Source organism: Falco peregrinus, chromosome 1 (genome assembly GCF_023634155.1).
Source record: "Falco peregrinus isolate bFalPer1 chromosome 1, bFalPer1.pri, whole genome shotgun sequence".
Taxonomy (NCBI): Eukaryota; Metazoa; Chordata; class Aves; order Falconiformes; family Falconidae; genus Falco; species Falco peregrinus.
The window spans coordinates 92019943-92276832 of NC_073721.1; the positions used below are offsets into that span (position 1 = coordinate 92019943).

At 43.6% G+C, this 256890-nt stretch overlaps 4 protein-coding genes across 11 annotated transcripts; 2 read left to right on the forward strand and 2 right to left on the reverse strand.

Moving 5' to 3' along the window:
* Nucleotides 1–8473: 8473 nt before the first annotated feature.
* On the reverse strand, nucleotides 8474–72199 carry SETD3 (SET domain containing 3, actin histidine methyltransferase). 4 transcript variants are annotated; one of them, XM_055794088.1, is made up of 14 exons: nucleotides 72059–72183; nucleotides 71025–71156; nucleotides 47455–47564; nucleotides 45743–45835; nucleotides 42287–42435; nucleotides 41276–41348; nucleotides 40497–40753; nucleotides 23480–23538; nucleotides 21492–21606; nucleotides 17086–17160; nucleotides 14188–14354; nucleotides 13471–13556; nucleotides 11591–11751; nucleotides 8474–11006 (listed from the first exon to the last, which is right to left on the reverse strand). In XM_055794088.1, exons 3-14 carry the CDS (start codon nucleotides 47555–47557, stop codon nucleotides 10563–10565), a joined length of 1782 nt encoding a protein of 593 aa, XP_055650063.1. In that variant the 5' UTR covers nucleotides 47558–47564; nucleotides 71025–71156; nucleotides 72059–72183; the 3' UTR covers nucleotides 8474–10562. The 4 variants fall into 4 exon arrangements, with proteins under 4 accessions (XP_055650063.1, XP_055650078.1, XP_055650071.1 ...); XM_055794103.1 differs by lacking the exon at nucleotides 71025–71156 and having other exon boundaries at nucleotides 72059–72199; XM_055794096.1 differs by lacking the exon at nucleotides 71025–71156 and having other exon boundaries at nucleotides 47455–47599; nucleotides 72059–72154.
* Nucleotides 71211–90918, forward strand: CCNK (cyclin K). Of its 4 annotated transcripts, none has more exons than XM_055794119.1 (11): nucleotides 71211–71358; nucleotides 74566–74818; nucleotides 75818–75899; nucleotides 76504–76635; nucleotides 77445–77550; nucleotides 77690–77747; nucleotides 80083–80252; nucleotides 81841–82124; nucleotides 86222–86255; nucleotides 87326–87400; nucleotides 89588–90918. In XM_055794119.1, exons 2-11 carry the CDS (start codon nucleotides 74622–74624, stop codon nucleotides 90208–90210), a joined length of 1761 nt encoding a protein of 586 aa, XP_055650094.1. In that variant the 5' UTR covers nucleotides 71211–71358; nucleotides 74566–74621; the 3' UTR covers nucleotides 90211–90918. The 4 variants fall into 4 exon arrangements, with proteins under 4 accessions (XP_055650094.1, XP_005230641.1, XP_013160749.1 ...); XM_005230584.4 differs by lacking the exon at nucleotides 71211–71358 and adding an exon at nucleotides 72555–72702; XM_055794128.1 differs by lacking the exon at nucleotides 71211–71358 and adding an exon at nucleotides 73770–74139.
* Nucleotides 90919–93099: 2181 nt separating this feature from the next.
* On the reverse strand, nucleotides 93100–206482 carry CCDC85C (coiled-coil domain containing 85C). 2 transcript variants are annotated; one of them, XM_055794139.1, is made up of 6 exons: nucleotides 205568–206482; nucleotides 137001–137077; nucleotides 120409–120510; nucleotides 104248–104343; nucleotides 96439–96537; nucleotides 93100–94801 (listed from the first exon to the last, which is right to left on the reverse strand). In XM_055794139.1, exons 1-6 carry the CDS (start codon nucleotides 206277–206279, stop codon nucleotides 94712–94714), a joined length of 1176 nt encoding a protein of 391 aa, XP_055650114.1. In that variant the 5' UTR covers nucleotides 206280–206482; the 3' UTR covers nucleotides 93100–94711. The 2 variants fall into 2 exon arrangements, with proteins under 2 accessions (XP_055650114.1, XP_005230642.1); XM_005230585.3 differs by having other exon boundaries at nucleotides 120409–120513; nucleotides 205568–206478.
* Nucleotides 206483–233199: 26717 nt separating this feature from the next.
* On the forward strand, nucleotides 233200–254315 carry HHIPL1 (HHIP like 1). The gene is made up of 9 exons (XM_055793791.1): nucleotides 233200–233574; nucleotides 238335–238981; nucleotides 241243–241386; nucleotides 241668–241996; nucleotides 243910–244036; nucleotides 244939–245084; nucleotides 248731–248812; nucleotides 250648–250730; nucleotides 253334–254315. Exons 1-9 carry the CDS (start codon nucleotides 233308–233310, stop codon nucleotides 253936–253938), a joined length of 2430 nt encoding a protein of 809 aa, XP_055649766.1. The 5' UTR covers nucleotides 233200–233307; the 3' UTR covers nucleotides 253939–254315.
* The last annotated feature ends 2575 nt before the right edge of the window (nucleotides 254316–256890 follow it).

Consider the following 256890-nt stretch of genomic DNA (forward strand, 5'->3'; position numbering starts at 1 on the left):
TATGTAGTGACTATTTCAGGTGGTAGAGAGTTAACTCAGTTTGCCAGCAAGTGTTCACAGGGATAGCAAGAATCAGGTGGGAGTCAGAAGCCTGCATTTATTCCAGTTTACCTAATATAAACCAACCATATGAAAAAATTGAAGCAGACTACAAAAGCCATTTACAAGTGTATGCGGTAAGTTTAATGATTTAGGAGTTCTATAAAAATTGTAAGTATGCTCTGATCTTCAAAAAAACGTTGTCAAATAAAACAAAATAGGAGGGAAACTTATGCACACTTCCTCAAGCACCATATTGCCAAACTGATGCGTCTGTTATCAAAGACTCGGTCTGACTGGTCTTCTGAGGAATGTAGGAAATCCAGCTCAGACCACTGAACTTCCATGCTGTCATGCATAGAAAAAGCATCAAAAGCAATGCAAAAACCTTGCTCCTTAGACAACTGCGTAATTACCTGCCCATGGGATAAGCTTCTACCTCCACTCCTCAGTCTGAATCTGCTTGTTAATCTTAGGGCTGAGGGCTAATTATCTTCTTAATTTTGTCTTTTCCTTTAACAGAAACCTGAAGCATTAAGACTGATGCTTTGCCTTTTCAGACTCCTCCCTAGTGGTGGGTTTCTTGTTTCGTTTGCTGTAGCATGAAGTGCCAGCGGTCAGCTACGCTTTATGGGGTCAGTTTCATACTGCCCCCGGTCCTCCTGCATAGGGAAGGATCAATGGGACTAGGGCTGGCCCAAAAAGCAACTTTCTAATTCAGATCCAAGTTTGCTTCAATTCGCAGCAAAATTAATTCTTGACCATTCAAACCAGAGGACAAAAAGCTATTAGGATATTGATCACTTTGAAACTTTTACTTCAACATTTCAAGGAAATGGGTTGAAGTCTTTAAATCGTACTAGCTTACACTCTTAAATAAAAGGTCATTCCAAACCCAAATCTGAGATTTTAAATCTGAGTTGCTTTTGTGAACCATGAGGCGCAGTTTTCCTCTGGCTCTCATGACTGACCGTGAACTGTGATTAGGGCTGTCTCCGCATGGATTTTCTGCAGGCTAACCATGTATGAGCTTATGAAGCAGGTCTGTCACTAAAGCACAGCACTACCTGGCTGGTGATTTTCACAGGACTCAGCAATCTCTGAGCTTTCCGCAATTTTGGCAAATTTGCAGATGATCGACAGATTGCTAACACTTGAGAATTAAGTAACTTAAGAAACACCTAAATAACATGTGGGGAAATGCAAAGAGATCATGTCACTGCCCAGGTTTTGTTTCTTTAACAAATCAGCCCCGAAACATCAAAATCGGATGCCTTAAAAGATCCAATGCTTTCAGAAGTTTTCTAATTGAGGAAGAAACGCTAAAATCTCCCCCTTCCCTGCAGAATTGTGCAGTTTAGCCAAACACATTCCTGAGAGAACTTTTTTGTCACCAAATCAACCAGTTATGGCTTTCCCTACAGCACCTTTTGTTACTTCGTGTATCTGTAGCACGACTACTCTTTAAGGTAGAGTCTTTAGAAGCTCTCTGGCATAGAAGCTCCACCTTGACTTTTTTTGTCTGTATTTGACTCTTGGAAATGGGATGACCAGACCACATCATTACGTGTTCTTCAGTGTTTCCCCAACTAATGCTTCGCTTGCATTTGCCACCACCTAACCCAGCGAAGCAGTCAGATCAGAACAGGTACAATTACACCCATGAATGGCAGCCTGTGACAGCTTTACTTTCTTCCCCCAATCCATGGCTAGGGAGAAAACAACCCCAGTGCTTAATAATCTTCTATACCTAAAGATGAACTGCTTATTTTAGTGAACATTTATTCTAAATAAGTAGCAGGAACATTTTTCCTCTTTCTAGAAACAGTCGTGTAGTTTGTTCACAAAACCGTTTCACACGATCCTGAAAGTGTTTAACAAAACCATCTCTCATGACCAGAACCACAGATACAGGCTCTGCCACCTTATTGTAGCCCCTTCCTCATGTCAGAAAACATAATAATGCTTCTTAATCTCAGAAAAGTACTGCAAAAATTCAGCTTTGTGAGAGCTGCAAGGCATTTGGAAACCATTGGGAGAAAACGTGCCATGAAAGTGAATGTCTTCACTGCATGATGCAAATATATGTTAAGCAATAAAATTCTAGTTCCCAAATAGGCTTGTCTTGTTTTGATATTCAAGGATATGAAAAAAGACATACATACTTCTCATTTAATCCTGCCAAGATATAAAACTTGACTATTTTTATACAGTTGCCCAATATGGACAACAAAAATAGCTTTCTTAATAAAGAGAAAGAAAAGGAAAAGGCTGGCTAATTTCTTGTGATGCAAAATCATGAGGTCCACCTCAAGACTGCACATCATTTTTAGGCTGAAGTTCTACCTGTTGAACCTCATTTCACTGAGGAAAAATGCTGCTACTTCTTGAAACCCAGCTTAAGATGACTGAACTGTTCTGTCTGAGAATATTACTACTCCCAAAAGTAAAAGCTGAAGAAAAGATTAATATACTTTGCTGAGAGTAAGCCTGGTAACTATCACTGTGCTGTGTATTTGCTTCTTGTGACAGATGATATTTGATCATTTGGAATGATTACTTAGCTTTAGCTGAAAATCTTTTGGATCCAGTGGCTATAAATCATCTGTCTCACAAGTATTGCTAACTAGTGAGCATTTAGGCAGCATTAGCACAGGCTAATAACTCCTCTCAAAGGGAGAAGGGGCAGAGAGTACCTCAAGCACGTGTGTGTGTGCATGCACGTGTGTGTAAAAACCTCTGGGGACAATGCAAAAGTTTTTAAAGAAACAGCTAGACCTCTCCTGTGAATAAATAAGGCACATCACTGCCAAACCGTACTGCAGTATTTTAAACTCAAAGTCACACATTTTTTTTCCGGGGGGAAATAATTTGGTCTAACCTTGCATGATGATGTTAGAATAGGAATGTTGTGCAATTACATTGTGCACATGTTAATAGTGCCAGATACTTCGTTACCCCTGTACTCAGAGTGACCCTGTTCAGAAGCTCAGAGTCGAAGCTTCCACAAAACAGGACTGAGAATCTGTGGCAATGATATCGCCATTTCTAAGGTTTGGCCAATAGCACTTGCAGCACTTCACGAAAACATTATACAGGAAACACTGTTATTTTCAATCCACAGCTCCTTATTATTTGAAAGATTTGTGTGCCGTTCCTGCATTGAAGTGTTCAGCATCAACCTGTAAAACTCCTGCAGTAATACTCCAGAAGGCCTCACTACCTCAGCTGATACCTAAAAACTAGGCAAAAATGTACATGAAAAATACATTTCCAAAAATCACTCAGCACTGACATAATACTAAAGTGGCCATGATTTTATTAACATCGAAAGTGGCTACTTCTGATTCAACTGCAAACGCTTCTTCAGTTGATGCAATTTAAAATTAATAAACATGCTTTTTCACGGATACTTTACAGAGGTTTCAAAAATGACAACATACTTCAGTTCTAATTTTTAAACGATAGCTTAAGAGACTCAACATACCAATCTATCCTTTAGGAACTGATGCCGCTACACAGAACCAAAGGCTTATTTTTATCTAATCTTGTGGCTCATTGAAATCCAGGTATTATTAAAACACAGTATAACTACGCTTTGGCCATCTGAAAGCACCACCACCATTTCCTTATTCACTTTGCTTGCTTATACCTTTCAGCTGTGGTTAGACGCTGCTTTAGAGCTGTGAGAAAAATCACATGTATACATGAAAAAAAATAAAAGGACAAATTACGGATTTGCATAATTAGAAGCTGAAGTACAGTTAGTTAAAAGGGATGTTAGTGGAAATGATTTTAAACAGCTTACTGTGATCTATACTTTTCTATTTAATTTTCCTGTAGTCTGTTTTATGCTGTTCCTTTTACTTCAAAACCATAGCAGTTCTGGTCCTTTTGTTACTAACTGTTCAATAGTATCTTGACAGCAGAACTACATCTTCGTTCTCATTTAATAACTATTTATCATTCTGTATCTGCCCATTTTCAAGAAGGAATAAAGTTAAGTGTTCCAGAAATTGGAAAAAATTGAAACTTGACCTTTATTAAGTGGGTTAATTGTCACAATCTCAGCATGTATGAAATTAATGACCAAAAAGTGGAACTTCAGAGTTTCAGAAGACTAGGTTAATGTCCAAAAAAGTCTAAACTCTGACCTTCTTGACATATGCCAAAAGAAACAGCCACCCTAATAAATTACTACCTGTGTGCAATTATAATAAACCATTCCTAGCATCCAATCACTTGAATTAATTGCTGCAAGGCACTGGGGCTTTCTTAAGATATTCAAGTTAATCTAAAAATTCCTTTGCAGTTCATAGGAGACTGTTTGTGCATGCCCGTTTCAGCACGGAGATTCAGTTTTAAGGCACATTTTTATGCCTTTGGACCACAAATGTTGTGCTGAAATGAGGAGCCTTGGCTGAGTAACTAACAGCACTGAAAGTGGTGAACCAGCATGAAATAAAGCAAAGGGAAATGAATTTACCTTAACCCATACCAAAGTAATTGCCGAATGCAGGGCACCAACATAGTTCCCAAATTCCTTACAGAGGAGGAACAACTTTTGTAAATATGACAACAAACTGCAGAATATTTAAATCAAACAGCATTCACAAAAAGAAAGTTTAAAAAAAAAATAAATGAGAATATTCCATTTGCACAGATCCAAGTCAGCAGCAAAACACAAAACCTACTGACTTCCACACCACTGGGTCCAACAAGGATGAATTGGCCAGGAGGACAGCCAGAATTTCTCCTATGGATAGCAAATGCATCTAGGGAATGGGTTGTTTGCCCCAGCCTGGCACAAAGCAAGAGGCCACCTGGCCAGTAACATTGGTAAGTGAAACAAGGCACCATACTGGAATTAAGCTACTCTTGGTCTTGGCACATGTGGGATGCTACAGGGAAAATTGCTTTTTGCCCCTGTTGATTCTATTCAAAGGACAAATGACTTGTGCGTCCAGGGCTGTCAAGCTGGCCCATTTTTCAAGAACAATATATGCTTAATATTAAAAAAAATGCTAAGTGTTTAAGTTCAATTATCTAATTCTGCTGGTGTCTGAATCTGTGCATAAGTAACGGTGATTCAATTGGGAAATCAACATTGCTCACACATGCAAGATTTTATTCCCTATCCTCATGCAGATTTTAAACACCTTTCTGAAGAAGCAAAGTCAAGTCTCAAAGGGCAACAGACCTGTTTCACTCCAATTCATGTTAAGCTTCTCAAAGGCACAAGCTGTGGTGGTCTGCATTACCATTACCTATTTTTGCCATGTCTGAACCGGATTTAATTGGAAAATTATTGTCTGGTTTCTCCAGATTGGGAAGTTAAAAAATTCTGCACAGACATACTCAAACATCTTTACATAGTAAAAATCAGAAAAACAGAAACAAAAGGAGTTCGGAGCACAATCAACTGAACTAATCACTTGGAAGATGGAAGAGCCAGGTTCAAAAGCCTCTTCTGTGCTTGATCAACTTTATACAATAAAATAGTCACAGGCACAAAAATATTACGTGGACAAAGGTCCCAAAGTCTAGACACATTGTGTTTCAGGTGAGTGTCCTGAATACACCACTATCTTCTGTTTTCATATTGCTCTCTGGGGCTTTGTCACGTCTTTCTGTGCTGGATTCCCAAGAGCCTCTCCTTACTCCCTACACAACGAGTAGCTCTCCCGCAACGGCAGAGGAGCAAGTCCCCACACAACAGTGACACCAACCCAGACTTCACCCCGGCTGCCCTCAGCACTGCACTGACAGCCAGGCGAGCAGCCGCTGACATTTGTTCTTCACTGCCAGTTCAACACACTACAACAATTTGTAAATCTTATGTTTTCATCTGCTCCTAGGAAAAGTTAAGTCCTTGTCCAATTGTAAAATGAAGAATCCACAGTAATTACAGTACTAACTGGAGATAACTCTTTCTTTGAACACTCAGCAATAATTCCTAAACTTCTTTCTTCAGGACAGCAACCCCTGCCTCTGAGACAAGCTAGCTAGCGTTCTGTTATCCAGCTTTGCTTTTCCATTTAAGAAAGGCCATCTCCTTGCTTTCCCCCCCATCAAGCTTAATGTTTCATGATGAAAAATGGCACCAGCTTCAGCTATGAAAACTTCCTAGCACGAGAGACAAAGGCAGAAGTCAAATATTTTTGGTTTTCAACCGCACCAGTCCTGACTGTGTCACTTTCTGGCCAAGTGCTGATGACCAACTTGATTGCTTTTGTAAACTGCTAGGTCCAGTTCGTGCTGCTACTAATGTAAAAAACCGACAACCACCACCAACAAAAAACCGCAAAAGATATTACTTAATTTGTAAGTGAAATTTGATGTCTATATACAATGAAAAGACAGACAATTGTTAATGACTAAAGACAGCGTGCAAGGCAAAAAATCACATTTCATTAGAACATGAGTACCATATACCACCCAATGTGTGCCGCTACACAAAACAGCTATTCAAGCATATTTCAAAGCCTGTTGCTGATAATCCAGGAGTATAAGTACTAGAGTACTCCACATTCAGCAAAAGGCTACCAAAAAAAAAAAAAAAAAAAAAAAAAAAAGCAAAACCTGGGTGTTTTGGTTTCTGCTTGGTACTATAACATAGGCACTTTGGCCTTTGGCAAAATTTCTGTTTGTGTTTTTCACTGAACAAATAATCATAGATTTTATTTGTATTATTTGTATTACACTGAAGCTCAAGTTTATGTCATGTATGCTAACTCTATAGGAGTCATTCAGTCAGTTTTGAAATACACTGAATAAAATAGTGAATTTAAGGAGACATGAAACACAAAAGAATCCAGGACTACTTATGGCTTATTTTTCGGAAGTATGGCTTAGGATTTTTTTTTTTTTTTTAAACTGAAAAATTCTCCACATGGTTTCCAAACTTGTGGCATTTGTTAGGAAATAGATGTAGAAACAGAGAAATGCAAAGGAAGCTCTTCTAACCGTGAGTCACCAATTTACATGCTGTACTTTGTACAGCAAGCAATGCACTTGAAAAAGATGCATGTTAGAAACTATTAAATATAGATGGTAATGATGTGAAAATCATGTGGTCATATCCGACTTCAACAAAGATCAGTTAAAAATCCTCTAGAGAAAAAGGAATGGGTATTGCTTCATCAGATAAATTTGGCAGAGAAATGTTTTTTCAGCACAGAGTACGAGAAATAGCAAGGACTGACTTTCAGTCCATAAAATCAGAAAAAAAGCAGTGTATTTCAGGAGCACCTTTATCATGTCAGACTGAAACACTTCAAATTGTGCTTCATAATTACTTCATATGCCTTTCTATAAAATAAGGGTGACAGAAGTGGCAGCAGCAGATATTAACTACTGTTTCTAAACGTGAACTAGAGAAGAACAGTTTGTGTAACCTAAATCTTCCAGTGTACCTCTGAAACGTGCAGGTTTTGTGATTCCCTGATGATCATTCCTCTCTAAAGGCAAATTAGCCACAAGAATGCAGCTACTGGTGAGTTATATAGATTTTCTATACATACCACCTTTTAACAATGTCCAAAGGAAGGAATACTTCTTTTAGCGGAGATCCTAAAACACAACTTATTTCAGCCAAGATCCTAAACCATCTTACCTCCACAGCCAGAAGGCTCTCAGCTCTCGATTACTCATGACAGCACTTAAGCTAAGGTTCCATTTATATACTTTATAAACATCTTTTCAGAGTGGGGGTAGTTGCTCAATTTTGTAGATTTGACTTTATCAGCAAGGCTATACGGACAACATCTTGCAGCATCGAGACAGGTTGTTAGGGAAACAACTCATCGTTAGGTAGGTTCATGTAAAATTCAAAAGAGGGGTTTTTTCGCCCGTTTTGTTTTTGGAGAGCAGTCTGAGAAATCCAAGTGATGTCTTACAGGAATGCTTCAGATAGCTAGCTAAACAGAAGCAAGATTTGGCATTTAGCCTGGGATTAGTGTGAACAGCCTCTTAACCAAACATTATGAAGAAAGTTAACTTTAAAATGCTTTGAAAGGTCTGTTTTCATGACAGATGGTAATAAGGGCTCATCAGTGCCAATTTTTTTGGTTTCCACCTCAGTTTTCAAAAGCTTAAGTTTTAGGTTATTGCTTCTGAGAAACTATTACATGCATAGAGGAAAAATGCAAATTACAAAATTAGATTACTCACAGTTTTTATTGTGCGCAACATATTTTTCTAAATAACACTAACAGATGAAGAGTAAGAATTTGACCATGCGCTTAATAGACCACTTTCCCTTTCTGTTTACTAGAATCCCTCTTTTTTTTTTTTTTTTTTTCCCCCCCCAGCTATTTCTCCTTTAACCTTTTCCTGCACACCTGGACAGTTATTCCTCTCCCCACAGACCCCAAAAGATACAGCAGTAGGTAGCAGGTAGAGGTTATGTTTGTATAATACACTCACTAGGGAAGACATGGTAGAACGATATTTTATTGAAGAAAACCCACACATTCTGTCCTGTGGTGACCACAGGCTTTGCTAAGTCATAGTGATCAGCAAATACTGGAACAAAATACAGTGTATCAGATTGAATCAAAGCATTTAAGTTCTGAATTACAGATATAATTTTCAAGGAAGGCTAGTTTCAGAATTGCGTCATAGTATCTAGTACAATGTTGTGCAATGTTAAGTGGCAGAAACAGAAATGGAATATTGGTCCTAATAAAAAAATGTAATGACTTTTGTATGACATTTAAACTGTCAAGACAACAATTCATAACAATCTACCAAAGGCAGCATATAGTTACAAAAATACTGGTTCAGCATCTTGTTAGTGGTGAAGCAATATCCAAGGTGCAATGGCAACGTGCCATTCTTCGTGAAATACTTTTTAAAAAACTAGTTTTTCTATTTTCCCCACACTGATACTAGCTGAATACCAAAACTGCTATGACAACCTGAAAAGAGTCACTACTTACTATGTGTATTGCACTGAAGAGTTATGCAAAAACACACTTTCCAAGTTGCAGTATAAAAGAAGCAAAATATAATAAAACTATGAATATGCCAAAAGACATTCTACTGCAACTGATCTTGGATGATTGCAGGTTGAAATATCTATTGAGCTTTAAACAATTGCCCAAGCTTGTCCATTCTACCCATTATCTTGAACTTAAGGATACAAAGGTAAAAGACAAAGTCCTTAATATTGAGAACAGAATTAAGTCGTCATACTCCTCTCCATTCACCCACAAAATACAAATATTCCACCCTCCTCTCCTCCCAATACCCAGGTAATTTTGAAGTCAAGCCTTGGAACTACCCTTGTTCTGATATTGCACTGTGCTAGGATTGTACTGTTTCCACACAGAAGTTAACACACATAGCGTGAGGGTGACCAAAACTACTGGAGACAGTAGAACTGCTTAACGTGCAGAGGTATCCCACGAAATGTGCAGAGATACAATCTAAATGGCAAAGCATACTGCAGGCCTGGCTGTGGTCTGGACTTGGGCCAGAAGTACATTAGCCTGCCTGCCATTTCCTTCAAGAGAACAGCATCAATTAATATCTTAACCAAAAGGCAAAGTTGAGTAAGATCAGGTAACCATGTCACATTCAATGCTACATCCAACAACACAGAAATGAAGGAGTTGCAGACAGGAATATTAATCACATTTTCCTTTTAGTAATGGTTTAGTCAAAAGTGTAGCTTTGAAAATCTCTAGCTAGTCGTGAAAACCTGAAGAAGCCGGGAAGTGACCTCACTTTGAACAGTACAGTTTAAAGCTGTGGCTTGGCCTATCTGCTTTCAAACTCTCCAGCAGCACTGCCAACCTTGTAAATAAAAGGTACCACCTGGAAATAAAAGGAAGTCAGCCTTTAAAAGTCGGTGAATGTTGTATTGTAGCAGCCTAACTGACTGAAGAAGAAAGACGAGATATTTTTATGCAGCAAACAAAAGACGAAGTAAACTGAAATCTTCAGAGATCACTTTAAGTGTATACAATTTGGATTCTCATCAACATTTAAAACTACCAATCATAAGGTTGCCACCTTACCTTTTTCTGGACTGGCATACCTGATTTTAAACAGGTTTTCCTCCAGTCTCCCAAGTTTCTGATCCTCTTATCCAGTTTTCTGCTGTACTGCTCTCCCACCTTCATGCTGAATACCGAGTCAGTCCTGCCTTCTGCTTTTCTTGGCAGGAGGCAGAGCATGCTTTTAATTTCGGTAGTCAGAGTGACAGAACAACAAAAGCACAGCAGATAGAAGAGCTTAATTCTTCCCCAGGAAGAAAATACATTTGGTTCAACAAAGGGCTGCAAAATCTTCCAAAGGCACCTCTTTCCCCAGTTTTTGCCTGAAAGCAAGATGGCAATCTTAATTGAAAAGGGATGCTAAATCTCTTAAATAACTTAAAAAATCATTTTTATATAAAGCAGCAAAAACATTTTTCTCTGCTGAAAGAAAAATGTTAACAAAGAAACACACCAACATAAATGCACTGTTCATAAACTTCAGCTAATTTAATTTCACAAGTAAGTAAAATTTTAGGACTATTCTTTAACCTCATCAGTACTTTCCGAAGAAGATTCTTTGGCATCTTCAGTCTCTCTGTTGCTTTTCTCTTTATTTAGATTTTCACTTTCTGATTTGGTCCCATTAAATAGAGAGTTTTCACCATTTACAAACCCATTCTCTGTGACTTCAGCATCAATAGCTTCACTAATCTTTAAGTCCCCTTGCTCTTCCACATCTTCTAGGTTTCTCAAGACAATAGGGAGTCTAGAGTCTGCCACAGTGTTCTCCAACAAGGCAATATTACTCTCTTCATATTTAGGAAGCGGAGCTCCATCTGCCATTTGTTTGGTATAATACTCTCGGCTAGCAGCTGCACTCTTCACTGCTTTCTCTAAGATCTCTTTTTCACCTAAACGCAATTTGATAGCCATTGTCGCGTGTGAAGTAAGGTTACGGGTCTCCAAGAAGGACTTATCATCCTGTTAGAAAAGGAAAAAACAAGTCTGTTAGTAATAACCAACACACACACACACAAATCAACTTTCCTCTCTATGTGTTAACAATAAGAGATGCTAGCATTCCAGGCTGAGCCAAATGGACACGTATGAACGCGGCGGTTTGCATGGAGTCTCAGTGAAATTTGTCAGGAATTCATAAAGAAACCAAAATTTCTCCTCACAAATACATGAAACATGGCGCTTCACTTATCTGCTTGCTATAGCGGCACATTTCTTTGCAGTCTGGAGAATACAACTAATAGACAACAAGTTGAAACCGATTCCCCATTTTACTTGCACAGAAAAAGCAAGTAGCCTCTACTTGGAGAATCAAAGAAAAAAATACATTAACAAAATTACATTAACAAAATTTTCTTTTCTGTAATCTTACTTGATTTTCCTTAGATAATGCAAATCTGTTTCTATGCTTTAAAAGTACAGAATGAATTATGTACTAACATTCAGATTAAAGTTTGTAAAGACAAGATGGGGGACAAAATCTCTTTTCCTACAACCATAACACAGAACATTTCAGACATTTAAATTAGGTATAACAATAATTTTACCTCCACAGTTGTTTTATAGGTTTTCAAAAGAAGGGATGCTCTGGCTTCTAGGAATGTCCAAAGTTTAACTTCATTGTCCCAGCTAATGGGAAACTCAGAGTTGCCCAGAGTGAAGATTTTGTCAATGGCATGCTCGCCTATCAAGTGTTCCTTCAGCTCTTCTGCAATAAGTATAAAACCAATCTGTTAAAAAACAATCTCATCATTCACATTGTCAGTTGACAAACTGCAGAAACATTTATTTGCAATAGTATAGCTTTGAGCAGCTAACAAAAAACCCTCTCCTCAAATAAGAATTATCAGATATGCTAGTTATTTCTAGGATTCTTCTCAAAGAGGCAACTGGGAAGGCTTGAGGTTAGCAGAAAATGGACCTTTTGCTCCACTTGGAAAAAAAGAATCTTTATACATCATAGCCTCTCATACACAGCATCACTCTGTGACAGTGAGACAGAATGTTTTGTACAATACTTGATAAACAAAAGGGAGTCATTCTTTAAAGAGTTCAGTGAACTTTTTGATGATAAAAGGAACAGGCCAGAGAGTGTGCAAATAGCAATGGAAGTATTTTTCCTATTGTTTTGGTAATCTTTTTCAGTAGCAGAAATTCTTTACAGTTGGTCAGAAGAGACATCCATCAAACAAACCTCACACAAAGCAGAAGATGTTTAATCAGCTCCTTGACATTACAGAAATTCCATTAATCTTTTAATTACCGAATTTCACTCCTACAAAGCAGATACCACAAACTTTACAAACCACCTGCATGTAGTTTCTCAATAAACAGGTTTCTTATACAGTATTTAAGACTGAGCACAATCGCATATCAGAGAAATTCAACTAAAACGTCCACTAGCTATATCTTTTTCTCTGAGCCAAAATTCACCCCCTTATCAGCATCCTAAGGTTTTCTTTACTTGAATTTACTCCCTGAAGTGGTCAGGCAGTTGGACTAGATGGTTGTTGTACATCCCCCTTCAAATTGAACTATTCTATTCTAATTTCTTAGTAAGTTCTAAAAGATGGATGACAGGATGCAGTGACACTCAATTAGGCAGAGGGGTATTTTTGTTAAAGAAAGCAAACAGAGCACATGCAAAAACTTAACTTCAGCATTCTACTTGTATCAAAATCCACATAATCTGCACAGCACCCGAACTGGAAGGGAATTCTCTCACTGTCATGAAAAACTGTCACATCTATAACCTCCAAAACTGCATCTAACCAGCAAGAATCTATCACAAACATTTAATCAGAAGTCTCACATGCACAAATTAGGTGAATACTTATTAACTGTACACATATTTTCCCCCCCAAAAGAACCCTAATGTAAGAGAAAGACTACAAAAACAATTTGAAAATACGTAAGTTGGTTTTAGATTATGAATTACCAAAATACTGCAAATACCCAACTTTGAAATGCCTCTTCCATATTTCTCCTATAATACAGAATATTAATTCCATACCTAAATGATTCCAGCAGTGATGGCTAATACGCTATGATTTTAAGCATGTAAACCCCTGGGTCTCACATCATCTTGTTCTGTGAACCATTTTAAAACCTAAAAACTAAAGATAAGCTCCAAAGTGCTCTCATTCACAACAGCCTGGGAGATTAAAAATAATAAAAAATTGCATCGCCTCATGCTTTAGGAGTTCCAAAAAGGCCTATGTTACTGAAACACTTCCTCAGACAACATGGCCAAAGATTAGGTTTCTCACTAGCTTATAGGTCCCTTTTTAACCTCAGCTCCTCACCTTTTCCCATCTTCTAGCTTAACGTTTTATATAAATGTCTATCACATTCTTGCATTAAAAGAAAAACACCACCACCACCCCCCAACAGATGTAAATTAGGTTTTCTTTACAGAACATCTTACCTTCACTCATACAAAACACTCGAAGGAAAGCCAAAAGCTGGGCAGAGATTGGAGGCTCAGTGGAGTGCAAGGCAAAAACACTCGAACTAATAAAAGAAACAATCAAACAACAACAGTAAGTGCAAGTTCTATTGTCATACCTTCGAACCTATTTCAACGTAACAGACTTTAAAGTATACCACAAATGCACTGTTACAAAAGTAACATTTAAAAAATTAGGTAACCCTAGTTCAAACCCCTAATCTGTATCTGAAAATAACTATTACCTCTATAATCCTACATTTACAATTATTTTTATATGGCTTTCACAATAAATTAATGAAAACACAAAGTTTCACGTCTGCTGCTCCTAACAGTACCTTCTGGACTGAAAAGACTAAAGGAAAACGCCATGGTTCACATACTGAGCATCATAGTATGTCTGCAAGGGATAGGAAAGAAAGAAAAACCACAGATTGCTTCGGATTAATCCTTGCCCTGTTTTTGTTCAAATGGTTATTAAAGCAAAGGCTTTTTTCCTTATATATGGTCCAAATTAGATGATAATATAGCTCAGAGAACTTCTGCAAATATTATTACAGTAACTTTAATTTGCTATACAAACAGGAGAAATATTACATCGAAGAAAACTATCATAAACAGCTTTATATATGCTCTACTGGACACTATATACTTTGGAAATGTTTTAAAAAAACCATGGCACTGTGTTTTACTTACGTTGGGATACCAGCACGAGCTAAGACCTCTGCCTTCATAGCATACAGCCTGTCACTTTTACTCACGCCAAGCTTTATTTTCACTCTGTCATGTGAATTATTATCAAAGAAAAAACCACTGTGGATCACAAATTCAGCGTTTGACCGGGTGCCATAAAAAATGTAAATCTAGAAGGATGAAAAGAGAAGTGAAGGGACAGGAAAAAAGCTTAAGATCAGCTCACAAAACTGACATAATTTGAAAGTTATTTCCTGAAAGAGTTACTATTCTGAGTAGAAGGTATATTTGGTTATATAAAGAAACATGCTTTGTTTTCTGGTATCGACTCAAATGCTGTATATAGTATGGCAATATACCTTAGAGGTAGATGTAAACATATCCATGTAACTGAGACACTTTGAAAGGAGAGAAGAGGTTCTTATTCTATACTTTAAAATAAAAATGCTTTATTTTCTCACACTGTCATAAAACACCAGTATCTGGAAATAAGCTTTCAAAGATCCTATGCCTTTTAAACGCTAAAAAAAATCTGAGACAAGGAAGGCCCATTAACAGAAATGGTGTTTCTGGGGTTATTCCCCCACCCCACCCCCCAATACCCACCCAAAAGAGGAGTCTACACTGCTGAGGGATCAGCTTTGCTTTTGTTTTAATGTTACCTTAAGGTGTGAATATACCAAAGTATATCATACAGAGAGATCTGATCTGTGTTCAACTGGTATTTGTTTTCGTGTTATACTCTGAACTCTTTATCTAAAGCATACAGGTTCTGTAATTCCCATTAAAAAAGATGCAAAAAGGGTTTAACTGGGGGCTAGGCTGTATGAAGTACGTGGGACAAGAGGTCAGAGTAGCAATTGTCTTCTCCCGCATCAAGAGGATATTTTCCCCTTTTGTTTGATAACGGAATTGTGAGGAAAAAAAAGTTTCAACAGTTACAGAAGTTCTTAACCTCAGGGTACAGCAACGCTCTGGATACCTGTAAGCTTCTACTCCTCTCCAGCTAGCAGAGACAGAGTGTTCTCTTAAGGGCTCAGCTACAGTAATGATGCCATTTACTTTCTTTGGTTTCAATTTTAGATTAGAACTATTTATGTTAAGCACTAAATGCTTAAGCGTGATATTAAATTATTGTAAACATTGTACTAACACACTCATACAATGAACAAGTGACCTGCCTGGGTACGTTAAGGCAGTGGTTAAGGAGAGTGCTGCTAACCCTCTCAAGTTTGAAAACTACTGTGATACATCTCATACTAAACTAAAAGTCACATTTAATGTGTAGATTACACAATACACTCTCACACTCTAAAACTGTTTTACAAAAAAGCCAATTAAACAAAATGAGAAAGTTGTTTTATTCAAGGCCAGTGTTTGATAGATTCTATGGACTGCTGCTGCCTCACATTTTTTAGTAGTAAAAGCAGGGATCATACACTCTTCCTGCTGAAACTGTAAGAAATAACATCTGCAGAGTATATTAAAAGAGTGAAGCATTATTTAATTAAAGCACTTTAATGATGTCAATAAACAGTTAAAGTTTGCACAGAAATAATAAAAAAAAAAGTCCTATAAATAGCAGACAAAGTGAAACTACTTTAGTAGTTTATTTTAATAAAACTGAAATAGTGGAAGCCTCTATAATTAAAATGGAGAAAGCAGCCAGAACAGCTATATGACACATCCATTGCCAGCTGTGGAAAATTACAAATTGGATCACTTCTGGAAAAACTGTGGACCCCTTTTAACTCATCATACCGGTATTGGAAAAAACAGCAAATATTTGACTACCATAACAAATTCTAAAAGCAACAAAAAAAACATACAATCACTGTAAACCCCAGCATAGCAATGAGGATAAATATACCACTGGAAAGACACACTTAAAAAAAAATTCTTCAGGTATACGTCTTTGTTAAAAAAGAAGGTAACAATACATAATAAAAAAGAAAATCAAAATATTATCAAGTGTAAGACTCGCAAAATAATACACTAAACTCAGAGACTGAGTTACAAAACATTTTGGGATGTTTCATAGACAAACTCTTTTTCTGGGCATGCTGAATGCAGTTGCACAAGCAGCAGGAAAAGCGGAGTGCTACTACACTTGAGGGTTTAGGCTGGCTGCTGACACAGCACAGGAACCCTCCTAGCAGAGATTTCCTACACTGCTGGAACCACTGTCTTCAATGCATCACTAGTTTTAACGCCCATTTCTGTTTCTTAGCAGTTCTGAACAAAATACTGGATTCTGGACTATTCCATGCATCTTTGCAAGATCTCCCGTGGTACTTTCTGTTGCAGGATGAAGGGGTGCGTACATGTGTGCATGCCTGTGTGAAAGGGAGCGTGTATATTTTTTGGTCCTTTCTAATTTTCACTAAACATGGGAATAACAACATGGGTAAAATGACTTGCAAACATACTGCCTTTAACCTCTTGTTAAATGAAGACTAACAAGAAATACAAACTAACAACACTGGTAAGAAAGACTCTACAATCTGCTATTGCAGATAAAGTGACACCCCAAATCGAAATTACATTTATCTTTGGACGTTTGGATATTATGGCCTTTTATTAATCTCATCCAGAATACCAAACTTAATGTCTGTGTAAGTGCATTTACCAATGATTAAATATTTCAACTACTTCTCTAAAATATGAGGAGCCAAAACTCTCCTAAAGCTGCTATCTATCAAGTGATAGAAAATATTTTATTCTGAAAAACACACATTTACTTGGTTTGGTAGCATTTTCACAGAAAATTAGCTCAGCATAATAAAATTCACACGTAGCAGGGCTTAATCCATACCACTCTGGTATTAAAATTTTGTAGGGAGTTGCCAGGTGTCCACAAAACTTAATTAAAGAATAATTATGTAGATAACTTCACATTACCTGTTCTCCAGCCTTGAAATCCTGAAGCGCTACACATTCACACCGGTCATCTTCTAAATTGTAGCCTGTGGTGATCTATCCAAGGGAAGAGTAACAAAAGCACCTTTAGCATTTTGTATTTCTCTCTCCTGCCATTGACAAACATTGTCCTATGGGAAATAGGTATTAACAATAGCAATTGCATACATTTCTCTCTATACAATATAATATAGCTGGTAGTGATAGTTTTATGATTTCTGAGCAGTCTCGTTTCAAAAATACCTCTGCATTAAAGAAATCTAATGGAGGAAATAACTTACCTGAAGTGAACAGAAGGCTCTGAGGAAAGTACCCTCCATAGACCACAGACAGTCCCGTGCTAAAGCCAGCAGCTTGTTAAAAAGTTCTGGAGCTTTCAGTCACTCCCATGAGACTCAACGGAGCAAGGCACTGACAGCTCTATATGCTGTGCTTTATCCTTCAGCTGCCAACATATTTGATCTCTCAATGAAAAAGGATTATAGAACTGTGGATCTTTAGGGGATACAATCTTCAGAGAATTATAATTTGCTTGCAAATAATCCCTTTATCTAAAAGTTAGGTAACACTCTTAAAATGCTAAAAGGATTTTTTTGATGGTAGCAGGCAATGGAGGAGGATAAACTCTTCTAACCAACCTGTACTTCTCCAAAAAAATTACAAAACTGTAAAGGGGTCACACTAACAAGTGAAGCTATCAAAAATTGTAATACTTTCATAAAATGACAAACAGCTTGTTCTTGAATAGTATTACCAAAGATGCCGGCGCAGAGGCAGCCATAGGATGGAACATAAGCTGCTGAACAATCAGGAAGCAACTTTTATGGTAGGTATTCTGAATTCAGTACTGACAGAGCTAGCTTAGGGAATAATAAGCTCTGGGCCTGGGGAAAAACCTAGAAGAAGCTGAAGACTCTCTCTCATCCCTTGTAAATTAAAACATACTGTTTTGTAAGCTGACATGTGAGTTGCAGTATATCCTGATTCCCATCTTGGATGCAGTTTGTCCAAAGACAGAAGTCCATGGATTATTTTGAAGACTTGGTTGATGGTTTCTATGTTAACAGTGTTGTGCTGCTTGCACCATCAAGCGTGCATTTGTCAGCCAAAACAGTGCTTTCAAAGTGAGCATGGGGAACCTGTCTCCAATCCAGCAAATCCAACACGGCAGCCTGGCCCTGTGGAGGCCTGCAGAACTGCTCTGCATGTGGATGCCACCACCTTGGGTCTATTAATGTGTTTGTGGTACGTTGAGATCTGAAAAGAACATGAGAGTCCTGCAGTACGGCCTGCTGCAAAACCCAGGCTGTAGTAGTTGAACACAGAAATTCCTGTACATTTACTATGCTAGACTGAACAATTTTTAATTAAGATCTCTCGTTTAGAAGGTTACCTAACCCTGAATTGCAGGTTACAAGTGCTAGAGGATTTACCTTCGCTATGATAAATGTTCTTTATTTGAACTTCCAAGTTCAAATACAGTCATCTTCTGAAAAACTGCAACTTTCTATTCAAAAAAAGGGAACTCTTGACAAGCACTTGACCTGTCCTGAAATTTTCTTAGCGTATGAACTCAGTGAAATACTTCCAAACATGAAAAGTCCATTGTAGTCTCTTGAAATGCCTGTGGAACAGGAGGCTTTCAAGGACTGGGGAAATTCCAGTACATTAAGAGGAGGATTCTGTCAGTTTAAGCATGCTTCACTAGAGTACTGCTCATTTTTTGGATTATTTTTTATTCTTGCCTTTGGTGTTTTGTTTTTTTTTTAAATACCAACAGACAAACCAGCAGCGCTTCTGAAAGGCTCTTCTATAAAGCATAATGGAGCACTAGACTCTTATTTCCTCTTTCTTTTAATAGCAGTCACGTAAGAGAATTAACAGGGTGTTTACTTCTCTTCCCACATGATAGCTGACAAATTGCATCCCTTCAGTTTTATTTCTGAAGCAGACTGATACATGAATTTCAAGTTGTGTATAAAGCATGCAATAGTCTGCTTGGTCAGTGATTAAGGATGGACCCAGCCCAACAGGCAGAATGTAGCTTATTCAAAGCTCTGCCAGAACTGGTAATCAACCTCTGACTGTCAAAATACAATCCTACTAAAGAATAACAATGAGAAATGCATGAAGACAACCATTTTGATATAGTTCTTAGAGGCAGGTTGATCTAATTAATAGTGTCAGAAGCAAGAAAAAGCTGGATGGACCTAGCTTCAGTTAAAACCCAACGAGCATTTTATTGTCTAGCTCATGGAAACGGGTCTTGCGGAAAAAAACAAGAACAGCGATACATAGTAGCTGATTGACTCCAGAAGTATTTCAGCACTATGTTTGGAATAGACTAGAGGGGTGCATACAACGCCATCTTTTGTTTCTTACTTTCCTGCAGTGAAGAACAATTCCCTTGATGTATTTTAAAGGGATGTGCGATGATTCGAGAAGAACCCACCCTCATCTCACTTTGCAGTAATATAAACTACCACACAGACAGCTTACAGTTATCTTAGCAGCTTACAGTTACCTTAGCAGTTTTTTCCCCCTATTTCTAACAGTACAAGGAAACTAGCACATGACAAAAATAGGCTTAGTAGCTTTTCTTAGCCCATCATCAATATTACAGTTGTTTATCCTTCCTAAATCTATAACCATTTGATCTATTTTCTGTAGAACTATGAAACAAATGAGCTAAGTCTGTATATACATACAAAATATATAAGCGCACCCCCCACCCCTTTAGGATACACTTCAGCATAAAAAAATGCTTTCAACCCTGATATACTACTGCATTAGCAGGTTTAGCTCCAGAGGCTGGCTCCATATCAAACCCATTGTTAAACAGCATAATAAAAATAAAAATTACTTTATCAATTTAAATAGAAGCTTGAATGATTAAAACAACATAACTACTGCTCTTTTAATATAGACTACTTAAGTTTTTCCCTCCTAGAACCTTAATTCTCTTCCTCTTTCCTCTAATCACAACTTTGAAGGTATTCATTAAGAGTTGTCTAATGAATACAGACAAGTCTCTGCAAAAGCATCCGAAAGAGATGCCCAGCAGGAAGAGGGTACAGGAAGTACTTATGCTTGCAGCTAAGACTTCTATTACAAAAATATATATTTCTGATTTTTAACCAATTTTCTTTATACTGGAGACTCTTTTACAAGCTTTATTGCTAAATCGAAATTATGAGATTGCATAACAAATAGCAAAAGACAAGAATCAGTGTTAAAGAGCAACAAGTAATCACCTTTTAATAAGGAAAAAGAAATACATAAAAACCTCCAAACACTTGCAACTTTGTAGCCTAGCCTACCATGCTGTATTTGGTACAGTCACAGTAACAATAAATCAGCTAAATGTCAAGTGAAAACCAACCTGCTTTAAAATTTGTTCTTTTAAACCAGGCTTTTCTTATACCAACAATACTAACACATGCTGCTCTCCTAACACTCAGGTCTACTCTCCCACAAAAGAACCAGATTGCTTGAATAGCATGGTCATATCCACTGTCTACGATAAGTAATACTATCTACTGGAAACACACTTGGAGTATGAATTCTGAAGTGTACCTGAGAATGGCTAAACAACGTTGATAAACCATCCTCTTAGAGATTTCCATTTCCTCACTTCAACATTAACTAGCCTGTTAATGAAATCAAGACCTCATCCTCTGAATTAGCTCATGTAAGCCAAAATGTCAGCAGGTCTGACTTTCTATACACATATGTCGCCTTTTAAATGTTTAATATGCCCTAAAGTAGTATTTTTGCATTTTGTTTCTTTGATGTAGTAACAGATGTACTGTTTTTGTTGAACCAGGCTTTGTTCTTGTTGTTTCTGTCTCCATAACAAGGCTCTTTGGGCATGGTTAGGAGAGCAGGCAGTATTTCTTAGTTGCAAATTTCTAACCACTTTCCCTTGTGGTAGCTACAAGAGGCAACCTCCGTCATTGTCTGCTTTGCTATTCTCAGAACACATCTATCCAGTCCTGTGAATCTTTTTCAGCCTGTCAGAAATGAAACTCCATATCAGAAAAATATTCAGACTTGGCTGGAAAAAAGGTATCATGTAACTGAAAACTTTTAAAGGTGCATTACATGTATAGGAGATATGCAAGCATCCAATCACTTCTGAAGTTTTCTCTAGGTGAAGAAAGTTCTCCCTGAAGATGAAGAAAGTTCCCCCTGAAAAAGCTATCATAAGATGTTTAAGAAACTGACAAAACTTTCTTTCAGATATTAGTTTTTTTAGAGTCGCTTGGGAAGATAAAACCCCTATGTTAAGAAGCATAATGAAAAGTGTTATTAAACTGTTCTATGGCAGTTGAAAGGCTTAATACTTAAGCCCTAAAGCCTTTCAGCAACACTGAAGAAATCCTTACCAATCCATTAGTATGATTACACATGTCCCATAAAGGTATTAGAGCCAATGTAACTCTGGAACCATCTTCTGTTGGAATCTGGTTCTGCCGTGTCATAACAGAGGAAACGGCCCATCTACAAAAATTAAAAACATTACGTGGTCAACATTCAAATTGTCAAAATATGACTGTAATCCAACCCGAAGCAATCATTTAGGCTGGGAGTTTCCGAACTCCGTTTTCTTGAACATCACACAGCAGAAGGCATTACAACTTGCAGGAGAAGTAGCAGCTCCTGTTTCCAAAACTTACAAATAGACCAATCTCCAAATTGGGATGGCAGTCCCACCCCTCTTCTGCGCTTTTTGCAACAGAGCCTTCATACCTTCTATTACCTTAATCAGGACCCACCCCCATGCCACCTCCTGCTTCCCCATCCCTTCACTGCACACATACCTCTAACCACACATCCTGGACCTGGGGTCAGCTATTCCTGCAAGCTTCAAAGCAGTTCACAGCTACTGCTTGACAGCAGTACCTCTCATCTATGTGCAGACTCTTGTAAGAGCCAGGACATATTTCTGCTCCTCACTCCCTAAAAAGCTGACGTGCTGCATGAACTGGAAGCCGGTGTCATAACCTGACACTTGCATCATATTCTGGTAAACTCTGCTCTTCAGTCTGCGAACTTTTGGCTTAGATCAGTATGGCTATATTTTCTGCTTAACAGACTAAAAAGAAAAAAAAAAAGCCCCAATACTCTGAACAGATACATAGGTAAAAAGAACAAAGAAAGTGTCACAGTGTAGCACACCAACAGCATTCAAAACCCTCCTACAACAGGTTAAGCAAACAGCCTACAGGCTAACTATTCAAACATAAGAATCTTCAGAAAAGATTTTTCTAGTATTTTCTAAAATTTCACTTTTATTTTAGTTCAGAAAAATTAATATTAAATGCATGATGGGAAAAAAAAAATCTTAGTTTCACTGTGTTCTGGCCTTCATACATATATCTGTTGTGGTTTTTGGGGGGGGGGGGGGGGGGGGGGGGGAAGAATACCACCAGAAGAAGGTCAAAATAATTTTAACTCCCACAGAATCCACTACTAACGAGTATTTAATATACAGTATTAAGCTTTCAGAAGAATTTTTTTCAGAAGGACTACAGATTGCTAAGAAAGTTACCATCAAATTGAAAGCTACTTAATTCTAAAAAGCAAGTTAAAATTGTGGATAATTTTGATATACAAACACTGACTGAAACGTAATAGCAGTATGTTTATTTTTAATAGTAATTTATCTGCAAAATTTTAGACCACTTCACACCTAAGTTGGTGTGTTCCTCGGTGACCCTTTAAGTGAAGGAGGCATGCTCTGGAAATCCCGCTTTCACAGACTTGCCCAAAAGTACAACTAGGCTAAAAAAAAAAAAATCCCTGTAAGACCTCATGAATGCCTTTTATTCAGGTTATTTTAATCACTTAACAGAATTAAAGCTCTCATTATCTTAATTATTCATATTTTTATCACCCCCTATAGCACCTTCAAGTGACTCATACCTCACATGTACAACTGAAGTTCTCAAGCTCTCCTTGACCAACAGCCACTATAAATACTAGTTCTTACTACTATTTGCTGGTAAAGCCATTTATAAAAGAAGAAATTACAAAAAATCCCCAAACCCAAACCCCAACCTCCTGCACTTTCAGCTGAATTATTTTCTTAAGAAACAATGGATTACCTTACTAATCTCAGACTATGCGTGCCAGTTGGCTAAATTATGGCTCATAATGACTATTCCTTTGTAACAATTAAAATCTGCATATTTATTTTACCTTCTTCTTCATTAAGAAAGTGTATTAGTATCAAATCCTACATTTAATATTTCAGTAACAACAGGGCTTCCCCACCAATGAAGCATTTCTAGGGGCCCACAGCTTATTTATGTTTATGTACATGTATGTGTATATATATATATATAAAAATAGTATTAAAAGACAGACCAACCTGTAGTCATCATAAGTGAAAGAATCCTTTAAGGGCAGTTTGCTGGCATTAGGATGGGTCTGGGAAATGCAAGTTTCAGAAAAGGTGAAAAGAAAAAGAAAAGAGAAATCAGAAATCAGTCAGCAGAATTTCATTATTTAGCTGCCTAACAGATCCTAACAAGAGCCAAATGAAGCAGGAGGCGTCCAGCCGTGCTACAGAGGGATCATCATGCTATTATGCTCTCATACATCACTGTCAACTTAATTTGTTGTGCCCAGCAGCCGCCATAAATCTGTTTCTTCATATTTCAAGACTGGAACCCACAGACATCGTACAAAAATAAAAAATTTAAGGTGGACTGCATATGTGAAGGTAAAAAAAAAATCCAGCCCTTGATGCAGGGTGGGGGACAGATACCAGACAATAAGCATACATTAGGTTTCACCAACTTCCACATTTTCCTTTTCTCTGGGATACCAGTAAGGTATTTCACAAGTGCAAGAAAAATTATACAAGATTTCATTCTTCCTCGATACCTGTAAAGTTGTTACTCCATAAAAGCTGCACTATACCTCTGAAATAAAAACAGATTAACATGTTTAAATAGTTTTGGTGAGAAATGCTGCTTAGTATCTACATCAACCCATCTACACATGCTCCTATCTAAAAGCACTGCAATGCCTTTGAGAATGCATGCTGTAGTTGTAATTAACAAGCAAAATATTTAGGTTTTAACAAGGCATTAAGAAGCTGTAATACCTGTTACTTTTCTGATCAATCAACTTATTAAAAGCTCCAAAAATACAGGCAGCTTTAAGCCCACACTCACACACGTTCTTTAGAACTGGGTTCCAATTCACAAATGGAAAGCCATAATAGCATAAATTTTAATCTTCAGGTTCAATTATGTCTCAGAGACGAATTGAAGTAAATGATCAAACGGTTATTTCAGAAGATACAAATGATTTTTTGCATAGCTCTATCTTTGCGGCACTCTTAATGCATGAAGCTCCATGTAGTATGCAGTTTTTTACTCTTGATGCATTAGCATCACAAGTGCATGGTAATTTATCATTTCTCACCGTAATGTACTTGCTGGCACCGTGTGCAGGACAGTAGGGGATGAGGTAAAAGTGGCTCAAACCGTAAATCAATTAGAAAACAAAAGCTTGTGCTCAGTGCGCAATTTTAGGCAAATTATATATTACAAAAGACTGCCAATGGGGTGTGAGGTCCCAGGTGCCCGCTCTCCCTCAGCCCCTCCGGTTAACCCTTTGGATGAGCTTTCTCTGGAACGCGACAGAAGTTCGCAATCCCAGCGCCTCCTCTCCCTTCCCTCACTTTTTCTTTTTTCTTTTTCAAGCACTCCATATGATTTCCCTTCACACCGATGATACGGTCACCGGGTGACCCCCCCACCGGAGCTCGGCTGCAACCCGTGTCGCGGGGCTCCTTCCCCTCCGTCTCGGTAGACCGGCCCCGGCCCCGGCAGCCCGAGCGACCCCCGCTGCAGCACGGCGCTCCCGGCTCCGCTCCCCCGGCCAACGCCGCAGCGCTGCCTTCGGCTGGAAATAACAATCTTAAATCCAAATACCACCTTAATATCATTCCTTTATGCCGCTTTAATTTCAACTTTTATTGCTCGCGTTAAGCCTATCTTTACAGCGGCTCGATAAGCCGAGCAGCGGAAGCCAGCGCCAGCAGCGACACGTACGAGCCCACCAGCTTCACTTTGAACACCATGGTGTCCTCATCTGCCGCGCGGCCGTCGGCTGCGGAGGGTCGGGACACCCGAGGCCGCAAGGCAGGCGCTTCCCAGGAGCGGAGCCGCCCGGGCCCCGCACCCCCAGCGCCCCCGCCCGCTGCCTGGCGGACCGCGTGCCGCACCGGCCGAAAGCGCCCCCCGCCTCGGCCCCGCACGGCCCCGCACTGCCCCCTGCCGGCGCCGCCGCCGCGGTGCGGGCCCAGCCGCGCCGGCCCCCCCGCCCTGCGCCCCGGCTCGGGGGGGGCAAGGCGTGAAAGCGAAGCGGCTCCGCAGCGGCCCTCGGATGTTATTCCCACACTCTGAGCGCCTACTTTTGGATAAGTCGCCTTTAGCGCACGGGCACGTTTGCCTTAGTTCAAACGGGGGGTCCGGCAAGTTTATCGCAGGAGCAAGACCCCAGGTATGCCAACGGATAACCCCTGTCTGCTGCCCTCTGCGCTCTTCTGCTCTCTCCCTCCTCGCAACCAGCCGCTTTCCAAATTATTTTGCAAACGACAATCGCTGTGTTCACAATGCACTGCGAGTAAAGCGGCACGACTGAGGCTACCGTCAGCTGAAGGGCGCAGATGTGGTTTTCACTGCCCGAGCAGTACGTGGGCAGCGCCCACCAACGTGCTCAACCCCAACAGGGGGCAAATACCTATAGGAAGCACGATATATACGCGTTGCCATTGTCCTCCTCCCTCAGAAAAGATCTGTTATAACTCAGCAGATTGCAGCCTGGTTAATTGCTTATTTGACGTAAGTAGTCCGCCGTAATGAGCAGGTTAAACACGCAACCCATGGGCCAAGATTCGGGATGCCACCAAACACTCCGTAATGCTCCTCATTTGTAAATCTGTGAAACTTAGAGACTGCCGCTATATGGAGACCGTCCAGACATAATTCACACAAAACCACTAGTAAATTACAATAAAGGACAAAATATATGGTCTTAAAAGACACCAGGCAGAATAAAACCCCAGTGTACACAATTACCATATTTATAACATTCTGCAGTACAATATTCTAGTAGCTATTTTAAAGTTAAGATACGTCAGCATATTTTATTTCTGACTTGGACTATTTTATTATGTAACTTAAAACCCCTATAGATTACAAGAATCTGAAAACACACAAAAAAGAACAATATTCTGATTAAAAAATTGATTTAGTATGCAGCTTCTCTTTATAGTCCCTTGGTAAAAATGAAATCTCCCTAACAAACACTTAATAAAACCTGTCAATATATCTAGAAAGAAAAATGACACAAATGCATTAAGTATTAAATACCCTTGAAAAAAGTCACATATTCCATGAATTTTTGATGTACTATCTTGACATTAATGTAAAACCTTGATATTTATAATTGACAGATATTTAATAAAGTATCGAAGATGACTGCTGCATAGCATGCAAATTGCTCAGGCTGATCAAAAAAGACACAGACATATTTAAACTAAACAAACACTTAATACATAAAAAAAATCATATCTAGCTTTTATAGGTTCACACAGCTAGGTCTCTACAGATTAGCTTTGAAATGTGACATTATCCACTACATGAACCCCAATTTTAAGTTACCAAGTCTGTATGAAATAGTTTCAGGAAGTTGGGAGGGGAAACTTTAAAAAATGGGAACATGAAAATGTGAATATATTCATTTAGATGCAGGTCCTGACATTCTACTGAAAGAGTTATTATAAAGAACAAATACCATCTATTTCGTTACCCTTTCTGTGAAAATATTGTCAGAGCTGGCAATCAGGGTGATGGCCACTGCAAAAACAAACAGTGGCATGCTGAATTTCAGTTTCCTCCTAATGCTGCTATTCCTGAATAATAATTTTTTTTTTTTTTTTTTAAAAAATCTTGTTCCCCTTCAGCGTTCCAAGCCTTCTTTGAGACATTTGGAGGATATCTCAAAATAACCAGAAATATTAAAAAGTAACAGTGATTGCTGCCAGATTGTCTGCAGCCACTGCGGAAAGAGACAGACTGTTATTCTAGTCACCTAAAACACTATCAGACTAAGAAGCCAGTTACTCAGTATGGCAACTAGAGAAAAAAGGGGGAGGGGAGAAGTAAAAAAACCAAAAAGATAAAAAAAGAAAAAGATACTTTCAGACATTTTTCTCTTTCTGGGAAGCAGTAATATCAAGGGGTTCTCGTCTCACAAGAAAGCACAACACCTCATGCCCCATAGGGGCCTTTGCATGAATAATTTCTCCACCATGTTTCTGGATGGACATCACAGGATAATGATGCTCAAGTCTTACAAATTAGATGCTGGAGTACTCCTCCACTTTTGAGAAGGCTCGTTTGTATTTGGATAGCATGAAGGCTTCACTGTAGAAAGGGTGGATGCCTTTCTAGCCAAGACACCATCATAACCTTCACTGCTGCTACCAAGCCTACGTGGGCATTAACCTCCCATAAAACAGTGGCCATACTATTAGAGGCAGTAACCCCTTACCTCATCCAACCCCAGTATGCCAAAGCTCATTTGCCAGAGCTCCTAATCTTGACAAGGAATTTCCATTAACATTAGCTTAATATTTGCTTGTTTACCAAGTGATGCAAAGTACACGTGCCATTACTATAACATGCAATAGAATGTCTGAGTAAAATCAGAGTACAAGTTCACGTAGTGTTAAATTTGTGTTCATACCTATGCTGCTAGATGTCTTGAAAAGAACTGATACATTTCCATGTGAAGTCATATTGGCCAGTATGTTCCTTTGTGCCATTAGCCCTTGTATACTCCGAGTAAGAAAAAACTGAATCACTGGATGTGATCAGTTAGTGGGCTTTTTTGAAAAGACACCACCTCTCAGCTGAGATAAGCTCACCCTTGGAGTCATCTACTACTTTGTTCTAATACACAACTGAAAAAAAACCCCAACCACCAAACCCTTGTTTTTGTTGGTTTCCTGAGTTTGTAGAGACAGAGATGGATGGATTTCTGTGAAGAATATTTCAAGTACTCACAAGTCCAAGGCAAAACTGCGGGCAATCACTGCATCAATATTACTAAATCAGATTTCAATATTCTCAAAAACCTCTTGTATACTGTTGAAGTAGAGACAGCTCCACTTCTATCCCAGGAAAGCATCAGATGAAGTGTTGAGATTATACTGGGAGGGGATGGCCTATCACCCCACACTCCCCTCAGCCCCCAAAACACTAAGGGTGCTTGAAACAGTTAAAGCCAAAACCAGTTTAAGCTTCCACCTTGTTAAGTTTCATTCCTTTGAACATAAAGCCCAAGGGTTCATTCCTTTTGACCAAACGATTTTTTCCTTCTCTTCTTTGCAGATTCTCCCCTTTTTCCAATGTACTCATTAACATGGGAAGATTTCGTTATGAGCCTTGTTGGATGCTACTTGATGGTTTCAGGCCAATGTGTAGGTGTACAAAAACACAAACACACACCACACACACACACTTTCAGGGCCAGAAGCAGGAAGATCTGTCAGCATTTGCTGGTTACTGTCCCTTTCCCAGCTCTGGAAATCCTTTGAAGCAGCAGCCTTGAAGAGAAACTCCTCTCTGTGGAGCTGCTGAGGCTTTAACTGCCCTAAAGCTAAGTAAAATAAAGAATTCAGAATGGAGGATCCTAGTGATCTACAGGGAAACAAGAATTCACTTTTTCCATTGGACATATGCTGCCTAACCTAACAAGGGAAAGCCAGTTCACTCTACAAGACAGGAGACAAAGCCAAAGATTATTTTACTTTGTAATAAGAGTTTAGAACTACAGTGGCATGCTCTGGAATTTCCAAACAGCCCAATTCATGGAGCACTAGGAATTATATCCACAAACCTGTGCTGTTTATATGACTTCTCTAATGGATGAAAGATCATCCTACTTTGCAAAACCTTGTAGAACTAATCTTAAAATTAAAAAGGTACCACAGGATTGAAGCTTATTAAATCTAAATAATATTCTTGCTTATTCTTTATGTCAGCAATTTTTATTTACTTTCTGCCAATATACACAAGAAAGCACTGTTCCAGACTATTAGGGGATTCATGCAGCGGAAGCAGAGTGGAATGACTCCTTCTGGTGCAATGGAATTTAACTGCACAGTTCCTTTTTCTGTACCTTCTACCTGCAAAAATAGTTCCTAGCTAATGAGACAGCAGTGGCATAACAGGCAACTCAAACCATGACATCAACTAACTCAAGGGTCTGAAGGACTGACAACCTACTCCACATGCAAAGTGGACATTACCATTTGGCTGACGTTGTACACAGAAATATCTTTGGACTGATTACAAACGAGTACCCTGCCTGCCATCCTGTGGCATCTCTTTTATTAAATAGAGGCAAGACAGTGATGGACTTTTTAACATCCACTTCTTGATCACTCTTATTTGCAGAATACTTCTTAACATAGAGGATTCTAAAATACTAATCTTTCCCAGAAAAGAAGTTACTTGGATATGACACTTAAATTAGGGACCAAGTTGTCTATACCTTTTCCTGTCCTTCTACAAAATCACTGAAAGCTGAATGCAGCCCCACTAAGGGCTGAAGGGATGAAGCGGGAGAGCAAGCTGGCCTCAGACTGGATGTGTTTTGCAATGAGACAACCTCCCCAGTCCCTCCCGTACCCATTCACGTAACAGAAAGACACACTAGGACCATTATCTCCTGTGGTAAATCTCCTCACAAAGTATGCGTTTAGTGTTCATGTTGAGCATTAGATTGATAGGTTCAGTCTGCAGTACTTCACTCACACATGTACAGTGAGATAGCTACTGTTAATTGTTTCCTCACAAGGGCCTATGCCTGCATACCATGATGTTTCCTTTACTCTTCAGGCTCCTCCCAAGGTACAAGGCTTACCTTGTTCATTTTGCTCGGAGCAACATGTGCGCTATGTGCATGCACAATTTCATCACACAACTCCACTATTAATTCAGTGAATCACAAGCCACAAATAGAATGCTATCATGGAAAGCCTGAAGTGAACTACTTTAAAAGGACAGGGACAATATTTCCTATTCACAACCACACCATATCCAAACAGTTTCCTAACAAGCATCAATATTATGCAGTATGGTCAAAGTTTTGTTACCTGTGAATCGACTACTCAAGTTTACAGACAAATCATACCAGGACTCACTTAGGTGGAAGCTTGGCTCACAATAACTTTATAGCCAAGGTGCTGCGCTGCACAACTGGCATGGTATTTGGGGCATGGTAAATCCTACAACCAGATGTACTGGAACTATTGTACACACACCCCCAAAACTAAAAACTTATCACTTCCTCTTCAACTCACATTCAAATCATAGTACAAGAAAATAAACTTTGGTTTACTTAGCAACATATCAATCTCCTACTGTGTGGAGTATTAGCATCGAGTCTGACTGGAGAGGATAATCCACTTTGTAATTTAGTTAAATTACTAATTTTAACAAAGATAAGTCCCCTGTATAATTTTGCAGTGCTTAAAGAATACATCCTCTGAGTATTCCATTCTAAGAAACGTCAGCTTGTTACCATATTTTAAATTTATGAAACATTTGTAACTGCTGTTATATCAGGAAAAATATTAAATCTGCACAGTAAGTACAAACTTTATATGAGAAAGTATACTTGTAAGTGCATGATGATCTCCTGATGTCTGCCGAGGCACTCACTTCCACAAAAGACACAGACAAGATCTCTGGGGACAAACTCAACTGCCCCAGAAAGTACAACTCAGTTAAAAAATAGAAATAAGAGCAACTAACAGAAAAACAAACAAAACCTCCTCTCCATCCTATTGGCTGTAAAACCTGATGCGTATCTGCATGCTCAACCAGGAGAGTGGCTGAGAACCCCATCTTCCCCCAAAATGACTTAAAAGCCCATACTACTAACAAGAGAACGTATTATTCCTCCCAAACGTGGTTTAAACTGTGCAGAAACAAATTTTGTTTATCACTAGCATATACGCTTTGAAGTACATCTCTGCTTCTCTAGAGGAAAGAGGCCATTTAGGCTAGTATAACAGAATCCAAACCATTCAGACTATAGAATAAATTAAAACCTACTGATTAGGAGAGCCTAACAATAAATGTCCAAAGAAAGATAACATCTATATCAAAAATGAAAGATATGTTTTATCCTGTCTGTTCTCCAACTTTAAAACGTTTTGACTGCAAGAAATAGCAGACACCAAGTAGGATGTGCCTGCATTTCGATCTAGGCCAGCACGGTCCAACTGGCGCCTATCGGCTGAATCTGGACCATAGGATGCCTCCATATGGCCTGCCACCTTTTCCTTGGAGGAGATAGGGAACAGCTGTTTGAGGAGCAAACGCTGCCCGAACAGCCAAACACCTCCTCCTGTGTCCGGCTGGCTCAAAGCCCAGAGCTGTCGCCGTGTTCCTGTGGAAGGCAAGGAAGGAATGGGGGAAGAAGGCAGCAGACCTCCTACCCACGCAAGGACTCGAGCTCTTCATTTGTCTGAGATGGACAGATGCAACCCAGCAAAGCCTGTATAGCTGCTTCTGTGATGGAGAGGGGCAGCCACAGGAATGGCCCAACGAAGCCCCAGGATCTGCTGTTATTGTCATCATAGCTGAGGGTGGGATATACCAGAAGTGACACAATAATCAGGAATTTGGTGCATGTTTGCAAAGTCTAAACCACCTTACAGTAGATACCCTAAGTGGTACAGTACAAGCACACAGTCAATCTTCAGTTTGCTGCCAGCAAAACAGATTAATACAATATTTTGGCCTTCACAGAGAGGAAAAACCACAGAAAGGCGTAAATATATTGCATTATTAACTGCCTGTTGATTAATTATTGATCAAGCAGAACAACTCAGGCACTGAAATTAAGACAAAGCAAATTAGACAGCAACACAATTTTACCTTTGTAACTGCCCACTCAATGGAATTTTAAATCTCTCCTTAAGGCGACATGTGTAGTAGACAAGTAAGCAAAAGGGAAAGATTTCATAGGGTTTACAACTGTGCCATCTTTCTTCCACCCATTTTTCACAGTGTCACTGACATCACTTCTAAGAAAAGCTATTTGATTGGCATGCCAAGGAGTATAAATCAAACAGGGAGAAAAACCGAGAACCCAAAGGGTCTACCTGGTACATGATCAAAACAGTATTATTCTTCCCAATACATTTCCCTTTGACGACATATTGGTTGAACTCAAATGTTTGAATCATTTAAGAGTGTTTTATAAGACAGTATACTTGTCTGCACTCAACACAAACATTATTTAGCACATGAAAGTTAAATGGTAGTATCTTAAAGCCAAGTACAGAGAGATACCAGACATTCTACTTCACACTGACCTGGAAAATCATATGCTTATTGGAATAGGATAGATTAGAAACAGTACCAAAAAAATAACATAACAGCAGCGTAAGTCATATTGAAAGTATCATCACAACTTCAAAAATTGGTGTCAAAATTAAGCTAGAGATGTGAAATCTCACCTAATATACCCAATATTGAAGAGTCAAATGTGATACCAGATTTTAAAGATGCTATAATATTGAGATCTAGAACTCAATGTGTTAAAACCTAACTAAAATGATACTCCAGTGCCCAACAGCTAATAACTGGATTTTAGAATTTCATTCACGCTAAATCAATTAGTCAAATTTTATATGAATAATAAATCAAATTTAGTATCTGATCAAAAGGGATTTCACCTCCAGAAAGTTCTCTGTCCAATAGTGCACACAAACAGATTAAAATATCTTTTGATAGATTACTGCAAGGATTGTGTTCACAATGGGACTACAATTACACTTTCACAAACATTGTCCAGATGTCAATATACACTAGTCAGAAAACTGGTATGAGAGTGTTCCTGTGGAGCACTGGATACAAACCAGACTACAGATACTATTTAAAATTATTAATGATCTCTACCAAATAGGTTCTATTAAAAAGGAAAAACAAAAAAACCAAAACAAAACAAGTGATTCACGGGGCAGCTCCTGACTTCTTAAGTAACAGCAGCTTGACAGAAGGCAAAGAAAGCATTTGCAAGCATTTGCTCATTAACTTAGCAAAGAAACATAAAACTAAGTAAAAGAAAACTAGAATTACTTGCTAAAATTGTACTTCAATAGGCAACTTTGCTTTCTCCATTTGGTTTAATTCTAAAATTCTTTCTTCCTGATCTCTCTTGCACTGGGGAGCCCAGCACCGGACACAGTCCTCTAGGTGTGGCCTCACCACCGCTGAGTAGAGGGGAAGGATCTCCTCCCTCAACCTTCTGGTAACACTCCTAATGCAGCCCAGGATGCCACCGGTCCTTTTTGCTGCAAAGGCACACTGCTGGCTCATGTTCAGCCTGGCCCCCAACACATTAATGGGATTATGCCACCCCAGGTGCAGGACTTAGCACTTCTTGTTGAACTTCTTCAACTTCAGCCCATTTCTCCAGCCTGTCAAGGTCCCACTGGATGGCACCTTCCCAGGGATCAAAGTGAAGCTGACAGGCTTATAGTTCCCTGGTTCCTCCTTCCTGACCTTCCTGAGAACAACAGCGATATTTGCTTTCCTCCATCCTCGGGCATCTCTCCCAGTTGTCATGATTGCTCAAAGATCACTGAGAGTCATACAAACATAGAATAGTTTGGGTTGGAAGGGACCTTTAAAGGTCATCTACTAGTCCAACCCCCCTGCAATGAGCAGGGACATCTTCAACTAGATCAGGTTGCTTAGAGCCCTGTCCAACCTGAAAGTGAACGTTTCCAGGGATGGGGCACCTACCACCTCCACCTCTCTGGGCAACCTGTTCCAGTGTTTCACCACCCTCATCTTAAAAAAAAAAATAAATAAAAGAAATTCTTCCCTACATCTAGTCTAAATCTACCTTCTTTTAGTTTACAACCATTACTCCTTGTCCTGTCACTACAGGCCCTGCTAAAAAGTTTGCCCCCATCTTTCTTATAAGCCTTAATTACAGAAAGGCTGCAATAAGGTGTCCCCAGACCCTTCTCCTCTCCAGGCTGAACACCACCAGTTCTCAACCTTTCCTCACAGCAGAGGTGTTCCATTCCTCTGACCATTTTTGTGGCCCTCCTCTGGACCTGCTCCAACAGGTCCATGTCTTTCTGTGCTGAAGGCTTAGAATGCAGTACTGCAGGTGGGGTCCCACGAGTGGAGTAGAGAGGGAGAACCACCTCCCTCGACCTGCTGGCCACACTTCTTTTGATGCAGCCCAGGATACAGTTGGTCTTCTGGGCTGTGAGCGCACATTGCTGGCTCATGTGCAGCTTTTCATCCACCAGCACACCCAAGTCCTTCTCCACAGGACTGCTCTCAATCCCTTCATCCCCCAGCCTGTCCTGATACTGGGGATTGCCTTGACCCAGGTGCAGGACCTTGCACTTGGCCTTGTTGAACCTCATGAAGTTCCCATGGGCCCACTCCGCAAGCTTGTCTGGGTCCCTCTGGATGACATGTGAATCACCTCACAATAACATCAGCCAGCTCCCTCAGCACTTGAGGTGCATCCCATCCGGGCCCATGGACTTGTGTACATCCAATTTGCTTAAGTATCCCCTGATCTGATACTCTTCCACCAAGGGTACAGTACATCTTTCTTGCTCCAGCCTTTCTTCCTGGGGTCTGGGACCTGGGATTCCTGAAGGCTGGTCTGGCTAGTGAAGACTGAGGCAAAGAATGTATTTGGTACCTCAGTTCTTTCCATGTTCTGTGTCACCAGGCCCCCCTGCTCCATTCAGCAGCAGGCTCACATTTTCCCCTACTCTTCCTTTTGTCACCTACGTACTTACAGAAGCCCTTTTGGTTGCTTCTGACATCCCCTGCCAAGTTCAGCTTCTGCTGGGCTTTAGCTTTCCTGACCTTATCCCTGGATGACTGGACAACATCTCTGTATTCCTCCCAGTTCACCTGTCCCTGTTTCTACCCTTCCACCTGTCCATGCTTCCTTTTCGTGTTTGAGTTTTGTCAGGAGCTCCTTGCTCATCCACACAGGCCTCCTGGTATTTTTGCCTGACTCCCTGCTCATTGGGATGGACTGCTCTTGAACTTGGAGGAAGCGATCCTTCAGTATTGACCATGTTTTCTTTCTCTGGTCCCTCTTCTCTCCAGAGCCTTATCTTCCAAGCAGATCCATGAAGAGGCCAGTACTGCTCTCCTGAAGTCCAGCATCATGACCTTGCTTTTTGCTTTGCTCCATCCTCTCAGGATCCTGAACTCCACCATCTCATGGACACTGCAGCAGAGGCCATCTTCCACCTTTGCATCCCCAACAAAACCTTCCTTTTCTGTGCAAGGTCCATGAATGTGAGTAGCATCTCTCCTAACTGGCTCTGCTACTGCTTGGGACAAGAAGTTGTCATCAGTGTTTTGTGCAAACCTTCTGGACTGCTTATACCCTGCTGTATTGCCTCTTTAACAAATACCAAGGTGGCTGAAGTCCCCCATGAGGACCAGGGCCTGCAAACGTGAGGCTGTTTCAAGCTGTCTGTAGAAGGCCTCATGAACCCCTTTCTTCCTCCTGATCAGGCAGCCTATAGCAGATACCTGCTACAATGTCACCCATATTGTGTTTTTACAGACAGCTAGCTTGCTGGTGCCCTTCAGAAAAATCTGCAGTCCTCCAGTGGTCCAGAGTCTACAGGCTGAAAACAGTGTTTAAATCAATGCCAAACTGCCATCCTGGACAGTCTTGCAAAACCAATCCTTTTTCCAGCGCTTGAGAAGCAGCTACATAGAGATACTACTTTCACATAGAGCATCACTACCACAGCTGGTTACCATGGCAAAAGCTATGGCCAGCTGATTGGCTCTGCTGATTTCAGACTTATAACTTCGAAGACTTAAAAAGTTAACCAAAATTACCATAAAATTGTCTTTTGGTAAGGCAGTCTTTAACCTGTGGAAAAGAAACAACACTGCTTCAGACCCACAGTGTCCAAAATGTAAATAGTTTGGGCACTGCCACCTTCTTTAAGAGCACTCCCTGTCTTGATTGACATCTTGTTTTGATTTACCAAAACTTCTCTGTAGTAAACTACAAACAGGCACACAGATGCAACTGAAAGGCAAACACAAAGACCACTGCATATTCTTTTCAAAAAGCTTCAAACTTGATTGTATTTTCTTTAGGAATATAATCTCACTGTGAATGTCTGCAAACTATATGGCTCCCTCTTGTGCCTATTATACCACATTTCAGTGTACAAGAAAAAAAAAGTTAACAGTAAGCCATAAATATCAGGGCTCTGTTCACCCTTCAGTAGGCATGCAATGCCCATAAATGTTAATGGAAGTCACATGCATACCTTCCAGGGCAAGAAAAAACCCTGCAGCAAAGAAAAGTTCTCTTTGGAACAAACTACAAAAACATCTTGCGAACTACAAGTCTGCTGCGATGAAAGTACTCTTTTGACCATTTGCTGCATTTTGATAGCAATGCAAAGGCCAAATACATCTTTAAAGTACATCTGTTAAGAACTTTTTAACTATTTTTTAGTTATCAAATTACATATGTTTAGAAAGGTGTCAGTGTGATTTATAGAGCCTGGCTAACATGATGCTCAAGGGTTTATTTTTGTCTACTCAACATCCCACCTGTTTCTGCTTATCAAACCAGACTACAGTTGAGCTTGCAACAGCTGTGAAATTCATAAAACTGCCCATTCTTCCTGTGCGTCCAGCCTAAGCACTTGAAGAAAGAGTTAGAACTGCAGTGTTCAGAGAAAGCCACCCTTATGGAGAAGCTAGGGAAATAAAACAGACCAGCACTTGTCAAACAATGTTTTAAACTGCAAACCTATCATTTCAGTAAGTCTAGCAATCCTATTTGGAAAGAAAGTGAAGCATTTAAAGAAATGATTTGTTAACCCTTTTATTTCCCCAGCCATAGAAACATTTTGCAGACTAAAAACACTGCAAAGGAATTAAAAAATCTTGCCTTTTTCAGTGTCTTCAACTATCAACAACACACCTTTCATTTCAAGATGCTGCAAGTTTTACTTTTGCAGTAGAATTGCTATCAAGAAAGTAAATTTAGTTATAAGATTTTTGTATTACAAACAGTGCATTTATAAATTCAAAAAAGTATTAGTCTGCACACCTGAAGCCATATCAAAACCCCGGTCACACAGGACAGATTTCATTACAGTGCTTATGATAAAGCAGTAGTAGTACTGAATGAAATGATGGTCTACAAAAATCTAACATTCACTTTCATAAAGCTTGCAGAGTATGCTGCCTTCAATAGGAAAGCGGTTTTACTTTGCGTTTTTTCATTTACATGATGAATTCCTCTCTCCCCACCTCTTCTTACCTTTCCCATACGTTCATAAATTACCCTTAGCCCTAGTATTTTGTGGGTCAATTTTGTTCATAAAATGATATGAGTGCATGCAAGATTATGCTAAAATTCATTTCAGCTTGCTCTTATTTTTGACAGCAGAAACACAAATGAAGAAGTTTCAAAACTTTTCCCCAAGTTTTCATTAAAAGTGTTAGTAGTAGGTACCCAGTACATTCACCTGGCACTCCTGGAGCCAGTTGAAATTATGTATCTCCTTAACCTGCCATTTACTGAATACTAGTAACAAAACATTTAGCTGAAATTGTGGTTACATGGCTGTGCTGGAACATGGCACTAAACATTAGAATACACCTAAAATTTACCTAACATTTATTACCACTCATTCTCTAAGAAACAAGTAAATAAAGCAAATGATTCCTACCTGATCTACCTTCACGCTCACGCTCAACATGAAACAACAGCTATATTATACAAGAACATGAAACAAGCCATAAAAGCATTTGTCAGGAGAATGAAAAATCTGGTCTAGATTTCTGCCCACATGTGGCCAGAACCTACATTTCAACAGCTCATACAAACGGCAGTACTAAACACTTTCTTGAGTATACTAATATAAAGCTCAAAGAGAAGACAGTCATTTATTTAAACATTATTTCCACAAAGGTTTCCCATTGCTGCAGATCAAACTGAACTGAATCAGTTTCTACAATATCAGTTTGAGAAGTCTTCCTCCACGAGCTGCCATATCAGCTTCTGTAGAATTGCAAATGTAAACCAGAAAATATAACAGTGCAGAGTATTAAAGGTTTATTACCATGTTAAAGGAACATCACCATCACTGGGATTCTAAAGACTGTCTCTGCTCCTAAAGTCATCTCATGTACATTGTTTTCTTTACTTAAACTGTAGCTTTTCTTACTTGTAACAGTAAATAGCATGGACTTTGATGTGGAATATAAATTATTTTTTCATGAGACATAACTTTGAAGACATTAGCTCAAATACTATACAAATGATCTTTGATTAGCTTTAAGAGACAATAAGAGAAATAGCATGTTATTTGCCATCCTTAAACAATTGTGTACCACATGAAACTTTCATAAGCAAAAAGTGTTTTGTCAACCATTTAAGCTGCTTTTCACGTAAGAGGTATCTCATGCTTCAGCTGATGTTACACCACTGCATTTCATATACATTCTTCAGTTGTGCTTGCATCACTTTGATATCAATCTACATATATTCATCAACAACTGAGAAGTGGTTCTGAAATACTGGACACATGGCAGTCAAAATCCAGAGTTTCAATCCAGAATTCTTTTCTCTGTAAAACTGTATTTCATGGGTTTTTTTAAATTAATGTTGTGACCACATAATACTATTACTGCGGGATTAGTCAATGAAAATGATGGAACTAGTCCCAGTGATAGTTTAGCTATCTGCAAGTTTAGTATCTGCATGTACTGCAAGAACATGAATAGCAGTCGGAAGGGAAGAAGTGGATGAAGTTACACAACATTCTGCTAATAACTAAAACCAGTAGAACTATTTAGGGGTAAAAAAGATATTCTAAAGAACTAAAATTTAGGAGCTGTGTTTGCTCAGGTAGTACACTTTGAGAAACAAAGTGAAAAGCTGGAAGGTCAAGTGTGAACTGGCAGCCTAGAAGAGCACATGACAAGAAAAGACAGTTGGCTAAACTATTGTATGAATTGTGACACCTGGAAGGAAGAATTCTGTTCCTTCTTGATATTAAAGCCTTTGTTCATATCCTACTCCTTGTCTCAAAATGAAGTGCATCTTATTTGGGTTTCACCCATTATTTTTAAAGACTTTGGTTTTCAAAATGCATTCCTCCACTCCTTATACTTGGTCAATTGATGCTGTGTTTGAAACATATGAGGCTTTTCAAACACCAAAGAGCTAAGCAAAGTAATTTAACTTTTGTTGACTTAAACCAGTTAATAGAAAAGCTCTGGAACTCTGAAAGCATTAAAGGAGAACATTGCTTTATGGCTTCTGACCTCTCCTATGGCCAAAAAAATGGTATCTACATCACACAATTGTGGAAATTCAGTACAGAGTCATATGCTTTTCACACAGATGGTGCCATAAAAAGCTCTGGATGTTTGGACATTGAGCGCTACCTTAACAACAACACATTACCATTCACTTACAACATCAATTATGTCTAGACATCAGTCAGAGTAACAGTTCTATCTTACAAACTCCATTTTAATCATTACTTCAGAACATGATGAAAAGTTCGCCCATCTCAAGCCTCCCCATATTCAAATTCTCACCAGATGGGCTTATCTTTGTACTTGAAAGCAATCAAAATAATTATGTTAAATAGAGAACAACAGTTAATCCAGGGTCATTGGAAATACAACATATGCGGTGGTTTTATTCTATGTCAATTAACAATTATAGTTTTACTTTGTTTACTGCAAACTACACATTTTTTCGAAGAGTCATAGAGGCATAGGTTGTAGATTTCTGCAGGTCACCTAGCTTAACTTCCCACTGGCAAACTTCTGATGTCTCGCTACCAGTAGCAAATTGAAAGCAGTAACTGGATAATCCCTTACCTTCTTTTCCTCAGAATAAACACATCCAGCTCCCTCAGTCTGTCCTTGTACAGATAAAGGGCTGAAGCAAATGACATCTTAATAGCCCTCCTCTGCTCTCATTCCAGTTTGTCAACATGTCTCTTGTACTGGTGGGCCCAAAATTGTAAGGTATTCCAGATGAAGCCTCATCCAGTGCCAAACAAAAGGCAGTAATCACTCCTCTCAATCAATTACATTCTTACATATTCATAAGCCTACTGAACTGCAAAATTTTAACAGCAGTTCAAAAAACAGCAGGAAACTGCTTTAACGATTTAAACACCTAAGAGCAATACACTTGGTCTATTATTTTGCATCATTGTTTTCACACTTCCCTTAATAATAGGGAGAACTACATATACTATATGCTACATTTAAGATGCTTACCTGAATAACTTTGTAGAAATAGGCATACTGTCGAGCTGTATTTTTATATTGGCTAAAAACATCATGTATGGCCTGAGTTGACTGAAGATACTGCACTTCATCTTCTTCAAAATAGAGAGGAGTGTCATATTCACTTGGGAGCGTCTGGATGTAGGGCAGCCAGAAAGAGTTGGGGTTGGCTCGCTCACAAAGAAGATGGAATGCCAATGTTATATTGCCCATGGCTTGAAGAATTCGATCTTGAGAATACAGGGATCCTGAATTAACCCAGAAAGGTGAGGCACTGAATTAATTGTCCATGGAAAATGTCAACTAGATTTACTTCAAATGAACATGATGTGGTAACATTAAGAATTTTCAATAACAACAACCACAAAAAAGCTTTTCAGGTTTCTAAAGTATTTAGCTGCCCACATTGTATTATGCTGCAAGTTATTTCACACAGTAAACACCTCGTGTACCATTGCATGACAGAAGACATGAAGAAACTAGAACAATACTCTCAGTACCTCAGAACATTTCATCTCTAAGTGTTATACAAGCTACATGATACGTGTTCCAAATAAGACACACACTTCTGGAAGAAAGTGCACTCAGTCAGAAACAAAGAGGAAAATTAAATTCTTTCCACTGACACTTCAAGCTTCTAGGCATTCCAAACCTGATGGTTGGCATGATAAGCAAGCCCTGTAATAAAGATCAGCTAAAAAAAGAAAGTCTCCTATTGAATAATCCCATGCATATCAACTTCTTGCTTAAGAACTTCCTTAAGCTCTTACCTAATACTGAATTTTTAGCTGACTCAACTGTCATTAACAGTTTTCTAGGAACCCATAGAAACAACTCTTCAGCCTACAGAAAAGAAAAAATGCATAGAGGGTCAGTTAGCATTTATATAATATGCCAAGTGTTTGAAATGTTCGAATCTGCATTACACAGAGCTTAAAACAAAGACACTCAGATTACAAAATAATAGTGCTTGACTTTGGAACTGCTAACATGTAAATTGCACGCACAGTCTCAAAGCTACCAGATACATTATACTGTTATTAATTACATGATCAAATATTTTCTCTCAGTAGAGGTTTTTTCACATTGCCCATTCATAATTTAGAAGAACTGTTCAGGATTTTTATCAATCAGTAATACTAGACCTAATAACTGTGTGCTATTGACGCCCTAGAATTAATATAGTATATATTAATATATTCTTTCCAACAATACCCGATTGTTCTTCAAAGCTGTTTCCCATCTGTAAAATGGGAATGGAAAGAGGCAATCTTAAATACTTACCTTTTAACAGTTAGCTAACTGTGTGTGTATATAATCATTACCTGATGATCAAAACAGTATTCTTTACAATTATCAGGTAATATTTGGGGGTTTCTTAAGGGTTTCTTAGATTTTCACTGGAAAGTAAGTATTGCAAATACCTCTTTCTGAGGCAGAAAGACCAATACTTTAAAAGAAGGAACATGAAAGAGGAGAATAGACTAAGTAGTTAGAAAACATGGACGAGAGGGATACATCAATGGGATAGAGCACTCCGGCGATGAAGTAGAGAGTACAGGCAAAAGAGGGGGCAAGAAAACCTGATTAAAAATTCACAGTACTATCCAATAGTCTTTATCAATAATTTTATTTCTCGAGTATGCATTGTTGAGAGCACTTCAGAAAAGCAGTTTCACAAGCAGTCAAAAGGGGGAAGGGAAGGTGGTGTACATTTCAGAGCTCTGCAGCTACATTCCAAACACGATTTTCTAATCTAAGTCAAATGTTCACATGCTCACCTTTATCTCTCTTGTTGCTTTCAAACCAAACCCCTCTTCTTCAAAGTTAGCTATTTCAAAACCCTCTGTGGATGCTCCGTTTTCAGTTGCCCATTTTATCAAATCAGGGAAATAGTCATCTCTTTTTCCATCAAAGACAACAGACAAACCTATATACACAATTTATTAAAAAACATGCAGAAATAAGAGGATCTAGATAGACAAAGAAGTTCAATATAAAAGCACGTGTAAAAAGCTATCTGTATCCCACAGCAGTTCTACTTTGAAGTAGCTAAATCAGAACTGGTCTCTGTTAAGTGTTACTCAATAGTATACAAATGTCAAACTCAATTTTCATGAACTTAAATATTCTGCCAAATTGGCTTACCAGTCATCCTAAAAACACAACCCCCTAAACTGAGCTGTGATGAAATATGAAGCTCCCCTCCTCTTTCCCTTTTAAAAAAGCTGAGTGAAAATATTTCCCAGCTTAATATTAATGATAAATGCAACCAACACAACACGTTAATGCAGTCATGAGGAGGAATTTGAGAGGCAAGCTGCAATTTCATTAATTCAGTACTGGAAATGACGATAAGCAGATCTCAAGTTCCTTCTCTCACATACAAGGCATTTACCTTTCCCTGTAGCGTACGGATCTACTAAAACAGCTAAGGACTGATTATCTTCCTGACATCACAGAGCTTGTCCAAATTTTTACACATTGCTTCTCCAACAGACATGTGGTCCACTGGTGAAATCACAAGCCTCATTCATTTCCTCAGCCTTTTTCCCCTTTACCATCATCTGATTTAAACCTATGCATTATAGTTCCTGGCTATGCTCAGCCAGCTCCTTCTGTACCTCTTTGCCTCTTGCATTCTCTAGGGCCAGATTATGTCAAAAGTGTCCAAATGCCCCTGAAATGCTCAGGCCATTTTATGGGTGACAAAACGTCATCAGTAAATTGCTTACATCCAAAGATATGTTGGTTAAGCACAGGGGATAAATGCATCTTTAGATTAAAAGGATTTTAGGAAAGTAGCATTAGTGTATTTGAAATATTGCCCCATCTCCAATTCATGCATTTCAAGACCCAGAACCAAACAAATCTGCAGTTAACATAAAAGCGTAAGTATCATCTAAAACTATATTCTTTGATGATACAGTATAAAAAAAAATATTGATAAAACATTTTTTTGAACACAATGAGAATGTGGTGCACAGTGCTTTGAATTTTTTTTTTTTAGAAGCTAGTGTTTCTGCTTTATTTCAAAGTCCCTTCAGTATGCTATTTTCTGTGGAATATATTCAGAGCTAAGGCCTCACAAATCTAGTAGAGCTAGTTGCATAGCTTCTGCAGAACTTGATAGGTGTTTATACTGTCCAGGACTTTGCTCTTTTGGTTTCCAACATTTACTACTGCAAAAGGCTACTGGAAGCTTTTAACATCCAGCTTGTATTTGGAACCACTCTGTAAGCATCTCTGAAATTCTACCTTTGTTCCTCACATATGATGTAGTCCAGTATTTCCCACATTTCTCCAAATTAAAGAGAAGAGCAGCCCCTTTAAATTACAAGCACTAATGGGGAACAATTTATTTCTATACTGCACAAAATATAGCTATACTTATGAAAATCTATATTGAAAAACTAGTTTTATTTAAGATTTTGCTAATGAGTCAAGGAAAAATTTTACAGTAATACTACTCAGCTTTCAAATTAAGAGTTTTCTATAATCAAGATCATATTAGTTCACATTCTGCAACCCAGTGTTTTATTCAAGAAGTACGATGCTTTAGGCAGTATATATTCATTTGTATGTCTCAGAGTTCCCAACAGCAATTTATACTTCCTTTGCTAATAGTTTAAAGCCTTTATTAAGCTAGAAATCTCTGTAGTATAAATTACTATGTTGCGTTAAAAAATAGTTTTGAGACATCATACTATTGATACTCACTATGTTTGTAAAAATGTTATATTAAAAGACATGTGTATGTCAACAGTGCTGTGGTTAGCAGGCTTTGCATCTTTCAAGGAAAAAAAAGCCACACTCCATTAACATAATGCTGTTATACTAATTCTACCACCTCCACCAGCAGCCACGTTCCCCATGGATGGTTCGATCTTTCTGGTACAGAAGAAAGATACAGTGAACAGGCCAACCCCAATGCCAACTCTGTTCTTGTTAACATGAATTATGTTTTACCATAACACATGTATCACATCATAAAAACCTAGACATGTACCATAAATTTATAGAAGTCACGGGACAGCAAAACAATGAACCAAGTTCATCTCTCTACAGCTACAGGATGCAGTCACTCCACCTAACAGTAACGTTTATTCTTCCATATGCTCTCTGCCAATAACCAATGTTCAGAGGTTTTAAAGTCCTTTCGCGAAAGAAGTTTTTTACACATTAGTCAAAATATATTAAAAACTGGTGCGAAAAGGACATTTCAAGCCTCTAAGTACTTGTTTCATCAAGCAAGTACATGAACCACTCAAGCTCCATTTTAAATGCAGTCTGGCTTTTTTTCCATCACTGTGTAAATATCAGAGAAGAAAGAATTGTTTCAGGACTTTTTCAGGTATGTCCAGCCCAAATCTATTAATTTCAAGGTTAAAAAGTTATTTCTCAGCCATTAAAATACACTAGTTATAAAAGAGGCTAATTTTAATAAAATTACTTGAAAAGCATTTTTTAGAGCATACCTCCGAATAAAACCAAAGCTAATATGAAAATAAAGTATCACAGTGAGGTTTGCAGAACATATCGCGAGAAAACTGTTCTAGCCTAAAGAATAAGTGTACCTTAAAGTCAGCATGATTGGCAATAAAACTCCATATTAACTGTGGTACCATAAGCATTTCTTTATTTTAGTTGTGTGCTTGATTTATAGCAGATAGATTTATTAGATGATGCAGTTATTTTGTGCATTTAGATATTTTTATTTTGTCATAATTTAGCATCATTATGTTGAACTGCTGAAACTGTTTCTATGTCCAGTAAAGTGTTCATGTTAAAATAAAATGGTAAGAAAATTAAATACAAAATGTTCAGATTTATAGAGGCAGAGGGGCATAATATGCTAACAGAAATCAAAAAGACCTATTATTCTCAAAGGACTTTTACTTCTAGACTTCAGACTGTCATCTCATCACAGTCTCAAGCCCCTTTTTCTACTTATCAGACAGAACTATCACAGGAGCATTTATCTGTGATATTCACTCAGAATTCTAAGTACTGAAATGGTTAACGCAAATATTCATGCCCACCAGAACACTGCAGAAACACTTGCAACTGTAAAAAGCAACTGTATGTCACAGAACTAAGATTTTCTGTCACAAAATAACAGAATTGCATATTTATATAATAACAAGAAAAAGAATATTCCTTTTAGATGCCAACAGACAATTCCTTAGGCAAATCAATACCCTGAGATGCCCTTATCAAAAGTCTTTCACATTTACCTTTTTGCTTTTTGCGAATTTTCTCAACAAGCAAACGAATCTGAACATATTCTTCCCATTCCTTACCAGGACCCGGTGTAGGACTACTGCATTCTGAAAATACAAATGCCAAATAATTATTTTTTTTGTTAATAAAGTGTGTATATATATATATTTCAACATAAGAGATAAAGATCATGGTTTCACAGCAACTTTAACTGAATCTTAATACTACTTGTCCTTCAAATACGCTTACATGGTAAACATGACAATCTCCATTGTTACAAACATCCCCTTCTTCGACATGTGATTAACAGAGACTTTTGAAATTTTCACAGTATACCTTACCTCAATTTCTTTTCTTTTCTTTTTTAAAATATTCTTTCAGATGTAAGAAATATCAAATGTTTAAAAAGCTAGGAAGAAGAAAAGGTAAACAACCAGACCATTAAGTACACAGTTTCTCAGATAAAACAAACAAAAAAGACTGTTTTCAATAATCCAATCAAAGTACTGTTTACATTAGCCTGCTTGCCAGCATTCTTGCAGTAACAAAAGCAGATGATAATAGCACAGAGCTTACCTTCAGTAACTGAGAAATTTGCTGGTACATGCATTTGACCTGCCTAGTCAATACTGTTTTCATAGATGCATGCGTACTGGAAGGACAAGCAAAGGAACACTTAGCCAAGCTTTAGCTTTAGATCATATCCACAGTGTCTCTGACAAAATTCTAAATGCCAGCGTGTGGATTTCTTGATCTAAGCTGCATAAATCCAAGTGGACAGCTGAAGATTACCTTGCTCAACTGATCTGAAAAATCTTTGCATTGAATAAAATATGGAAGCCTGACAAAAAGAACAGATGATACTTGTCTTTGCTTAGAAAATTAGATCTATGTTTTATATTTGGTAGCAAAGCAGAGGCCAATTGTAGCATAAGCATCAAACTGCTCTGCCAACTCCTTGTCTCCTTTTCATGAGCAATGCTAAAGAAAAATTACATATTTTTTAAGGCAACATTTAGATGTGTCCAGGATATGAGAAATGGACTTTCGTTTCAACAAGCAGTGTAATTCAGCACAGTTACTAATGACAGTAGACAGAGCGAACAGCATTTTAGCATCGTCATATGAAATTATGCTCTGCTTTTCATATTTACTAGAAATAACAGAGGAGCTCCAAGTTCCTCAACTACTGAAACAATCTTTGGTCTACAAACAATGACTAAGCACTACAAAAAGTTTCCAAACAGCAAAAAAAATATTATTTAAGCAATAAAAATATCAGTACAGTTGAACTCAGTTGTATTGCTGCTTTCCACAGTTAGTTTCTCTACTCTGATATCAGTTCAAAGTACTGTTCAAATGATAAAACAGAAACAGTGCAATTCTTACGGTTTACAAGAAAAATATTTTTGACAAAGCTTCAATGTCCAGTTATCTAGAGCAGTGTCCTTTTAATCTAATCTCACCCAATATTTATGCTTGTGTTGAGATGTAAAGCCAAACACTGCCAGAAATATGGCAGGTCCAATACATACACAAATAATTATGCCAATAATGGCATATAGTAACAGAGCTAGATACTCTAAGATACATACTATACTATCTTAAGGAGGCTGAAATAGCAAGCTTGGCCAGTTACAGGAAGTGAACAGTTTCAATAACGTAATGTTTTTGAGTGGTCTGCACACCATCCCTTTTCCCAGAGAGGCACAAAAATGAAACTTACTTTGCAATAACTCACTAATTAGATTCAACATTTCCTTTGGAGACACCGTTGCTGCGGCTCCTGTACCTGACTTCTGAGTTTTTACTCTGCTTTTCTTCCCCATCTTCCAACTAAAACAGATGAAGCAGCACACTGTCACCAATCACTAAGAAACAAAATACAGTACTGATGAATGGACAAGACCACCTCTGATCGGTCACTGAAAAAAATAAAAAAGGATGAGGAGTTGTCTCTGGCATATATACCCGTGAAAGTGTTATTTGCATGGCCTGAATGTCAGGCAACCATACAGTGCAATCTGAAGCAATATTTCATGTAGTTGCATATTAATTACCTCAGAGCAATTAGAAACTAGAAATCTTAGAGAGAAAATAAATAAATCATTCAGCTCATAGTTGTGACCATGCCGAAGTAGTAATCCAAAATGAATAGAAAATTAAGTATTCAGTTTCAAGATAAAATCAAAATAATGTATGTATATCTTTGCAGCAGCTCCTTCAGGTTCAAGACAACCAGTTAAGAAAAACTCTTCAGTTAGCACAAATAAATGGAACATCATCCTTGGCTGCTTTTTCCAATATTCAAAGTCCCTTGTTCTCATGGAGGACTTAAATCATACATCATCTACTGGAAGGGCAGTGTAGCAGGGTGTGAAATATTCAGGGAATTTCTCGCATGCACTGGAAGCAATTTTTGATGCTGGCACTGAACAGGCTTGTAGGGGAGGAGCTGCACAGGATCTGGTACTCACGAATAAGGAAGAGCTGCTTATGCAAATGATGGCCAACAGCAGCCTGGCATGCAGTAATCAGGAAATGGTAGTGTAAGATCTTGAGGAAAGAAAGGAAGTAAAGTAGTACGCTAAAGACTCTGGACTCACAAAAGTAGAGTTGGTGCTTGCTCAGGGAACAGTAAGTAGAACACCCTGGGAAGCTACAAAGGATTCCATGTCAGCCCACCATCTTCCTGAGCTCTCTTCCCTGAGCACAAAAACAAGCCTTCCTCACCTACAAGAAAATCAGCAGGCACAGCAGAAGGCCAGCTAATTGTACACGGGACTCCTCACTGGCTGAGCTCAAATGAAACAGAAACATATAAAGTGGAAGTGGGGACAGGCAACCAGAGCAGAACACAGATGCACCCGTCTGGGCAAGCAGAGACCGAATTAATGGGGGCAAAGCTTGTCTGGTGTTGATATTGAAGAGGGATGTCAAAGGCAAGAAGAAACACTTCCACAGGTACACCATGCGCAGAAGATAGATTGGGGAAAGAGTAATTCAGCTATTAAATCAGGAAGAAATCTCATAATGAAAGGTACAGAAAAAGTTGAGGTGCCCAACACCTTGAGCAGGTCTTTACCAGTAAAGTCTATCAGGCTTCCCAAGTTTCTGCATCTAGCAGCAAAGCTTGGGGGAAAGAAGCTATCAAGTTAAAATGCTGTTTAGGTAAGATGGACCTACACTAGTACATAGGACCAGATGGGAAACATCCAAGGTATAAGAAAGCTAGCTGACATCACTGCAAGGCTGCTGGCTATCATCTTTGAAAAGTCATGGTGATTGTCTATGACAGGAAACAGATAACTTACAAACAAACAAAAAAAAACCCAATAGAAAAGCAAGGTGGGGACAGGAGAGGATAAAGGATGCAGGAAATTAGATAGTAGTCTCACCTCATGTGCTGTACAAAATGTAGAGTGAGACCTAAATGGAAGCTACTTCCAGGCACAATGGACATCAATATGACTGGGATCAGACAACAGACTTATAAAGGCAAACCGTGTACAACCAACTTGACTGCCTTCTGAAGAAACAGCTCTGTGGACCAGGGAAAAATCGGCGGTTGGCAATTTGATTTAAGCAAGGCTTTTAATGCTGTCTTCCTGGGTGTCAAACTGAATAGGAAGACAACAAAGTGGACAAAAAAATGCCTTGGACTACGAGGTTCAAAGAGTTGTGGTCAACAGTTGTAAATCTAACTGTCAACTGTTAGACAGGGTATTCCTCAGTGGCTAATACTGGGCAACATCTTCAACAGATTTGGATTCTAGGACAGAAAGCATCTGCAGCAAACTTACAGATGACATAAAATGGGGAAAGTAGTCAACATGTTGGAGGGCAAGGCCACCATTCAGAGGGACCTCAACAAACTGGAGGAAGTAGCCAACAGGAACTTTATAAACAAAGACAAATGTAAAGTTTTCTGCATTTGGGAAGGAAAAAACTCTATACAGTGTTACAGCTGCTGACTGGACAGGCAGCAGCTTTGCAAAAAAGGACTTGGAGACTCTAGCAGACAGCAATTTGCAGTGCACCCTTAAAGCAATGAAAACTAACTGTAGTTTGAGCTGTATAAACAAGAGCACAAACAGCAGGTCAAGGCTAGTAATTATTCCCTTTTGCTTGGCACTGGTGAGGCCTCATTTAAAGTACTGTACAGTTTTGGGCCATACAGCACAGGAGATACATCTGTGAAGGACATTAAAATAGCAAAAGGGCTGACACATGAGATGAAAGACATGATGAGGGAGCTGGGTTTGTTCTGTTTGAAGAAAAAAAAAAAAGAGCCCATACTGCCTTCAACTATGTAATGGGGAGTTACACGAAGGGTGGAGGCAGATTTTCTCAGGCAAGCACAGCAAAAGGTCAACAGGCAACAGTCACATGATGCCACAAAGGATATCCCAAACAAGTACAAAAAACTGGCCATAAGGATGACCGAATACTAGAACTGGACAGAGATTTAACAGCATCTCCAAGGAACCTTGGAGAATTAAAGTTTGACTTGGCAAGGCCACAAGCAACCCGATTTACCTTTGAAGATAAAGCAGAAAATTGAGCCTCTCAATCTCCAGAGGTCCCTTTCCATCTACATTTTTCTATGATTCTACGTGTTGCTGCAGCTGATGTTTTCATCTCTACACAGGCAGTCTATGCAGTCTATATGGTATATAATATCTTCCTGTACAGTACAGAAGATTCTATGTTCAGTTACTTTGCAGTGAGAGGAGTGTCAGACACAATTCAGGTAACTTTGGCCATCTGAAAGATATTAACTGCCTGAGTCATCAAGATCACCTCAGTCATAGCAGCTTTATCACACACTGCACAGTAAAATCCATAAAAGTGCTAAAAATCACTGTATAGAAGTAGTACTTTGGATTCCAGGTGTTCTGAGCTCCCTGTATATATAAAAGGGACCCTTTTACCCTCAGTCAGTGCAGCTAGCTTACCCAAAATGAAATGTTTCCTCTCATACTCTACCAAATGCTCTTTGGCAGCTGGTATTAATACTAGAATGTACTGACCAGCAGCTGAAAAGCTGCTTCTTCACACCAACCAAGGCTGAAACAATTGCAGTCTATATGTTAAGTAACTATATGGCAGATCATTTAAATACAAATGCTATTCATGACAAAAATTCTAGTGGGAAAGGTAGATAATCTGTCTGCTTTCATTTTCTATTAAGATTAGAGTGAACAAGAAACTGCCAAGCCCAAAGCTTATTTTAAATAGTAACTCTGAATGATTAGAAAGCAAGTTAAGGTTAATATTGTTAACTTACTAACTCAAAATTAAAGGAGCTTAAAATGGATGGAAAAGACAACACTTCCTAATAAAAGGGAAAAAATATAAGGCAAAACTATAAGATGTTTTCAAAAAGAAAGGCAAACCAACCTAACTCATCTTCCAACATTAAACACAGCGCAAGGAAGACTGAATACATGGAGACTGAAGTCCTGGGGCACCCACCCCCCCCTCGATTTTATCTCTCTCTAGCAGATATCAGAGGCTCAAACAACCCATCTGCACTGCTTGATGTTAATCAATCCCCGTTGAGTTGCATAACTGACTTTCCCAATACAGTTTCTACAATGAAAAGCCCTTGTACAGTATGGTAACGACAGATCCCGCCGATTCAAAGTGGGAATCACACTGGCTGGTCACATCCCTTTAAGTTTGTAAACAAACCCCAGACATTGTCTTGAAGGACAGTGCTCTACCACAAGCAATTACATTTGATACGAGAATTTACAACATTTTTCAGCTCATATGAAGCTGAGAATAATGCTCATTATGAGATCCATGTTGAATTTATAATAGTACAAATTTGAAATAGGATTAACACTATATTATGGCAAGTTGGCTATTTATGTAAGACAAAGAAGAACAATACCAACAAAAAAAGAACTTAGAAAAGTGTACTTTCAGGGTCTTCCCATTATACTCTTTCCTCCCCACCCCCCGCAATGTTCTCATACTTGTAAAAAAGATAAATAGAGTTCTTGGTACACAAGGCTAACTTCACAAAGACTTTATTTGCACATCACCTATTCACTTGAGTGTTCCCTTCTCCCATATGCCACCCTGTTACATTTATTTTAGACCTTGCTGCTCTTAAAAGAAATCAAATCAGATGGGTCTGTAATGGATCCAACAGCAGGTTTGGGGACAGTCCAAAATCTTCATGGCAAGAATAATGCAGTTCTGTGTTGAGTCATACAAATGGTTTTCTACGCTCCCTCTAAGCACAATCCCCCGCATCAGAAAATTAAAGCACTCACACAGTATATTCCATGTTACAATGACATGTTATGATGACATATAGTTTATATCAATCAAGATGCTCATAAATATTAAGATAAGTTGAACAACTGAAATTCTTTTGAAGGATCTTCGTTCCTCATTTATAAAAGCAAAGTATGTTTGCCAACCAATAAATTGAGGAAAAGTAGTCTTAAGTGTTCTGTATATACAACTACCAAAATACTGCAGGCTTTTTTCTTTTTTTAAGTTGTATTTACGGGAAGAATCTGCTTGGAATACAAACATCCATTGGTAGATTTTATGAGAAGAAAAAAACCTAGATAACTGTGCACTTATGTGTGTGGAGGCATGGAAAGTGCCACCATGCAATCAGAACAATAATACACCAATACATAAAGCTGTAGGAACATGGTACATGGTCAGCACTAAATATTGAATTTTTCCCCATATGAAACGTGTTTAGTAGCAAGAACCTACTTTTGCAGTGAAAGCATTGCCAAGACTTACATCTAAAGGTAAAGCTGATTTTGGAGTATGCGAAGTTCAGCTTCCCAAATATGACAAAAAGAAAAAAATTGAACAACACTTAGTATCTGCTTTACAATCACAGGTGAATATTGTTTTAGAGACCAAAAAAAATAAATATCTCTAGCTGAAATCTGCGCTACACAAGTAAGAAATTCAAGGCTAGTACAAGATATGTCTCAGCTCCTGCTGCTCAGGTAACATGCAGCGAACATAGGAAAAAACAAGTTCAGTGAACACAGCTCATGAGATTGATGGCACCCCAATCAGAAATGCATTTTTTCAGTTGGATGCTACCAGTACGTGAACATGAAATAAGCTCTATAAGTATCTTCGCTCTCTCCTTTGATGCATGTATCTTGTTTAAACTATTGCTTCTTAGTCATCAGAATTTCTATAGAGAAAATATGCTGCATGCATGATTAAATCAGCAAGTCACTCTCACACAAAAAAGCAAAACCAGCAGACTGATATCTTGAGCTATCTTGTTATGGAAGTATTTCCTTTTAAGGAATCATCTATCTTGATCAAAACTGTACTTTTTTATCTAATTCCCAATCAGAAAAATAGGTTCCTACATCCTACATTACTTATCTCCATTCACTGCTCAGTTACATAGAACAAATATAACTACTTAAGATCTAATGCATCTGGCAGCTGTATTGTTTAGTAAAAGCCATAATTTGAAAGGAATTGCTGCTATACATAGCTGTCTGGAAAATGTATTCCAAATACCAACCCAGCAGAGCTGTGCAGCATTAAAAACTAACCATATATTATATTTTATATAATATATAATTCAAAAATAGAATATGAAAACTTTTTCAAAATTTCTGAAAACATGCAGCATAATCCAATTTCACATTTGGCAAAAACCAGCTCTGCCATATTTAACCAGCAAATGATGAGTTATAATGATAACATGAGACTAAATGTGGAGAAAATAAGCATGGTTCCTTTGTAAGATTAGATTTTGTAATTAAAATTACATTAATAAAATTACAGTTCATGAAAGAGACTTTACAGTCAGATTTCAATTCTATAGAAATTCCTGGAATTCCAAAGAAAGATTCTGACCTTCACAAAAACCAGTATTTTAAAATGTGAAATAAGATTTCAGATATAAGGCATCTTTTTTTTTGCAAGCAACTAAAACTATTGTTAAGTATGAGCCCATTTCTCAACGCAGCAATGAAAAAAGACTGTTTGCCATACATGCATGACAACAGAAGCAGCAATATAAAATATAGCTGCATAACATACAGACAAAACCAAATAAAAAATCCTTGAAGACTGAGATGAACTGCAGACTTCATAAATATCTGAAGCAGCAGCAATATACATTTCAGTGGAAAAGTGGTTAGGGCGTTTTTTCCTTCCCCCCCCCAAGTTTGCTTTTCTGGTTGTCTTCTCATGAATATTTTTTAAGTACTATGCTAGGTTTCCTTTCAAATGAATATTGTTGAAAGTTCCTAAAAGCATCTTGCAAAGAGAGAGCATGCTGACAGCAATGATGAATAAGCTTGGTAACATACAACACAGCCACATTTCCAAATATAGTGTAATCAGCTGGCTTGGCAAAAAGACTCATGCCAAAACTGGCAGCGAGGGGTGTAAATGATCCGTCTTCCTCCTTCTAATACTGCTATCAAAGAGCAGTTGTGTTGTATCAGACTTTGAAATCGTTCCTACATCACACAAAAATAACGCTTTAATGAGCTGTAAAATAGAAATATGCCTCCTCTTGAATTACAGCTTTAAAAAGTGAGTGTGTTCACCTAACAGCTTTAGAAGGTAACCATGAAAATAGCATGTGTTTGGGTTTTTGTTGGTTGGTTTGGGGTTTTTTTTGGTTTTGGCTTTTTTGGGGGGGTCAGGGGGAGAGTGGGGTGGTGGTTTTTAGGTTTGTTTTGCAGTTTTTTGGGGGTTGTGTTTTTGGGTTGGGTTTTTTGTTGTTGTGAGGTATTTTGGTGGGTTTGGGGTGGGTTTGTCATTTGGTTTTGGGTTTTTTTTGTTTTGGTTTGGTTTTTTTTGAAAAAGACATGGCTGCTTAAACATTTTAAGAAAGTTGATACTTACGGTATTAGTGAACTTGGACTACATTTCCTTATGGAAGCAATGACAAGGATGATAAAATATAGATCTTCCTAAACAATACTTCAGAAAAAAAAATAATATCCATTTAATCATTAACAACCCTGCCAGCTTTTCACATATACATAGACCACCAATAAGTTCATTGCAACACTACATAGAGCTGCAGTTAAGTTTGACAGAAAAAAAAAATCCATCATAAGGCACTATAAAGATATCTACCCCTCATTCACCAGTTAAAAATACAAACTTGCAACCTTTGTTACAGAATTGTGAATGCAATCATTGTACTAAACAAAAAAACAGATCAATTTTCATGTATTAAACAGTGTTAGTTTTAAAAAAATTATCCAACATGATGCCGAATATATTAAGTATGATTTCTTCTGGATATGCACCTCCCTTTCTCATACAGGCCTTTTCCAACAGTCCCAGAATCCCTGCAGTGCTCTCAGTTACCTTCCCAGTCTCTTCCAGGACTCCATGTTGCTTTCAGTTCCACCCCCCCCATGACCTTACTAGCCAGGCAGCAGCATCTTTTGCAAGTTTATATAGTTATTTTGCAGGTATAACTGCACACACAGGACAAACATCAGCACACATGTTGACTAAGAAACAGGCCCAGCAGATAAACTGTTCTCAACACAGCTTTTCTCCTCTTGTAAGTGGACCAACTTATGTCTGAGTTCTCCCACTCTCAAAGCTGATTAAAAACAGCTAGCATGTTGATAGACAAAGCAGGAAGAATCCACCAGCAGACAGAACTAACATGCTCCTATAAGCCTTATTTGTTTAAGCTACTGCTGTTTACTTTGCAGAGTAGTAAACCAGCTACTCAAAAAATCTGCGGAGTTTTTACAGTAACCACCAAGTTAGGAATTCCTACAGGAAGAGTTATCCCTTCAAGTTTAACTTTGCTTCAAGGACTCAGTATATTCCAATGCAATATCTTAACATTGTATCTTCTTTTAATTCAGATCCTTGTCGGTGCTAATTACATTATGTTCTCATTATGTAATAGTTCCCACCCCACGCATCTTCTTGGCATGTACTAGCACAGAAGGTGAGGGGTGCAGATCTAGAATCAGTATTAGAAGGACAGATATGGGTCGACAAGGGCAGACAAGGAGAAGACAAGGGAATTCTCAAGCCATGAGAAGAGCACGGAGAGGTGAGTATAGTAGGTGGCTGTGGGATATGTTCCTTGGCTGCATTGAGAGGGAGGACAGATGAGTAGGATGCACAAAAACCAGGCTTGCAAATTTTTTTCTAGTTTGATTGCCTAGACTAAGTCATTTTCCCCTCTACTTCAGAGAGGGAACTGTATCATCTCTTATATCAACATATGCTAAGCAGCCAGGGTCTTGAGGGACAAGCTTAATGCTTACAGGCAATTGACAGTTGTCCAATCTATATGTAGAGCACAATATTACACTTGATATGACCAGGCTTACAGGGAATGTGATCTTTTGCTTCCACTGATGAAGTTTTTTTCTCCTAAACTTGAATCTTATGACTGTGGGTACAAAGATAAATACACTTTATAGCAAAATAGAAAGTATGAAATCAAGAAGTGTAAGAACAGTGTGGGTGGAGGAAGAGATCTGTGATCTTTAAGAAAAATTCAGCTTATACATTTACAATGAACACTATGTTTGCTTGTGAAAACCACCTACATCATGTCACTTGGAAACCACATAACACTCATCACTCCTAAGGTATTAATCTAGATGTTCCTACTAAATAAATGAGTAATTATTTACTGATTCAATCCCTTTCCCCCCCAACTCTCAATCTCTCACCTTCCCTGTACTCCACCCCTTCTCTTCTTGCTATTAATTCTCCTTTCCCACCCCCGCCCTTTCCTTTTTCTTTCATTTCCTCTACAAACCTACCCCAAAAGCTCCACTAAATACAATGTCATTGCAGTTCACTGTGTGTACCTTCTTTCTCGGGCATGTTTCTGTTCTATTTAAGTTGTAAGCCCTTTTGGAAGTGGGGACCTCCTGTGATTATAGAAGGCTTATAACAAGGAGAACTTTGGTTTTTTTCTCTTTTCTTCCAAACCGGATCTTAAGTATTGCCATAATACTGATGACAATGTTGACAAAAATGACTACAGAAAGCACTAAGGTTAATGATATAAAAGCATATACTGTTTCCACTGAAAATACAATTTGTGTTTCCCAAGAACTCCCTTAGCTGTTATACTATACCCGCACTACTTCCTTCTTTAAGAGCTAGCTTTGATACACTTGCTCCCTGCGACAAGATGCTGTACTGTGAATCAGTCCAATGCACAGTCCCACTAATACAGCACCCTAGGTTCTTCTGCTCTCCCAAAACAACTTGCACCCCTCAAAAGTCAGTTCTTTCCTGCTAGTTAAGAAAACTCTGTAAACTCTCTCCTATACAATATAGGAGTCGTACCATGTTTTCATCTGATCATCAAGTCCAGAATGCCATCTCCAGCAGCAGCTTACGGCTCCAGATACACGTGTTCTGCAGGAAGAGGGCAATCCCAGCACACACATATATTGGTTATACACTGCAGTTCTCTTCCAGTTCCATCTTACGAGATTCTGCTTATGGTTCCTCCCTCCTTTTCTAGTCTCTGCTCCCCAGATTCAAGCCCCTATAAATTCACAGGGATTCTTCCTCGCTCTTCTTAATTAAAAAACACTTACCACATGCCCTAGTATCTTCCCACCTCTAAAAAACAATACTGAGTAGCATCCACCATCTCCTGGATGAACACTGAGAACAGAAGCTGCTCTACTGTTTCTTTTTAAAGCCTACAGTTTTCATCCTCATCGTAGTCTTCTTTCTCTTCTCCCCCCACCCTGTCTTTTACCAGAAGAAAAGTAACAATAACAGCAACCAAGAGCAGGTATTAGAGAGCTACAGGAAAAGCATGACAGAAGGATTTTTCTCCAGTAGGTTCATCCAGCTTCTTGTAGCCCAAGCTGCAATGCAGTAAACTTCCCTTCTTCACGATGTTGTGAAGTTACCCAAATCAGCTTCTCCAAATTTCAGGTTTATTTTCCTTTCAAAGACCTGATTTAGCCACATGACCCATTTGTAATGGGACTTTGCACATTTCCTCTCTCAGATAAAGCAAAGGCAATAAGCTGTCCCTACCACTTAACAGTAACAGTCTTCTTGAGACAATCTCTCTGCAAGCTTCATGTTTTCTGATTCAGGTATCTCCTTTCCACACCTTTTCTGCTCTTTCACAATCAGTTAGCAGATGGACTTTATTCCCTTTAGGAGAGAAAATTACGTTTTACCTCTGTCTCCACTCTATGGGCTATTTGTTTCTCCCAAACATGTATTTTCTTCAAGAAACCTACCAAGCCAGTGGTTGTTAAGCTTCACTGTATTAACTGATTAAGAATAAATTCTTAAACACTGAACAGGTAAAAACAACGAAAGGAATTTAAAAAAAAAAAAAAAGGACCAAACCAGAAAATGCCTCTCAGGTTTTCACTAATGAAAAGAACTTACTGGCAAAAAGAAAAGTCATTAGAAATACATACTTATATTCTCGATGCTTACAAATGAATGCTTTATTTCTCTTCCTACAGGATAGGTTGGAGTAGAGTTACAGTATATGCATTTGCCATTACTTTAGAAGCAGTTAGTGTCAACCAAGTACATCAAAAACCATTGTGAGATAACATTTTTGCTTTTGTACTTATTCAGAAAAATTCAGTTCATGCAAAGCATCTGTTTTTCAAGATCCTGCTTTTACTTAATTCTACAGCTGGGCTGTTTACTAAGGCATAAGGCAGTTGCATGATTGACTTGTGTTTCAATAAACCCAGATGCAAAATACATTTTTGATTGTGAGAACATTTCTTACATATTTTATGCTGGAAGAGCTGTTTGCTATGACTGTGTAATCCCAAAAGCAACCCCCTCAATATATATAAGAAACTTCAAAAAAGTTTAGTCCACAAAAGGAATGAGATTAGTTGTTGTCAAGAGCTATCCTCCCAATGTAGCTCTTGGGACCTTCTACCTCTGTCTCCACTCTATGGGCTATTTGCTTCTCCCAAACATGTATTTTCTTCAAGAAACCTACCAAGCCAGTGGTTGTAAGCTTCACTGTTCCTTGCAATAGGCACAGTATCATATCAAAAGTACAATCACTTAAAATTAACTGATTAAGAATAAATTCGTAATTAAGAAAATTAAGAAAATTTTCCCAAACAGTAAAACCATAAATACAGAAATGTTAATACTGCCCCAAATCTTTACTAGCCAGTATGTCGTAGCTATGCAAGACTTACCATTAAAAGAGTTACTTTGGTTTTAACTTTTATCCTGTACACATACATCAGAAAATAACACACTATACAACACTTAATTTCAAATGTTCACATGCTAAGACATGAACTAGTATGTGTTGCCTTTACCTGTGCTTAAACTGATTTGTAAAGATCCAAAAACTCCTTAAATTTCCAAAATACTCCTGTGATGGCTTAACACAACTCCTTCTACTTCCTGTTGCAATGTGCCAATGCTCAAAATCACTTTAGTGCATCATTTCAGACAGTGATGTCTTGAACCATGCTAGCATGCTCACAGTTTACTTACTTCACAGGATAAACACAGAAAAGTCACTAAAACTACTTTATGTAAACCTTAATATCAACCATGAACTATGCAATCAAGAACTAGGTTTTGCTTACAGACAGTAAGAAAATCAGTCACTGCTGATGACTATGAAGGCATGAGAAAGAGTTAAAATTCAGCACTAAGAGTATAGCACTCATTGCTGTAAAGTGAATAACTAAGAGCAGAAGTTTAGGCCCCATTCAAGACAGCTGACATACTTGGAAATTTTGACAAAGCCTTGCATGCAATTAAAAACTTTTGGATGACAGTACCTAAGCACACATCATTTCAATGGAAATTGCTTTTTTAACCCAAAATGTACATTTCACATTGGTCAGCCCCCACTATCTTAGACACTAAGAATCATAATAATTTTAATCACCAAAAAAAGAGGCAGCACCTCTTCAAAGGGGTGAAAGAACTTCCAACAATAAGTTAACCCATTCCTCCATGTATTACTAGAGGGGAAGAAAAAAAAAGTATGTGGCATCAGATACATATTTTGTATGTAAGTTCTCTAGGATGCACAGAAAAGATTGGATGCCTATTGGATATATATCACTATATACTACTGCATCTACTTCACATAACAGCTAAAGCAGCAGAAACTGACCCCGGCTGAAGAGCAAAAAAAAATTCTTGGGTATCACTGCATAGTTTTGTTTTGTTTTTTTAAGTCCTTTTTTAATTGCATTGTAGTCAATGGCATAAATAATACAAAACTAGGCAATAACATATATTCCAATTAACTGGACCATCTCCAAGGAAGGGATTTAAAGCTGAAGATGCTTAATGCCAAGGCCTACTGTTTAATTGCAACAATAATTCCAACTAAGTGGCATGCCCTCAAGCAACCTAATAGCAATTGGGCTCACAATTGTTTCTACGCACTGAAAAAATTTCCGAACAGTTCTGTTTATTTTTTGTCTTAACACTTGCCTACCCTCTGCTTTCTACATATACTGCAACTCCAATATGACTTACTGTTGCATGCTAGGCTGCTCCTTTCCAGTCAGGTAATTACATAGGCCCATCATACTGACAACCCACACCTCCAACCATGGCACAGGCAGCAGATCCTATAGAGGTGATTGCCACAGTCCCTGGGTCCTTCTAATGTAACTAATCCACGCGCTGAAGTTTCTCCTCCAAGCAGCTAGGTGATACAGATGTAACTGTACATCAGATAAACCACCTCCTTTTCACTCAAAAGGACTTCCTACCAACACTGTCTTTGCAATACTTACATGAAGTGACAAAAAAGATCTTGCAAATCTCTCTAATGAAAAGGAGGAAGGAAAGATGACATCCACAGCAGTAAACAAGTTCCTACAAGCTTTGAGACCTGTTGTGTGCTATGTGGCAGCATATGTGATTCTTGCCCTCAAAATGAGTTTCATTATATATTCATGTCTTGTAACAACTTAAATTGGTTGAATGTTTCAACACCACTGCTGGAACCAAAAAAAACCACTTAAGGACCTATATTTGGACACTGGATTGACACTACCCAGCATGCACAATTAAATTGTGCTTGAAGTTATAAATATCTGAATTCAGCTACAGTTTTGTGTTGTTTCCTGGAATACCCTGTCCTTACAGAAGAGAATCTAAGCAGTTTTAAAATAACTGCTGTATTTTTCTCTAGCTAAGAGAAAAGCACAGCTGTTCCATCAAGCTTCTGCCCACAGCAGATTAACTCCCTAAACGTACACGCAGAGATGGTGCTGCTGGCACTTCACCCTGACCAGCAGTGCTTAGGATCACTATAAGACCACAGTGAACAAAACACACCTGAATGGTACCCAAAGTGTCTATTTAATGCCAAGGATTTCCAGACTGCAGCTTGGACCCACCGTAAGAACTAATGCGAACAAGGAAAAGATAACAGTATGGAGAACTCCAGTGGGTATTTGTGTGCCTTTTCTTAACCTTTCTAGGATACGTGACAATATCTATGCCAGTTAAGGTGCTTGCTGCTAAATCATGCGCCTTGTCCAATTCTCAAAGACACCAGGCAGCCCATGTTGAAAGAAGATTGAGTTCATGGTAGCAGGGAGGAAAAAAGAAGCTTGGAGTGGCACTCCACCTCCATGAGTGTGCGCTGCACTTTTTCAGAACCACACTGTGCACCCAGAGCAGGAAGGTCCACTGTGATACCAGCTAGCTGTACATATGTGTATCTTTCTATATATAAATATCTGTCACTGGTCATTCTTGGAAATAACTAATCAGCATTACAATAATTCATTCCATATGTACCCACATGAAGTTTGAGGAAAATTGAGCTCTTTGTTACAGGGTAAGGTCATACAATGATTGCCAACGTACAAACTGTAGCAACGCACAGATTTACTGCAATGCCATAATAAAAACACCTCCAGAGTATTTCTTAATAGCTCAAAGAAAACACTTTCCCAATAAAATTATTACACACCCCACCTGCCCTATAGCAGGTGCTAAAGATTAGGGGCTATTTTTGCAGAGGAACCCTCACTGAAAGGATCAGAGCCCTCAAGCCCAGTTACAATTACACTTCAAGATGCTGTAATTTTAGTGTCCCTGGAAAACACCCATGGCACTCAGTGTTTCTAAATCCCAAAAGAATCCTATTTTGACAGTTTAGAGAAGAACTTCTGGCAATATTTAAGTGCTATGCATGTTGTAAAAAAAAAATATTTAAGATGCTTCTGCTGTGAATGCCTAACAAGTGATGTAATTGAGGGCTTAACAACAGTTGGAAAGCCTTCCAAACCCACTTGCCTTAAGCTCACTCCATATCTAGTGGTTAAAATGGCGAGTATTCTAGAAAGCGTGACTAGAAGTTTCAGATTATGTAGTGGCAGTTTTCTGATCTTTTTATTCTAGACCCTGAAAGTGAAGGAGCAAGTTCCTCCAAGCCCCTCTTTATCTTCTGGTGTTCAGTTGGCAACGTGAGCTCTTGGTCTCCCCCATGTTTACTCAAACTAGTAACACTGCAGTGGTTTGAAAAAAGAAAGCTTTTAACACTGGCGTTTACTGGGCTCTCAGGAACAAGAAAGATGCAGCAATACTGTTACTTGCCTTCACCCCTGAGCTTTCAGGTGTCTGATAAAGTAATAACCAAAATGTATACAGACCACAACACACTGTAAACTGCCATCAGCTTCTCAGAATTTTAATCCTCACAATTCAGAAGAACTATGGTAGAACTTCTTGGTAGCGCCTTTTTTTTTTTTTTGTATGTTTGGGTGTCAAAACAGACCAAAGCAGAAACATTCTCGACATTTATTTTAGCACACACGTTAGAGTAAATGCATTGCCCCCTGCAGTCCCAGAACCCATCCAGGAAGGCCAAACAAACCACTTTCTAAACAAAGCCCTCCTTCTCTGTATTAACAGAGAAAGATTGAATAGCATCTTTCCACAAGATAACTGCCTCAAGTATACTAACGCACTGTTAACATGCCTGCTGAAAACCAATTTTACTGCCCTGCCTTATTCTGATACAAACAACTAGCCATGTCACCAAGCTATTCCTTCAAGCCCCAGGCAGACCATACACCGAAACTCCAGAGTAGGGCTGACCAGACTACTCAAGCAGTATTCCAAAGGGTTCAGATAAGGAGCTGCAACCATTTCGGTAGACCCTGCTACAAACCCCTATAAGCCTGGGTTCACTTACCTCTGACCTCTCCAAAGTGAGACTTCAATGTTCTTAATTTTTAACTACCTGCATTCCTGTTTTCCTGAGGCTATCTCATTCCTGCACAGCCAGCACAGATAATCCACTTGCTTCAGATTCCAGTAGTTTGTACTTTCAACAGTCCCAGGCCTTTGAAGACCTAGCACCTTTCCATCTCATCTCAGACCTTCATGGCTTTCTGTGCCATAGCGAGGAGCCACAGCTCAAGAAGCAGCCTCAAGGCTGCTGCCACAGCTGGAGCCCTGTCTCCTTCACCAGGAACACTGCTATTTCTTCTGCAGTAAAGGACCATGAACTGGACATTGCATTAACCAGCAAGCCACATCTGCAACACTTGCAAGATGAAATTTATATCTATCAGTCCAGAATGAAAATTTGTTCCTACCTAATATCTCAAGAGCAAGGGAAAAAGCAGCAGCATGACTCCTGACAAGACTGGCTGTTAATGTTAATATTCTGTTCCCCAGTTCTTGTAGCTGAGCTTCTTGCTTCCACAAATAGAACCACTATCTACCAGTCTGGCAAATTTCTAGATAGAGAGGTGACTTCCACTCAGGCCAAGCAATTCTTCCTTAGAGAGCACAACGGACAGAAGCAAATACAAACACAGTGACTGTTACAATAGAGAAGCTGCTCCTGATGCCTTGTTGCAGGTGATACTGGTAAATCTCTATCCACCAGAGAAAAGTGCATTCTGGGAGCAACAGTACTTTCTGAAACTAGACTGCTCACATCCTATGCCTTAGGCCACTGTGTCACATACTGTCAGGGTAGAAGTCTGCAGAGATGTGCTCAAACCAGCTTTTTGTTATTAACCTGATCTGGCATTTCTGAGAGTTTTCTGGAAAAGATAAAATTTGTATCTTTACAGAAGGTAAAATGTTCCTCAGAGCTGCACAGAATTTTTCTTTCTTTGAGTACAACAGTAAAACAAATAAAAGCTGCATCACTATGATAACTTCCAACCTGCCAAGTAGTTATACACTGTACCTTTAAGACTACAACCACTGTTTACTAGAGTTTGCAAAGTTCTTGGCTGTTCAGTTCATAACTTCGCACTATACCTCCAAACCACTTGCAGAGACCAACTTCGAGACTCCACAAAATAAAACAAGTACTTACTGCATTAGGCTATCATTTCATTTTAGACTTCTAAATGCCCAAACTCAAAAGTGCGATGGGACAGTATTTTTATATTCAGGCATGGATTCAAAGATTTAATAAGCCAGCGAAACAGGTTGTACAAGCCAGACATCCTACAGTGACAGAAGGAAATCACAACAGTATCTGTCATTGCTGTGAAAGCAGGAATGCTATTTTTTAATCGAGCATTAAGAAATGCAAAAATTGTCATTTCATGAACCCTTATAGAGCTTACTATTATTCCCAAGCATCAGTTGGGAACAAAGTCAGAAATAACTGCTTGAATGCTGACTTTCAGAAAAAGGGGCAGAGAACAGATACCAATCTGAATCTGACAACCACATGAAAACCTAACAGTCATTTTCTGCAACTCTAAGCTTTACAGTTATATCAGTGTCTTCACTGTACCAGCACACAAAGCCTCTCAAATTGGTCTGACAACATCCATTTTACTTGCTCCTGACTGACAGAATCAGGTGCAGCATAGTCCAGAGGGAATGGATGCTTCTCTATTTTAAGGAGAGTTAATACATTAATATGCTATCAATGCAACTCTGTTTAGCAAAGTGGAAGATTAAACACTGTAGATGGTTATCCAAAGTAGACAGCCATTTTTCTTTTTTTACCAGCCAACCTTTGCTACTTTCTGCAAGTCAAAAAATACTATTCCAGCATGCAAGTTCCTCAAGGAAAGGAATTCATCCATACACAGCTCAGCTTCCTGCTGAGACCCCCTTTATTTGGGAAAGGCAGAGTCCAAAGAAAAGATTATTCAGTTGCAAGATCACACACACTTAACATGAGAACCTCCAAACACTGAGACATACCAGGAATATCCAAACCCAGGCAGTATTACGCTTCACAGTGAGCAGTAGTGGCTATAAATGTGCTGCTGGCTTACAGAGGTTAGTGATGGAGCACCACAAAAAGACTTGTTGAAATATATTAGTCTCATGAAATTCCTGAAATCTAGCAGTTCTAGTCATGCCACCTGGAAGCTCAGACACCACCCAGATGCCACAGCCTGCATAAGGCAATGGAGTATTGACCCAGAAGGTTGTGAGCCTATTTTGAAAAGTCAGGCTTGTTTTTGTAGAAACCTAAAAACTGGACAAATGGGTCAGAGGTTTTCAGATACACACTGGTAGCTATTTCCTAGTAACACGTTCAACAAGAAACACCCTATGCAGATGCATTAAAGAAATGCTTTTGTATCAAGGGTTCAGTCAGTAGAACTGAAGAAATTAACCTGCAAATAGGTACAGGGTATTTCCAGCAAACATTAGAAGATCTGAACATTGTTATTGTTAGTTTTGAAGAATTAAGACAACCAACTTTGTGAACATTGATATCAACCTCTATTCTGTTCCATCAATAGTCAATGGAAGAGTATATTGGTGACAATTCATTGATACATCCCAGTTAAAGTCTGGAAAAGCTATTTTAAAACCAGAGTAAGTGTAGTTGACTATCAAAGCAGTAAAACACAACTGTTTTCTGACAAAATTCAAACAAAGAAACAGAAGATGGGGAAGCAGGGCCAGGGGACCGAGGAGGAAGTGAGACACCGAGCATGCAGGGATGGGGTCAGGAAAGTCAAAGCCCATCTGGAACTGAATTTGGCAAGGCACATGAAGTACAGAAAGACAGTAAGAATGGCTTCTACAGGTGCATCAGGAACTAAGGCAAGAGAAGACTAAGGCAAGGTGTGAGCCTGCTGCTGAATGGAGGCAGAGGACCTGGCAACAAAGGACACAGAAAAGACTTCAGTACTTTGTGCCTTCTTCACTGATAAGATCTGCCTTTAGGAACCCCAGGTCCGGAGACATGGTGTAAGGAAGACTTACTCTCTGTGCAAGTGGATCAGGAAAAGAAACATTTAAACAAACTTAAACCCCCCATGTATCTATCTCACAGAATCTCACACTGAAAGGGACCACTGGAGGCTGACTCGTTCAATGCCCCTGCTCAAGCATTGCCGCCTAGAGTCAGCTGCCCAGAACCATGTTCAGATGGCTCTTGAACGTTTCAAAGAACGAAGGCTCAGTCACCAGCCAGTGCTCAGTCACCCTCACAGCAAAAAAGTGTTTCCAGATATTCAGAGGGAAGGTCCTCTGTTTCAGTTTGTGTCCATGGCCTCTTGTCCTGTCACTGGGCACCACTGAGAAGAGCCTGGCTCTGTCTTCTTTGCACACTCCCTTCAGGTATTTATACACAGTGAGGAGATCCTGCTGAGTCCTCTTTTTCTCTAGGCTGACCAGGCCCAGCTCTCTCAGCCTTTCTCCATATGAGGAAAGTCCCTTAATCATCTTAGTGGCTCTCCACCGGACTCTCCAGTAGCTCCATCCCTCTCTTGTACTGGAGCACCCAGAACTAGACACAGTACTCCAGGTGTGGCCTCACCAGTGCTGAGTGGAGGGAAGCAGTTGAAGCAAGTGAACTTGGAAGCCATTCCCAAATATATGAAGGGCAAGTGATTGGGAATAGTCAGCATGGATTTATGAAGGGGAAGTCATGCCTGACCAACCTTGTAACCTTGATGGGAGAACAGTGGATGCTGTTAATCTCTATGTTAACAAGGCTTTTGACACTGTCTACCAGCACATCCTCATAGACAAGCAGATGAAGTACGAACTAAGTAAGTGGGCAGTGAGGTGGCCTGAAAACTGGCTGCACTGCTGCGTTCAAGAGGTTGGGATGAATGGCATGAAGTACAGCTGGAGGCCAGTCACAGTAGCATACCCCATCCCAGGGATGAATACTAGGACCAACACTGTACACCATCCTCATTGATGACTTGGACAATGGGTTAGAATATACACACAGATTCACAAATTATATAGTTGCAGCCACTAAGACACCGTTCACTTGCTTTACTTAGAAGCAAATCTGCAGAACTAGATCTTTTAAGTCATCCTTGTCAGAAATATTTCAATACAAAAGCTCTTAAACCCAAAAGCTCCTTCTCCCAGCACCTGAAGTTATTATATGACTACATCTATAAACTCTGCCATCAAGTAAAGATAGCCAAGTGGCTCCAAGAATGGCCACAAAGACAATTAATCCAACCCCCCCAGAAGGCCTGGTAGGGGCAGGAAACACCCTGCACTTCATGCTTGCTTGCCACCTTCCCCTCCCTGCAAAGTAACTCACATTCCCTTAAATTATCATCAGAATGGGCACACTGAGCAAGACCCAGCATATGGGAGATATTGGACTGTCAACACAGGTTACATGGAAGTGGAAACCCACGCATCACATCCTCTTCCTACTTCACTAAAACAATACTACATGAAAACTTCGGGCACTGGTGCTATAAAGCATTAAAAACAAAGGAAGATTCTGTGTTTCTGCTAACTACTTGCTAAGAAATACAAGCAGCATTCTCAAGGTAACAGAGTTTTACTAAGCACTGCATAATTCCATTACTGTGTATCATATCCTAAAATATATGCAAATATATAAAACACAAAACCTAACAATTGATCCACATGGAAAAGGTTAGAATCGGACTGTAACAGAGTAGCCCCAGAGATGGACTCGCCTCCATTCAGTGCAGGCTGCTCAGACTCTTAAAAGAAATCAGTGAAAAGCAACATATTAAAACTGAGTCCATCTTCAGCTACAAAAAAAATATTTTGGCCTACATTAAAATACTGGCTGAAAACCGCACTACTGCTCAGGCACTTTCAGGACAGGTCAGCCGATTCTTCCAGAGATACTGGGAAGACATCCAAGAATAAAAGAAAACAGGAAGTAGATACTAATCTGTTACCCTGATACATAACAGCCTTTAACTTTGGGCTCAAAAAGTCCTTGTGAAACGTAAAAGAATTCTCTCAAATTAGAAGTTATATCCTATTTTGACTCTTAATAGGATATTAGCAACTACAGTCTCAGAAACATGCCTTTTGCTTTATATCTGCCTTATGTATTGGATGTGGCCAGCTTCGGAGCATGTAAACACCTGTTCACATGTACTCACTAGAGATAATACTGATCTTAAGCACAGTCATTCACATCTCAGCATGCTTCAGTCCAGGCTAGAAAGACAGGTGGAATCCTCCTGGCAACTGACAGATCTGCTTCTCTAGCCTGGTAACAGATCCCAGAACTGAAATGCAAGACTTCAGCACTAATTCTCCCTCGTTTCAAACAAATAAAAAGTATATAGTAGGCTTGCTGAACAGTATGGGACGTGGTAAAGGACAGCGAGGGATAGATGGAGCAACTGGAATAGTCATTTGGTGGAAGAGATGCAGGCGAGAGCTGATGTAGGGCAGAGTAGCTAAAAACAGAAAAAGGGAGCAAAGAAGGTTACAGCAGAGGAAGTACAAGAGCAGGAATGCAATGTTAGAACACTTTTGGGCACTGAACTTGCCTTTTAATTACTACAGAAACAAGCCTCTTCAAAGTGTAGCTCCAAACACAAGACTAAGGCCAGACAACATTAATGAGGCATTTTTGTGGAACAGCGAAGCACTCCTACTGTACTTTATTAGGATTTCAGAGGTCCTTTCTCATACTTGACACTTATTAGCCTTGGTTAAAACATTATTAGACACCTAAAACCAGGCCTAGGTAGCTGAAGCGTCTCTAATAAGTTAGTGGCAAAGCATGGCCAGAATTTAATAATCCCCTATTTGCTATAAAAAGCTGTACAATCACAGAGGTTCATCAACGTTAGCACAAGTCTAAATCACCTGGAAAAGAGGAAAATTAAACCACTACTGCAAACACCTACGCTGCAAAGAAAACTTTATTAAGCCTATGTTGGTTTCAGGTTAAGGAAAGAATTACAGTATATAAATATTACTGTGATACTGGGAAGAAGCCACTCTACAGAATAATATCAAAAGAGGTTACTAAAATCAGCTGAATGTTTATTTGATGCACTTACAAAAAACACCAAAACCAACAAATTTAGCTAATTGCTGGGAAGCAAGCTGCAAAAGACATTTAGTCTTATAATTAGAATCAAAGAGAAGACATCCTGACAATATTCTGACTTGGTACTTATTCCTAATCTACTAAAAAAAAAAAGTATCTTGAGCATCCGATCAGTCTGACATTCTCCCCCCAGCCATGACCCACTCTTGAATCTAGTTAGATGCTAAATACAAGACTGACTCCTAAATTAAATATCAACTTCTGGTAAGAAATTATTAATTTGAAGGTAACAAAATGCTAAAGGGCAAAATAAAATGGCTATATCCAAGACAACATTCTAAAAAAAAGTATGTATTTCATAATTTCATAATTACTATCACTTATCAGCTTTCTACTTCTGAACTATTATATTAATCACTATAGGATTGCCCCTATCTCCCCCCACCTTCTATTAAAGTTCTCTTAGGCAGGAGTGCTTCTTAATATAAACACCTCAATCATCTTCTAGGGAAGCTAGCTTACTAACTGCCCCACAGGAAACAACTAAAGCTCGCTCTTAGTGATTAACAACTCCCTTGCCTCTCTTGAACCAGCTCCTCTGACACTATTTGACCAGAAAAAATAATAATATTTACTCTTTGCAGAAAAGAAGCTATTCAGCTCTACCACTTTACCAATCTACTTTTGTAATTTCATTTCTTTGCTTGAGTTTAGGTACTCCTGAAGACTCCCAGATTTTTTTTCCAAATTCTCTTCAAAAGAATTAGTGAAAAAATAACTAATGTACTGTTTTTATTTTCATGTTTCTAAACATTTTTAATTTCGAAAATATTAACCTCACTTTATAAAAGTCTAACTTCTAATTCAGAATGAAGCAAGTCACCCTGACTTCAGTTATCAGCATGGATAGACCTAATAGAACAGCCCTGGCCTCCAAAAACACTTGATGCTTAAGCTATGGGCATTGTGATGTGTCCTTTAACAAGCACTGAGCACTCTGACATTCTGGCAGTAAGATCACTCACACTCCCAATACTCTCAAGCTACCTCTTTCTTTCAAAGAGCAACCACTAGAACCCTCATTTGCTGAAAATTACCCAGTGCATCAGTTTAACTGTATAATCAGCACCACTACCACAAAGTATGTAATACTTTAGATACAGAGGACATGTCTAAGCTCAATATATTTATTACAATAAAAATATCATCAAGATCTATGCTTTTCCATTCAGCCAGGCATAATATGCCTTATTTTTAAAGTATGTACCACACTGAATTGGAAGTCTATTTCAAGACTTAGCTGACTTCAACTACACATCAGGCCATCTCTAACTGGGAACAGTAACATAGATACAAACGATTTCAGGGTTTGTGGCATTTCTTTCCCCAACACTCTAAATTTATTTCTAGGCACACCACGCCAAGGATGTATTTTCAACTGTACTTCAACATATACTTCAATCCAGCTTGCTAAGCTTAACTGAAAGTTCTATTAAAGAGCAAGCTAGCATGCTTGAATCTCTACCATATTAAATTACTTAACTGAGCGAAAATATCAGGGAACACCCCCACCTTTGTCCCTATCACGCCTTTGCCCCCCCCCCCCGAGAACTTGTACTCTGCCTTATCCTTTCATACTAGGAATCAGATACTGGACATGCAGAATGCTACAGTAGTTTAGTCACCTACAAAATACTATGGTTATAGTTACCAACTCAAACCAACTGAAAGCAGAAAACACCTGCCAGACATTAAGGTAACTTTGTAGCAATTTTCACAAAACAAAGCTATCACTCGAAGAGACAGGCGTTTACTGCTCAAAGGCAATTTGCTTTCAGCTTTAGCTCCCGATCACACTTATGTTCCAAGGATGAGTCCATCCAAAAGAGCAGACACAAAGCTTGGGAAAAGAGCAGCCTTGAACTTAGCTGCAAGCGACAACTTCCAAAAGGAAGAACTGAGCCTGTCCCAACAGCTAAATATTGCCTTCGGGTAAAAACCTAAATGCCAGTTTAATTCAAAATTTAGGAAGTTGCTAAGAATTAAAGACAAACGTAACGCACCGCCTCTGCTTAAGCAAGTCTAAGCAAGTGCTGCCGGGTAAGAAGGAAGGGCTCACAAGAAGTTCCGTCTCGGCAGCTGCTGTAGTAGCAGTGGGAGGCTGAAACACCTAGGCTGTTTCAGGAGTAACACCCCTGCAGATAAACAGTTTAAATTATTTATTCTCATTTTAAACGCCACTTTTTTTCCCCTCTGAAGGTTTAACCCCTTTACTGAAGCAGGCTGCAGACCGGGCGAGACAAGGAGAGACACCAGAGCGCTCCTTCCCTGCCAGGGAGTTCTCCGAGGAGCCACGTCCCGGCAGAAAGGCTCCCGAACCAGACCCCAGCGCTGGAGGTACGGGAGGCTCCCTGGGAAGCTGCAGGAGTAGGAGTAGGGAGTATTCAAAATGTGTCACATATAAAAAAAGGAATTACATCACGGGGAAAGCAGTTTTAAGCCATTTGTTTTACTCTGGTTTCTGATCAGCCTCTCGGGGAGGATGGGACACGGGAAACGAGGGTGAAGTCGCTAATGCCACCGCCTCGCTGACTTTAAACCTCGCAGAGCGGGCTGAGGCGAGACCGAGCGACCCGCGGCGGAGCCGGAGGGCGAGCCGGAGGGCGACCCGGCGCCGGCCCCCCCCGGCCCCCCGGCGGGAGGGGGAAGCGCCGCGCCGAGGGCGGCCGGCCCCGCTCCCCCACAGCGGCTCCCCTCGGGGAAGGGGCGGGCGCAGCCCCGCACGCGGAGGGGCGTGACGCGTGGGCGCCCCGCGTGTGGGGGTAACGGGCGCCCGGCCCGCCAGGCGAGGGAGGAGGCGAGGGAGGGGGGGCGGTGAGGAGGAGGGGGCGGCGAGGCCTGGACCCACGCAGCCTGCCCCGAGGCGGCGGCGGAGTGGGTGTCCGAAAAAAGCGGCACCTCCCGCGGGAAGTGAGGCGGTGGGGCGGGCCGCGGCCCCGCGGAGGGCCGCGAGGAAAGACCCGGGCCCCATCGGGGCGAGGGGATATGGGGGGGGGGGGGGCCTGGCCGAGGGGCGACCGGCTCAGCCCCGCCTTACCTCCCGCGCGGCGGCAGCTCCTGCCTCGCCTGCTGGGAGTGGCGCGGAGCCCAAGCGCCGGTCGCCGCTGCCCGCGGGTGAGGAGGCGGCGGCCGAGCTCGCCCCAGCCCCGCACTCCCGGCCCGGCCCCGCCCGCGGTCCAGCCCCGCCCCCTCCCGCACCCCGCCGCCGCCATTGGCCGAACGGCGTCCAGCCGGAAGGCCCCACCCCCTCCGAGACTCATGGCAGCCAATCCCCAGCGACCACCCGTTCGCCTTCGCTACCGGCCTTAAAAACGGGCATGGCAGCTCCCCCATTAGTTGCGATTTAACCCGTGCCTACAGGTTTCTATTGGCTTCCAAGGCTTGCAATCTTCTCCTTCCGGCTTTCTGATTGGTCCGTTCCAGGCTACGAGCGCACGTCGCCCGCCTGCTTCTCAGCTCCTGCAGGAGACGGGATTGGCTGGGGGTGGGGGTTGCTGCTTCTCATTGGCCGTTAGTCCGCAGCGGCCCTGTCCTCGCGCGCTGTGCCCTTGCGACGTCGGCGTAATGACGCAGCAAGCGGCCTGGCCGGGTTCGCAGCATGGCGGCGCGCAGGGCGCGGAGGCTGCGCCGTCGTTAGAGGCCCCGCGCTCCGGTGGGGGTCTCCTTTCCCACGCGTGGCCTGTGAGTGTGCCGCGGGCGCGGGGGGGCCGCGGGGCGCCAGCAGTGGGGGCTGCGGTCGCCCGCCCTCCCGGGCCTCCCGCTGGGCGAGGGCCGGGGCCTGGGGAAGAGAGGGAGGGAGCGGGCAGGCCGGGGAGGCGAGCGAGCGCCTCCCTGGGCACCGGCCGTCTTGGCTGCGGCGGGCGGCCGGGCCGCGCCTGGCAGGAGTTGGAACGCCCCCCCGTCGCTGTGGGGGCCCTGGGGTCGGGGCTGGACTCTCGGTGGGCTGCATCGCCGGAGGTAGGATGTAAAAACGCCGGGGTCCGGCTCCCGAGATCTTGTCCGTAGTTACGGGATGCACAGAAAGGCAGAAGAAAAACTTTTTATTGTTCTTTGCGGTCGTTACGGTTTGGGTTGGGATGCTCGGGATGCTTCGCTTAGGATGTTCCGGAGCTGATGATTTGTATTCCTGATGTAGTCGGAAGTGCTTTCACTGCTTATAGAAGCAAGTCTCGTCGCTTCGGGCGATTTTAGTGTTTATTGGGCTTTAAAACTCTGGACGCTGTTCAGAGTGTTAGGAAGCAAAACAACTTGTAAGAAGAATCGTAAAAGTTGTGAAAAATAACGCTGCTTTGGTTAATGTGATGGGAGTGCGTGGTCGTGGCACGGTGCTCTTTTTGTTGGTTCAGGAAATAGTTTTAAGCTGCCATACACTTACTTGTGACAGCTTGGACTGGTCCGTGACCGGTACCATTACGTGTGAAGGTTCTTCCTAAACCAACGTGGAACAGAGACTGTTTCCTTTATTCTGAAAAAGAGAAACTTCTTGGAATTGGACGAGATGCTGATTGCAGGCATCGTTTTTCTGGCAGTTCATGTGATCTTTTTTCCATTTTCAGAAGGGAAACATCTGGAAAATCAACAGCTTAATTTTAAAAGTTTTAAGTTTGGGTCTTCCGGTGTTTTGCTGGGAGGAAAAATATTGCATCATATATTAATCAGTACTTGTTTATGAAGACCTTTGCAGATGACCGCAGTAATTTGCGCATAGTATCTGTAGTTTATTGAATCACGTAAGAGTAGTTTTGTGCCTGAAATAAAGGCAGCAAGGCAGTCGTCATTCTGCCTTTAAATTGAGACATGGCTGAACATCAGTCATAACTCAAACACCAGAATGTTTCCTGCAGAATTTTGTGGTGTAAATATATATGGAAATGCTGGTAAACACAAGAAAGTATTACACTTTGAGCATAATCAACTGGCTCGTTTTGGGGATGATTTTAGATGCCAGCTTACCCTACGCACAGACTCACGTTAGTTGTCTTGATCTTGGTATGTGAAAGAACACACTAGTTTTCTTACTTTTTTTCTTCAAGTAGTACAAGTACAGACCATTTTACAAAGCTTTTTGGCAAGAGATTTCTGCTATCCTACCACCCATGGATAATTGGTCTCCACCAGGTGGGTAATTAAACAAACATTTAGGCTGCCCTAAAGAATGTGTTTTCCTATTTATGAATAGAAAGTTGACACCCCATCCCCCCCAGCTTTTCCAATTTTGCTGCTACCACCAATGGGTTTTCCTTATCTTGTGGACAAAGCAGGTGAAAGTTGTTCTCCTAAGAAGTAGTAGGTATTGTTGATAATGCATTCTTGACATTTCTTTATTAAACGGGTAATAGCAAAGATAACCTATGTCTCCTTCTTGAATTGAATTTGCAGTATGTGGGGAGGATAAGGGCAAGGTTAAATATTGCTTGTCTTTGAGCATGGAAAAAGTCCCTTCCAGTGGGCAAGGTTAAACACTACTACTCTTTACTCATCTTTGAGTGGGTGTGTGGGAAGTCCCCGCCATTTATAAAGAAATCCTTTTGTATTTTCTTAAAGGTTCTGAAGTGACTATCTGAAGACTTCCTTTTTGAAAACTTAAAAAGCAAGAATAAATGAAGGAGAATAAAGAAAATTCCAGCCCTTCTGTAAACTTGGCAAACCTGGACCATACAAAGCCATGTTGGTACTGGGATAAGAAAGATTTGGCACATACACCATCACAGCTAGAAGGGCTTGATCCAGCTACTGAGGCACGATACCGCAGGGAGGGGGCCAGATTCATATTTGATGTGGGAACGCGTTTAGGGCTGTATCCTTTAAACTCATGTTGTTATGAAATGTCTTTATGAATGGGGATTTTCAGAATGAAATGCACAAGAAATGTCATGTTTAGTTAGCTGTTCAAACGTTTCTTAATCAAAAATCTTTTTGAGTTTTTTTGCCTTTTGATGTAAAGTTTATTCCTACACGATTTTTATCCATTCATTGGGTAAACAAGGTTTCAGCTGAATCATTTTGGCAGTAGAGGAGTAAGTGATACAGACTTACCAATTAAGGATAACTTTTGGCAGTTATGAAACTCAGTCTTTTACTACATGAAACTATCTCAAATTTTGAATTTTTCATTCATTTTTCTACATATTTTGCCTTTGAGGCTTCTAACCTCTGCCTCCCCATTCTTGTGTTTTTGGGGTTTGTTTTTCTTTGTTTTGGTTTTGTTTAGGTTGGGTTTTTCAACTTTGTATATATTAGTTCTCACCGCTGTCCCACTCTCTCACAGGCTGCCGCTTAAACTTTTGCTTCCTATATTCCTATGCTTCTTTTAATCTTCTCAAGTCTCTGCTTAATAAAACCTGGTGAAGATGAAATTTTACTCTTCTCTAAGGAGAAGAGTAGGGAGCATGTCCAGATTTTATTTGCATTTGTAGGTGTGAATAGGTAGTAACTTTCTTCCACACCAGCACTTTAATATGAAGTGAAAATTGCTCTGTTCCTTCATGTACTTGCTCCTGGTTTTGACCTTTCCTGAGGCAGGTATGGTTTAACACAAGGACGACCATGCACGGATCCTCCTATAAGCATGATTGGGACTTTGCACACTTCCAATAAATGCTTCAGGTATCAACTTCACCTGGGCTGAATCATAGTATTTACGAAGCCTTAAGGGTTTTTGTGGCTTTTTTTCCCTAAAGCTTCTGTTTTACTTGCAGTGTTTACTTGATGCAGCAAAATGTATCTTTTCTTTTGTGCACGTTTGATTTTAAATTTGTTTTATGCTCTGTTTGAAAGTCCTTATTCTACACCACAGACATTACGATACTCTAGCAACCGGAATAATTTATTTCCATCGGTTTTATATGTTTCATTCCTTCAAACAATTCCCAAGATATGTAAGTATTTACAATATTGATGACTTAATACAGTGATTGCACTATGCATGGACCATCAGAAATGATGATATTTTACTTGGGTACTACTGCTGGCCACAACTCTTGAGTGATGAAAAATAAGCATTTTATCTTTTAAATCATTACAACTTAAAATACGCTGTTCTTGCTTGTTTACATATTTCTGTTTATGCTTAGAAATATATTTACATTACATTGCAGTAGTGTCTTGCTGATACTGTTCTTTAGAAAGAGTTACAGCTATAGTGCTGGCACTCCTGTACTGTCTAAAAGAAAAAAAGAAGTGTCAATACCATCTTAAAACTGCTTGACAAACAGTGCTGGACCAGGACAAACTCTGCATTGTGTTTATGACATTGAAATAAAGTTGTATAAAATGGACAGTCCTCCAGATTCTGTATTTTTCCTTTGACAAAGTAAAAGCTGAAATTAACACTATAATAAAATCGGAAATTATTATGCTCATTAAATCTTTCCTGGGAAACTTCTGCAGAACTGTTAATGGAAACTGTCAGTGCTTTTACCATGTTATACTGTATTGCATATCTACGTGCAGACAACTTTTTGAAAGCACTTTCTTTTTTAGGTGACAGGAGCCTGCTGTCTCTTCCTAGCAGGAAAAGTTGAAGAGACACCTAAGAAATGTAAAGATATAATTAAAACAGCTCGTAGCTTGCTAAATGATGTACAGTTTGGACAGTTTGGAGATGACCCAAAGGTAAAAATAATTCATTTCATCCTACTGAACTCCAGCAGTGACACACATTCATTGGAGCACTGGCTGATTTTCAGTTACTCTACAGCAAATTATACATTCAACATGCATTTATGTCTCTTTTGTGTAATGTGATAGGTAACTATGAAAATAATTCTTGATAACGCAAGTAGCTTTGGGAGCCTACTGGGATAATTGTTTGTGTAAAAGGTTTACGTTTGATTCCATGTAAATTCTGATGTTATTTTGCGTATTAAGTTTGAGTACTTCCAGTCAGAGTTAGGAATGTCATCAAGCCGTAAATCATATTTGACAGTCTTAATGTTATTTTAGGAAGCAATTAATAGCAAATCTTAAGTAGGAGAACTACATCTCAAAATTACTGAGAAGTTTCCTGTTTAGAGTATTTGACTTTGGAAAACTATGCTTCTCTCAAAATTTGCTTATTATAAGTAGCAGAAGGATGTGAAACTGTGGAGAGAAATGTGGTAAGAGCTTACCTTTTTGTTGTGATTTTGTATGTGTGGCACTTTCAGGCTGTGTCTGGTTTGATTCTTTCCTCCGTGGAGGAATAGGAATTTTAAACACCACATTCCCTCTTGTGACTTTAAATAAATGTGAAGTAGTAGTATCTGGGTTTAAAATAATGTTTTAATTTAGAGAGATTTCTGTTCTCCTGGGAGACAAACCTAATCAAGCAAAAACTGACAGACATGTTTGCCTGGAGATGCTATGTAGTCATACTTTATACCAGCATAAAATATTTGTGAGTAAAAGGAATAATATTGTGGTTACTTTGTAACATTCTCTAGGAAGAAGTGATGGTCCTTGAAAGAATCTTACTACAAACAATAAAGTTTGATTTGCAAGTGGAACATCCATACCAGTTTCTTCTCAAGTATGCCAAACAACTCAAAGGTAAAATATTACAGGGTGAGCAAGTAATGCCTGTTACTAATTTTCAGCACTTAATTTACATTGAGTGCAAGAATATTCTATTCAAAACTGTTTGTCCTTCCTAATTTTATTTCTTAAAACTTTTCTGATTGCTTTTCAGGAGACAAAAATAAAATTCAAAAACTGGTTCAAATGGCATGGACATTTGTCAATGACAGGTAAGGTATTTCTAGGACACCTTTTGACAGTGAAATAATTACTACTGCATACTTCATTCTGGGATTAGATATTTCTTTGGCAGATGGTTGTTAAATGTTTTATTGATTGTGTTCCTCTGTTTTCCTTTCCATCATTACTGTGATAGTTCCACTGAGCAGGGAATCTAGGATGAGTACAGAAGTACGCCATTAAGACCTTTGCAGTTTTAGCGATAATGGTTTAGTGCTGCATTAAAAAAAGTTACTGTTTGAAAGGGCCAAACCCAGTTACAGATCTCTGGGATAGAAGCTGCTTCTTTCCCAATCTGAGAGATGTGGCACATCCTGAGAAAAGAAGTCACTTCCCAATTCCATCATGTTGATCAGTATTTTGGGTTTTTTTAAAGCAATATTTTGGTAATAGTAAACTAGCCATTAAATTCAGTGTGAAATACATTTTTTTAGGACTAGATTTACAATTTCTTGAATAATGGATTTGCAGTACAAGGGTCACATCAATTAATAGGAGTGTGTGTAGAAGCACTTTTCATGTATAATGTGATACTGGGAAAAAAACTAAAACAAAACAACTCAATACACTTTGGTGGTCTTAAGGAGGATTCTACAGAGCTGGGCAGGTTAATTCACCAAGGACAGTTAAATGTAGTTTTTAATTTCCATAGCAAACCCTTAGGAACATATGTAAGTGGCCTGAACTACTCAGAAATGCTGAATAGATTGCTTTCAGTCGTACCTACAGCAGTAGAACACAATTAAAGGAGGTGCATTTTTATTCCTATGCCTAATTTGAAGTAGCCCAGTGTGGATCAGAATTCTGTAGATGTCACCAAAACTCTCCAAATTAACTTGAGCAAAATGTTGTTTAACATATTTACATGTCAAGAGATGTTTACTTCAGCTGCTGTCAGTCTTGGAGGTGATGATCTTACAGGTGAAGCAAAAATATGGCTTGACAGTAACTGTTAAGGTTGTCATGGAAAACTTCTGTTATGTATCCATCAAACTTTGGGCACTATTGGGAATTAGGTGGTGTTTGACAATTCAAGAAATTTCATAATTAAAGAAAATGCACGTCAGGAAAACATTAGTATGAAGTTGGAGCAGTTGTTTTGGGTAATACCTCTTTTCTTGAGAGGCTGTCATGTGCTTACTTAATAAGCACTATATTAGAATTGTACTTGTTTTCTAGGATCCTGGGGAAATAATTCTGTACTTTGCACTGCAGGCCCTTAGAACAGGGGCTTTTGTCTTAACGCAGCCACAGTATACCCCGCAAGTAAATGTCATGAAAGTAATAATAAGAAATCATCTTTTTAAGAGCTAGTTCTTGTGTCTTTTTGTACTGTTTACTGCTGACCTGATTCTGCCAGTGTTTGAGTATCCCATTGGCCTTCAGTTACATGTAGCCCACTGGAGAGAAAATGGATTTAAACCACTGTCTAGGCTACTGTTGTGATGAATTTAAGGATATAATAATGAATTAATCAGTGAATTTGCAGAAACTTAGCTGACTAGCAGAATCTAAAAATTTCTAAGCAGATCCTATGCTACAGAATCTATGGCAGAAAAAGAAAGAAAAAAGGGAAAAGAAAAAAAGGAAAAAAAATTAATTTAAAATTAGTATCAGGAAACAGTAACTTTGATTATGACAGGAACTTTGTTAATACCAATAATAGCAGTTATTTTAGCACTAGCTTTAACAAAGGCTATTCAAAAGAGAACCTTTTACAGTTTTTACAGCTATACCTAAAACTTGCATCGTGCTTGACAAATTGCTTTACAAATTCATGCTGGCTGTTCTGTGGGGGTTTTTTTAGTACTTGTTTACATTTTATTGAAAAACATTTGGAAACTCTGAAATCCTAATGTGGGCATCAACCCCTAACTAATGTAATGCAGTGACAGCACGTTTCTGTTCCGTAGCAACAAACATGAACACTATATTTAGTCTCACACTACAGGTGAGACTACGGTGGAATATAGCGGGCCATACTTGGAATATGCTGTCTTTTCCTTCTTCCTCCACACCTATATAGTGTGAGGTTTTCTATTTTGAAACTCCAAACTTGATATTCTTATGTGGTATATAGCTTGTGTAGGTGTATGCCCTTTGTATTATCTGTGTAAAATTACCTTGTTTCACGATAGCAGTAGTGCAGAAACAGTTTAGATTTGTAAACTGTTTTGTTTAACAAAGCTCTTAATTTTAATTATCTCGGATGTTAGTGTGGTGCAGTTTTATGCTCTGTTAATTATAGCTGTCATAGATTAAAGTGTTGTACTTTGACAATCAGAATTACCTTCAGGGTTTGTTTTGTTTTATTTTATGTTCTAGTCTCTGCACTACGCTGTCACTGCAGTGGGAACCTGAGATTATAGCTGTTGCAGTTATGTACTTAGCAGGCCGTTTGTGTAAGTTTGAAATACAGGAGTGGACATCAAAACCAATGTACAGACGATGGTGGGAGCAATTTGTCCAAGATGTTCCTGTTGATGTTCTGGAAGGTATGAAATGCATTTGCCACAAACAGTAGAATTTCCTTTAGCTGTGTGACCTAGGTCATAAGTAAATGCAGATTGCTTTCTATCTAGGTTTTAGTCAAAATAATCATGTGTAGAGTATGTAGCTCAGGTCACCTGTGCTATGCCTTAACTAAGGTTTAAATCAAACTGGCTTAGTCTGGAAGCATATTGTTATCATGATTAGCCTTCTGGTCAATATTTACTTTATGACTTGTCTAGTTTATAACGCAGTTAATTAGCTGCTAAATTATCATGGGGTGTGTTTTCTTTTTTTCAATGATTCCCTTCTCCCCAGTTTAGATAAGCAGCTCTATGAACACTGAAACTAATGGAGCCTGTTTTCCAGTGGTTTTATCATTGATGTTTGACTTCTTTAACCAGATTATGCTAGGCTGGGGTTTTTTTATGGTGTACCACAACTGAAGAACAGATTATGAGGGATGAATTCTGGTGTGTGTGTGAATTCTGATTGGGAACAAATTACAGAATATTTTTTTCATCAATACAGATATCTTAATACTGTTCCCATTGTGTGTATGTCTTGCTCATCTTTACCTGCTGCTTGTCCTTCTGAGGGAGAGAACCCTGGGAAGCTCATAAAACAAAGCAGGAACTTCCTTGACTCTTGTGAAGAAAATTGTGTTTATGTGGCCACTAATTTGTCTTCATTACAGTTTTTACTGACTTACCTGGTACAAATGTCAAGCTAAGCATGTTTCTAGTTCCATAAATTGCTTTAGGAACCTTTTAAAAAGTGATGCTTTTAACAGTCTGGCATTGGGTTCTAAGGGATTTTTGCAAGTGAAACATATATGTTGCTGTTCAGGTGGTTTAGTCCTTGTTGCTCTTAGAACTTTTAGGTGAATACCCTACAGTTCTGATGATTTTTAAAGTGCTTACTTCCTATGTTTCTATTATGGTGTTCTTCAGAGTTCCTTCAGTTTCAGATGGATCCTCTGCTGAATCCTTGTCAAAGAGGGCTGTAAATGGGAATCTTTTCGGTTTCTGCTGCTGCATCAGTGAATACTTGTGGAAAGAACTCATTTAGCTTTTCTAGAAAAGTTTGCCTTGAGTGCTGCTCTTGCACCTGGTTATGTTGGGCCTACATGATTTCTTACAGACCTTTAGCTCCTGATGTGTTGGAAAAAGAATTTAGGACTAGTCCTTCACTTAGTTTCCTGAAACTTTTTTGACTGGCCTAACTGGACGTGTATGTTTTAACATACAATCTTTCACTCACTTTATTACTGTCCTGTTTTGTAGTTCTATGGTAACTTGTTTCTCCAAGCACGCAATGTTGGCATAGGTTATATTAATACCAAGACACCTTGTTCTTCTTCTGAAAGGTGTGCAAATACATCTACGTATTGTTCAGCATAGGCAGAAGAAACTAAAAAATGCAGTTGAAAAATAATCTGTTTTAAAGAAGTCAAATCTGTGGTCATTATAAGTAATACTTGCAATCACTTTTTCTGAAGTTCATGTCCAGTAAAAATCTCAGTTGATAATTCTGTATCGAATGTACACTTGTACATTATGGAGGTATAATTTTTTTTTTTTTTCCCCAAAGACATCTGTCATCAGATCCTGGATCTATACTCACAGGGGAAACAGCAAATGCCTCACCATACTCCTCACCAGTTGCAGCAGCCACCATCTCTTCAGTCTACACCCCAGGCACCTACGGTACAGCAATCCCAGCAATCCCAGAGTTCAGAGCAATCACAGACTCAGCAGCAAAAAGAGTCGCAACAGTCAGCACAACAGCAGCAGCAGCAACAGCAAACACAAGCACAGCAATCTAAAAAACCCTCTCCCCAGTCAAGTCCTCCTAGACAGATTAAAAGACCAGCAGTAAGTTTAACTTTAACTTGCATTTTATCAGTTCAAGCTGATCTGATGTCCATTTGGTTTAAAGGCTGCAGTGTGCAGAAGACTTGTGTGTGTTTTAAGAATGAGCTTGGTAATTAATTCTGTGTGGTAGACTTCTCTCGGTTTTATGGCAAGTGTGTTGATGTAGAATAGCCATTATAGTTGTGGCATACCATATCCTTATTCCACATGGGGCAAAACCAGTGGAGAGACACTGAAGTTAGTATAAGCTAATAAGGTTCTAAGTGTTTGTGGTTCTGTGCTATCAAATTTTGTTGTTTTCGCTGTTAAGCAGGCTTGATTTAGGGACACAGTGCTGATGAAGACATTATTTGACTCTCTGGTCTTTGATTACAAATATAAGGGAATGGTGACGTTTGAAAGTATGTAAAAATTCTTAGAAAAAGTCTTTCAAAATAATCTACTAAGAGTAGAAGCCTATAAATGCATCATACATTAAAGTCTCACTTCATATGTATTATCACCTCATCTTTGAAAATAAGAAGGTACATTAGCAGTTGGATAATATCACAAGTACTCTCAGTACTTTTCCACAGTCATCAAGTTCAAATGAAGCTTTCAGACCTTAATCTGCACTTTTTGTGGGGTTTTTTTTTCACTTCTAAGTTATAAAAAAAAAAAAAAAGTGTTAAAGTGTGGCCCAAATCTTCTTGCATGTATTTAGTAAGAGGACTGTTTTCAAAAGTAAAATCTTTGGAACAAGTCCATTTAGGAAGTAAATTCTGTACAGCTTTTACAGCTTATGCTCTAACTTGTAATTAATGCATGCCCAAACTAGAGAACAGACATCAAGGTGGAAAAAAAAACAACCCACCCAACCCCAAGAAAACAAAAACCCAGGAAGAAGCAACAGATGATAGTATGAAACTGAATTGGAATAGTGCAGCATCTTCATGATAGCAGCTTCCTAGAAAAGAGAGAGATGTAACTCTGTAAAACCTTGGTCTTGTCATTGCAAGATACGGCCTACTGCTAGAGGAAAAAAATCTCCCCTGAAACGTATAGTTTTTGCACTGAACTTTTTTGAGTTGTTCTGGATAAAAAGCTGATAAAATGAGTTTGTTAGCTTGAAAATTGGGAGAGCTCTTTTTAGGTAGTATGTATTTCTTTTCATACTTTTTCTACCATCAGCACAAATTCTGCTTGACTAGTCAGATCTGTAGGGTAGGGAACTGTTTCCCTATTTTTATTCAATAGAAATGCCTGGGACAGTTTGGCACATCAGAAACTATAAATAACAATTTGGATTTTTCTGTGTGTGTCCATTTAATTGTAAGTTGTTGTAAATGCTTGTTCTTTCATGTAAAGGCTCTACCTCTGCAGTACTACTGATTTCAGCCCATCCCATGTGTTAATGAAGTACCTCATTTTATATATATATATATATATATATATATAAAAATATATATTTATATATAACAAAAAAAGTTATACCTTTTGGATGAATACTGTCAGTTGTTCTTTAAAAATTGCCTGTGGTCAAGCCATCAGAGCAACTTACCTTTTCTTGAAATTAAGTTTGAGGTCCATCACCTAATAATTAAGGAATTGAATAGTACAGCTAAGAAGGTAAGTCCTGGTATACTGCAGGCATCCAGAACAAATATAAATCAGAGTGACTCATCAGGAGTTTTGTAGAACTGCACAAACAGCATAGATTTGAGGAAAGCAAATGTGTCAAGCTGAAGTCATTCTTTCTCCAGAAAGCAGTCTAGGAGAACAATATGTATAGTGTTTGAAAGATATACTTGGTGCTTCTAAAATGTTCTACAGCGAGATCTACCATAAACCTTACCTAAAATGTTTGCCACCTTCTATAAATAGGGCTTTGCATGGCTTCCCCTTTGGTTTGTACAGAAGATAAATGCACTTTGTTCCTGGAGGCCAGATTTCCCAGTTACATGAACTTTTATAACTCCATTACCTTCTACTGTGCCAAGATACTTTCAAGCGGCTGAGGGATTGGCCCATGACGTAGAGACCCATACCAGATATCTAAAGCATCTGCACATCCTCTGCATCACTAGTGGTGAACAGCACTTGAACGTACAGTTGACTTCACTAAAAATACACTGGTGAATCATTAAATGTAAATGTAATGTAAAAGTAAATGGTAGATTTAATTTGATTAAACTACAGATTGTTAGTGGGAATGATTTTAACGCATATGAAAACAGCACTGAAAGAATAGTTCCATTGTAGTATGGATTGATCTTATTATGAAAGTATTAAATAACAATAGGTCTACTAATAAATAATGTTGACCCTGGGATGTCATGGCTGGAGCAATACAAACTACAATGCAGTAGAAGGACCATAAAACCCCTCATCTTTCAGCAGCTGCCATTATTAGAGAAGTGATTTAAATTTGTATACGCTTTGGTTTTGCTGCTTCTTGGTATTTTTTTTCCCCCTTTAGCATAAATACAGCTTAAACTGTTGCTTGTTTGACCTATTTGGCTCCAGTTGCTATTTCTGTTCTAATGGTGTACCTCAACAACGTTATTTTCTGAATGTCGCTCCATGTCAACAAACGCACAACAATTGAACTGCTTGCCACTTGAAGTGATCAACTGACTTCATGGAATGAGTGATTTTTTGGAAATGTTGCAATAAGTAGTGGAGACTTGCTTCTGTTTGGAAGTGTGGGGAGATCTAATGTTTGCATGCAGTTTTACAGGCAAGGAATTTAGTGCTAGAAAATAGAGAAAAGACCACCCAAGTAAAATGAAGGCAGCAGATGAGTCTGTGAGAGTTACCAAGAAAAGTATGTATGTTTGGAATGGGAAGATAAAGATTGTCCTTAAAAAGCAGGAAAGCAGCCAGAAGGTGGCTGGAGATGAATTGAAGTGGGTATCAAAAGAATGTAAGAATGGGGTAGCCTCATGCAGGCCTTGGGTACCTTTGTATTGACAGCAAAAATCTTGAGAATACCCATCAGAATTAAGGAAAATACATTGTTCAAGTTGGAGTGAAATGTATGTCCATTCTTGTGTGGAAAGTGAAGTGATAGGAACTGAGCAACAGTTTGTGAGGATAAAGCCATTAGAGGCAAATAGTCCCTTAAAAACAAACTCTTTCATTCAAAAGACAGAGAAGCTGTACAGTGTACAGAAGTGCACAGTACCCCTCTGACTTTTATCATTAATTTTAAATACATTTGTAACTAAGCTTTTTGTACTTAAAATTTCAGTTAGGTTTTCTGCTTTTCTCAGAGACCATCCACTAGCAACCTCAGTTGGACTAAGTAAACTGGAAAGATTTTTCTTACTCCCTTGTCTGTGATTCTTAAAACCCCCGCCAAACACCACAAAACAACAACAATAAAAAAAACCCAACAACCAAAAACTGGTGATTGGAAGAGTGCTGTGAGGTTTTGTGGTTTTGCTTTGTGTGCATGAATTTATTTTTTTTCTGGCGTAACATTTGGCTTTTATACAGTGCTTTCCATCTGAAGGCTTCTGAAATGTTTTACACTGAGCAACACTTTCACTGCCCTCCTGTCCTGGTAAATAAAGCATAAAGGACTGAAGTGATTTTGGCAAAGGTTGAATGACAGGACAAAGCAGAATTAGGAACAGAGGCCAAGTCTCTTGCTTTCAGTTCAGTGAGCAGTGTACTGGACCATGACGTATGTGCAGTGGATGATAAATAAATTAAACAAGATGTAGTACTCAACAGTGAGAACAGCAGGAAATGCTGGATCTAAAATAGCTGCTATTTTTTCAGTCCTTTCATTCTGCCAGTTAAGCTGGGCTTTCCCAATGTGATTTGACTTTGTTCAGTGTTTGTGTTGCATCTGTCTAAAGAGATGGGACATTTGTAGCCTCCTAATAAAAATATAGGAACTAGGAATGAATAAACGGTTTATTCTGCCTCCTTTTAGGGGAGGGAGGAGGAAACCAGTTCCGAGTTGGAAACTGGTTTTGATTTAGTCAGATCTGCACAAAAGCTCTTCAGCAGGCTGTAAGTTGTTTCCCATGTGTCTCGCTTGTTACCATTTTAAAATGCTTTGTATTTCACAATGGTCTTAATTCTCCTTTCTTTTTTTTAAACAGGCTGTATCTCCAAAAGAAGAAACGAAGACAACAGGTAAATGTTAATATCATACTGCTTTCATTTTACTGTTTTGAGCAAAAAAAGTAATCTGCTGACGTGCACTTAGCTTGTTTGCTTACAGGCTTGGCGGTTGTAACCTATTTTGATCCTAATAATGTGTCTTTAAATATATACTGTAACTATTTTTAAAATGTTTTGAACTGCAAAACTTGAGAAAATGGAGTACAACTGTGCTCTAAGAGTCCCTTAAATACAGTCTGTTCAGTAGAAGTCAACTACTAAACAACTACTCAACTCTCAGTGTGTAAGTCCGTGCGTCATTTGGAGTAGTTCTTCAGCAAGCTGTGGGACCTTGCAGTGACTGAAGGTACTATGTCATGAAAAGCTGCACTAACATTAAGTCTGTTGGTGAACATTTGTAGTCAGTTGTTGGCATGGCTGTGAGTGAAGGGCGTTTTGTGTAAATATATAGGCTGCCTTAAGAAATGCTACACTGCACTGATCACATCTAGTTCTTTTCATTTGGTTGGTTGGTTGTTTTTTGGTTTGTTTGGGGTTTTTTTCCCTTCATTTTGCTCTTTTGGAACAATGTATTTTAAGATAGCAAGGATGTGATTCTGCAACCTTTCCCAAGTAAGTCTGGCACTTCTCACTCTGGCTCTGCCAGATAGATTCCAGAGAGCCGTCTCTTCTCCCTCCTCTCTCCTGTGCAGTTGCCATTCTGTTTGATTTCTGGACACACATTCCCCTAGCAGAGCATAGTTCAACTTGTTTTAACTATCTACGTTAGAATTTTGTGTTAGAAAATGTACATGTGCTCATCTACACTTACATACTGTTACCAGGACAATTGTATCTAGTTAAAAAATACATAGCTTGAACTTCTAGCCTTGTGTTCTTTTGGAAGACTTGTGATATTTGATGTCACTTTATACAAAGATTTGATTTTAGTTTTCTTTATTAAACATATCTAGTATATAGGATTTCCACTGTACTTTTGCATAGTGTAATATGATATGATAATGATTAGCATGAGACCAGAGTTGGAATTTCGAAAATATTGCAGAGCAATAGCCAATTAGGAACTTGTAAATGTGTTTTAGAACCACCACCACCATCTAAAATTCCTAAAATTGAAACATCACATCCACCAATACCTCCTGCACATCCACCTCCAGGTAAGCTTCTATTTTCTTAAGCACACTTACTCTTGCTGTTAATTGCCTTGCTTTACTTGCAGATGTTGGTAATGGTCTGGGGGCAGGGGTTGTTGCCTTGAGTAATCAACTTGGCAGGTAAAAGTGTTAGGTAGATAAGCTCTAGAGGGAATTTCATCTTGGTAGCACAGGCTTTTCCAGACAGAAGCAAAAAAGTTACGATGGAAACAAGACTCCCTAGGTGGACAAAGGCAAAACCAAGTTGTGACTGTTAAAGGCCCAGAAGATTAAAACTGTCACCAGCAGGCAAAAAGGGACTTATGTTCTCAAAAGGATGGCAGATGTCATATTGTATTACTAGAGCAGCTTCCAGCTGTCTTACAGAAGTCCTTCATGTTGCACCTTTAGTATAGAAACTCTACAGGTGTGTAACTTCTGAACAGTTAGGGCGATACTTTCTTTGCTGTGTCCCAGAAGAGGACTTTCAACACTGCACACATGCCTTATGTTTGCAAAATAAAACTGTACTGTTGTAAAAATGTGCTTCCAGCGCCTTGATGCATTAGCTGTCCTTCCAGTGACCCTTAAATACGACATAAATGTTTTATAGAGCATGGTCTATAATGTAACTGTAACATGACAGCTTCTAACAGGGAGCTACAAGGGAGAAAAACAGTGCTCTGAAATATAGTAGGGCTGTTTTTCCCATTTGTTAAAATCATTTAAGAATGAAGGGGTTCTTCTAAATACCATGTTCGTTATTCCTCCAGTTGTTAAATCTTGAATGCACATCTTGCATCCAGAATGATTCTGAAAATGAGTAAATGGGGAAGTAATTGCCTCCTATAATTGAAGAGCTGGAAGTCATTGAAATCATGGGTACCACAGCCAGCACACCACCTTGCATGATCTAATTAAGTAGCTGTCTTAGGGGACAATTTTGCTGTTAAAATTATGACTGCATAGGTAAGGCAACTCCTGTTTAGGCAGGTAAAAATTTGTTCCCCTTGTTTTCTAAAATTTTCCTCTTAACGTTTGTTTATACAAGCAATCATTGGATAAGTACTGAAAATTTGCAAGAACAGTCTTTAGAGACCAACTTTTCCCTCAGAGCCCCAAAGACAAAAATCAGATGAAAACGAAGAATGTTTATTGACCAGATGAATAGAAGTACTAGAAGGTGGATTTATCTCAAATTCTGTTCAGCACTGTCAGTTTGGTTGTTGCGTGTCACTGGAAATGAGTGCCCTCTATCTGCTTCTAAATAACTTTAAGAACAATGCACAATGTTTTAGATGTTTATATATACAAGCAAGATGGATGTCAAGATGCCCCAAACATTTTTCTTGGGCATTTTAATACTGACTGTATGACCATACAGAGATGTTGCCATTAGGTCAGTCTTCTCATTGTGGTATTCCTTAATTTATAATGTCTACGTAAGAGGGGAAAAAAAAATAATCAGATTCTTATTTAAAGAGCTTAAAGCACGTTCTTCCCAGAAATGGCTAAGTATAATATTCTGTAAAACTCTGGCCTTTCATTTAACTTCCCCAGACTGCCAGGTACTGAGTTCCCTGAAACTGATTGGTGGAGCAAAGCTTATCAGATTTCATGTCTCGAGCAATCTATCATACTTTCTTATTTACCCTCTGGTTTTCTTTTTTCTTTCTTTTGGTAAAGAGGTTTAGAACTGACTGTTCAGGATTTGACACTTTGGCTTGTATTCTCAAATAGTATTTCCCAACATGGGAGGCAGATGAAAGGCAGAGGGTAATCCCAGCCGCCTCCTGGATTATGAAAGAGGTAGAAAGGAGGCCTGGACTAAAGAATATATTGAAGCACTGGTCAAGAGGGTTTTGGTATCTTGGGTCCCATGACTTTTTAAATCTGCTAGTTGTGATTCTGTCCATCCGGTCTGTTAATTTCTGCAGTTTGTAGAACAATACTTAGATTATAAGAAAACAGTAATAAGAAAGGAAGATGTATTTGACTTTTAGAGTGGGAAAAGCTGACCTCAGAGCTTTGTTAGGCAGCTTTGTTATTACCTAGTGACATGAGAAAGTCTGACTGGATACCATATGGCATATAGAGACTTAGAGAATTGAGTCCTCTTTTGATATGTTAACTGGAGGAAAAATTTAAAGTATTCAGAAGCTGTTACTGCCACTGTCCTTCAAAAAAAATAAATGCCATTTTCTTTTCCAGAGCGCAAGCCTCCTTTGACAACTGCCGTTTCAATGGGAGAAGCAGAGCAATCTACTACTGTGGACTCAGTAGATATGCCAAAGGTCCAGATTCCTCCCCCTGCTCATCCTGCCCCAGTACATCAACCTCCACCCCTGCCACATCGTCCCCCGCCCCCACCCCCCACCAGTTATATTACAGGGATGTCTACTACAAATTCTTACATGTCAGGGGAAGGTTATCAAAGTCTTCAGTCAATGATGAAAACGGAAGGACCAACTTACGGAGCTTTACCACCGGCCTACGGACCACCAACTCATCTACCATATCATCCTCATGTCTATCCTCCCAACCCTCCACCACCAGTTCCACCTCCACCCCCTACTTCATTTCCTCCACCCAATATTCCACCTCCTACTCCTGGATATCCTCCTCCACCTACATACAACCCTAATTTCCCACCTCCGAGATTGCCTCCAACTCACGCAGTACCACCTCATCCGCCTCCAGGGCTGGGAATGCCACCAGCTAGTTACCCCCCACCTACTGTTCCCCCAGGTGGACAGCCACCTGTACCACCTCCAATTCCACCACCTGGTATGCCACCTGTAGCAGGACTTGGACGTGCTACGTGGATGAGATAGCATGAGGTAATTTGCACGATATCCCTTTATGTTGACTAGGCAGGAGTAGCTGGCCAAAACCTACATTGTAAAGATGAAGAGGAGGGTAATTTGTATAATTTAGATGAAGAAATGAGAAGGTGAAATGAAAATTTAGCTTATCTGTTTGCAGTATTGTTTATGGTGAGTTATAGGCTTCTAGATTTTAATCAGCTTTGCAGTATCTATTCTAACGTTATACATTTGACTTAAGTTTTATTAATTGTCTTGAGTTATTCCAGCACTGGATTACTTTGTACTAGCAAACCCAGCCATATTGGCTCAATTATGTCAGTAAGAAGAAAATTCCCTTCTAGAAAGCAGTGCCTATTTTTGAGTATCAAAATAGCCAGATATCATGAAATTTGATCTACAATAAGAAATTTGATTTTGAATAATAATTAAAACAACACTATGTCAAGCATAAAAGCTACTTTATTTAAGAGAGATTCTGAACGCTAGCTGACTGGAATAATACTGAGGTGTTTGCCTTGCTGATATTTTTGGTTTGGAATGTACTGGTATCTTTAGAGTATTGTATGTTTACACCTGTTTGCAAATTGCTGTACATAATATATATATTTTCTAAGTGTGAAAGTCTGAATGTAACAACCTACTGTGATGTACATCCTGGTTATAAATGGGACTACTTCATTCACATCTACCCAAATAAAATTGGTTCTGAATTTAGTGGGCTTCCAGGTTTTTCTTATTCGTTCAGAATTTGTAACTATGGTACTTACTGCAAGATATTTCAGCACTGATCTCCCAAATCTTACTCATCAGTTTTATTTAAAAAGAAGGTATTTTATTTTTTTCAACTAGAAGTATACACTATCACAATCAATCTCTTACTTCATTTTTACTAAAATATTTCAAATGAATGTTTTACACACATTATCAAAAAAATCTGTACTATTACTTTCCCTCCCCCAAAAAGCCAGAGTGGTTCAATAATAGGTAAAAACGCGTGCTAAGTTCTAAAGAATTTTGCTATATACACAACAGCAGGTGCTAACTTTTCCAGTTCTTTGTAAATCATATACAGAAAATATAGCAGGGCTGTAAGATCACAGGTTTAACAGAAATCAAACTTTAAACTGATTTCTAAAGCAGCACAAATAGACTTTTCCCCACATTATGAAAAATATACAATTTTATCACTTTACAGTCATGCACTTTGAAAAAGATCAGTAGTACTCTTCCCCCACAGTTTCTAAAAAGATAAAAGGTCACTTTAACACTGATTTCTTCTCATATCTAATATTTGGATAAAAATGTGCCATTCTCAGACAAGGTTGTGCTCAGCAGTCTTACCACTGTTGGTGTGAAGAGCCAACTGAAGCTGGTTATACCGCAGCATTCCAGAAACTGTTACGGGAACGCCGCTCACTTCAGTCACTCCCAACAAAAGTCAAGGATGTGATTTTACTTCCCTTAAGCAAGCAAAGTCCATTTGTAAACAGTGGATGCTTTCTTTGCCAGAGGATTGCAGAGCCCAGGGCTTTAATCTTGAGGAAATTAACGCGCCCCAAATATATCAATTCAATGGCTGCTATTTCAAGGGATGCTCCCCTTCCACTGTACAAAGCTCCTCAGGTAGTTTTCACTGAAGGCTCAGCACATAGGTAAGTGAATTTAAGTAAGCATATAAAACATCTTTTTAGACAACTGAAAATGGAGCACCCAAGTAATCCTGTAAAGCCATTGAGCGTCATTTCACCCCAGGAAGTCACTTCATAGTTCAATTGGAGCTAAGCATGAAGAGTAGCAAGCCTAAACCCCCCCGGACAGTAACACCCCAACATACAGCACTGTCATGTTCTTATGCAAAATTGATGGTGCACATATTACACTGAAGATTAATGTTGCCAAATAGGATCTTAAAAAAAAAAAAAAAAAAAAAAAAGGAAAAAAAAAAGGGGGGGGTGGGGGGGGGTGGGATATACCCTAACACTGTAAAGATTGTTCAGCTGAACTACTGGCTACCCTGTAAAACTGGCTCTATAGGAGCTGCAGCACTAATGGACCTCAACTGCAGCATCTTTCCCCAGTAGGTGAGATCTGCAGGTGGAACAAAAGAAGCTTTGCTTGAAATCATTGAATAGATTATGAGAGAGATTCGATAGCAGGGAGTATTTGAATGAGAATTACATAGCTGGTGTGACTAGTAATCTGATTAGTATAGCTCTTGTCTTGTTGAGAGGACCTGCTAGTCTAATATACTCCTAAAATAGCAAGCATATCATCAACACAATTAACTCTCTACAACTGCTGGCAACATTTGCATTGCGTTAGTTAAAATTCACTGACGTAAATTAACCTTGTTCCCAATATGCTTAAATTCTCTGCTTAATCCAGCGATTAGATGCCACCAAAATTAAAATGGGCTTTCAAGCAGATAGATTAAAGTAAACCTCGGTTCAACATTACATGTTAAGGAAGAATGGTGCCTCTGCTTTACATCACCCTTTCTGGTACGAAAATCTCGAGGTATAAATTGTACAGGAGGAAGACAAGTGATCAACGGTGACTAGAAACTGCAGGTCAAAACAAAAAGCGAAGAGGAAGAAATCCAGATTCCTCTAACGATGCCATATTTTAAAGGTGACAGACTAGAATGGATTTTTCCAGGCTCCACAGGGTTAGGTATTAGCTAGCTCAGTGTCCACTGCCTCCAGCAGCAGAAAGAAACAAACCATGGGTGAATGTGTGAGTGAGAGTATGCACCTGTGTTTTGGGAGGGGATCTTGTTTGTTTTTTCAGAATAACCGTCTCATCTGGAGTGTTACATTGTTACTTCTGCAGGCAATAAGGAAGTCGTGCTTACTCTGACTGGTTACTATGTATTTTGCTTGTATTCCTCCTCTATTATTTTTTTTTTTTTGCTGGTTACAGATTTTGGCTCTGACACTGCAAATTCTTCACCCGGGCAGCTGGTTTATTGTATACCATGGGACCAATTACCTTTCATAACTTGCAGCATGGGCTCCCTGGTATTTTATCAGTGCTCCTTGTTAATATAATACCACAAGTCAAGAGCTCAACCTGTCCAGCTAATTCAGCTGTCTGTAGCTGTGACTGACTCTTACGGAGAATAAAAAGAAAGTGATGGTGTATGAGGTCATTAAATCTTCAAACTAATCACTAGAATCGATGCAACTTTTGAAGAGAAGGCTTTGATCTTTTCACATGCCTGTCTCTAAAATTATTTTACACCAATGAGATAATAACCAAGTCCTGCTTCCTTGGACTACTGGGAAAGAACATCTACCAAAATACAGGGACAGCTGCTGTGACATCTTGGAAAAGAAGGGGGTCAAATTCTTACCACTATACAAGCAGCTACTCCACAATAGCAGAATATAAGTCCCATTGTTTTATATACAACCATTTGAAGAAGAAAAAACCCACTTGTTTTGGTTCATTAACAAAAATAAAGCTTGAATGGCAGGAAGTAGTCTCACCTGACAGCCCGTGTTTATGTTTTTATTCAGCTCTGCAAGGTGGTGGTTTGATTACCTTACACAGGAACCAGTATAGGTGAGGGATCCAGCAAGAACATTAAAAAAAAAATACCCAAATCTTCCTTATGTGAAAGATGAGCTGCTCTCCAAGATCCTGTGAAAGCCATAAGCACTGTTAGGATGGCAGTTTCTGCTGAATTAGTTTGTAATAAAAGCTTTACAGGAAAAGTGTTGCCATTATTTGTAGGCAATACTGGCGTGTGGCTACGTGACTGCATTCACATTAGGACTGCAGAAATCTCGTGTCATTTGTTCATGAAAAACAGTTCATTAACAGCTGATACGGAGTCTCAAGCCTTTCCGTACGCCTGTGTGAGGAGCACCGCTGTACAACGGTACAAGTGGTTTTAGCTTGCCACTCAAAATTTTACACAGCGCCTCGTGAAAACAGTTGCATGTCATTCTTCAAAATAAGGACCTCCAAAATAAGTGTGAGCAGCTCAGGAGCTTGGCAGGCAGTTAGGCCAATGAATTCAAGTTGGGTTTTCCTTGGAAGGTGCTGCCTGGAGCCACTAACCCAGCTGTAAATCACTGAGAAGCAGGTGGACAGGAGTGATAAAAACTGTGACTTCTCTGCAAGTGACTTCTCTTCTTGTTCCTCTTAGAAATTCTCTTGAGTTGGTTAATTCTACAAACAGACCATTACAACAAAGCAGGTTTGAACTACAATACAAATGATGCAAGTCTGGCATTATTGGATGGTTACCCACTGAACAGTAGTTCCAGAGCACCACAGCCTGGAAATCAGGCCTTTAGCTGCCGTATTTACACTATTGTTACAAAAAAAGCAGGGGAAAATAAAAAATAAAAAATAAAAAAAAAAAGAAGGAAAAAAAAAAGGGAAACCCTGAAAAAACCTCAACCCCAACTACCCAAGAACAGGCAGTTAGAAATGCTGAGCTCTGCCTCTTTAGTCTTCACAGAATCGACCCCTTCCAGTCTTCGGGACGGTGTTCCTACAAGGGACCCTTGAACTGGTTTCCTGACAGATGTTGCCTGATGGAGGGTTTGGAGCTCGCAGCATCACCTAGCTTTCGCCAGACAACCTGTAAGAAAAAAAAAAAAATAAAGTGACGGGGGAGAGAAAGGCAGGAATTAAACCAACCCCAAAGCCTCTGACGAGGTGCAGTGCTTTCACAGTAGCATGCTGCCTGAAAGCAGAATGAGCCGCTCCGTAGCGCTGGGCTGTAATTCTGAGCAGAGCCACTGGATGGCACCTGTGCACCAGTTTCCAAGGAGAAAACCATTGATGCATTTTTCTAATTAGTCCCTCTTGAAATTAGAACCATTTTTGCCTGGGGTAATAGTATAAAACAAATACACTAGGTTCGAATTTAAGTTCAATGGTAGGTCAACCGTGGCATGCTTACAGAAAAGATGTTACTATGAACAGAAAAGAAAATGAAAAAGATAATGATTAAAAAAATTGCATATATATATATATGACTTTCTAAAAACATATATTTTATCATTCCAGGGCCACTGGAGTAAGGAAGAGTATTTTTTAAAAAATAAGACACTTCAAAGTACTTCATAGCTGCCCTGAATCTACATAAATTGAATAGTTAAAGAAAAAACAGCTGATGATAGACAAACAGAAATGAGTCCATTTGGGAGGATGAAGTTTTGCCTTTCTCCCTGCTTGGCTACAAGGCAACGTGGCATTAAGCAGATAAAATATCCTAGTTGGGAAGCCCTCGTTTACTCTGGTCTTGGCTTTTCTCATAGGGATCCAGCAGCCAAAGTGAAATGCCTCAGCCCTTGCCAAGGATGCTTGCAGTGATTAGCTCTGCAAGACGCACTTGTGTTCCGTACATTCTCTTTTTAGGGTTGAGGTGATTTTCAGAATTTAAATGGAGGGTTAGGCTCCTCTCTGCTGGTGTGAGGCACTAAATGATGCTGCCTGGGTGACCTGCAATGTGGACTTCCAAAACAAAGGCTCCAAAAGCATCCTCCGCCCTGCTGTGGGCACTGTGGTTGCTGTCAGACAGCACATCCCTGACTGCAGGTGACATGCAGCTTGAGCTGTGTTCTAGCAGAGATGCCAAACTCTTTGTTGAAAGCCAAAGCATGGCCAAGGTGCTTTGAAGTTGGAGGCAGTGCCACGGCATCATACACCGCAGAGCAGAGGCCTGGTACAAATGCTCACCATACAGGATGCGGCAAGCTCAGTTAAGTGTGGTTGCCCAACACGTTAGCAGTGCTAATAGCACCCCACACATCATGATGCTGTTCAGAGGCTTCAGTCAAGAGGATTCTTCCTCTAACTTCATCTTATGGTTTAGGCCCAAACCCATTCAAGCTGTAATGCATGAATGAAAATGGCAATTAAATGCTCCTCAGCCCAAACTGAGTCCCTAAGGGCACAGGTGGAGTCAGCTACTAACAGGACTGTCCCAGCCAGGGAGAGCCCCCTGCACAGCTCTCAGTCAGCAGACTAGCTACTCCACACCCTTGAAGGCAGCAAAGTGGGAAGTTATCTGCTGAGCAAAGGCTGCTCCATGCCATGAATGAGGCACTCGGGTTGCCGATACCCAAAGCAGCAGACAGCAGAGCCTCCACTCTTCTCTTGCCTGTGGATCTCACATGAAGCAGGGCTTGCACACAGCAGACCCCTGCTCTTCCATACTTCTAACAAAAGACCACAAAAGAAAGCCCTAGGGTTGCCGAGAGGCGTTCTTACATTGCACATTTCACGAACAATCGCCTTCTCCTTTTCGCTCAGGTCTTCTTCATAGCTGTCTTGCATTTGCCTGTCCAAATTTTCATGGACCTCAAGGACCTACAAAAAACAACATTACAAAAGCATTATGCTCCTCAAATAATTAAGTGTCCCTAACAACATCATTAGCCAGTATTTAAATTGGCACGATTTGCAAAGCCTCGAGATAAGCAAAGACAAGCATGACACCGTCGGTCGGGGCGCCTCCTTCCTCCCCTCTCCCCGGCAATGGCATGCCTGCCCGCCACCTGCACCGTGGCTGCCACCACAGCCCTGGGGGACCACATGATAATTGGCAGTGAGTTGCCTGCGCCCACAAACGCACCTCTTCCAGGAAGGCTGCTGGCAACTCCACCTTGCAGGCAGCCCCCCCAAGGCAGCCCCCCAGAAACTCGTGCCCCCTCCCTTCCCCTCTTTCACAGGAGCAGAGCTTTTCCATTCCCTTCTACTAATCCAAGTCATGGGACAACTGTGGTGAGCCCAGGCCAGCAGCTTTTAGGTGTAACAGGGTTGTAGCGATCAGAGAAAGAGGCAAACAGGGGGTCGCACCCCCAAAAGGCAGAGCTTTTACCCACTGTGCAGCTTAAGCGTATGGTTGCCAATCAGCCAGGAACTTTCCGATCTTAAAACAGACACGGCCGATTTCACTCACTTTTTGTCTGGAAGCTGGTTTTATCCCATTTAGTTTCTCAAGGGACTCCCTTGGAGGCCCACGATGACGGTGAGCAAGAGACAGGCTGTTAGCATAGAGCCCTGGGACCCAGAGATCCCAATTTGATTCCCAGCTCTTACCCACTCCATCTCTGAGCTGGCTGCACCCGGCTGCAAAGGGGATGGGAATGGGGCAGGGAAAATCCCAGTATTGCCTCCCGGATCCCTGCATGCTGACTGCAGTCCTCTGAAGGCGCTGTCCCCACTGAGTGCCAGTGTCGACGTGAATCTGGGTCACCCTCTCCTTGCGCCACAGACGCCCTCTGAAGATGGAGATAATCACCTCGACACCCTGAGCTTTACTTTAATCTCCACCAGCACCATTTCCAACCACAGCACATGCCCCATAAAAGCAAGGGGACAGGTGGCCCTTGGCCAGGGCTGGCGCACACGCGTGTCCCCGGGACGCACCCTGGCACTGCAGCCGCTGCAGGGTAACACTTACCAGCTGCTCAGTGAGCTCAGCTGTGCAAGCACTGATGAATACAGGCTGTACCCACCCAGCGCTGGTGCCAGACCTGCCTGGTCCTCCACAGGCAGCTCCGTTTTGCTGTCTGTCCTCTCATGTCTAGCTGCAGGCAGCGGGCCCAGGTACCTGCCTGCAGCAGCCTCTGCAGGAGTGAGGCATTGCCTTTCCTTTCCCTCCCTCTCATGACTACAAGGCTTTTTCCATCATATTAACAGGAGGAAAGCACTGCAAAAAATGAGAGATGTGGCTCCAAAAGCGTAGGTGTAGTCTGAAAGTGAGCAGGAAAAGGATTTGAGACTCTCCAATCAGGCTCTGCTCTGCTCTACAGCTTGGAAGGCATCTCCAGCAGGCGCTCCTGGATCTGGGAAGAACCAGGTTTCCTTTCAGAGACAGGGAGGTTACAGCTCCAGCACTGACACTCCAGACCTGACACGTACAGTGCCGCTCACGTTCGTGAGCCCCCTGGATGCCCCTCAGCCTGGTGCTGAGGCTCAGGCTGCCACACCTGCGGATCTGCCTTGGGAAGACAAATAAATGCGCTGTGAAAGCAGCTCAGGACGCTGCAAACAACAGTGGAAACATCCTGCCTGTGACTTTTTTCTTAGATTTCAGGTTGACAACGTTTGAAAATGGAAAAACACCTGATTTCTAACCTCTTTCTTTGAAACAGCACTTCCAGACATGTTCCCCAAGCACTGATCCCAGGCCACACGTGGCTGGTAAGATGCAGCACTTCTACGTGGCTGCCGCGCCCCATCATGTGCTGCCCACACCCCTGTAGCAGCCGGGAGGCAGCCCTGGCCCCCCAAGTCCCGCCTGGGGCATGCACCATCCTGGCCACCCCTGCAGAGCACCTGCAGAGCTGGCTGCAGCCGGGTGGTCCCTCAGTCACAGTGGTGAGGCTGCCTGGGGGTAAAACACAGCGTCCACAGAAATCCCCCTCCATCACATCCCCATGCACTCAGACAGCTCCTCCGGACAGGCACGCTGCACAAGTCAGGCATATCACAGCGCAGCAATGCCCCCAGATTTTGCTGCTGCATCTGTGCTGACCTACATACCTCACCCAGGGCTTTGCCACCGATGAGCAAGGTGGTCAGCTCAGTGGGGGGGGTTCAAAGCTCCTGGAAGTCCCCCAACACCATCAAATAGCATGTGGTCTTACTCACTGCAATCCATCCACACACACATAAAGCTGTACTCGTATGCATAAATGTTCCTGCGCCTCCTAGGAAAGTACGGAGCTAGATGCAGTGCAGGGGTGGGTTTCACCCTTTGCTGAGGTATACACCACCGGCTGCTCCACAAAATGGGATGCCAGGATAGATTATCCCCTGGTCTGCCTCAGCACAGCAATCCCCAAAATAGGTCATCCTCCTAGGGCCCTTAACCTACTTGGGACCAGTCTTTGCACAAATAAGAATTATCCACATCCTTTCTAAGAGGAGAGGAAGGGCAAGAGCAATGCAAAAAGCATGTACATGCTGACCAAGACAGCATCTATTTTTTTGCTAAAGAGGAAGGAATTAATTATTGATCCAGCTGGACTTAGACATCGAACTTGCTTGTCTGGAGTCAGTATGCCTCCGATGCTCGGCTGCAAAGGCAGCAGCCTGCAGGATCACATCCCTGTGCAGGGCGCTAGGGCTGCCTGGCTGGCAGCTACGCACCGGCTGTGTCGACAGGGCAAGTGTCAAGGACAACCATGGCTTAGATTAGTTACAGAACACATCAGCTCCAGCCTCTGCTTCCACCAGCCATCAATCTTGCAGGCACAAGAGTCTCAGTGGCCAAAAATAAACTGTTTTTCTACAAGTTGCACTTAAACTAAAACCACATTCCCTAGTCCATGAGGTGTGAAAGGGCGGCACAGCCTATTTCTTTCAGTGGAAATATCTTTTAATGGCGTAAACCAGGTAGAGCTGGAGCTGAAAGCTGATCAGATGGAAGTTATGGCTGTACTTAATTTCTGAATGACTCAGGACTCACTTACCCTCAAGACCATCCTGCTCCCCAGGCCCACACCATGTCTGGGTAGGCACTTTCTAAAGATGCGTTAACGTTTTGGGTAGGAAAAAAGGATTGAGGGTGATAAAACTCAACAGCCCAGCCTGGAAAAGTATGCTGGAATACACTCTGAAGAGTAAAATCACCTCCTGAAGAAAGACAGGAAGGCCTTTTAGTGCTGACCCAGCCACAGCCACTCCCAGATCCTGCCAGGCGCCTCCTCAGCTGTTTAGAAGGACCAGGTTAATGTTCCTCCAATTACACCGCTGCAGACTACAGACATGCCTTTGCATAAATTGTCTATGGCTCAGCTAAAGTTCAAGGACTGTGAGTTCAGTGTGGACCTAAGAATCTGGGGTATATCCTCCCACGATTTCTGCCACATCCTAACCCAGAAGCCTACAGAAAACAAAGTGTACCCCAGGCTCGAAGCAGCTCACACCATCCCCTCCTTTTTGCTCTTCATCAAGCTGCACTGATAGCACTTGGCCCTTTGCACCAGCGCTACATGATCTCCCTGGGCCAAACACCAGCTGGCAGGGGCAGCCTGCTCTGCTCGAGCACAGAGGCACATCCCCCCCAGGAGGATGGGGCTGGACCAGGTAACACTGCTCTTCTGCCTGGAGATGCCACCTCCTCAAGGAAACCTGCACCTCGCCCTCAATGAGCATGCTGGCTCGTCTGGCTTTCTCCCTACCAACATATAAACCGAGGAACACCTTGAGCATAGTTAATTGTCCTTCGTGACTGCACTGACATCTGCGACCAAGGCAGTATCACCCCAGTCACCCAGCCCATCATACCCACTTCCCTTCTGACTTGCTGTACTGGCCCCACATGACCATGCAACGCATATTTAGAAAAACAAAGAAAAAAAATCCCACCAAGGAGTCCAGATGACTGCAGTAAGCCTTTGGAAGGGGAGCTGGCAGTTGAGGTAAGCGTCTGTACCAGAAAGCACTCTGAGTCTGAGGGATGCTTTCTGAAGGGCGCAAGCCTTACTGATTTTATTGAGTTATAAACCAATTGGACAAAGCACTGGGGAACACGGCATCCTACTTCAGCAAAGGAACAGTCCATATGCCCTGTTAGCACTTTCCCCTAGTTTTGGCAGGGCCAAACCCTGCCTTACCCATGATCGGTGGGAGTGACTGATCACCTGCTCTATGGCTCTGTGCACATGGAAGAGGTCCAGGCTGCTGCTCCGAGGGGAGCTGGGTTATAGGTTAAATGTCATGCTCAACATTTGTCTCCTCCTCACCTCTGCACGTCTTTAGCAGGTTTGCTCAGTTCCCAAGAAAAGTGCTTTGATGTTCACTGAGATACTGAGCTGTGGCATATGTACCTTTTATTCTTGTTAGCAAAAACAGCTGTTCGGAGTGCCAACCTGTCATCTTGCTCCGTATTTAGTAGGTGCAAATAAACAAAAACTATTTCTGAAGCAAAAATAAAGAAACCCCCTAAACTTGCTCAAGGAAGAACTTCCTTGCACTAAATGGCAGGCAACACTCCAGCTACGTAGCTAGCATTCAGCTGCCAGAAAAAGCCAAGGAAAACGCCTAGGGGACATTGCATAGGTGGGTGCAGATGGAGGTGATCTGCACGCCCTGCAGATCCACGCAGAACGCACTGCCCCTCAGCAACCTTTGCAGGGGCACAGAGCCACCTCACTGCAGCCATACCACTTCTGGACAGGCTTGCACGCAAGCATCCCGCCAGACGAGCAAAGTCAGCTTCCATCTCTCCTTACCTTTCCTTGTGGCAAGGAGCTAGCCTGCTACAGCCATAGGGACTTCTTTACACAACCAAGAAGGGTTTTTTCTAGAATCTGATGTGGTATAGCGAAGCGGGAAGTCTTGTTTGTAGGCTGCTCTCCTCTCCTCCTCCAGGGAAGGCCATGAGCTGTATCACAGGCGGTGAGGGTCTAAGCTCATAGCCGTATCCAGTTTCCCACATGCAGGGGCTGGCACTGGAAAAGCTGCCCAGTTCTGCAGGGTGCAGATAAGATCTACTGCATATGCTACAGCATGCCATGGCCAAAACCCATCATCTTCTACCCAGTTTAAGATCTGTGGCTGGAATCCAACAGCCACAATTTCACTGTGCCGCAAGAAAGAAGGAGGAGAGTTGAGACCATGAACAGTTTCCTCAGTCTTTTCTGTTTCCAGCTGATTCTTAGAAATGGGCCACAGGATGGAAAAAGAAACACCTTCTCATCCCTCCCTGCCATGCTGACCTACAGAAGACTTTCCTCCCCAGTTCAAACATGAGAATATTTTTAACCCTATGCGTGTGAGCAGGACACATCATGTGAGATCATTTATGCACCATGAGAGATGTGACTGCTATGCCACCTGCCTCCAGCCATGGCACTTTCCAGGGTTTTGAAGACAAACGTACTCCACCAGTCAAATTATGAAATTGCAGAGGAGAATTTCTTCCTAGCAATCAACAAAGCTCTGATGTAGAGGATTAATAATACTACTACTACTACTATGTGCAAATCACCAGTCATCCAACTTCCTTTCAATTCATCACTGTGCCAGACCTCCCAAACTTAATTTCCAGTTTCCAAGAATCTTCATTAATTTCCCAGTCCTTTCCACAAGCTTATCAAACCACATCTTAAAACCATTTGTTTCTTGCCCTTACTAAGAAATTAAGTTCCGTAACCCCTGAAGCAAATAGAAACCTAATTTCCCCCCAGAATGTGTTCGTAATCAATTTATAACTATTTGATCTTGTAACTTAAAAACATTATTAACTCTGGTTAACATTGTCCCTCACCAAATGCAATGAAAAGCAGGAGCAGGAAGGTACAAACCCCACAGTCTGGGAAGAAAAAGCCAACAGCAGTAGTCTGGACTGCATGAGGGCTTGGACAATTAAACACAAGCGAAACTGGATTAGTACAAAGCGGCAGAAAACCAAAGGTATTTCCTAAGTCTGCAATGTTCTGCAAGGCATCAAGTTTAGCAGACCCATACGCATGTATACAAAGGAGAAATGTCACCCGCAAGTGCAAGGCAGCATAGCACAGGATGGAGCACAACAGCCTTCTGATAGCACAGAACCATTCGCAACAAGCGAAGAAGAAACTTGTCTGGAAAACACAGGACAGGACAAATATATGTAGGCAAGTGAACTGCCACTTGTCTTTTCAGGGCTCCTTTAAGAACTAGTGAAAACTGTACTAAAGGTACTTTTTAATCCTCGATGGTGCTGGACACCCTTCTTTTAGGATCCAATGAGAGTTATACAATCTGGTTGCATAAAGCGTCAAACTGAAAAAACAAGATTTTCAGCTTGAAGGATCTTTTATAATTTGAATTCAAATTTGATCCAAATGGCACTAAACTTGTCTTTCCTTTTGTAATTCCTCACACATCATAAACGCAAACAGTGACACTCTACATTCTCCTGGGATCTTGCAGCTGCCCAATGGAACCAATATCCTTGCTACCTGCACTACAGCTTCTCCTGACACTTGTTGGTTTTAGCACCAAGAGACTCTCAGCACTAAAACCCAGTGTTTTTAATTCAGGGAACTTACAGATCAAAGCTATGAGCAACATCTCTGCCGTTTACTTATCTGTCAGATGCAGAAACATATAAAGCACAGAGCTTTGTAAGCACCAGTCTCCACATCTAGCACAGTCTAAGCTAGTGCTGATGCCACTGCTGGACCTTTTTTTCCAGCTATGACCATGGGGATCTGAGCTCCAGAGTAGTCATCCAGGAATCCTCCTTTGATTTGATGAAAGCTTTTTAACCCTGTACAAACTTCTTCAGCTTCAACAAATCCAAATCTAAAAATCAGTATATTCCAACCAGAGCCTGATTCAGTCAGAGGCTTTCCAGCCATCCCTACGGCACCTTGGAAAGGATTTGTGCTTCTGTGTCCCTTAGATGCTGAGAAGTAACTTGCTTAACAAGTTAAACGTAGCACAGGGTATCACATTTTTCCTGCTAATGGATGGTCACTGGGACTTGAGAACTGCTGTGAAATCACAGTGCAAATTTTCTCCTTGAACTCAGCTAGCAGTGTCCCATGGTTTTGATTGCCAGCGCTCCTCCTGACTTTAATGCCCACTGATGATGCACATATCTAGACGGGTAGATGTCATGGTTTGCTGTGTATTTACATAAAATGAAGTCTTTCTCCTTTGAAGACTCCTGCAGGATTTTCAGTAACGAAACATACGTAGGAACTGCAGGTTTTGTGTGCCTTTTAGAAACACCATTTTGGTCACTGATGGCACCCTGGAGACCCAGTTTACACAGGACTGATGAACAGAAAGGGTAACCAACACCTTAAGCATCAGCAGCTTTTGTTGGAGGTTTCCCACCCAAAAAACTAGTCATGATTGATCTTGCTTAACTCTGCAACTATATCAAGCCATGATTATCCATCATGATACAGGTGCTAGTTACTGATAATCTGCCTGAGTACTAACTTTCTAGTTGTTGTATTTCCACAATAAAAGCAAACGCACAGTTCTGCCGCCTTGGTGTTTGTTGAACCACACCGCACTGTACTGCACCACGCTGCAAGGCCGTGCGGGGATCTGCAGCATCCTTACCTTCATAGCATGCACAACCGCCTCTGGTTTCTGGCCAACAGGGACATATCCTGCTGCAGGAGAAGATGCAAGATCAGATGTCATGCGAGCTGGTCCCTGTTGAAACAAGAGGAGATACGCTTTAATTCCCTTTGGGTGATTTAAACAAGGAGGAAGAAAACATCCAGAAAATATGAGCTCTAGCTTCTCTCTAATTCAATTCCCTTCAGCCACCTGCAAAGGCAAAAGACACTACCAACTCCTACTCACAAGTCACTTATCACTCAGTCTAGATGTACTCCAGCAGGAGATTACTCTGGTTTAAAGCTAAATTGATTGAAGAAACATTTTTTGCTCTCTTAGAATAACTTTGTACAAGGACAAGATCGAATGGTTCTCACCCTTCTAAGCCAAGGGAGCAATGCAAACAAGATGATTTTCCAGCATAAAGTGGTCATTTCTAAGAAGCTGCATTCATGAAAGAAACAGTTGGCATAACTTCATTGCTTTTCTGGCAACATTTTCACATAGACATCAAGTACCAATCTTCAGCTACAGAGAACATTGTGAAAGCAACCTTAAAACAAGCAGATGTCCAAACCTAATGTTGGCTGGGTTTGTTTCCAAAATGCTGGCCAGTCCTCCCGCATGAAGGATCCCATCGGGAAAGATGCCGAAATTACATTTTACAAAAGATTTCCACTGTCCAAACAGCCTTGGAAGCACTTTTCATAGGGCTTTCCTTTTTTAAAGGCATCCGACTTGGATTATAAAAGACACAATATCTTTATTCAGTGAGATGCACCCTGCCTGTCCCTAATATTTTTGCATTGCTTTGTAGCAGTTGGAGGAATCAACAATGAAACCATTGACCAAACTCATATATAGTCTTCGCAGTTTTCAGGAAACACAAAGAATTATTATACTGGGGGCCTCTGAAAGCAAATTAGGATAGCAGAGCGGCATGTAGCACCATCACAGGAATGCTTTCACATACAACACACGAGGCACTCCATTCTCATCTTTTCCACATTTGAAAACACAGCATGTTTTACGCCTCGTCTCATCGCTTTGCCTTCTAAGCCCAGGCCAGCAAGCTAGCTGTGCCAGAAAGCAGGACAAACGGAGGGGCACTCCACCACCTCTCATTCTTCCAAATGTTTTAAGTTGCGGGGACCCTTCTACTAATAGAAGTGTTCACGTTCATGCATTAAAGAAAAAGATGGGCCAACCCATTAGGCTACAGACAAAAATAGCATGAAAGGCTCCGTGCCTCGGCCACTGGTCTCTGCTTAGCCCATGCCATGACCAACAGCCGCTACCTCATAACAGTGACCTTGATGAAGTGAGCTGCTGGTGATGCAAAGCCTTCCTTCTGAGACTCCGGCATCTCGGAAAAAGGAAAATTAAACTTATTAAGTCCGCAATAATTCTCCATGGAGATTTAACAGCCTGCCAAAGCACAGAGACCAAGAGACAGTCACAGGCTGGGCATGGTTCTGGACCTGCTGGCAGAGGGTTACAGCTTGCTGGAGCTGTGGCCACCTGGGGACATGTCCTCAGCTATCTCATCCATAACATTAAGACTGCAAAATGTGTTACCATTTTCTGACAGGACTGGTAAATGCAACAGAGTCCTTCCAGAATCAACATCCCACAAAGGTCAAAGACACAAATACATGCATAATTCCTCTGACTTCAGCACGAAAGCTGCCTTCTTTCCATAAATGACAAAGATCATGACAACTGAAAGCAAAATATTCAGGAGTTTGTGGCCATGAATCATACTTGATATGGATCTTCCCTTATGGCCCTCTTTAGAAGTAACAGGAAATACCAAGCAAAAGGTTAACATCCAGTGTTTTTTCTGAGTTGAGAGTAATCTGACAAAGGAAAAGGAATTCTGCTGCATCCTGCCACTGAGCACATTTTTAATACAGTTTTCTGACCAAACTAGAGTAGATCATGAGGTCTCCTGTATGACAGGTAGCTGCAGCTTGTCCTCACAGAACTGAAGTCACTAACGAACTACAAAGCATTTCCATGATTGTAATCACTCTCAAAATTATTACAGAATACAAATGAAACCAGAATGATAAGAGAGAAATGCTTTCTAAAGGGGCTAATCACAATTAAGTGATCACCATATTGACAGGATAAAAGCAATCTTGCAAGCATAGTGATGCACTGGATATACCGTATCACACAAAAAAACATTCAAAGGGTCACCTTCCTTCTGGGACAAGTGGCTGAAATTTGGAAAGGGCAAACAAATGCACTGCACCTGAACAGAGGTAAAGAATTTGACTGAAGAGGAGAAAAATAATGTTAAAGAATGAGGGATGCAGCAAAGGAGGTAGACCCAAAACTTGCTGTCAGGAGTCTCAATAACAGATGACTTCATTGCTAAAATAGGCATGATCCTTGGGTCCTTAGCTTGGAAGCCAAAACCCCCAACCAACTGAAGGAGATGTCCAAATTGCTGAGTGCAACCATCAGCAGTAGCAAGTGCACCAGATGACCATGCCACTGGCCCAGTATGCCCCAAGCCACAGAGACCTCCCCACCGTGTGAAACTTACTACAAAAGGCCAACCACGCACCTGAAGAAAGTGGGGGAGCAAGCAAAGACCTCACCAACAGACCCGCTCTTTGCAACTGTAGGATGCAACAAGTAAAAATACCCACATTGCTAAGGGTGGTTTAACAGTTCTCACTACACTTCGTGCTTTTTGTGCAGTTGCATCCTTAGAAAAGGCTCTTCCCAGATGCACATGGAGTCAGTTTTATAAAGTGGGGTAGAGGCTTCATTCCCACTGATTTCAGCACGGTTCACAAAAAACACAGCTTCAGCCAAACTCCTATCAGCTCCTGCAATGGAGGCATACACACATAAAGGAGGCCAGAAAAGAGGGGACTGACGGTAGTCAGCAGGGAAAGAAATGACAACATATCCAGCAGGATGCACGGCCAGCCTTTGGAGGATGGAGGAGAGGAAAATGAGCAGAGTTCACCGATAGTGTTAGCTGAAGGGGAGGAAATGGAAGGGATTGGAGATAAGGTCAAGGTTGCTGGACTGGAAAACTGCCAACAGTGGGAAAGAATGGAGGGAACGAGAAGAAAGAGGAGGATGTGCATTTTACCCAGCAGGAAACCAGTTGAGATGAAATGCAGGGGAGGGGGAACCCGAGATAGGAGACAGGAGACTGGAAGAAGGGCAGGAGGGAGGGGGAAATCTCAGGAAGTCAGCATTAAGGTAGTAGCTGAAATCACACAGATGGAGGAGGTTCCTCATGCCTAAAATAGGTGCATTTGGAAACTGTGGGTAAGAATTACCAGAGCTGCACTGCAGCAGTCTAACTCAGCTATCCTGAGGACCTCCACCACAGCAGAAACACATGCCCTTCCTGTTCCCTATAGCTGACATTTTCACAGCCATGGGAACACAACTGATTCAGCACCCTGATGGACAATAATAGCAAGGTTAATCTGGTTACATCCTAAGAAGCAAAAATTGTCCATACAGGCAAAAAGCAATACAGTGTGTTTTGGGGTATGCATCACTCTCAATTTCCTCTCCCTGTCTGGTTTTGTCAAACACACTCTCTGCATTAGACTCATAGTGTTTGGTAGCTCAGAGATGTAGCCACATCCTCAGGCATGTGGCTGAGGTATCACATAATTATATAAATGAATGGTGCTAGAAGACAGCTCAGAAGTTGCCAAAAAGAATACCATTATATTTATAGCCAAGTTGATGGGAAAAACCATCTTGATCATTTTTCTAGTTTAATTCTGCTGAGGCTGAACCTCAGCAGAATGAGAAGTTGAGCCATTTCAAAATGCAAAGCTTCTTATTCTTTTTGGCCCCAAATAGCTTTAGAGATGCTCCAGGTTTACAGCAGCAGAGAGAAGACTGGAAGTTAGCTTGTTTAACTCATCACTTAAACAGGGAATTTGTAATTCAAAAAGAAAACAACAGTGCATCTAGGTTGTGGTGTCAAATGGTCGCCTGGATAGAATTACACTGCACACCATTTTGTTTCATTCACAGCCACAGTTACGCTGCCAAAATAAGGAGCTGCCTAGCAGTGAGATTACCAGCCTCATTAAGGGTGGGAGAGTGGGGGGTTCTAAGTTACGTATCTGATGCATTGGAGTTCCCAAGTACTTGGAGGAAGCACCTTATCTTCCCTGTGCACAGGGTTTGTTGACCACTACACCTCTGAGACTCAGAGATAATTCTCCATTTTCCAAGATATGTCTTTAAGAAGCAAAAGTCCCACGGAACCAAAGGCTGCGGAGCCACGTGTCGACCCATTTGATGCTTCCTAGGTTAGCTGGTGCTTTTGCTGCTCTGCAAACCACCGTGGCAGTTCAGAGCATTTGAGACCGCTGCGGCATGGATCTTTGATGAGTTCAGTCCTGGAAAGAACAGGCCTACCTCTGCTGCCATGGTGGCTCTGGGACCGCAGTGTCCCAAGAGGCTCCTGGTGAGGCTCTTTGCATCCCTCAAGGGAGGCAAGTGCCAAGTACCCATGCACCCAGCCTCTCTCCCAGCAGGGAACACATGACAAGAGCTACTCCTCTGCTGCCTCTGTGCAGACAGCAGCACTGAAGCACCACTGAGCACTCGTCCCTTTCAGCCGTCGCCTGCTCCTCCACTTCAAGCAGATCCGCACTGGATATTTGCTGGTGTCTGCGATGGGAGCAATGCACTTCTCAGAGCTTGCTGTCCCCACGTAGCATCAGCCCCCTCCCCATCCCGCCAGCCCTACATTGTGCATGCCCAAACCACAAATCCGCCAGGCAACCCCAATTCTGTTTGAGCCTCTCACTGGAGCCTGCAGGGCTTGTGGTTCAGTCTCCAAGTCTAGCTGTGCCATTAATACAGAGAGGAACTCTGCAGTCCTTCAGACCAGAGCATCCTTGAAGGAATACACCACACATGGGATAAATGCCCCAGTTCTCTATTGCAAAGAATGATGCTTGACTCAGTGACAGCCTCAAATCCAAAAGAGAAAACAAACCAAATCAAACTAGCCTCATTCACTGCCCCGGTCCAGAACCCACAGACAATCAGCAAAGAAACAGCACTGATGTGAGAAAGAAAATCCAAAGGCCACAAATACTGCTAATGATCCTTTTAATCTGACACCAAAAAACCGAAGAGCAGAAGCCTCAACTTGGAGCTGCTGGAGAACATTCGCTGCTCTGTATCAAGCCACCTAACGAGTCCTTGCTGGCTCTATCTGATTGCACGGGATGTGGTCCAGCACAGCCGCTGACAAGCACCACCGTCGATACTCCATTCCTACATGTTTGGAGGAACAAAATTAATAGGACTGTCTGTAATAGGGCATCCTGGGAATCCCTGATAATGACAGACCTCCACAGAGGCAAAGTAAGGCTTGGAATATGAACATTTCTTAATAACAGCGGGACTGCTTTGGAACCCAAGAAGAAAAGACCCTAACTGGGGATGACAGGTGTCTGCTCTTTTAGAGGTTTTGGGTTGGAAATCTCAAAAAAGAACAAAGAAATTGTGATAAACAATTTCTCCTTGATTCCTCCAGGGATCTGAAAAGGCATGAGGCCTTGGTCCTGCCATCAGTTTTCAATCTCTTTCTACTCAAATATATTCTGTCTTTTAATGACATCCTTTCCTACCTCACCTCCAAGAGAGCTGTTCCCGATCTGCAGAAAGATTGCAAAAGACTACATTTCAAAACCCAGAGGAGAACGTTATGCTGATTTTACTTCACCTAACAGTCATAGCCCAGGCACTGAGGATGCTTCAGACCAACGTGGAGCGCGCAACTAAGCATTAATGCTTCTGAACCTCACATCTTCTCCTTGCCTTCTATTAATTTTCATCTACCATTTCAAAAAACAAGCAGACATTTAGGATTCAAACTCGATTAAATAAACCACACTTTTCTAATGGCATACCTCAGACAACATTAAAGCTAAATGGAGTGATATCAGACACTGTGAAGTTTTTATTGCCGAGACAGAACAAGGAAAATTACATTATAGGCAGGCATTGCCAGACAACTCACAATAAAATTCCCAGGCACAACTATTTATCTCACAGTGGTTCTGTATGCAGCCTGCTTACCCAGGTTTGAATTATACTTGGGCCCTTCCTTAGCACCCATCATCACCCAGGTGTTTTACATAAATAAAGGTGCCAACACTGCTCCGTAAATTAGGAACACTTAAGGGACACACAGGAGATGGTAACATGCCCACAGCCATATGGAAAGCTGGTGGCAGAGCTGGGCAGTAACACAGAAAGGTGCCGTGCCTAACTGCAAACCCCAACCCCGGCACGATGGCAGAACGGGGGGCCCAGCATGTTTTGGCTTTGTGAATGGCACTTGTGGCTACAAAGTTTAGAAAGTGCCCAGAGTAGCTCCAGCCAGAGACAGCACTGGGGAGCAGATGGGGAAAATCAGCGGCAAAAACAAGTACCAAGAGCACGGGGCCAATGTAGCACGGGAGGCGAACCCTCGGACCCTCACAGGGAACGCACCAAAGCCCCAAAGCACGGTGTCCCTGTCAGAAATGCAGCACATGCAGCACTGAGGGCAAGCACTGGGATCACACAGACAGTTGGTCCATTCAGAGAGATGTTCCTTCACACAGAGATGAGCAGCATCCCCAGGAGATCACCCCCCAAAAAAGTACTCCCATTACCACCAGCCTAAGAAATCCCCTGGGCCCCACAAAGGCAGATCAGACCCCCGCATCATTTTGCATCCCTGGCTACGCTTCCCCTCCTCCACTGCCTTGCAGCTGTAGGGGGGTTAATGGCTGAAACAAAGCCACGGTGCAGAGCAGCGCTGAAGCATGACATGACTCTGGGCTGACATTTCACCCTCCCTTCCTTTGAAGCCTCTTCCCTCCCTGTTGCATCTTCTCATGCCTGTGGCAGCTCTGCCGCTGCCACCACACATGGTGCTTCTGAAGGGATCCAGCTCCTCTCCTGGCCCCACAGGGACAAGGCTGCCTGAAGGCGCCCTGGCAGTAGCCCCAGGAGTTGTCGCTGGCTGCAAGGAGATTTCCCAGAGGCACGAAGAAGCAACTGGCACCGGCTCCTCTGCAAACCACACTGCACAAAGTGCAGCCTTTTCACCACCCTGCTGCAGTGATGCCAGATCTCTCATGCCTGAGTGCAGGACACCCTCACCAGAGCCAAGGAGCACCCAGCTCCCTCACGTGTCCACCAACGCGATGATAACATTTGGTTATTGTTATTCCACGCCTGACGTGCAGAAAGCCTGCCAGTGTCCACTTCAAAGCAAACCACTCGCTCCCCTCGGATGTACTTAAATGGCTGCATGGCCCTACATTTCCAAAGTCACAGCGGGCTGCCTTGCAGCTGCGAGTGCTTGACACCCTGTCACCCTGCCACCAGGCAGAGGAGAAGGAACATGTGGGAGATCCCACAGACACACACCAACTCCCCAGCACGACACGGGCCCTGGCCACCAGCAGCAGTGAGTGCAAGAGCCATCAGTACTCTGTATTAGCATCTTCCCTATCAAATCAAGGGACTTCATTGCAGATGCTAATCTCCTTTGGCATTACTTAATTTGCTGCCTTTAATCATGGAGAGCAGCTGGTCATGTAAACATCCAAATCCATGACTTAACCACTGGGTCCACACAGGAGCCAAGCAGAGCCCATCTGTACAGCCCAGCCGCCACCTCCCGCATCTTCACGGCCTCCGCTGCATTCACAGATATCTACTTAAACAACAAAAAGGGTTTACATGGCCCTTTTGATTAATAAAGAAACAATTTAACTGTTTTATTGCTTTCTGAGCATAAACATCAAGGACACACAACAAAAGAATAGCTCTTCTCCCTGGCAGGCATGACACAGCTGTACAGGCTCTGCTGGGGCACCAAAGGAAAGGGAGGGTTTCAGAGACAGCCCAAACAGAATAAACAAAGTCAGGACATTGTTTGCAACTGGATCTCATCTACAAACAGGAAGGGTGTCTTTTCTCAGCACCACACCAACAGCTCCAGCCCTGGGAAACTCCTTGGCACATGTAAAGCCAGGGAGAGTGGTCGCTGTTCGGGTTGGTAGCAGTGATGCAGAGCTGGAGCAGGTGAACGCTGTTAAAAAGCCGCACCGACATCTTCAGATGCTCCCCCAGACTGTGACACTATTACCAACATGACATATTCAGAGCAGTTTCAGCCTGTAACTACCTGATGCAAGCAAACAAGAAGTCTGACTGCTACGGACAGAGCGAGCCTGCTGCTGTACTCGTAGAGAAAGTGCACTAACTCCAGCCGACTCACAGGGGCACTATCAGCGTAAGTATTTTGAGAAGTGATAATTCCTTTGATAAAAGGAACGTCAAGCACATTTGATTTCAGAAGGAAACAGTGAGTAATTTTAAGACTTTCCGAGTTTTGAAGCAGACCTGATTTGGGGATGGCCCAAGTGAAAGCCTCTGGGTGGGTGGAAGATGCACACAGATGCAGGAGGATACCTGCGCACATCTGTATTGCCCTTCCAGGTCTCCATTACAGCCTGGCTGCCCTGGCCGTCACTGGGGAAGCAGCCTCCTCCCAGGCCAGGGGCAGAGCCAGGGGCTGCCGTGCCCCTGTCTCTCCCCCAACCCATTGCCAGCCCCACACAAATGCACATGACAAGTGAGCATGACAACCTACAGCAGATCCTCAAAGCAGATGAATTTTTCTCGCTTCCTGCAGTTACCTGTAAGGGTACATTATGGATACTGCCTTTTTAGCTCATCAAATCCCCGAAGTTTGACATTGCCAAACTTTATGCCGGCTGGCTGCTGTGGAGAAAAAAGCCACCCACCGCTCAGAGCCGCGGCAATAACTGCTGATGAAGGGCAGCTGCCTTCAAAAATGGATCTGCTTGTTCTCAGCTGCTGATAATACATTCTGAAGCTTCACAATAGCACTCCCCGGGCTGCAAATCCCGGCAAACCTTTCATTTTATTTTCCCTTCCGCAGGCGCTGTTGCCGCAGCAAAACGGCTGCCTTGAATTTCTCTCTTTGTCTGCTCAATAGCATCCTGGTGGCATCGGTGACGCCGGCGGGAAGGAGCTGCCTTCTGCCGTGCTTCTCCATCATTGTTGGCCCCTGCCTAAAAAGGGATTGTGGCCATCACTGCTGCTGGAGGAAGCAAGAAACAAACCTGGGGTTATCCTCCGGCACACGCTGGCAGCGCTCAGCTCAACTGACAGCCACGGGGACGGGGTACCCGGATGGGAGAAGACAGGGGCCATCGGGGTGCTGCACAGGGTGGGATCGGTGGAGCGACAGAAGGGGATGAAGGCATTTTGATAGGCTACGACCCAGTGCTGAAGCTGCAAAGAGCAGTCCCAGGGATGGCAGAGGCACCAGGCGGCCCAGGGATCCCTGTGTCCAGGAGCTTTGTGCAGCGCAGCAAGGGGCTGGGGGCTCCATGCTGATGGTAGCAGGGTCACTGTGCTGTGCAGGGACACCTTGGTGCCACACTAAGGTCCCCGGTGCTCCAGGTGACTCTGCAGAGGCATCAATGCCCAGAGGGCTCCCCTGGCTCTTCTGGGTGCGTCTCCTGGGAGCCACAGTCGGAACGGCAGTCTCCGGCCATTTCAAACTTGATTTTAAAAGTCAGGTTGGCTTTAAGAAGCTGATCCAATTCTCCTCCCTGGGAGGAACAGATTTACTCCCACACAGGCTGAGGAAGGGACTGGCAGACTTGCTCTGGGTCCCCCAGTGAGACCTGAGACCAGGCTCGGGCCACAGCCACATCTCCCTGCCTACGCCAGGCTGGCACAGGGGCCAGCTTGGTCCTTCCTCTGCAAAGAGCTGAGGGAGAGACCGAGTCACCTTCTCGCTTTTCTTCTGCCTTAGCCCTTGTATTGAAGAGGATGGAGACCACCATCTTTCCAGCCAGAAGGAAGAGACAGGACTGTCACTGGGGCTGGGGTTTAGCTACTACGTGCCCTCATATCACCTACCCTCGCCACTGCTCTCACAGGCTCAGGAGACTGCCAGCGCATCAGCCAAGGACTCTCTTACCATCCCTTCCCACCTCATCTAACAGCTTCTCTTTACACCTACAGACCCACAAACGTTTGGGTTTGTTTTTGTAATAGCGTACATGCCATCTGGCAAAATGAAATACACTTCTCCCAAGTATCTCTACAAGGCAGAGCTACAAAACACGGCTGGTTGTGACAGCACGGTGGGAATCAAGAGACGGAGATGAAGAAGCCGGTGTTGCAGCCGAGCAGCCAGAAACATCTCCCAGACTTTGCATACTGCACGAAACAGGCACTGGAGAAAAATACAAGAAGAGGCAGTGCCAGGAAGCCAGGGACTCGGTGGTGGTCTCAGTGGAGTGCTCTCTGCTACATAACAACACTTGTCCTGCTTCTTTGCGTTTACCATGGAACTTGCTGGGTTTGCAGTAAATTTAGGGTAGAAAATGGAATTGTCTCTTCCCAGCCTGGCCTGTAGTCTAAACCAGACTCCGAGAAATGCAGCTTTGAATACCCTAATGGAAATCTCACTTTTTAATGGAGATGTTATTGTAGTCCCTAGGGACATATATAATGGCTGAGCAATAGCACCGTCACCACTGTCTTCTCAGAAGCAGCAGTTTTGCTCAGCCCTTGCAGAGCGTATCTGCAGGTGCTTCCCCTGGGGACTCCCAGCTCTGAACCCCAGATGAGCACGGGTCCTTTCCTCCAGCTACCCCCTACAGAACCCACAGACACATCCTCCTACACCTGGCCGGAGCAATATTTGGAGCTCCTGCTCCTCAGCAAGGGGTCATGCAGAAAACTACCGCAGTACAAATTCAGGAAGGGGAAGGTGATATTTATTTCAACCTAAACCCGATTTCTCTAGCATGTCACTCACACCCACACACCTACAAACTCACACTCATGCATTCACCAAAAGGTAGACGTCCATGACAGGTCAGGATCACTGTGTGTGACAGAAGATAAGGAACACCCACTAGCAAGTCCTAATGACAGCTCTGGCATTCCTCCACATTGACAGAAAAGAACTGGGTTTTGGACACGTTTTCCACATGCTTTAGGAGTCAGTAGTTATTACAGGCTGATCTTTACATCAGCATCTTGCTTACTCACCCCCCACAAACCCGCCACCTCTTGCTTCTCTTCCCTCATCTTGAGCACCTTATCTAACTAAGCCTTCTTGGAACCACAGGAAGCCTAATGGCACATCACGGTGTAACCTTCCCTCGTTATCAGGGAACAGGTCTTCCAGTGATAAGCCATCTGTGCTGTGGCCTTATCACAGCACAGACCTCCTGGTCCTGACACAAACCACACATCCCATGGTGTTTACCCACTTGTTTGCTGTCTGTTGTTTGTTTGGTCATCAGCACAGGCACCCCTGCATCCCTCACTCTAACATTCCTGCCGGTGTTTTCACACACGCTTTTCCATCCACATTCCATCCACAATAACAACATTGCCATTACAAACCTCTACAGTTACTTCCACCAAAGGCAGGATTCTCACTGTAAGTCACACGAACACTGCTAGGAAATTTTAAGTCTAAGCCAGCCAGGCTAGCTCGGACTGACAGTTAACAGGCCTGTTCACATTTAATGTCATTTTATGCCAATGTAGATAAACGGCTCCTCCCAGCAGCTGGCTTGCGGGCTTTCAAGGCAAAGGTACCTCCAAATGTAGGAACATGAGAAGCCCTCAGGCCACCTCTCCGTGCCTGGGCATTGAGACACCCCTGGGGCACAGCCGGAGGGCAGCAGGCAGGAACGTGAAGGTCTGCAGGGACCATGTGTCCACATGGCCAGCCAGAACACCCAAGAAGAGGCCACAGGGAGCACAGAAGAGAGAGAGATGCAAACTCTGGACCATGCCTCAACCACCACATTCATCCCTGGCTGTGCTACAGGGGCCTCGAACGCTCCAGAAGCCAGCAGCTGAGATTCCACCCCTTAGTAAATGAACTTTTAAAAGCATGACCATTAGTAACAATATAAGAGCCTTACCGATGCGGACGGGGAATTTCCTTTTCCTCCATACATTCTCCCTGTCTCAGAAATGTAACCCAGCAATCATTACATGTGACAAAAGATTAAGCACTGTGTAGGGTGGCTTTATGAAGAGCAAGAGACCTGAGAGCTGACACTGTGTGGACAACTCCACTGCCCAGTCTTCGCTCATTATTTGATTAATGCTGGAGAAAGCCCATGAGAGAAACAAGTGAACTCTCCAGCAACACTATACTGTTCCAAAAATTAAACATTGCCTTTTAGTGTCCACCCCTGGAGGATCCTGGAGCACTTAATGCTATTTAGCTTAGTGATAAAGAACTGCCTGAAAACCATACTGTGGAATGGGTGATTTCCCACCCAATTCCTTCAAGGGAAATATTGAGGCACAGAGAGGTGAAAAGAAGGTATTGTATGTTTGCAGAAGAGTCCCTCCACGGTGGCAGGCACAGCTCCCAGTCCTGATTCACAGCACTGGGCTGACAGGGCTCCTCCTGCCCCTGCAATGGCAATTACCCAAAACCACCATTATTCTCCTAAAACTCTCAGTGTTACTGAAATGCAATTTCAACCTCACTAACCAGAGGTGAGACTGTATGACTGGGCAATCCAGACTCCTTGGACAATGCCAACAAACAAAACTGGGAGTTGGTAACTCCCACCTGGTACTCCAGAAAAGCTCTGAGCTGGAAGAGTTTCCAGGACAGGCTGAGCATCACCTTCTCTGTGCAGTCCAGCCACACACCTAAGACCCCCCAGCGTTACTCCTGCAACAGCTTCCTGCAGTAAATGGCAGGGCTGCTAATCTGAGCCATCCCAAGTGCTGCCGCATCCACATGGCAGAGCCACAAAGGGAACAGGTGCAGTGCAGGTAAGACGTGAACGCAACGTGGGTGAAAATATCTCCTCTAGTTTTGGGATCACTTCCATTGCTGACACCCAGCGTGCTGGTTTTGGCTGGGATGGAGTTAATTTTCTTCACAGTAGCTAGTATGGTGCTATGTTTTGGATTTGTGCTGAAGACTGTGCATAACGCAGGGATGGTTTTGTTAGTGCTGAGCAGGGCTTACCCAGAGCCAAAACTTTTTCTGCTCCTCACCCCACCCCACCAGCAAGCAGGCTGGGGGTGCACAAGATGTTGGGAGGGGACACAGCGGGGACAGCTGACCCCAACTGACCCAAGGGATATTCCATACCATATGACGTCATGCTGAGTATATATAAGCTGGAGGAAGAAGAAGGAAGGGTGGGGACATTTGGGGTTACAGCGTTTGTCTTCCACGTAACTGTTATGCATGATGGAGCCCTGTTCTCCTGGAGATGGCTGAACACCTGCCTGCCAATGGGAAGTGGTGAATGAATGCCTTGCTTTGCTTTGCTTGCATGCACGGCTCTTGCTTTACCTATTAAACCATCTTTATCTCAACCCATGAGTTTTCTCACTTTTACCCTTCTGATTGCCTCAATCATCCCACTGTGGGGGGAGAGAGCGGCTGTGTGGGGCTTAGTTGCCAGCTGGAGTTAAACCACGACACCCAGGCACCAGACTGGCCACTGGGTCCTCAGCAGTGCACTGCTTGCAGGTACCTCAAAGTCATCTCCCATGCCTGGGACATCATCTGATTCAAGGCTGAGCAGGTCTGGAGGCTGCCAGTGATGGGAAAGATCAAGCCTGCCCAACCAGCCTGCCCCTCTCATCCCAGGGGAACAGCAGGTCCCACAAGAAGCTGCTTGTTGCCACCTCCTCTCAAGCCTCACTCAGAGCCTGAGCCCGAGGGAATCACCCTCACCTGCCAGAGGACACAGGAGCCTCCGGTACACCATGAGATGACTCTGGTTTGCAGTTCCCAGGGCTGGGGAGTCTGAACAGCCTGCTGTCAGTTCGAGCTAACATACGTGTCACACCTTCCCTTGCAATGGCCAGGGGCTTGTAGGTCAGAACTAACCCCCTGCAACTGCTCTTCTTGGATATTTGGTAACCGTTGCAGAACACAGAGCAAACCTATAATTCACCATCTCCAGGACACACCACTGACTAAACCGTGCGCAGATCACAGTTTTGAGTGTCTTTTGGTTCTGCATCTTGAGCGTGCACTGGGTTCCGTGATCCAGGATCCATTAGAAACACCAAACTGTTTCATTAACTGAGGTACGTCAGGGCCACGGCGAGCTGGAGTGATGCCTATGTGCAAACTGTGTGACAGTGAGGGATGTGCTGAGGAGCTTTCCCAAAGAGTTGCACAGGCGGTGACGATGATGAAACCCTGAATGGATGTGACAGCTTTGGAGCCAACACCAACTGTCCATCACTCACCCACGTGAAGCCTGTGCAGGCACAAGGAGGAATGATTTCTCACAAACTCACACCTGCTGTCAAACAAAAAGGCTGCAGAGAAAGTCTGGTACATCTAACTGTCCACTTTCTGGGAAGTGCCTGAGACATTCCAAGACATCTGCATGGATTTGTGACTGTTATCCTTCGCCACAAAAATAATATATCGTGTCAAGCCAAAAACCAAAGAGATTTTGGCAGGAATAAGTAAATGAATGGCTACGCAAGTATCCCAGACGACATGGATCTGGTTCCAGATCTGGCTTTGTTTTTTCTCCACCAACTTCCCACAGAGAAGGCAGAACACAGCCAGGGTGACAGATGAAGGTGAGTGTCATGCAGCATCCTGGCCTCTCCATAAAAGCCAGGTGCCACCTCTTCCTTGAGGAGGAGGGAAAGCAGGGACAAGGGGCCAGGAAGGGCTCCAGCAGGCAGCACCGTCTGCCACCAGCCCTCACACAAACTCGGTGAGCTGCAGGGGCCAACGCTCAGGCAGTGAAGTCTCCTGCTGGTTCCCAGCCCAAGCACAGCTCCTCTGCAGAAAGCTGCCAGCCATATCCCAGCCTGACCCACAAGACAAATGTAAAAATGTGTGTAGCGGCACTCCTTGGGGCAACCAGCACAGGCTGACTGCATGTCCTCCACCTGCAACCAACCTGGGGTCAAAAGCCTGAGCACAAGGGAAGCAAAGTAAAATCTCCAGAACCACAAGGCACCAGCACAGCCAGACATCTCCAGATTCATACCTGTCTGCCCTCCTTATAGAGTCTCCTGACTTTATATATGAGGCACAAAGTTAGAAAAGCGGATATTCAGCCACAGTCTTCTATTTCATTTGCATGGGTTTGTCCCTTTTTTTTGGCTGGAGGGCTTCCATCCATTCTGCAGTTCAGCAGGGGTAGAAAGGGGCTTTGCTTTCACATGGGAGTTTCATTTAAATTATTATTACACCCCTTTTACAGCTCTAAGAGGCACACTAAATCTACAGAATTACTTTCACCCAAGCAGGCAGCCAACGTACAACTGGTCCTACAGCACCTGTACCTGCAGCTCTGCTGCCCAGAAAATGCAGGGTGGCAGGGGGGTCCCCCGCTTGTGCTGCCATCGAGCTTTTGCTCACCCTCATGACACTTGCAGCCCACTCACAGCAGAACTCCCTGACTACATCTACACTCTTCCTGTAACCTGGAAAACGATGTCCCCAAGCAAATGTATTGTTTCAGACAGTCAGGCAAACACCTGGAAGACAATCATCAATGCAGGAGGAACTCGGGCACAGCAGCACAGTATCCATCTTTCACAAGAGGCTTTAATCAAGATTCTCCTGTTATTTGAGAAACAGCAACACAGGCAAATCTTAAGAAACATAAACCTTGTTTGTGAGACAGAAAAACCTGCAATGAAAGTCCTAAGAATTTAACCCCTAAAGCAACCCTGACCATGTGCTGCCAGACACGTGGCAAATCATCTTTTGCCACATCCACAACCAGCTTTTTAGCAGCAGGCATACAGGGCATTTACAAAGCAGGAGCTTCAGGTATAAGAAGACTCACCCTCGCCTTAAAAGATGCACAACAGTGACTGTCAGTTAACTTGTGCTGGGAAGCTGGCGATCCAAACTCAGGTAAAGATCAATGTTTCCAGGGAGTCCCTGTCCTGCCAACAGCTGCAGGTTTCAGTGAGTGTCTGCACCACTAGTTTCAGGGTGAATTCTCAGCTGGGAGAGCTCTCCCATAATCTTCACATGCCCCCCTCCAGCCATGCCCACTCTCAGGGAAACATACGGCTCTGTGTAAGTAAGGAAACGTCTCTTACGTTTTGCAGGGCATCTTGATACTGCGGCAGTGACGAAAGCTGTGACTCAGAGTGGTACGGGGACAACCCTTTCCTCAGAGTCCTCAGGTCCCCTGTGCTGGACTGCTGCAAAGACAGTGACAGAAAACAGGACAGTCTGTATTAATGAGAGGAAGGAAAGCTGTGCCCCTTCTGCTGGATTGGCTTTTCCCATGACCGCTTCTGTCCTGTGACCTGTTCCCATTACTTCTCCCTGCAATGGCAGTGACAGTGAACGTCATAATAAAATGCTTTTTCCATGCCCGCACCTGGAAAAAACATTTGCAAGAAGTCGGAGGTGAGCTGTTCAAAGTCTACTCCATTAACTGATACAGCAAGAAGGCATTTTCATTTTACCTAAGTTCCTACATGTTCGTTAAAAACATTTGTTAAGATGCAAATGAAAAAAATATTTTTAAGACTTCAGATTAAATCAAAATCTGCAAAAGAAATCCACCAGAAGCCAGTTTCTAGATTTTTTTTTTTAAAGCAACATAGGCTAATTCATTCACCTGTTTGTGGAAAGCAATGAGAGTTTGTAAACAGTCCTACTGTGATTCCCCTAAGCTTGCAAAATCTGTATGACAGGAAAAGTTTCTTATTTAGTTATAAATCTGCATACACCCACAGGTCTTAAACAAAGTCAAATAAATAAAGGTAGTCTGCATGACCCTGGAAACAAGATAAATACCATCAATAGCCTGCACTCAAAGGGAGAAGCAGCAGCACTGGGTGTCAGGAGTACTGAATAATCTCCCTGGGACAAAGTTTCTGCCTCATGTTATTAGTTTTCTCTGTGATTCTGGAACAGGATAGTCCCAGAACGAGAAGAGCTTCCAATTTATAGAAGTATACCCGTAAAAAGCCAATACACAAGTAGCCAAAATCAAAGGTCTGGAAGAAGATTGTATCTTTTTATTACTGATAAACATCCTCATTAACTTTTCATATTTTTAAGAGCATCAAACAGCGCACTGTCCTCTATCTTAAAGCTATAAGATCATGACCTTTTAGATTTTTATGCTACATTAAGAGTTCTGACTTGCATTTGCTGCAGAAATGACGTTTTCTACTTCAAAAGAACCCAGGAAAAAACCACTGGTGCAATAAAATTTAAAAGGAAATCTCATAAATCAGCTCAACTGTATATAAAACCCCCTCAGCAACCCCAAAGGCCTGACCATAACAGACTTTGGGGACTGTTCTTACTCTCATTTAGCAGAAAAGAATTGGTGCATTCAAAGTGGATACATCATTTTCTATCAGTGTTAGAAACATTTATTCATAGCTACCTACATGGCCCGCTTCGGGACATGTTCAGCCTTGGGTTTACTTCAAAATGTTGTTTTCTTAGATAAAAACATCCAGTGTGACCCAGTGCTTTCATAACCATCCTGGCACACTCACCCTATCAACTTTCCCTTTACAAGCTGTGAAGAAAAGGGCAGTTTTCAAGAAAGGCATCATGAGAAATGGATGCTAGTCCTGTATCACCCAACCTGCTGGGAAATGTTGTGCCTCACATGGAGTCAAGTGACATGGAATGACTTCAACCCACTGGATGTATGGGATTCCCTTGAATTTACAAGATGACATCAGAGAAGATCATGGACTATATTTCTTTCGCCTTTTATAGAGTCAGAGACAGAAAGATGAGAAGGAGGTAACTCTTTTCTGAAGCTAAAAGGTGACTGCTGCAAAACTGAGTTTCCCTCCCCATGCCTGGGAGGTATGTACTTTCAAAGGAAGGTTAGCAGGTCACGAAGGAAGATGATGAGAAGATTCTTAGTTCACCGGCATTGTCCCAGGCATGTGGCGTGAAGGGGTCTCTTGATGGTTATCCTGAAAGGATTTTACCCTGGCTGGTTATGCTTCCACTGGCCTGGGGTGTGCAAACTCTTCTTCACCACTGTATGTGCATGGGGGGGGGGGGGGGGGGGGCTGCAGCCTCCTGGAGAGGTCCTGACACCCTGCTACCCACTCCTTTAGCTTGTCAGCTCAGGAGCTCACCCACCCTTCCCTGACATCTGTAATAAATGAGCACTTGCATGGGTGAGGGAAAAGCAGAATAAAACAGCAAAGTGAAAATGTGAGCTTGTAGCTTTGTGGCGGAGACCCCAGAAGTCACAGCCAGAAGGATGCACACTGCCTCGCCAGTGTTTAGAGGCCCCGCATTGCTCAGACTTTTGCAAACGGTGTTGAGACTTGCAAGATGCAATGTGCTTATTGGGTACCGGGAGTGTAGAAATAGGCACGAGAACGAGAGATTTGGTGGACATTTGTCTGCCTCCCAGAAACTTGTTCTCTTGCTCTGAAATCTGCATGGGTAGGTCTAAATTAGACATAGCATGTGTTTCATCACACTACAGCTTGTCCTCATGGAAAGTCAAAATGCCTCGCTCACCAAAGGAATTAAGGCAACCAGACCCAAGTCTAGTCAACACACAATATCTTATTGCTGTGGCTAAAAATACACTGGTTTAAATTGATTTAATTTAACTGCCCTATGCTCCTGCCTGGAGCAAGAGCCTGCATTAATTTCAATTGGGCTTAAATTGGCTGAAACTGTGTTGGTAAATATACAGATACAGTAAAAACTCTGCTCTAACAAGTGTTTGTAATGGATTAGTTCTATTGCTTTTTTTAAGCAAATCTCATTTAAGACAGTGTACTTACTTGTGTGTGACAAAACTATTGTTGTTTCAGTGACTGCTGATTATGAATCTGACCTAATGCATTAAATTTGATGGAAAGATTCCCACTGAGTTCAATGAACATCAAAACAAGCTCTTTAATTAAAGAAAAAAAGGAAACAAAAAATAAAAGGCAAAGAAAGAGAAAAGACATCTAAGAAATAAAAATGTCAAACAGACATCTATCCAGAAGAGAAACAAGGTATTTAGGGGATGGGGTGGGTTTGATAGGGCAAGAAGAGCCTTCATCTGCCATTATTGTTAATACATCCATGGTGGAGATAGCCAAAGAACCACTTTTTCCTATCACTGTCAGCCATAAAGCCAGTCCCTTTCACAAGCTCTCCACTCAGTGTAATTTACCTTCTATGTTTGCCAGAATGTTTCAAAATGTGTCTTACTCTGATTATTTTTACAATAGCCTACCACCAGTCACAGTTCTGCACTAAAAGCAAATGTGGAATTCTCCACCGTAGAAGAAAAAACTGCTGCTTCTTCCTTTTTTAAATTGAAATCGTGCACTGACACATATTCATCAGACCTCCCTAAATATTTACGCATTCATTGGGCTTTGCTATCAGTATTAGAGTTAACCAGGAAAAGAAAGTGAATCCCTCATTAAAAAGCAATATGACTAATGATGCATCAGAATGAGCAGCCATTACTCCACTTAAACCTAAATTAAAAATCCTGGTATTTGCATTGTCAATTCACTCACAAAATGAAATCTCTTATTACCTTACCCAATTTTCATTACTGAGATGTAAGTGGATCCCAAATTGCTTTTCTAGTCAGAATGGCATTTTAAAAGTACAACCCCTGATCATCTCTGTTCATCATCATTGTTGAAGATTATCTCAATTAATAGGCAACATGTCTATAATAAATTACCCTTCAGGTAAAATCACTTCACATTTCTGGAGTTTCAAGGAATTTATCAGCACAGTCATTTCAATCTGAACTAACACTCCATGGCAAAGTGCTGTTTCGACTGAACTTTTATTGGGAATGTTTCCTAAGCTAAGGAACAGAAAGAGAGGGTGGGACACAGAAAAGGAGACCAAGAGAGAGCTGAGGAGACTCATAGTCAGTCTCTACTTAACCTGATCAAATTTAAAACTTTCATAATCTGAAATACACTTGTCCCCAGCAAACGCCAACAACTGGCCATTGACTACTCCGCAGTAACTCTTGCTCTTTTACAGTGATTTTTTTTCAAACACTAGTTTCATCCAAATGTTGTTAAAAATAAGGGAACAGGAAAGGAAACAGAGAAAAAGAAAGCATCTCCTGACTTTGACAGTGGTATTGAAGTGCAAGACCTCCCATAGATCTAACTCAGCATCACTCTACGTGGTGTTCCCTCCCCTTACAGCTGACAAGCCTGGGGACAAGCCTGGAGATCTAACACTTTCACCTTCTGTGCAACCTGTGCTACACAGTTCCAAAGCTGACAGCTCCGCAGTGGTTACTCAGACACAGTAACTCTTCATTATCTGGAAATAATGACATTTATTGCTAAATTTTTCAGCTAGGTAGAACCTGAAGTGACCGTGGACGATACTGTTCTTGGACCAAAGCCCGAGGTCTTTGCCAGCCTTGTTATGGAAGAAATGGACCTAGACATGCTCCTCCTGGCAGGAAAGGGAGTTCTGTCTACTTATATCCATAATAAAAGAACAGGACCAACAAATCAGGGGGTTAGTAAAAACGGACTGCAAACTCAAGTGTTTCTCTATCTAGAAACCAGAAATAATTTGGCTATGAACATGGGTGGAAAGTGGTAAATATTTTCCACAAAAAATAATGTATCATTTCAGTTTCTATCTCAAGTATATAAAGTCTTGGTGCTTACTAAAGCCTAAAATTATATTAAAAACAAACAAAAAATATATTAGCAAATACTTGTTCCTATTAAAGCTTTCTGTCCTGCTAGCAGGGAGAAGAAATGGTGGCCTCTGACTTTTGACCTGATGTGCTGAGTGATTCAATTTGAAAATAACACAAATAACACAAGAAGATGGATGGTGTTTGCAGCATTTTAAGGTCAAAGTGCTACAAAGAAACATTTCTTTTCTTTTCCGTTTCTGTCCAGTAAAGTCAGATCAGTGCTGTGGCCACGTTGAACCAATTGTGAAGATAAAGTGTTGAAAACTTATGGACAAGTTAGACAAATTATCTTTTCTGTTACCCTTCAGTGTTGCTCTGCTGGAAGGGAGAAAAAAGGCGACAAGGATTTAATTCTGAAATACTCTGATGTAACAAAATGGACCATTCTTAACATAAATTACAGAAAGACCAAAATTTACTTGACAGATATTTCTCAGCATTTATGAAAGAGATTAGCAAAAAAACAGAACAATTTCAATTAGAATTATGCACTGAAGTGACCGAGAAAAATTAAAAAGCAACACTGTCAGCTTCCAGTAATTCATGAATTAGCATTCAAAACAGTTGTTACATAAGTAGCCTTCAATTGAAAACACTATTTTCTCCTTTCGCCTGTTGTAACAGCTGAAGGCTGAACGGAGGCTAAAAAAAAAATAATATAAAAATAATTAATCATAAATGATCAGTTTGACCCCATGCCCTGCAGAAATATTACAGCCTTTACGAAGGGTCACAGCTTCCCTTCTCCCCACAGGCTGCAGGGTCACCCTGGAGCAATCTGGGTGTCTACACAAGGGTATCCCATGCCTGAGCATTTCCCAGGCACCTGCCAAGGCTTGGCAGATGTGGCACCGAGGCTTGGCAGATGTGGCAAGAGCTGCTGCAGACCTATAACCTTCTGCTGCACGGCGGGAGCCAGGAGGGACAGCCCTGGTGGCACCTGATGACTATGTCTGAGCACCTGAGATGCTGCTCTCTTCACCTCTTTGTAACTCATTTGTAACCTCCTGCACTGTGAAAGCTTCCTCTCCTGGTCCACATGCCATTAAAAAAAAAAACACACCACAAACCAATCACCAATTTGATGGCCAGGAGTCCTACAAAGCTCCTTTTTGTTTACCTCTGGGAAGTCCCTTTATAAAGGGATGGAAAAATGTGTTCACAATGAAGAGGAGAATCAAGCATACGTGAGTCACCGACAGCAGACTTCCCAGAGGACTGTCATTTTGGAGGCTTTATAATAATCAGCTTCATTTTCCTACAACGCAGACCCACTGGCACTAAGCTCAAGAGACAGCAGATTATACACCGCACCACTTAAATGTGTTAATATTATATCTGCTATTCAACATAACTTTAGAAGAAATTATGTATCTTAACATGAAATGCAACTAGATGGAAAGGAATACCGTGAGGAATTCACTACTGGCAACAGAAGATACCCTTATTGACACCAGCTCAGAAGATTTACTTCGGACAAATGAATATGCCACACCATCACCCAGCCCTCGAAGAGACAAGCAATTTCCATTTTTTAGTGGCTATCCACCTTTTTACAAATCACAGGATTCCCTTTAGCTGTCATTTAAATATCAGGGTGAACCTGGACCTTAGCAACAGGGCAAGGGCATCCCACTCTGACCATGTAAGCCCATAAGAATTCGGGCTTATGATTTGAGTAATTCTCTATATGGAAAAAATGTATTCTTACTTCATATTCTAGTTTTATCCCAGAAATCTTGGATGTCAGATGGAAAACTCTGCTGAGACCTTGGCTTTGATCACACATATTTGTGAACAGAAAAAGGAGAAAGGTTTTATTTCAGCCCACTGGGTCAGGCTGCCTTCACCTTTATGGACTCTTGTACTGCCCATTACCTGAATTACTTGCCTGTCACTGTAATATAAATTCTTAAACCTACCGGCAACAATTTCCTAAACCATAATTGCTCCAGTAATTGAAACTGCCTCAATTTTGACACTCAACAACCCACTGTTTGCAACTGCGTAATTAAACGGAAGGCTTAGTCAAAATCTTTTCCTGTTATTTCCTGCAGCAAATCAGCTGAAAGTACCAACTTCTCTTCAGGTAGGTAAACGGCTTTGATTTGAAGTTGGTCAAGATACTACTAACCGGTGCCTTTTACACAAGTACAGGAGGGAAATAAAAAATAATTAGGGGGATATTGAATACATTCAAACGATTAAAAAATGGAAATCACCAACATTAGCATGTGAAAGAACAAGCAATCAGAGCCCCAAAGAACCAGCAGCAATATTAAAAGCAGCCCACAGATCCAAGAAGCTGTTTGCAGATGCATTAGCTCTCTACCTTAGTGAATTTTCGTGGCAAGCTGTTGCAGTCAGCCAGCTAGAAGGGAACAGAAGAACATTATATATTTGGAAACTTAACAGAAAAAAGTTATTTTATCACCTTGGAAAAAAACTACCTTTACCACAGATCGAACTAAGCTGGTCTTACATGCAGCACTTGACAAGATAATATTATTATTTGAACTTTAACCCCTTTTCCCATATTAAATGAATGAAGTCTTGCACAACCTATTATTATCTGCACAAATATTAACAACTTACTCTCCCGATTTAGAGCATGGTGACCCCACAAACAGTTGATAAAGCTTGATCACCTTACTCTTCTTCATAACTACAGGTATTTTACCATACCCCCAGAGTTCAACAGCACTATCAGAACACACCACGCTGTAAGAATGACCTGGCCCAAGATATCCTCAGTAAGTCCAGCAGAGCAGTGATATTTTGCTGAGGTAAAGCAAAGCAGAAACACATCTCAAATAACATGAATGAGATGCTGCAAAGCACCTGCCTTGTGCAGCTCTCGTATGGGCAGCAGGGCAACAGCTCTGGTTTCTCTTGACCTCAGCACCACACACGCAACTTTGTGCCCCAGTGAACATCCCCTACCACCCAACCTTGCACAAAGATTTCCTTCTTATCTCATTAATCCCTGTTTTAGGGTCTCATGCACCAGGAAGTTGAGGGATGGGCAATTTCACTGTGTGAAGCTAGCAAATAATTGAATTAAGGTTCAGTAATTGCAGTTATCACTATAAGACATAGTCAAGCAAAAATAAGCTCAGCAAATCACATATCTGACTTTAAGTATATGTGAAGAGTCCTATTAGCTTCAACAGCTTTTATCAGGCAAGCTGGAAATTACACACATGAGAGTGCAATAAAAAATCAACGTATTTGATTTTGAAAGAACTCTGCAAATAAGAAAAAAAATTAAGGGATGAGATTAAAACTGTTTAACATCTTCAGTGTCGCGTAATAATATGAGCTTTCTGTAACAGGAGAGATTAAATTCCTTTACACTGGTTCATATCCCACACAGTGCATCCAGGGATCATTCCTTAGACTGGTGACAAAGGCTTTAGAGGATGATGGTCTGCCAAGACACCTGCTCTTCCCATTCCCTCTCCAGTATTCAGCCAGGTCACGAGCACAGCCTCAGCCAGTTTCATCAATAAAGGTATTTTCAGTTGTTCATGTGGAAAACATACAACATTGAGAATGAGGTCCGCAGCCCTGGCACAGCAGCAGCAGCACAGGGAGCTGTAAGGACGCACTTGGATGTTGTGCCATGGCTGGATCTCAGCCATTCGCAAACACAACGCAGGGATGAGCATCGCCACTTCTGCCTGTGCTCTGACTTTGCCCTCATGTCATAAGCTGCATTCATACAAGCTGGAGAGACAAAGCAGCAGATTTTATCTCGTTGCAACAGTGACAACTGGAATTCTCTATTGTCAGGGGAGCTAACACTTTAGGAAAGGCTTAATAAATAGCCAGAGACAGTCAGTAAGAGGCTTAGCAGATTTTGCCATGTAAAACCACTCTTGGAAAAATATTTTTATTAGTATCTCAGTGGGGTACAGGCAATATAAGCAGTGCAAGTTTCAGACCTCTCCATTCTCTGTAGCAACTGAGGTAGGGAACTTCAGTACACTGTTAATATTCAAGAGTGTCTGCATTTTTTTCCTCTTGTTTTAGATCAGCAGAGAAAGATCAACCCCATAACTCAAGGGAGACACAGATAATCAGCTCAAACCAAATTGCAGTATATAATTATAATCACACAACTGGCAGGCTTTGCTCAAGAGAGAATATGGGCTGGCACAGCTGAGATTCAAGCATGACAGCCTATAACCCAAATAGAAATGCAGCTCAGTAGCTAACAAAGCCAAATGGAGCTATAACCATTGACATTTGATGTAGCCGGAGTCTGTAGCCAGCTTGTATGCAATGAGTTTAGGAGTCTCAGACTAACGGAGCCCATCTGTGACTCATTAGCACCAAAACCAGTCTCTTCATTATGGATGTCAATGGAGAAGCTAAGGAATGCTACTCCAGTTCCACCAGGCAAGTAGATGTAGATGTGGAGGTAGTATTAGGCACACAAGTAAACTCACTGGACCATCCCCTGGCATCACTTTTCATTTTCTTATGTCAACTGCATTCCAGGCAACGAGGCCCAAGGGAAGCATCGCACCTCCTCCCAGAAGCTCAGCTACAGCAACGCCGCTGGCACTGCCTTCAAGGCACTCCCCACATCCCACAAAACATGGGAGCTCGGAACGAGGAAGGTTAAGACCTGACCCTCCTCCTCACAAATCAGAAACAGTCCCTTGTAGGCTTTAACTAAAGCTGGGATCAAGCCGGCCAAGGGTTCTGCTGGCCTTCTTTCTCTCTTCTTTTGAACAGTGCTCAGGACAGGACGGACACTCAAGCCCCTCTCTTCTGGAGGACCGCTCAGATGTCCAAAGCTCTCTGCTGAACCAGGTCTCAAAGAGTCAGGAAGAATCAGTTACAGCCACCCTTAACGTCTATGAGACGGTCTGAATATTCTTAAAAAAATCTTCTGTAAAGACTTAGATTTGTGTTTCTGGCTTCATGAAAAGCAAAACAAAACTGAAAGTTTTGTCACAGGCATATAGTTTTGGGTAAAGCCTCCCCCCCCCCCCCCCAAAAAAAAAAAAAAAAAAAAAGCAATGAATGATTAACATGTTTCCATACTTTCCCCTGTTGTTTTCAGGTATCAGACACTGAATTTTTCTTGATCTGGTGTTGAATTTGACATTGAAGTTAATACAAAAAAACTGGTTTTAAAGCCTCTGCAGCTCTTGCTGAGCTTCCCCTCACAACGTTTTTCAGTCCTTCTTGGACAGACTGATTACTGAGAATCTGTTTACATCAAACCACTCGACATGTTACAAAGACAGAAAATTCTGCTTCTTCATAGCCCTTTCTAACTGCAGTTAAGAGCTTTTTCCCCGACCCTGTCCTCACATACAGAAAAATGGAATCTAGTAAAATTATTACAATGCTGGTTAAGCATAGGATATGACTAATCCCACGTTTCACAGCTGGAGGTTAAATGGAGCCTCATTAAACCCAATGTTCTTTGCTTATCCACAACAGAAACAAATGGGGCATGGCAGAGCTTTGTGTGTGTGCATCCCTCCACACTCACCCTCTTACACAGAAATCCAGCTCCAGTCCTTTGAAAATTTTTGAGTTGTTCAGTTGCAAGAAATTATATGATTGTCTTGAACTCCTGAGCCAATCAATGCTGTATGTTTCTGCCTATCTGTTATTTGACTTCTGGATGCAGAAATTCTTGAATTATATTTCCTAGGGTTTGAGGGAACTCTATTTAATGTGCCAGGTGACATTCTCATAAAATCCCTTGATTCCAGAGTGACAACCTCCAGAACACACAGTACATCATCCAGCCTTCGTTACAAGTTGCGAAAGCTTGTTTCAGTCATTGATCCTGCCTTTTTGATGTGCCACTACCCATGAATAGGAGGCTGAATACCAAGAGAATATTTATTTTGGTAGGTAGCAGCCCAAGATCCTGATGCCTGAAGTCAACAGAAGGAACTTCATTGCCTTTAAGGACTTGAAAGTATTTTGGATGCAAGTCTGAGATACCTTTGAACTGCTCTTACAAAACTGTACCTCTCTTATTTGAGGGGAAACCCCCAACATTTTATTCAATAAATAGATATTGTTTACTTAAATCTCATTCCACTTATTTGATAGCAGATCAGTCAGATCACTCTCATCATTTTAATTCATAAAAGAAGGAGGTGAAATGAAACATGCTTGGACATAGATTGGTTTTACATGCTGTTTCCTTAAAGATTCTGTTGCCACAGCTAAGGAAGCTACTTTGGGGGATTTTCTTAACATTTTTTTCTATTTATGTGGGTAAGCAACGCAATTAGAGGCCTAAATCAGAGTTTGGAGAGTGGTCTCATGAAAGGTCTCATGAGAGAAGGTCTCATGAAAATCTGCTTTACTCCAAAATGCATGGAGTCCTGTAGAAAGTCTCACTATTGACCTGAAAGGAATATTTGGATGCGGCCCCTAATATGTATCTCCTTTTTGATTAGCTAAAATTATTTATGCAGTTAAACTTTTAAACAGCACATTAAAACAGTAATATAGTAACCTAGGGCATGTCCTTTTCAGTATTCTGAATTTAAATGGAGACTGAATGCACTGGGAAAGCTTTCATGTTTGAGTTGCTTTCTATTAAAAAAAAAAAATCTGATTTCCCTCATGAGATCTTAAATTAAGGCCATTATACTTATCGTCCTCACACACACACAGTAGGTAGACTTTACAGGCTTGTAATTTTGTTCTGCTCCTGGTAAGCACATGCAACACTCCTGGCGCAAGCCACGGCCTCACCACAAACCTCTCAAGCCACAATTCAAGGAGAGGCCCAAACGTTAAGACCCTATAGCAACTCTGAGAACCGAGAAGCAACACCACAAGCAGGAACTGTTAATGGCAGACTTGGCACAAAAGCGACTGATAATAAAACGACCGAGGAAATTGCACTCCGACTCTCCTGGAGCCAGCCAGCACATTGTAGGCAATTTCTTTTTTTTTTTCCTCCATTCTCTGCTCTTCAGGAAAGGATCTCATGCTCTCCACTGAACAGCATTTACATCTTTGTTCTTTGCAGGACTTACGATTCTCAGGCTCTCCTCAATCCTGGGGGTCCAGTTCCCCCTCATTTTCAGACCAATACGCTAGAAACTGCCTGCTCAGTGCATGTTTGTGCCTAGTTCACAAACTCAACAATTTGAGAAGAATTGAGGCAGCCTGTAGGCGCTCTTACCATGGAAGCTCCTAGCACCAAAACCTCAGCTCTGTTTTAATACCAGGGTCTACAAGCATTATTTACTATCATTTTACTATCTGTACAGCTGCAGCCTTCTTTTAATTCAGGTTAAGCATGCAGTTTCTTAAAAGTAAGACTATGCACACTTTTCACGACCTTCCAGGGATGCTCTAGAGATCTTCCAGGAATACTCTAAACCCCAAGCAGCTAACAGGCAGATACTGAAAATGTTGTGAAGGGCTGGTAATAGAATTTTATTTGGCAATTTTAATTAAATACTCTGATGTTCCTCAGAACTCCCAAGGGTTGTCCGCTCCCTAGAGAAGAATTTTTTGTATTTCTGCTCTGCACTAGGGGAGCTGAAATTTTCCCTGAAAGATGCACGAGGACCTCACTGTCAAACATCCAGTTACTCAGAGTCCCGCCTGCCCGATACCTGTGCTCTGTTCAAAGCTGAGCTTTTTGAAACAAAGGTGTGCAACATGCCCTGGGCATCTTTGAGTAGGAAAATCCCTCTGGCATTCCTGTTCTGAAGGAAAAAGCCAGACACAGCTCAGCAGAGATTATAAGCCAAAAGAAGTCCTGACAGCCAGCCCATGGTGCACAGGACATACTTATAAGGAGAGAGAACAGAGTCCACAAAGCCTATGAACTTCAGTTTTAGTTGTAAGTACCCAATCTTTGCCATTGTACAGAATGAGCTGAAAATGCAAAATCACATGAAAGAATGACCAGAAGTTTGTCAATGTTATTATCTCTAAAATGTATGCATTAGTTACAAAACTGACCAGTATTGACCTTTGGAGCTCCCAAGCTCATAAACATAGGTTTTGCTAATCTTGAAGGGAAAGGGTGTAATTACAAATTCATTTTTAGTTTAAAGGGAAGCATGAGGTGGGTTAAGGGGGTTATTTTCTGCTTGGACTTTCAGCTCAGAGGAAAGAAATGTGATCTCTCATCCCAGGGATTATATCTTAGTAATATGGAAGGTATCCACCCGCATGTAGTCAGCCAGACACTGCAAAAGAGAGGTTAACGCAAGCTCTCCTGGGCACTCCCCACAATGACACAGAGGAAAAACAGGACTTCTCCCACATGATGTTGCACAGATTAATCGCGTGCACGCAGCAGAAATTAGTGCACGTCTTCCCTAGAGAATTTGAGACTATAAAAGTGATGCCTGTGAAGCTATCCAAAGCCAACACCCAACATTCCTCAGAACTGACACTCATCGTCTTTACACCTCAACTAAAACTTCCAGAAACCAGCTACGCTTTGTGAGAAAGGCTGACACCATCAACTCCAGGACGCTGAGGTCCCCACCTGCTCTGTGGGGTCTTGGCCATTGTGGTTACACCACAGACACCTACCAGTACCAGTGAGCAGGCATCGAGGAGCCTTTTCTGGTAGTGGCATTTGCTACAGCATCTCCCCAGCCAATACAAACCAGGGCAACAAAAGCTGTGTGTTGTCAGAATTGCTGCCAAGGATTTTGCCAGTGCAGCAATGCCATCCAAGAGCATGACTTCTTAGTTAATGCAGCCACACCAGCGAAACACTACAGTGTAAACCTGAGTCAAAGAAAGGTATAAAACTGGAGTCATTTCTCCTCAGAGAAAGGAGAATGGGAAGAGTGATGATCACTGATGTGTTAGCAATGTCAGAAGCAGCTCATTTCTCAACTGGAAATACACATCTCCTTCCCTAGAAAGCAAAAGAAGAAGTCAAAACCAAAAAATCCATATACAGCTATCATAAATAACATCCACTTCTCCATTTACTTTCCTCCCACTGCAAAGGGTGACTTGTGAGATGGTACTTCTCGATCTCCCAAGGGGAGAAAGAGCTCTCTCCATTAACCTGTTCAAATGAGTCTCACCAGAAAAAGAGAACTGTGAATCCCAGCACACCTGTGCTGCAGGTAACACGTACAGCGCAGAGTGGCTGTCTCAGCATGGGCTGGGGACCCCTCGCCTCCCCCACCGAGATTTTCTTCCAAAGTGCTTATGGTGAAAGGAGATGTTGGGAAACAAGAGAAAAAGCGCAGGCTGGGGACCTCTGCATCAACTTAATTCCATGCCTGACGACGATACAAAGACACGACCTCTCAGCATTAGCTTCACACCCCAGATGCCGAAGCAGATAAAGCAACAAATCTCGCTCAGGATGCACCGGCTACCAAAGGGGCATTGTGTCACTGGCCACTGTAATACAAATCCTCCCGTAAAGCTTGCAATAGCATTTGCAACCCCAGCCTTCTCGGGTTTCTCTGGATGAAGCACTATTTCAGCTCTATGTTTAGCACTTGGAGCAAAGCCAGGAAGACTTCCATAACCAGCGCTGATTTGTTAATCCCTTAATGCACAGGCACTGTTTGTTACTTAGGACGTCAGGTTTCATCACTCCTCAGCACACTGGTGATAGAACTTCTTGACACTAGGCTGCAAATATTATTGCAATGTCGATACTCCCAGGGAGAAAGCCAAGCCGAGTTAAAATGTGACTTTGGTGTTGACAAGCCAGTTTGGCGTTACGGAGTTCAAATGGCCAGGATCACCTGGCAACTTTAAAAACAGGAGAAAGTTTGCCAGGATCCTTTTTGACTAGAGTCTTATCCCAAGATCCGCATGGTAACAGCTAAACACTTTCCAATCAGATGAAGCAAGTAAGCATGTAGTAAGTGGATTATACATTTCTGGGAAAGTGCTAGGAGCAACACCTACATACGTGTGTGAGTTTGTACCTATACAGATTTTCCTCATCGTTCCCATTAAAAGAGAAAAAAATGCCAATTAGGTTTGTAGCATGACAGATATGGAGGTGATGCAGTCCACTATTGCCAGGGAGTTCACCCTGACCATGGCAACTTCAACACCTCTGGGCTCCCTAAGGAGAAATGTCTCCCTGCTTACGGTAAAAAGAGGCATTTTCTGAGCAAGATCTAAAATACGTCCGTTCCTGGTCTTTTTGGAGGGCCACTAAGACATTGCACAGGAGCTGCACAGAACATCACAGCCAGGCTGGCATCAGTGCCTGCCGCTGCCCGGGAGGTGGCTGGCCTTCTCCAGAGCACAGAGCTATTTTAAGATCACTTGTCTCCCTGGATTCAAACATTTGTAGTGACACAGCCTGAAAGGTGAGGACACCTGAGGACAGCTGTGCACATGGAGGAAAAGGCACAGCCTTCCCACGCAGTACAGCACGAAGGTGAAAGGCTGCTGCATGGGGCTGCTTCAGGCTCACGCACCCTGAGACTAACTGGGCTTCATCCTCCTGATGCACTAAGCTCAGGCAGTTATTCAGCCCCTATTAATTTACCACCCATTAATTAACAACCACTTTTTTTTGACCTCATAATGTAGATCCAATGGAGTAATGTGCTTGGCTGTGGTAGGATGAAGCTGGGCCAAGGGCACATTGAGCCCATCCCTGAATCCATGCGCATCCCAACTGCCCAAGCACAGCCCATCTGCTTATCTTATCAATAATTCCAATTAAACAGTGCCGAGGTTTCGACCGCCACCAACTCACTCATGGGTTGGGAGAAAGACAGGGGGAGTTAAAATTAAATTAGCAATTGATTAATATATGAAGCCACTCAGTAGCTGTTGACTACCCTTTTGGGGTTTTAACCCTCTGGTGCCCTGTGAGTTTGGTTTCATGGCTAGCAATGCCAATGAATACACTGGAAATTTGGGGTAGTCTTTCAAAAAAGCTCAGTCAGGTCAAAATGTGTATTTCAGTAAAAATAAGGTTTGACAAAATTATTTGAATGACATTTCAGTAAGCACAGACCCTTTTTTTTTTCCTGTTTGAACAGGAACATTTTAGAAACGTGTGATCCTGAAGCAGTCTATTTTCAGACTTGGTGAAATGCAAAGAACAGCACAACATAAACTGGCAAAAAGGTATTTAAAAAAATAATTAGGAGAGTCTTTTTTTATTTCTAGTCCTTATAATTGGAAAGAATCTGGAACACAGTGACTGTGAAACTTGGTGCTTGAAGTAAGAAGCAAAGTATAGAAAAAACCCTTTAAAATGCCAGGGAGGTAGAACATACAACAGTGAAAGGATATAAAGAACAAGAGAAAAAGGGTAACTTCCAGTGGTTTAAATAGACAGTGCTTCACTGAATTCAGCAGCGTTGCCCGTTTACACCAAGTGCTGTGCTTTACAGGGGATCCAGGGGACATAGCAGACAGAATGACTGTTTTTTCCGCTGCTTGACATTGCTATATACAGATAGATATGTATCAGGAGTGATCAAAAACCCAGTGGCACACAGAGTAGACTTTGAAGGGCAGATGTAAGCAAAAAATGCCAGTTTAGAGACGTCTGTTCAGTTTTAAGCAAGATCTCAAACAAAAGCTGGGAGCCAGCACTGCACAAAACTATTCTCAAGGTTGTCCTTTGACTACAGCCTCCTCTTTTAACAAGATAAAAGTCAATGTAAATGGGCAAGCAAGACAAAATCCTACAGCAACTGCACAGACAGCGCTGGAACCTTGCAGCGCCACCGAGAGCAACAGTGGATCAACATGTTCTGCAGGGATGTGTTAATGTATTTCTGAACCACAGGCAGACACTAACAGGGAGCTTACTTTTTTTTTTTTCTCCCTTTTTTTATTTAACAGAAGGAGACCAAATTCTATCGGAGGAGAGTTGATATGAAGAGACCATTATGCTCTTGCCCTGGTAGGGTGCCCACCAAAAGCCCTTCTGTATTCAAGTGGGCAGTCAGACACAACTCTGTATAGCAAGAAAAGGACCAAGCCACATTAATATCTATTAGGCAACAAAAAACCTACCTGGGAAAGAAGCTTGTTGTCATCCTCCAGCAGTTTCACTTTTGTTTCAAGTTGCCTGATATAGTTGGAAGATGTATCTTTAGGAAAAGAGAAAAAATACATATAAGCTTCTTGTGTTTCAGGCAAGTCTGTCAGACAGCAATATGTTCTCTCACTCCATGGAAGGCAAGTTTAGGAAAGACCTAATGAGTAAAACCCCAAGCGTATACAGTAAGGAGGGGATTCTGCCAAAAGCTTTTTTCACTAAAATGTTGAGATTCAGCAACAGCAATCTCTTCTGCGAATCTGTATCAGGGCCACCAGGTTGGGGAATGGGGGGTACAGAAGGAAAGTGAAGTTGAAATATTGTGACACATAATTTTGTAAAAGTAATTTCCTAGTTTTGAGAGCCACTGTCATTCATCTACAATGCACCAAAACAACAACAGAACAAAACGTTTCCTTTTACATTTGAATAAACAACCCCTCCACACTCGTGCCTTTTTCTTTCAAAAACAACTGAAAAACTCACAAAAATAAGCTACTGGCACAGCCCCACAATACGGTCACTGCCACAACTCCCAGTGCTGTAAAAGGGGAAGAAGTGCATACAGCAAGGCCACAGAGCTGCAGCATGCATGCAGCCTGACGTACACAGCTACCTACCCAGGACATCTCTTTTTCTAGTGGAAGGATGTGACACTAAACAGAAAAATACCAGGACAATAAAATACAGAACACCCTCACATAAAAATGTAACATTCAAACTGGAGAATGTAATGGCCAGTTTACCACTGCAACACCAGATAGGGTGACCTGCTGTAGAAGATAACTTGCTGGAGAGCTCTGTGGGTGGCTTACTGCTCTTCAAAACATCTGGATTTTGTTTAGAAACATGCTTTGAAGGAACATTTTTGCAAATTTTGCAGGGAGGAAAATAGAGGAACCTGGGAAAACCTTTCCTCCGTTGTCATTATATCATAGCAGTTTGCAATAGTTCCTTCCATCCACCTGGATGTCTGCATAATTTCTCTTCCACTTGCAATTTTGGTAGCAGAGGCTGTGAGTTGTAACAGCAGGAGGAAAAGAGTTTTGCAGCTTAAGCATATGAAAAAACCCAAGCATTTCCTGCACTGCTAAAAGGCCTCTGCAGAATCAAATTATATTTTACCTCATTTAATTTATTGTGGCATGACTGCAAAAGTCACTATTCAATCACAGGACTTTTCGCTAAGCATGAGTTGGTGAGGAACCAGGTGTGTTAATGCAACCATGCCGACACCGGACGGTGTGCGCTGAGGACCGCCAGCACCTTTCAGGATCAGCCCTGCCATGGTTAGCAGGCACCACTGGCTGCATTTCTGCACCCACAAACATATGCCCATGCACACATGTAAGGATTAAGCTGGCTCTGCGCTGAACAGTTTATCCTTGCCTTTGCTGGTAGCTGCCAAACACACTTGGTGCAAGCCTGAATGCCATTTCTTGGCCACTCTGGGGGCAGCTTAGCAGAAGAGCTAGCCTGCAAGCTACAGCTAATCACTGAGAGTGCTTTGACCATTCAAGAGAAAAATTGGAATATGCTTGAAAAAGTGCTGCCACAGACAAGTGCCAAACCGCACATAAAGGAACAGCAGGACAGATCCGAGTCAAGTGCCCATCTAAAGCACTAACACTCTCAGAGGAAACATGCTCGCTTTTTTGTTTGGATTGTGCTTTGTCCAAACGCAGGAAATCCAAACCAGTCCTCATGGAAAAGGTTAAGACGACACCGTAGGAAGCTATGTAAGTTCAGCGAACAGTTTAAGTGGTAGCAAGGCTCACAGCAACATCACCTGCAGCTGCACGGACTGCACACTCTCTCTGTCCAACAACCACCCCAACATGGGAGGAGTCTCCAGGTCAGAGGAGAAGAGGGCAAACCAAGTAGGTTATAGGATCAATCCATAGCACCTTCCCCGCAAAGGCCTCGTGCCAACAGCATTGTGAATTTAGTCATGTGTATCAAAAGATGGCAAGGATAATGCTGCAGAAGATCGGTACTTAAGCCAGCAAGATTTCAGCAGCAGCTTGAACAACTTGCTGAATGAGTAATGGACCTCCCCCTCCAGTGGGGTGAGAGGGGAGTTTGAGATTCTTAAGTACAAAGCCAGGAGGACCATAGACCTCCTGGTCTGACCTCCTCTTGTCTCCCAGGCCACCACACTTTGTTAATCTACCCCTAAATGCAGTCCAGTAATACCCATTTGGCTAAACAGTCCCTAGAGCGGTCTCCAGCTCTGTCTGAAGTCAACCACAGGCTCACCATTCTAACTCGTGCTGGACACTGACAGCCTCCATCAGTAGATCTAGTCAGATAAGGTGTCCTTCCCCGTCTGCCTTCCAGCTTCACCCGTTCCCGCATGCTGCCAGGGCAGCAGCAGAGCCGAGTGCCTCTGCACAATGAATGCAGTGATCTGGATACAGCAGGTCCGGGCTTTTATCTCAAAGTATCAGGGCACTCAAAGCAGCTTCAAGGAAGGATTCACAGTGGTGTCAAAGGAGAGGCTCAATCCACGCCTGCCTGGGAATCAAGAGATACGTCTCCAGACCAAGCACAGGCTCCGCATGCATAAATTGCACAGACAGCAACACTTGCATAAACAAGTGTAAAAATGCTAGATAATGCTAAAGATCGCAATGTGATGCCAGCAGCAGACACAGGCTCCACCAGAACCACAGTATTGACTAAGCCTGTTTCCCCAGCAGCAGAGAGCCTGTTACATGCAGTGCCCCTCCTTACCTTTGTCCTCTCTTATCACTTCTAAGTGTTTATATTACGGACTACCAAGCTGTATCATGTGCAAAGAATAGCAACTAAAAAAAAAAACAAACAAAAAAACCCCAAAACACTTACGGGAACTATTTCTGCTGCAAACAAGCCCTTTCTCACAGCTCTATGCCCACACAGGGCAGAGAAACTGCAGGAATTCCTCTCCTGCAGCTCTGTGCTCAAGCACAGTGGGAAGTCACCCAAGGTGGAGGTGGGCAACCTGAACTTCTTGAACAAACCCTTCTACATGTGCTTGTGGTGGGTTCCAGCACCGCTAACAGCTACGGAAAATCAATGTTAAGCAGAAGCTGTTGCATTCAGGCCCTGAATGCTACAAGGACTGACTGGTTGGTTGGTGGAAAGAATAGAGCATGGCTGCCAAAAAAAAGGAAAAGGAAAGATAATTATGTCCTCACTTTGGTTTCATATCCCTTGCAAAAAAAAAAAAAAAAAAAAAAAAAAAAAAAAAAAAAAAAAGGTGCTCCTTGGGAAAGCAAGCCCTGCATCCCTAGGAGTCAATGTATACCCCAGCTACCCCCAATCCTGAAATCCTGCCCTGAGATTTGCTAGAATTCTTCAAACACCACTGTTTAACCCCAAAACATGTCTGATGTCTGACCTGAGCCAGAAGATGCCCCACAGTAACATAAAATATATGGAGAGAAAAAAAAAAAAGAAAAAAGTAAATGAGCTGTTTTGTCAGCAGAAGATGTTTCATTGTAGGCAAAGGCTGGGAGTGCTCAGAGCCATCACCACCCTCGCTGTGCCCTCAGAGATGAATTGCCTCCGTCCCCTGGACCTGCCTGTGTGCAGGTTAGGTGCCAGATGAGCCATTTGCATCTTGATCTCAGGTCTAAAAGATTCCATAACTCTCGTGACAGCAGGCAGTAATTCTGCTGGACTGAGCAGCAAAACCTCAGGCGGGGTCTCTCCCACATTAGATCAAGAAACACATTCCCAACATTTTTCTGCTTCTGACCTTACTCTTATCAGTGAGTTTCCCTCCTCTCCTGCCTCCCCCAGAGCCATGGGGCAAGGATGGCCCCCCTGACCCACCCAGGAGAGGCAGGAGAGCTGGATCACTGATGGCTCAGACCTCCTCATCCTCTTCATTAGAAACTAAATGAACGGCCCTCACTGCCTTGTCAAAGCCTGCCGTGGGCTGTGAGCAATGTTCCACCTTCACCAGCCTAAATGCACTCTCTCTCTCGTGGCACAAGCAGCACCCAGATCTGGGTGCTGGGGTGTACCCCCAGCACTCCCACCTGGCCACCACCTCGTGGCACTGACTTCAAGTGCACCCATGCCTGCTGGTGCCTTGCCAGTGACCTGACACTTCATCCCACCCTGGCCCGACAACCATGCTGGCTGGCTCTGCAGGTGTGGCACAGTGAAGGGGAGGTACAGTATCATGGAAGCAGACAAGGATGGTAGTGAAGGACACATCATCAAGGATAAGCTTTTTGGGAGGCCGCCCTGGCACTTGGTGCTGCCTGGGATGCCAGTGGGGCCAACATCCTCCCCCAGTTATGCCCTGGGGCCACAAGCACCAGCTGTATGAGCAATGGGTGCCTTAGCGGACCAGGTGGCACCAAAGGGAAAAGATTTCCTATCAAAATATCTCACCGCTCATCCAACACCCTCCCTTCTGCAGCCATCACACTTGGCGCAGAAGAGAAGTTGGGGAGAGAGCCCGCATCGTGCCCTGCCAGGCTGCTACCCACAACAAAAAATGGATGAAAACCATAATCACCACCAGCCACCGCTTGCTTGTACAATGTAAATGCTTCAAGCTGAATTGTTTGCAAAGCCATAAAACCTGAAGTCACTTTTCTTTAAAAAGTCTTTGAAAAACTAATTGGATGTAGCTCTGCACATTATCTCCACAAGAGGTAGAAGAGTTGCATTCTAGCCCAGGAAAGAGCATTACTGTTAATATCCACCCTCCTCAAGATTTACTGTCTTAAAAAATATACTCCATCTGGAACAGGGTGTAATTCAACTTGGATGTAATCTAGCTGAGTAACTTTTCTCCACATAGATAAACCACTTAATACTCATTACAGCTAAATTGAGGCAAGACAAATCACTCTACCTTTTTTTAACTCAATGGCCTCAGAGCAGGGAACCACCTGGCTCCTGAAGCTTTTTTAAAACATAAATTAGAAAGTGTTTTAACAATCAAAACAATCCTTCAGCCTGCAGAGCACAGAACAGTGTCATTTTAAAAGACATGTGGAGACACTGGAGTCTTTCCGATTCTCATCTGAGATTTCGGAGAAATCTGTCAGAGGGGTAAATACGATGAATTATACATTTTTGACAGTAGCAAAAGAAATGCTTTCATTGTCTTATACGTCTTTTCTCCAAACCATAAGCACACAGAGCAGAGGTTCGCATGGTAGCTACATGGCTGGGATCAAGACACTTTTATTTAAGACCTTTTCATAATGAGGCCCTAGCACTTCAATGAATCTAAGGAAAAAAAATCCAATTCCTTTACTTAGGGCAGTTTACAGCAGAGATGCAAGAAAAGGTTAATGTAGGTGTCTGTGCGATGAGGAAGCTGTCAAAAGCCCCCAGTCCCTACACTCAGCCTGGGCAATACAAAACAACCCGGCACAAGCAGCCTTGAGCCAACAGAGGTGCCTTAGTCCTCTTCCACAGCATCCCACTGAGGTTTGATTTGTCTTTTTGATGTCTCTTACAAAGAGGGGGGGGGCACACTATCCACCTGGGGTGCTGGCTGGCAGGTCAGGACCACGGTCCCCCACTCCAGCACTGTCCCCATGTGCACCATGGAGGTGCCCCACACTCCCAGCAGCAAGGCTGGACACCACTGCCTCCCACAGCATTTTCTCCCCAGGAGCTACTTTTCCCAAGTATGATTTAAGACAGTAAAGCACGGCTATATTTGATCGGTGTCCTGCAAACAAGGCTCTTTCTCTCCTCATAAAAAGGAGCATCCCCTAATGGATTCTCCCAAATCCAGACCCAAGGAGGAAAGATGCAGGAAGGAGTGATGCTCTGCCAGGTTTATACCTTGCACCCAGCTGCTGCCGCCTTCTTTGCATGACGGGATGCTGACATTTTGGGTTCTTCCCCTTACATTAAAGATCATCTCAAAAAAGGCCTTCACCTGTGCTCAGTAAAACATTTCGCTGTTTATCAGCTGTTTTGGTATCACACCTCTGCTTTTCAACACCATATTTCAGGTTTCTGTTGCTCTACTAGTTTTGCTTCTTGACACAGACAAGCCAGCTGAAAAATGGGCCAGCGGTTACATCTTGTAAAGTTGATTTATTAAGACAACAGTGCTCTTTCTGAGCAGCTGGGAAACAGATCAATCTCACATCTCCTTATATATTGTCATCAAAGGAAATTGAGAGGTGGACAAAATCACCCCCTTTGTTTTTTCCTAGGCAGTCCCCATCTTTCTGCTCTCACTGGGAAACCCTATTCCAGACTGGTGCACATGGCAAATTTTCACATCAGGCTTAACTCAGCAGTGGCTCAAATGAGAGCAGGGACACCACAAAGCCACTGCTGAGTTACTGGAGTTTTGCAGGTGCTACCCTCTGCTACGGCACCACCAGGGCCTTCAGAGTATGCTCCGCAGTTCGCCTCGGCATGCTCAGCTCTGCAGCGACTCACCCTGACTCAGGGAGAAGCCACCTCCTCCAGCACCTGGAGGATGCTGCCAGTGTCTGAGGGGCTTGGCCCCTGTCCCCTCTGAACAAAGGCAGCTCTCCAGCCTGGCACCTAGCCTCCAAGCCAGCTGGCTATCACTGAAAATATCACTAAGCGCAGCTGTGAAAGCGCATGAGTGGTGTGGAAGGGCAGGTCTGTAGGTAAAAGTAAATGAAGTATTCCAGCAGTGAGGTGAAGAAGCTCACCAACCTCAACTGTCCTCTTCTCTCAGATCCAAAATACCACACTTTGCTAACCCCAATCCACACGCCTCTCCAGTAGGAGCCTGGCCACAATTTGGGGTCTCCCCTGGGATGTGGTAAGAGAATATGCAATGACAAGGTCTATGGCAGACAGAAGTTCACAGCCTTTTGTAGCTTTGCAGGATATTCTGAAATCAAACCATACCAACCTCCTCTACCCCTTGTCCCACCACCTTACTCACCGTGTGCTCTGTAGGGAGCAGTTGCCTCTGCACTCTGCCAGGCAGCGGTGAAGTGGCAGGAGGGCACTTACAGAAACAAGAACTAAAGGCCAAATCTTCATTATTTCCACAGCTGAGGTGCTGCAGCACACTTCTACTGAATAGACACTGCGGTTAGACTGGGCTAAATAAATAAAAGGACCATACAGAGCATCCAAAGCCACCCATAACATCTGTCTGAATAACACGGGTGGGATCAGGGCTCATTTCCAAGGTGCAGGTGATAGCTCAGGTATACAATAGGTATTCAACCACTAGTCAGAACAACAGTGTGTTGCCAATCCTGTCACAAACAACAAACAAATCTGGTCTCAGACTAATACACATTGTTTTCAACTCTCACAAGCTGGTGGTTACGCACTGGTGACATGGCTGGGGCACTGCAAAGTGCTGCTCTGGCAGGACAGAACATATGCCACTGCAGCTATTTAATTAACATTTCATAGCAAGCCTGTAACTAAACCCTGAAGTTTTTCAAGACCGCATGTTCCAGGCTCAGTTCCAGTTCATTAGGCCTGTCTGGGAGCTCAACAGCCTCAAGTCGGTCTGTAACAGCCCGATAAGGTCTCTCCTGACTTGGGCTTTTACAGCTCACTACTGTGATCTCCAGCCATGACATCATTGCCACGCACAGCAAAACATCTGCCTGTGACGACTGTCAACAGGAGCTCAAGAGCTCCTGATACCTTATCAGGATTCCATTAGGAGGCGGCTGATAGGGAAGGAAAAGCATGTGCATGTGTGTGCCCATGTACCGCAGCAGAGCTGGGAAAGCTGTCTTGTCCTGTCAGAAAGCAGCCACCGGTTTTCCTTCCTTGCTTGGGTGACCTTTACATTACAGTTTCATGGGGGCTGTCCTACCACAGCATAGCACAGCAGGAACCACTGGAATCGCCTGGATGTCTAACCCACTCAACCCATAAAACCTGCTTAACAGGAAGGTGAGAAAACACCTCCCAGTCTTGTAGTCTGACACCACACTTACCCTCTCCCGATGGGGACAACCAGTAGCTGCTCACCTGTTCCTCCACAGCTGTCTTTGTTAAGCCTGCCTGCAGGGGATGGCACCTTCACCAGGCTGCTCAGACGGGCTCCCCACCCGATGTGCTGCCCGCATGACAGACCAGCTCAGCCCTGATCATTAGTCACTACTGTTTGGCCAGGTTTCCTCAGGAAATCTTTCTTTCTATCCCCCAGAGATTTTGAAGGTAAACGACCAAGGAAAAGACTGTACTTGTTTTACAAGTTGTGTTTTAACACCTGACTGTGGGCATCACTCTGAGAACAACCAGTGAGTTTTTTGAGGTTCAGCCTCAGACTGAGCTTTCAAACAAGAGTGGACACATGGTAATTAGAAGCAATAAGCAAACACAGCAATAGAAATATTAACGTCCAAGACACACACAGCCAAACAGTCTTGATGGGTGTATGTGTAACAGAGGAAAGCTGATTTCCATCTGCTGCCGTGCTCTTGCTTCCTGCACACAGGAGCCTGCACCGTCTGAGGGAAGAGGCGCTGTCTGGATCAACTCCAGGTACTGCAATACCTGCAACACCTATCACCGCTCGGTGACACAGGCAGAATTCAGGTTCTCCTTGGCCTCTTTAAGAAGCCATTTGCTGTGCAACCACATAGATGTGCTCAGTGAAGGATTGCCTGAATACAGAAACAACAATTGAAGAGGAAATAGGACAAAGTTCAAATTTCAGGTGGCTCAGAGCAATCCTCCCTTCCAGACTGGTACCAGCATTTCTCTGTCAGTGCTTACTAGTTGATATGAAGGGAGACAACAAAAGATGCAGAAGCTGGAGGAAGGACAGGGGAAGATCAGACTGACGACTGAACATGATGCTGTGCTCATGAAAACTTGCAAGAGAGGAAAAGAGTAACACCAACAAACTGGAAGCTTTTTGACTGCCTTGTGCCTTAGTCAACATAGCTCCATCCAAAAAATTTTGCTTCCAACATCAGAGCTGCACTGCAGCAGTGCAGGCTCTTCTGCTGTCGCCAATCCCAGCAGACTAAAGCCATAGCCCATTGACCAGTGCCAAAGCAGTGAATTAGGAGATTGTCATCATCTTCCTTATACTGTACCTCTCCGCTCTTGCTGCGGATTGGCAAAGGCTGATCTACCACACTATGGCCTAAGCAGGACCTTCCACGAGAGTCTTAATTTTAGATACAGAGAGACAAACCCTCCACTTTATCAATTGATAGACTTGTGTATGGCTTCTCGCTGGTGCGATGGACTTCGTGATGCACGGGAAGGAACGGCCAGGCTCTGTTTGAAGTTCGGGCCCTGCCAGCCAGTTGTGCCAGACTCTCCCTCGGGGGAAACGGAAAGTTGTGTCACCAGCACTCCTTCGGGGAGCGGAGCTTCAAGTCACTCACCCCTAATGGGATTCTGCAGCTTTAATGATTACGAAAAGGTTAAAATGACCTGCCAGGCACCCTCAGCTGTTTAAGCCTCTTTTCCTTCCTCGTGCTGCTTTAATCTTGATAGCACCATCACGTGACCTGGTCAAAAAAAGCCCCGAAGCCGATTAGTGGCTTTCCACCAGCTACAAAGGACTCAAAACATTTGGGATGGTGTGGAAGCTTCAGAAAGAGTAGCCCTCTTTGCTCCACACCCTCCTTTTGGAGGGCACCTCAACGGACACTGCAGCCTCTAACAGCTTTCCAGGAGGATACGGTCCCAGGGGGAAAATCCCTGAAACCAAGCCATCAGGTTGTAGTGATTTCTACTTGTATCAATCCAGTTATTTAATTCCACCCTTCTGCTTCCAAAACTCAACTCTTCCCACATGACTTTGGCTACCACTGTGGTAGCCACTGCCCCTGTCTCTACAACAGCAACCAAAGACTAAGCCCACCCCATTGTCAGCATGCTACGCTCAAAGACTCTGTTAAGGTTGGCCTAAACTTTTGTGGCAGCATTCTTGATTCCTCATACACAGCAGTTCTGTGAAAAATGATCCCGGGGCTACTGCAATTCGTAAACTGGGCACAAATCAGTGTCATGCTGGTGCAAAAGCAGAATGTGGGATGGTATCGTGATGCAGAAACAAAAGCCCTGTATGTAAACAGGGGAATAATCCTCCTTCATCGGTGCTATTAGAGATCTTGAATAGGGATCTGTGTCCAGTTTTAGGCATCACGCCTCAAGACTCATGCAGACTAGCTGGAAGGAATTCAGGAGAGAAATAAGGAGGATCAGAGTGTGGAAAGCATAATTTAGCAGGAAAGCTTGAAGGAACCCAGACTGCTTAGCCTGGAGGAGAAAAGACCAAACCATAGATGTAGCAATGGATTTGAGTATGCAAATGATTGTCAAAAAATGATTAAGTTAATAAACTGTTCTCCCTGTCCACCCAGGAAGAGTAAGCTCTCTAATAACAGGGATAATTTAAGGGCCAGAAGAGATTGCCTTGGAAGGTGGTGGAACTGCCATTCATAACAGCTTTCAGAAGCAGGTTAGACAAACATCTGTCAGGAGTAGTTTAGGTAAAGCTGAATCTGCCTTGGGGCAAAGTGATGGTTTAGGTGACCCCGAGATCCCTTCAATTCTGTTTTCCATGCCTACTCTATACAAATATCACACGAAAAAATCTATGGCTATTTCACTTAAATTCCAGAAAGCAAGGACCACAATTATTTGAAGGCAAAAATGAAATCACTGAACAGCCTTTGACTGGCATGTCAGACTCAGTAACCTGAAAACCATCCCTGCATTTTGGTTTCTATCACCTGCAGAAAGTCTCACCTACCTGCATGGTGGCTAGAAAAGAAGAAAGCAGACCTGGCAAGAGTGTGTGAAGAGCAGCAAGTGCTGGGGTAAAGGCCCTCTGATACTAATGGGATGTTTACAATTAAAAGGTTATATTGGAAACAGCTGCCTGTTATAAAATACAGCCAGGGATTTCAAGAGTTAGTACACTGCCCCCCCTCAACAAAAAAGAGAGAGAGAGAGAGCACTCTTATCTTTACGAGTTATCATTTCCAGCTTTACAACAGAAATTCAGAGTCCTAAATCACAGAAGGCCAACATGCACAAGGCTTGGTATGACACTATAGTAACAATATATGGTCTCTAGCCGAAAGAGCTTAAAAAAAGAGGAGCTTGGTGAATGCAAAGAAGCTGGGGAATTCCAGGAAACCATGTGGGTTAGGAAACACTCAGTAGCACTGACAGTCTAACTACGGTCAAGATTCATGGCATCATGACAGAGGAAAGGGCTGGAGAAGGTTATGGAGACAGCCATGTCCATGTCTACAAGTCTTAGGGCAATACAGGAGAAAGTACAAAGGTGCTAATTTGAAAACTGAGTATGTTGGAAACGGAGACCAAGTTGTCCTAAGCTATTTTCATAGCGCAGAAACCCCCATAACAAGCTGCTACCTTCCCCAAAACAACCACGTCATCTTTCAAGATAAGAAGGTAGCTATCAGAAAGCCCAAAGACTCTTGAGTTTGCACTAGTGAAAGCAAAAAGAGTTGCAAATGAAAGTCAGGTTGGGTTCCAAGCCCTTTGTCACTCTGTCACAGCCAGAAAGCTCTGGAGAACAGGCTGAACTGAAACATTTGCATGCCCAACTGCCCTGTTAGTTACAGCTTGCCAATCCACTGAAATGAGTGCAAGTGTATCCCAGAATCTGCCCCCTGGTTTCCATTTTGCATTATCACCGCTCCATCTCTCGGCAAGGAGGAACAGTGAGCATTCACCATCAGTACTTGTCTCTTTGAGTTCAAAGCAGCGCAAGACGTTTGCCCCCAGATCTGAACCCACACAAACACATGCAGATTAGATCCCATCCTTGAAAGATTTTGCTTGCTGCAGTTGCAAAAGCTTCACCATATGTGACAAGACCTTTACTGAAGTTTTTTCATTTTTATGGCAAACTTCTAACCATCAATGGTTCAAAAGCCTGTGGGAAAGACAACAGGTTAATCCAAAGCCTTTTGAAACAGAACAGTTGTGAATGAATTTTGCTTTGAAATTTTAGGTTTGTTTGAATCCTTCAGCATTTTCTCCGGGGCAGATTAACATTACCACCTAGGTAAAAAGCACTGCCAAGTTTCAGATGGCTGAAAAAATTATATTCAACATTGTACATACAAATGGGCTGGTAGGTTTTACGCAGAAATTCCCACTGCCTTCAAAGGGTTCCTGCTTAGAAACTGATAGCACAAAGCAGTCCAGCTCCATAAGGGTTCTCCTGCGTTTACAAAACTACTTCCTAAGCAACCTGTGGGGGAAAAGGCAGATTACCAGATTAACTGATGGGGTTTTCTTTGTTAAAAGTGTAAATAAGATGATCTTAAATATTTGCAAAAGTCATTCCTTACAAACATCAAGTCAAAACTTTTGCAGGCTCTGAAAATGCAATTCAGGTTGTAAATCTGCTCCCCCCTTTTGCTTGGGAAGATTCTTCTGGACAATAAATGCAGTGAGCCTGGGAGAGGGCTGCATAATTATCCACTTCACACAATGGAAACCAGCCTTTCCAATGCAGTCCTCAACCGTCAGGAATCCAAGCTGTGTGATAATTAAAACCCAAAAATCCTCTTCCATCCAGGGAGAAATCAAACTTTAATTTCCACTACTCAAATACTCCTACCACGTTCAGGAAGCCCCCTATTAAAAAAAAAAAAAAAAATCTCATAGATGCAAACGATGCCCTTCTGAGTACTGACAGGAAAAATGTAATTGGCAGCAAGAAAAAACTAATGATTAGGTTAATGAAAAATAGGCTCTATTGACTAGGGCCACTCAACCATTCCTGATGAGGGTAAACAGCCCCCCCTCCTTCTTCCCTGCTCCCCTCGCCTTTGTCTGCCACGCACGGCAAGGCTGAGAGCAGGAACACATTCAAAAGCGATGCCTCGGTGGGAAAAGGCTGGACTCAGATCAAAGTCCTTCCACCCAGGGGCCTGCCAGAGCCCAACACTCGCTGAACAGCCTCCATGTGCCCAGGAATTTGTTGTCCCCCCAGCCCTGGTCTAGGCTGCCTGACACCCCATACTTAGCCCCAGTGCTGGCTGCCCCCGATCTCTCCCCCTGAGCCTGAAAAAGGGCAAGGTAGCAAAGGTGTTAAAAATTGCTGATCATTTTCCAGTGAAAAGCATTTATCCAGTATGGCTGGCGTTTACATACCGGGCAGCATGGTAACAAATCTCATTCCCACACCTGGGGCTGGCAGGGGAGGACTCTTGCCCAAGTGACGAGCAAAATGCATGATTTCATGGTGTCACCCATTCTTGACATGCTACTTGGGATGAGGGCTGGTTGGGAATTTTTAGGTAAAGCAGTTTTTCATAGGAAAATGCTGATTTACCAAGACAGCATTTTTAACACAGGCATCCAATTTCACGCAATTTTTAGCTCAGGATGAAACTTCTGGTCAGACCCTCAGAGAGAAAAAGGGAGAAATCCTAAAATGGTCATGAGCCCATGGCTCACGGCAAGCACCAGGGAACGTCTAAATCCCTGCATGCTAAGCTCTTCTGGAGCTGGGGATTGTTATGTGTCTGTATCAAAGACACACAGATTTCTACAGCTGAGGATATGGACCCTTGCTAAATTGTAAGCAGAAACTCCGCACCTGGTCGCATTTGCCAAAAATTCACTGCAGTTGTAGAGCCGGTGGCTTCTACCAGCTAGGATGGGCACCTGCATGGGTCCCAGCATTCATTAGTTCGGTTTCGGATCTATGCATATTTTGCAATTAGCTGGTTTAAAGTGCTGGTGTCTTTAGCAAGCCAGTGTTTCAGAAAGCAAAGCCATGCTGCAGCCCAGAGCACCAAAGGAACCCCATTCGCCTCCACCCAGTCCCCTCTGATTTGGGGTATTTTCTGAGAAGGTTCTTCTCTCTTCCTCTGCCCGGTTCCTCCTTTTCACCCAACAGCAGAAAACCACTCCGCCTCACGCTCTCCCATGGCAGACCATAGTTAAACATTACATGATGCAATTGCCTAGTAATTTAACTCACTTTTGATAAACACATTCCAATGGCGGTGTGACCATGGGAGGAAGGTGTGTTTCTTCCCAAACACCTTTTAGGACTAAGTACAGACAGGAAAAACAGCAACGCACAGAAACCAATAATGTATGTACAGTTAATTCATTGTACTTCAGTGTCAAGCTGGGAGATGGCATGAATCCAATCCCTCCCAGCTTTCACCTGAGATAAAATTCAACCAAAAAAAAAGAAAATAACTGGGTCACAGAGGAGCCCCTTCGTGCCATCAAATTACACAAGCGGAGCAGAGATTGCTCTTACACGAGGGTGGAGGGAAATCCTCCTTTTGGAAAGCAGCGATGCCCACCTGCCACTTGCAGCCCCTCCTGCCTGCACCCGCTGCCCTGCCACAGGAGTTAGCAAAAGGAAATTAAACAGGAGAAGGGCTGTCGAGTGTAACATGTTGACTATGGCGAACACACTCAAGCTTTGTCAGGGCCAGCTGGGAACAGCAGTAGGCCAGCCAAAAATACACTATAACCCAAACCCGAGCAGAACAGGGAGTCCAGGTACCTAAGCGAGTGGCACATGCTATGGCTTAAGAATCCAAATACAGTAAACACATAATTAATGCCTAGAAAGAAAGGCTAGACAATACCTAAGCTTTTCTGAACTGCACAATGTCCAAGGGGAGTAGAAGCAAGATGAAGGAGCAGATTACAATGTATCACTGGGCTGGATTGAAATAATGAAACAATAGGAAACAAAACTTGTTACAAAATAAGTTAATAGTATGATGCTACTACAATAAAAATAGGAGCGATCATTTAGAAATAGCAAGGCTATCCTCAGATAAATCTCCCTGATAACTGTGGCTCACTCTCGTCGATGCTACCACCCTCAGCCAGGAGTTTTAGGAAGCACTCCACAAAGCCAGTCCTTGCCAGCCTGGACCCTTTCCAGGGCATGCAGAGCAACCCCCGCTGCGAGGGAAGGCAGCTGGGGAGCATCCCACAGGACCAGTCCCCTAGTGATTAGAGCAAAGCAGGGAACTGCCTGGGGCAGCCAAGGAGAGCCCAGGCATTTGGCCACCAGGGATAATAAAATCAATCCTACAGTGATTCCGAGAGCAGGCGGTTGGAGGAGAGTTTCTGATCCCACAAGCCAAATTGAGTGCTCGCTACAGCTTTGCAAACAGACTGTGCAAACCTTTACCATGCTTCCCTGAGGTTACACTCAGAAATTAAAACTATGCAACGCAGCCAGCTTTCCCTGTTATTTATTAACGCGTTTACTACCTCTCGCTCAAGCCCTTTGGACCGGCAGCTGACCCCTCCCTGCAAAGGGGGTTAACATGTGCTTCTCTGGGTCTGCAAAGCAGCCTCCACGGCTCGCTCTCAGCCTTGCCACTCCAGCAGCACATCCCACAGGATCCACCTCTGCATGTTGGCCTTCAAACACATGTTCTGCATTTCAGCCTTGAGGAGTGGGCTTTCAGCAGTGCGGACCCCTGCTCGCTCCATAGTGTCCCACTTGGGTGTCAGCTCTGGTTACACACATCACAACAGAGCTGGGGCAAAGGGGAGGGAAAGGGACCCTGACGTGAACATCTGCCTTTCCAGCCACATGCTCCTCCATGTATCTCCTGCCTGCTCACTGCAGGGGGTCACCTGGGGGTCCTCTGTGTCTGTATCTCAGGAATACCTGAGAACTAGTAGTTGGAGAGATGATTTCCATGGAATTTCTTATTTCAACAGAATAGCTCTTCGTTACATGCATAAAAAAAGACTATTGAGCACAGGCCATTGATAACCCCCATATCCTCCCTAAATAACAAGGTGGGCTCATTTTCTAGGGGTGCACATTGCACAGAGATGGGAAACAAATCATTACACCCAAAGGTAAAGTGCGTTGCTTGGTTCAGGCACAAGGACAGGGAAGGAAAATATACAAGGATGTTTAAGGTAACACCATTCATAAAAGCATAAAGATGTTCCAGGTCATCTAGCACAGAGGTTCCCAAGTTACTCTCACTCTTGAGAGGTATGTCTTATGCCCTCCTTCTTACAAGCCAGGCAGTATTTAGAAAGACCAGCAAATCTGGGGAATGCCGATTCGGGGCTTACCCGAGCCCTGCCTCACACCAGGACAAGTCTCTGCTGCCAGCTTACCGGTAACATCTTGCTTTGGTAGACAGCAGCCCGCAGCTCCCCCGAGTTCAAACCTCAGCTGAAGACCCAGCCCTGTAGAGAGGCAAAAGCCCCACTCGTGGGCCCCTCTATCCCCCCCAGAAATTAACTGTTCCTGTGGGGGGTGGGGGTGTTTTCATGTCTCCTTGAAGCCACCAATATCACCCATCTCCTCCTCAAAGCCAAGTTTTACTCATGTTCTCATTTTAACACAACCCGAGTTAAGTGCCCATTGCCTCCCTCGAGAAACTGTGCCGCAGCCTAATAGCTTTCACCTTGAGGAAACATTTCCTGATGACTTTCTCCTTCACCTAATTTCATCCCATTAATCCTGGTTATACATGCTGGGTCCACTCTATGCCATGCTTCCCCGACCCTGCAGACACAGGGGCTTGGTGAGTACATCTCACCAAGGGTGCTTGTCACCGCTGCCAGAAAAGTGGGGACCACCACACTCATCTGCCACAGGCTCAGCTGCAGCAGGCGTGTGAGAAATGCCTGGGAAGTTGCTTGCATAGATATTTGTCCTTCCCCCCCACAACCGCCCCCTGAATGCGGTTTTAAATGACAGGTCAACCCTGCTTTTCTCTAGGAAGTGCTTTGCAATGCCAATTTCCATCCCACAAACGCACAGCCTGCACGCAGCATTATTTGTGTTGACCAACAGGAATTTAATCAACCAACAATAATAAACTGGGTAATACTCAATTGTATGAAGCCGCCAGTCAGATGAAAGGATTTACAAAGGCTGGATTGATCCCCAAGCCCTGGCAACTTTCCCACGGTCCCCCTCTAATCTGTCGAGCCAGGGAGAATATGTGAAAACTCTGAAATCCGGGTTTTCCTGTGGGGTGTGTTAAGTTCAAATAAGTCTCTCCTCGACTACAGAAGTGTACTTTTTTTCACGTTGTCTGCTCTGCGGCTGGCTCCTACCTAACCCTAAAGGAGCATCATGCCAGGGCAAAGCCCCCCTGGAGACAGTCAGCTTATGTAACCACTAATGCCATAAGCACTACAATGTCTTTAGTGACAAAAAGGCTCAACGCAGGCTCAGACCAACAGCAGCCAATTCACCACGGAGAATTAAAGAAACTGATGTCACTTTGGGAGATCAGTCAGCATAGCCACCACTGCTTTAGCCAACAGCATCTTTCCAGCAGGTATGGGAACATCTTCTGACATTGCAAAGCACTGTCAGGATGGTGTTTGATTACTTGGGGGAAGGAAAGCAAAAAAACTCCAGGCCATCTTATTGCTGCAAATGCCCTCAGGGAACAGCAAACTCAACAGTGTTCCTGAGGGTGGCTTCTTGCAGAGCCACTGAAGGATCTCAGTGAGGTATGTGCATGTGCCCTCTGGCTCTGTGCTGCAGGCTGCTCACACCTCACCTTCATTCTGCAGAGCCTGCCCACATTTCCAGCTGTGAGCCCTGCAAGCCAGGACCAGAGGAGGGTGACACTGGTCACTGCTGTACGACTCAACATGAGAGCAGGAGAAGAGGCTAATTCAGGCATGCTGCCCCCTGCACACATGGGGGTCCACCAGCGCTGTGGGCCTCTCCTTCCAGCACCTCAGCAGCTCCCCCGCACCATGCGGCCACCATCACACAGCTGAGCAGTCCCATCCCACATGCTTCAGAGCACTGGGTAGCTTTGGAAACGGCCTATTGCTCACATTATCCAGGCAGTCACTGTATTGCTGGTTTTACAGCCATCTCCCCACAAACCAGGCAAGCATCTGGGTTTGGGACTGAGCTGCAGGACTTGGAAGCAGCCACAATGCTGCCAATGGTGGCTGCACAGGGGCCACCAAACCCAAAGGTAATAACTCTTTGAGCTGCAAATCACTGGTGGCTGGGCAAGTACTGCAGGGAAACACAACATCATAGAAACACAGAATCATAGAATCGTTCAGGTTGAAAAAGACCTTTAAGATAGAACATTGAGTCCAACCATTAACCCCAGACTGCCAAATCCACCACTAAACCATGTCCCTAAGTGCCTGCCATGTCTACACATCTTTTAAATACCTCTGGGTATGGTGACTCAACCACTTCACAAGGCAGCCTGTTCCAATGCCTGATAACACTTTTGGTGAAGAAATTTTTCCTAATATCCGATCTAAACCTCTCCGGCACAACTTGAGGCCATTTCCTCTTTCCTATCACTTGTTACTACTTGGGAGAAGACACTGGCACCCACCTTGCTACAACCTCCTTTCAGGTCGTATGTGATCATCACATTGTCCTAGTTTTAATTCCCCTAGGCACTGCTGGAGACAGGACATCAGGCCAAGGGGTCTTCGATCAGACCCAAAGCAGCTGCTGTCACAGTTTTAATGCTATTGTCACCTCTGCTCATGACGTGGCTCAGAAGTGCCAAGGCAGAGCAGAGGACCAGAGCAGCAGCGTGTCCATTGCTCTGCCCCATATCTAGCCAGCTTGTAACCATGCTGACCAGTGCATCAGGGAAATGGGGGTAGAATTAAAAGGAAAATTACACAAACACAAAGTACTCAAGCAAGGGGGGCAACAGAGCAAAAAGAGCAGCACTTAACCAGCAGTACAGGCAGGCTTGACAGTAGCTGCTTTCCAAAGGTCAGCTGCAATATCTGATTCATCCACAATCCAGTCGCATCCCAGACAACTGTCCTAGCATAGCACCTAATGAAAGACACCTTAAAAGCACAGCAGAACAATAATCTTACTTGAAGTGGTTACTCAATCAATTGATGAAGAACGAGATGGTCTGGCAGGGCCCTGCAAGCAGGGATGCCTCCTTGGTGAGGAAGCAGCCATGTGAGCCTGCAACGTGGGCATCAGCTCTGCTTTATGGCCAGCTGTGGTTTGTGGTAGGAAGAAAACAGGGACAGAGATTTCCTGTAGTAGGAGAAGGCTTGGGCAGAGGTTTGGCAGCTTTCACTCCCCAACCCTAGGCTGCTGTTTGGGAGGTCACAGTCCTCTATCCACAGAGGTATTCACCACAAACACTCATCAGAAAAAGAAAGCAAGCATCTCTATGCAGTCATGAGCAATCTGCTTCTTCAGTCTTGGGGAGAGACCGACCCAAGAAGGCAAACCTGGCAGTCACACCTCCATCCCACCCCGGTCAGCTCACACCACCACCATCAGCTGGTTCAAGTGAATAAACACACACGGATACACAGCACCTCACAGCATGGCAGGGGCCTCCCTCCCCTCCAATCTGCACTAATCTCCTCTAGCGTCTGTGCTGCAGAAAATAATTTAGAGGCAATGGCATGCTCCCGAACACATTGCCTCTCTCACACAGCAATTAAATGTACATCATTGTCTGGCTGTCCTGTATCCTTGGGGCAGGAAGGATTGTCATCATCTTAAAGTCATGATTTACAGAGGTAATAATCATGGCACCAGCCTCATTACATGCCAACTTTCAGGAAATTAGGTGATAGATATTATTCATTAAGTTGCCACATGATACCCATATCCATCCATCTGTTAACATATGAGCTAACATTTTGTTTTGGAGCATGCAAGCTAATAGCTTCTTTAGGAATGAAGTAGGCACTGTCCTGAAAGGCGATGGGGAGAAAAAGAGTAAGATCACAACAGAGTAAATAATTTAAAAAAAATAATAACAATAGTAAAAAATTAAACCAGAGCCTCTCAAACCCTGGAGGCTTCATGAGTACCCAGCAGCAGGGCACTTAGGCCAAAGCACAGCAATACACAAGTCACAACATGGTGCTCAAAAATGGCATGTGCGAGGCAAAAGCTTCATTCCTGGTAAGCTCAGCCGAATGCTGCACATGCCACAGAATAGATTAAATTTGGGGTGCTCCATCCAGCTGCTTCATTGTAGTGAGCTGCTTGGGACCCTCCAAGGCGCTATTCGGACTTTGCCCAGCACAAGGTGTCTGGGCTGCGGGTTGCTGCTCTCCTTGCAGCAACTGAGATGCGACTGCTCGGGGGTTCCTTTGCAAAAGCCCAGCTGCCCTTCACCCTCAGGGCCCAGGGATCCTCCAGCCATCCTCAGCTGCTCCCAGGAGCCAAGACCAGCCTTTGACAGTCCCAGGAACCATGGAGATACATGTCCCTTGTCCCTACACTAGAGGGAACCTGTCCCCTCCTGCCTCCACACACAAAAGGAGGAAGGAGGAAGATGCTGGAGATCGTGCTGTCACCCAGGGCTGGGACAAAACCCACCCAAAAAGTGCTCAAGAGTGCATGTCCCAGAAGAGATAAGGGCCTCCAGCACTTTGTTTCTCCCCAAAAACTATTTATCACCCAGTTTTGCCTGAACAAACGCTGAGATGGACATTTTTAGAGAACTCATTTTCAGGATGATTCACTCGCAAAACGGGGGAATTAAAAGGATTCCTGAAAAATGTTTTTCATTTTGATCTTTTTAGGGCAGGCTGTGTTCTTAGGCATAGAAAACAGAGGGTAAGTGCTGAGACCTCAGACAGGCACAATCCTACATTGCACAGATACCCACTCTCAAGTATTAGTCATCATTAGTTAAATAATATAAATGGTTTCCCAGCAAATTTCTTGCCAGAAGGAGGAGTAAAGCGAGTGCTGATGGTGCTGCGGCAGCCAGTGCCAGCCTCTGATATGATGGCTCTGCAAGTCTCTGACAGAGGCAGAGACAGAAAGAGCTTCGGCATCAAGCTACAGCATACCCAGAGGCCCAAATTTATCTTCTCTAACCCTACTCAACCCTTTTAACAAATACTGCCTTGAGCAAATTGCACTAAGAGGTATCACGAAAATAAAAGGGTTCCTACTTACTCCCTCAATGCATAAAAGTGCTGTTTTTAGCCACAGAAGATACCAGAGCCGGCAAGGGATCTTGGATCTGGGAAATCTTGTAACAGCAGTTGCAGGAGGGCAAGGACTGGAGTATGGGGGAGGCAGGGAGCCGAAGCCTGGGAGCTGGAAAGTCTACATTATACTTAAAAACTTGGCACTAACGACAAGCAAGACCTAGGCTACTGTGCCCACCCAACTGGAGGCGGCTACCTAAAAGGGTGATGCTACCCCATGGCATCCCATGACAACCTGGTGACACACAGCATCCCTGACTGGGGCTGGCACGAGGCAGGAGGGGACGTGCAGCTGGGCACAGGGAGCCGGCCCTGGCCCTTGGCAGCCACCCAACACTAGGTCGGTCGAAGCCACTTGTGAAACCACATGCTTAGTGCTTCATCGCCGAACTGGAGCTAATAGCTCCCCACTGATTTTGCCCTCCGTAGGCACAGGATATTCTGCTAAGCAGAATGAAAAGCGCAACATGTTGTTACACAGTGGTAGTTCAGTCCAGGTAGCACCCCAAACATGCTGGGTAGTAAACCTGTTGTCTCTGCAGCACTAACAAAACTGGTACTGCCAAAAAAGCTGGTATTGCCAATACGCTACATAGTACCTACAGTACTTCCCACACAACATGATAAAGTTCTGGGTACCAGGCTGGCACTGCCAGGCTTCAGTGGTGCCGTACAACACCCCTGCCCCCCACCTCCAAACTCTGTCCTGGGCCTCCCCATCAAGAAGAAAAACGTGAATAAACTAGACAGCAACAAAGTTAAGCAAAGCTTTCTGCAGGGGTAAGGGAGTGTTACACTCTGGCTGAACAGCTCAGTAACCTGAGGAATGACAAAAAGCCAGTGCCTGGAGTCAGCCATACCCCCATATAGTTTGCTAGACCAGAGCTGTGTGTCACAAGCCTTCAGCCCAGCCACAAGAAGAGTCTTCCTCACCTAACCCCAAGCCCTGTGCTTCAGGCAGCAGGTTGTCTTCTTCCTGCCATTCCCCACGTGCCTGGCACAGCCAGCGGGGCAGGGACATGTCCTGTGCGCCAGCACAGGTGAGGCAGAGGACACACAGTGCTGCACATCCCCCATGCGCTCCTCAGCGCCAATGTTCATCCTCGCTCAGAACAGCCTGGGGCGGGGGGCACCCCAGGTAAAAATGCTGAGCAGAGAGCTGCAAGGCACAGCGGTGCACGCCCGAGAAGTTACACTACCCCTTTTGTGAGCCAAGCCTGCCTCAGCTATGTCTCTCTGTAAATGTAACAACCAACTGGGAATTTTACAGTGTCCTTGACTACGCTCCTACAGGTCTTCTTCCAGCTGCATTAGCACAGGTTCCCAGGCGTGAGCTGAAGGGCTAAGAGTGCTTTTGCAGGGCTGCCTATGACATCTGTAGCATATATTATGAGGTTAGATACTGTTATTAGGATGAAAGGAACATAATGATACCAGAAACTCAGGATTCACACCGACAGATTGGTCTTCCTTCAGGACTCAGCCAGCAGCACTTGCCTTGGGCAACAAGATGGCAGGGGAAGCAAAATGTTCAGCAGCTGAAAGGGGTGAAAATATGAACACAGAATAGATTTGAAGACATTTAGGCTAGAAATTAGAAAAAGGAGGTATGAGATTCACGAACGGTCCTGCAATACCAGTAGTAGGGGCAAAAATTTCAGAAGGCAGGCAGCATCAAGTGGGAGTGCTCACTATGGCACAAGACAATATGCACCAACCCCAAAGGTCCCTTCTGATCTCTTATGCCCTTTAACACTAGTGCATTTTGCATATATATAGATATACATATCATCACCACATGTCACACACAGCATCAATGTGACATTAATCTAAGGGGATGGCCATTTTCACTGTGCTTGTTTTGGATATTAGAGCATTCCCTCCCTTGTGACACAAAATCTGGTATAATTAGGTAAATCACTGTTGAAAGTAGATTCCACCCACATTAATTTGCCAACATAAAGATTCAGGAGCAAATTCAGTCCTGGTTTATTTCTGCTGAAGTCACAGAAATGACCTCAGGGATGAGTTTGGCCAACTTGAATGCTCATGTCTCATTACTACCAGATGAGCTGCGCACCTATGAAGGGGTAACGGGTCTTTTTGGACAAGTGTCCAGGACAGAGGGAATGGATAAAATTGCTCCTTGGCTTAGAATCCTCTAGCACTTCAACTGCTGGCTTCACTGATGTTTTTGGTCAGGTAAAAAATTTAGTTTCAGCTTTTCTACAAAATAACACAAGTAACACACTTTCCTTCAGGTCACTGCCACAGCATAGCAAGCGCTGGGTGGCCCTTGGGAATGTGAGCTTTCAGACAGATTAATACAGCTTCACTGAAGAAGGGAAGATGACAGACACTACTTAACAGACTCCAAGTTGGGCTCATCCTTGAACTGAATTTTCTTCACAATCTTACGATCCCTCAGTCGGAAAAGTCAGTCCCCATATAATGAAGTGCACATACTTTTGCTCTTGGTAATTACTTTTAATTTAGACAGTGGATAAAGGGTAAAGATCTACTCTGAGGTTTTTTCCTTTTACTAGCACTGTCTTCATTTTTTAAGAGGATCTCAAATATTCAGATACCCAGAACCACAGGTTCAGCGACAATAAATTAACAAACACCATAACAAAATATTTTAGAAATACTGTCATGTTTCCACATAATGACTGGCAGCTTGTTTGTTTACCCAATGGATCTGCAATCACCAGAAGAGCCATGGGGCTTTTATTACACAAAGGCCTCGGAAAGTTTATCATAGGGAGTCTACCATACTTACTGGGTCATCCTTGAATTTAAAACCTTTTGTAAACTGTAATTAATCATATTAAAATGATGCACACATATTATACTTGTTTGTGGTTTTGCCCATAAAGGACACAATCAAGGGCAGGGAATCACAGATATGAAACAGAAAATGTAACTTTTGTACTCTTCCCTCTTACCCCTCAAATTGCCGGTCAGTCTGTTGCACAGGAGCACAAACTGTTTTATTTTGTTCTGACCATCGGCGCTCCCAGAGCCAGGGGTGAGGCAGCTGCCGGGCTGCAGAGCGGCTCCGCTAGGCTGCAGGCAGCCCTGCCGCAGTGGGGAGTGGGCAGCCCCATGGCGATGCATGTGCCGCCATCGGCGTTCAGGGACCCACAACCCACCACTCTAATTTTAGCACTAACAGCCTTGCTAGCATCTGGGGAAGACGTCTGCTGTGCAGACGCAGGCAGTCAGCAGCCAGTGGCAGAGCCCCAACAACAGCAACAGCAAACCCCTGGTGAGATCCATGGAGGGTAGCAGCATGAGGACACAGCCAGGAGCTGCATCTCAGCTAATGGGCGCATGGAGAGCAATGGCAAGAGGAGAGCAATGCTGGCCCTGAAGCACGGGCAGGCTCGCAGCGGGAGTGGGCAGACACAGCCAGCACCCAGGTCATCCCTGCATGCCACCCCAGGCACATGCAGAGTCTGCCCCTCCCCTCACTCTCCCCTGCAGAACAAGGAATTGTTCAAAACCCTTGTCAAAAATTATGCACTCCCGAAGTCTTGTCCGATTCATGCACTGCCTCCTCCTCCAAGAGCAGAGCTCCAGCCATGCCCAACTGCCAAGGATAACACAGTTGAGAAAGTTGTGCACCAAGTTATTGGAGAAAATCCCACTTTCATCTTAGCAAAACAACTTTCCCTTCCTACCACCAGCAAAAAAAAGCCCATCCCCACCTATCTGCATTGCATAACCCAGCTGCAGCATCTAAAGCAATGTTTACCTGGGAAAAAGACACTGGGCATATGCTCCATGCCCAGTTCCCAGAATGCAGTGGGATGCAGCACTTGGAAACCAAGAAAACAACAACAGTGGCAGGTATCTGCCAGATCCAGGGATCTCCAGTTTGGAAAAGCAGCTGCCTGGAAATACTATGCACATTAGAGGGCCAATTCAACATGAGCACTGGGGAGATAGGCAGGACAAGCCAGTCGGGGTTTTCCACCACTGGTAAGTGTGATCCTGCAGCAAGGTTTCTCCCATACCATCATGGCCCCTGAGAGACACCAAACCTGCTCATGCAGCACTCATCCACACATCAGCACCATGCCCTGTATCTCCCAATCCCACTGCCCTCCACTCACCCCCGGGGCAGCTCCTCGCACCCTCCTGCATGGTACCCAGGCTTTGATCTGCTTGGCATCAAGGAGTCAGTTCAGACACCGACATGAAAATGCTGGGAGCGCTGAGCCCCAACAGGATGAATCCACCAGTCCACGCTGGGGCAACAAGCCCATGTGGCAATGGGAAAGTTCATGCTTCATGCTCTGAAGAGGAGGAATCTTAGCTAATACTGATACTCATTAAAAAAAAAAAAAAAAAAAAAAAAAAAAAAACAAAAAACAAAAAAAACCCATAACATACAAAAAACCAAACACATACAACAAAAGAAAAAAACCAAAACTCTTTGCAAAGCTAGGGGAGGGAACAAAAAAAAAAAAAAGTACTGTTGTCTTGGGAAATGTCTTTCCCACTGGCTTCTCCTTAAGGACTTGGTTTAGGCTTGTGGGAACTTAACACATTAGAAACCTGCCCATAATTTGCATGCCCCAAACAGCAGGGAGATATCATGGGATCTGGTATTAGTGAGATTTCTTTCCTTTGGCAAAATATATTCCAGAAGATTTACTTGGAGAAAAGTTCACACATCATTACAACTAAACCGTATGTACCTACTGAGTGAAGAAAGGGCACAAGATGACGCATTACCCTGTGGTTTTATTATACTAGCTTTGCTTCCTTAGCTCATTTGCAAAATTAGGGTTGGTCATAATCCTTCCATCAGTCTTTCCTGAAAATTAGGAAGGGACTGAACCAGATTTTCCAATTTAAAAAAATCTTCCCACAGTTTCAGGGATGTGAAAATGGATTTGCCAAGTATTTCATCTGAAGGAGCTTTTTGAAGTACCAGCTCAGCATTCAGATGCTGAAATGTTTCTTTGCAAGTGATTTGGGAGATGCTCCAGTGAATATTCCCCAAGAACACACACAGACTGAGCGATCCCCTTACACTTCACCCATTCCTCTGAGAGGGATGAGAAGGAACATGAGTCAGAGGGTAGACAAAGTTAAAAATCTTTAAATTATGTGCTTTAACAACAACATTAGTTGAGAATGCCTCTTATTTTCCTGCAAATGCTCAGTGGTGATAAATAGGTGCACGATGGAACACCACAGCAGCCTGCAAACCCCTTAGAGATGGGGACCACAACACAGCTACCTCCAGTGCCTCCTACCAGCTCTTTTCCCCCTGAGCTTAGCAAACTCAGTCCAAAGAGGTCCTCCAAGTGAGATGCTGAAACCCCCTCCAGCCAGGTCTGAGCCACCCATTACCATGCAGGACCCTCAATGGGATAAGCAGGTGTTTCTGCTTCTGCAGGGAAGAAAGAGCATCTGCAAACAGCAACGCTGCAAAGGGGCGAGTGGGGTCTCCTTCCACAGGACCAGGGAAGGAGAGACATTCCCCGTACCACGCCAAGTGCAGGGGACCAGACACTCAGCACCTTAGCCCACTCAAACTCACCAGTGGGCAGCAAGCTTTAGGAAATGTCCTCCTGGCTCGTAAGGCAATCTTCCTTGTTTTTAAAGCAGTGGTCTACCTGAGCATGCTGGCCATGGAGCTGGGTATGACACCAGCACCCAGACAACCCACAGCAGAGTCCTAAGCCCCATTTTGAAAGGCCCAGGAAAGCCACCACTGCCCCAAAGACCTTACCATTCAGTCGAACACAGCAAATGAAAGAAACCTTGTTACTCCCATTTTGCCAACAGGAACCGAGATACAGAGAAGCTAAGTGACTTGCCTAAGGTCACACAAGAAGCCTGCACCCAATCCCAGTCCCACAAGGCCCAATCCAGTGCCTTAACCACACAACAGCTCCTCTCTTTCATGTGGTGATGGCCTGAAGCTTAAGAGCTGCTGATGTTTCGCAAGGCAAAGCCACATCCTAGAGCCTTTCCTTGGCAAGCACCCCGCAGCAGCCAGAAACTTTTGAGAGCAGTAGTGAAGTCTCATGCAGCAACTGGAGCTCACGGACCATATTTCCACTCCCAGCCCTTGCCCTGGCCAACGCCAAGCTCTCCATCACCTCCTCTCCCTTACCTGCAGGCTGTGAACTCAGAGCCATCTGTTGCCGTAACAGACTGTGTCACCAAGGAAATATAACAATATGTTTATCAATAAAAAATGTTGGGTGTGCACAGAGATACCAGTTAAATTCGCTGGGGCTGGAGCCACTCCTCCTGTTCTCCAGCTCTCCTAACCCACCTGTGACCTTCTCTGCAGCTTTAGACATTATTGCATGCACAAGCAGACACACAGGCTTACTAGTCTGCAGAGCTTCAACATTCCTTCAGTCCAGCATTGCAAGCGGCTACCCAGAGAGGTTGTGTGGTCTCCAGCCTTCCAGGTTTTCCAGACCCAACAGAACACCACCCTGTGGAACCTCTCCTGATCTCATGGCTGACCCTGCCTTGAGCAGCAGGTCAGAGCAGATATTTCCTGAGGTCCTTTCCAGCCTGAATTACCCTCTGACTGTTGTTGGCCATTGCTCTAACTCCCATTGCTCCTTCACTGCCCCAAAATGCCCACCCCCAGCAGGCAGCAGCACTGGCAGGACTCGGGCATCTCAGTCCTCATTTGATCACCCCCATGGGGATCACCCCCTTCCCTCGCTGCAGCTCCATGCACACATGGGTGTCACTACCTGCACTTACAGCTCTTGACTCTGCAATAAATTATAAAACCTGATATAGAAAAGTAAGAGCCAGATTTTGTAAACCCTTGTCAAGAGAAAGAAGCCAGAGTCATTCATAGACATGGAGCTGGGTGCAGCTGGCCTAGAGTTAGGGAACAAAGGCCACAACCTCAGTCTTAACACTGTAGTTAACCAAATCCAGCTCCCTGAAATCCACCATCCTAGAATTCCCAAACAGCGAACAAGGACCATTCCCAAATCCACAGCAAATAGGAAATTTGACTCTTGGCTTGAAAAATGAAATTCAAATGATTGAAGAAAAAAATTTAGAAACACACAAAATATTTGGGCCAGTAAAAATTTTGAGGGCGGTGTTACAACTTAAAAGAATTAAAAGTCTATCTGTAAAGCTCCTTTCTCTGTGCCAGGATACTCTCCAACACGTTCTTATTCTCTAGTATTTGCCTGGAGTGGTGGGCAGGAATGACTCCTACCAGCAGTGCCTGTCACACACTGATTTCCCCCACGTACTGCTCTCTTTTCTTTTAAGGTTTGGATATTTTGAGAGACCTTACAGCAGACCGAGGGTTTTCCCCCACGTTTTTGTTAAACAAAATTTTAAAACCAAGCTACCTGAGTGCTCACATTCTTCCAAACAAGTTCACACGCACCTTCAAAATCAGGAAGAGGAAATAACCTAACTTGTGAAACAGGCTGAGATTTACTTTATTTTAATTATTAAAAATGACAGTGTTAATTTCTGGGCCTTCAATATTTCAACTTAATTACCCAGGAGACAAAACTGTCAGACCGAACTCTGTAAAATATACGTAAACAAAGCAAAACATATCAATAGCAGGCAGAAGAACTGAATCTATTACCCCATCCCCAAATGAAATGCCACGCTGCCGAGCACTGGCACGGCTGCAGGTAATAAAAGTGGCGCTGAGCATTTCAGGAGGGAACAATGCTCCTGCATGCAGTGAGAAGCAGGTGACAGCATCCTTTCTTCCATTCAGCTGGGGGTTTTTAAAGCCGTAGCCACTCAGCCCCTCCAAATCCTTTTGTTCAGCAAACAAGGCGCCCTGCACAGATGGCACTGACTTGTGAGACGAACTGCTCTGGTAAGTGTTTGTCCTGGCCACAAGCAGCAGGAGAGCGTGTGGAGCCAAGGACCGGGCAGCCACAAACCACCCTGCAACCGGCATCTGCACTTTCCCCCGCCTCACGGGTCTATGCAGAGAGTGTGCAGGGACGAGGAGAGGCTGGGGAATAAAGAAAAAAAAAAGAAGCGTGCCCTAAAAAAAAAAGCTTATGTATCCAAAAGAGTTGAATTAGTCGCGACAGCAACACACCCAGCTCTTTGCTCTGCCTCACGCGGGAAGCCTCTCAAGCACAAAGGCGCGCATCCTGCTATTTCTACAAACCACCACCTCCCGCCACGCCAACCGCGGCCCTGAGCTCACCCGCGTTTCCCAGCGTGCTTCCCTTGTTGCCAGTGAAAATGGACCCCTACGTTTCACCTAATTAATTTATTTCTTCCCCAAGCACATTCAGGGGGGAGGAGAAAGAGGTAGGAGTACCCAGGGACAGGACCCCAAAGAAATCTGCATCAGCTTCTTGTCACCAGACCACTCCTCAGGAAAACAAATGCCAAGCTAAATTCCATAAGCCACCATAAATGCAGATTCCTGCAAACTGAAATACCATCAAAAAAAGGTCACATCGGTAGCAAGGGTGGCCTGTGCTCGGAGCCAGGCAGAGCCCTGCTCTCCTGCTTTGCTGCTCCTGCTCCCACATCTGGAGGAGATGGACATCTGATGCTGCATCTCCATTTAGAAAGAAACTGTGAAATCTATGCCTTTTATTGAAGGTGCTGTTACGGAATTTGGTAAACGGATAACGTGCTCAGTATCTACTAGCATGACTATAAACACAAAAAAAGGAAAGGAAAAAGCCTGCGGCAAGACTAATATTAATACCCAGCCATGTCACTCTCAATTAAGTTCATATCTAATGAGCACATTTTCTCCTTGCACTGTCCACTGATGCTGTAAGCAATGTCCAATGAAAAGCATAAAATGCTGCTTCTGGAAAGCAATCATCTGTACTGGTGAATTTTGAACTGACCAATTATGAGCATTATTTTTAATGGAACAAGCAGGGTTTCTGCTGACCATAGTCCTCGATGCCAGAAAATGTCTGTGTCCACAAAACGTCCAGACACGTTTCTCTCAGACTGCAACCACTGTTGCTATTACTTGATATGCTATTACTATTACCTCTGCAAATATATATACATACAGAATGTAAATAAATCTCCTGTGCACCCTAACTGACAACCACTCTCACTCAGTATTGTATTTGTATGGGATCGTCTGTTTTCCATGAGCATCAGCTGTTTCTCCAGATTGCACAATATCTGAAACTAAGTGGTCAAATCTATCCAAGCAGCATTCTTTAGTGTTAGGTAGGATGTAATTTTGCTTCGTTGCCCTAAAATCTGCGTTGTAGCACTCAAACATGGAAAAACTTACATCATCCCCCAAAAGTGCTTATCTGCTCCCTGCAGAAGGTGTGGCAGGCAAAACCAAGAGCAATGCCAGGTAGATCTTAAGCGAGTAGAGCAGGATAGCACTGTGGCCAAGCAAACAAGTCCTGACGCACAACTTTCCCTGAAGGAGGTTATGTTACGCCTGGATCCGCTGCTACAGCCTTCATTCCCACAGGCATCCATCCGTCCCCATGCTGCACTCTGTGACAAGGTAGAGGCACGCCCTCCAAAACATTTTAATGAAAACTAGTTGTAGGGAAAAAGTTGACCTGCCTCCCCAATCCAGTTCAGTTTGTAGTCTTCATAAAATTAAGTTTTGGATTGACTATATTAATAGGATTCACGTTAGCCTGCATGACTGGAGGCTCCTGGAGGCAACGTGGAGCTCTGAAGCACGGTGAAGGGCAGCTGTTTTGTCCCTGAGGGGAAGAGTCACCTCTCCTCTCTGTGAGGTCCCAATACATTCCTCTCCCTCCCTGCTTCTCTTCCAGGAAGAGATCACTTAATCCTAAAGATGTTATAGCACATGGCTGGCTGGTTCTCATCCCCTCCCAGAGAGCTCTGGAGCATACAACCACGTCAAAGAACCTTTCTACATCTCTTCTGCATCGAGAAGACCCAGGAATAAACAGGACCAGCTTCCTGCCATCATACAGACATGGTGCTGGCCCACCCTTCTCAGTCAGAAAGAGCACACTAATAACAGGTGGTTAAACCCAAAATACGTATCAAAAACCATCCTAGCCAGTGACAGACCTATTCAGATAGGGGCAGCAACAACCTGAATGCAAGTTTGGAAGCCAGGTATGGGCCTGTCCTTACCAGATGCATCTACAGTTGTGCCTGCACTGTTGGCTTGCTCCACAGCTCTAGTCCACCTGCATCCAGCACTTCATCAATAACATCCTGCCTTCTGTCCAAAACCAACAATCAATCAATCACAGGCCACAGCACTAATCCCAGTGGGCTGCTGGATGGAGTAGGAAGACCATGTTCATCTTCCATCCTCCTTTCCTTCTACTGCCAGCATTTTCTTACTGCTTTTTCCCTGTTTTAGTTACCAGGTGTACCTCATACCTAAAGGTGGGACACAGTGAAGGAGCAGAGAAAGAAACATGCACTACGGTACAGTCCACTTCTCAAAGATTTTAACATACAGGCTGAATTCTCCATGAGGATTCCCCCAAAAATGTTTCATAAGGAAAACCAGTTTTCTTCTCAAGCTGGACGTGTACCTGCCATAAAATCAAATCTACCCCCTGGGGTGGGAGAAAGAGGAGAAGAAATGCTCCAAGTCAGTTCAACCTCCAAGAAATAATGCTGCTGTTTTAAAATTACCCATCCTTCTGAAGTCAGTCGGTCACAAGTGATCCTTTCCAAACCTATCTGCTTCAGTTTTCCTCACTGCTTTAGCAAGGTTTTAAAAGAGAGGGAGGACAGAAAAGTAAGTATTTTCAGGAGGTATCTGAGCCACACCTGACACCCCTACCCACACTGACATCCACACACCGCAATCTGGTAACGATCATTTTATCACAGCTTCAGATCTGCTAAGTCAAATTTATCTACCACGCCATAAATCTTGCCATGCATTCGAGCAGAGCCCTGATTTCAAGCTGCAAGAGACACTTCATCCCAGCAATGAACGTCCCGACTCAGTTACTGTTTAACCTGCGGGGTGTGGGGGGGAAATGAGCGGTGCAAACGGCACAGTTCACTTGTTGGCGCGTGCAGCTCGAAATGACAAGTCAGCAGATGATCGAGACACAAACATTTAGCAAATACTAAGGAAGCAAAAAAAAACCAACAAACATTTGTATTCAACAGCTCCACCAAGTCTGTACAAACACTTCAAGGTCAAATCCACACGTGGACTGTTGAATGATTGGTCGTGTGTTACAACATTCTCCCTCCAAAACCTTCAAGTTTTAAGAGTACCTGGCAGAGACAAAAGACCTGGTAGGAAATCCAATCTATTTCACAGGGTAATTATCTTCCATCCTTTAAAACTGTTGCCAGTACTGAAGAAGTGGGAAATCAGGATTATTGCCTCAAAACACTGCAAGAACAGCCCTGTGTCCTCTTGCGCCATCCCTGTGTCTGGCAGCCTTGCAAGGCTGAGCGCTTGCACAACCCCCAGGGCTGGCACATGGCCCATGGGTTCAGGGAGAGGAAAGCATGGAAGCAGCATCCATCAACGAGCAGAGAGAAAAATGCATGGGGGTGTGATCCTAAGCACTGGGAAAAAGGCTGGAGGGCTCCTTCAGTCATCCCTTTGCCACAGGTAATGCCAGCTGGGACACGGGCTTGATGCCCAGCTTTGGGCAAGTGGCTTACTGCGACGTCCCTCTTGGCCATGTTTTGGGACCTTGCTTTCCTGAGGTGCTGTTACCATATGTGTGACTATAGGAGGTGGCTTGACTTTGATGCTGGAATTCCTGGTCAATGCAGAAGAAGACAAGGTAACCTATGGCACATCAGTGGCAAGGAAGGAGAGGCTGGTGTGCAACCAGTTTTGCCACTGAAGAAAACATAATGGGTGCTGGCCCACCCCATGCGACCACTTTCTGTGAGGTCTATTTTGAGCCCAAGCATAAACCATGATTTCAAGGCAGAGGAGGTTCTTCAACCTGTGTTGCATTCAAACAGTAAGGATGGTCCTTTGGTTTGGTTTCATTGTACAAGGTCTCCCCTGACACCACACTCCAATAGTTTCTTTAAAAATCATCTGAAACACTAGGAAGCCAGAAAAAAAATTAATTCCTAAAGCAATGATGACCTGCCAGGTTTTTAAAGGGGCAAAACCTGAGAGGCTCTCTGGTAACTTGCTTCACAAGCTAAGGGGAGAAATGAAACGCTCTGCTCCTTTCCCACAGCCGCCTCTTTTTGAGTATTTCTGTTTGATAGAAAAGATAGTAACAATAAAAATGGAAGTTGGGACGACAGAAGCAAGGACCTGCTCACAGATACTTCAAGGACCCTGTAGCCCTGGCAACAAACTCAGCCCAGCCTGCAAACTCCACTGGAGCTCCAGCAACCCACTTGGACACATGGGAGCCTCCAAGGCACCAGTCCATGTGCCAAGGCGGCTTTTTTCCTCTCCGAGGCCAGCCCATGAAGCATGTGCGCCAGTTATGATGCCTCCTTTATTAAGGAGCTTGTTACTCCCCACAGAGACTGACATGCTGAGCTCCTGGTGACCAGCAGACATCCTCTACCAACTCTCTGCTTAGCATTGCCCTTGCACAGCCAGCTGGTTTGGGGCATAATGTTTCAAAAAAAGGAAGCAGATTGATTTGACAGTCCACTGGGGAACAAGACTTCTCTGCAGCCTAGAAAACATGACCTACAAAGAATGACTGAAGGAACTAGGTTGTTTAGTCTAGTGAAGACTGAGGATAGACACGGTAACTATCTCTACAATACATGACAAAGAGCCAGAAAGAATAACCTGTTCTCCTTTCCCAGGGCAGATCGGACAAGGCGAAACCAGACCTAAATTGCAATGAAGATTTAGGTTAGAGGTTAGGAAAAGCCTTCCAGTTGGTAACGACAGTGCCATACTGGAAGTCACTGCCTGATGAGGTTATGGAATTGCTATCTGCGGAGGTTTTCGAGACCAGGCTATAGAAACATCTATTTGGAGAAGAGCTGCTTTTAGGGCAGAGAGCTGGGCTAGATGACCCTTGGAAGACTTTTTCATGTCCTATCGCCGGTTACTCAATTAGTAACCATGGTTCACAAGTCAGTATCACAACTTTCAAATCAATTGGTTGCATTAAGGCCTGTTCTTGACATCTCCAGTTTCATGCTGAGCCCAGTCCTCCCAGCACTACTGCTCTGTAGGAGGCTGGTCCCCAAATCCTACCAACAAAACAGGCAACAACAAGAGCATGTCTGCTTTGCACGTTGGTTTCTACATAGTGGAGGAGGTCCAGAGCAGCTGGTCTTGCTCACAAGGACAAGATTTCCAAATAACAGTGGAGCTGGCAGGGAATCACACAGAACTCTGGAGCACAGCCATTGCGCTCCTGAACTAGTGTCCCTTGGTCAGCTTGTCAGCAATGCTCCTGTAACCTTGTGCACACAAATGGAAGAAAAATCTCTGCGAACATTTTTGTTGCCAGCCACCTCAGTCTGCAGTCTGACTGCTGTAATCACAAGGGGTGTATTCTGTCTCCCTGTACATGCGTACACTGCACACATCTAAGACACAGAACATGACAGCTAACCATCGGGGAGGAAAAAAACCAGTGTCTAAGCAGACACCAAGAACACATCAACCTTTTGAACCCAACTCCCTTGCAACATGCCTCTACCTTACATTCACCTCAGAGCAGTCAGTTTCCAGTTAAGCTGGTGCACAAGAGGAGAGTCAAGCCTCTTCCATCTCCCCATACCAAAGATCAGACACAAACACGGAAGGTCCAACCAGGCTCCGAGCCAAAGACAACAGAGGTGGGCCAGGCTTCACTTCCCACCGCAGCACAGGCAACCCCCAGTCAGCATTTCAGCTGAAATACTGGCTTCCCTTCCAGCCCCGTCTCCCTGAGGGCATCGTTTCTTCCTTCCAAGCCATGGCAATGGCCAGCTCATATTGGAGAATACTTGTTTCTGGAGGTAAGGTGCCAGTTCAGCCCACCAAGCTGAAAAACCTCCTCAAAGCTCACATTCAGAGCATGCATCACAGCCCCAAACACACGACCGTTGTGGTGGCACAGAAACAAGTGTAAACAAGCTATCGGCTAAAATACACCATCAAAAATCAGGTACTGTGTAAACTAATAAAGGTCGGGCTTTAACAAGGGGGCATAAGGAGACATATTTAGCATCTTATTTTAGCTCTTCTAAATTGTAAGCAGTTTTTCAGCCATATTAATTCTTTGAAGCAAGCAGTTCTCCCCTAATCATTCCTGGTTTATATTTACATGATGAGGTGTAATGATGCATCTCAGGAATGTTATGGTATTAGTTAAATTAACTAAGACAACTCTGGCTGCAAACTGATGAATTTTAATGTGTCAACATCAGATATGAAAATGCAGTTCTGTGGATCTCCGGATTCGCATGACCATATGGTTCAGAATTCTAATTAATGCCTTTGGATTTCATTTCACATAACTTACAGCTACATTAATTCAATATTTTTTCAGAATTTTGGAAAAACATGTATTTTGCCAAGCTGTGGGTTTTCAGAATAAGTGGGAGAAAAACCTTTTATTTCCCCTTTTTCTAACAACCTCATCTACCTCCATGTGGGCTGGCAGTCCTCCCAAACCAGAGGTCAGCTGGAACTGTTCCTCTGCTCCAACCATTCTGGAGAGACCCACTTTGCAAGAGCCATAAAGGTTTATTACTAAAACCAAACTCATTTTCAAATTGTTATGTGCTGCAAGCAATCAGTCAGACAAACTCTCCAGGAGGAAATCCAATCCAGCCTTCTGAAACACAGTGGTTGTGACATGTAGGGATAGCACAAACCCTGAAGCCAGGCACTGCTATCACCACTGCAGATCATCACAATCGTATGAGCATTGACAGAAGATTTCCAGCTCCGTGGGGCGCTGCACAGTGCATGGGTTTGCAAGTTCCAGTTTGGGGACAGTGGTATTTTCCCTTCTTCATCTGACCCCGTTTCTTAATGATCCACATTCAAGATCTCCCTCTAGGCAACAAACAACATTTACTTCTGCTTCTCATTAGTTAAACCAAATCTAAATAAAATGAAAGCAAAGCCCACATTCATTCCAGCACTCAAAGCAGATCTGGTCAGACATACGAGCCTTCCACTGTTATTTTAGAAAAAATATTTCAGCACAGAAACTAATAATCCTCGAGATCTACATGGTGTGAACAGAGCATCTACAGCATCACTCTGTGGCTTTCTGAAACACGTGCAATGGTTTCAGAAGCCAAGTACATTAACAGCCCACAACAGCCTGAAAGACCCCCACGAGTGACCCTTACAGGCACTGGTTCATGCCCAGAATGAGAGGGCTTCTTATTTGGCTACGCTCATGTAGGATTTCTGCTGATATGATAGTTACAAACCTTTCGCAGCATGGCAGGGAAATGATGGCCTTGAGACGTTTAGAGATTTAAGATGTTTCTCTTATTTTTCCTTCACAAGAGCCACATATAACTACAGGCACTATCAATTTAAGAGCTCAGCTCTGCAAGAACTACACATGCTCAGCTTCCCATCCACAGTGCCCTGCGGGGGGAAGGTTTTAAAGCGTCAGACAATGTTTGCTCCGGTTTTGAAAGGGTCAAGAGGACCCAAGATTGGGATTGCCAGATCTGCAGTTTCCTGCATCCCTTACTTCAGAGAATTGCTGGGGACAAACTGATCGCAAAAATCCAGCGCAAATGCAGAATCACTGGTTGCAGTCCCCAAAGCGTTATTACAGAAACACTAGTGAAGGCCAGGCAATACAACTTGCAGGGACGTGTCCCAGTATGTGCCGGTTGTCTCCTGTCTCTAAATGGAAATGCTCTGGAGCAGATGCAATGTTTTTGCTGCCACAATGGTCAGACCCTGCTTTATGTCTGAGACTATGGACATTATTTGACTAATATAGAAAATAATTCACCAAAACAGCAAAGCAATGGACCTCGTTCGCAAAGAACATTTAGGTACTCAATTCAATTTTCATTCAAGTGTTAGACATTGCTGAGAATTCGGACTACAGACCTGCTCTCCTGAAATCGGGTTATTTCCACATTTGCACAAGAGGGGATAAGAAAACATGAGCAAGCAGCAGGGCAAAGGGCCACTGCGGCTAAAGCAGAGACACAACCAGAGTCCAGCAACTGCTGCTTTTCCCTTTCTCTCAAAGGGACTAAAACTGTATCAACACAAGCCACCAGCCTCCCCACTTCTCTCCCCAAGTGGGAGACACTCACCTCTGCCTGGACTGGATCAAAACATCAGCACCAGCTCCCCTTGGCTACCCTCTTTGGCAAAAGCAGCAGATGAGAGAAGAGAGCCTTGTCCAGCAGGGACCCACTGCCAGGGCTGGGAATGCCGCCTGGTCCTTAGGCTCCTTCCTAATGCCCTCCCCAAATCCAGTTCCATATCTGGCACCTTGCTTCTAGAGGTAGTCTGCAGATGATCTGATTTCAGCAAAAAAAAATAAATAGATCTATTAAATACATTAGGTTCAGACTCTCTTTTCACCCCAAATTGCAGGAGATTACCTGGATGGTTATAAGCAAAGGGGTTTGGCCAATTTTATAGCTTTAAATCACACGGAATGCCAGACTTGCAGGAACAGAACAATGGTGGGAAACAAAACCCCCAGAAGCACTGAACAGAACATTTCTGAAGTGAAACAGCTGCACAGTTTCATCTCACGAACCTCTATAAAAAGACGTTACTAATGCACAAGAATCCCTCTCCATAAATGCTGCGTGACAAGCAGTCAGAAAGACCCGATGAGCATTTACTTAACAACAAAACCCCAGGAAACACTGAAAAAACCCCACCTCAGATTGCAATTCTAATCCTGCTACCAATCTTTTGCTTAACTATTATTATTATGTAGTTGTTATTTGCATTATAAGCCTAGCCACAGACAACAAGCCTTCTCTAAGCTGCTGTTCAGACACAAAAATGAAGATAAGTTTTTCATCCCCAAGTGACTGGAGCCATCACAGCTAAATCAAGGACAGACAAGGAGCTGTAGGAGCCTTGCAGGGGCTGCCTCCCCATTTCTGCTCAGAGACTAGTTGCGCCCAGTGCACGTGATCCTGCACTGGTAACCCACCACGGCAGAGCATCCCCATCTCAGCCTGTGATCAACCATCCCACCTTCCCCACATACACACCAGGGATCTGCCTATGTTCTCCTCAATTTGTGGATTACACCTAATTGTTATATGTCCTGTGGAAGTGCCTAAAGACTCCTAAAGGGTTTACAGCCCCACTACCCCAGGCACTGTAAAAGCAGCAAGCCCAAGGTCAGATCCCACCCACAGAGACAGGTGGAATTCCATACATTAACCATGGTGGTCTCCAAAGCCTCAGGTGGCCCCCGGAAGCTTTTAACTCAGCCTGAGCACAGTGGCTGACAACTCACCCCACACAATTGAAGAAGAGAGGTTGCCTTCTGCTGAAGCAAAACTAAAATAATTTCTTAAAAAGGAAGAAAAGGAAGAAAAAAGAAAAAGTAATTCCCAGATTAAATTAAAATTTGTTCTAAATGGCTCTTAAGGAGGAAGGATTTGCTTTGAGTTCCACATTTGTGTGAAAGCAATATAGTTTTATTACAAGATATTTCTTTTTTAAGGCCCTGGGGCTTTTGTACTGGAGCTTCTCACCCCATGGAGGGACAGCGGCACTGAAGCAGGACGTCACAGACAAACAAGGATGCGATATGCTGAAACACTGCCCTCAGATGAAGGAGCTGGACATTCTTTGGTTCTGACAATGAAATACTGTTTATTAAGGCTTGGAGAGCCATTTCCGAAAAAATATAAACTTTATTCAAATCCCAGAGCAATTCATAAGGCTGATGCTAGCAGCCACCCTCATATAAATCACTGACTACATTTTGAAAGCAATCTCATTAGCTCAGTATAAGGAGCTCACGTAGATATTTATGAGTGCTGCGGATCACTCCGTACCTTCCCACATCTTTTCAAATAAGTGGAATATGCAAAAAGAAATCTTCCGCAAGCTTTGAGAAGACCGAGACGTTTCAGAAAGGATTTCTCATCACCATTCTTTTCAAATGCAGGCCGAAAAAAATAAATTCCACTGAAGTCTCTACTCTTTCACTGCAGAGATCCCAGCTGTACTGTTGCTCTCTTTTCTAGTGCTCAGCAAGCGGTCCTTTCTCAGACAAAATCCCTGCTGATGCAAGGGCTCCTAGGAGGCCAGTCCCTGACTCAGGAGACCATCCGCTCCCTCTAAGGCGGACAGATCCTGCAGTGCATCCTCAGGCAGGGCTGCCACAACCGCCTGCCAGAGAGGGTCCGCACACCCTGCACTCAAGGGGAGCTACGTCTGACCATGCCTTTGCCTTGCATTTATTTCCTTTGATCCTGCCTGCATCTTCCCATTTTCTAGACTCATTTGCTGTTGTTCCTCTTCCTCCACATCTTCACTGCTTGTTGCTTCTCTGCCTTCTTTTGCTGCTGTTTTCTGCTTTACTTTCACTTCAAATACACATATTTACACAAGAAAAATCACAACACGCCCATTCCTCCCTTTACAACAAAATACAGACACGTGTCCCAGCAGTTTGATTGCTTGGCTCCGCTCAAGAGTTCATCCAGGCAGTCTGTGAGCACTGCTGTATTAGGGATCTATTCCATTGGCAGATCAGTGGAGCCGCTTGGTCCCACCCTGCCAAGAACAGCAACTTCTTCCACTGGGCCAGCCAGCTCCAAAAATGCCACTTTTCTGCCCACAGCTTTGTCTAAACACGTGAGTCGCATCACCACAAGAATGCCGGTGCAGCCACGAAGAAACAGCACCTTCCCTCTTTGCTCCAATGCTGTCATGCCAGTGTACACGTGTGCTCACCACCGCCACGCTCTTGCCACCAAGAACAAGCTACAGTGATGCACAGCATGTTCCTGTAGCTAAGGCTACACCTAAGCCTGGAGTAACCACATCGGTTACAGCAAACAAACACAAGAGGCAGGCACCAAACCCACAGAGCTGGGTTGGTACTGCTGCGGCGACACACCTTGGGAGGCTCCTGTTTCTCCACCTCCCAGCCCTGGCAAGCATGTGAGAACAGAGCAGGTCTAGCACCATGCGCTCCTCCTCCTTCCCAGCACTGCACTCACTCCCAACTCTCTTTTCAGAGAGGAACACTTATGACAAGCTGCAGGGTCATGCCACAAGAAGAAACCCAAAGGCATCAAATGAGCCACAGCTGAAGGCTGAGGACTGGGGGCTTTTATGGGTTCAACCCTTTTGAGGCTATAATGACTTTATATTTATTTATTTTATATATATATATGTAAATGCACGCAATTTTTAATGAACCAGGCCAGCTCTACAACTTGAATTGTATCGATTTAGGCAGTGTGACCAGGCACTTGAAACCACCACTGATAACAGCCCTGTTTCCCACCACCAGCAGCAGATGATGTGCTATTACAACATGTCCAGACATTAAGCAGATTAGCAGCAGCAGCCTGTTTGAACCCGTTTTGCCAGCTTGGCCTGGGAGAAGGCTCAGGCCGCAGGAGAAGCTCCAGTCTGGCTCCACAAGTACAACTTCAGAGCCTGGCAGGTGCTAAGGTCCGTCCGTCCACCTTGGAGCAGGTCATGGACATATTTTGGCAGCTCTGAGGGGTGATCTGCTCACGATCCCGGATAATGGGGTGGAAATTCAGAGCTTGACAGCCGCCCCTGATATACACCGACCTCTCCGCGTTACAAACGGTAACATGTTGCTAAAGATTTCAATGCAGCCACTGGAAGCCCAACTGTGGGTAACTGCCAGGGGTGACTCGCTATCTCCAAGCAAGGACCATCTAATAGCCTCCATCTGCACAACAGGGAGCCACCATTATTTATCACTGTCAGCAGGATCAGTCCTGCCCAAAACCTGGAAGACAGGGTGCCCAACTCAAGTAGCTAACAAGGATATTGCTGCCTAGAACAGCAGCTTTGTGTTTTTAAGAAATACTTAGAGCCTCCCAGAAAGCAAGATGAGGAACAGAGAAAATAAAAACATCTCTTATCACTCAGGATGCTTTAGCAGAGATTAGATAAAAGTCAGAGGCGTTTCAAAGCAGGAACCAGGGCTCCAAGAAGAATCTGCCAGAGCACCTCTGACAAGCTTGGAGGTTATGGACAGTCTGGGGAGGTCACCCTTCATTTCTTTCGTTACAGAGGAGAAAAGTCTTGAATATTTTTAATTCTTCTGTTGTCATCCAGAGCCATGCTATGGGAAGGCATTAAAAACACTGGCTGAAATCATTCTTTCCTACTTAGTGCCAAGGAATTGATCAGCCCAGGATGGATCCTTTGACTGAAATATTTGTTTTTCCAGCTCTGATGTCTGCCTTGCAAGACCCTCAGTGTGGCAGAGTTAAGGCTCTTTATTGCTCAAAGCAGATTGCCTAATCAAAGCACAGGCTAACTCTCCACAAAGACAGCTCCAGAAGCAGCCCTAAACCCAGCAATAAAATAATCAGAGGCCTCTTGCCAGGTCCTAACACTGAGCATCAGAGGAAGCAGAGGGCCAGGCAGGGGGAGGGAGGCTAGCCAGGTCTGTGCAGCAGTGTCCCCCCAAACCAGGCTGTTTTGGGGATTGGCTCTGCTCCAAACAAAACAAGGGTCCCAGTCCCCTTGTTCCTGGCAGTTTAGTCCAATGCCACAAACAGCTTTGCTCATTGAATGGTGTGTGAGCTGGGCATACTTTAAAGCCCAGGCAAAGTCCTCCACCTGCTGCCCTTCCTCACCTGTTCTCTCTCGTCCCAACCCAGTCTCTTCCACAAAGAGAACAAAATCAGAAAGGGCTCTGCTATGGTGAAAAGGTATAAATGCATACAAAAATTTTTGAAGGAGAGGCCAAAATTTGGATGCATTTTCCCTGTAGCATGCCTGGATGCAGAGCATCATTTCCAGCTTCCAGCTCTGACAGCGCTTACTCAGTCTCTGCACCTCCATCTCGTCCAGCACAGCTTCAACAGCCAGGCTGACAGAAGGACATGGAAAGCCAGCTCAGGAAAGAGTCAACTCAGCTCAGCTTGCAGCAATGAGGCTCTTTGTAGGTCCAGCTGCTGCAGATCTGACTCCCCGACTTGCTCTACAAATCAACCTTTCTGTGTTGGATGGGCTTTGTATCAGACCGAGATTGCTTTTCATTTGGGTGCACAGTCCCATGAGCAAGGTTACGAGATGGCTGCTCTGAGAGAATTACAGCTCCAGGAGCATTTTCAGGAACCAGTTGTTACATTGGCAGCAGCTGCACAAAGCCTTAAAGCACAACTGGAAAGCAGCATCTTGGCATTTGCCTTGTGGCTTCCTAGAAGAGCTTCCCTTTCCACCTCCTTCACTACAGGAAAACCTCACTTTCCAACTCTTAGAATAGCAAAAGCTGTGACTGAAGTATTCCTGAATGAAGAAAAACCAACACCCATCCCAGATAAATAGCTTCAAGGATTGGTTACACAAGGACTTTTCCTAGCATCCTCAATGAGGACTTTTCTGTGCATGCCCACCGAGGGCATTTCTGAGCATCCCCAACAAGAACTCTTCCAAACATCCTCACCAAGGACTCTTCCAAGTGTCCCCACCAGCGGTGAGGGACTGGAGCAGTTTGGGCTATCAAGTAGCCTGCCCTGCCCTTTGCAAGATCCAGCAACCCAGCAGCTCAAGGGCTCAAGGCCCATGTCAGTCTGCAGCAGGGCAGGCTCCTCTGGCTGCAGTGACACCGGTGCTGGCTACAACGAAGCAACACTACCAGGAAACAAAAGTTCAAGCCAACACAGCCCGTGCAGGATTCAGACTGCTGCCACTTATTTCCATACAAGCGCTATTGAAATGCAAAGGCTGGTAATGATCTCTTTGCTGATCATTTTGCAATAGGATAAACACACTGGTGAATACAACGGGAAAGTGAACAGAGAGACCCTGCTTTGCCTCCCACCATTTTTAAAGTGGCATATCTGGACGCATGGCTCTTCATCTGGAAAGGACACCCATACAGTGACGGTTTCACCACAGACTGTACAGATGAGGAAATTTAGAATGAAAAGTAAAAAATCTTCCCTAACCTACAAACTCTGGCACTCGGGAAGGTCCCATAGCACCATGTGAACATTTCAGAGTGCTTCTCCCTCCTGTGAACAACCACACAGCAAGAAACAGTCTACAATCAAGAATTTCTTCTAAATCTTGATGGCAAACAAACAATGCACACTCACTATTCTTAGTTATGACCTCGGATACTTCAGAACTTTAAAACATATGCTTAATTCACACATAGGCAAGTAAGAAAAATTACTCACAGGCAATGAGTAACAAGTGTTTGACATTTAAATGTGACTTACTTGTAAGAGTAGTTCACATTTGTATTAAGGCACACGACGCAAGATTGTTCTGTGCCTTTCACCCTAGTCTATATGAAGATTGTTGTCTGTTTCAGAAAAAAAAAAGTGAAAGTTATGTGTAATTACTTGCCTGTACTTTCCACCTGGGTATCATTAATACAGCAGAATGCCATTGAATTTTAATTCAATATTCTTGCTGAAAACCTCACAGAAATATCAAGTCCTGGATGTCATCAATATTGTGGGGCTTGGTGCACAGAAGCAAAATACATCTACAAATCCTCTGGTATCAGTGGATCGGCAGCACTCTACCCCTTTCAAAAAAAAAAAAAAAATCTATCAGCTTATCACATTTTCAGAAATGCCCATGCATTTAAGCCCAGATCTAACTGGATCACACAGATACCTGGATTGGTCCTTTCACCTGTCTGGAGCAGAAACAGTGGTAACAAGGCTGAGGAACAAGTGGCAGAGGGTACACCTCAACCGGGAGTCCACACTGGGAAAGCGCTAAATGAACCAATATTCTCTCATCAGGCAAAAGCATTTTCTGGGTATCTATTTTCCATTAGAAAGAGACGGTCATAATTAGGATGAGAGGAATGGCCTCAGGTTGTGCCAGGAGTGGTTTAGATTAGATATTAGGAAAAATTTATTCACCAAAAGGGTTATCAAGCACTGGAACAGGCTGCCCCAGGAAGTGGCTGAATTACCATGCTTGGAGGTATTTAAAAGACGTGTAGATACGGTATTCAGGGACGTGGTTTAGTGGTGGACTTGGTAGTGTTAGCTTTACAGTTGGACTCAATGATCTGAAGGGTTTTTTCCAAACTAAATGATTCTATGATTCTACAATAATTAATTCTAGTTTAACAACATTACTTTCAGTTTTGTAGCTGTGAGATTATTACTGAAGCAAGCCCACCAAAGATGATGGGACCAGACACTCGGACAGCAAGCAATGCCAGAAGTCATTCTTCAGAAAGGCAACCACACTTCTCCAACACTCAGGCCACATCCCTTTCAGAAAGGTAAACTTTCCTAAAGAAAAGATCGTCTACCCGCACAAATAAATAAATAACAATGTGCCTGCAACCGTCCCAGCTTTTAATTAAATGGCAACTGAATAAACAGCTTGGAAGCTGCCGCCCCAGGACGGCCGTAACCCTGCTCCTGCCGCTGCCCTTTTGGCTTTGCGCTCCCGGGGTCAGATTCTCTGCATACCCTTCCCTGCAGCCCTGCCTTTTGTTGGAATTGGCACAAGCTCTGGTTTTGTCGGGGCTTTAGGGAGTTTGTTTTTAACGTCAGGGCAAGCAGTGTGCCTGCCACGCACCAGGCTGCTGGTGGAGATTTCCTTACCCTCCTTGAGACTGGAGAGATGTTTGGTAGAAACAGTTTCCAGGAGCTCAGAGAAAAGGCAGAAAGCTTCAAAAAGATATTACATGAATCTCAAGACTTGCTTCCTACCATTACTCATCACCTCTAGGTGAGACCTTGTATTTATAACATCTACAAAAGTATCTGTGGCCAGGTAGCACATATTCATCACAGGTGCAATTCCACCAGCAACAAATCTATCTGCCCTGCCCCTGCTCTGACTTTGTCATGACCAAACAACTCTTGCCTTTAGGAAAGAAAAAACCTACCAAAAAAACCACCACACCTTTGTAGCCTTACCTTTCAATGCAACACAGTATGTTGGTTTATATTAACTGCTCAAGCTATCAAGGTTTTCCACCCTGGACTGCATTATCAGATCTCCCCCGTCCCAGTACAGAGGGGAAAAAAAAAAAAAAAAAAAAAGACAGTGCTATTGATATGCAAGTACTTTAGAGTGAATTTGCTTTGTGTCTAGGAGAACAGGGATAGCTTTTTTTTTTAGGGCGGGAAAAAACCCCAACCCTAAGATACCAGGCTTCATTTTCACTTCTTTATAAAGCCAAGGATCTGTTAAAGTGCAGATTTCCCCCCTGTGCCAATAACACCTGGCAGTACATAAGAAACTAAGCGTTTTTACTGTAATGACATTTCCATTGAAATACATGCAGGCGTTTGACTACGTTTCCAGAGAGGTGGAATATAATTCAGTGAGGAAACACAGATACACTGGGAGGTGAAAAGGGGTAGAGGGAAAATTGCAGGCAGTTAATATTTTCCTGACATAACTGTAATTTGTGAATTACGCGAAAATCCTCTTCTAAAATGTTGGTTAATTTGATCTGAGAATAATTCAGATGTGTCTGTTGCACTCCTGCCCCCCTAAACGCAGACCAGCACGCCCACATGAGTCAAATCCCAAAGAAAAACTAGTCCCCTCTGCCCCGGGCACCCTTCCCCACAAGGGCACCCCCCTCCCACACTGCCTGGGGAACCGTGGGCTCCCCGCAATCTGATCAAGGGCTGATGCACTCGGAGAAGGAACAAGGGAGGAGACTTCAAGGGACTAACAATGCTCTTCAAAGAGAAAAAAATGTTTTCCCATGGTTTAAAATTACCATCTGAACTTTAGCAGAAAAGCGATAGCGATGCCGTAGCCAGAGGTACCAGATAGCATTACCCGGCCCCTAACCGTACGGGAATGTAAACTGCGCGCCCCCCCCCCCCGCCCAGGTAATGCATGTTCTCAAAATATACTGCTGACCTACAAGCCCAGGTGCCCCATCACATAGGTGGTCTGCTTCTTCACAAGAATGCGACTGGGATTTCTTTGCTTTCATGTCCTCCCTTCTTGAGAGGCTTTGGAGCAGGGGGTCCCACCACTCATTTGAAATGGGGAGAGGAGGGCAGGGGTGTTCAGGTGAAGCCTGCAGAAGGGGTAGGAAGTTTTTTGACAAGATAAACAGTGATTGCTTCCTAACAGCTTAGGCACAGGATACCGCTTCTCATGAGAATGTATTTACACCTAAATAATACATCTCTACGGCTAAAGGCAAGCAGTAATCAAAACCTTACATTTCAGCCATGCGCTGCAAAAGTAAACCTCCCTAAAAAGTGGAATGCTAAAGGGAGGAAAGAAAGAGATATGCTTTGATTTATAGGTTACTTTTAAAATTAGCGGTGGGGGAGTTCTCCCAGTAGCCCTTGAGAAGGTCTCTGTTTATTTGAGGAGCTCGCAGGAGCACAGCCTCCTGTTCAGCCCCATAGCCCAGATAGAGCCCGATCTACTCAATCAGTATTTATTTACATTTAATACAAAAGGAAGGCTATCCAAACAAAAGTTGAGAGTGTCCAGCAGATAATTAAGCACACTAATGCACAAATCTATTTAGACAAGAATGAGTGTATTAGTACAATCAAAAGGCAGGTCACAGTTTATAGTCCATTCCCAGTATAAACAAGCTCCAGTGGTGCGACTCATGCCAAAATAGTACTTGGGGGGGATAACACCTTCTCCCTTGTGAAACCCTGACAAGTGCAGGATTTTTGCTGAGCTTCTGCAACAGCATTCCATTTGGGCTACTGGATGCATGTGTCTGCCATCAGCACTGGCTAAACCCACTTCCAGGCTTTGCCACACTACCTGCCATGTCCTGCTGAGAGCCCAAACTCCTGCAGCCCAATCCATCCATCCTCACAGAGCTGTCACTGCTGGTGGCATGCAGGACACCAGCGGGCATCACAGAGCCCAAGCAACTTTTTGCTATAGGAGCTGGCTCAACTGTTTTAATGAAATCACAGCTTATCTATTTTTATTGTTCTCTGTGTACCTGCTCTGTTTTCCTGTACATAAACTATTCTTCACTTCCTTCCTGAAAGAGCTATTATTTAACAGCATAGCCGGCATTACCTATTGTATCACATTCCTCCAGAGGTCCATTACAGCAATGATAGAGTGCAACACCAACACAAAAACACATGCACAAACACTCCCTGAACCAAACCCTTGCAAGAGAGCCCTTCTGAACAGAAGAGGCAATATAAATGGAAGAGATCATAAACCTAAGTCAGGACACAGTGCAGAGTGTGGACAGATTACTTCTTACAATTTACAAAATTAAAATACATGGGCTGTAATCATAGTTCTTGCTTATTCTGGACATACCTAACCCTGAGTGGTCAAAGAGGGATATTGCTGGGGTTTCTTCACAGATATTGAGGGGTCAGGCAGGGCTTGCTTTGGATTCTCTCTTTCTCTCAAAAGCTGTCTTTATTTAACCTTAATTCAAACTATCTGAAGCAGCCCTCTCACCTAACTTAAGAAATAACACGGGACTTGGTCTTGAAAACTGTCCTCCCTAGTATTTTAAGGCAGAGATATCTCTTCATCTATGGATACATTTACACAGTGTTCTTGGTGATGTTGCAAAAAAACTCAACTAAAAGAATAATTCCACACCCTGGCTGATCTGAAGTAATGTATCAGCTTTATAACACTTTTTAGTTGTTTTATTTTACAGACATCTTTTTTTAGATTCTGACCTCATTTCAGCCTCTGCTCCCAAAGCAGCTTTCAGTGGATGATTCTTCCACTCCAAGAAAGTTACACTGCCTTCCAGTACCCACACAAAACCACTGGTCTCTAATTAGGAATTCAGCTGAATGAGTATTATAATGAGCCCCAGAAAGCTGCCTATAGGCATGGATTTATTTAACTAAGGCCACGCTGTCTGGAGACTAGCGAACAAAGTATTCCCCCAGCCCCATGGTGTGCCCCAGGAGCCCCCATTGCTGCAGGCGGGTAAGGGGCTGTGGCAGCAGAGGGCTGCAACACTGTCGGCTCGGAGGAAGGAGATGCTTGCAGGCTGTGAAGAGCTTGCTGCTCAGTAAGCCTCCTCCCCAGACATCCAAGCTCTCTCGCAAGGCGAATACAAGTTATCTCAAGTATCTATTGCTTGTGCTGTACTTACTGCTAAGGAAGTGGGTGGAAAGAAGTCCACTACCACCTTCCAAGACAACTGCGCAAACAAGGAGTTTCCTCTATTCTGCTGCAGAAGGCTTTAGTCCAAGTTCTCTTAAGGCTTAAATCCAATCCTACTCTAATCAGCTCCAGCAGAAGTGTATGGCATAGGAAGCATCTACTGCAGTGGTAACATTGCTTTGGGGCAAAGCATGCTCCAGCAGCTGCATGAGGTGCAAGCAGAAAACAAAACCAGATGTGCAAAGCTAAAATTTGCATCAGTTCAGGAAACCCTCACATACCTCCCACCACAGACAAGCAACACAACTGTGGGCTGAGCGACCTCTCCTCACTACAGCTCCCGCTTTACCTCCTCCAAGCACCCTCAGGACCAAATTTAATCCTACCCGGAAGGAAGGTGATGTATGAAACACAAGGCTGGTGGAATAATACTCATTTTGCACCTGCAGGGAAGATGCCCAAATGGCCCTGGCCATTCCACCATAGCAACCAGAACAGCAATGAGAAGTTTGCTGCACACAGATCCTGACTTCACAAAATCAGGCCCAGCCCCAGACTTGCTCAAAGCAACAGAAACTTCCTCTTCAGATTCACACCTTTCTAGCCAGAGGCAAGGACTAGTTAATGCAGAGCTTCCCTGGAACAGAAAAGGAAGTCTGTGGCTCCTCTCCAAAACTCTGGAGGCAAAAGACAAAATGACAACAAGTCCTGGCTGAGTGATAAAAGGGAAAATAATGCAAAGCCACAGGGAAGTTGATACAGTAGCCCAACAGGGTGCTCTTCCAGGGATGGGGGCCCTGGCCTGGGACCTGCCAAGGTTTCATCTATAGCTTGGCCTTGGCCAAGTTACTCCCCAGAGTATCTTCAGATAATTTAACATCTCCAAATAACCTCTTAACAAACCGGAGAATTTAACATCACAAGGACAAGGCTTTTGTTCCTCCTAGGAAGTTTCTGTGGTCTGTCACCTCTTAGGGGTAAATGTTACCCCAGTGATGCTTTGCTTTTTTTTTTTTTTTACAGCAAATGAAGCTTCTCACCCCTTTTTACCCCCAAATAAAGAGCCAGGTGTTCCAAAACACAAGTCAAAACACAGTTACAAAGGGCTAAGAGAAAACTAGAGAAGCAGGAATCCCAAATGGGTTTTGCCTGAAGGCAAGGGACAAAGGCAGTGAGATGCAGCAAATTTAACATAATTTTACAAGATTAAAAAAAAAAAAAAGTCACTCTGTCACTACAGAGGTTGGGTGGGATTAGTTCAATACCAGTTTGCCCAAATAAAGGTCAAAAAGAGCTCCTCTGATTGACAAAGTTAAGAGGGTATGGCTATTAGCTAGCTGGTTTCTTAGATCTAGTTCTGTAGCTGTCTAGGTGGGTCTGAAGACAAGGCAGATGCCACCCAAGAGCGTCCAGGATAAGGAAGTTAGCAGTGGCTCTCCGAGACAGAATCCCAAGCCATGGATTTAAAAGTTAGGGTTGCATGGGCCTGTCTGGATTTGCAGAGTGAATCTGCCAAACATTTCAATGCATATATTTGCAAGACAGACCAAGATCTGTATATGATCCAACTGGAGGCTCTCACATTATGTTTAAAGGATGGCACTGAGCAGCAGGTCTCTGCAGCATGCCGTGAGGCCAAAGCTCCTCAAAGAGCAATCCTTGGAGGAAATCCAGTAACAGAGCATACCACAGCATCATACTTGCTGTGCTGTCTTAACCCTTGGCCTACGGTGATTCATCTTTGTTTGCAGCCTCTAACATTTCCCACCACCATTCATGCAGACACATTAGTAGGATTCAGCCACAGCTTAAAACATCCAGCACGGATCAATCATCATGGGCCAAACCCATCTAAGCCTTTACCCTGGGCCACATGAAAGGGAACCCTGGTCCAAAAGAAGAAAAGAACTCAGAATAGCTCCAGAGCACCCAGGAACAGCCTCAGGTGGAAAAATGGAAATATGGAAGAGTTTGTCTCCCCCTTAAATACTCCACTTGACAAATTGCTTCTTCACCTTATTTTTCTCAGGAAGGACCGATCCTTGTTCACTGTGGATACTCTTCCGATCAGCCACTACAGATGTTAAGCTGGGTTTGAAGACGACAGCTGTGTGACCCTCTCCCCAGTTCCATATTTTCAGTGCCTGCTTCGCTGTCCCAGCCACCCCACAGCAGAGACCGATTAAAATCCGCCCCAGACCCAGGCGATCCAGAAACTCCCTATCACGCTGTCTGCAGTCGCTCCGGCTCACTCAGACTGGACAGGCACTCAGTCTGCACCAGCATCCCTGGCTCCGATGACTGGAATTAGGCTCTGCAGATTAGGCAACTGTGGTGCGGCTTATCTCTGTGTCTAATCACTAATAAAGTTGCAACCTGGTGCATTTGCACCGCGTTAGGTCTCACCCAACAACGTGGGCTTTAAGGTCACCTGCCTCCTCCAATCAGGGCGCGGTTTGTTGCGGTGTGCACGCCTGCCCCGGCGGGCCGCGCTCCCGCTGGCGGGCCAGCGCCAGCAGAAATCCAATTACAGGCACAATGGAGCTGAGGCGCCTGGGCCCCTCCGCGCTCCCGCCTCAGCACCCCGCCACAGCGCGGCTTTTGTCTCAGCCCTGCCATTGTTTGGGATTCTCTCGCATCCCCGGACACGGGATAAAGGGCCGCGTTGGGAGAGATGTTTATGAATGAGGTCTCAGAGCACAAGGGTGCAGCAACACAGGGCTTGAGCGTGGACAATCACGGTTTCTAAAAGACACGTCAAAACGAAATCATTAAAGATTAAAGTCATATGCGCTAGCCAGGAATGAAAAGTTACCAGCAAACACAAAGTGAAATCCTAGTCCCTCCAATGCCAAGGGAAGTTTTGCCACAGGCCTCAGCGCAGCCTGGGTGTCTCCCAAAATACCTGTACTAAGTAAAATACCTAGCAGACACCATTGCTTTAAGCCACTGTTTCGAAAAGATTTTTACATTGTATCGATTACCAAAGGGGGAAAGAAACTATTTTAGTTTAATGAGAATGTTTTCTAATTAAAAACCTAGCAGATCGCAGCAGTAAACAGTAGAATCTGTGCCAAAGAAACTAAGTGAAAAATACCAGCTAATAAAATCTAAATCATTCTCCTAATGTCAGGGCAAATGTTCTATTCTGATCTTCAGCTGGTGTAATGAATACATTACACTAAATTCATCAAGAGGAAAGACTTACATGTCCTCTAAGACCTGTAGGCTTTACAAGGATCTTCCCAACTAACAGCTGTTAATATATATAGACACACAGATGTATATATATAATAAAATAACCTGTAAGACGAGGCCAGTTCTGCAGTGCAAAACTCTGTGAGAGCTCTGGCAGCTGGCAAAGCTCAACTTCTGAAAACACCTCCAGTGTAACAGTACAGCAAGTCTGGCCAAGAGTCAAAACCCAGCTTCCTTCACACAACCAGAACTACCAGGATCCCCGCAAACCCAAATGTCACAATAGAAAGTGCCTCTTTGTGAGGCTCTGCTGAGCAGAAGAAGATGGTAATATTGTGAAACTCTTCTAGACTTTAAAGAGTAGAGGCAGACGTATAATTGCATTCAACGAAACATCATATGGTAATAAGCAGCAATGGAATAGCCAAGTATAAATCTCCCATTCAGTAGACTGTCACATGTATAAATCTATTTACCAAGGATTACTCTGTAGCTCCTACCATAATAAATCATCAGGAAAATGCCTTGTGCACCACTAGCAGCGCAGGAATTCAGAAAAGCAGGTAGGCTATTCTTCACAAGGAGGCATTGATAACTAGCCAGCCTGAGAGTTTGTTATGATACTAATTATGTTCTGGGTTTTTTGGTATGCTTGCTTGAGGGTCTGAAGTTGGGGTTTTTTTCTTTTTTAAACTAAGAATTTTCCCTTTTGCAACGAGAACACTGGTATACATAGACTGTAGTACCAAGGCAAAGTCCAGGGGTCCAAAGGGTCCACTAAGCCAAAATCCAGGGTCCAAAGTCCACCCACGGAGGGCACTACATACAAAGACTATTTTGACTTCAGAAGACTTCCGATCAGGTTTCAATTCACCATCATAATTTACAAAATAATAGTATTCTGGCCTAGTTTCCGCTCAATGTAAATGTTTTATGTAGGCTAATCCCAGATAAATAACTGTTTTCTTGCATTATCTAGATCTTTCACTACACATTATGGGCTGCATTAGAAAGATTAAGCACTGCACAGTCAACTAAGAGCCTCTCTATAGGATGCTCCTGCTCCCAGCTCTGCGAGGATGCCACGTCACATACTGATACACCCTGTGTATCTGCATGACTTGCCAAAACCTCTTGCTAATCACCCGAAGTTTGTTATTTGTAGCCACGAGCAAACAGCGGTTCAGAAAAGCTTTTGTTCTGTGCTGAAAAGCTAAGGGTAGGTTGCATTCCAGAAGTAGCCAGATAAAGAAAAAGGTCACATGCCAATATAGCATTTAATATACCAGAATCAGACTAAAAATATGGCCCAATTATATGGAGCAGCCTACTGTTTTAATGCCATTTAATTCAGTGAGACACACCTCTGAAGTGCAGCAATACACAGAACACTATTTCAGCACCGGAACACACGGCGTAGTACAGCTCCCATACTTCTGGGTCTGTGGATTTCATAGTAGAAGGAAATACTGATGTCCCAGAGACTGTCTTACCAAAATCATTTGGGTAACATCCATTACTGCGCAGTTCAAATCTCTCCTTCCTTCTGTTTATGACCCCAGCTGCCATTCATATGTTTAACAACAATTTGCTAGAAATCAAACAACCCTCTTCGCATTCACGTGGTCATAATCCTCACAGCAGAAAACCACGAGCCAAATTCACTCTTGGTGTAACTCTGCTAACTGCACATAAACAGCCTCAAAAAATGGCCTTCTTCAGCATGGTAACATCTCAAAATCTGAGATGAGTCTGATCTACATGTGGAAACACAGAGTAAACAAAGCAGTTGCCTCTGAAAAAAAGAAAATCTGCACCTTTTTTCAAGTGCCAACTAGCTTATTACTGCAGCTTCCATCATGCCAACAAAATAATAATCAACCACATGTAAATCTTCCTAGGAAACTCCCCAGGTCTTTTCTAATAAAACTACTGTAGAAAATACAGGTATGTTCTCCTGTTTCCAGTCCTTACCACTGAGCTTCCACTACAGTCACTGTCCCACCCAACTTGGGAGATTGAAGAACAGCTTCAGTAGCCCCTTAGTCTCCTGGCTTGACCAATTTGGGCCAAGAGGGAATATTTGTGGATGGAAAGCTGGACATAAGCCAGCAACGTGCACTCACAACCCAGAATTGTATTCTGGGCAGTATTAAAAGAAGCCGGGCCAGCAGGTCAAGGGAGGTGATTATCCCTCTCTACTGTGCTCTCAGGAGACCCCACCTGCAGTGCTGCGTCCAGCTCTCAGACCCTCAGCACAGGAAAGACACGACCTGTTAGAGCAGGTCCAGAGGAGGCCACAAAAATGATCAGAGGGATGGAACACCTCTGCTGTGAGGAAAGGCTGAGAACTGGCCTGGAGAAAAGAAGGGTCTGGGGACACCTTATTGCGGCCTTTCAGCACTTAAAGGGGGCTTACAAGAAAGATGGGGACAAACTTCTTGGCAGGGCCTGTGGCAACAGGACAAGGGGTAATGGTTTAAAACTAAAAGAGTGTAGATTTAGACTAGATATAAGGAAGAAAGTTTTGTTACGGTAAGGGTGGTGAAAATTGGAACAGGTTGCCCAGAGAGGTCGTAGATGCCCCATCCCTGGAAACATTCACTGTCAGGTTGGATGGGGCTCTGAGCAACTTGATCTAGTTGAAGATGTCCCTGCTCATTGCAGGGGGGTTGGACTAGATGACCTTTAAAAGTCCCTTCCAACACAAAATATTCTATGATTCTATAATCTGAGACCACATTCTAACAACCAACTCTGGTAGCAGATGCATGGTTACATCATGAAGATCACCATCTCCATATCTAGAACTTTATAGACTCCTTGTTGGGATCCTCACTTGTCTCCAGCCCGCAAAAAAGCAGTGAGCTCTAGAAGCAGCTTTTCAGGTTAGGAATGTGAAAGCAGTATGTGAAATGCCTGCTTGCATATGCTTATCCTACAGCTAAAGAGGAACTTCTCCCTTTAGAACTGTCTTTCTGGCAGTTGTCACCAAACACTGAATTCACACACAAAATATTTATAAAATTTATCTGCAATCCACACGATGCTTACATTGCAGAACATCCCACTACATAAATCTGTACAAATAATGAAGACATTCTGGGATGAACATCTGAAGAAGCTGCTAGAGAAAAATCTCTGTGTGTCCATGCAGTGTCTGATCCCACCTACTTTGCAAGGCGTTTTTCACAGGCATCACTCTTGTTGCCCTTTGACACAGGCAATTATCTGCTCCCAATCCAGGCTGACCTCACATTCCTTACCCACCTGCAACTCCCATGTAAAGATAACAGGAGTTTTCATTCACATTAGCTTAGCCTCTTTGTTCTGGACAAGGAAACTATATTCATAATGCCCAAACTGATTTCATTCCAATAGAGGATTAGCTTCAATCTCTGTTGCTGTAGAACGAAAAGGCGAGCAAGAAATTAGCGTCAAATAATTACAATGCTTTTCGCTTTACAAAGGATACCCAGAGGTTTGCAAAAAACAACCCTTTTGCTGGACTGAATCTGCAATAAATTTCTGAGCATGCCTCAGACACACTTAGAAAGCCTACCAAGTCCTGCAGATAAGGCCCAGGACTGAGGGTCTGAAGATGTAAGCTCTGTTGCCCGCTCTTTGCATACTTGGGCTAGTCAACATCCAAACCATAAAAAAGGGGAATAATGCTACTTCTCAGGCTTATAAATATGCTATGAGGCCAAACTCATTAGCGTTTACAAAGCACTCCTAGACTCCTTGTCTGGAAGGAGTTATACAACCATGAAGTATTATTCATGCTGTTCTAAGGCAGAAAAGTACGTATTACTGCAAATCCAGCAGTAGCTTTTCATGCACCATTAAGGTTTACTACACTGTCTTAATCTAATCATAAGCACTTCAGAACCCAGATCTGTCATTCGAAACATACAGATCAGACTTCATCATTGAATAACCAGCTGGGTCAACAATACGCAGCACAGGACACGCATGCCCTTGCTTTCTTCATTTATCCCACACATCTACAGCTGAACCACTTGTATTTTCAAAACTCCATCATTACTGGCTTTCCTGCCACCTTGCATTATGTCTATTCAGGATTTCAACAGCCTCAAAACTCAAATACTAGACCCGTTTGCACATTTTTGAAAAGCTGAGATGGAAAGAGTACAAAGTTCAGGTCTGTACCTCCTCCAGCATTTATCAAGGGAACTGGCTCCTTTGGGCAACTTTTTCTGCCCGTTATTATTCTGGGATCTCCTTTGCTTGCAATTCTGAAAATGTATTCATAACTAGTGGTAGACTTGCTTTTGACTTGCTGATCAAAATGCAATCTTTATAGCCCTAGGCACCATCATCAATGCTGTGCTGGAGGGAGTTCAATGAAATCAGCTGTTAAACGTAACATCTAACTCCCAAACCACATCTTTGGACTCATTTACTCCATCTCCTCCTTCAGGCTGCTGCCGCACCCCTTTGCAGTGGTCTCCAACTCCATCTCAAGCTAGGCAAGCAACTCTTGCTGCCCACTCCTAACGCACCATGAGGGCATCTTCCCCCGCCAGCTCAGCACAAAGGCTGTATGAGAGCTTCATCTGGGCTTGGCAGAAGTTCTCCCCGCAACTCCCCTCTTGCTTTCTACCCTCCTGCAGCAGGTCCAGGACGCTGGCACCTCCATGGCCCCCCATACCAGGCATGCACTCCATGCTGCCCAGCCCTTCCCTCCAGCTTTACAGACGTTTTTAACAGAACAACCCTATCCCTTTGTGTTTAATATGGTTTTGGTTTAAATCCAGGTATGAAATCTCTGATTTAAAAAGAAAAGGTCAAATTCAAATATTGCCATACTTAAACATAACACAGTCAGGGAGTTTTACCCTTTAGATAACATGCCTTTTACAGGGCCAGTTCCAAGCCTTTCCCAAAAATATTGCATTTCTTCACTTTGAACTGCCAAAATAAAATAAAAAAATTAAAAAGACAGCCCTCTACTTTTTATCCAAATAAGGCAGAATGAAAGGACAGGACAGGAGATTTTCTGTCGGAAACCTTCCCTGTCCAAACTGGCCAAGAGGCTGTAACAGGCTGAAAGGAAAAACAGAGGCCTCTCCAACAAGCTGCTGTTTACGTGATCCATTCCTCATCTTGCAGGACTCCAAGGAAACTTGTCTCACAGCTGTGAGATCAGACAGCTTGTTGGACCTATGCTGTTATGGATGGAGGGGATCTACAGCTCTACAGCAACGCCTTCTCAAGTACACAGCCCCACGGCCAAGAAAATCAGCTAGTCACCTCAGACAATTCCAACAGCAAAGTCTGAGGCACATTCAGAACACTTAATATTCTGAGAATGTTGAGCACCTGTCCTTTGAACCGAAGATGCCTTTCAGGTATCCTAGGTGGATCCCCCAAAATGGGCATGCTCTGGATCACTTGCCATTGTGCAAACTCTTGACCTGCTGCTGCGGGGCCAAAGCAGGACCATGACCTGCACGTGGCACCTCTATGTGCACACCCACCCTTGGCTCTCACCCATGAGGCAGCAGATGCTATTGCATTACAAAATGCTCCTTTTACTTACAGAAAGAAAAAAAAAGAAAAAAGAAAAAAACCCACAACAAAACACACAGAAATGGATGAATACATAGCTTTGCATTTGAGCATGGATTAAACAACATTGCTGTTTAGAGGAATGTGTTTTTAAAGAACAAATTTCCAGAGGAATTTAATTATGCTCCTAGGGTTAACAAAAGGATTTGCATGATCAAATTTCTCTTCCTTACTACGCTGTGATGGATGTGACTGAATACAACAATCCACATAACCCCACAAGATCTACACCCATCATTTCAAACAATTAAATAGCATTCATTTGGGGTGATCCTTACGTATAGAAAACATTTAGTATATAAAGGCAAACAACAAACAGGAATATAATTAGTCCTTTTGAACTGAGATGCTGTTTAACTTAACTAATTGAAAAGAGAGAAAGCAAAAGCTCACACTGCTTGGCTAGCGGCGAAGTCATAAAATGTCACTTTTCTGAGACTCGTACTCCAGTAATTATCTTTTATACAAAGAACAGTGACTCATAAATCTTCTTTTTCATAAAAATCCTGCACAAAAAAAGTCTGCAATAAGAGACACACACACACCCATTTTCCTTGGTCAACTTGAGGCTGAAACAAGGTCTTTATGAGCTGTGGGAGTGGAAAGTCATTAGGGCTTCAATTCTAAATGAAAATTAAGGCTTTTAACTTCCCATACTATTCATACTGACAACCTTTCATACATAATTGCCTAGGAAGAGTTACTACGGTCTTGTCACCCTCCTAACGATTCAGTAATACACTGACAAATAGATCCTCCCTACAAATTCCAATACGCAAATGGGAATAAAAGCCCAAGGTGGTTAAGAAGCATTGGGTTCACACCCAAGAGTGACCTCAATGACTTTTCAGTCAGGGCTTGTTAGGAGTTACCAAATTGTCAGCGTCAGAAATAGAGCAATCAAGGTATCAGGTAAGAATTTAATTGGAAAGAAGAAAGGTGTCTTCAGAAATTACAGCAAAGACACCACTGCTTTGCAGTGACATGAGGAGCAATGTGACAACAAGGACCCATCCGCTTCACAGTTTTGATTCTTCACCTCAGCCGAAATTGCACTAGGCTGCCAGATAAACAGCATCTTAAATACACGTGTACATAATATGATTCTCAACTGGGCAATGCAGATGGGATGAGCTGAAATAACAAATGCTGTCCCTGCCCTCTGAAAAATATCATGGCAACCTGTTGCTGTGACAGCAGCGGCATCTTTCTGCACTTGGGGAGAGGCAAACACTGCTATTTATCTTATTTTCCTCCTTGTCTTCTCATTTGGGAGATGAAATACTATTTGACAAGTTTCTATTTTTGACAGTCAGCTGGAGACTGTCCACACTTCATCTTCCTGCAGTCCCAAGAAGTATATGCAATACAGAAAGAAGCACCCCAACACGTAAAGTGCTTTTATCGCAGTAAAGCTGAAACACGATTTGAAGCAACTCCAACTCTTAGAAGGAGAAATGTCTGGAGTTACTATAAAGGCTGGTCCTTCCTTGCTAGCTCATTATAACTCAAAACCTGTGTTGTTTGTTATCACTGGTATCATAGCAATGGCTGGAGGCCCCACTTGAAGTAAGGGTCAAATTCTGTTGAGCACTGTATGAGCACGTTATATATATGACCCAATAAGCCACAAGAAACATGGAGAAGACAAAGGAAATGTATCATCCTGGCTGTATTAAAGATGACCCCCAGATCACATAATCGAGTAAGACTACACCAGAAAACCATATTACAATGAGAAAGTGCACCAAATGCGAGTCCCAATTCCATGCTGCAAAGTCTCAAAACCATCTATCCTTTTGCTATTTTAAAGCTTACACCTAAAACAATACAGTCTTAACTGACCTCCTAAAAAGACGACTGCATTTTGTTACAAGAGGCCAGGAGACAAGCGTGGGAGATTTTCAAATAAACTGCTCAGAATCCAGAAAGCAAACAGCTACACCAAAACCTCAAAAACAACAACTTTCAGAAGACAGTTAAGTACTGTCACACACATGCAGCTACATCCACATGACCTAGAGGACTGACAGCTGCAGAAATCATTACTCTTCCTGAGGTGGAACCTGCAGCCACTCCAGGACAGAAGATCTCCACAAACAAGGCATATATTATTTTGTTTCAGGACATCAAAGAGGAATAAACATGCAGGCTTTAAAAAACGGTCCTCGTCTTTTAAGAGCTGTAACAAGCAGCTAAGAGGATGGAAAGAGAAAACACCACAAATGTTATCAGAATTGGAAGACGGAACGGCCGCTGTGCTGGCTGCAATACTCCACTGGTCTGTAACTTCAAAAATAAACATCACAAAGAAATGAATGAATAATTTAAATAAAGCAGGCTAGTACATAGGTATACATAACAGCAGAGGACAGGTGTATCAGCAGTCTGACCCACAGCAAACTGATTCACTCCCATGCTGGGTTTGAGTTGCAATCAGGAAAACGAACAAGGGGACACTTTATCAGAGTTTTTCACAATATGCCATCTTTCCGCAATGCATGAGCCGCTGGTGAAGATCATATAACCTATAACTACGTATCACATTCAACAGCAAACAAGATTTTGACTCAGTGGAAAGGGATTAAAAGCTCCACAGATCCAAAGCATAGATCAAAGTTATATTCAGCTGCTGGGAAATAAATAAATATGAGACTGCAAACCCCAGTAAGTGAGATAAGAAAAGGAAACTAGGAAGACAAAAGAATACTGTGCATCACAAAAGTCCTTTAAGATTGTACATAAAAATAAGATTTTTCTTAACACCTTTGTTAGGAGCTGAAAAAGATTCAGCATCAACTGAAATGAGTTATTTTTTATAACTGATGCTCTGCTAGCATCTGATGATGTTACTCCAGCATAAAAGAGTGGACTTTCATGTTGGTTGTCCTGCAGCCATTTCTAGTAGATCCTACTAAAAGCAAAAATGGGGGGCAAAACGGTGAAAACATCAACATGACAACAGTAAATACCTGCACATATATAACCAGCGTAATCCTCTGGCTACACAAAAATCAAGCAGACTATTAGCTAAATAGGCCAGATTATGTCCATCAAATTAATAGATTAAAAACATTATGGATCTCCTTTGAATAAAAGACTAAATAAAGCAAGTGTAAAGAGCCAAGTCTTCACTCCATTCAAGTCAAACAGTGTCCCTGCCATAATGTCACTGGGCACTGAGATGTACCACACCACTAAATGGTCCACAGTCCGATGATACAAAGTCACAGACATCCTTCAAAGAGCACGGTGTCACAGGAATGGCATTTATAAGACAAGGCATTATCAATAAGTGTCATTGAGTGAATGAAATGTACCTTAGCAAGTAAAAAACTGCACATGAAAGGTGGATGCCAACCCTCTAGAGACTGCTTAGTACTTAATGGAGAGTTGGAAACCTGGAATGCAGGTTTTAATCTTGCATTTGTGATACACAGCAACCTGTCTTCACATGATCCAGGATGGAAGATGTGGGGAAGGACAAACATTTTTGAAATCTAGTCAACCCCACTAGATCAGAGACTGACAGCAAGCCTCCTGCTGCATTGGTTTCCATAGAAATATTAAGCTTTGGGGACTGGAAATGCTGTAAGGCTTACTTTTTCTTCTTCTCTGAAATAATGGTTTGGTTTTACTGTCCTTCTTCCTGCTCCCTTCCTCTCTGTAGGTCTTCTGCAGCGAGAGAACAGAGCAACCCCTGCTCCACAGCTCTCCCCGCTGCACGAAGCATGGCGCTCAGCACCGCGTGGCCTTGTTTCATTGTCCCAGGAAGGCAGGGGCAGGTCAGACATGGCTGCCAAACCTCCAGGCATAGGCAGCCCAGGAGCATCCTACTGCCCTGGAGGTGGTTTGAAACAGCAGCGAAGTATCTCCTCTTGCTTCCCAGCCTGAGCCCCGCTCCATCCATTTGCTCCACACACTTCTTCCTCCATCTCCCACATTCAAATGCCACTGACGACCCTGCACGTGAATGAAACCCCAGCAGCAGAGGAGACCGAGTATGAAATGGGGAGAAAGGCAGCAGCACAGTCCTGAGTGTCACTGCACAGAGCTGGGGGGCAGGGGGAAGTCTGAAGGGCTTTTCAGAGCGCTCCAGCTTTGACTGAACTAATTCTGCCAGCAAGCCGGGGTTGACACAACCTCACAAGACAGCTAGTACATCACCCCTGTGACTGCAGTTTGCAGCTGGCCAAAGCCCCAGTGCCATAAGCCCAGCGCTCATCGCCACTGCCCCCTCTGCTATAGACAGCACAGCCACCCCAGGCAAACAGAAGACATCCCGTCCTATGAGCCTATAAGAGAAGCCCATGCAGACAACAAGCTAATTCACATCAGATTTAGGACCACTTCAATCCCTGAAATCTCAAATCCAATCAATGCCCACTTCACAAGGACTGTCTTTCAAAAAGGCCCTTCACAGGAGAGTCTCTGAGCAAGGTGAATGCTCAGCACCACCATTGCTTGGAGATGTAAGAAGTCAGTACAAGCCATGAGCTTCCTGAGAGGGGCAAATAGCAAAGCGAGAAGCAGTTTAAGGAAAGAAAGAGTGATATACACACCTGTTTTCACGGGGACCAAAGTAAACTGGCATAAATGGTCTTGGCCCAGATATGAGTCACTAGAAAAGCGTTCAAAATAACCTGTACAGCAGCCTTCAATTGCCATGGTGATAAATGTTTCCTAATGCCTAAGAGCAGCAGAGTCCTGACTCCACACACCTCATTCACTAACAAAAGGGCTCATTATATTGGGAAAAAAAAATCACAAATGAATTGTGGCCATTTTAAGCCCTCCTCAGATCAAGGGCCGATTTACACACTCTCCTTTCAATGGGGAGCACTGTGCTCACATCGCTGTTAATTCAGAAGATGGAGCTGGCTCGCTTTTTGCTTCACAATTCAGTAGGCAAAGGCAAGATAGATTCTCTGAGACAGTGTTACTTTTTTCTGCCAGGAGTTATCTATTTGCAGAAGTGGGTCAACTTTCTCTTGGTGGACATGTTAGTGTGCGAGTGCCTAGCAGCGCTGCCTGCGAATTTCTGCCCGCTCCGCGTGCGGAGGAACCTCTGCACATAACTATTTATGGCAGCCAAGTGTTTCATGAATTGCAGCAAGTTAACCACAAGGGGATGATGACATTTGGCGACAGGGCAGGACAAATTCTGGCTGGCAGACAAAAAGTCAGGTTAAAAATACAGAATGCAGAAGCAAACCCGGCCAGTCGCTGCTAATTTGCAGGAAAACTGGATGTGCAGCCCCTAGACCTTCCCTGCTCCAGGCAAGCAACGCCGTGTTTTTGCAGTGGAATGCACTAAGGCCTGAGTGTGAGAGCGGAAAGAACTTCAGCCTTCCTGGGGTCAAGTGTTTTAAGTGCATTGTAAATGGGCTCACAATTTCGTTCAGTTGCTTCACGCCACACCTGATGTATACCAGACATTTTTGACAGTTGAGGCACCTCACCTCCACCTCACTTACCAGTGAAAGCAGTCCATCCTTCTGCTCCCAGAGCATCTCCAAAGAGCAGCCCCAGTACAGAAGGATGCTGCAGGGGCAACCTGAGGGGACAATATCACCAGACCCTGCCATGGCTATGTCCGTGTGAGATGCAAGCAAAGCCACAGCCATGCTGGGGCAGATAAAAAGCCCAATGCCTCCCAGAGCAGGCCTCCAGTATCTCCCCAGTTGCATAGATGTAGCGAGCCCTGTCCCTATAAAAGCATTAACTTTCGAGCTTTCAAATGCAACACTTCTGTTAGTGTTCATGCCCCTCATCTCTGCACACACACCACTGAGTGTAACACCTGCCAAGTCTGCATTTTGGGTTCCCATGCCTGCCACTTAATTAGATCACCATTTCGAGCCTCAGCTTTATTTGATGAAATGCCTCCAGAGGACCAAATCATTTACATGTAACCAACACAGTTTATTCCCCTTATTTTCATTGCTTTTGACAAGTCTAAGTGGATAATTCCATCAAAGGCCCATAGAAAATTGCCTTTTAATCAATACAAGTTTTTTTCCTTCAACAGGACAGCTGAGAACAAGATATCTCTATAGAAAACTGAAAGAGGAAAACAAAATTTGAACACACTACTATGGAGAATATATTTCCAGATATGGCCCAATTTTAGTACCTAGTTTAAGCATCCTGAGCCTTATTTTCAGGGACACACGCCACCCTGAAGTTTGGGAGCCTAGCAGGCTAGCACACTGGCAGTGCCCCAGCAAGAAGGCAGGAGCAGGCAACGACAAAGATGCATCAAGTGGAGTACTCCACTGAAGCCCCTTGAACGAGTGGCCAGTGACTAATGGTTAGAAGAAATTCAAGCCGTACTCTTTACTGTCTGAGACCTCAGCGCTGATAATCCTATTAGCAGAACTCACTGAACTTTCAGCAGAGATGGAAACAGGTGTTTCTACAGAGGTCTTGCATCTACTGTACCAGCCCAGGGCAGGTTTCCTGGCTCAATCACAAAGAAGCTGGACACAGTAGCCTACAGCACCAAAAATACCAACAGGTTAAACATGGCAGTATCACAAAAAAGAAAAAAAAGCTATGTTCAGAGGACAAAAAGTGCTCTTGATACAAGAAAGATATTAATTGGTCAAGTAGCTGAAATTCTGCTTAAGCATGGCAGGAGCCACTGAGTTCTGAGAGGTCTCCATCGCAGAGAAGAGGACTTTCTCTGACCTAGGCTGCTGTGCCCATGCAGTGTAGGGACCGCAAAGGGGTTACCCCTGACTGCTAGTGAGAAAGGCGGTTTCCTCCACTTTACCTGAGCTAGCACAGCTGCACTGAAGGATGGACAATGGTCACCACAACACCTGGAACAGGACTGAGCTCACCGGACTTTAGATGTTTGCATATGAGCTAGTTGACCAGGCTTCCTTCCCATCAGCGTAGAGAAAGAGCATGAGTAGTATACAACTCTTCTCCCTCTAAAGAGACATAGTTGACATAAATCATGACACCAAAGTGCCTTTCTGCACGTGGCTGATAAAGGAAGCCCAACGGGACACAGATGTTAAAGTCTATATTGGAGATATCTCAAATTAAATGGGATGAACCTCACCCTTTGCTTCTGCCCCTGCATCTTCTCATCTCAAAAGCCTCATTAATACATCATGGTAAATAATACATATATTGATTATAAATACACTAATAAAAACAAAGGACTTTGGCCTAAGGGGTGTGAAGAAGAGGAAAAATAAGTACAGGGTAGCTGCATGTCCGATCAATACCAACCCACAGGGAACAGCCATTTCTCTTTGCCACCATTTTAACTGCAATATATCGTACCCTCTAGGTAAATATGTGGACATTTACAAGTGGGAATCAATAGAACTAGAGATCTTCCCACCCCCTCACCCAGAGAGACCATTCTTCTTTCGTTGGAGCAGACAGCAGCAAGACGCCATAGATTAATGTCTCTGCTACTACAGGCTATCTGCCATTAAGTGTTGATGTTTTTAATAATTAAACAAGAAAAAAACCAAAACACCCACACCAAAAAACTGTTCACATTGATAAAGAAAAGCATCAACATTTTACCCAACTGGACTAAAATCAGAGACACTGACAACCACCCAGTCCGTTTTGGCAACCCAGAGCAAACAGCTTCAGTGGAAGGTGAAGGACAAAGAGAAGTTCTAAGGACAACGTGCCATTGATGTGGGGTAGGGCTGGAAATTAAAGCCTGAAAACTTTGTATGCACAGGATTTTGTCCCAGGCACATCACCAGCCAGTGAGTCTGCAGGCCTCCAGGCTTGCAGATGGATAAACAGTTATCCCAGTAAGATCTAGATAAGGCTAAAACCAGTGGAAGCCCTTGCCCTGGCCTCAGGAAGCTTCAAGTCACTCCTCCCAATATTCCCACGTACTTCACAGTCCAGGGACATATCCTATGGTACCTGAAGGCTTTTTTCTTCCCTCAGGTCACGTTAATATCACTCAATGTGGCTGTTGTCGCCTCCACCCTGAAACTTTGCTCTGGCAGGAACCAGGCAGCAGCAACGGCCATTGCTCCAAAGGGGCTGCCTGAAGCTGGACAGGCAGAGAGACTACATATGCTCAGAGGCTCCAGCCGTGCATACATATGAAAGCCAAAGCACCCATAAGCACAACACAGCAACTGTGCCTCGACTTCTGCCTCTATCTGTGGGTAGATTTGTGGGAACTACGGCATATCGCTCAACACAGATGCAACTGGCTAGTTCCCATCACATAGCTTGGAGGTGCCCCTGTCCTGCAGCCCAGGTCCCAGCTCACGCACAGATAATGGACACACCACTCACCTTCAGACCAAGCAGATTTCTTATTGGCTCTCAGGAGAATATTCAGAGCTGTGTAAGATTACACGTGTCATCTAATATTAGCCGTTTTCACATTATCAGTTATGCTTACTACCTTATCTTCCATGAGTAAATAATTATCGGCTTACAAAAAGCCAGTTTATAAAAGTAAATAGACTTCAGAAAAGTGAAGGGAAGGTGGATCGCAGGTTGGGTTGGGTTTGTTTTCTAAACTCATACCGTTTATACTGAATTCATGCTTACAAAACTGGAGTTCAATACCTCACATCAGGGTGGGTCACTGGGGCCAGTAAATCAAGCCCTGGTTTACCAACCCACTTCCAAAGGACTGCTGATGAGAAAATTAAAATAATACACCTTTGCTCACTAAGTTTCTATTAAAAAGCTACTTTCTTAGGAGCATTTAACAGCTGCCATACTCGTGGCTGCTTTAGAAAAGCACTAAACAAGTGAAAGAGTCCTGCTCAATACCTAGAAAAGCAAAGCATCATACAGAGCCCAACAGGGTACCACTAGTAGGGGCAGCACATTTCAGGTATTTCCAGCTTCTCCATATGCAGAAGCACTCTAGCAAGCAGCTCACCATGCCTTGCCCCCAACCAGCTGTCCAAGGCTCCTGCTATGTCTTTACTACAGGTGCTAAATTCTGCCCTCCACCCCCTTCACTGTCCATTAAGAAAGCATACAAGGGCTGTTCACTGTGGTATTAGCTGAGCTGGTCAGGCAGCCTCTGCTTGATCCACCGGTTAGTTATCCAGGGCTTTAAAGACATGAGACAACAGTCTGCAACCTAAAAATAAAAGGCCACACTTTGTTCTCTTTCGCTCTTCTGTTTCATCCCTAGAGGGGGAAAAAAAGTCCTCAGGAAAAAGAGAATAAAAGGCTGAGATCCAGGCTGCATGACGGCACCCGAAGACATGGAAGGATGCTCGCTGCCGGGCTGCTCCCCAACAGCTCCAGCAACCACCCGACTCACCGGGGTAGTTTTCGACGTTCACCTGCCCTGCTCCTCCACACTGCCACAGGCTTAACAGAATCGCCTCTTGGTCCCAGGCAAGCCCCCCCTCGCAGACTTCTTGCTGTCAGTCAAAAAAGGGGCCTGATAAGCTTTACATTTGCATATGTATTGAGAGGCACTTCCAAAGGCACAGTCAGGGAAATGGCCTTGCTGAATACCGATGCTATCTGAGAATGACAACTATTCAAGTCATTTTACAGTTTCACTACCTAAGTAGAGAGATCAGGCTTGTTTTCATCTTTACAAGGATTATTAGCTTTAAAAGTGCTGATCATATCTGTCCCACACTCTGAAATGAAGCCACAGGCTCACAGCAAACAGCTAGCTTCAGTGCTTCCCACTGAGACCACCTTCCACAGGCACCCCAAAACCAGAAGTCACTACAACCTAAGGTCACGTCTGAAACGCTTGAGCCCACATTCCTCCTTTCCATGCAGCAGCATGAGAAAGGGTGCAGAGGTCTGCACAGAAACATGTATGCTCTACCACCCCTCCCTGCACTTACCCTACACAGGGTAGGTAGGACAAGAGACTCAGGTCTTGGTCCCCTCCGAATGATGCTGCTGGGCACAGTACTGCACAAAGTGTTTGAGGATGGCAATGAGGACCAAGCTCTGCAAGCAGACACTTTCCTCTTCGTGCAGACAGGGATAACTTGAACCCCAGCTGAAGCATCCCACGGTGCCTCACACCGGGTTTAAAGGACAGCTCGGAGGCCACAGTGGTGTCCCATAAGCACAAAAGCCCTGGAATTAATCTGTTAACCAAGCAGCTTTGTCCTAGTCAGCTGTCAATACCTAAAAAGGATGAGGTCTAAGGTTCACAAACCAAAACTGCGAAGCCTTTCTGTCCCAAAACAGTAACAGCATATCTGCCATGTGCTCTGTGCAGAGCAATGCTTTATGAAAATAAAGTCACATCAGGAGCAGAAGCTATCTGCAAATTTACAAACCAGATACTTCTGATTTACATAGTGCTGGAAGATAGAGGTTAAAAACAACTCCACCAAACATTTAAAGATGCTTGCTGTACCCGGCACCATCCAGGGACTGGATCACCCTTGAAACCAGCAATCCCTGAGGACTGGGTGAGGTGGCCAGGTCATCTCCACCTGTGAGGGGAGATGCACAGCTGCAGCAAATTCATGGATGAACACCTGAGAACTGGGTTGATCACTGCTGCACTCCCTCAGATCTCTTGGGGCATAAGGACTTGCTGTAAATCAACAACAAAAGGACCAGCACTCCCCTGTCCTACCAGGATCGCCAAAAGCTCTGGGAGCTGAAGGCACAGTTACCTGGTAAACACATCCACTGCTGACACCAGTCAGAACCAATCTCTGGGGCTCCAGCCCCATCTCTGTGCTTACAGGAGTGGAAAGGGTACCCCGACCAGAAAAAGAGTCCTCTCTGGTTGGAAAAGAGGATTAAGAACATTAAGACGAGTCTTATATACAACAATTAACTAGATCGGTGCCTGGTTTCATTCCTATTTAACTCTCCTGGCCAAACTACTCCTTCTAGAATTCAAGTTATTTGGTCTTTGTGGTTTCAAAAGAGGAAAAAATCTCCATTTTAAAGACATTCCAATACCATTATTTTAATGCCTGATCACTATTAGACAACAGGAGAAACTGCTTAAATACGAACTGTCAGCCGAGGCTTGGCACAATTTCACAGTGGAGCTTATTTCTAACTTTAATGACTAGGCTGAACAAAATTTTAAGTACTGCATCCCTTCGAGAGCAATCTCTTCTCTACAAATAAACCTCCTGTTTCTGAAACAGAGCAGAGGAATGGGTTGGGGGGGGGGGGGGGGGGGGGGGGGAGCCGAGTTGCACCTCTCCAAGGCTGCTGAGCATTCTGGAGCCAGCCTGCCCTGAGAGCCCATGGAGCGAACAGGTGATGCTCTGTGGGCCAGACCTCCACTTTCATCAGATGCTTCCGAAATCTCATCCAGGCTCTTTATCAATCTTATCAAACTAGCAAACAAACAAGGCAAACGTAAACCAAAATATTTAAAGGTGGAGAGAGAGAGGAGGAAGAGATGGGAAAATCAGTGTTTATTTAACCCTGAACACTCGGGCTGTTATTTGTCAAAAAAAAAACCCAAAACCAAAACAAACAAAACCCCCCAACCCTCCAGATGTGAAAGGCTCCAGCCCTCAGCCCCAGCCATCGGTAACAGTCAAGGAGCAGCCCCCCCCGCCCGCCCCTCCCCGGCCCCCGGGGCTGCTCTACCCAAGAGGTCCCCAAGGATGGGCAGGGGTGGGGATGGCCAGGGCCCCCCTCCCCGGCACCCTTCGCCCCGGGGGCCCGGCCCTGCCCGGGGGGGTGGCAGAGGCTCACCGTTGAGGCCGTTGGGGATGCTCCGGTGGTGAAGGGGCGCGGACAGGTCATCCATGGATCGCCGCATGGCCCCGGCCTTGCTGTCGCCGGCCTTGTGGTGGTGGAGGTGGTGGTGATGGTGGTCGGGGCTGCCCGCGCTGCCCGTGCTGGAGGTGCTGCTGCCGTCCCCCACGTCCCTGGTGGCCGAGCCGCCGTTGAGGTTGGTCAGGCTGGCCTGGCTGTCGATGGAGCTCCGCGAGCCGGCCCCGCTCCGCTCCTCGTCCAGCATGAGCACCATCTCCTTCAGCTCCACGTTCTCCCGCAGGAGGGTCTCCTGCCTCGCCTCCAGGTCCTTCAGCTTCTGCTGGTACATGCCCACCTCCTTCCACATCACGCTGGCCGTGTGCCTCCCGAAGCGCTGCCATTCCCTCGACAGCTTCTTGCCTTTCTGCCGGTCGTCGTCCAGGAAGCAGCAGAGCTCCCTCAGCTCCTGGTTGTCGTCCTGCAACTTCTGGTTCACCTCCTTCAGCCCCCGGATCTCGTGCAGGTGGAGCTGCAGCCGCCGGTTCACGTCCTTCATCAAGTTGCCGTGTTCCACCATTAAGTTCATCTTTTCATTCTCCACTTTCCTCAGTCTTTTCACCAGCTCTTCCTTGCTCCACCTCAGCATCTCCTCTTCCGAAATTTTGCTCAGGTCTTCTTTAGACCCCTCCAGGGAATTTTTGGCCATCATCTGTGCCTAGGCAGCGTTTGCTCTCACACGGTAACGAATGGTTCGGGTTATTCGGATTATTTTGTTCGCCTGATTTCCTGGGACTAAAATTCACTGCAGCATCTCGGGGAAGAAATATTATAGTTCTCCGCAGAGCGCTGGACAAGGAAGAAGAGCAACGCCGGACTGGAAGCTCTGCTCCCCCGCAGACCCCATAATAATAGTTAAAAAAAAAAAAAAAAAAGACCGAAACAAAACAAAAAACCAAGCACCAAACAGGGGGGTAGGGGGAATAAAAGAGCCCCCCCAAGGGGGCTGGGGGCGGCAGGGAGCGGGGAGCCAAGCGCTGCCCCCTCCAAGCGAAGCCTCCGCAGGGGATCGGCCAACTTACCCCGGGCAAAACAACTACGCGGCGGCTGCCCCCCCCGCCCCGTTCCCGGGCGCTCCGTCCACTTGTCCGCCCGCCCGCCCGCCCGCCGCTCCCCGCCGCTCCCCGCCGCGGGAGACCGGGCGCCGCGCACCCGCCGCCGCAGCCGCTGCCCCGCTCCGCCGCAGCTCGCCCGCAGCCCCCCGGCGACGTGGGGCCGAGCCCGGCGCGGCGGCGGCCGATGCCGGTGCGGCGCTGCCGAGGAGCGGTGGGGGAGCCGGCGCCTTCCCGGAATGGCTCGGCTCTCCGGAGGGGGAGAGAGAGAGGGCGGGCGGGAGGAGGCGGGCGGCAGCGCCGGGGCCGGTCCCACCTCCTGCCGGGCAGGGAGGCGCGGCCCTGCCCCAGCCGAGCCGAGCGGCGGCGAAGCAGAGCCGGCTGCTGGCGGCGGAGCGCAGGGGCGCCGAGCGCCGCCCTCCCCGCCGCCCCGTTGGCTGCCGGGCTGGGCGCTGGCTGAGCCCCGGTGCGCCGCGCCCCGCCGCCGGCTCGTGTTACCGGAGCCGCGGCCGCCGCAGCCAATGCGGGGCCGCCTGGCGCCTTCAAACAGCAGGTACAAAGGGACGGGGCCGCTCCCTCCGCCCGCCCTGCCCTGCCCTGCCTGCCGCAGCCGGGGCCGCTTCCCCGGGGCTGCCCCCCCCCCCCCCCCCCCTTCTCGCCTTTTATTTTTTGTTTGTTTTTTCTTTTTTAAAATAAAAAGCTACCGGAGGGAGCAGCAGCCCGGGGAAGGGCGGGGCTGGGCAGCAGGAAAACGCGCCCGCGGGCGGCCCGGGGAAGCGGCGCCGGAGCGGCCCCGGCCCCGCTCTGGCCTGGTGTGGGGAGAGACCGGAGCCGCGGGCGGCCCGGGCCGGGAGCGGAGCGGGCTTTCCCGAGGGGCCTCCGCTGCCGCCCGCCGCGGGCTTTGTTACCGGAGCCCAGCCCCGCTCCGCCCGGCCCGGCCCGGCTGCCCCCCTCCCCGCGGGGCCGCCGCCTTTGTCGCCGGGTCCCTCCCGCCTGCGCCAGAGCCCGCAGGCTGCGGGAGCCGGCTGCAGTATCCCTGCTGCCCCTCTGTTCCTGGGGCCGGCATGTTGCTCCAGACCTCAGAGGTGTGAGGGAAACTGCCCTGGAGATGCAGATACCGCTTATTGCTCGGTAAAATCTGCCCAGGTCCCGGTGGTCCTTGCTGTCAGGAGCTGGCATGCCAGCATCACTTCTGTGCACATCAGGCAGAACCCAGTAAAGGGTACCGAAAGTTCATAAAGTGGATTTCCTAAGCAACATGTAGTCAGATGTCCTATATTCTTGCATCATAACCCCTGAGGTTTAGCCTAACACACTTTCCCTTGGGTTATGCTATTTCTTTGTAGGATGCTTTTGGCCCGTATCACATTGTAAAAGTGAAAGATGCACCAGATCCAGCAGTGCTGCCAGCTATCTCCCAAATTAGTATCCTTTAAAAGGCTTAGGGAATCACCAGCTTTACATTCCTGAGAAACCTCGGTAAATGATTTGACTCCAGGGTTAACCCAGTGCAGCCTCAGGTTTCTGACCACACTGAAAAGCTGGGCCTGACAACCTCTAGCTATAAAGAAGCATCAAATCTGATGCCAGAGCGTGGGGTGAGGAGCAGATGGCCTGTGCATAGAGGGAACATCAAAATGGAGAGGGATGGAGGACTGCAACTTCTGCCTTTTGGTGTTATCTTCCTAAGTCTCGGTCAGTAAAGCTGCAGCTTCTTGGGTGTTTTTCTGCATGAGTCTGTGCTCCTGGGTTTCCGAGCTCAGATATACCCCTGGCAAACTAAGACAACTGCCTGTTCCCAGCTGAAGCAGAACAGGAGGACTTCCCTGCTACTAAGGGAGTTCAACCCCTCTATGGGTGCTGTCAGACCTGCTCTTCTCCCAAAGTAGCTTTCATCCCTTTGGTATCACAAGGGCAAGAAGAGCTTAGGGCAGAGCAAGGACACTAGTTGACTTCACATGGGATTTGCAGGTGATGGAATCCTGGTAACACGCCGCACAGACACAAAGGTTTAAAGGCAGCCATCCTCCCCTAGCACACAGCCGCACCAGGGTGGTTTCTTAGAGGGAATTACGTTGTACGAGCCAGTGGTGAGGCCCGTTTTCCCCCTTCAGGGGGGATCACTCCATGCAGGTAAAGCAGGGGCCAGCCAGGACCAGCTGCACTCTGACCCGGATGCCCACCTTGGTGGCAGCTCTCTGGAAGGTGCAGTCCTACCGTGGCCAGTCAGTCCCTCCTGAGGCTGCCACCTCAGCAGCAGAGTTAGCCCTGGGGACATGCAAACCAGCAGGTGTCTGTGCTGAGAGGTCACTGCTCCTGGGGTCTAGGACTCCTCTGACAGGTCCCAGACAGGCCACAGCCAGCGTGGTGTGTGATCAGGCTGTACCTCATCTCCAGCTTCTCACCCACCCTGAGCCAGGCCACCAGGAGGTAGCACCCTCTGTAATGGGGTGTGCTGCCACTGCTCATGGCTGCATCGTGTCTTGAAGGCACCCAGGCATTTTCTGAGCCAAGCCTTTTATTTTACAAGGCTTTAAATCACATCCTTCCCCACAGGAAGCGGAAAGAGCTTCTCCCAGATCCTCCCAAGCACTGATGTGACTAGCAGATCCCTGGCCAGTGGCTGGGGGAAGGAGGAGCAGAGCAGGGGGACCCTGCAGAGCAATTGCTCATCACTGGCCAAAGTCAACAGGGGAGGAGAAGCCTCCAGCAGCTGCACTGCAGACACAGGTGCAGCTACGCTGTGGCACTGCCCAGCCTGGGCAGTGTATTGCTGAGCCCTGCCTGACGTTCTGCTTCATCTTTTTCCTAAGGAAAGCTCTTTTTTCTAGGTGAAATTTTTCAAAGTTTGAGCTTTATTGATGTTTCTGCAGACACTGAGCCCAGCAGACAGGGGGGCTCCTCAGAGGAAGTGAAGAGATATTAATTCCACAGAGGAAGTCTCTGTGATGATTAAGACTTGCTTTCAGATACGTGGTTGGTATGTCTGTGCTTTCAGAAATGTCAGTGGTACAGATCCACCCTGCCGCCACCACAAGGGTTTTGCTGTGACCAGGTGGCGGTTGAGGCGTGGTGACCTGCTGTGCTGGGCATCTGGAGGCCTCTGTGCTCTGGAGGCAGCATTGACACTGCAGGGTGTCCAGATGGGCATCTGGTCCTGACAAGTACCCAGTGATAGACTCCCCATTAGCAACAAAGAGAGCGGGATGGGGGTCGGTGGGTTTGAGTGAGTGAGACCTGAATTGAGTGGACACCATGCGTTGTCGCATGTTCTGCTCCCTTATCTTCCTTCAAGGCGGACCTTGCATTGCAGTAGAGGAAAAGCCCTTCATCTCAGAAAGGCAAGGCAGCAGTTCTAGGGCAGAGGGGTGAAACGGGGCAGGATCAGAAAGTGTCTGTGGCCCAGATGATCTACGAGCACAGTGGAATCGAGGGCTGGGATAAAGTAAGCTTTTAAGTGCTTTCTTCCTTTGGAGGGAAAGGACTAGGTCAGTACGCAGTTATGTGATCAATAGCAAGCATAGTGTTGCAAGCAGATTTTTAATCAACACAAATAATACATAACATTAGAGTATTTTTGATGGGTTTGCAATTTTAGTTTTAGTGAGCAAGCCCTATTACGTGGTGGTGTTCAGAAGGTGTTACGGTTTCCCCGTACTGATTTAAGACAAAGCGTAGAAGTTGGTAAACAACATGCTTCAGATTCCCTTTTGGTACATCTGGCCATGGGGCTTTCTGCAAGCTGCCAGTGAAAAACACTTTTAATATTCATGTCTTCTCAAGCTTTTGATGCCCATGTAAGACAGCATCAAAGCCTATCCCTTGCACTGAATCAAATGGACACTTCCACTCTCTTCAGTCAGGGATGAAATTTTAAAGTGAATTATAGCATGCTAAGAATTTTAGAAAAAAATCAACCTGCTGGGTAAAATTGCTCTTGATGTTAACTCCTGAACTCAGCAGGTGACACAAAGAATGGATTTGGTCCCTGATGGAACACAGCGATACACAGCCTCATTGAAGTCTTACCAAAGCATTCCCTCTACAGGGCTACGTTAGTATTACAGAAGACACCGGCACAGCTCAGGTCTGTGCTACCGCTTCCCCTCCCCGGGGAGGGGTGGCTCTCCCAAAGCCCACTCATCAGGTGTGGGAGTGGGCAGAGGGGCAGGAGGAATCCCAGTGGGACTCTCCCAGGACCTTGCTTTTCCAGGCCAGCCTAGGAAGTACACACCGCTGCGTATGCGTCAAGGCTGTGCTCCAGTTTACACACTCTGAGGACCCATCTCATAAAACATGCACTCCATGAATCATTTACATGGGTTATAAATCCTCTGTGGCACTGGTATTTTCCTCATAAATCAGCACCAAGGACTAAACCTTGATTAATGTTTTGAAATACACCATCCAGATTACGACAGTGGGAGCTGTTTTGTGCAACAAAGCTGTGCGATAACAAAAAAAATGTGCAATGCTCCTATCTCTGCTATCAAGACCGGTACCCTGCTTCTAGCCTGATGAAGCAGTACTTTCAGCCAGAACATTTTTCCAGGTAGCAGCTACCTGAAGAACCGTCATGTGTCGTTCTTCCTCCTTTTCCCAGATCAGCTGAATCTTCCTGTGAAAACCCTTCACCCCTCCACATGCCCATCTCGCTGCTCTATGAGGAAAAGGCAATCTCTTACAAGATTATGCAGCACTCCTTAATGCTGGCTTCTGGCAATATAACTGGGCCAACCAGTTCAATCACCCTCCTTATGAAAGTAGTATGCTTTAGTAGAAGGTTTTATCTTGAGTCCACAAGACCTTTTTGTTTTGTGCCCTAAAACTGCCAGTAAAATTCTGAAATGCAGCAACTTGTTTGAAAGCCTTCAGAATATTCAGAGAAGAATTATGGATGTGACTAGCAAACTCTTTGCCGTACCAGAAAAACAGGTCCTCCAAAAAGCATAAGCAGTAACCTCTAAACGCTGCTACAAAGAGCAGCATCCAAACTGGAGACCAGGGGAGATAGAGAGCTGGTCCCCAGGGGAGATGGAGAGCTGGTCCCCAGGGGAGATGGGGAGCTGGTCCTTGAAGGAAGGCATGGGAGATGTGTGTGCTCAAGGTGTGCCATAAATTACAGCTATTTTCCAGTCCCAACTCAAAGTGTCCTGCATTCATCCAAGAGGTCACATTCACATGTTGGGTCCAGAACTGCTCTGTGCAGACACCCTTAAAGGGCTGTCAGAGAAATACCAAGTCAGACCTTTTTGTCTTGGTGGCAACTACAGAGCAGGCATACATGGTATGCTCAAGTAGAAAAAGCCCATAAAAATCCCCTTACCCACAGTGTTCACCAAAACTTCATTTTCACAGAAGTTTCTAAACATTTCTTGCAACTCAGTGGAGTGTTTTCCCCTCACCCTTAATCCATATGTTGGTAAAAGACTGGAATTTAAATCCTAAGAAGCAATAGACATGTGCTGCTCCTAGCTGGGAGCTGCAGGTGATTGACACTTCCCAAACTCATACATAATAGCTACAGCAAAATTTTCTCCGCTAGTTTCGTGTGTGGTGGGTGTCCAACTTCATTGTGCAGTCAGAAGGCTGCATAAAATATCAGAGCAATTTTTTTCAAGTATTAAGCAAAATCCCTAAACTCCTCTTAAAATATTTAAATCATCAGGATCACCACGTGCCTGTGAGCTGAGGCCATGTGCTGGTGAGCTGAGTCACCTCCTCCACCATCATCTACCCAAAGAGGAGTGCCACTGAGACCTTGAATCCAAGTTTATGTCAAGAAATAAAAAATTGATGAAACTTCTTCTGAATAGGTAAGGAATCAACAGTAGCAGGAATAGGGAGGCAGGCAGACTAGATCAGAGCACTGGTCTCTGTATTGTCTCTGCCAGTGGCAAATGCCAGATGCTTATGAGAAAACTGTGATAAACCTGCCCATAGGGTGAGTTTCCTCCTTTCTGCCATCTGGCACCACTTGGCTTCTTCCCAGAAGCATTAAGGTTTACATCCCTTCCAAAAATATTTACCATTCTATCTAACACGGGAAGAAGGCCAGAGAGAGCTTGATACATCTTTGCCTTTTGTAAATACTCATTTATGAACACAAGTGATCCAACACATATGTGGGAGAAATGGAAGGTAAGGTTTTACACCTGTCTCAGTGTCACTAAACTGCACCCCTCACTTGCCCTGACATCGAGGCACATTGTTGAGGACAAATTCTGCCCCGAGTCACATGCAGAGCTCACAGGAGGGGGCTCTGTGTATCTAGGGGCACAACTTGGTTCCCATAGCCTGGAGGTACTTGCCCAAGGTTGTTTTGCAAGACAAAAATACTTCCAGGTTTTAGCTGTGTCTTTCCTGGGTACACAGCACCCACCAACGAGGACAGCACAAGGAAGCTCCAGGGATTTATACCTGCACCATTTAAGCCACTGGTGATTTAAACAATGGCTTTGCCAAGAGTATATTCATATTACACGCGTTTTGCTTTTTTTCTCTCACTGCCTCTGTTTGTGTTTCCCTTTCGACGGAAACACCCCCGTGCAGATGTTTTGGGTGAGGCAGAGTGGGTGCTGTTCCCTGTGTGATGATGAATTTAGACCAGTTTCAACTGAATTATCTTGTCATCACCGGTTTTAAAACAGGAAAAATTAACGCAAGAATGGAAAAATATCAGCGCTGTTCCCAGGGAGCGTTCTGTTTCATGGGGAGCGGTTGTAGCCTGATGAGGCTCTGAGTTTGGCAGGCTGCCCCCAGGCAGCCCCCCCCGGGCTCTTCTGGGCTCCCCCACTGCTGCTCCACTCCATGTGCATCCTCTTCCCTGGCACAGCTCTGTGCTTGGGCTTGGCACTGGTGGCTACAGAACAGACACCTCGCTATTCGAGCAGACGAGGCCATTGGTATTAGCAGCATGAGGTGTAGGAAACCTGAGCAGTACTGCAACAGAGAAAACAGATGATGTTACACTATCCCCCATCTTTGTTACACTCTTATTTCTCATTTCCAAATGAATAAATGACCTCTTAGAAGTATTGATGCACCAGGGAGTTACAAATACCTGGTTTTATAATATAAGCTAGGCCTGTTGGTACCCTTTACTCAGTGGTAAAGTGTATTTTCTGCTTGCAAGACAACAACGCTGCTGAGGACCTAATTTTGCCTTTTATAGCTCACTGAAGCCGCTGGGATTTTATAGCAGATGAGAAAGGAGAGTCATGCCCTAAAATGCTGACACCACTTCTGTATATCATAGAGATATCTGAATAATTCATAGTGTCAAGCAGTGCAAGTTAAAGGAACAGTGGCATAAGTGACAACATTCAGTTTTAGTACATCCTACACAAAAATAAAAACTCCACAAATTTCTTACGCAAAAACTGTCATCACTCTTTCCAAGGAAGAACTACAATAGCATTGCAAGATCTGGGGTTATACACCAAATACGGGAATTTCCTTGCCATCAGACACATTACCCTTTACCTTTGCCTTGTGTGGTATTTGAAATGAAATTAAATTGGGAAACGTGGCGATGTGTCCTTCCTCCCCCCCCCCCCCCACTGCTCTCACAGGTCTCCTGGCTATGGATCACTTTCTGTTCCTGATAACGACTGCCTTTCAAAACAATTAAGTCCAAAGCAAAGACTGGAGATAAGCTGTTTATGGTGCTGGCCCATCAGAGATCCTTGAATCTCTGAATCTGGGGATGTTTTGGATTGAAGCCAGACTCATGTTTTTCCAAAGGGCCCTCATCCTCACACCAAACTGAATGAGGGAAAGCCCTCCAGGAAATCATGCCTGCAATTCAGAAATAAATGTAGCGCTTCCAGCTCGTCTCTTGCACACATGAAAATAAGAAATCCCCTGAAGTTTGCAGATCTGATTTCTACTTGATACTTCCCACCCATCAGCTTGGACCGGTGACCCCCACTGGTGTGGGCTGGGTGCTAGAGAAGGGACGCGTTGTAAACCCTGACCCCTTGCTAGCTGCATGGCTTGGGGCAGGGGACCCTGTGACATGCGTCTGCAAACTTGGACCAAGTGGGAAGGTGGTGTCATTTTAGACCTCCTAACTGGCACTCCTTTCGGTCAATACACCGGCTCAGCCAAAATCTCCTTCCTAGCCCGGGTGGCCGCAGCAGGTCCTGGCTGCAGTTGACTGCTGCCTCTGCATTCTGGCCATGTCCAGCGCTGCTGCTGGACAGGCACCCTGTTACCAAGAGGGATGGGATGCCATCTGAATACAAAGTGGAGGCAGGACGCCACGCTTTCCCCACCAGAGGCTGGGGGAAGCCCAGGTGGCAGCAGGGTAATCAGATTGCCATGGCAAGCCTCAGCGCCTTCATTACATTTCCCACGCCTCTGTCACCAGTGTGATGCCACTTGGCGTTGCCTTCTCTGGCTCGGTGGGTCCCAGCAGCGCTGGTCTGGCTTGGGCTTTTGCCTCCAGCTAGCAGGTTGCCGTGCCTTTGTGTTTGCTGCTCATTCTCCATCGGCCGTTGTTTACCTCTGCCCTGAACCCTCCCCTCTCGCCGACCCACATTATTGTCTGTGGCAATCTTCATTGCCGCAGAAGTAAAACTCTGAAAGTGAGTAATTGCCTTTGGGCTCTGATCATTTTTAAGGATTTGGAGATAATCTGTCAGACCCAGGAACCATTCTGGCACTGAGCAGTCAGAGCAGCAAAGATCTCCATCTTTATGACCTTATGTTTAGTCTCATCCCTTTGTTTCCAGAGCAGAGAAACTTGAGGAGTCACATTATGGTACAACTCGAGTTTTGCTCTGCACATACTACTTTAAACCATGATGTACATTGATTTTGATAGCATGCAGGATGTACCAGGCTTAATTGATCAATTCTGCTTGCACATATGAGCTTATGTGCTGTAGTCCCTGCTTCGCCTTCATTAGAAGTGAATGTAATGTTCAGGAAAGTTTCCATAATTGACAAGTCCGGAAACCGAAGTTCCAGCTGAACAGAGCGAATCAAAGCAAATTTATCATGACCTTCTGCTCCCTGCAGTTTAACCCCATGTCCTCTAGGCTGCCCTTATTGCTGAGATCACCAACAGCATTGCCTGTGAGGACCAGCCCTAGGGGTTGCTCTGGTCTGGTCACCTGCCCGTTAAAATGTGCAGTGGCTTGAACAACGTGCCTGGGGCTTCCAGCTGGGCCCTGTGGACTTCTGCTCTCTGCTGACTGATGTAGCTGGTCTACTACTGAGCTGGGCTGGCCTTCAGCCCGTGGCTCAAGAGTAGAAAATCTGGCAGGGTGGTGGCAAATGGTATAGTGCCAACAAGGGAGTAGTATGCATTGCCACCAGAAAAAGATTGGATCCAGTCTGTCCATAAAGCTTCCAAAGCTTTATCTTAACCATGCTTATTTTAGTAAATCTAGCTTTGGATATTTGATTATAGAAACAGTCCCGAGCAATTAATTTCTCTGTGCCAAGAGAAACAGTAGTTACTGCTGTACACGATACTTCTGTTTGGTTTGCAGTTGAGGGAACTGCAGAGGACAGTGAAGGAGAGAAGCTGTGGGAAAGGGATTTTTCATGCTACCTGAACTGGGAGGCACATCTCTGTGCAAACCCTACATAAGTAATGAAAAGAGAGTGAAGGATGAGAAAAAAAGAGGGGCAAGTTCCAGCAGCAGGCAGTTTAGGGCAAGGGTCTAGGTTAGGTCTAACTGCATCACAGGGAGCCAGGAAAATATCCCCCAGGAGCCAGCTCACTGACTGGGGAACTGAAAGCAGTGATCAGAGCTTCTCCTGATCCTCCTGTGCATGGCACAGCCCCTTCAGCTACGCAGTGTTTACTCACCCCCTCAAGACTGTCTGCTGCCAGCCCCTCCCCAGAGCTATACCTGTTCCATATCTGTGACGGCACAAGAGCTGCACATCCCTTGCCTATCACCTCAGTCGCTGAGCACACTGACTTCTCACACAGTTTACTGCACAGAAGGATTGTTGTTGCTGCTTTTGTGCAGACAATCAAGAGCAAATAGTTTCGACATGCAAGTCTGGTGTCCTTGAGAGACTTGCTGATCATGGGGGGAAGCCTTTCTGCAGTCAGCGCTGTTACCCCCGCATGGGTTGGAGTCTGCAGCTGGGGACCATAGAAGTGACTGTCACAATAAATAATGATAACAACAACAAATATTAATATTATTATTATTAATAATAATAATATCAATAATAACAATAATAACAACAACAACAAGAAGTTTTCAGAGACATGCTCCTTTTCTCACTTACACCTTATCACCAACATCAGCAACATTTCTTTAGATCTAAACCCTGAGCACAGGTCTCTCCTTACTGCTGGGGGCCAGGGCAAAGGCAAGGTGGGCTGTGGGAGCCACAGGTCACTGCTACCCGCCCCTTACCCTTCCTGCACACAGTCACGCTTTTGTTCTTTGCTTCACTTGCCTGACTTGACAGACTGGAAAAGCCTCCATGGGGCCTGGGAGGGGACCCTGCCCCACATCCAGCACCAGCCCAGCTGGAAGCAGCATCCCTACCAGGGCAGGAGCTGTTCATTTCCATAGGCAGAGCTCAGCATCACCAAGTTGAAAGCTGGGAAAGGGGAGAGAGGAAGCTGCAAGGGCTATTTTTACATGTAGTTTCTTCAAGTAATGGTTAGCTGCCATTTCTGTCCCAGGAGCAGGCTGTTTCGGGGCTTGCAAACACAGGCTAGCTAGTGCTTGCTGCTGAATACTAGCTGGATCAGACTCCTGATATATTGGTGCCAAAATCAAAGTGGTTTGGCTGCTGATATTTTCATGTATCTTCTTAGAGGCAGATTATTTTGCAGTCCTTGTACTTACCAGGTATGTTAGGTAGGTAAGCCTAGTCATTTTAGTTTCACTGGGTGAGCTTAATCCTCTCTTGGGATAAGTGGGAGCAGCTCGGTTAACTTGAAGGGATTTTATACCTTCTATAATTTGATGCCCCTGCCCCTGTCCCCAGCTGTCTTAAAAGGCCACACATAGTGGTCTTAATAAGAACATAATGAAGACTTGAAGCCTCTTTCCCATTTGGAAGTACACTGGGCACTGGGATGCAAAGGGGCACGGGAGCATAGGAGCCCGCACAGAGGACAGAGCCTGTGGTACGTCCCTATCACCCAGCCCCAGCACATTCTGGGTGCGGGATGGTGCTTTTAGGTGCTGGACAGACGTACCTTTACAAACTCCTTCCAGCGCAGGACGTGACTCAGACACATGCTTACCTCTTTGTGACGCTAATGCGATAGACATCTGCTGCGAGGGAATAGGGTGGCTCAAGGGACCGGCAATAATGAGATAGGAGCCTTTTGTCTCTGGGTTACCGGTTCAAACCCAGGCGAGGCAGGCAGTGACTGGGAGCCATTACCGCCCAACAGCTGCTAAATGGCTGGTGCCAATTGGGTCAGTGTCCTTGGTCAACTTTCTCATTAACAGGTGTTCTCATCTCAACACCACAAAGAGAACCCAATTATCAGTCTCATCCCTGACTGTGATTTACTAGATACAGGGAGACATGAATTACTTAGTCACCAGGATGAGCTTGGAAGTACGGTTCAAGCCAGGAACGGGGTGTGCTGATGGAGGAAAGATGTTTTATTTTAAACTGCCCCTTCCCTTCGCTACCCCTGGGATAAACAGAAGGGTTAAGCCTTTGGAGGTACCAAGACTACACTTTTCAACAACTTCACACACTCATTCTTGCTCCTGCTTTTTACTGTGATAGTGCTAAAAGACTCTAAAAGTCTCCTGCTTTAACCTTAGGGAAATTGTTCCTGCCCACCAAGTCTTCTGTATAAGGTAAGAGATGGCAGGTCTGTATCTACAACAGAGAACACAAACTAAGGAGACTTTTTTTTTTGACCACATCATTAAAATGTTTTAAATATTAGGCTAATAGTTTTATTTAAAACCCCCAAAACACTACAGGTTTAAAAATCTCAAAACTGCAACTTGTATATATTTGCATTTGACAACTGAAACACAAAAGGCTTGATACAGCAAGAAATGCAATTTAGGCTTGAGCACACTGCAGATATTCCTTTAGCTAAGTAAGAATAGGACTTGCTTTCACTCACAGCATGATCAGACTTAAAATTAATCTTAAATTCATAGATGGGAAAAGGTGAAATTATTTTGCAGTTGATAAATGAGATCAGATCTTTTTAATGAAAAATGTTATATCATTATTTAATACTAAAATTATGATGAGGGCAGTGTGGTCCCTAAAATTTTTTTCCCTAAAATAATATTTCCCCTTCTCAGACCCTGTCTTATGATCCTGCATAACTTCGGCTGTGAACCTAACACATAGCAGTTACTGCAGGGAAAAACTAGACAGCTAATGGAAGCTGTTGGCTGTCCACGTTGCTTCATTAACAGAATTGATCAAATGAGATCCAGGCCTCAGATTAGTCACTGCCTTTCACTGACCAAGTACAAGTGGTCAAACTTTGCTGAAGAATTGCAGGGAAGTGCCTCACTGCAGCAGGAGTGGTTGATGACGGATATTTAAAAGCCTGCTGCCCCTGAGCTGGGCAAAAGCAGTCCATCATCTAGGGGCAGCCTAGATGGACTAGGTGACTATTGTGGGTCCCTTCCAACTGAAATATTCTATCACATTTTGCACACACCTGTAACAGGGGTAGCTTGTGTCCAATGCAGGAATGTTGAACTGCTCAAAACCACTTCTAAAATAAACTTTCTAGCAAAGTAAGGGACGTCGTTTCTGCTACAGAAAAATCAGAGGAGTGAAAGTAGAGGGACCATTTATACAACCCTTTTGATTTTTCTCTCATTAGTGGAGCTAAGAGCAGGACTCTTTTTTTTTTTTTTTTTTTTAAGTTGCTGACTATGTTTTGTCACTGCTAAGGAGGGCAACTTCCCCGTAACTAGGATGGCCAAAGGAAAGGTGAATTCTTTGTGAAAATGAGGACGGAAAGGGATGGACTAGGATGAGAGGAGAGGGCCGGTGTCACCCAAGGCATCAGGAAAAGAGGCACACTGAAGCTCACTTCGCAAAATAGGCTCTGAAAAAAAACAAATTTAAAGGACAGCCCAGCATGTGATGCTGGCAGCAGAAGGCCCCTGTATCACCAACCCCCTCACCCTCATCCTCATTCTCACTGCCCTGACTGCACCTGCAGCCAGGCCTGGGGAACAAGACCTCCACCTGCAAATGAGGACTAATGTCTTTCTTTACCTTCATTTACACAGTACTGAAGGTATTATTTTAAGGCAAATTATCATTTTCCTGCAGCCTTGGCAACACTGTAGAGTGATCATTATAAGATTATTACTGTGTGAGAACATGAAATCAGCCATGAACCTGATGAAGTTGTTATCAGTGTCCAAGCTGATTATGTTGTATCAACAGTACAGATAGGGAAAACTATATTTGCCTTTTTACAAAGTGATTCATTTGGTATAATTTAAATTCTTTTTTTGTAGTCTTACATGATTTTTATAGCTACAGGTTTTTTTTCTTCAGTAGTGTGTAAAATAATCCCTAATGAATTCCTTATTCTTTACAAAAACCCCATACTGCTAATTGGGTGATCAGATTAAATTCTTACTCACACCGAAACAACTATAAAAACAATTTATTTACAACTGCAATAATATTGAAATTAAACTCAAGCATGAGAGCTGCTTCTTTCTGAAGGTCTCTGAAAGTCATTAGAGTTTATAAGTAATAAGTTCTCATGGGACTCATGAATTCATGCCCTTAATCCATTCTGACTTTAAAAGTCCAGCTTCTTTTATAGAATGTCTCATTATACAACCTCTTGCTTCAGCAAATGCACTTCCATCACTTTTCTCTGAAGTCTGTTTAATATAACATCTTCTGAATTATTTAATGGGCAAACATATGGATTAAATAAAGCAAAGACATCTACCAGAGCTTCTATACGCCTGACAAACTTTTGACCAAAACTTTCCAAACTTTCTACAGCTCATGTATAAAACCTCTAAGCCTCAGACCTGGGTGGCGTTATGGTCTCTGTGCTACAGCACAGCCCCTGAAGTTGTGGCTACACATTCTTAGGGAGCCCTCCCCACCCTGCAGGAGGGGCAAATCCCAGAAAAGGAGCAAGGCAGGGCTTAGACCATGGAGAACTGTCTTGAGGCTATAACGATGGCTGCAACTAGAGCAGCTTTCAGATTGCTCCAGTGTGTGACATGGATTGGCTGGGTACGCTCAAGAGTCCGTGTCCACCCATTTTCCTTGCCGCAGTAGCCACTGTCTGGTTTTCACCTTCAATCACATCTTTTTTTCTGTGGTTTACTTTTTGTTCACTGCTCTGAAATTCAGTTCTAGATTATATTTCCATGTTTTGGAGTGATGTATAGGCCATGATGAATGTTTACCGATGTAAGTGCAAGCCAGTCTAGAGTCTGCCTCTGATTAATTTGAATTTAAATCTGCATTTCATTTCTCCTCTCCTGACCTTTGAAACCTCCCTCATGGCTACTCATCAGAAAACCTTGATATGATAAATTATAAATTCTTTTAGATCTTGGATCAGATTGGAATAATAATCACTCTGCTTCCCAAATACCTTTGAAGCTTTGTTAGTTTTTTTCCAGAAACTGTGGATAGTGTAAGTCACAAGAGTTGCAGAAATTAAACTAGGAACATTTCTACACGTGAATTTAAGTTTTTAGTCTAGAAAAAAATAACTACTTCCCCCCCTCCAGCTCTTTCAGACTTTAAAATCCAGGCATTCTGACCACAGTCTTAGATTATTAGTGACCCTTTTCTGAACTGTTCTCACACCGTGGCTTCTTTACATGCTTTGATTAGTTTTATTCATAGCTGAAACTGTGATGTAAACGCAGAAGCTGGATGCATCTGTTAAACCTAGAAATTGAACCAGTGTTTTATTATTCAAAGCAATTTAGGTGCAAACCAACCAAAATCAAATAAAAAACATTCCCAAAGTAATTGCTGTCTGAGCCAATTATCAGATTTATTTGTTGGTGCTGAACAAAAAAAACAGATCAGGATTTGACAAGGTATAAAATAAAACCAGGCTCCAGCCCGAAGGTGTTGGAGTCACAGCAAGATGGGCACAGAGTGGCCAAGAGGCTCCGGAACCTCTGACAGCAAAGCAGCTGGTGCAAATCTCAAGGTTGAGGGGAGCAGGCAGGTATCCAGGAGGCATGAGTGGTATATGCCTTTTAAATTATCTCTTTCCCTTGTAAAAGGATGTACTGTTTAGGAAGAAGTCTTGGAGCCTGTAGCTGATCACCACTAACTATGTAGTTTCCAGCACCACAATCCCAGCAAAACTCAAGGGGCCAACTGTACCCCAGGAGGTAGAACCAGTGCATGGAAGGGCCTGGGGCTGCAGGCTGACCCCCTCTGCCCCCTTCATCACCCACAGGAGTGATGTGCCATGCAGTCATGCAGGATCTGCATTTTGACCCTGTTCGTTGAATTAATGCTTTTTTTCTCAGTTCCTGCTGATTACTTTTAAGAAGCCACCACCTTCCTCAGTGCTCCCTTCTGCAAACTCAGCCTTGAACACTCTGGGAAGGGTTGTTTCCCATTCCTCTCAGTGTCTGCTGACCCAGGGACAAGCAAGATCGCTTCTGAGTCCCGTCTCTGATAGTTTACTCAGCAGAGCTGCTGGTCAGGCTGGGGAGGCAGCTCTGGGCTTGCTTGCACCAACAGCCTGTGGTACCTACAGCATTTTCTCCGGAGACCATGGGCCCTTCCCCATGTGAATTGCCGGTGTTCCTGTAATGCTTTCTAGGGATATGTCAGCCCTATAATTTGTTTCATTTAAATGCTGCTCATCACTGCACATACATTGTAAAAACTCTTCCTAAATCCTAGTCTATACCTTCTTTAATCTTCTCTTTCATAACCTCCTTCCCGTACACCACAATTAGGTTTAATATTCAGAGGCATTGCAGTAGCACCTGGAATCCATCCCTGGGAAGAGGAGCCAGCTGTGCTGGGTGCTGAACAAGCACCCAACAAATTGCTTTCAGTCCCAAGGAGCTCACCATCCAAATGACTGTGCTGTGTTTTAGAGATAGCGGTTTTGGCTTATGAGCTGTCTGTAGCATACGGCCATAAACTCCATTTGACTGACGCACCCTGGTTGTATTATCCATGTTCTTTTACTTTCTTAGTGGGTTATTTTAAACTTTCTCACTTGAAAACTTGGAGGACAAAATGTCCTGGCTGAAATCCTGCCCCAAATAAAGTCAGGGGGCTGTGCTGCTATTGACTTAAACAGGTGAAGTTTGTGTCTCCATGATCAACACAAAACGTGTCTGAATTCTCACAGCTGTATTTACTTTGGATTTCTTTTCTTGTTTGGTGTCAAAATAATGGAATTATACCTGCACTAAACAAGATGTTGGCAGTCCTTCATGTGGATATACAGGAGACAGAAAATCATTTTCACTGTAAGTGGCATGAAACAAATTTTCAGAAGTATACTTCACAAGACACTTGGTTTAGCTTCAGCAAGAGTTCATGGACCTCTTCCACAATGACAATTAAATTTTACCATGTAGAAGACGAGGTCAGTTCCAAAATTTCACCTGATAATACTAAGTGCACACAACAAGGTTCTTAGAAATTCAGCATTCTTTGCCTAATTTGCCACTTAACTTTGCATCTCTACAAAGTCAACTATGAGTCCAATATCCTAGAATAATGCAAATAATAGGAACAATTTCATTCGGAAGCTATTAGAAAAGTAACTTGCTTGATTTGCATCTGTGCTTGCAGCTAAGTAATTTTCTGTTGCTTTTGCAGCAGAAGGTTGCTGCTTTCTCACACTACATTTAAAATTTTACTTTAAGGTTTTAACAGTCAATTATTTGACTTGAGCAATTCCAACCTCACCAAATACAGTGTAAAGGCAGGTTTGAAAGCCAGGCTTGCATCTTTGAGCTCAGTAGGAGTTTTGCAGTAAATGTCATGGGCTGGCAGCGGAGCCTTCAAGGAAAGATGGTATAAGAATGGATTGTGTTTACACTGCAAAATCAGCCAATTACCCAAAAAGTAATTTCAAGCATTTTTAATGCCTTTTTCATTTTTCCTATTCTATTCTATTCTATTCTATTCTATTCTATTCTATTCTATTCTATTCTATTCTATTCTACTGTACTCTACCCTACTCTATGCTATGCTATCCCATGCTATCCTAAGCATTTTTTATCTTTTCAGTGGTGTGCTGGATCCCTGAACCTTGTTAAGATCTAGTCATCTGGACATGACAGATTTTTGACAAGGGTTCAGTAAATTGGGACCCTGACTTGCATTTTATATCAAGGTCCTAATCCAGAAGATTTCTGGTCAGCAATTATAAATGTCGTAGAAATACTACAGAAATATCGACTGCATCAAAATTGTATCTGCCGCCTAGTTTAAATTCAATCCATGGGGCTATGAAGTCTTCGAAATGACCCTAGGTGATAGAAAAGCTTGACTCTGACAAGGTGACAGAGCTTGTGTGACCCAGTTTCAAAGGCTTGGTGCTGTCACAGGGTGGGAGGAGACTAGTGGAGCCTCCTTTCGCCCAAGCCCAGAAGAATTCCATTTGCATGGGAGGAGTTTCTCGCATATAAAGGACAGCTCAGACATATAAGCAAGAAGGATGTGAAATTAATAGGGGGAAATAGGTTGACAGGAAAGGAGCGTGCGTTCATGTGCATGTGTGCCTGCATGCAGGAGGGAGCACGCTGGCTTTATCTGCAATTTTGAAGCATTGCTCTAATAGTAACAGACAAATAATCCAAGCATATATTACTGCTCCTCTGCTGTGTTGCTCATTGCACAGACAATGTGGTGATAAGCACGGAAAAATGCCCAGGGAGGGAAATGCAGCAAAAACCCAAGTGTCTTTTCCTACATTCGCATCTATTCTGCAGCATTAGCCAAAGCAGACAGATGCCCAGACATCATCCTCTATCAGCCCATCCAGTGATCTCAGAGCAGCACTAACAACACAAGAGTAATTGTAAGGCATGAGGCTGTTTTGTTTTGCATGGAGGGTATCTCCATTTGATAGTAACCATTTTAAAGTCTGAAATAATTTTGCACTCACTAAGCTGATTTTACAAGCAAAGAGAAGCGCTTGTCAGCAAAGGTTAACGTAGATGTCACTGCAGGAGAGCCCTGTGGGTAGAAAAAGTCTCATCTGGCTGTTTTTTAAAGGGCAAGAGTCATCACTGGGAAGGAGGAATTTTTACATTTCTAGGAGCCTTTCACATTGTTATAGTGGACTGCTGCATAAGTTACCACTTCTCTATAGCTCCTCTATTTTTATGATTATCAATATTTGCTTCTGTTACTTGTATTTTCAAGTCTTAGAAGATGTTCTTGTGCAAAATGAGTAAAATCTTTATTTGAGAAGATGAAAAGAGAACTTCTGCATGTTTTTATGGCTTACAATGGCTTGGGTTTTATGGGTACAGTATTAAGAGTGCTGTGAAGCAGGGAAGGACTGTCTCCCCTTTTTTTACTGATGGAAACTGGGGCAAGAAGAGACTAAACACTGAAATTAGAGGACATACTCCAAGCTCCTGCCTTGCCTGTCACAAGCAGCTTTAATACATGGTGATATCTGTATAAGTGAATTGAATCCAAATCTTCAATGTGCAGGCTATGCCCTCACCACTGGCTGGGTTCAACCTTTCTTAGATCATTCAGGGTGAGATCTGTGCAGGTATAAGGTAAATACCCCTGATTTGTGCAGAGCAGTTGCTATGGAGAGAGGTTTGGCTGCATCAGGCTGGCCTGACCATGGGAGTATCTCACGCTGGTGGCATCCAAATCCTGTGGCGAGCTCCCATTTACATCCCCAGGGTGCCATCGGCACAGCCAGGGAACACACACTTGGTGTAACAGGAAAAACCCAAGAGTGCTCCTGAGATTCCCAAATAGCAGCTGGCTTAATTTACCCCCGGTTGCCAGGAGATGGAGTCATGCAACGTGAAGTACAGATGCAGACAGCATTTTGCTTGGTATACAGCACCTTTAGTTGAGATATTCAGGAAATATTCTCTCAGAGCTTCTAGAGAAGAAAGCTGGCAATGCTGCACACTGGGATGAAGAGGCATGGAGGGGGAGAAGGCTAAGTGTGGGCACCCCCTTGTGAGGACGGTGCTGTGGACAAGCCAGTTTCCCATCTGCAGCAAGCCAGAATCAAGTGTAATAAAGATAGTGTTGGATAGAGCTCACATGGCAGCTATTTGTACGGTAACATCTCGTAGGTGTTACTAAATTAGATTTGAGACAAAGACTCTGAGGTGAAGCCTGGATTTAGATCCATTGGAGACCAAAACACTGTACACATGTTGCAGAAAGAACAGGAAAAAGAAGCACTAATGCTTGACCCAGATCCATCCCTTTAGCTCTGCCATGCCACGTACAGAAAATATCCATGTGGTACCAGGCTGTGCATTGTTGGGCATCTCCACAACCTGAGAATCTGCTGACAGAAGTGGTTTTTACCTTTGTGCGTGAAACCTCAGCATGGCTACAAGATTTGCGTTATCCCAACAAGTCAGCCATCTCCTCCAGTGGAGCCCAGAGACAACCCATCCCGGAGCACCTCTGGGCCTGCCTTGGGCTTGGAGTGACCCTGCAAGGTCACCTTCTCTGCTCCTCAAACAAAAGCAGTTAGGAGCCGTAAAGAACTGAGGGCTGCTGAGAAGCTGTTCTCAGCCAAGGGCTAAACAGTGTCTATTTCATGGAGCATTGCCTGGGCTGCATAAAACGGGGTCAGCATTTAGAAATGGCACTGGATCCTCTGCAGCTGATGAATAGCCAAAGCACCAGGAGCAGCGATGCTTTTTTTTACTGCTGATGCTTGCTCAGAGGGAATTTCCTTCTGCTCCTGACCCAGATGTTGGTACAGCGAACCAGGCTCTGCTCAATCTAGCTTGGGTTACTGCAGCATGCCCCAAGGGCATCCAGAAATAGCAATGCTGTGTGATCTCCAGTGACCTCCCAGTTATCTCTGTGTGTAATTCAGGCTGTTAATTTTGACATATATTAGCTGTAGTTAGTTCAAGACCTTCTTGCCTGACCTCCCTCTTGCTTGGCCACTGGGGCTGTGGGAGATCAGACCATCACTTTGCAGATAATGACCTGTTCAAGAGCTTGTGGCAGGTCGCTGCAGAGGAAAATCCCTTTGTTTCTGAGCTTTGCTTCCTCCTGCCTGCAACAGCCAAAGCTGCCAACCCCTGACACCCATCAGGCCGCCACTGAAAATGCTGCAGCCAAGGGCGAGGCCAGGGAAAAGCCAGGGGTAGAAACTACCCATGTACTCCTACAGCAACAGATACTACTGCATGTGAATTAAACATCAAATAATGTTTATCTCTCAGTTTATAATTATTTCCAACGCATATTAGAAAACTCTGCAAAAATAAAAATTCTATACAACACCTAGGGTTTGTATGTGAGCCTAGGACTGTCGATGCAGTTGTGCCTTTTGGCTTTCACTGCTACGTTACTGATTGCTTTGTAGGTGCCACATCTGTTTTGAGCTATGTGACGTTGACTCATAAATCATAACTGATATACAGAATATGAGACTTTTTAATTATGGCCAAATAACAAAGTGGCTGAAAATGCTGTTCTTTTAAATCCTATGATTTAAGTCAATAAGAGTATAGAGCTGGATTTGCAAAGATGCATACAGACAGTAGGAATGCTGAAGATGCTGAAGCATATCACATGCTGAGCCCATGTGGACACCAATGGAAGGCAGTCACCTAACCCAGTTGGGACTTGTTGTAAAAGGCTTTTCATCATGAACTTCCGCCAGAATTAGTCTACGAAAAAATTTAACTATGTACAGTACTGTTGCTCCATTACAGCCCTTTCTGCAGGGCAGAACAGCTGGAAGACAGGGAAGCAATCTGAAACTGTTCAGAACTTCCCTTGAGTTTCCTTCATTTCACCTAAAGCAGGTTTTGTTTGAGGCTACAAGACCCTCTGAAGCCAGTTAGTCCAGATTTGCAGTACCTCCAGACCAGCACAGCACTTACTGTTACCGGGAGAGATGCTTGATGCTACCCCACGGTGGCAGGTAGCAGTTCTGGGGGCAAAGCCCTCCTCAGCTTTGGGGAGGGGAATTATCATGTGTTTCTTCTCAACTTTGCCCAGAGAATGTGAAAGAAAAGGCTCCAAATCAGTGGCAGGAGGAGTGTGAACTCTTTGCCCTTCTTTAAATGCCATACTTCCCTACATAAACTGCAAATTTGCATATTCCCTTAGTAGAAAATGTCGTTCCTTGCGTATTTCATGCCGATACTGGATTTGATTGGAAACCAGTGACACTATGGTTACGAGATGCCTGCTAGTACTGGAGCAGTTAGGCAGGAGACGTAACTACCCAAAGGCTGCCAATTTGGGTCAGGATTCTCCCAGGGTCCTACACTATGCATAGTCTGCACTTTCATGGTCTCTGTCCCTCCAGAAGAGAGCCTGCTAGGTTGTCCACGTGGCCATGTGTAACTTCTTCCTTCCTTCCTCTTTTGTCCTTCCTGAAAGTTTGTTTGGTCTCCAGACATGTCTTTTATGAAACACACGTCTGAGGGCTCAGTAGGCCTGCCAATGTTATGCACATTGCTGCTCATTCAGAAAGATTTCAGAAATACTAAATTTGCAGCCTCTCTGTTTCTAGACCAGCATCTATTCTCTTTTGCTGCAAGAGCTGATCACTTTGGGGAAGAATTTTTCAAGTCACAGTTTGCTTTTGTTGGCTATATCTTGTATTTTCAGGTATTAGAAAATACCCAAACAACCTCTTTATTAGCTTGTTGTCCTTCAACGGGGGTGAAGTAATGGCAGCATCAGCTGCTGCTAGCTTTGTTCCATAAAAGTAACATTTTTGTGGTTGTTAATCAATAAAGTCTTATTCTTTCCAAACTAAAGATGGGACTGAATGATCCTGGGACAAAGGCATGGATGCAAACTGTATTTCTCCTTTTCAGTATGGACTCAAGCTATGATTAATCACCTTTTCTTTGAGTGGAGTATACTTGCTTCTATAAGTGAGTTTTTTCACCTCTCAGAGGGAACTAAAACGGCAGGGTATTTTATTATGCCTTGGATCACTGATGAGGAAAGGCTCATTTGTACAATTCACTGAACAAGTCTTTTGGTCTATTTCTTGTTACAGACAAATTACATGGTTATATGTAATTTACAACACAAAGAATTCAGATGTTACATAAAATCAATACAAGATTTTCTGAAAAGAAACATACATTTTAATGCCTTTATTATTTCTCTTGTGACCAAAAAAGAGGAAAAGATCCATGTGCTGTAAAATAGACAAAACCCATTCAAGGTTTGTTACTTATTGTTCTATTGCTCTTACTGCAGGGAATATAGTAGTAATTTGTAAAAAAATAATTTCTGCATGATCTGCTTTTGTGTGAGCTGATAAGAAAATATGTTCTTTCTGTACATGCAACACATAAGGATTGTTTACTGCCCATATGGTCTCTTTAGGGCTTTTGTGTTTGAATTTCTAAGTTGTGAAGCCACAGAAGCGAGGGATTTATCTAATTGCTGTAAAACTGTGACGTTGACATCCTGCCTGTGTATAAAACAAGCATGAGATGGACAGCAAAAGCGTTTAGCAGTGTGGCACCTCTATGGGAATCCTGGATATCATATGCTACAGCTGAGCTCTGCTGATTTACACCATCTGCCGGGCTGCCCCAGTGTTTTGTACAAACATTTTCTGTGACATACGACACAGAGTGCAGGAATGTGCACCAGAGGGTATTGCCGAAGCAGGAGGAGGGACTTCACCATAACAGGATCAAAGGATATGAGGAACTCACGTGGTTCCATTACCAGGAGAAACTAGGTCCTCAGTGCTGCAGCGGTACATTTAATTTCACGTCTGAGTCATCCCAGCATGTCCAGAGGTAGCGGGATTTCTGCTAACCGAATCCTCTGACAGTATTCTTGACATAGCACATGATATTGCCTGTCCTGGTCTGGCTCCTCAAGTTTCTTGCATTAAATCCTTAGTATCAAAATGTGTCAGTGGGCCTATCGCAGCCAGAGCAGCTTCAGCTACCGCTCAGCACGTGCTTCTATTCCTTGACAAGCCACCTTAAATGAGAAGATGCCCATTTGGTTTTGACTGTGCTGTAAAACTAGTCTTGCATCTTTCCAAAGACTTAATGTGTTTTTTTGATGTTGTTCATGCAAAACACTAAAAGCTGTGTGAATGAGCAGTCTCCATGCCAGCGGATCACTTCCATGCTGCCTAGCATGGATTCTGTTTGCTGAAAGGCAGGCGGTACTTTGCTCCCATCTGTGGGTTTGTGTGTACACACTATGTACATGCACACACACATCTATTTTCTTTTGTTCTCATAATAATAATCTGTTCTCAGTATCTCCACCAGGAAGGAAAGTAAAACGCTTAAAAGACAAATGGGGAACAGAAGGTTTTCACTATCAGATGTGTAATGAGAAAGCAAAGCCTAATTTTCTCTACAAAGAGTTATAGCCCTGTATGTAATTCCCGACTGTTACATTTTTAGGGATGGCATTCACACTTGGTTTGGGTATGAGCAGTGTGTCGTTTGGCTATTAAAACTTAGAACACTAAACTCCTCTTAAGGATGGAGGTCCAGACACTGGGTCAAACATCAATCATTTGATCAAATGCAATTTGATTATATTTCTGAGCTATGTGCTCACATTCCCTCTGCCCCATGAACACTAACAAGTTCTAACATATGCAGAAGGAGTGAAAAAATCTGGATGTTGCATATTCAAGGGGCTCCCCTTCAGGGACATGACTGCCTTTTTGAGCTGCAGAGTAGCTACAACTCTCAGATGTTTTAATTGTCTTTAAGGATCAACCCCCCTTTGGGGTTTAATATGCCAAAAAGTTTGACATTTTTTAAATGTAGGGTTTTTTTGCCTTAATGTTGTGTTGTTTGCAAGAAAATACTGTGTTTTCACACCTGGCTTCTTCAATTTTATCCATCAATACTAATGCTTATTTTGAGAACTCAGCTAGTAGACCTCCTATGGACTTCAGTGGGAACAGGAGCAAACCAACATCTTAATAAAACAAAACAAACAACTCCCCCCCAAACAAACCAAAAAAACAAAAAAACCCATGTTTTCAATAGCTGATACACGATATAAAATATTCAATTGTTTGATTCAGGTCATTAAGCACAAGGATGAGTGTTCAAATTATCCAGATTAAAATGAGTCATTTTTACATAATTTTTGTGTCAATTTTATAATTTACATAAAAATTTACAATTTACACAAAACCTCCTGAGTGGCAAGTTCTCAACTACCACATGATCTTGGTGAATGCTGCCTAAATCAAACCGCATCCCCATCCTGTAATTGCTCTCCAGACACACGTTACTGCTCTCAGGTAGCAACAAGGGCAACTTCAAATTCAGCATGTCAGGTCAAGGGCAACATTTTCCCTCCTGAGCTTAGTCTCTAGCAATGGTTCAGCAGAGAACTCATAAAGAATAAGAAAGCAATGGTTAAAAATATCAATAAACTACACCTTGAAGGATTGCCACTGGGTGAGCGAACATTGACTATCCTGGTTTAATGAATGGGAGAATCCAGGCAGAATGATAGCAATTTGGGAACAGTAAGTTAAGTCTCCAGGCAGGGCTGGAAAGAAAAGCCAGAGCTGTGTGCTCCTATCCACCACAGCACAGATCCCTCAAACACAGCCCATGAGCTCCTACCTGTGGCCTGGAAAGCCTCAAAACACAGCTGACGACAAGATGTAACATAAACCGTCTTTGACAGAACCAGCTCATTACTGAGGCGGAGGCAGCTGTGGTCTGTGCTTCAGCAGTGCCCTGCCACGAATCACTGCGGTCCCCAGCCCAAGGGGTAACCGAAAAATTGCCCTGCCTGAATGAACACAGCACGGGGAGTGCTGGCATGGGGGCACGGGTGGTAAATGCACACAGAGGACTTCCCAAAGGTGTTTTATGCCATCTTGCAGTGATGAGCAGATCAAATCTATAGTTCCTGTTCCGCAACTCACTGCTGAAATGCGCAGCATCTAATTTTCCTTTCATTTCTGAAACGTTGCATAGATGCCAAACTAATCAAGAGCTGTAATAGCAAATCAAGAGGCTATAGGATAAATCTCATTACGACAGAATGTGTTTGGTTAGCACAATCCATTCTTTGTGTATCAAGCATTGTTGCAATGTTAATTAACAACGCCTAAAAATCATCACAAACACTGAGACAACATCCAGTGTGAACCACAGGAATAAAAGATTAATTAGGATGAAAAAAGAGATTCCTTTACATCGGTGGGTTTTACACAAAAACGGGATTACATAACGGCATACTTGTGTTTTGCATGGCATGCGGAGTTTTAGGGGGGCAGCGGCGAGATCACGTGCTTTCCAAGGCGCTTAGCAAGGTTGTCCATGAAAAAGTGATTTTAAATGACAAAAATAAAAGGGCAGAGAATTCTCAAGTGAGATCAAGAGGTATTCTGGTTGCCTGCACATATGCAAAGTTCTTAGTGACCTTAGCAGCCGTTACATAAGCATATGGAGAGAAAAACAAACTCATATTAAACGCTTTAACACATATGGTCTCCTGACGGGATGTTCCAAGCCACGCAGTGATTTTACAGTCCATATGCACTGTACAGCAGTTCTTTGGTCTCAAAGCCGGAGTCAAAAATAGCGTATCAGCATGAACTCCACATTCTTTGTCTTTTATGGGCAGTCTGCGTGTTAATAGTGAAATACATAGTACACTGGAGCTAGCTGCGTATAACAGCAAAAAAAAAAGGCCATATACATGGGACTTGATGTACTGGCTGATAACGTCGCATATCGTATGTTACATGATGCACAAAAAAACAGAGTTTGGAGCAAATATTTTCTCGGGGTATGCCATGCCATGAAACCCCTTAAGGTAAGGAAAGAATCATCGGTAATTTTATTTTGTTTGGGTAGGGAGTGCCTGGGCAGCACGGAGGGATCACCGTTCTGAATGGGGGGAGCCTCTTCATAAAGGGGAATTTGTCGCTTGGGCTATCTAGGGCCACACAGCCTAAAGACTGCGGCAGGCTTCTCCTTTCCAGCCTCAGAGGCCAGGATGTGATCCCTCATCCCAGCCTCATCCCAGGATGAGATGGCCAAAGGATGCCAAAAGGCATCGAAGCACCAGCCGTACTGACACCGAGTCTTCTTGGCTTTAAGTGTGTCCATCAAGCGCATGAACTCGGAGTGCTTTGTCCGTCACCTTTCGGTCATACAACAGATCCCGTGACAGAACCGAGCCCAGCAGCCAACTAGCCAGCGGGGCCACTCGAAGGCACCCGCTTCCCGTACGGCACATCCCAGCGCCGCAGGCTCCAGCCGAGGGCGCAGCCAGGTCCCCGCCGGGCCGCCGTGGGCCGGGACCAGCCTGCCGGCGCCTTCCCGACGGCAGCACCGAACTGCGGGCGCTGGGCAGGGCGGGCAGCGGCGGCCCCGGCGGCGGCGGCGGGGCGCCCTCGGGGCGGGGCGGCCGCTCTCGGCGCCCCGGTGCGGCGGGGGGAGCGGGGCCGGCCGAGCCTCCGCGGGCTCCCCCGGGTGCGCGGCCATGCGGGCGCTGCGCGGGCCGGCGCTGGCGCTGCTGCTGGCGGCGGCGCTCCCGGGGCCGGCGCGGCCGCACCCGCAGTGCCTGGACTTCAAGCCGCCGTTCCGGCCGCCGCGGGGCCTCGCCTTCTGCCGCCGCTACGCCGACTTCGGCTGCTGCGACCCGCGCCGCGACCGCGCCCTGCTGCAGCGCTTCTACCGCCTCAGCGCCCGCCTCGACGGGCCCAGCTACGCCGCCTGCGCCGGGCACCTGCAGGAGCTGCTTTGCCAGGTGAGGCGGCACCGGGCCCGGGAGCTGCCGTCCCGCGGGGGCGCCCGCCGCGCTGGGGGCTTCGGCCGCACCGGGGGCTCCGGTCCCTGCGCGGGGCTTCGGCTTCGGGGGGGCTTCGGGGGGCTGCGGTGCAGGTGTGGGCGCTGCAGCCCCGTCACGGTGCTTCAGCCCGGGTGTGGCTGCAGCGAGCCCGGGTAGGGATGCTTCAGCCCAGGCGTGGTGCGCTGGGCTGTGGGGCATGCACCGGTCCGGGCACGGGTGCTTTGGACCTCGTGGGGATGCATGATCTGTGACATGCTTATCGGCCCAGGAATGGCTGCATCCCCCCACGCTGGGCTTCATCAGCACAGGCACAGGGGCTTTGGACAGCCCGGGGGTTGTGTGAGCCATGGCGTTACTTCCCCGGCCCAGGAGCGTGGGTGCATGGACCACCCCACGGGTGCATCAGCCATGGCATCGGCGCCTGGGCCCGGCACGAGCACGTTGGCCCACGTATGTGTATGTTAGGGATTAGTGCAGCAGCCTAGGCACGCGCTCCCAGGCACTGTCAGCAGCGACTGTCTATCATCAGGTGCCCCAGTGGACTTTTGGTCCTTTGGCAGCTGTCTGAAAGAGGAATAGGGATGTAGCTCAGCTGTAATTTATGAGCAGCAGTGCTCTGAGGTGGTTCTGTGGGCAGTTACAACGTGCAGACTCCCCTCACCCTTCCCAGGGTTAGATCACGACCTGGTGAAGACATCCAAGAGGGGACCTGCCTGCACAAAACATGCTCCTTGTCATGCCCAGCTCGTGGGATCAGGTGGTTTCTTGTACTGGGTTACAGCATCCTGAGATGCTTTAAGTGTGTGCCAGGTGCTACCAATCCTGATGATGGGTGCAGAGTAATGCCTGAGGATGTGGCCTAGAAACCTCCATGGTTGCCATCCTGCACAGGGGAAATTTCCAATGAGGGTTGATGTTCGGTGGCCAGATATGATAACAGGATGATCCCAGCCTGCACAAAGCAAAGCATTGGACCCTGTCATCAGCAGTGGCCTCGTATGTATGAAAATGCCTCTGAGACAGCAGTGGCAGCTCTGTCCTGTGCAAGTGTAAATCTTAAATCAATTCAGACATTGGAGTCTCATCTGCTGTGCTCAGATGGGATCAAAGTAGCTTTTCAGAAATCCTGCTCTTAGCATTTTTGTGGGGTACCTCTTGTGTTCCTGAAAGTGTGAAGAGAAAGACAACCTTTTTCCACATCAGCTTCTAGAGATTTGACTTTATTTAATCTCACATTTTACTGGAAGCAAAAAAACACCCCTTTTAATAAATTCCTCAAGCAAGTGGTGTTCAAAAGTCCATTTGCAGATAGGAAACCAGTTAGCAGTTAAGCGCTCCCTCTGTCTCTGGAAGGGATAAGTAAGTCTCCTGTGTACATCAGAAACCTGACTGCTGAAAACTTGTTTGGAAGCAGTGAAATATTTCAATGTGGGAAAAATGATTCACTGAAATGTTCTGATGAGCTCAGTGCATCACCAGCCCAGAAGTGGCTACAAACCACCACCTCTGGCCACGCAAGCATGAAATGGAAGTTCAGGCATTGCAACAATTCCAGAACACTCTGTTTCCATTCATTCGTTACATATATGATTTATATCCTATACCTGAATTAGTAAGTGGGTTTCTGTGACTTATACAGCACACTTCTGTCTCTTTCTGCTCACAATTCATGATTTCTCTCAAATGTGAACAAATTATTTTGACAGGTGTCTTGGCTTGTGGTGAGGATTCCTGCCTTCTCTTAAATTGTGATTTGCTACGTGGCGCTGTTTCTGTTCATTGTAGAAGAGCAGAAACATCCTTCCCTCAGTGCTACCCATGATCGCCCAGCCCCAAAATAGGGTTGCCCCCCACCCAGAATTACTCTGAGAGGATGCCTTTGGCCACAGGGGAGAGGAGGGCTGGGGTGGGACACCCCCCTGCCTGCCCCACGGCCTCAACACCCAGGGGTAATTTGATGGGTCAGCAGGTCTCAGGGAACATGTGTAGATGTGGATTACTGTGCAGTGGGATACAGGATGCCAAACTGCAGGAAAGCAGATGCCTTGTTCTGCTTCTCAGGGAACAGCTTGCTTAAAGGCTGGAGTTGCCAGATGGAGATAGGCAGGGAATGTCAGGGATTACGTGGAAGTTAGATGCTTTCCTGAGGAGTCCCATGGCTTCCTCCAGGCTGATGGCAGCAGTAAATAATACATTATTTGCTGTGGGTGTTCATCCAGATTCAGACTGGTGGAATTACTCACATAAGTAGCTGCCTCTGAATTCCTGGAACAGATAGGAAGGATTTGGCTAACTTGTCTTAATGTTGCTTGTTTTATTTTCTGATGAATTATTTTCATAGTGCGAGTTTGTTCCAGCCCGACTGGTTGCTGATCACCCACCCATTAGTTGCCTTGGTCTTTGCACAACATCATGATTTAAAATGAATGAACAGACCATGTTATTTGGAAATGAGAATGTAGATCTGTTGGAGATGCTGGGCTGTGACTGAATGTCAAGTTTCTTTGTGTTTTGAGTTGGTGAACGTGACAAGAAGAGGTGAAGGATCACAACATTTGCCTCAGAAGTAGAGAAATCCAGGACTGGGCATCAGGCTCCACCTGTTGTGGAACAGAAGCTGGAAAATATTCCACATGTGTCTGGAAAATACTCTAGACACATGCTTGGGTACTGTGGTTAGTGATAGATCTCTGAGCATCACTGCCAGTGTAATGCCACTGCAAGTAGCCATATGCCACCAGGAACGTGGAAAGGAGTGAAGAAGTCATCCACAACTGCTATTCAAACACACCTGAGGCTGGGGTGAACAGCCCTCAGTGGCAAAGGGACAGAGGAGCCCGTACCTCTGTGCTATTTTTCATTCCGATGCTCAAGCCAGGACATTGTAATGCATAAGATCACTGCTTGCTTTGAAAGGGGCTTTCAGAGAACCAGGAACACCCTGGTACTCAAGCAGGGGGCTTTTGCTCTCTTGAGTGTGAAACCTCTGTAGGCAGCAACAGACTGAGCTCCCATCCAGCTCTGCCTTCAAATTCCCTTTCTGTCTTGTTGCAATTTGTTTTCTAAGGCCAAATTTTCAGTCATAACAACTGCATCTGCAAATGCTCCAGCTCTTTCTGTCCCTGGCACACCTCATGTAACTGAGCCCGTGCCTTTACCCAATCTGCCTGTGTAATTTCAGTGTTTTGTGTCACGCACAATCTCCTTTTTACCACATTAATTGCTGCTCATTTGAAGGCATAATAACCTTCATTTTGCAATGAATGGCTTGACATTCCAGGAGGAAAGCTTATTGTGCACTAATGATCTGTTATATGGCCTCTCAGTTTATTATGGTATGTAATGGAAAATAAAATAAAAATTAAATATTGTGTGTACTTATCAGCTAATTTAAATACTTCAGTATCTCGGATGTTGTATCTTTTCAGCTATTGAATAGTGCTGTAATCTGCATTAAGAAGTAGTTCCCTATAGGTTTAGAAGCAGCTCCTTTTTTTTGGGTTTTTTTTTAATTAAGCTGGTTTTGCTCAGAAGAAAAGTCAGCTAGGAATTAAAAAATGTAGAATTTATTCAAGAAGCATAGTTTCTCTTCTGACCTTTCTTGCCTCAGTTATTTATCTACGCTGTGAGCTCCACAGAGTCCTGTTACGTTATTTGAAGAGCACTTCTGAGATGTGTGTCAGGAAGATGCATTACAACTGGAAAATATTGTGTGTTTATTATAAGGAAAAGCCCTTGCAAAGCAGAACTGAGTCACTTTGGTCAGTTTGTAATTTACAGATGGTTTTACTGGATTGCAGCTTTTTACAGAAGCAAAATGCCCCTGTAGGAGTTCTCATAGTGGAGAATATGATGAACTATGTGAACTTCATTCAGTACTTAGGTAGATTTCCAAGGCTGCACCTTTCATACATGAAGGTTGAGCTGCAGCTGCTGCCAGTGGATTTTGCCTGGATTGTGGCCATTTGGTGCTCGCTGTCTGAAATCTTGTAGCCTGAGTATCCCCCACAGAACTTGGTGACCAGTTTCATGATCATGAGATACATTTCACCACTTCTAGTCAGGTATAGAAACTGTCTGTAGGTAAAGATCCACCAGCAAAGATGGCTGGACCCGAGCAAGGACAAAGTATGCAATGATAGCATCCTCGGGCTGGGTGCACTGCCTGGTACAAAGGATGGGTGTCCTCCTCTCCTCCTACACTTTCTCATCCCACTCCTTCCAGCCTGTAGATTACATTTATGTTTGAGGTGTCCCTCTGGATTATCAGATGATGAGGTGTGAAAGTCTGACCTTTCCCATTCCCTTCTTCACATGGAATCTTCTCAGCTAACTCTTTATTTTTGCTTCTGTGCTATGATGAATCTGCTCGTTATATCCTAGATGAAGTCAGAACATCCAAGACAGAAAAATCTCTTTTTTCCCCAGTACAGTCTACTAAGGTGATGTAGCAAGATATATGTTGTTGCTGGTTCTCTTGAATTAGTGCTATGGTTGGAATAAATGAGTAACATGAAGAAGCCAGCTTTCACCAGGAACACTGAAGGTCATTTCCATGAATGCTGAAATAAACCCCCTTTCTAAGATCTTTTCCTCTGTTAATATATCTTCAGAATAAACCAAAACATGCATTGTAATTAAGGTGAACTTTTTCCAGTTAGTATTGCTGCTCAGCTGTTTCAGATCTGGTCCAAGAGGCTTTTTCTCTCTCCCTCTAGGAGTGCTCTCCATATGCAGCTCACTTGTATGATGCTGAGGATCCCTCCACCCCCGTGCGGACGATACCAGGACTTTGCCAGGACTATTGCCTGCAAGTGTGGCAGAAATGCCGCTCCATTTTTCGCCATCTCTCTGCAGACCGAAAATTAATTGCACTGGAGAACAACATGGCAAAATTCTGCCGCTACCTGTCCTTGGAGGACACAGACTACTGCTTTCCACACCTGCTGGCTAACCCGAACCTTAACCAAAACCTGGGGCTAGTGACCGCCGATGCGGAGGGCTGTCTCCAGCTCTGCCTCGTGGAGGTCGCAAATGGGCTGCGCAATCCCGTTGCGATGGTACATGCCAACGATGGCACCCACAGGTTCTTCATTGCGGAGCAGGTTGGTCTGGTGTGGACCTACCTCCCCGATCTGTCCAGGCTCGAAAAGCCATTTCTGAACATCAGCAAAGCTGTACTTACCTCACCTTGGGAAGGAGATGAGAGAGGTTTTCTAGGTATTGTCTTCCACCCTAAATTCAAATTTAACGGTAAAGTGTATGTCTACTATTCAGTTCAAGTTCATTATGAAGAAAGAATCCGAATCAGTGAGTTCAGAATTTCTCCTGCTGACATGAATGCTTTGGACCATGGTTCTGAAAGGTATTGTATGCATGTTTTTCTTGGCAAATGTATTTGAGATCTCAGAGGGCAGCTTGTGCATTTTTAAAGGCTACTAATGCATGAAACTTATTTAGCTTAACATTGTTCTCGCGTTCCAGTGTATTAGCGTTAGTCCAAGTCCATGTCTAGTGTATTGAGATAGAGAATACGTGTGTCCTCTTTGCATGAACTGCAAGTGCTCAGGGATAAAGCATTTACATTTCTCAGATCTGGTATGTCAGAAGATTTAACTGAACATTGATTAAGTATTATTTACAGTTAATATTTAGAAGTTCGGGTTTGTTTGTTGTGGGGTTTTTTGTTGTTGTTATTTTAATGATTACCTTGAAAATAGATATCTGCAAAGCATGAGTGAAATTCATTCCAAAGCCAAAGGTTTCCAATGCCCATATAAACAAACTCAGTGATACCAGACCAAAGATGGATTTGCCCCCACATTTCTTACCTGAATGATAGCTCAGCCCAGTGATATTAAAACTTTAATATGAAATTAAATAAAATGTATGCCACAGTGCTGCTACTGAGTGCCTTTTGATTGTAAATTTCATTTGAGTCTGGTCCTGCAGTTGATCCACATTAAAATGCATGGATAATGAGAGGTCTGTTTGTGGAGTCAGTCTATAGTTCTATAACCTGTTGCAGAACCAAGTAATAGAACCACTGTTTTAAGAGACCCTTAAATATTATTAATGTTAAGATTTTTGCTTTGCTACATAGATTATATTAGGGGCTTTCTAAATACTCAACACTGGGTGATTCTGGCTCAAAAATGCACATAGCCTAATGATAGAAAGGGTATACTGATTTATAAAGCAATTACAGCAATTCAGTGTAAGCAGTGCTATAGATAACAGGTAAAGGGAATCGAAACGTGGTCCTCAGGGAAGCAAATCAGGAGCTTAAACCTGCAAATGTCAGGGCCCATGAGCTGTCTTGCTTAAAAATTATCAGGCCCTACATTTGTAACATTTTATGTGCTGATTTAGCTGATGTTTAGTACAGCAAAGGCTTAAGAAAACAAAATTTTGATCCTGCTGTGCTTGTGTAGGCACAGGTCCCAGTGACTTCATCCTGAGATCCTGCCCAAGAGAAGGCATATGCCTGTTTGTCCACAGATATTTGCTCAATGTATTTTGTTTTCTTCTCTCTTCTTTGGGAGGTTGAGAAGGATTCGTCTTTGGGTATGTACAGGACTCTCCCTTGCTTCTTCTGCCAGCTCCAGTCTCTGTGCTTCTGCACGGTTACCTTATCTCAGAGGTGACGATGTTTAACAGCAGGTGGCAATAATTACATAGTTAGGTTCCTTTCCCCAATTTACAATCTGATCATGATTGTAACTATCAGTACTTTCAGAAGGGGGGAAAAAGTAGCTAAAAACGGGGTGGTATATGTGATTATTCTAGTTTGGTTTGCAGCTATTAAGAGACACTCTCAGCATGAAATCTGGACTTTTTTAGAAGCTGGAGTAAAATAAACTTCAATTATTATACCTGGGAACCTCCACTGCATGTATTTGTGTCTTAACCTTTCTCTCAAGTCATACTTCACCCTTTTCTGTCTATGAAAGGTATGCCAGGTGTGTAAAATAAACAGATAAAACCAAAAGAGAGTTTTGTTTTAAAATTAAGGTAAAGGTTGTTGTTACTGCTTCGAGTAACCTTTGTCAAAATGGTAATTTGTTGGTGGGGCTGCTTTAAATTCATAAAGTTCTGTGTATGTAATTATCATTTAAGGGTTCTTCTCTCTTCACGAATTTAACTATTCCTTAAAGTTCGAAAAATTTTAGGTTTGCCTTGAAAGCACCTGTCAGGATTGTGCCAAATGCTGTACAGATACGGGGATGGACTGGAGTCCTTCCGCTCACAGTTTATAATTGGATTTAAGCTGAGATGCCTTCTCTTAAAAAAAATAAAAAGAAGAAATAAGAAGTTTAGCAAGGAGGAAGGAAGACTCAGAGGAAGAGTATAATTAATTAGAAGTATATTCTGTAATGTGATTTCCCAGATTTTCCTTATTACACAATTTGGTGTTTCTGTAATCTGGAAAATAAGTTGGAATTATTTAAGGTTAGAAAATCAGCTATGCTCAAGCAAAATTCAGTAAAGTGGGTGTGGAGGAATTTGCATCAAAACCAATCTGTAGCCATTTCCGTGTCTCAAGGGCAACATTGGAGTGACGTTGCTCTGCCCTTTTCTTAGGGCTTGTGCAGTAGGTAATGCCTCTTCCTTGGTTTTGCTTAGGATTATATTGGAAATAGAAGAACCTGCTTCCAACCATAATGGAGGAGAGCTGCTCTTTGGAGATGATGGGTATCTCTATATATTTACTGGAGATGGAGGCATGGCTGGGGATCCTTTTGGGACCTTTGGAAATGCCCAGAACAAGTAAGAGTGGACCTATCCCTATGGCAGCTCCAAGCCACCAGCGTGTGTCCATGGGTAGTGGGTTGTGGGAAGTCAGTGCCACCCGATCGCTGTTTGGTGGCTCAAAGCAAATTAAATTGTCTTGAGATGGTTGTTTTTTTCAGAGATACTGAAACACTTGTCATTTCCAAACCAGAAAGAATGAAACTCCAGACTTTGTAAAAACTGTATCTTTGATGTTTAACCAAGGTCTAGTTTTATTTCTTCAATATTTTATTCTTTCCTTTCTTCTCCCAATACAGATCAACCCTCCTGGGCAAAGTCCTGCGAATCGATGTGAACAACAATGATCGTGGGCCTCTGTACCAAATCCCTCCCGACAACCCTTTTGTTAATGACCCAAAGGCTCGCCCTGAGGTCTACGCATACGGCGTGCGAAATATGTGGCGCTGCTCCTTTGATAGGGGTGAACCTCACACCAAGGAAGGGAAAGGGCGGCTGTTCTGCGGAGACGTGGGTCAGAATAAATACGAAGAAATTGACATCGTTGAGAAAGGGAAAAATTACGGCTGGAGGGCAAGGGAAGGGTTCAGCTGTTATGATAAAAACCTTTGCACCAATTCTTCAATGGGTAAATAGATGTGCTCTTTGAATTACCTGTGCCTCCCACTGTGCAGTTTTCTGCACCATCATTTTTTATTCCTGCCTTCAAAATATGGCTGCCTGGTGGAAAACATGATTTTGAGATGTAAATCTAAACTATCTCAGTCTAGAAGGGAACTGACTTGGGGACAAATACTGGAAGTCCAAATGTTAGCATTTTTGAGTTAGGAGGAAAACAAAACGATGCTAGCTGTTGTTTTTCTAGGTGATCTGCATAGTTGGTCAGATTGCTTGGTGATTCTGTGGTTTAGGGGGACGATTTCATCTTTTCCTCATAAAATAAGCTTTCCTGCCAAAGTGAGAAAAAATTGGAGCAATTGTATTTTTCTCCATAACTCACAAGTACTGTCCTTTTTTAAAAAACAGAAAGAAACATACTGTGTAAGCTGGTCAACCAGCACGCACGCTGCCTGCTTTGCAGGTAACTGAATGTATTGTATATTTTTGTTTCTTTCAGCTATGCCAGCAAGGGAAAACTTTTTTTTTTAAAAAAAACTTTTCAAACCTGGATTCAGGGTATTTGCTGTCTGCCTAAATTCCAGTGCACATGAGAAGACAGAATGTATTGTGTTGCAAGGTCTGATGTAGACTGCACCTTGGGCTGGAGCATCTTCCCAGAGATCCAGGAGTGCAGTGTGCTGGCACTGATTTGCACTAGCTGACATTCTGATGTTTTTCTCTTCTACACACGATGTGTTGTTTAACTTACTTCCTTTTACTAACTTAGCTACAAGTACAGTGGTAGTGATGAAGTGTTTTTTATAAAAAAATTGAGAGCAGGGGGCAGATTTTTTGCACTCCTGTTGCTGCAGTATTTGTCAGAGAACCCGTTTAGTGCTCTCCTGTGACAGCACCTGTGTGAACATTCATGGCAGGCACTTTCCTAAGGTCTGCCAAGGATTCAGAACAATTTCTGATGCGTTTAGAGACCCTTCTGTTAGAAAAGTGAAATGTCACAGCCCCTCTAAAATGATAATAAATGCAGCCGAAGTGTAGAAAACAGCTACTTTAGATTAAATGCCCCTGGTGCAAGTTCCTCACTGGCAGAGCTGCTGCGTTTGCTACTTGAGGCATCTGCTGCACGGGCAGGGAGAAAGGCTGAGAAGATGAGGAAGGGTGAGTACCACGACAGATACCTGTGACCCAGGAGTTTCAAAAGAAAGGGGAGGAAGCATCTAATGGAGACCCTCAAAATCAAGGCACCTTCCTCTGTCTTGTGTTTTAACTTATATTCTACAGGGAGTATGCCAGTACTACATCCTGACTGTGCCATGCCATAAATATTTGATGGCCCTTTCAGGTTAAATTCCCCTGTCTCAGAGAAACAGAAGCTATCTGTGCTGACATCTGACATATCTTTTCATCAGTGCCTGCAGACTGGAGTCACCTGTCTCTCTTTTTCCTTTCACCACTGAAACAAAGCTGCATTGGGCAAACATCTCCTGCGTGGGTGCAGTGACTCTAAGAGTAACCTGCAAATTCATACCAAAACCAGCCAGGCTGTGTAGAAACAGGCCAGCAGTAGCACTCACAGAGCTGTGCTGTAGCAGGAGGAGAAGGGCTCAGGAGAATGGTGAGGTGTCTGGGTGATAGAGAGCATTCAGGCTTATCAGGGATTGAGTTTATATTGCCAGTGAAACACTGACCAGCCTTGCTGAGCTAGTTTGTCCTTGGTTCGCACAGCCAGCTAGGCAGGGCTATCAAATGTGGTTCTGAAAAGGTGAAAATCAAACTAAGTATGACTTCATTAGCACTTCATTTAATTAGAAGATGCTCAAGTGAACCTGATTGTATCATGCTAGTCTCAGAACTATCTAGATTAACAGCTGTTCTGCATCATGTGTAAAACTGGGCAAGTCACAGATCTTTTGTCCCCTACAGATGATGTGCTTCCAATTTACGCATATCCGCACAAAATGGGGAAATCTGTTACGGGAGGGTACGTCTATCGGGGTTGCGAGTCTCCGAACTTGAATGGCCTGTACATATTTGGTGATTTTATGAGTGGGTAAGTAAATACTTCAGGTAGTCACTAACTGTATCCTCAGCCAAAGTCCTCCAGCGATACTACCTACACCTGCCTGCAAGTGCTCTTGCAGTCTAACAACTGAGGACATGCTGCTACTTGCTGGTTGCAAGCATTGCGCAAAGCCTGACTGCTCATTACAGAGGGCTCACGTGGCCTGTTTTATATAACCTTTATTCCATGGTGCTGTGCAGGAATGTGATCTTTGCTTTCCAGTGGCCCTCGATGTTGCTGATTCACATCATGCCAGTGTAAATAAAGGGGCAATGATATGATGTTCATTTAAAGTCCTGGAAGTGGTATAAAAAAGCATTTGAGTGCATCCTAAAAAACCCCCAAAATTTCTGATGCAATGTTTCCAGACACTGAATATACTGGAAGAGAAAAAAAACCCTATTTTTTTTAAAAAAAGCAGTGAGTCTGCTGCAAACCTGTGATGAGGCAGTCATGAGACTGCCTTGTTTTTCCCCCACCTCCTCTGCCTTTGCTGTATCTGCATCCCCAGGCCTCTTGCATGCAGCCCCTGCACCACCTGCCCCACCTGATGCACTAGTCCTGGGTGCAGGAGAGAGGCCACAGAGCTGCAGTGAAGCCAGGCACTCCACATCTCTGGCAGGGACACACACACCCCAAATAGTTTGATATCCCTTAAACCCTCACCTATTGTTTTTTCATGTGTTTGTGTGGCCCTTGTAAGACAAGGTGTTGCAGGGGCGTATAATGTATTAGTTTTAATATTAACGATTCTTCATTATGCAGAGGACCTGCAGTTCCTATTGCAGCTAATGCGTGTAGGAAGCATTAAACAGCCCTTCAGGTGTCTTCATTAATGTTCATAAATCATCTTCCTGGTTAGGTTGTGGAAGTGTTCTTTTGTCTTGCAGGCGCCTGATGTCTTTGAAGGAGGATCGTGCTACCGGAGCGTGGCAGTACAGTGAAATCTGCATGGGGACGGGACAAACGTGCATGTTCCCTGGGCTTATCAATAACTATTACCAATACATCATCTCCTTTGCTGAAGATGAAGCAGGTAATCTTTTAACTTTGTGTCTCACTGAGTGGCATGCTTGTGGTTTCTCTTTGGAGTAAAGCACCAGAGAAGGGATCAGAGAGGGCTCCTGTGAGGCAGTGGGTGGTAGTATGACCAAAACTGGGAATAAGAAAACTCCTTAACACCAAGGTAGCATTAAGAAGCAGGCATTCTTTTTTGCAGCACTGGATATATGGGGGATCACTCTACCTCACATGCATGCCTATGTTTTGTTCAAACAAAATTATATAGTCCACACATGGTTATGCATTACATTTCCCAGAAAGATCATACATATTCATTCAACAGGCGTGGTTAACTGAGCGTCACACTTGTTCCTTACAGGTATCTCTGAGTCTTCTAAGGGGTCTCAAACAATAGTCGACCCTATAGTTACAGCTGACTGATTGCTGAACCTTAATTTAGTTCCCTTATATGGACAGCCCAAGGAAAGTCCAAGTTTGTTTCATTAGTTACTCAGTCTCCTCAGTGATCATAAGTTTTAGATGACTCGTACACAACCAGGGTCGGCTAGCCATCTCTCCATAGTGATTACACTGAAATAAACAATATAGTTGCAAAGCTAAAACAGAATATATAAGAAATACAGTTACAAAGCTATAGCAGACTAAACTACAAGGTAACAGTGGGGAGGCAGAGCACGAGTCTGTCAGTCTTTAAAATGCCAGTGGGCGAGATTCCCAGCATCTCTCAAATATCAAACAAAAGTTACAATCCTAATTTTGAGGCCAGCGTGCCACGCAGTGCTTGCAGGGAGAATTGGAGGGGCAGCTCCCTCAGGACTGGGTCTGGTTGTGCTGCGTGTGCTGCTGCCCACACACCTACGGCCAGACAGATGGAGATCAGTGCAGGGCAAATATGATAAAGCACAGATTAGACAAGAAACCTCGTTCTTCACAATGCCATGCCGTGGGGAATGCAGGCCCTAAGAGGCTGAGAAGCTGATACCCAAGTAAGAGCAAGTCTGTGCTCCTGGCTGGTCGAGAAGGCTGTGGGTGTTATTAATGGACACAGGGAAGCAGATATAATGAACAGCAATTATGAACCTGCTCACCCTGGCCTGGAATACTTGTACCTCTCGAGGTGAAGCAGAATGCAAGCCCTATGTTATGTCTCAAGTGAGGCATCAGCAAAAGGCAGCTTAAATCCATATTTTATTAGTGCCAGCTGGGATTTTGCCTTGCATAGGACTGAAGGATGCGGTCTCTGGGGAGCTTTGCATAGCTGGTATTTAAGACTGGAGACATTTTCCTTTCTAGAAAGGAGCTGCTGGAATTTGAAAAGGAGGAAATAAAGAGTCCTGGGGTGAAAGCTGGTGGTCGCTGCCTTTGTTTGTACAAGGGTATGGTTCATTGCCCAGCCCTGCAGCGGGGCAGGCAGAGTGTGCAGCCCCTGGCTGGGGATGGGGAGAGGGTGAGCCCTGCCATGTTTAGCAGCATTGCTAAGTAGCCTTATGTGCAACTCGGCAATGCAGGAGTTGGAGTTCTGCCCCATTGCAGAGAGGTCCTGGCTCACGGTCACAAGCATCCACTTCCAGAATGCCCCCGTTCTTAGACGTCTACTTTTCCTGCATATTATCTCAGGTGTAGGTGTTGCACAAATGCAACATCCATTGCATGTCATATAAATGCAAGTTTTATCATGTAAATGCAAATCATCCAAATTAAGTATTAGCTCAAAGTTTGACTTGGGATTTTTATCTTTTTGGAGTTAAAATCTGTTTTCTTTTATGGTTAGTGCTCATGGAAGGCAGAGCTGTTTCACAGTGTTGTGGCAAGAAGGATATCTTGCCCTTAAATCAGAGTAATAACTTTGTTTACATCAGCTTTATGCCAATTCAGAGGGCTGCCGAGTGCTGTATCAAGCTGTTAATTGCAGCCCTTGCTCATGCACTGGGGAGCACATCTCCCGCATCCTGGGTCTGTGGGCAGAGTCTGTGCAAATGGGGGGTGAAACGCTGCTGCCCTTCTTCTGCCCTGCACTTTTCACACATGCTTTGCATGAGTACAATAGAGCTGAGTGGAAATTTGGGCTGGAGTCTGTTCTCAGACTTAGTTTTTTGCCTTGTATTTGCTTTATTGTAATGGAAAGAAATCTGCTGATAACAGTGTAGTGAGATTGCTTTATCTGCAGTGAACAGTCTTCTCTTGCACCTTGGTGTGCTGGGAATCTCATTTTTTACAAGTTTATCACACAGTTTATTTTAACAGGCTTTTCTTCACAGAAGCATTTGTTTTTTGAGGTTGTGGCTCTGAGAAATGTTAATCTGGCTGGTGCAGTGGGTGTGTTTATGTGGTGGGGACACCTATATTTTTGGCTTATTGCACAGCCATTTTAAAGCCAGCAGCCTTGCCCCCTGGCAGCTGAATGTGTTGGGGACACCTCAGGCACTGTGCTATGTCTGTGGGGCACATGTCTGATAGCCTGTGTGCTTCATGGCCTGAGCATCCATATTTCTGCCCGATAATTTCCAGGAAGGAGGGGTGGGGTGTAAAACACATATCACTGCACCGCAAGGTGCAGCACGAGGTGTTTCCTAACCCTGTTTGGACCAAAGCTACCTCTGGCCAGTGGTTAATGGAGCTCACCAGAAAGAGGAAGAAACCAGCCATGGGTGGCCAGAGGTGGCTGGTTTCTGCCCTGGGAACATCCAGAGGAGCTCAGCCCATGGCAGCGCAGGAGAGCAGAGAGGAGGGAGGCTCAGGAGCCAGCACCAGCTGCCACCAACTGCCCACACCTTCCTTTGCCCACCCTGACCCCTCTGCCCCTTCCCCTTCTCCCCTTGTGATACTCATAGGATGCCCAAAGAAATCTGCCTTGCTCACTAAGCAGGTCTTCGTTGCCTCTTTTTCTTCCTTTTTTTTTTTTTTTTTAAATATTGCAAATTTATCTTTTCTCTCTGATCATTTTCATTGCACCACTGAAGCACTTGGGCTGGCAAAAGAGAGAGTGCCAGAGGGACTGACTGCTTATCCCAGCCTCCCCTGCACAAGAGGAGGAGAAGGATGGAGACACAGTTAAGAGAAAATAAGTCAAATAAATGGTGATGGACATTGTCTGGCCGAAGGTTGAGCCCTGTCCCTGTGACCTGACAGAGCTGAAATGAACCAAATGCCGTTCGTGTGAGATACATCTCACTTTGTGAGTGTGCTAGAGAAAGCAAAACCAAAAACTTGTTCTCCTGTAATTTACCCCAAAGGTGTGCTTCATCCAAAAGAACAGAAGACAGCATGAACATTCTTGATTTAGTTTCATTTTGTTTCAACAAAGGGAATTTAGGGTTTGATTGTTTTGCGTTAGAGAAGTTAAAGGACACAAATCAAACTGAGATGACAGCTAAAGTCTGGGCAGCTGAACCTGCCCTGGAAATCCATCCAAATAGTATTTCATGACAATATGTAAAAAATCCTACTCACTAGTAGTATTTTATGCCACTGGACTACAAACGAACTCACCACAAACCCAAATACAAACCTCCCTTTTTTTGTCCAGTAGCCAGATCTCCACATTCGTCCCAGGTTTCCTGATGCTTTCTGACCTGTGATGCAGAGTTAATGCCTTTGTGCTGTACGCAACAGGAGCTCCATGGAGAGTTTTCACAGCTGTGTCTGGTTTTTTTTCCCAGGGGAACTTTACTTCATGTCTACTGGTGTACCAAGCGCCACGGCTCCCCATGGAGTGGTGTACAAAGTGGTGGACACCTCTAGGTATGAGATGTTGTAAAGCCTCAGTGTGATGCAGTGTGTCCAGGTGGGGATGCGATGAGTAACGCTGACTGACTAGCTCTTCTCCCATGTTGGGCTCTTCTGTGGAGCTTGATCAAGGAACGGCTGGAGCAACCTGTTGCAGGTCTGCTTTGCTCCTGCAGTCACGGGAGTCTACGCTGCCTGGTGATGACTGACTTGTTATGGGGCCTGTTGGTGTTACGTGGGCTGGTAGATTTGTTCCTGAAAGCTAAAGGGGTATTTTATGGGTGGCTTGTCTTTCTTAGGCGAAGTTTCTCTAGATTATTGCCCAAAAGGAGGCAGTTTTTCTCAAGGTGTTTATTCCCAGTTCCTCTCCATCCCTTGTAGCCAGTTACATCTCCTATAAGCGCCCTGTGCCCGGGCAGCTGCAGCCAAAGCTGACCCAGCATGACCTGCAGTGCTTTCTGGGGCAAACCAGAAATGAATGTCAAAAAGTACACTCCTTTTTGTGTTTCAAAGAGAAAAATGGCTTGGACAAGGAGATAAGACCACCTTCTGGATCCCACGTGTGTGTATCTGAGATGGGCAAGCCAAGGAATAGCTGTGTTTTATGGGAAGACTTGGAGCTGTTTTTTCCATCTTCCTGTTTTTTAAGCATTGCTATTATTGGCTAAACACCAAACAACTTTCAGTCAGACATGTAGAGTGAGACTTTTGTAACTTTTATTTTTTTAAAACAGATTCAATTTACAGCTTTAGCTATCTGATCATTTTTAACCAAACCACTTGTCTGGTTTTATGTTGGAACCAGACCCCAAAGTTAAACAACCCCCAGAACTGCCGCATGTTTTCCCCTGACTCTTCTCTGTCAGGAGCATTTTCCATTATCTAACACAGGGGAAGAGTTCCTCTAAACTGTGTATTAAGAGGCTAGTATTACGCAACCTTTGCAAAAATAAAGAAAGCAGAAGTCAAAAGCAAGTCTTAAGTTTAAGTTTAAAAAGAAGTTTCTTCCATGTGTACAGTATAGAAAGACCTCACTGAAAAATTCATAGAAGTAGGGAACATCCCTATGTTGGTAGTTGAGAGAGAAGCTCTTTGTCTTCCACAGAAATGCAAATACAAACAATCATAATTACAGAGGAATTATACCCTCCAAATGCACACATCATGAATTTTTTAACCAGTTTGAAAACCTCTGAAGAAGTCAGCAGATTAACAAGAAAGCCGTTGAAGAAAAAAGTGATGGTGAACTGGATGTAACTTCTTAGAAGTGAGATATACCTCCACAGCAAACAGATTTGTGACAAAATAATGTGCCGTACTAAAGAGGGAGCCTCTGTAGGGGGCACTTAGAGCTCTTGTTTGAAACTAACACATTTTTGGTACTACTTTTGCAGTAGTTAGGTTTTTGTTTGGGCTTTTGTATGAATAATAGTGTGTTATTTTGCTTCTCTGAAGTCAGCCTGAAAACTTGCGTACACATGACCTTCATGTCAGATGCTCGACATATACTGTCTAGTTTTGTAATTTTTGTTTGATTTATCTCTTTCTGTAATGCTTGAACCTGCCAATGTTTTATTTCCTTAATGGATTCAGCAATGGCAAGTGAAAACACAGCCAGAGGACTCAAATGCTTTGTGAATATTTGGACTTTGATCAGCAGAGATATGTAATTGTATAATTATGTTTTCTACTGTAAGAGATTACTTGGATCATGTAAACAGATTTTTTTCTTTCTTTTTTTTTTTTTTCCCAGTGAGCATTACATTCATAGAAAAACAATGGGAAGCAAAGGCTCATGATGGCAGGGGAAAGGAATTAATTGTGCACTGTATGTGTCCCTGTTTTCGCAGGAGAGCACCACCAGGAAAATGCCGAGTTGAGCCATCACCAGTGCAAGTAAAAAGCAAGCGCATCCAGTTTGTGCCAAAGGAGAGTAAGTGTCACTGTTGCTGTTTATTATTGGTGCATGTTAGCTGGCAGTAGATACAAACTCCATGCTTGTGCCTCTGTGTGTGTGGAGACCACCCAGAACTTCACTCTTCAGAGTATCCTCAAAATTAATTCTTTCCAGCTGTTTTGGATCTGAAGAGTTGGTTCAAATAAGGCATGACGTATTTCTCCTCTGCTGGCCATGTGAAGTCTCTGTAGTTTCTTCCCCTGTACGTTTTCCCTCTTCCAAGCTACATCATACCTGTTTCATTACTGCCAACTTGGTTTCCCCGTAACTGTTTCTGTACTGAGATCCTGTGCTCAATGGTGCTTTTCAATGATAAATGATTTTTTGCAGTGCCTTCAGGTAGTGAGGAACACTTCAGGAGCTGAAGTATATGATGGCTAAAGGATTCGGAAATAGCTCACTGAGCAAGATGAGGTCTGAGTCATTGTTAGTTGTAAGTGGGATGAGAAAATGCTCCCAAAAGAATTGATCAGCCATTCAGGTGAACTTTTGGCTTATCCAAACCCTCCAGGGCTTTTTGATTGCTTCATACTGAATGGAGTATTGTACTGCTAAAGCTGGAATAGTCAACGAGGTAGCTGAATCTGCAGCAAGCCAAGTACTATTTATGTTAAGTGCAAAAACCTAAATACACTATTAGGATCTCAAAATTAGATCAGGCAGCATCACCTTTCTTTTCTCCTGTGCATTTTGTTTACACATGTAAGCACCTAGGCAGTACTCTAACAACTTTGTCATGAAGTTAGTATTACTGTAGGAACTCTAATGTCAGAATACTTTTATTTAATTTTTAATTACACTAATCACATTACACTGCATTTGAGTCATTGACAGTTCCTCCAGCTTCAACTTCAGGGAGGAATGAGGGCACTCAGCACCTTGCAAGACTGAGTCTTGAAGGTGGAACAAGATCTGAGGCTGACTATTGACTGTTGACATGCCTGAGCACTGACCACGTCTTCAGAAACGTTCTACTTTTCAAGCTGTGCACACAGCTTCCGAACGTTAGTAACTTGGTTTGTGTTCAACCAGTTTTGCCTCTCTTTCTGCTTATGCATTATTCTCTATGCAAGTCCAAAGTTCAGATTTTTAAACTATACATGTAACTAAAATTGTTTGGGTTTGTTTACAAGGTAGTTTTCATCATAAGTTAAAACTTAGAAATGGTGGGAGGGATTCTGCTAAGTGTCTCAAGAACTAAACTCACTTTTAGGTGGAAACCGAGTGCGAAAATTTTGATTCAGAAGCATGCAGACAAGGATGTGTAGCTGTAAAAATTTTGCTGTTTAGGTTAGTGCTTGGTGTGAATGTAACAGAATCGCCAAGGCATGCGGCTTAGCTGGATGCCTTGTTGGAAGTGTATTTAATAAATACCTTAATGAAGAGTAATATGTAATAACAACTTGATTCAGTGAGGTGAAAAGCACTCCCAGGTGGCCATTAGCTTTTATGCAGTCCCTACATACCATTATATGAGTTCCAGGATTTTTAAGCGCTTTGCCAAATCAGGTTCCAGCAATGAGGTGTGCACAGGTAAGGCTTTCATGCCCGTTTCTTGTCTTCAGAATCTCAGCTTCCAAAGAAGGAAAATATTTTCACACCACGAACACAATTCCTCTCCAAAGACCATTATTTGGAAAAAACGGACCACTGGCAAGGGTTTGTCTTCTGGGGACAATAGATATTAAGCAGAAATAAGATGGTCATATTTTTCCTTGTCTCTGTACTACAAAGCAAATGATGAATGAGAATGGGTAAATCTAGGATATAATTCAAAAAGTTGTCTTTGCAAACGTCTGTGACGCTGTCCCAGCTAAGTTGATGTTTACTCTGAGCGATTCTGAATTGCTTCCTTCTGACCAGCTAAAACTTATTTTTAAGCTAAAAATAGAGTGCATGTGAATAAGCAAGTCCAGTAACGCCTGGAAACTGTGACAGCAAAGAATTTTCAACTCTTCAGAGTTCAAGGCTCTTTTTTTTTTCTTTTTTTTTTTTTTTTTCACAAGGAAGAAAAAAAACCCAACCCCAAATCCTGTTTTATGTGTTGTCCTGGCAACTCAGTTGCTTTTGCACATTCCAGTTGCCAGAGAGAATTGATTTTGAATGTTCCTGATTTCAGCTCCTCGGAATAAAGCATCTGGCCCAGTGGGGAGGCCGGCGTGCTCGGTCTGGTAATGATCCAATCCTTAGTAATGAAGAGAAGAGCAGCAATAGCGCCTGTCTAAAATGCTTTCAGCAGGGGGAAGGTACGGTGGGGAACTCCTTTTCTGACCATGAAACCCCAGTGCCCACCCTTTAATGGCCAGGATGAGGTTTTGCCAGTAAACTGCTTGGAGTTTCCTCCTTGGTGGAGGTTTACTTGATGGCGTTAAGCCCTGCTGTCCTCATGGCTAACTAAAAGCAGAAATTTTTCACTGAGGAAATACTGGCGCACAAAGAGCATTGTCACTTCTCAACAGGACGAAGTAAGCAGATTTCAAGAAGCGAGTTAAATAAGTAAAAAATCAGTGCTGGTTTCTTGTAGTTGCCTTTAAGTATTGTCCACAGACTCATGGTTTCCTGGGCTTTTCCCCCAACAGAGCTTATTATGAAAACCCCAACGCCACGTCCCCGGCTGATGGCCACAACCGAGGCCCCGCGGGGGGGTGGGCCAGACCCCGAAAGACCCCGCATGCCGACGGTGGACTGGGTGGGCCAAGCCCTGCCACTGCCGGGGGGCCGGGGCAGGACACCCACCACGCCGGCACCCCGTGGCAGGGCCCCCAAGCCCAGGCCGGGAGCAGAGAGGAGGGGGCAGCGCAGGAGGAAGAAGCCCCCTGGCACAGCCCCGCCGCTGCGAAATGGCGCCGTGCGGCTGGTGGAGCAGCAGGGCCGCGGCCGGAGCTGGGGCCGGGTGGAGGTTTACATCGACGGCGAGTGGGGCACGGTGTGCGATGATGGCTGGAACTCGCTCGCCGCCGCTGTGGTGTGCCGCCAGCTGGGCTTCCCCTACGTGGTGCGGGCCAGCAAGAAGGCAGAATTCGGGGAAGGGACCTCCCTTCGCATTCTCCTGGATGACGTCCAGTGCTCCGGGCAGGAGAAGACACTCCTGGAGTGCGCCCACGCCGACGTCGGCACACACAACTGCTCCCATGAGGAGGATGCCGGTGTGGTGTGCAGCATGGAGGAGGTGGCCGACAGGTGACAGAGGAGCTGGGGAAGGCAGCTGAGGGACTTGGAGCATGTCCCTCTCTTGTCCAACCCTTGTAAACCAACATCAGTATTGAGGAGGGTGTGCTCTGCCTTGAGGATGCTGTGTCTATTCGAAGTAACGTTGCATTTTTCTTAGTATTCCTCCCCCTGCATCTGCCTTGGAGAGAAAGAAAAAGTAAAATGAAGCAGTGGCTGGAGTATGTTGTGGGCAGAGACTGCATTTATACAGGGTTTTCTTTATAAGAAGAAAAACCCAAACATCAGCTGTTACAGATTAGAGAAGAGATGCCCTTTCCCCTTGCAAAATACAGCATTCCCCAGCTGTGCTTCACAGTGTTTTGCTGAAAAATAAATTCCCAAATGACCATGTTTCACTCTTATGGAAGTGTTTGCGTTGTTTGACTTGCTTTGCCACCTGCAGCTATGAGTGGTGGCTTCTAAGTATGTGTAAACCTGTGCCTTTCTTTGCAGAATACCAAAGTAGGATTTTTTTCCCAACTGTCCATGCACTAGTTTAAAGGAAACATTCTTCTGTAATGCTTTGTATTGGTATAAGCCCATTGGTTATCAAAGATAACTGTGTCTAAACAAAATCTGATAAATTAGAAAAAGTCATAGCATACTGCCTGGAAAATATTTCTGCAGTTTACACTAGCCTAAGTGAAAAGAAAACCTGGCCTTTTTTACATGAACAGGATCGTTATCCAGTTTAACCCTGAAGATATTTGTACATGTTTCTCCACTTTCCCAAATGTTGTGAAGTCACATGTGTTTTGCATTCAGTTTTCACAGGTGTGAATGACTAGACAAGACGGAATGTACTAGGGTAATAATCCTGTAATATTTGCCTTTTGTAAAAGGCTATTTAAAAAAAACAAAACTCATGTTGTCTGAAATGGGTTTTTCACCTGAGTGGTGATTGGAGACACATGTTCTCCTCTTGTGGTCTCTCTGCATTTGGTAGCATTTTGCCTGGTTATTTTTTCCCCTGATGTAATCAGGATGCATTTTGTCTTGCTGCTTACACAAGAACATGAGAAAGACAAAATGAAACAAATGTAAAATAACTAGTGCATCCAGAAAAGTTCACAAGCAAAACCTTGTATCTAAAGCTTTTACTGTGGATATTCATCTTAATTTCACAGTTTCAATTTGACAGCATCCTCTTAAGCCTAAAACATGGATGTATATAGTAAATTGTTTAAAATGTTTTTCCTGAAATTTCTGATAAACCCATTTGTAGAGGAATTATAGAGGACTGTATGCAAAATTTATTTGTAAAAAGGTTGTAATGATTGTTAAAAACATAAGGTATGAAATGTTAAGGGGGAAAAAAAATACGGGGGGGGGGAATGTAGTGGTATGAAGCTGGGTTAATTAGCATTGATAATATACAGCTGTGGGCTGGCTTCAGGGGCGTGGGTTGGCCGATGTAGATAAGGTGCAGGTGTGGCTGGTTAAGTTAAGTGGTTGAAAGCCAATGGAGAGAGAGCAGCCTCTCTTCTCAGAAGAAAAGGAAGGGGGAACACATGTACTGGATGGGGTGAGATAAGAAGGCAGCAGAGGGACTGGTATGAAGGGTATGCTGGTATGAGATGGTAAAAGTCCTTGTTGCAGCTTGATAGTTTGGATAGTGCTGTGACACCCATTAAATACTTTTTGATATTAAAGAACACCTTCACAAAACAGACGATGGGAAAAATAGCACTGTCTCCCTACTTCTTATGAAGTAGAAAGGGGAGAACAGACATATAAAGTACCTTTTGCAAAATACTTCTCTCATTTCATTGGAAAACCTATAAATGCCATCAGGCGCCAGACTGTCATTAGGCTTTTTCTATTGCAGTGAAGGTGCAAGCACATTTGTTTAAAGTGCAGAAATTCAGTTCAGGCACATCAAAATAGTCAGGGAACAAGGGATTCCTTTGTAAGTTCTTCTGTTAAAAAGACTTGGCACCTGTTGAGCTGATGGGACTAGAGGGCTGGAAGAAAATGGAAAGTGGAGATGTAGTCTTTCTTCTCCCATATTCCTCTTCTGCTCCTTTTGGCTCCTTAACCAAATTTCAGCTAGCTCTAGCTGTGAGATTTCAAGGAGAATCTTGATCATAATTATGCTTAAAGACTTCTGGGTAGAAAAAAAGGCACACACAACAAAAGTTACTGTAGAGGGTTTGAGATGATTCAAGGATGTCTGCTGTAGACCAATTAGGAATTTAACCATCATTTTCCAGGTAGTTAAGTATTCTTTTTTCTGATTTAACTATTAGTTACCTTACACCTGCTTTAGCCCATTTGAACCTCTTGAGCATAAGGAGAAGCCACCTACATCTTGCACGTTGTTGGTGGTGACTGCCACCAGCCCCCAGCTGGCACTCATTCGGTGGCATGCCGTCTCTGGTGACCGCTAAAGGCATATGGAAACCAGCCCACAGTCGGGAAGAGCGAGCTGTGCCGTGGCTCGGCTGACGGCAAACACAGAGCCAGACACCCCTGGTATTTTCTGACAGTGTTACGTGGGTGCCACCAGCTTCACAGGGGAAGTATTTATCAGCAGAGGAAGAGATAAGACTAGCAGATAAGGTGGTTTTTCCCTCTTATCCTTTCTCCCAGCCTGTACTGAGTGGGGAAAGCGTGCCAGCTTAGTTTGCGTGGATGTGTGTGTGCTTTTTCTTTGTCTGCCAGCTCAGTACACTGCTGCGATGCTGGGAAGTTATTTCTGACCACCGTGTTCCCTTCCAAGCTTAAAACATATCTGTTCTAAATCCTGGTATTTGTCAGTCTAGGTCTCTGGTATTTTAATAATAAGCCTGTGCTATTAAAAGCGCAGAAGTACATGTGCATTTAAATACCTGATACATCATCTGCTGCTTAACAGGATTCTTACTGGTAGCTTTTTTCTTAATTTTAAAATGCACTTATATACCAGGATGTCATACCAATTAAG

Excerpts from the sequence above, each read along its gene's own strand:
- HHIPL1 (XM_055793791.1), top strand. The coding sequence starts at position 233,308 with ATGCGGGCGCTGCGCGGGCCGGCGCTGGCGCTGCTGCTGGCGGCGGCG. Across the intron at positions 241,387-241,667 it reads TTTGGAAATGCCCAGAACAA|ATCAACCCTCCTGGGCAAAG; the intron begins GTAAGAGTGGAC and ends CTCCCAATACAG. Across the intron at positions 245,085-248,730 it reads CTTTGCTGAAGATGAAGCAG|GGGAACTTTACTTCATGTCT; the intron begins GTAATCTTTTAA and ends TTTTTTTCCCAG.
- CCNK (XM_055794119.1), top strand. The coding sequence starts at position 74,622 with ATGAAGGAGAATAAAGAAAATTCCAGCCCTTCTGTAAACTTGGCAAAC. Across the intron at positions 74,819-75,817 it reads GTGGGAACGCGTTTAGGGCT|ACATTACGATACTCTAGCAA; the intron begins GTATCCTTTAAA and ends TCTACACCACAG. Across the intron at positions 87,401-89,587 it reads TCCTGCACATCCACCTCCAG|AGCGCAAGCCTCCTTTGACA; the intron begins GTAAGCTTCTAT and ends TTTCTTTTCCAG.
- SETD3 (XM_055794103.1), bottom strand. The coding sequence starts at position 47,557 with ATGGGGAAGAAAAGCAGAGTAAAAACTCAGAAGTCAGGTACAGGAGCC. Across the intron at positions 41,349-42,286 it reads AAGCAACAAGAGAGATAAAG|GCTGAAGAGTTGTTTCTATG; the intron begins GTGAGCATGTGA and ends TCTTTTCTGTAG. Across the intron at positions 11,752-13,470 it reads AGTGTTTTGTATGAGTGAAG|AAGAGCTGAAGGAACACTTG; the intron begins GTAAGATGTTCT and ends TACTTATTGCAG.
- CCDC85C (XM_005230585.3), bottom strand. The coding sequence starts at position 206,279 with ATGATGGCCAAAAATTCCCTGGAGGGGTCTAAAGAAGACCTGAGCAAA. Across the intron at positions 137,078-205,567 it reads CATCCCCAACGGCCTCAACG|ATACATCTTCCAACTATATC; the intron begins GTGAGCCTCTGC and ends CTTTTCCTAAAG. Across the intron at positions 120,514-137,000 it reads ACAACAAGCTTCTTTCCCAG|CAGTCCAGCACAGGGGACCT; the intron begins GTAGGTTTTTTG and ends CTGTCTTTGCAG.